The following is a 288,358-nucleotide window of genomic DNA, read 5'->3' as shown; positions in this document are numbered from 1 at the left end:
AAATAGATTAGCATTCCCACATTTCTCCATTTAAAAAAAAAAAAAAAATCTGAAACCAGATCTGAGCCTTGGAATGGGAAGGAAGGATCTTGGGAAAGAAGAAGGAAAAATCAGGTTTTAGACCAAAATGGAACTGAGTCATAAAATTTGAATACTCAGAGTAATGACTTGAATTTGTTCCTGAAGAACTGAAACTGGTCAATATACGTTATATAATTACAATCTCATCTTAAATACTAAAATCAGGACAGTTGTATAATTATAAGACTCATCGATACAATATTGAATTGTTATTATACTGATGGTGATGAGTTATACCACATTTTTTAAAAAAAGTATTCTCACATCTTTTACTTTGGATTGCCCTTAAAATAGCTTCTTATGTTGGTATGTCTATAATTAGGAACAAGAAATGGCTTTCAGTCTTTTATCACCACAGTCTCCTTCCTGAGGGTGTTCAACATTAGTCAGTGTTGAAATAATGAATAATGTCTTAAAATGGACATAATTCTCCTGATGAGATCTAAGTAAGGTACAGCATAGAGGGTCGATGGTTTCCGCGATAAGGACGCATATTGAGATAATGACAGTATGACTTGGTGATTACAACTTGTCTGCTTGGGTTTAAACCCCTGCTTGGGTTTGAGCGGCCCACTGGTGATGTGATCTTATGTTATTTGTTTTTCAGTCTTCTGGGGGGAAAGAAAAAACAAGCACATTCTACTAGGCATTGAGTTTTAGCAATTGGATTATAACCCTCTTATACTTCTCTGTGTACTTTCCCAAAGCAAAATGGAAATTTGATAACTCAGAATAGAAGTCTATAAAAACCAAATCTCCCAATAAATGCAATGTGTAATGGAAATGATCATTACTTACCCCGGGACAAAAAAAAAAAATTAAATAAATGATGAGTCATTTAGGGGGGGCAATTTTGGGTTGAGGAGGTCATGTAACTACATTCCCATATTTTACCCCTCACTGTCGCTGGTGTGAATTATTGATAACTTTTTTGGTAGATTCTTCTCAGATCGATTGAAGTTTACGGATGAACGAAATGTTCACAAAAACCTGATAGCTATTGTGGGGGTAAGACATGTACAGATAGGTTGGGGAAACACCTGTTTCTTTAGTGATGAAAGACATATGACATATATTGGCTTCATTAATTTTGCTGCCTTTGTAAACTTAATTAGCAAACATCTGCATCCTGCTATCTATTCCCCAAGGTTCTGACATTTTCCACATCTTCAAATACCTTCACTGTTATTGACTGAGCATTTCCCAACCAGCTATTCTGACAAAGTTACCAATAGGTGATCTGTCAGGGGTAAAACTATACTTCTTGAGGCTTTAACTGATCAGAATACCAGTGCAATTTTTAATCATTAATCATGGGGTATGGAAGAAAAACTTAGGTACACCATATTGTTTTCTTTTTTCGTTCCAATTCCACAGATGTCAGCAAAAAATTCAAGATCACTTCTGTGTCTGTAGTGCATACATAACTAAGTTTCAGATCAATTCAGTTTCAGTTTTAAAAATAACCAATGATTCACTATGCAGATCTTAGATGTATTTTTATATTTCCAGGCATATTCTTTTGTCCCTTCGGTGCCCCTTCAACATCCACCCAGGGTTTGATCTTCCTCAGTAATGGCAGATTTATGGCTGTGATTACAAGGAATGGGGAAATCTGTCTGTTTCTCTTTCATATGGATGTGAGGGCCTAGATATGGATTTTGATGGAGCTGGGCAAAATTATTTTACCTCCTAAAGGCCTCAGGTGAGTGAGTTTGTGGGCAAAAGACACTGTGTCTAAGAGCCCTCTGAACTAGCCCATTTCTCTTAAAGTGATTTCAAAGGACATCCCTGGCAACCAGCTGATTACTCAGCCTGCATTATCAATGGCCTGTGTAGGTGCCACAATTTAAATTGGCTCCCTGGCTTCTCAGGTTGATAGTTAACATTTTTGAGGGATACATCTCCGTGCCAATGGAATACTGTTTGGAAATGGAAAATTACAGACATATAGGTAAAAAATTATTCATTTTTATAGAAGGAAATGTGTTCTTTTAATATGCTGCGATTATTTTTAGATGTCGAGATGAGAGCATGACTCACCACCTTCCATTTCATCCACCACTTGTGCCGGCCCCCACTCATCTTTCCTGACACATTGTGCTGATGAAGGGAGTGACAGCCTGTTCTCCACAATGTGGCCATCACCACATGTTGCAGCCGCTTTGGGAAAATATGGGGTGCTCTACTCCTTGGATGCATATCCCCGGACTTACCGTCAGTGCTCTGTGGGTCAGCCCACCCCGTGACCTAACGTGTATGTCATCACATTGGGCTTCAATGGGTGGACTTCTTCCTAGGGGTTAAACTGTAGGGTTTCAGAACATTAGACACGAGGTTCAAATCTAGCCCTCTCCTCTTAAACAAGGTTTTGCCACTAAATGAAGCTTGTAACCACCTTGAAGAACTTTTCTATGAGGGAATGAATAATATCAACCCAAGGAGGTCATTTGCAATCATGATCGTGAAGCATTTAGCGCTGTGCTTTAGGCCGAATATACAGGCCACTGCTGCCCTGACAGTAAAGATCATTTTTATAATTGTAGTGATTCCAACTATGGCCCCTCCCAGTTCCTCAGCTGCGATATTAAACTATGCCTATAGCGTCCTCTAGAATATCATGAAGCTAAATTTCTGCATATTCATATGAGCGTGGTCCACTTTTGGGGAAGGAGCCTAAGAAAATATGATTTGTTACTTTTATTGATACCTAAATTTGGGTGGCTTTTTGATTGGTGTCATCAAAAAAGTAATTTTCTTTGCCGTTTGATTTTTCTTATGCTCAAGAGACAATTATTTATTTGTAGTCAGTTTTATCAAGCCTTAGGCGTGATTCATGTTCTCTCCCATCCCTGGCCAAGATTCCTGCCCACCAGCTCCCCCACACTCCCCCTTCTGTCTCATTGCTAGTCCATTGCTCATATTTTCAGAATTACCCTTTGCCAGCTTTTCTATTATTCCTCTGCTTACCTTGCTCCTTCCAAAAGCAGTCTGTCTTTAACGCTCCTAATTTTCAGAATTACCCTTTGCCAGCTTTTCTATTATTTCTCTGCTTACCTTGCTCCTTCCAAAAGCAGTCTGTCCTTAGGCTAATTTTACTGACTGACCAGGAGAAATATAATCACTGTAAAACATTCTTAATAAAAATAAAAAAGGAGATAACAGAGGAGTGTTCAAACTACAGTGTACATCATCATTCTTTTCACGTGACGTCCCTCCCCAAAGTCTCTGATTTTCATTGCTCATATGACTGGTGGGTAGATACATGTTAGAATTTCTTTGTCAAGCCAGGTAGGGGGCAAATGATTGTAGCAGGATTATATCAAATTATTATTTTAAAATAATTTAAGCCATGCTGCAGAAATCAGGCTTCTTCCTTAGACATCATGTTTCTTGATATAAACTTAAAGGTTAGAGGATTATGGAGAACATTTTTAGGATAAAAACATCCCCATAGTGATTTGTCTGGTGATCCCTTCTTTTCTCACCTCCTTTTCTCTCTTGGCAAAGAGAAAGAGAGAGAAAAGAAGGTTCTCAAAACTAGCAACATATTGAAAATAAAATTGGCAAAGTGCCGTCCTTCTAAGGGGAGGATGACAATATCAGTTGACTGTTACTTATTTGAAAATGAAATTTTTGTATATTCAAGTCCATTTTAGAAGGAGGAATGGAAATTGTGGAGCTGAGAAGACACAGTGTAAAGAAAATGATTACTCTAGTTCTTACATTGATGTGGATATCTATGCGGTGAAATGAGGAAGACGATGACCTGAATATAGGTTCCCCACTACTGCTACTAGTGCCTAGGATTTAAAAATCCCTAAACAATGCCTTTAAAAGTGAGTCTATTTTACTTCCAGATCAGGGCCAGACTAAGATACCCTAAGCTTCTCGAAGTCCTAGATGATTAAAAAATAAATAAATAGAAGTCAATGTCCACTACCCCAGACTTGTCACATAGAACCCAAATTAAGCATAATGCATCCCCCTACCCACTTCCTCTCTGGTAACTATCATCTATAGATAAGAACTTACATATCTTAATGGGTACTCTACATACAAGCTCAGTGTGAAAAAAATGCATCGTCTTAAACTTTAACAGATATGGAGTAACAGATTGTAAATAGTTATAAGTGTGCAGCTTTAGGATAGACCTCTGCTCTTTATTGGGAAACCTGGGGCAGTTTCTCTAAGCTTCAATTTATTATAAGTGATATGTGAACAGTAATGTATGCAAAAGTAATACATGCAGCACAGAGTTATTGTGAGGATTAACTGAGAAAATTTTCAATACATTTTAGTGTTATTATCAAACTTATATGAGTCCTGATCTCTTAGGTAATCATGGACAACTGGGCAAGATATCTGAGCCACCTATATCTCTTTTGTAAAAAAGAAAATGAATATCAGCAAAATGGGAGTAATGAAGAGTAGAAATTATAGAGAGGTGGAAAGAAATCAAGCTATTTTTAAAAAAGAAAACAAAACACAAGTCTAGCACATAGTAGACATCTAGTAGATATTGATTTTCTTTTATCAATATACCTCCCCAGCACCAACACTAATCAACGAGTGGTTGGGTGGGTTGGTTGGTTATTTATTTGTTTGTTTGTTTGTTTATTTCTAGGAATGTAGTACAAATCATATGAGTGTTGCCAAGGAGAAGAGGACAGGTAGAAGGTTACAGGAATCAGTAGATTCTTTATCTCCATTTGTTTCAAGTCACCCTGATGATACAGAGCAACTTTACCAAAGAGACTTTGGAATGGACCATCATGGGTCTTTCTCACTTTGAGATTTATAGGATTTTGAGTAGAGAAATTGTTTCATAGAACAATTGTTCAAAGTATAGAACATTGAACCTGGAATTGGTTAGCAAAAGATGAATATCTGAAAAGGATAATTTTCTTAAGTTGAAATTAAATAGCAATCCCATCAGGTAGTGGCACCGTTGCAAACACTGTAGCAAATTAGAAAATTTAGTCAAAGTATGAATTTGTTGGCACAAAAGAATTGTCTTAATTCTTTTCTTATTTCCTTGATGGTTATTTTATTTTATATTGATTACTACTGACCTCACTACGTTATTTATGGAATCTGATTAAAATCAGCAAAATGGAGCCTGATGAATGTTAAAAAATAAATAACTAAATGTCTAGTACCCATAAGAAGACATTCTTAATAACATCTAGCCAGATTTTGATTGAAGGTTAACATGCTTGTCATGATTATACTAAATTAAATCTCAAATAGTTTAATCTACAAAATGGTTGTATAATTAATTTCTATAGCAAACTTACCACTTGTCAGGTCCTGTTATGAACGCTATATGTTTATGAATATGCTTACAAGTCTAGAACCTATTTTACAGTGTTTTGTTTTATTTCCTACCTATAGAAAAAACATGAAAAAAAGAGTTCATTTCTTCAAACCCATTTAAACTTCTCAACCAAAAATGTTTGTTAATTGGTGAAAGAAAGGCATTGAGATCTCCCAATTCAAAGTATATTGTCCAAGGAACAAAAAAATAGACAAAATAATGAATTTTACCCAGCATTTTTAAATGCTGGGTAAGAATGAAGGATGGCTAACCCTGAGAGATGGCAAACAAATAACATGAGCCAAACAAATTTCATGATTACTAATTTGAGAATGTACTTAGGCAATAGTACATGGAGGAAACATTATGTGGGGCCCAGAGGAGTCCTGAGTTAAGGAGACAAGTCTAGACAGATGAGGCAACTGGAGTACAGGACAGATTATCAGAAAGAGTACATGGAAAGAACATTCCTCAGATCTGAAAGTGCCTCCCTTAAGTATTCAGCTGTACATGCATGTGAGGAAACCCAGGACTATGGAAATATTAATCCAAAAGGTTCAGGGGTAACAATTTCTAGCATTTACATACGACCAGGAATAATACCTGCTTGCATCAGGCATATTGAAAATATCATCATTTACAAGGATTTGGGGGTATTTAAGAAGATCTTGGGGCAGCCCAGGCAGCTTAGTGGTTTAGCGCCACCTTCAGCCCAGGGCGTGATCCTGGGGTCCCGGGATCAAGTCTCACATTGGGGCCCCTGCATGGAGCCTGCTTCTCCCTCTGCCTGTGTCTCTGTCTCTGTCTTTGTCTCTGTCTCTCTCACTCATGAATAAATAAAATCTTAAAAAAAAAAAAAGATCTTGCCTCAGTAGTGGGAAATAATTATATCTAGATTGCCCATTGGTCCAAAAGCAACTAACAATCATTAAAGCAAGACTATTTCCAAGTAATTTAATTGAATTGCAGGATAAAATACAATATTTATAGGAATACAACAATATCCAGAACCCTACAAAGTAAAATTTGTAGTGTCTGGCATTTAATCAAAGATTACAAGATATGTAAAAAAAAATTCCTATTGAGAAAAATCAGTTAGTTGAAATTTTTCCAGATCTGAGACAGATGTTAGAATTTACATACCAGGGCTTTAAAAACAACTATTATAGATATATTAAATATGTTTAAAAAGCTAAGCTATAGAAGATATAAAAAAAATCTCAAGTCCAACATGGTGATTTGAGAAGTGCAACACATGCAATGGAATTTGTATGATGTATAGGTAGATACAATTAACTGCACATTAAACAGTTTAGAAGAAAAGATGAATTTGAAGACATAATAGGAACTATCCCAAGGAAAACACAGAAAAATAATTTTTTAAAACTAGAGTATATTATCTGGAAGTGTTGAATCACTGTATTGTATACCTGAAGCTCTTATTACACTGTATGTTAACTAACTGGAATTCAAATAAAAACTAAAAAAAAAATATATGAAGAGAGTATTACTGAGGTGTGGGAATTCAAATGGTCTAATGTATATTTGGAGTCCTTAAAGGATGAGGCACTGGGGAAAAGGAAAATATTTGGAAAAATTGGTCTGGAAAAGTTTCCCAAATTTGGTGAAAATTCTGAACCTACAGTTTAAAGAAGCTCAACAATTCCCAAGCACAAGAAACATGGAGAAAACTATAGCAAGGTAAATTATACTAAATTGCTCAAAACCAGTGATCAAAAGAAAAACTTTAAAACAAAAAAATAAATATAAAAGATAAGTATGATGGAAGATTTCTCATCAAAAACAATACAGTCAAGACAGTGGAACAAAATGAAGATACTGAAGGACAAAAGCTGTTAAACATTAATTTTGTATCCAATAAAAATATTTCTCATCTATTAAAATGAAATAAAAACTTTTTTAGGCATAGGGAAAGAATTAATTGCCAGAAGACCTACACTATAGGAAAAGTTCAAGGAAGTTCTTCAGATGGATAGTTACCAGATAGAAATACCAATGTATGTGAAGTAATGAGGAACACAAAAAATGGTGACCACATAAATTTCATACCTAGGACAGTCCTCATTAATCCTCTTGCATACAAACCTCAGCATATCAAATTACACAACATATAGTATTAACAGGAAAGATGATAATGATTAAACCCCAGTGCTTGAGCTAATATTGGCAAAGAGTATTAAAGCTAGTGGAAACCTAATTAATTAATGTTTACTATCTATTCTCAGTTATGCTATTTGTTTATTTGAAATTCCTCTGAGAAAGAGAATGTATGGACTTAAATTTCACAAATATGTGATAATTACAGAAATATGATATTACCTTAACAAAGACCAAGTTCAGACTGCTTTATCAATTGGTCTTTCTCAAGGCAGAGTCTGTGTCAAAAAAAAATTATCTTTTGCATTAGAAAAACAAATTTAAGGGGCACCCAGGTAGCTCAGTGGTTGAGCATCTCTCTTTGGCTTAGGTCATGATGCCGGGGTCCTGGGATCAAGTCTTGCATTGGGCTCCCTGTAAGGAGCCTGCTTCTCCCTCTGCCTGTGTCTCTGCCTCACTCTCTCAGTCTCTCATGAATAAATTAATAAAATAAATTTTTAAAAAAGAAAAATTTAAGATTAATTAAATATTTGCTAATAAATCTTGTTTCCTATTTATAGATGTCTCAATTTTGACCCAATTATATATATATGTGTGTGTGTGTATACTTACATATATGATTATACATATAAATCTATGATTATATATAATATATATTCACACAAATTATACATATATGTGTGAATTATATATATACAATGTACATATATGTACATGTATATATACATATGTGTATATATATGTGTGTGTGTGTTGTTTCATAACTTTTAAAGTTAAAGACTAGTTGGCAAGGTTAGATCGATTTGCATACCCTTTGAGTAATTCCATTTCCAGTATATCTATAAATAGATATACTCTTACCCAGACCCAGAGATGATTTTTTTGTTTGCTTGTGTGTTTGTTCATTTTAAAGATCCCGTAAAAAATAAATAGTTAAAATAAATAATAATAATAATAAAAAGATCCCAGGACCCTAGGATCATAATCTGAGCCAAAGGCAGACGCTCAACCACTGAGCCACCCAGGTGTTCCAAGACCCAAAGACGTTTGATAAGGATGTTCACCACGATGTTACTTATTATATTGAGAAAAGGAGGCATATATGTCCATTAAGATCAGTGGTATAAATCAACATGTTCACAGACACCTGGGTAGCTCAGTTGTTTAAGCATCTGCCTTTGGCCCAGGGCATGAGCCAGGGTCCTGGGATCCAGCCCCACCTCAAATACCCTGCTCAGTGGGGAGTCAGCTTCTCCCTCTCCCTCTGGCCCTGCCCCCTGCTTGTGTGCTCACTTTCTCAAATGAATAAATTAAAAATCTTTAAAAAGTAGAACATATTCACTCATACCTAAGTTTAGTTTTATATATATATATATAAGTATATATAAATGAACAGCATGGTGGTTAGAGATGCCAACCCCCTGCAGAGTTAAAACTATGCATATAACTTTGCCCCAAAACTTTCACTACTAGTAGCCTGCACTGTCGAGTGGAAACCTTACTGATAACATTAATAGTCAATCAACACATACTTTGTATGTTACATGTATTATATGCTGTATTTTTATAATAAAGTAAGCTTAAGCTAGAGAAAGAGAGAAGTCAAGAAAATCATAAGGAAAAATTTATGGTAGTGTATATTCATCAAAGAAATCCATGTATGAGTGGTCCCACGTAGTTCAAATCTGTGTTGTTCAAGGAAAAACTGTGTGTGTGTGATTTAAATGTATATAGATGTACTTTGTAAGTATAATATATAAATATTCCATAGTTATATTTGTTTCGGTTTATATACATAGGCACATATATGTACAATTTTGGATATATAAAGAATATATAAATATATATCCTATAACCTATGTTTAATATATGTACATATATGCATTATATATACACAAGATATAAATTGTCTAACATGTGTATATGTGTACACTTATATATAGTTGTAGTCATATAGCAAACATGATTCCATAGGCACAAACTTTTAGGGGATAACACACAAGACATTCTTAGCAATGGTTGCATCTGGGGAGGGCTATTGTGGATCTAGGTGGAAGACTTTCTATCACTCTAAGTTCAATACCTGTTGTACCATTTGCGTTGTTTCTTTCGTTGTTTGGTTTCAGGCATGTAGCACAGTGCTCGGCTTACTGCAGAGTCCTAGTGTCCAAAACAACAGCCACGTGTGGCTATTGAGCACTTGAAAGTGGTTGGTCCAAGTTGAGATGTGCTATATAGTATAATACACACTGGATTTTTAATAATATCAAAAAAATTTAAAAAGGAGGACGTTTTACTAATAATATTGTAATGATTTGGTGTTGAAATAATAACATTGTGGATATACTGACTGAGAAAAATACTTATTAAAATAAATCCTCATTAAAATAAATCCTGTCACTACTGTTGGGTGTATATTCAGAATGAATTCTTTGCAAAAAGAATAGTATTTTCCGTATTTATGCATACCAGTATTCCTTGAAAGTGTCTTTGATGTGTGTTACTGTCCTCATTTTACAGATGACAAGATAGAAGCAGAAAAGTTTGAGGATAATTTTGAACATTTCAGAGTGAATGAAATTTAGCTTAATGAATTAATTTTTTCTGTTGGCAATTTAAATATATGAGGAATTACATTTTCTGAGAAGTATAGCCAAAATAGAAACACTAAACAATTAATCCAGCCCATTACCCTGTTGTTTAGAGGAAGCTTGTTAATGTCATTTCCATGTAGAGGAACCCAAACTAGGTTAGGTGATATTTATGTGCTTAAATCAGTCTGTAGATCTCTCCATTCTTGTTCTAATTTTAATTAATTCTTCTTGTCTTATTAAACTATGTACCAAAAGAGCACTGTCTCTCTGGTTTGTCTATCATTTTAAATCCTGTCACTAGAGAACCGGGAAACTGGTGGATACTCAGCACCCATTTAATGAATGAATGAATCAGTCAACCAATCCTGAAAGTTAGGAAATCTTTAAATGTTCAAGTGTTGTAAATATGAGCTCTTTGCTGTGCTCCACTGTATTAATTACTCAATCACTTACTTTACAAATAGAATTGTGTGAGAAAACATACTCAGAACTCATGGACTTGTATACTTGCGTACAATTTAAATCTCCGTGTGATTTTTTTCATTGTTTCGAAGGGTAGAAAATAATTGCACTTTCTTATCACCACTTGGGGTTAATGCTGCCTTCTTCTATTATTAAACACTTAATATTTACATTTCAGAAGCTTTCAGATTCTCTTTATGTCATAGTGTTATGCCGGCATAGCAGGGATATTGGATATTGTTGCATATTTCACCATCTTTTGTGGGTCATAGGACATTAAATATGACAAAAAACTTACCGTGCTGATTAAGAAGTAAACATTTTTATCCCCTAAAGAATGAAGATTGGTAGATGGATAGTTTCTCAGTGTACCAAGAAAGACATTCTATAGTCCTGTGAATCTTGAAGTCCTTAAATTTATAAGGCAGAATGAAATAAATTAATGCCTTAAACATAGCTCATAACGATTTATTATGGAATTAACAATAGCATAGTATTTTATAATTTTATAAGAGCAAGCTAAGCTATGTGTCTCATTGGCTATATTGAACAGCTCTGCTCTTCCTTCTTATGTAGATCTTATTTGAAATGAGGCAAACCAAATTCTCTTTCTCCATCATATTGAAGAGAATGCACAAACATATACATTTCATTAACTTTAATAATTTAAATGAATAGTGAAAAAATGAAGTGAATTCAATAGAAAACATAGCAAGGTAGTATGGAAATTTTAAAAATCAAACACAAATTATTAGCTGTGGACAGAGTCTTAAAGCTGTAGGGTTTCAAGGACTTATTTATGCAATTTACTGAAAACCTCTTGGAAAAACAGACTCTGGGAGAACAGGTTTAATAGAATGAAGAGCTTTGATGATTTCTCCATCTATACTTAGAATTGCACACCTCGTGATGATGTCGTTTCTGATCTCTGCTACTTGATGCATAAACACATACACACACATAGAGGGATAGTGGTCATATAAAATCTGATGAAGATATTAGAGAGAGCTATATGGAATAAATTACAGGAGCATGAGGATCACTCTTTTATTTATTTTTCATTAGTCTGTGTTTTAAATAGAATCCATATAACAAAAAAAATCAATGAAAGGCATTCAGTTAATAAATGTATTTTTTCACATATAATACAACAAATGGTTTTGCTCAATTTTATTTTCTGAACTGAGTTGATATTTTAATATCCTGTGTACAGTAGATGAAAGCATTAAGGGATTTGCTGTATTTGCCTCTGGAAACTCCTTATTACTTCTGACTTCATGTATTTCTTCAAATGATAAGACTATGGCTGAATGGAAAGAGCAAGGGACTTAGAAAACACGAGTTCAGTTATTATTTTTATTTATTAGCTCTAGAGCTTTTTAAAGCCAAATCTGCTTTGGATACTAATTTTTAAAGACATAAAATTTAGTGATATAGTCAAGATCTCCTTATGCACAGTTCTTTGCTTTCTCCAGAGAAAAAGTAATCACTATCTTGAAGTGGTGTGGCATCCTCCCACTGATATTAAAAATTTGTACAATATATATGTAGCCATAAAAATTATTTAGTATTATTTTCTGAACTTGCTTCCATAAATGATCTTAAATTGTATGGATCATATTACATTTTGTTTTTGTTTCTTATGATTTAACTTTTTTCCTATTTAAATTTTTATAATCCAACTATTTTTTTTTACTATAACTGATAGTTATTATTTTTTTCTTCAATTTATTGGCTATTCAAGCTCCTACTTCCCAGGATTAGCTCATCCTGCATTTTGAGGCTTTTTTTTTTTTTTTTGTCTGTTTTGATTTTTTACTTTTGGATTGCTTGTATTATTCTAATAGTAATTTGAAGGCTTATTTTTTTTTTTTGTTTAGAATAGTATGGATACCAGTCCTTTCTTGATCACATGCTATGAAAATACCTTACCTTGTAAAGATATTTGTCTTAATTTTGTTTATGGTATCTTCTGTAATTCAAAGTTTTCTGTTCTAAGAATTTTTCATACTCAAGTTTATGCTTTTTGAATGTTTTTCAGAAGTAGTTGCCTGCTTCTAATTTATAAAGATATTCTCTTCTAAGAGAGAGATATAACTATCAGTCTGTAACTCAAATTTGAGGTGATGAACAATATAATTAAAAGTAGGGAATCTGGTTTTATTTATTATCACATGGTTAGCCATTTTTTTCCTAGAACCATTTTGTAAATATTTTCCCCTCAACTGATTTATTGTGCCAAATTTGTCATACACAAATTTCCTATCTATAAATAGGTCTATATCTAGGCTCATAGCTCTGTCCAAAGGATCTAATTTTCTATCTTTACAAGAAATAAACATTATCCAACTATTTAGGTTTATGGTCTCTTCCTAACTTATAGGAGAGTTCTACCTCCTATTTTTCTCAAAATTATCTTGGTCTTTTTCCACATCAATATTTTTAAAACCAGCTTATTAATTTCTATGAAAAGTCATATTTATATCTTGATTGGAATTATATATAATGTGTTATTTGACTTGAAGGGAACTAGTGTCTTTGTATATTGTTCTCTCATCCATAACCATAATGTGAGAGTCATTTTCATAAGATCTATGTTAGATATACTTCTTTCTTTTTTTCATAATAATCCTTTTAAGACATTAATATAAAACCTGGGGACAAGAAAAAATACAGAATTCAAAAAGGAGAAGGATGGAAAATAACCAAATTAACCCAACAGAAAAAAATGTATAATCTAACAGTAGAGAAAGCTCAGGATGAGCCTTTTGCAGAGAAAAGACTAAAGTCACAGGAACTGGATCAAGTATCCTTACAACCAAGAGGAAAGAGAAGCCAAGATAAGGAAGATTGAGTTAAAACACTTTGATAAAAATTTAGATTTCTAGATCCTTAGCATTCTTTTACTTTGTGAGGTGACTGTTTTTCCTCTACCCCAGTAAAGACCTAGGAATTTGCTGTATCAAAAGAACAATTCATGGGATGCCCAGGTGGCTCAGTGGTTAAGCATCTGCCTTCAGCCGAGGGCCTAATCCCAGGATCTGGGATCAAGCCCCATATCGAGCTCCCTGCAGGAGCCTGCTTCTCCCTCTGCCTGTGTCTTTGCCTCTCTCTCTGTGTGTCTCTCATGAATAAATAAATAAATCTCAAAAAAAGAGCAATTCAGAACATCTTACATAAAGATGGCAGACACAATTGAGACTGAGGTACTCTCCTAAGCAAAAGAAATATTAGGTAACAGTAAGAATGCTAAAGGGTTAAGACAGAGACCCTTATATCTATTACCTCCCCACCTCCAAATTATCTCCAGAATACTAGGAACCAAATCCTTTCTCCAAAATTAAAGAGATTGTAAGACTCTTGAAGATGTCTAAACAGCTCAAGAAAAATAATATTAAATGGCACATCCATCTCATGCTGTAAAGCATAACTAGTTAGAGTTGCCAATTCTCTCTCTCTCTCTTTTTTAAAGATTTTATTTATTTATTCATGAGAGACACACAGAGAGAAGGGCAGAGACACAGGCAGAGGGAGAAGCAGGCTCCATGCAGGGGGCCTGATGTGGGACTTGATCCCGGGTCTCCAGGATCATGCCCTGGGCTGAAGGTAGTGCTAAACTGCTGAGCCACCCAGGCTGCCCAGAGTTGCCAATTATTAATCATTTCTAGAAAGTCAAATATGTTCATATTGAAAGGAGGAAGAAAAATATAAAAATAAACCATAGAAACTAAATTGAAAAAAAAAATACTAAGAACAAAATTTCTAAAATGCTTCCATTAATATTCTCAGAAAAAATGGAGAATATATTACATCTATGATACATGCTATAAAAATAATGTTCAGTGAACAGAAAAAGATTCTTGAAATTATTTTTAGAAATATGAGGGTAAAATAAAAATAAAATGAGTGTTAAAAATAGATTTGAAAAAGTTTTCTCAAAATTAAAACAAAACTTTAAAAAATATACAGAAGGAAAGAGAAAAGGAAATCCAACATATGAATAATAGGTGCTCCAGAAAAAGAGAAAGAAATAAATGACCAATAAATCAATATGAAGAGTTTTCCCAGAATTTCAGACTGAAAATTGTTAAACCGACAAGGTCAATTGGATTAAACTCATTGTTAAATATGCAGAGATAATGTCCTGAAATAGTCTTATTTGTGGAATAATTGATATCATACATAAGTCAATTCTTTTAAACTGATCTACAACTTCAAAGCAATCGCACACATTCTATCCAAGAGTTTTTCTTTGGAACAAAATGGTTTAAGACATTATTGCTGAAGATAAGTTTTTGGTTTAATTATGTTTTGTAATTGTTTGTTGATATTAAATGGGAAAACTTGGGCTTTTTGTTTAATGATGCTGTATGTGACAATCTTGCTTTTTTTCTGTTTTTTTTTTTTTAAGATTTTATTTATTTATTTGAGTGAGAGAGTGAGTGAGAGAGAGAGAGAGAGAGAGAGAGAGCACAGTAGGGGGCAGAGGGAGAGAGAGAAGCAGACTCCCTGTTGCACAGGGAGCCCGAAGTGGGACTTGATTCTAGGACTCCGGGATCATGACTTAAGCCAAAGGCAGATGCTTAACTGAGCCACCCAGGCACCCTAATTTTTTTCTGTTTTTAATGATATTTTCATAGACTCTTCCAAATCTTCTATATTGAGAAATAAATCATCCATGAGTAAAGATAATTATAATTTTTCCTTTGCTAACCTTAGAGCCATTCATTGTGTTTCTTGTATGATGCATTGGCTACAATTCCTAGTGCAATGTTAATTGTGGTATCTTTAGCAAGTTTTGAGGATTAAATTCAGCAGGTTAAGGAGAAATTTTTTATTTATAGTTTGCTAAGAATTTTTCTTTTCATGACTGAGTATTAGATTTTACCTCCCTTTTAATATCTTAATATGGCTAATTATATTAATAAGTTTTGGATAGTAGTGTGAAAAATTTGAAACATATATTACTGAGTTTAATTTTTAGTATTTTAATTAGGATTTTGTACATGTATATATAAATAAGATCTATGTATACTTTTAATCTATGTATATTTTTACTTGTGTAGTTGTTTTGGGGCTTTAGGACTAAGGACATACATACTAAACTCATAAAAGGAGTTCAGAAAATTTCACTTTCTATTTTCTTGAATATTTTATGTAAATTAGAGATTATGTTTCTGTTCCTTGAATATTTGAGAAACTCTACTGCCATCAGAATGTGATATTTATCCTGTGGAGATATATATGTTATATATATTTTTTTATTTATTCAGGTTTAGTTTTCTTACTACAACACTAAATTGAAACTTTGGTTTTAAGTTTTATTTTCATCTTTTTTTCACATAGGAATATGAAGATCTTTTCTTTTTAAAAAGTTTTCATCCTGCCGGATGTTCAAAAATTTTAATACAATTAATTAATTTTCAAATTAAATGAATTCAGTAGGTGTGCCTCATTATCATAAAAAAATCTTTGAGGAGATTACAGCAGTTACTGCTTTTCCCAGTACTTGATATTTGAGTATTATAGGATGAACTCTTCCGAATGTCAAAGAATAGAGCTCTAGTTGCTTTCTGGGTTTCACTAGAAAATAAAATATAGTTTCGTACTCAAGGAACCAAAGGATGGAGTTAAGACAAACAGTACACATATAGAACATATCACAATAGGAAAACGTCAATGGGGAGGTTGAAGCACCTTGACGTAGTCTCATATGATCTGACTCTTGCTATGTCATCTCCTATTTACTCTCCTATTTTGTTGCTTACTGTGCTCTATCAATCCTGAACTTTCTTTGAATCTCAAAACTCTAAGATGATTTATGATTTGAGGTCTTCATACTTCCTACTCTCTCTGTGTGAAGGGCATCTCCCCCAGATTCCACGTCAGCTCCCTTTCTCATTAGTTGAGATCCAACTAAAAAGTGATGTCCTTGAGTTTATTTTTACCAGAATTATAGTTAAAGAATCCCCCAAGTAGTTATTATTGACTATCTTCTTTTATTTTCTTCAAAACTTTAGTCTGAAATTATCTGTTTACTTATTCACTCATATATTTGTTCCCTGCATATTCTTACTAGAATGTAAGCTCTTTGAAAGAAGAAATTTTTCTATCGTCACTACATCTATGGAACCTTAAAAAGCACCTTGCAAATATTATGGTGTTCCACAAATATTTGGATACATGAAAATTAACTTGGCATTTTCTATATTTTTTAGATCTTGTTGGATGCTGAATTTTAAAAATGACATTGGAAGGGGCACCTGGTTGGCTCAGCTGTCTTTTACTCAGGTCATGATCTCAGGGTCCTAGGATGGAGCCCAGGATTGGCTCCCTCTTCCCTTGTCCCTCCCCATACTCATGCTCCCTCTGAAATAAATAAGATATTAAAAAAAAAAAGAAAAGAAAAGAAAAAACTTGACATTGGAAGATGCACATTCTTCATTTTAAAGGCAATAGCATAATATGGGCTAGGTATTCAACAATGATATCCCAAATAGTCCCAGAGAGCTCACACCTATAGCACAGCATACAATAAAATCCTTTCACACATAAGAAGTAACAAGAAATATTTTGAATTTTTAAATAGAATAAAGGTGAAATTTATCAACCTTCAAGTTTATTTAGTTCTTTAAATTTGGTAAATTTTCTGAAAAGGCCTACAAAATAACTGAATTTTTAATATGTGCTGCATTTAGAAGGTATACTTGAGAGGTATAGATAGAGAATGATGTTTTAAATTATATTTACAATGAGGCAACCTCTAGAAGGAAATGTTTCTAATATCAAGTGCATATTAGCATGTTTTATCACTTCAAGTCCTTCACAAGTACTGAATTCTCTTATGGTTGATGTCAAATATTTCTTCTGTAAAGGATACTTAGACTTCACTATATTTTCCTCTTCTATGAGTAATAAAATTAATTGACTAAGTAGCATTAAGATGGCATTTATGAAATATTATAGACCTTGCTTCTCACCTATAGCACTGAAAGTGGTGACCTATATTGAGAGCAATATGATCTCCTCATGGTTATGGTTCAAACAATACCATTATGCTCCTGCAGAGTTTTGATAAGATGATGTCTAGTGAGACAAATGAAATTTGTATGCTGTAACATCATCATCATCATCATCATCATCATCATCATCATCATCTGTTTTTAAGGTTTGTGAGGAATTGCTCAAAGAGAACAGATGGAATACATCAAGGTCCTAAAAAATTTAAAGAGAACTCAGTTTCTCCAATGCAAAAAAAAAAAAAAAAAAAAAGCAAATGCAAAGCATGACACCTTTTAATTGAACTTATATTCAGATCCAGATATTCCCCAGCTTGTGTGAGTGAAGAAATCTATTTTAATATAATTGAGAACTGTCTTCCCACCATGGGGAAGCACTCAGTAGAGAGTAAGCAGTTTTTAGGACTGATTCTGACTGCTATCCCCAGCGTTGCCATCCTGTCATCTAGCCACATGTGCTTCTGATCCAAATCACCATGCATATGCATAGCCATATGTTTCCTCCTTGTGGGCCTCCTTAGTCTCATCATTTGGTTCAATATCAACATGCCCATCCCCTCCCTTGTAATTCCACACATTGTGTTTCACTCATTGCACCTCTAACCACACCTCAGGAAAACTGTTGCTATCCAGAGGGAAATGATATTGCCTGAGACGTGTGAAGGTTGTCATTCTGACCATCTCTACCATCGCTACCAAGGCTGTTTCTGACTGCCTTCTCCTCTGATCTGTCATCACAGAAAAGTCACTGTTTTTCTCTGCTTTGTAAATTGGAGTGTAGGCTGAAGTTCTTTGCCATCCTCCACTTCTCAAATGAATTAAGATTCTCAGAATAACTCTGAAGGGAACTGAGTTTTGCATGTGTTTCTAGCAGCTTTGTCTGCAATGGAGGTGATCTAAACTGCTAGGATACCCAAGGGAACTTGGGTGAGAAATGCCATCTGACTCGTCATCATCCATGAAATCTAAGTGTGAAATACTGGGGGGTGTAGGGGTCCAGGGGGAAGGAAGCAAAACAAAGTAGAAATGTAGAGAGATACAGTGGTGTTTCTTTCTCTGTATGTCGACAGGGAAGGTAAACAAGCATTTAAGTAATAACTGTTTTCCTTAAGTAAGATCTCCTGAGAAACACAATTTCCCAGAAAAGCAAAATGCCCTGTGGATTGAGGGGAAAAGGGAACTTTAGAAAAGAAACCTAAATGCCAAGAAATGGCTTACATTTCCTACATCACATTTCTTTGTTAATTGATTCTACTATTAGGTCTGGGTACATCATTTGTGAGGCCTAGTGCAAAATGAAAATGCAGGTTTCCTTTTACAAAAAGCAAGAAAGATAATTATATTAAATGTACTAAAAAATATCTCTTCCTTCTGTGGTCTCACTCTCAATCTGTTTATGATTCACTTTTTAATTCCATCCTAAGTAAACCAAAATTAAAATTGTAAGCAATGAGCATTAATTTTACCATTCAGCTTAATATTGTGCAACGTCAGTTTTAAATACAATCATTAGAGAATAACTCTGGTGTGGGATCCCTGAAGTGATATCATTTGTATTCTGTGGCTTATACCTTCCTATGTATCTTGTACTTACCAGACCGGTAGAAATATTTCACAAAAGTAACTCAACTTCCTGTACTCTTTGACGTTAACACATCTACCAGGACTATCTTTGGCTTGCTGATGAATAAGGAAAGACAGAAACGAAAAGGGACTATCGTCTGCTCTGTATTTTATTTTTCTATCTTCTGTGTTATCATTTTCAGCCTAAGTGGTTGACTAACACAGGGAAGTAACATCAGTAAGAATATGATAGGGTTCCCTCGTCACTCTTGTTTCTTACAATATCTTTACTTCTTTCTACATTTCAAAGCAAGTTCTGGTTCAAACAAAATGTGGCCTCTTGTGGCTATTAGTACTCTTCCTTACTCTGTTGTAAATTTAACAGGTTTACCTTTTCTTTTGTGCAAGTCTCGCTGAAGGACCACACATTTTGAGTGTATTTGAATTCTGTTCTCCCAGGACATCAAGAAGGCTGTATGCAAATGGGGTGACAAGGAACAGGTGATAAACCCATTCATCATCTTCCAAAATTGAATCATTAAGAACTGCAAGATGGTGATAGTAGAGCATTAAACCAAGTACAAAGCCCTTCTGATTTCAAGACCCTGTGTGACTACACAACTACATTCCCATAAAAATGTCACTGTTTAGTCTTGATTGTTGTCTTGGTAGGTGGGAATCTATTTGAGGCCTAGAAGTTGTGTTTTGTTCATCCTCATTCAAGGTGATATATATATCTGCCCTGATATATCCTGAAACTATTAGGATAAATCTTCCAATCCTTTTACTTAAAAACAAAGGGTGGAGGAATCAAGAATAAATTAAATTAAGTTTGCTCAAATAAGTATTAAACAGGTTAAAGATATCTGAATCTAAAGGTATCCATATCAACGGGCTTATCCTAAAGGCCTAAGGAAAGGATGGCATATGAAATAGTGAACACAAATCAATAAAGAGATGTCTTCATACAATCCATATAACATTTTAAAAACAAAAATCCTCATTGTTTGTCACCTGTTTAAGGAATAATAGCATCATGCCTCAGCGAAGAATACTTAAATTTCCTGGAGGACTAATATTGGAGTAAGAAATTCATACAATGAGTAGCCTCCAACCCAGAGAAGAAATTCACTAGTATTTCAGGCTCTAGATGGTATTAATGCTTTTAGTACACAAATTCTGACTTCTTGGTGTCAGCACAGAAGATTGGATACTAACAGAAACAAGAAAGAGCCCCATGGGAAGAGGAAAAATTTAGCAAGTATAATTTGTCAATGAGAGTGATAGCGATGATGATAAATGGTAATTATGGCTAATATTATAAGAGCAAAATTTTTGAACTCTGTGCCATAGTGTGCTTAGTGTATGTATTCTTATTCATTCACAATAAAGCTGTAGGAAACACAAAAAAGAAACAATTTTTTAAGATCCCATTTTAAATGTGATAAATATAAGGTCTAGAGAATTAATTATCTTTCCTAACATCTGTCAGAGGATAGGTTGTGGAGGCAAGGACTTTAAGAACTGCACTGGGGTACATGGGTGGCTCAGTCAGTTGGGCTTCCAACTCTTGATTTTGGCTCAGGTCATGATCTCAGGGATGTGGGATCAAGTTCTATGCCAGGCTCCACTTTCAGTGGGGAGTCTGAGTCTCTCTCTCTCTCTCTCTCTCTCCCTCCCCCTCCACATGCATTCTCACGTGCATGCTCTCTCTCTCTCTCAAATAAATAAATAAACAAATCTTAAAAAAAAAAAAAAAACCTGCACTGCATCCTCTTTGCAGAAGTAGAATCCTAGGTATATAAATCCCATAGCTAGGTATATAAAGTACTCTAGGGATCCCTGGGTGGCGCAGCGGTTTGGCGCCTGCCTTTGGCCCGGGGCGCGATCCTGGAGTCCCGGGATCGAATCCCACGTCGGGCTCCCGGTGCATGGAGCCCGCTTCTCCCTCTGCCTGTGTCTCTGCTTCTCTCTCTCTCACTTGTGCCTATCATAAATAAATAAAATTAAAAAAAAAATTTATATAAAGTACTCTAGTTTCTTCTTTGAAGAAGCTATATAGTTTAATTAGGTAGGCATAAAAATCTCCTCCAAATTGGTCAATAAAAGCATTTACATCAGTGCCAAGTATCCATACTCATATAGTTATAACATCTATGTGCCTCACAGTCTGATATCTTCCATTCTATTTTTCATTTCTAAAATGGAAACTCATTCAATAGATTGAATAACCAATTTTAATTTGAAAAAAAAAATACTAGTTGATAAGAATCTATCTCCTGGGATTTTGGAATTGAGACTGAAAGACAGCTGTTTAAGTTTTTTATATGATTCTAACAGTGATGTGTGAATTTTATTTACTGTTATTGCGGGGGAAGGGGGCAGCCATATCCTACTACCCTTAATCTACAATTCTGTGTTTGCAAAAGGTAAAAAAGAAGAGAATAGGTTATAGTACTTAGTTTTGCTTTTGATTCATTTAGTCAACTGCAAGTTTGCTGTTTGGTTAGAGAAACAGAAGAACTAGGTGAGATTACGTTCTTCGTCTCTGGGTTTTGTTAAATCATCATCCATTTTGGTTTTATAGATAAGACAGGAGAAAGAAATATTGCCTAAATATAGAAAAACTCCACTTGCCCAGAGGACAATATTATAACACTTCTAATAAACTGAAAATAGGAACATATCTCACAGTCAGAAATATGTGAATACTTTAAAAGCTAATATCTAAAGCCTGTAGTAAAAATAATTTTTGCTAGTTCTTTTTATTTTTACTGTTGATTCCCACAAGAGAGCCTAAAGAGAATATATGTGAAAAATACTCATGAGTCCCACACTATGTTTAGGTCTGGTTGACTATAAATTCATTATTGTGGGAACTGCCAATTTTGTTTCTGTCTCCTCCTTCTCTACAGTAGATAAAAAGGCATTGTTCATTGTTTCAGTGACATCTGCAAATCCCATCGTTAACCGGTGGCTTATCCTGTGGGATGCATCTTTATTTGAACTAATCTTGAGTGACGGGCAATTCCAAATTCTACTTGCATTTTCTGCTGATCACCCCCTACTCATTCTCTAAAGCAATGATTGATTATATTGTAGGATAAGAGTAGGAAAAGCTGGCATAATTAAGAACTCTATGTTATGCCTAAACTCAGATTCATTGGAATAGAGCTGTTTTGAGAAGCTTCCAGTTCTCTTTCCCTATTTCTAGTTCAAAAGCTTCACAACTTATATGACAGAAAAATGCACATGCACTAGTGACTGAGTTGTCAGGAATCTCAAGGATTGCACGCTGGGTCATAACTCTTGAGAGCTGCTTAAAAATATCTGGGAATAAATATGTCACAATCTAACCTTCATGATTTGGCCTCTTCTTAGTTTCATTCAGTAATTCCTCCATTCATATTTTTTAATGGGCAATTACTCCATACAAAGTGGGTGCTGGGTAATAAGACTATAATAATATGTACTGACAATTGTATTTTTCAAATATAAATGTGTGTGTGCATATTTCATTTTACATGCTCTTCCTACAATGTGACTGACACTCTTCCCACTGAGATGGCAAGTTTCAGGTGTCTGTGCCCCCCTACCGTGAACTTGAGAAAACTTACAACAACCTCAAGCAATAAAATCCAGCAGAAGTGACACTATATGATGGCTAGCTCATATAAGGCAATGCAGCCCCTACCGGCTCTGTCTCAGAAAGTTCATTAGTGGAGTCCATGTAGGCATGAAGACTACATTTGGAGGTTCAGGAACGCTGGAACTGAGATTCTTAGCCAATAGTCTGAATCAATGATCCAATGTAAGAAAGTGAGACTTAGGATAATTCAACCCCTCAGTCTTTCATCCTCTGGCTGAGCTCTTTCCTGTCCAAATCCCTGATTCACAGAAACCAGGGAAAGAAAAGAAATGACAATTCCTGCTTTAAGCCACAAAGTTTTAGAATAGTTTGTTATATGGTGAAAGTAACTGTGGTAAAGGGGAAAAAAGGCCCCCATCCTCGTGGAAATAACAGTTTGTTGAGAGTGAGATAAATATTAAATTAATCCAGTATGACCACAAACAACTATAAACTCTAATTACAAGTTGTAAAAGCTAGAATGTAAACTCAGGACAGAAATAGCGTCTCAAATAGTGTTTCATCAGGGTGCCTGGATGGCTCAGTCCATTGAGCATCTGCCGTCAGCTCAGGTTGTGATCCCAGGGTCCTGGGTAGAGCCTCACGTTGGGTTCCCTGCTCTGTGGGAGCCTGCTTCTCTCTCTCTCCTCCCTGCTCATACTCTCTCTTGCTCTCTCTCTCAAAAAATAAATAAATAAATAAAATCTTTAAAAAATAGGGTCTTATCTGCAAGGCTTAATGCAAACACATAGTAACCCCACAATTGTTGAATGGGTAAATTAATGAATCAAATATTAGGAAGGAAATACATACAGAGTTATGACAGCATATACCAAGAAACCTGAATGAGCCTGAGAGTTTAGGGCAGCTTTTCTAGAAAGACATTTCATGAGCCTGCAGGAATAACATATGTTAAAGCCTGACTGGAAATAAGGAACATGATATAGGCAAAAGTCTAAAATAAGGTCAGTGCAACTGGAATGCAGAGGGTAAAGGTGAAAATAGTTCATTCTCGGGGACTAAGCTTTAGTCTCAAACTAACGGGAAATTGGTGTGTTTGGGTGGCTCAGTTAGCTAAGCATCTGCCTTCGGCTCAGGTCATTATCCTGCAGTCCTGAGATGGAGCCCTGTGTCAGGCTCTCTGCTCACTGGGGAGTCTGCTTCCCCTTCTCCCTCTGCCTGCTGCTGCCCCTGCTTGTGTGCTCGCTTGCTCTCTCTCTCTTGGTCAAATGAATAAATAAAATCTTAAAAAAAAAAAAAGAAAAAATCTATAGGACTTAAAGATAGATGACTTTGTAGAGTAAGATAGAGGGAGGAAGCATTAAGGACATCTTCAAGTCTCAAGTATATTTTGTCTGCATACATCAAGAGAGAAACCACAACAGAAAATGAAGTTTAGGGGTTAAGAACATAAATTGTACCTTTTAGACATCTGAGTGGAGATGTCTTGTAGGTGGTTAGAAATAAGGATTTGAAGTTCAGAGGAGATAACTAGAAATAAAACTTGGGCCTTATGGCATATTAATGATTAGTCAAGGGAGGCCTGGGTGGCTCAGCGGTTCAGCGTCTGCCTTTGGCTCAGGGCCTGATCCCGGATTCCCAGAATCCAGTCCCACATCGGGCTCCCTGCAGGGAGCCTGCTTCTACCTCTGCCTGTGTCTCTGCCTCAGATTTTTTTAAAATCTTAAAAAAAATAATGATTAGTCAGGTTTTGGGCAGAGATGAAGTCATTTAGTTCAGAGGAAGAAAAAACACAGCCTAAAGTAATATTTTGGAACTTAAAAAGGATGAGTCTAGAGAGGAGACTGAAACGATGTGACCAAAGAGAGAGAACTGAAAATACGAAGTCATAGAAACCAAGGGAGAGATCATTGCAATGAGGAAAGTATTGGATAGTGGAGAAAACCCGAATGAGAAGTAGACTAAAATCTAACTAATTGCAGTGACCTGAGGTATATTGCTGACCTTCTACAGGGTTCACTTATGTCAGGCATTAGGTTAGGCTCTCTATACATTTCATCTCATTTATATTTACAAATGAGGAAAGAGATTAGAAAGATCTAATAATCTGTTTCAGCCTTTAGTTTAACAGAAGCGAGACACATCTAGAAAACTAAAGTTGACTATGGTTTCTGTTCTTGGGAATGGTGATAAGGACCGTGTACCCCACCAACGAATCCATTAATGAAAATTTGTGATTTACATTTACTCGACATTTAAAGAAAATTAAAAGGGAGGAGTTTTAAAATGGACCTAGAATATCAATTATTATCAAATTTAGTTTTAGAAATGAAACTACAAAACATTATGCAAGATGTAAAAATCATTTTAGCAAAATAATGGATGATTTACAAACCTGTGAAATGTAAGTAATAGTTATGTTCTATTTCATATTGCTTAGAGCCCAAAAAAGTTATACAAAGTTGGCAACAATAAGTTAATCTGTTTAGTGTTGGTCCCCAAATAAAAGTATGTAAAATTTCTATAATTAGGCATTTCACCCTTATATGAATATCTGTCCATAGCAATGAAAACTAGAATACTATCAAGTTTATGAAAACATAATGGACAAAATACCATGGCCTCTGTAATGTCTAAAAACATGGACTAAAGCTGAGGTTTACCACTCTAATCTAGGTAGCAGTCCTACTCTGAGTGGCTGCTTTTCTTTCAGTTGCTAATACTATTTAAAGGGACCAGTAGACCCTCGTGGACAAGAATGGCAAGAGTGAAAAGTATAAAATAATGTCTGCTGAGTGCTGCTTGCAAGTTTCAGAAGGAATGTAGACTACAATTACCTTCTTGCTATGGTTGGACTCACCTATAGTTTCATGCTGGACTGGCCTTACTACTGACTCGCTGCATTCTTGGTAACTGCTCATCGTTTCCCATTTCTCTGCCTAGTATTTCTTAAAACATTGGAGATAGAACAAAGCAAATCCATACCCAAAGGCGATAGAAAGAAGACTTGCAAGTAGAGAAGAGATACAGTCAGAGAATATGTGAGAAGGCTGTTTATCAAGATGTTGGCAGGAAAGACTAGAATATTCAAACTGGGTAATGTAAGAAGAATTTAATTAGGGACTATTTGTATAGAGGTGTACTAAAAGTTGAAACTAATCAGAAAAACCCAATATCCAAGGTATGTTTATCCGATGACTGTAAATAGCCATTGGGGCTCAGAATTGAAGCAGCCAGGAAAGGAAGCATTTATTGGAACTCAATAGTGACCTGGTAAGGAGAAACCCGGGGGAATAAAGATGAAAGAGCCTGGTTCACTCTTCTCCTTTTCTGTCATGGTCTCTCATTGGCCAAACCCAACCGGAAACCAGAGGGCAAAGGAGCTTGTTGATGCAGTCCATTGAGTTCTGCCTCTCTACACACACAGCAAAGGGGAGAGTACATCTGGAAGGTCAAATTGGAGACTCTTCCTAAGTATTGTCTCTAATGAAAGACAGGGCTGGTAGTTCCCTGGTTTTATGTTCAATTAAATTGAACAAACATTTATTCGGAGCAGAATAGACACAATAGGCACACACTTTGAGATGTAAAAAGATGAATAAATCTCAGATTCTATCCCTAGAGGACCAGCCAAGTTTCCAAGAGACTACACTACCACTCAGAAAAAGAAAAAGCAATTAAAAAGAGGGATATATTTACCTTAACGTATTAGGGGATGACTCTGGTATGCAAACTCTTTTTAGCTGGGGGAAATTGAAAATTATGTTGTTGGCTGTTCAAATTAAATCTTAGTCAGAAGTCCATTATGCTAATCAGATAAAAGAAGCACACTGGTCAAAGTAAGCATGGGTCAAGGGGTATGCCTATAAAGGGCAAAAATCTGCCACTATGTGTAAATAAGAAATGATATAAAAATTTTGGAATGAACAAAAGTTTTTTCAAGTAGTACCTGGTATGTATTAGATACTACGCTAGGTACTGGAGTATAATAGTGAATAATAATGCAACAGTCTTCACGGAATTAAAAATGTAGGGGAGAAGGACAGAGAAGTGTCCAGGCAATTGTAATTTCAGTTGGCAAGAATTATTATGAAAGAAGTAGAGGTGCTTCAGGTGCATGGATGGAAGAAATAAGGATTAGAGATTTGGATCTCAGGATATGTAGGTCACGAGGGACTTTCCAGGTGATGTGATATCTAAATCGTTACCTGATAAAATTTGCTCAAGCCAAGAGACAAGGATTTTACAGGCAGAGAATGATTTATATAAAATTTGAGAGAATAGGAACAGTGTTAGCACGGTACTTTCAGGGGGAAGCAACAGATTGAATATTACTTGAGTTGAAAAGGAAAGATGAAAGAGCTAAGGTGGGCAGACCAGCAAAGGCACATACATGAGGAGGGCATAGGAGGAAAGAGCTTAGATTTTATCTAGAAGGCCTTGGGAAGTTTTTGAGGAAATTTAAGCAGGAATGTAGCCTTGGTATATATATATATTTTTAATCTATCTATCTATCATCTATCTATCTATCTATCTATCTATCTATCTATCTATTTATTTACTTATTTATTTATTGGAGACAGAGCTTGAGAGAGAGCATGGAGGGGGAGGGGCAGAAGGAGAAAGAGAAGCAGACTCCCCGCAGAGCAGGGAGCCCGCAGTGGGGCTCCATCCCAGGACCCCGAGATCCCGACCTGAGCCCAGATACTTAATGGCCTGAGCGCCCCAGGTGTTCCACTGTATTTGCATTTTAAAAGACTGCTCTGATTAATAAGATAGATTAGAAAAAAGCTAGATGTTAAATTTATACCTAGTCATCTAGATTAGAGCTAATGATGACCTGAGCTACGGTGACAGGAATAGAATTGTGAGAATGGATGACTTTCACCAATATTAGACAGGTACAATTATCTGGATTAATGATAGACTTGGTGGGGCAACAGAAAAGATAGAAGTGCACATAGATGCCTCCTGTTTCTGAGTCAGCAATTCAATAATCAGTGGTTCCATTTGGAGGGAAATTGCAAGGAAAGAAGCAGGTGTGGGGTGGGGAGAAGTGAGTTTAATTTTTGATATTTGAGACTGCAGTGCTTGGAAAATATTCAGATACAAAAGGCTAGTAAATATTTGAAAACACGAATCCGAATTTCCTGTGGATATTACGGGTAGACCTCTAAATTTAGGAGCTGTCAACACATGAGTGGTAATTAAGCTACTTACCAGTATAAGGTTACTGTGAGAATGTATAAAGTGATAGAAAAAAAAGAAAAAAAGAAAAGATAGCTTGAAACATAGAAATTTAAGAATGGCCAGAGGAAGAGGAGACTGCCAAGAGACTGAGAACAGGTGGTGTGAGAGGCAGGAAAGAAACTAGAAAAATGTGGCATTCAAAAACCCGTGCAGAAGAGAGTGCTTCCAGAAGAATGGGTTTTTGACTGTAGCACGCACAGAATCACTTTTCAGTGGCACGAAGGACAGACTAGAGTTCTCGCTGATACCTGTCGTAGGAGTAAGGACAAGTTTCTGTCCTGTCTTCCAATTTCAAATTTTTGTTCTCAGTGTCTATGCCAAACAATTTCCTTCACTTCTCTATATTTCATCAGGTCAGTGGAGACGTAAACTACCACGTTAGCATTGACTTAAAGTCTATAAGACGGGTGAAATAGGCTCAACAAAGTTCCATTCACAGTAATTTCAGCAACTATATTTGGAACTATTGGTATTTTATTTGAGGCTATGTTGACCACTCAAATCAATATTTCTCAGCATCAATGTGTAGGACTTCTCTGACTAATAAACAGTCACTCCTTTGCCAGTGTGAAAAAAGGAGAGAGCAATGACAGACGAGAGGGCATTTCACAATAAGTTAATATATTATTTAAGTCACATATATATTATATGAGATGTGCTACTCTATTACGTTGTAGCATAGCAAAGCAGAGTATACCAAGTTTTGTTGGGTCCTGTCTATATGAAAATAATCCAGAATATATGGTGAGAAACTTGGATGTTTTTGGATTTGATGAGTCAGAGGAATGGAGCAAAAATTTCTTATTAAACTGAAGCATTGAAGGACTCCAGTTTTGCATTATTGACCAGATGTTTTTCAAAACTTGTCAGCCTCCTCTTTTTTATTAGTTTCAGAGTAAGGACACAACAGTTCAGAGCTCTCGTTTAGTTTGACACAGAGTTGTAAGAGTGTAGGTGGGCAGGGTACTTGTCTTTGCTGTATACAAGCACATCAACTGACTCCAATCCGTCTAAATAAATTAGACCTCTTGATACAAAGAATCGAAAGATTTACTAACCAGATAAGGTTAATAACTTAGCCCTGAGTGACGAAGTCACCGTTCTGTTGGATCTAAAAGGTCAAACTTAATTACAGAAATCTTCACAGAAGAGTTTCTTTTTAAAGCATCCACTAAACCTCAGGAGAGGCAAAGGGATAAAGCAGTTTAAAGTATTTATCCTGAAAATCTTTACAAGATATCAATCAGGAAACTGCAAAAGTATAGCTATCTTATTAGAGATAAATAATTTTAGAGTATAAACTCTCTGAGGGTAAAGACCACGTCCACTTTGCTCATCACTCTATCCTTAGCTCTTAGCACTTAGTACTGCCCGGCACAAATTAGGCACTTGTATTTCTTGGGAAGAGGTAGCATCATCTCAGTTTGGTTGAAGAATGCATGGCCAAACGTCTCTGAAGCCCACTCTAAGGATGGTTTCCACGATTACACAGTTTCCTCTACCCACCAGTTATCATTGATGTCTGGCCCACAGTATGTCGAATTGGAAGACGTGGATGTTCACGGCTCCTGCACAAGAGCTCTGGTGGCGAACTAAAGCTCCCCAAATCTGCTTCTTGGCTCCGTAGAGAGAGAGAGACCAGAAGTCACCATAATAATGCCGGTCCTTTAAGATTACATAACACTTTACATTTTACAAAACACTTTTATAGGCTTTTCGTTTTCACTTGAGCTTCACAACAACCCAGGTGGAGAAGAAAGCAGAACACTATCTCCAGTTCACACCTCTCTGTGTGATTAATTATTCTTTCAACAGGCACTGATTGTGTTCCAAATACTGACAGTACCTCTTGCCAGATAGATACATAGGTTTTTGGGCATGAATCCTGCTCTTAAGAAGCTGGCATTCACTTAGAGGAGATATGATAATGACATAAAGAATTGTAAGTTAGTAAAGAGAGCAATATCATTATTGATACATTGATACCTATCAATATCAATACAGCAATATCAAATAAAATGTATAACCACATTGTATAAGGAGACTGGGAAACACTACAATGAAGTCTTTAGGAGGGAAGCCACATGTCATTGAGGATTTTGTGATATACATTTTACCACTTTTTGGAGCTTATTTAATAATTAATAGATGTCTATTGTATTTTATGCACAGTACAAAGTCCTGGGGATAAAAAAAAAAGAATTAAATATATTTCTTATGCTTGGGAGAGCTGTTCAGTGTTAAATGAACATACACCTTAAAGCAAATTGTTAGATTAATGAGGAAAAAGTTGTGACAAAAATTCACTACAGTATATCCGGTACCTCTTTAGTCCTGGACAAATGGAGACTGTGCCTCAGCCCCTAGTTTATGTAGAAAGGAATTACAAAAAAAAAAAAAAAAAAAAAAAAATTCACTGGAGATGGAACCTTGTATACTTTAGAACCTTGGGTAAAAAGATGAAGCAAGTACTCTTAGAGGACAGATATGGAGGAAAATAACTGATTGAAATGGTTAAGGAAGACTTCCAGAGGAGGTAACATTTTAAATGAGAGAATTTGATAATAAAAATATTATATTGCTATTTTTAGCTACCATAATTATTATTTCAAAAGAAAAAAATATTTTTACGACTTCCAAAAGAAATTTTGTGAACAGTGTTAATAAAGATATAAATTTTGTACTATTTGCAACATGGCTGAAATAATTCAGGCTTGTACATAGCCCTGAATGAGTTAGACCTACTATATAAAACCTTGCTTAATTCCCCAAATTAATTTGCTTTGCAAAAAAAAGGCTTTATTTCATTCATACATTATTAAAAATAATTTTTTGAGAATAAAACTAAAAATGATGTAAGGAAAATATGGTACAATGGGAAAAGAACTGGATTTTGATTTTGGCTATTAAAACTATGCAAAAAAATATTGAAACAGTACCAAAAAATTATCTGTTATTTTTCCTCCAGCTTATTTCGTATAAGCCCTCATAATGTGAAGAGTAGCATAGTGTTCATTTATTATTTCTTTTTCCTTTACCACCACAGTTAAGTTATACTATTCTTCTGGGAAGAAATGTCCTTTTTATATTGTCCAAAATGACTGTCACTAAATGTGGCACATAAAAATACATTAAAATTGATTCTATAAAATTTAACAAGTAGGAATGAAAATTTCCTTTGTAATTTCCTCTTACTGTAAATCGTTCTTATAGAGACTTCTGAACTAATTTTGATAGAATGGATTATTTATGAAACAACAAAGAAAGGAAACCTATAAAAATACTTCATGTAATATAGATCAAACACTAGTTTTACAGATGGATAGACTTACTTAAATTTTATACCTCGAACAGGAATTTGTTAGCAATGAAGAAAAAAAGCCTTCAAGTCACAAAAAAATACACTGAGAATTAGATTCCAGTCAATGAAATTCACACTGAAGTAAAAGTCACGGTAAAAATCATTTGGTATTAAAAAATAATTCTGTAGGAAAAAAAAAATCAAAAGCAATTAAATCAAATATTCTCATTGGGACCTGTTAGTAGAGTTCTTAGAAGTTTTAGGGTCTCCATGGCAAACTTGAATTTTACTTTCTCAAGAGTTATAGATGGAGGCTTGGAGTGTGTTTAATAAGTTCACACTCTCTGGAACTTTTTACTTAACGATTCAGTTTTGTTTGTTTATAACAAATCTCCATTATTAACTCATAGGAAAGTAGAGACTTTGTTTTTCAGTTCAACTAGTTAACATATTATGCATTATTAGTTTCAGGGGTAGAATTTAGTGATTCATTAGTTGCCTATAACACCCAGTGTTCATTACATCACGTGACCTCCTTGATGCTATTCACTCAATTACCCCATCCCCCCAACCCTCTCCCCTCCAGCAACCCTCACTTTGTTCCCTATAGTTAAAGAGTTTCTTTTGGTTTGCCTTTCTCTCTGTTTTTATCTTGTCTTATTTTTCCTTCCCTTCCCCTATATTCATCAGTTTTATTTCTTAAATTCCACATTTGAGTGAAATCATATGGTATTTGTCTTTCTCTGACTTATTTTGCTTAGCATAAAATATTCTAGTTCTCTCCACATTGTCGCAAGTGGTGATATTTCATTATTTTCGATGATTGGGTAATATTTCATCATGTGTATATACACCACATCTTCTTTATCCATTATCATTTGTTAGACGTCTAGGTTCCTTCCATATTTTGGCTATCATGGACATTGCCACTATAAACATTGGGGTGTATGTTCCCCTTCAAATCACGATTTTTGTATCCTTTGGATAAATAGTACAGTTGCTAGGCTGTAGGGCAGTTCTTTTTTTAACTTTCTGAACAACTTCCATACTGTTTTCCAGAGTGGCTGCACCAATTTGCCCTTCCACCAACAGCATAAGAGTGTTCTCCTTAGGTAGAGACTTTTAAAAAAAGATTTATTTATTTATTAGAGAGAAGGAGCAAGCGAGCATGGGAACAGGGTGGGGAAAGGGAAAGAGAAACTCAGACTCCCCTCAAGTGGGGAGCCTCATACAGGTCTTGATCTCATGAGCCAAAACCAAGAGTCAGTCACTTAACTGACTCCATAATACAGGTGCCTCAAGGTAGAGACATTTTTAATGCAAATAGGTCAATTTATAAATAATAATAATAAAGCTAAATCAAACAAAATGAAACCACTGGTTTGAATCTCATCGTCATAACTGAATGAATCATTTATAGGAATTGAACTTAATTAGAAAGTAGTGTTTGGTATACTTTTATTCCAGTTATGGTGAGGTAGTATAATGCTACCCATTTTCCTAAGAGTAGCTACCAAACTGGATAACATTGAAGGAAAAAAAAGAGAAAGCACCTATTTGAATATGTTATGAAACAGCAGTTAAGAATTAAGGAACCAAGATGCTAGAGATAATCAGAAATAATGGAAACACATCTTGATGAGGTTTGTAATTATGCCTAAATTTTTTTCTCAGGGAATTTGTTGATTTTAATGGTAAGACATAGAGGCTGAACAGAAAATAGTGATCTAAATATTGCAGTTTCACTAGACAAGTGCAACTAAAATCTGAATTTAGGGCCGCCATGGCATTCTACAACTCAAGGGGCCGGTCTCAGAGAAAAGAAAACCACAGAACAGTAAACGATGAATTCTGCGTGTGATTTCCTCTCCAAGTATTTGTTGGTTCTTGAGTTGAATATTTGTGGGTCAAAATTATGAAAATGTAAAATGGGAATAGTTACTGGATGACTGAAAGGCAAGGTGATATTTAAACAGTTCCAATGTGCTAGAGATGCAAATATTGGAGTTAAGAGCCCATCTAGAAAGAATTACCAATAAATATCACAGACTTTTTAGTTAAAAACTCAGGAAAGGATAGGACTTAAGACTAATGGTAAATTGGAAATAGACTACTTAAGGTGATATTGCCCATAGCCAATAAGCTTCCAGAGAAAAGTAGTTTCTTACATCATTCAGACTCTGTACAAATTTTCATAACAATTTCTAAGGTTTAATAAAAAAAAGATAGGAATACTAGAAAATAGATCCAAATGACTAAAACTAAACAAAAAAGGATTACATAGAAAGACCTATAAGATATGGAAATATTGGAACCCTCATCCAAGGACTGTAATATAACTGTTATTACTATGCTTAGGAAAACAGATGTATAAGATAAAGAATTTCATCAAATGAGTTTAATATATTACAAAGAATCTGGAAATAATGGAACTGAAAAAGAGAATGAGTGAAATTAAAAATTCAATAGACTTAACAAATTAGTGTAAAACAGATGATGATTAACCTAGAAGCTTTGGTAAAAATAATTCAGCTTGAAAAATACAAAAAAAATAACATAAAATTAGAGAAAGAGGGGATCCCTGGGTGGCTCAATGGTTAAGCTCTGCTTTGGGCTCAGGGTCTGATCCTGGAGTCCCGGGATTGAGTCCTGCATCGGGCTCCCTGCATGGAGCCTGCTTCTCCCTTTGCCTGTGTCTCTGCCTCTCTGTGTGTGTGTCTCTCATGAATAAATGAATAAAATCTTTAAGAAAAAAAATTAGAGAAAGAATCCTATAGGGCCTAGTGAAAAGTTTCTAACATAAAGGTAATTTGAGTCTCAGTGAGAAAGTACTAGAAAGTTAAGTGGGCCAGAAACAATTTTTTGAAAAGATAATGATAATATCTTCAAATTTAATGAGAAGTATAAACTCAGAGATTCAAAGAAATTTTGTAACCCTAAGAAGAATACATAAAAAGATTAACCACACCAAATCATATTATACTAAAAAAAACACGACAAGAAAAAAGTCAAAAATAAAGATACACTGTCTATAAGCAATAAGACTCAAAGGTAAATATTTACCATAAACTATAGATGTACAAAGATAAAGGGATAACATTTTTATAGTGCCAAACAGGAATATTATCCTAATATTCAATATACAACAGAAATAGTTTTGAAAATGAAGGTAAAATCAACATCCCTGACTATACCCCCCAAAACCCACAAAACCTGTGAAGGGTTATGGCCAATGGATTCACAATAAAGAAGACACTAAAGGTAGTTCTTCAGACAAATAAAAACTAATCCCAAATGAAAGCTGTATAGGAATGAGTGAAGAGTGCTGATAAAAGTAAATATTTTAAATACATGACAAGAACAGTACAAAGAATATCAGTTTGTACGCTCAGGAAATAGGAGAAATGCTAATGTCTAGGGAAGTCAGCAGGAATAATTAAGGGATGACTTTATTCTAAGTTAGTAAGATTGTGTTACGGACTATTTCATTCCAAAATTTAAAAATCAAGATTAAACTAAAATGTTTAGAAAAAGTAAACTTTGTCAGAAGTGACACAAAAGAAATAAACAATGTAAATAGTTTTATATCCATTAAAATATAATCATAATTTACAGGATTTCTTTAAATTTTTTTTTTAATTTTTTATTTATTTATGATAGTCACAGAGAGAGAGAGAGAGGCAGAGACACAGGCGGAGGGAGAAGCAGGCTCCATGCACCGGGAGCCCGACGTGGGATTCGATCCCGGGTCTCCAGGATCGCGCCCTGGGCCAAAGGCAGGCGCCAAACCGCTGCGCCACCCAGGGATCCCCAATTTACAGGATTTCTACAAATACTCCTCCTGGATTAGAAGGCTTCATCTGAAAATTCTTTTAAAATTTTAGGGAGAAATAACAATATTATGCCAAATTCCAGAAGATAGATAATAAAGACGAAACACATACCACCAAAATTTTGAGAGTAAAAGAGCTTTAGATCGTAGAAACAAAGATAATATAATAAAAAAAAATTACAGGTATTATCTCAAAAACCTAAATGTAGGGGAGCCTGGGTGGCTCAGTCAGGTAAGTGTCCACGTCTTGGTTTTGGCTCAGCTCATGATCTCCTGGTTTGGTATCGAGTCCTACGTTGGGCTCGGTGCTTAGTATGGAGTCTGCTTCAGATGCCCTCTCCCTCACCCTCTTGCCCACATTCTCGCTCTTTCTTAAATTAAATAATCGTAAAAAAAAAAAAATCCTAGATGTAAAAATCTTGAACACATTATTAGAAAACTGGATCTAGTATATAAAAAGGATAATCTATCACAACACAGTTAGATTTTCCAGAAATGTAATACTGGTTTATCATTTGAAAATAAATATTATGCATCAGTACAGTAAAGGAAACAAATCATACATTCATTTCAAAAGATACAAAAAGCAATAGATACTTTGATAGCCGTTCATGCTAAAACCTTTTGGCAAACTAGAAATAGAATGGAACTTGGTTAATCTGTAAAGTTTAACGTAAAATTTAGAGCAAGCATGATATTTAATACTGAGATATTGAAAGCTTTTCCCCCGAGATAAAAAATTAGAATGCCTGCTCTCATTGCCTTTATTGAGCATTTTAATGGAAATCTCCCTTATCTTCCAGTGTAGTGCAAAAACAAGAAAAAGAAATGCATTTTATGAGATTTCGAAGGGAGAAATAAAGTTGTCAATTCATAGATAACATGATTGTGTACTTAAAATTAATACACGTGTGTGTAGGTGCATATATCTGAATTTAGCAGTGAGAATAGATATGAGGGTAACACAATCGGATTTTATTTCTAGTGTTATGGATACTTAGCAGTAGATCAAAGGAGAGACTTTGCCACTTTGAAGCAAGGTTTCAATACTTTGGCTCCCGATATCAGTCAGTCATTAAGTGTGGGCTTGCCGCATGGTGGACATCAGGAGATGTGACCTCCACGTGTGGTCATTTGCAAAGGCAGTTCTCTGAAGAAGGGGGGACCTGGGAGCCATTAGCAGCCAATACTTACAGCTCCCAGTGGCTGGTGTCTTGGTGCACCTGCCTAGTGAATGGGATCTGCAGGGCATGTCACTAGAGACCCCACATTTGAATTTCTACTAGTTGTCTTCTGCTATGGCCTGAATGTTTGCATCCCCTGCAAATTCACAGGTAGAAAAGTCAACGCCCGAGGTGATGGTATTAGGGGAAGCTCTTAGGTCCTGAGCGTGGAGCTCTCATGAATGGCATTAATGCGTTTATAGAAGAGACCCCATAGAGGTAGCTTGCCCCAGACACTATGTGAGGATGCACCAGGAAGTCTGTGACTCTGAAGAGGGCTCTCACGCAGCTGGGCTGGCGTGCTGATCTTGGACTTGTTCCTACAGAACCGTGAGAAAAAAATGTCTGTTGTGTACAGGCTACCCAACTATTCAGCCTGTGGTATTTTGTTATAGCAGCCTACAAGGACTAAGACAGTTCCCTAAAAGAAAGTTCTCATAACCCTTCAATCATAATTTACTGTGTATCATTCAACACTTCGTTTTAGAAGATGACATGAAATCCTTTTTCAAAAAACATGAATTTTTTAAAGGAAGATGAAAGTAGAGGGTGAAATGTAGAGAAAACAGTATGAGATATAAAAGCAAGAATTTCTGAAAATATGCCAAGATTAAAAATTGCTGTAACACAATAATGTAAAATTGAGAATTGCAAAAGCAGGAGTTAAATTTCATAGAGTCCTTTTAGATAAGGTGGCATCCGATTAGCTGAATATACCCTACCAAGGGGAGACTACAGACTGCTTTTTAACCTACGGCGTACAACCATGAAAACAAAACCAGAGACAATCTTTCACTCATTACGGGTTTGAAGCTATGAAATGCAAATCATCACGAGTGACTGAACTGAAACACAGTTTTGCTCCAAAAAGAAATAAAATTTGAGGAAGGAGATGAGAAGACACCCTTGCACTACGTGCCTTTGTGTTAGGGATCAGGATCTGTACCAAGAGGAAAACTTACTCCTGTTTCTACTCCCTTAATCCAGTAATATATTCACATATTTACACATCCTATTTATTGTAATAATCATATCAATGAGTAGATGGCTATAGCACTCTTACTCTGAATCTGAACTCAGACTGGTGATAGTTTGTGAGAGAAAAGTCATGGGAGTAGGACACCCTTGAAATCGGTTTTTATTCAGGCTTTTTGGCAAGGGAAACTATTGCTTTAAATTACTAAAGACTAAATTTTAATTTTCCTAATCCCACTCAGAGCTAGCAGATGATTCTTCCCCTCAATTCTGCAGTCAGATTTGGAGAAAAAAAAAAAAAGAATTTGCTAGATACACAGATTTCACCTAGTGGAAATGTACATCTGTGGCCCTCTAGCTTAAGTCCTGAGAGGAAACTCTGCAACTTGTAACCAGGAAACAGGAATGGAAACAAAAGACAAAGCCTTGTTTACGGCAAAATGCTAGGAATGACTGATCTCTTTTTGTTCAAGGATGTGCAAACAGAAATACAAACCCAAAAACATGACCGTGAAAGGACTCCATACTCAAGTCATAGAGGAAAAGGAATAGAATACTCAAGAAACAGAAAATACTTTAAAAAATTATAAATTTAAGAAGCAAATAAATTTAAGGAAAGTATTTGTTTTGTCTTCGCAATCTAAATCGAAGAATTAGAGACTTAATAGAACAAAAGCTTTGATAACTGTTTAATATAAACAAAAATATATTGTTGAAAGGGGGATAGAAATGAAAGGGTATTCAGTTTAGGTATGGGATTATTGAAGCAAATGTCTAAGTATCCATGGGCATATAAAGAAATATACAAAATGAGATAATTTTTAAAGTATTAAAAATGGTAAAGCTCAAAATGAATTTTAGAGAAAACAGAGATAATTTTTAAAGTATTAAAAGTGCTAAATCTCAAAATGGATTTTAGAGAAAACAGATTTGATGATTTCTAAGATGACTTGTGATAATGCTTAGAGTACAGGAGTAGAATAATGCAGAGGGACACCGAGGTGACAGATGGTTAGCGTCAGACTCTTGGTTTCAGCTCAGATTGTGATCTCAGGGTCATGAGGTTGAGCCCCATGTTGGGATCTGCGGCCAGTGAGGAGTCCGCTTGGATTCTCTCTCCTGTGCCCTCGCCCCTCCACTCATGTGTGCCCTTGCTTGCTCTCTCTCTCTCTCTCTCAAATAAATAAACTAATTAATTAAAAATTGTAAGGGGGTAAAACAACTGCAGAAATGGGGAAAAGCGTGATCTGTATGGAAAACACAAAGGACAACACACATTGTCTATGGGAGTTGTACATGATACAGATGTGATTGCTGGTAGTATAAGTCAATATGTTCATTTATCCGACAAATATTTAGCACCTGAAAAAAACAAACAAACAAATATTTAGCACCTGCAGTGAACCAGATGTGACTATAGATGAATTGGAACCGCAGGCGAACCCAAGTCAAAGATTTCCTACCCAGATAGGGCTTTTAGAGAGAGGACAGACAATTAAAAATAACACAATAGTTATATAGCTGGTGCGTTGAGGGTAGAAGTTGTATAAGAAATGAGGTAATAAGGTTGCATTTCATTGAGGGGGGTAAGATTTTTTAGCTTTTTAATTCCAGTTACCCCACAGTGCTATTAGCCTCGGGTGTTCACTATAGGGAGTCAACACTTCCATGTATCAGGTGCTCTCCTTAATCCCTATCGCCTATTTCACCCATCTCCCACCCCGCCCCCCCGGCCATCAGTTTGTTTTCTATAATTAAGAGTCTTTCCTGTTTTTATTTTTTTCTCTCTGTCAATATTTTTCTCTTTGCTTGTTTCTTACATTCTACATATAAGTGAGATCATATGATATGTGTCTCCTATTTATTTTGCTTAGCAATTCACATTCTAGCTCTACCCACATCTTTGTAAGTGGCAAGACTGTATTCTCTTTATGGCTGAGTAATATTCCACTGCAGCTGTGTCCCAGATCGACCCTTGGGCTGCTCCTATAGCTTTGCTATTGCAAACAATGCTGCTATAACCACGGGGCTTCCTGTACCCCTTTGAACTAGTGATTTGAATTCTTTGAGTAAATACCCACTAGTGTGATTGATGGATCTTACAATAGTTCTATTTTTAATTTTTTGAGGGACCTCCATACTGTTTTTTAGAATGGCTCTACCAGGTTGCGTCCCCACCAGCAATGCCAGAGGGTTCCCCTTTCTCTGCAACCTTGCCCAAAACTGTTATTTCCTGTGCTGTTAGTTTTAGCCATTCTGACAGGAGTGAGGTGATAGCTCATTTGCATTTCTCTGATAGTAAGTGGTGATGAGCATCTTTTCATGTGCCTGGTGGCCATCTGCAGGTCTTCTTTGGAGAGATGCCTATTCATGTCTCCTGCCCATTTCTTACCTGGATTATTTGTTCTTTGGGTATTGAGTGTGATAAGGTCTTTATAGAGTTGGATACTAACCATTTATCAGATATGTCATCTGAAAATATCTTCTCCCATTCCATAGGTTGCCTTTAGTTTTGTTGATAGATTCCTACACTAAGCAGGCACTTTTTCTCTCTTTTTTATTTTTTATTTTAAATTGGAGTTCAATTTGCCAACATATAGCATAACACCCAGTGCTCATCCTATCAAGTGCCCCCCTCAGTGCCTATCACCCAGTCACCCCCACCCCCCACCCACCTCCCTTTCCACCATCCCTTGTTTGTTTTCCAGAGTTAGGAGTCTCTCATGTTCAGGAGCTTTTTCTCTTGATGAAGTCCCAATAGTTTATTTTTGCTTTTGTTTCCCTTGCTTCAGGACACATATTGAGTAGGCAGTTGCTACAGCTGCTGTCGAAGTAGTTAATGCCTGTGTTTCCCTCTAGGATTTTGATCGTTTCCTGTCTCACATTTAGGTCCTTCATCCATGTTGAATTTAATATTGTGTAAGGTGTAAGAAAATGCTCCAGTTTCATTCTTTGGCATGTTGCTGACCAGTTCTCCCAACCCCATTTGTTGAAGAGATTGTCTTTTCCTTATTGGATATTCGTTCCTGCTTTGTCAAAGATCCATTGACCACATAGTGGTGGGTTCATTTCTGGGTTCTCTATTCTGGCCCATTGATCTATGTGTCTGTTTCTGTGCCAGTACCACACTGTCTTGATCATTAAAGCTTTGTAATGAAACTTGAAGTCCAGAAATGTGATGCCTCCAGCTTTGCTTTTTGTTTTCAAGGTTGCTTTGACTATCTGGGGTCTTTTGTGGTTCCATACAAATTCTGGGATTATTCGTTCTAGCTCTGGGGAAGATGCTATTGATATTTTAATAGGGATCATATTAAATGTGCAGATTATTTTGGGTAGCACAGACATTTTAACTATATTTGTTCTTCCAATCCATGAGCATGGAATGTTTCTCCATTTCTTTGTTGTTGTTGTTGTTGTTTTTCATCAGTGTTCTATGGTTTTCAGAGTGCAGATCTTTTACGTTTTTAGTTAGGCTTATTCCCAGGTGTCTTAGGGTTTTTGGTGTGACCACAGTGTTCTACTGTATCCTGATTTCATCTTCTCTCTGTCACTATGATATGAGCTTGGACATAGAGGTCCTGTTCTTTTCTGCATCTGTGTGCAGATCTGTGCTGGGTAAGAGTAAAAGTGGGTATTAATTAATGTTTGATGGACTTTTTCTGAAAAAGAATCATATTTTGACTGGGCTTTGTATGCTATAAATAAATGGCTTATGGCTATTAATTGATAGGATGAAGAAGGCTCTGATAACAAAAAGAACCCCATTGGAGAAGAATGACAATCATAGGACTAAGTAAATTATAATCACTTTGGCTATAAAGTATAAATTACCTATATCCTATTCCAATGAAGTCAGTAGGTATATGTATTTCAAACTGTACAGATAACATTTTGCATAGTTAGTACTAAAATTCCATTATAAAAGATTTTCAGGAGACTTGTATTTTGGTAACAAAACTCTTTCTGTGTAAATGATGAGCATGGGCTTAATCTGTAAAATCGAAATTGAGTATTAAAAATGTTCACATGATCAAGATGCCCATGGAATGCAGTGGAATGTTCTGGGCAACTATGTTTCCTGATTGAACAATGATTTTTACAATCCCTTTTATCTTTTCAGTATTCTATCATAAATCAACTTCTTTAACATTGATAAAAAGATTATGGAATAGATATAATTCCTATTTTTTCCCAGGAGTTTCCCCAAATGTGAATTTTATACCTAGAAATTATATGAATGGTCACGTTTTTTATTTTTAAAGATTTTATTTATTTATTCATGAGAAACACACAGAGAGAGGCAGAGACACAGGCAGAGGGAGAAGCAGTTTCCTTGAAGGGAACCCAATGTGCAACTCGATCCCCAGACCTGGGATCATGACCTGAGCCAAAGGCTGAAGCTCAACCGCTGAGCCACCCAGGTGTCCCTGAATTGTCACATTAATTACACTTCCTTTTTGTTTCTACCATGTAGAATATCTTTGTAAAATAAGAAATTTATACCAATTGATCGCTGGAAAATAACTTTAAAAGTCTCTTCCCATTCTTGTATTAAGCTTATTTCTTGCTTTATGAAGAAGAATAAATCTTACCATTTGAAATAAATAAGCCTTATGTGCTTCACAAATACCCAAATCCATGAAGACCAGTATAACTCCTTTCTTTTTTTTTTTTTTTTGTATATTTTGTATAACTCCTTTCTAAACAGAGTTTTAAAATCTTTTTTTTTTTTTTTTGAGACTCCCTATATAGTCAGCAATGAATGTCTGAGTGAGAAGCAAATCTAGATAGCAGCTTTAACCTGTAACATCTTCTTAGTACTGATTCCAATTTGTGACCTCAAAATTACAAACAGCTAAAAGTCATGGATCCTTGGGGTAGTTTTTGAATGGCCCAAACCGTAAAGAGTAAATTTGTAAAAGTCAATCCAGTGAAGATATATAACCTGTTATTTGACATTTAAAAGGCCTTTCAGTGCTCTAGGGCTTTGACTCTGAGTCTGATTTCTAGTTATGTGAAGGTATGATAGTTCAAACCAAAGGTATATGGACTGAAATTCATAAATTGGTAAGCAGATAGTTAGGGATCCAAGCAAGATCTTTCTCTCTCTTTTAACAAGCCCATTTTACCAGTTTCTTTTCTTGATTATTATCTTTCTGGCCTAAAAACAAAGTACAACAAATGAAAATTTCTCAATATTTCTACCTCATTTCCTCCAGCATTCTAATAGGGTTCCCTTGAGTAAGATATTGAAGGCTGAGACCAGTCTGGCTAAGAGAATCTTATTTATCTAAATATGCAGCTCTCCACATATCAAGAAAGTACATAAAGCTTAAAAAAAAAGAAATTACATTTCTGAGTTGTTAAAATTTAATATATTTTTTTTAAGATTTTATTTATTTGAGAGAAAGCATGGGCGGGGGGTGGGGCAGAGGGACAAACAGACTCCCCCCTGAGCAGGGAGCTGAACTCAGGGCTCCATCCCAGGATCCTGATATCATGACCTGAGCCGAAGTCAGACACTTAACCAACTGAGCCACCCAAGAGCCCCTAGACAATTTCTACAGGATTGTCAGTATTTTTATGGTTTTTACCATTGCTTTCCTCTAGTCTCTTGTCCATATTGTAAACATGGCGCATTTTGGAGATGTGGACATAGTCATCTCACACCCTTACTTAAAATAACTAGATGCCTTTTCTTTGGGCTTTCTTAGGATAAAGACACATATGTCTCCTAAGAGGATGTGTTCTGTGGTCTGGCCCCTCCCAGACCTCTCTGACTTAATCTCCCATGGAGCAAGTAAATTTCTAACTAGTGGCTTTCCTAGCCTTCTTCTCATTTTTCCAAACTACTGGGCTGCCTTTGCCCTGGGGCTTTCATTCAGCCCCTCTTCTCTATCCCTACTTCCTACTGTTCTTTTTGTAGATGTCATCTTTCCTTTCTCCTCACCTGAGCTTATTCTCAGTTTCCTCAGGAAAATTTTTCCTGCTCTCCCTGAACAGGTCAAAGCCCTATTAGAAATTTTTTTCATAGCTATATACTTCTTTTTCACCTTTATCACAATTGTAAGCTTATTTTGTTTGCATAATTATTGATTTGTCCATGCTCTGCACAGGGCAGTAAGCTATGTATTGAGATTCTTTGTTTTACTGACTTTATATCCCAGCATCTAGCAATTTTGGTGAGCTGTTATAAGGATTTATAGAAACTAAGAAGGTATATACTTCATATTCTATAATTCAGTGATAGCTAGAAAAGATAAATGAGTATGAGGTCATATGGCTGATTTGGTAATTTGAAGAAATTGAAAAATTGGACGTCTTTTTACATGGGTGGTTTGAGGCCTTGTTAACTGATAGGAAATTGATAGGTAAGGAAATGTTTAAAAAATGGTTACATTCTCAGAATCACAAAATGTAATTTAATTTTGTCACCTTATAATTAATAGATTTTTCTCTAAGGTCCTGCTTGATTCATAACCTTAAGGATATTGTCTTAGTCAGTTAGGATGACTATAACACGATGGTGGCTTAAATAAGAAACATTTATTTCTCACAGTTCTGGAGGCTGGGGTTCAAGATCAAGGCACCATCAGATCAGGTGTCTGGTGAGAGGTTTTTTCTGGTTGGCAAATAGCCTGTCTCCTCATTGTATCTCCATGTGGTAGAGATAGAGAGAGATCATCTCATGTCCCTTCATATAAAGGCACTAATTAGGCCACGTGTGATGGCTCTACCTTTATGGCGTAATTACCGCCCAAAAACCCTACCTCCAAAAACATTACACTGGGGACTTAGGCTTCAACATATGAATTTTGGAGTGATCCAGGAATTCAGTACACAGCAGATACAGGATGTTTGTTATGGAAAACAACACTTGGTATGTTTATTTAAAAAATGCTAGTTTACTTAGAGTTATAAGCCATATCTGTCATAGGAGGATGGTTTTTCCATCTATGTTAGTGATAATTAATGTAACTGATCTAGCTCTAATTACTTTAACTGGTGAAAAAGGCCTGTGAAGTTCTTAAATTTATTAAAATGAGGAAATAACCAGGAAATAACCAGAGGAATATTTCATCCTTATAAGATATATTTGCAAATAGACTCAATTTTAAAATAAACCACATATCCTAAATAGTGTCAAAATGGTGACATGTAATAAAAAAGTCTGTTATATAACTTTGTGGATTTCTGGTTTAATCAAAGTTAAATTAGATTCTTTATTTCGGTGTCTCAGAATCTTTAATATAATAATCTTCATTGTGAATCTTAAGGTAGGGATAGTACAAACTGTATTTTATAAATTCATCTAGAAACATAATTCTTTTTTTATAAGCAGCTCCCAAAGAACATAAAGGGGAAAGCTGGTCGTTGGAATACCTTCCATTTCTGTAATTCTGCATTTTATGTCTTAGAAGTGCACTATAATGAATAATGCCTAGACAAAAGAGAAGAGATAAAATCTCTTAAAAATAAAGTGGGGATATCAGGCTTAAATAATTGGGAAAAGACCTTCAGATCTAAAACTAAGGTAGAAAATATCGCACTCAGCACATTGCAACCCCTCACCCAACCCTGAATTTGAGATGTTATTTCTTCATGTAAAGTGTACACATATGCACATAAAACTAACCCCAACCTTTGGTTAAATGTGGATGGCACAATTGCTAATGATGTTTTCGTGACTGTGTGTACAATCCAAATATTTACTTCATTGCACAGTTGCACACTGACTGGCAAGTTTCAATAGACAATTTAAAAATTTAAATTCTAAAGTAGCTAAGTAGAACTTCCTTTTCATGGACTGTTAACTTAATCATCAAATTATATTAATTATTTAAGATATTTTGTCAAGAAATGTGGCCAGTTTTGATTCATATTGCCAAATAAATCTGAAAGAACAGATTCATTATTTTCATCCATTCTGTTCTTGTCATTGCTATTGGTATGAATGTTCTGACCTTTGAAAACGATGAACAATTCAGAAATTAAACATTTAAAAAAGCAATATTAAACTGTGATTGAGGGTAATGAAGAGTTATTTTGATATTATTGACTTTTGGAATTTGCTACCAGTTATTGCCAATTTCATCAAGGCTTTCTCTCAATAAAAATAAATAAATAAATTCTAAAGTAGCTGGAAGGCAGACATATGAACACTTTTATTAGAAGTTCAAACATGGGGACTTAGGACTCTTTCTTAGTCAAATGCCATGGTGTATAAGAGCAAAACAGGCTCTAAACGGTGAATCATAGAATCTAGTCAGATGTCAAAGGTCAGGATTTTTATCCACCACATTCTGTTGCCTCTAATTTCTTTTTGCCAAATGTCTACATGCAGAAGGTAAAGGCTCAAATTACCTTCTCAGGCATTGGCACTTTTATTTAAAAATTTATAGTACTTTTGGTATGTAAATATATAAAGAACTAACAAATAATGCACATGTTTAAAAATGGAATATTCATTATGATGACATCACAGAAGAAATGTTATATGTGGATTTCAGGGAAGAATGCAAAACATGTTATTTTAGTTGGGTCATGAGTTTAGACATGAGTAGGTCTTCACATTAGGGGGAAATAAGATGGTGTCATGGTGGTAGGGGGAGAATTGGAGAGCCATAGGATCGCCAAATTGGGCAAGGAAGATACAGGACGACTTCTGGAGTCCTTCATTTTATTTCACATTCCAAATTGAATGGGTTACCCCAAAGATTCAGATGCAATGAAACGTCGGGACACCTGCACCCCAATGTTTCTATCAGCAATGGCCACAATAGCCAAACTGTGGAAGGAGCCTCGGTGTCCATCGAAAGATGAATGGATAAAGAAGATGTGGTTTATGTATACAATGGAATATTACTCAGCAATTAGAAACGACAAATACCCACCATTTGCTTCAACGTGGATGGAACTGGAGGGTATTATGCTGAGTGAAATAAGTCAATCGGAGAAGGACAAACAGTGTATGTTCTCATTCATTTGGGGAATATGAATAATAGTGAAAGGGAATATAAAGGAAGGGAGAAGAAATGTTGGGAAATATCAGGAAGGGAGACAGAACATAAAGACTCCTAACTCGGGGAAACGAACTAGGGGTGGTGGAAGGGGAGGAGGGCGGGTGTTGGAGGGGAATGGGTGACGGGCACTGAGGTGGACACTTGACGGGATGAGCACTGGGTGTTTTTCTGTATGTTGGTAAATTAAACACCAATAAAAGTTAATTAAAAAAAAAATTGAATGGGATGCCCATATGGTTGATTGATGCCCATATGGTTGATACAATGCCCACATTGGATGCCCATATGGTTGATTGATATTAGCCTATGTATATAAGGGATAATCCTGTGTCAATACAATATAGAGCTTGCAATGGTGTGGGAGGCCAAGCTGCCACATAGAGTGAATGGGAGTCAATGGGGCTCAAAGTATTTGAATTAAAAAAAGTGGTGTTAAAACAACCATTATGAAGAATGGCAATGATTGTTGACTAGTACCTACTACAAGAATTTCCTCACAGCATTGGATTTTCAGTGAATTAGAAAGTGTCTCTATGTGTCATTTCAAATATCTGTTTACTTGATACAGTATAAGCACTTATACAGATATAGTTCTAACTATATAAATGCTTATGTATTTTCCTATATACTACATATACATAATTTTATTTTATTTTACTATAAAATTAATGCATATATAACATAGGGAAATTTAAAGTACATAATACATAAATATAAAAGAAAAATAAATCAACACAGAAATAATATTTTGTTACATACTATATAGATCTATATAGATCTATATAGATAATGCATGCATATATAGTTATACATAATATTTAAAGAATTGTGCACTATTCTTTAAAGGCATTGTATTTAATTAAAATAATATGAAAATGCCATTTTCAATGGCTACATAGTATTGTTTGGGGAGATCATTATTGAAGCAATTTCTGATTATGATTTAGAATGCTTTTCAACAATGAACTGTTAAAATAACATTGCAGTAAAATAATCCTTTAGCATAGAATTTTTGTCTACATTTTAATATATTTTTAGAATGAATTCCAAAAATCATAATTAATTAATTAAAGCATATTCATCTTTTAGATTTGTTTTGACAAATTGCTTTCTAGAAAAGTTTTATAAATTAACTTCTGGGAATAAGAGAGAGTATTGGCTTCGATGTAAATTCACAAACATTCAATGTTTTTAAAACTTACTGAGTATTCTAGGAGTGCCTGTGTGGCTAGTGGGTTGGTTAAGTACCTGCCTTTGGCTCAGGTCTTGATCCCAGGGTCCTGGGATGGAACTTCTTGCTCAGCAGGGAGCTTGCTGCTTCTCCCTCTCCCTCTCCCATCCCCCAACCCATGCGTGCTCACTCTCTTTTTCTCTGTCTCTGAGAAAGAAGGAGATAGAAAGGAAGGAAGAGATAAAGAATCTTTTAAAAATTAACTATTCTTGAAATTTGCCTTTCTTTGTTTACTAGGAAGTTTTACTAGGAAGAGGAAGCATAGGTGTTCCTAATTCTGAGTTATCTGCTCTTGTCTTTCCCCATTTTTGTATTAAGCCATCAGCTTCTATTTTTTAATGACTTAGAATAAATATTAATATATCAATGTTCTATTTTACTCTTGGCTGTATCTTTTGAAATATATTTTCTTCATTGCTAGTTTGCACAGGATAGATTTCTCTAGCTAAAAAGTAGATGTAAAATTTCTAGTGTTTTTCATCTTTTTCTTTCTTTTTTTAAAGCTCTGAGTCCTTTAAAATCTGTTTTGGTATAAAATCTGAGGTAGACATCTAATATTCTAATTTAGGATAGCCAAACTTCACACTTCAATTAATTGATTGACAGGATTATCCCAAATACATGCTTGCAGTATATTATTTTGTGATATATCAAGTTGATAGAGATATAAACATTGATATATAATCTGTTTCGGGACCATCTGTTGTGTTACTTTCATCTTAATGTTCACTCTTGAACCAGTTCCACACTTAATGAAGCTGTTCAATTTGTACAGTGTCAGGGCCACCACCCTCAACCTCTCTCCTTAATACTATTATGTTTAAATGTCCAAAATAATTCCATTGATTTTTTTTTTCAAGACAAACTGTAGAATAGTTTGGTCAACCCCTGTTGTCAAAGGAATTTTATTACGATGACATCAGGACTATGAATTACTGGTAAGAACTAAGGATTTTGAAACAATGATCTCCTCAAGGGACACAGTGATAACCCGAACATTTATCAGATGTTATTATACACCACCATTCTAAGGCATACCCGCTTGCTAACTCATTTGAAACCAAAAGCACAAAAAAAAAAAAAAAAAAAAAAAGAAACCAAAAGCACTCACTTCTTCGGTGATTTGATTGAATTCCAAGGGTTTGAATGCACTTTTCTATGAGAACATCCACATTTGCTTTTCCAGTTATGAGCACCCTCCTAAACTCTATAAAATATGTATCACCTTCCTACTCAACACCTCTTCTTGGAATTTAATGGTATTTCAAACATGACATATCCAAAACTGGACTTCACTACTGTCTTCTCTTTTTCAGTTAATGGCATCATTTAAAAATTTTGCAGTCCTAGCTGAGTCTTCTCTTTATTTCACATTGTATATATAAACTATCATGTGCTCTTACTTTTGTAATATGCCCCAAAACATATCCATCAATATATCTACTTGTAAAATGTATCCAAAATCTAAATATTCTGAAGTTTTTGTACTGAATGTATTTCTCAGTACATCTACTGCTACCACATTGGCCCAGCCCATCTCTCACCCGAAGTAGTAGCCTACTTTGAAGTCTCATTGCTCTGACCATTGCTCCACTAGGATATATTTCCAACAGAGTAGGATAATTTTAATAGGGCCTCTTGTAATGTCACTTCTGAGGGAAAAACCTCCTATGGCCACTATCTGCTCGCAGCAAAGCCACAATCTTTACAATGACCTAAAAGGCTATCCTAATTTTCTAATTTACTTAGTTTCCTTATGGTTTACTTTCTCTTTGCCTCTTGAGAATGTATGGTACCCAAAGGTGGAGCTCTTTGTCTCTTTTATTCATGGGATATCAAAGCACCCAGAACAGTATGTCCTTGGCAGAAAATAGTTGCTCAATATCTTTCATTAACGCATAAAATGGTAATGAAATCCAATAAGCTACATACTATTATTGTGTCTACTTTTCATGAGAGAATAACAAGTCACAGCAAAATAAGTACTCCCGAGATACTTAGGGTCAATTGTCAGAGACACAGATGCTGCTTCTGGAATCTGAATTCTTAATCTCTAGATTGAATATTGCAATAATTTTTCTCACTTAGAATATAGTTAGTATTGCACTGCCTCCACCCTTTGAAATTAGGCATAATGTACACCTTACTTTGCCCAATGAAATGTAAGCAGAAGTGGTGCAGAACTCCATTGAGCATTTTCCTTCTTCCTTTTCCCTTGCCACACGCAGTACAAAGCATATCAGTACTTGGGTCCCTGAATGAGCATCATCTGGAGCAGAGCCCCCTTCCCACTGACCAGAGATAGGAAACATAAGTGAGAATCCAAGTTATTTAGGAGAATTATTTGTCCCTACAACATAATCTAGCCTATCCAGAATAATACAAGCATTTAAATTTTTTTTTTTTTCGGATAAGTTCCTATAATGTTATTACCAGGCATCGTCTACATGTGTATGTGTGTGAAGACTACTTTGTTTTGCATGTTTTCATCGTGGTATACTTTTGATTTTATGATATTTGACTGAATTTTTTTTAATATCTCAGGTACTGTGTTTCAAGTATATCTGATGTACTTGATTTTTATATTAATCTGATTTTTATATTAATCTAGAATACAACCACTGTTCTTAAGATGCTTTAATCTAAAAGATTGTCCGTCCATTCTCTATCACTTCTTTATACACAGTTCTGCCACTGGCAAATAATGTTAATTTTGTCTCATTTCCAATTGTTATAGCTCTTATTTCTGTCTCATGCTTTATTACTTTGGACAGAACTTCCAGACAACGTTAAAAAATAATGATGTCTTTGTCTTGTTCCTGATTTTAATGGGAATGACTATAGTATTTCACCATTAAGTATGATGTTGGCATTTGGTTTTAAAAATTTCTTTATCATATCAAGGAAGTGACCTTCTAGTCTGATGTTTCTCCATGTTACTTTTTTTTTTTTTTACCCAAAAATAATTATTTAATGTCTTTAAATGTCTTTTTGGAGGTGGTGGTATTTTTTGAAATGGTCACTTGCTCACAATATTAATTGGTATTAATATTAGTATATTAATTGATCCCCAACGTGGTGAGATATTTTTGATGTGCCATCTGCTAAATGGCCCCCTTTTCAGTAATTTGTTTTCCTGAAGCTCTTCCACCATTATTAAGATAAGGCTTATAGCCACAGTGAAGAATATGAAAACTGCGTCTTGAAGGAAAAAAAAAAAGATATTAAACAATTGCTTCCAGACCAGAAGAGGAAATGGGAGCCCCTTCTGTTGCAAAGATGGATTTCTGGGGAGAGGGAGAAAGAAGATAGGTAGCGCCTGGGGGACTGGAGCACACATGCCCCCAAACATGAAATTCCTACTGTCTCACATGTAGATGACCTGAGACACAGGGGATAAAAGCATTTTCTAATTTTCGAAAGCTTAATATTTCTTAGACTAAAAAAAAAAAAACTATTTTAGTTCCTAGATAAAAGCAGAAGTTTAAGCTTCTGTGACTGCTTAATACCTGTAGTAAAGGAGCTGGGAATTTTTAGAGATTTTTGACATTTATCATTTAGCTAATATGTTTAGGAAAGTAAACACTTTAGCTGCAAGTAACATAAATTCAACTTAAAGCAAATTCATGAAATAATACGATTGATGGTTGCAGGGGTGCCTGAGTGGAAGGGTCAGTTAAGCCACTGACTTGGTTTTGGCTCAGGTGGTGATCTCAGGGACATGAGATTGAGCCCCACCTCGAGCTTGACACGGGTTTGCACTCAACACTGAGTCAGCGTAAGATTCTCTTCTCCTTCTGCCCCTCCCCTCTGTGCTCTCATTCTCACCCACTCTCTCTAAAATAAATAATCTAAATAATAAATAAATAATAAATAAATAAATAGTAAATAAATAAATAAATAATCTAAAAAAATAGGAAACAAACAAAAATTATGGTATGAGGCGGTCTGAGAGTTTTTCAATTGAGATGAAAGGACACATGGAATCTTCTGTGCTAAATGTAACTCTGCACTTCAATACATGTGGTATCACAAACACTCCAGGCAAGAGGGACACATGCACAGTGTCATGGCACATCTTTACTTCTCATCTACTTGAGAACTAGTAACTATTCTTAAACACCCACACTGTCAAGAGACCATAAAATAGAAGGTGGTTCGTGGAGGATGGGCTAAAAATTAAGTAGCATTTCTATTGGTAAAGAAAGTAAGCGGTCTAATTATTAAGTGGTATTTAAAATCAAGGATTATATCGTAAAAATTAGGGAGATAAAGATAATTGAATATAAACATTTGAATAAAGTAATATGGTTACAAAGGAAAAGCTTAGATGAAATAAGATTTCAAGTCAAGATGAAAGATAGATGTATTGGATCGCTTCTGTATCCACCCCCATGTTCTCTTTGGCTAATATTTTATCACAGCCTTTGGTGGGGATTCCAGATTTGCACAGGTGTAAACCAATAGCACTCATCTCCATTTTACTATATACCCTTACTTTCTGCTTCCAGGCTTCCATTCAGCCATTTTGATGCTTTTGCAAACAAATAATGAGGTAGTTATGGGTCAACCCATAAGTAGTGGGAAACAGAATCCAGTGGGTTAACATCTGCCTCTTCTGACCCTTAGGCAGACAATTTTGAAGTGCATTTTACATGAATTCTCAAAAAATTCTAGCAGGACTGAATCCGAGTTGCTCACAATAGGATCAGCTGTGACTTACTCTTTGGATCATCTTTTTCCCTTCCTGTTGCACATCTCCTGATCTGCTACTTTTGTCCTCTGGGATCACATCCCAAAATAAACTACCTACACAACAACTTCCTTTTCTGGCAGTGCTTTTAAAGAAAATTTAGAGTAAAGCAATGGGATAAAGTCAATACAAGTATGATTGGTACAAATGAATTCAGAGAGACTGGGGGCCAGAACAGATGAAGTTGCACGCTAAAGGGAAATGGTAATGAAAATGCTGACTTTGTGAATTATGATCCGGTTGATGAAGTGATAGTTCTACTATTAACTACTATTAACTATTAACTTCTATTAGCCTCAGTGTTCTTATTCTATATAAAATATAAGTAATGATAGCATCTACTTCATTTGGTTGTTTTAGGACCAAATTAGAATAATAAGAAGTAACGATGATATCTACCTCCTTGGTTGTTACAGGACCAGATGAGGTAATGTCTGTAAATCGATAATGTACTTTGAAAATACAAGGGCCAATTTCCCCTCATTGGATGGAGGGAGAAACACCTTACATTGTATTCTGATACATTGATATCTTTCCTGAAATGAGATAGGGAATCTTCCTACCAAAGTAATCTCAATAACTACGAGTTAGTCTTCAGAGGGTCACCTAGTGTCCATCAATTTCTTAGGATACCCTTCTGCTCTTACTACAACTTTTTTATTTTATCAATACTATTACAGATTGTATATTAATATGACTTTATTTATATTTGTAGTGTTAGTCCCTAACCTGAGTACTCACTCAGTAAATATTTTTGATGTATAAATAATTTGCTAAACTATGAAGATTATCATAATTATCATAAAGAAAGAATTGACAGCTATAATGGTGTGGGAAATCTCCAGCAGATGTGGCTTCTCTGGTGACACCAGTTTTATAGTGAAGACAAAAATTAATATAGTTTGCCAGGTCTGAAAAGAAAATAACATCATGATGGGTTTCTGCATCACAGGAGTAGACAACAAAATATCTTAAGCTTTACTAAAAGGGGCAAGCTTTTCTAATTTAGTACATTAGTGAAGAATAAACATCAAATTTATATAAATCATATACATATTTCAAAAAGGTAAGAAATTTTAACTCTGACACTAAGATCACAGTTTGGAATTCTGAAATGCTCTGAAATAAAATGGAATGCAAAATCTCACAAAAGACTGCATAGCCAAAAATACAACATATGCAACTTTTTACCAGCGATAGTAATCGTGTTACTCAGGAACACGAGGCAGTCTCCGGGGCAGGCATAGGAAGCTAAAGCCACTGAGGCAGAGCTAAATATTCCAAAGGTCATGTTGGCTTTCAAAGCTGCTGAATAGTATTGTTTGTTCTGATTTTTAAGTCCCTCAGTATAACTGTATGTAAATGAAAATATATTAATGTCACCACTTAAGTTTAAAGTCCCAGATGAAAGAAGAAAGAAAGAAAGAAAGAAAGAAAGAAAGAAAGAAAGAAAGAAAGAAAGAAATTCAGTCAGTTCCCATTTTCCACTTGAGTGTGAAGAATAAACCTTCTGTTAAGATCTCACTATCACTAATGCTTAATTTTGGAGAAGTTATTAACTGAAGAATTACACATGACTATAGACAGGCAAATGTCTCAGTCTCCATCTTGAAGATAAGGCCAATGGGAATGTCATGATTCCATGTAGGGCCAAGAAGAGTGCCTGGGACATAGTTGGTCCACGAAAAAAGTGTGATGAGGGAAAGAGAAGTGGTAAGCATAATTTTTGGGTTTAGGTCTAAGATGAATTGGAGAAAATTAGGAAAGAACCAAAGTTACTCAGAGATTAGGAGTTTTCTTTTAGACATAATAACTTTTAGGAGCCTGTTACATATATATAACTAAATTTTATGTCAAAGAACAGTTTGATAAAACCATATATTTAACATTTATTTAGAATCTGCTAGTATGAGACAGAGAAAAATAAGCATTCTCCCTGTTTTTGTCTTTATATAAGTAGACAGTTGTTGTTTCCTGGTGAGTCTAGGGGAGAAAGCTAACCTGATGGTCTCATATCATAATAGAACTATTGATTGTCAAGCATCAGAGCTACAGATTACAATAACCCAAAATATTCTGAAGGATATATTGTGTTTATAAAGGAAACATATATTCTCTCAAGATTTGGAATGCTTAGTTTATTTAAACATTTGATCAAAAAAAGCATATTGTAATAATTTCCTATTGCTGTCAAAATTATCACAAATTTAGCATCTTAAACTCAGATATATTATCTTATAGTTCTGGAGGTCAGAAATCCAAAATAACTCTCATTGGGTTAAATCAGTTTCATCAGGGCTGTGGTCCTTTTTGGGAACTCTTAGAATCCATATTCTTGTCTTCTCAACTTGTGGAGGCTGGAGGTCCTCCTTGAGTCATGATCCTCTCTCATCTTCAAATCCAGCAATGGTGGCTGAGTCCTCAAAACATAACACTGATTCCTCTGCCTCTCTTCCATGTTGAGCTCACTTTGGAGAATCCAGGATCATTTAAGGATCTTAAAATCAGCTAATTAGCAAACATAATTAATTCCACCTGCAACTTTAATTCTCCTTCACCACGTAGCATAACACATTCACTGATTCTAGGGATGGGGATGTAAACATCTTTGGGGGACCATTATTCTGACTATTACACATGCATAGAAACTTTCTCAGGTCAGTATTCCACGAGAAGAGGAAGGTGATGAGGCCAATGTTAGGGATAACCATGTCTCGATCAATTATTTCTGTGTATTTTATCCCATTGTGGAAAAAAAATTTGTCAAGGAAACCAACATATCATTTGCAGCATTTATAAGCATTTTCTGAGTCTGTATCACAACATAGATATTTACTAGGTAAAATGTATGGCTCAAAATGATCCATAGAAGTGGATCTGTGCTCAGACTTTGCCTATCAAGGGCACGCTACCTGTCAGATTGTTAGAGATGGTCTCTTAGCAGGCAACATAATTTCCAATGGAATGTTCTAAAAAAAAAATCTGTTCTCGGCAACTCCTCCTCTTCCCTTCCTCTAACTTGTATATAAATGACTTTATAACACTTCTGATGGGAGAGATGCATGATCCTTTCTTTTGTGCACATATACAGATAGAAAATTAAGTGCTTTCTGTAAACTTATGTCAGACACTTCCAGACCACAACTGTTTTTAGAAAATGTCTCTGAAATTCTAACTAGCCGTCAAATCTCAGCTTAGACAGATACGCCTTTCTCAGGGAAGGCTTCCCTGTGACTCTCACCTTAGAATAATTCCTTCAGCGATGTTTCTTCAATGTACTTTGTACTATTTGTATTTACTACAGTTGTAAGGAGTTAATTTAATGATCATATCCTTAATGTTTGTGTTCATTGAGTACAAAGACTGCACTTCTCTCATTGGCTGCCCTCCTTTATCACTAGTTCTTCACATATGGCTTCACCAACTTGATGCTTAATTATTTGATGAGTAAATCAAGTCAGCAGACTTAACCTAGATATGTATCTTGTAACTTACTTATCTTGAAGGGTTAATAGTAAAGTTAAACTATCCTGTGGGTACCTTATTCATTTTATTTTGCATGATGTCTTGGAAATCTGGTAAAATATGCTTTAAAAAATGTTCAAGCTAAAAATTTCATGGTCTTGTGCATTTGTGGGTCTACAGTAGCTGATTTTCTATGTATTTAAAAGTAGGTCAGAAATTAAGGAGAAAGATCCTGACCCTGCTGGCATATATACACTTGGGTCACCTCAATGTGGTGGTGAGCTTTAATTTAGGACACTGATCTCATTAAAACACCTTAACTGTCATGACTTAACGTCTAGACACAATAGTAATCAACATTTATTAAATGTTTACAATGGGCTACCTACTATTCTAAATGCTTTCCATACTCATTTAATCCTCGCAGCATATAGGTATTGCATATGAGGCTACTGAGATACAGAGAAAATAAATACTTACTCGAGGTTGTACAGCCTTGGATCTGTTAGCCAGGATTCAAGGTAGCCAGGATTCATGGGCTGATTTTGTTCCACAGCCCATGCTTTAAGCCAGTATAATTTATTGACTATGCAGTAACACAGCAACAGAGAATGTCTTTATCTCAGGTATTTCTTAAGAGGTATAAATAAGATGCTTAACCACCAGATAGTTTTACGAAGCTCAAAAATGGGAAATAATATTTATGTGAGATCTGAAGAACAGAGAGTTTGGACATTCCTCTAGAGCCATGATTCTTAAAATGTAGTCTCTAGACCAGCAGCATCAGCATCACATGGGAATGTGTTAGAAATGCAAATCCTTTACCACATCACAGACTTACTGAGTTAGAAACTATGGGGGTGGTGCCCCACAATCTGGGTTTTAACAGTCCTCCTACATAATCCTGATGCATGTTGAAGTCCAAGAACCTCTGCTCTCTTCCATGAGTGGGAAAACTATGGCCTTTGGGCCAAATCTGGTATGCAAGCTGGTCTTTAGTATTACCCCATTAGTGAAGAATTGTTTTTAAAAGATGACAAAAGCCAATGAAGATCATATTTTATGACATGTGAAAATTGGATGGAATTCACATTCACCGTCCAGGAATAAAGGTTTGTTGGAACGCAGTCATGCCCATGCATCTATGTGTCATCTATGGTGCCTTCACACTAAAATACCAAAGTTGAATAGTTACAACAGAGATTCCATGGCACGCAAAGATTGAACCATTTATTACCAGGCCTTTTGTTGGTTCCTGATCTCATAGAACGGGAGTCAACCAAGAAAATGGGGCTATGGTGAGCCCACAGGAGCGGAGACGCAACCCAGAGCTGCTGAGTAAGGATTATCAAGGATAGGACTTGGGTATATGTATTACAACAACAACAACAAAGAAAAACAAATCATGAAGTGAATTTCAGGTGAAGCCAGGGTTGAAAACCCCATTTCTAGATACACTATATTATGCCAGGTTTCCTCTCAGCGATTCTGAGAAATAGGTGATATTTATTATCTTTTTCCAAGTTATTGATGGAAAACCTGAAGTTCAGAGATGTTAAGGATCTTGCTGAGTCACAGTTCACAGGGTTTGAGCTCTGGATTTGCACTCCAGGCTGAAAACACAAAACCGATGTCTTTAACCCCCTCCCCTGAACTGCTCTGCTTTGTGTTTTCCTCCCGAGGGGGATCTCCTCTGGGCCTCCACCAGTGCATCCCTTTATGTATTCCTTTATACTCTTTTGATGTCAGTACTTTTCAGGTTCCTGGCTCTCACTTTTTTAAAGTTTTCTACTGTGTTTGTCTATTTCCCCCAGGCTATAAGCTTGTGTTTAGCTTTCCAGGCTCTGATCACACGTTTTTAGCTTTCAGCTCATTTCTGTTTGTCTGCTGTTTCTTCTAGGTCCATCTTGACGTTGTCTCTACGACAGGGTAAAACCCATTGCTCTAATTTTCAGCCTCTGAAGGCAATGAGCTGTCTTTTGCAGGGTCTGGATTTCTGCATCATGGGTCATGCCCTCAGTAGATCTCTTAAACACCTAGAATACATCAAGAGAGCTATGATTCCATTCAGAAGGAAGGTTATTTTTGACTTGAACCCCAATCAAAAGTAGAAGCCATCTTGCTGCCTAAGTGTAAAGCACCATTCACACAGGGCACAATGCTGTCTATGGAGAGACTGCATAGATCAGAGAGCAGCATGGCACCGCGGCGCTCATTATTAGAGCAGCACTTTACAAAGTCTGCTGCTGGGTGACCAAGATCCTCTGAACTCAGGACTTGTGGCAGAGATTTCTGGAACTCTCCAGTATATGAACTCTCCTTTTCTTGGGCACATGGCTAGACTCCATCCCCCAGAATTCTTTGAGTGAAGTGCAGCCATATGACCGAGTTCTGTACAATGGAATGAGAGCAAAAGCAGTGTGTTCAACTTCCAGTGTGGACCCTTAGAAGTCCCCCTGCCTCATACCCATGCTTTCTTTTCTCATTTGCCAGAAGTAAAGATATCTAAGGATTTAGAAGAGCTTAGACACACAACGTGGTAGAGCTTTGGTTTCTACTTGTGTGCATTGAATAAACCCCAACACACACACGCACTCACGCTCTCCATGCATTGGATGCACTCCGTATTCACTCTACATGAATAGGAAATGTAGTTGTGTTAAGCCAGTGAGATTCGGGGATTTATCTCTAATTGCACCCAGTGTTACTTAGTTTAATACAGTACATAAAGTCAGTTCTGGGTAATCACGTTAGTTGAGATGAAAATAATATGAAAATATGCATCAGACCTATAAAACGGAAGGGACCAAGTGTAGGTGACTCAGAGAGTGAGGCAGGGCATTTCACGTACTAACTTATTGAATCTTTCCAAGCACCGGAGTTGTAGATATGGAAACATATGTAGGGAGGGTAAGAAACTTGTCTCAAGTTCCACAGTTTCAGGTGGCGGAGCTGAGATTCAAACCCTGGCCACTTGGTTCTAAGATCTGATCTTGACTACATACACAATCCCAAGTGCTACTCACACTTTTGTAATGCCCAGATCACCCTGAGTTAAGCATCTCTTCCACTACTTCTACGAGCCTTTGGCCCACGGTAAGGTAGATATTGCACTCAGCAATTATGGAGCCACTTTGTTTGAATACTTGATACCAGTGCTATTGTCCCCTTGTGCAGAAGATAACATCGGAGTTTGACAGTTTAAGGCTCAAGGCTCCAGAGCTGGCCTGGGGTATTATTCTCACAGGTATCCTTAAATTCCAGAGCCTGGGCTTTCAGAAGCACGCTCTGCTGTCTCAAACCTGCGGAAACTCCTCTTCCAGAGCACTGTCTCCCTTCTGGCTGAGCGTCTACACAGTTGCTTTGTGAGCAGAATGACATAACATTTGGGAAAGTGCTCTGTAAACTAGGAAACACTGCACAAACATAAAGTCTGGTTATTACCATTATTACTTAAGACAGAGAACAAACCATGACAGCCAAATTGCATGTACTTCCTTGTTATTCAGAAAGGGAGCTCAGAGGAAAAGGCTTGCCTGGGGAATTCACTACCCCCTGACTGTTCGCCCTGCAGTTCGTTCAGAAAACTGTGATTTGGCAGGTCCCTTCCTAAGTTCTACTTCCCAGTAATTGGGTAATGTTCTCCGAGATGCAGTGCGGTAGGATCACCTCTGTCTCATGCACCCATGCCTCATTTCCTCACTCAATGTCTTCTTAGTTCCGTTATTTATTTTCTTTAATATTACAGCAGTTCAGCAGGATGAGTCACACTGCCTGCCATTTCCAGTAGCACCCTCAAAGGCCTAGGAAACAATTAGGTGATTTATGAGGCCCTTTCCACCCAGATGCTACAGTTATGGAAGCTCACTCTCAAGGCACTGCTCTCCAGATCAGGAGCAGGTTTGCACAGTCCGATCAGGGGAGAGGCTCTGGATCCTTTAACAGAGCTCCTGTAATGAAACCATTCTAATACAAGGAGACATGGACGGCTGACGACGGACGTACAGACTCGGTTATGAGGATAAGCAGATGCGGTCTACGGGAAGAGAGATCGTACACACAGAGCTCGGGTTATGTGTTTCTTTGTTTGTTTCTTTCTTTCTCTTCCTATTTTTTTTTTTGGAAGGGAAGTGGGGTGAAGGGGAGGCACAGAGAGAGAGAGAATCCTAAGCAGGCCCCATGCCCACCATACAACCCAGCACAGGGGGGTGATTTCACAACCCTGAGATCATGACCTGAGTTGAGATCAAGAGTCCAATGCTGAACCCACTGATGCACCCAGGTGCTCGCCCCTGTATATTCTTTCTTAGAATGGGAATGCCATACAGCCTAACCTGTAGTCCTTACCCAGGAAGCATTTTGTCTTCTAAGGATCACCTGGCAAAATCTGGAACCACTTTCTACTTTACTTGTCACAACTGGAAGGGAGGGCGCTATGTGTGGTTAGTAGGTAGAGGTCAGAGATGCTTTTAAGCATTCTGTGGTGGACATGAGAGCCCTCTCTCCGCACCCCAACATCAACTAGCTGCCTCAAATTTGTCATGCTGAGGTTGAGAAAGGCTTCTCCAGATGAAGAGAGGACAGCCAGTCCCTTTAAGAATGGGAGTTTGAACTTGGGACTCCGATGGGAGTGGAGCAGTATGATTGGAGTCTCTCAAACCTTGGCGACATCCTTGTTCTCTTCCACCCAAAGGTCCTTGTTATGCAGGTTAAATTATATCATTTTTTTGAGACTTTTTTCCCCCCAGTGTTATCAAGACATAACTGACATACACATTATGGAAGTTTAAGGTGTGCAATGTAATGATTTCATATATAAAATCATCACGATGAGTTTAGTTAAAATCCATCACCTCACGGCTATACCTTTTTTTTTCCTTTCTGATGAGAACTATAAAGATCTACTATCTTAGCAATTTTCAAATATACCATACACTATTGTTAATCACAGGGATACCTCGAGATATTGCAGGTTCAGTTCCAGACAACTGCGATAAAGCAAATATTTTAACAGAATAGGTCAAATGGAATTTTTTGTTTCCCAGCACATATAGAAGTTACGTCTATACTGTACTGTAGTCTGTTAAGTGTGTGATGGCATCATGTCTATAAACACAACGTACCTAACTTATACTTTATTGCTAAAAAGTGATGACCGTTATCTGAGCTTTTGGGAAGACTATCCACCCACAAAATCTTTTTGCGGGTAGATAGTTTCTTCAGTGTTGATGGCCGCCGACTGATCAGGGTGCTGGTTGCTAAAGGTTGGAGTGGCAGTGACAATTTCTTAAAATAAGACAACAGTGAAGTTGGCCTCATCAACTGACTCTTTCATGAATGATTTCTCCGCAACACGCAGTGTTGTTTGATAGCATTTTACCCATAGGGCTTCTTTCAAAATGGGAGTCCATCCTCTTAGACCCTGCTGCTGCTTTATCAACTAGGTTCATGTAATAGTCTCTATCTTTTGTTATCATTTCAACAGTCTTCACAGCATCTTCACCAGGCATAGATTTTATTTCAAGAAAATAAGCATTTAGCATTTTCTTTGCTCATCCATAAGAAGCAACTCTTCACCCATTAAAACTTGGTCATGTGATGTAGCAATTTAGCCACATCTTCAGGGGCCACTGTGAATTCTAGTTCCCTTGTTATTCCTTTTTTTTTTAAAATATTTTTTAAATTTTTATTTATTTATGATAGTCACAGAGAGAGAGAGAGAGAGAGGCAGAGACACAGGCAGAGGGAGAAGCAGGCTCCATGCAGGGAGCCTGACGTGAGATTCGATCCCGGGTCTCCAAGATCATGCCCTGGGCCAAAGGCAGGCACTAAACCACTGCACCACCCAGGGATCCCTTCCCTTGTTATTCCTACTGCACCTGCAATTACTTCCTCCACTGAAGTCTTGAAACCTCCAACATCATCCATGAGGGTTGGACTCAACTTCTTCCAAATTCCTGTTCACGTTGATATTTTGACATTTTCCCACAAATAATGAATGATCTTAGTGGCATCTGGAAAGGTGAATTCTTTCCAGAAGCTTTTCAATTTACTTCACCCAGATCCATCAGAGGGATTACTCCCATCTAGGGCAGGTATGACCCCTTTTATTTTTGAATTTTTAAAAAAGATTTTATTTATTTATTCATGAGAGACAGAGAGAGAGAGAGAGAGAGAGGCAGAGACACAGGCAGAGGGAGAAGCAGGCTCCACGTAGGGAGCCCGATGTAGGATTCGATCCCGGGACCCCAGGATCACTCCCTGAGCTGAAAGTAGACACTTAACCACTGAGCCACCCAGGCGTCTCAGCTCTGACTCTTTAAACATATTTGTTTTAAGGTTTTATTTATTTGAGAGCGAGAGAGAGAGAGCTGGCAGAGAGTGCAAGAGAGCACAAGCAAAGGGGTGCTGAGGGAGAGGGAGGAGCAGGCTCCCCGCTGAGCAGGGAGCCCAGTGCAAGGCTGGATCCCAGGACCCTGGGGTCATGACGCTCAGGACCCTCAGGCAGACGCTTAACTGACTGAGCCGCCCAGGCGCCCCATTAGTGTATTTCTTAAATAATAAGACTTGAAAGTTAAAATTGCTCCTTGATCCATGGCTGCAGAATGGATGTTTTGTCAGGAGACATACAAACAACCTGAGCGCCCTTGTACATCTCCATCAGAGCCCTTGGTGACGAGGTGCATTGTCAGTGAGTGGTGGTATTTTGAAAGGAATCTTTTTCTCCGAGCAGTAGGTCTCAACAGTGGGCTTAAAATATTCAGTAAACCATGTTGTAAACAGATGTGCTGTCATCCAGGCTTTGTCGTCCCATTTATAGAGCATAGGCGGAATAGGTTTTGCATAATTCTTCAGGGCCCTAGGACTTTTTGAATAGTAAATGAGCATTGCCTTTGACTTAAAGTCACCCGAACAAGAGAGTCAAGCCTGTCCTTTGAAGATTTGAAGTCTGGCATCGACTTTTTCCTAGCTCCGAAAGTCTTGGGTGGCATCTTCCAATAAAGGCTATTTTCTCTGCATTGAAAATCCATTGTTTAGTGTGGCCACGTTCCTGAATGGTCTCAGTGGACCTTCTGGATAGCTCACTGCAGCGCTTGCTGATTACCTTGTACTTTTGCGTATGGGGATGGCTTCTTTCCTTAAACTTAAACTTTGGCCAGCTTCAGACTTTCTCCTGCAGCTTTCTCCCCTCTCTGAAAGACTTGCCTGATCTAGGGTTGCCACAATCTCCAATTTGTAAACAATGCATTATTTGTGAAGCATGATGAAGGGATATGTGCCTGTGGAATCATAATGCTGCACGTTACATCCCCAGAGCTTTTGCACTGTATAACTGGAATTATGTGCCCCTTAGACCGCCTCGTCCAATTCCCCCACCCGATCCCAAATCCCTGTCTCTGGCAATTACCAACAAATTCTGTTTCCATAGTTTACGTTTTTTGATTCTACCTATCGGTGAGCTCATATAGTACATGTCTTTCTCTGGTGACTTTTTTACTTAATATAATTTCATCAATGTCCAACCATGTGGTTGCAAATGGTAGGATTTCCTACTTTCGTGTGGCTGAATCGTATTCATATATATCTGTATCTGTATCAAACTTAACACCTGTACAATGGAAATAGTTAATATTTAAGTTGCACAGTAATGATCATGTTTAATGAATTGTTGGAGTTTCTAATGTTTTCCTTGCTAAAATTGCAGTTCCCAGCCGTCAGAGCTGCAGCCTGACACTTAAGGCAGTGAGAGAGGAAGAGCGTAACAATTTTTAGCCCCTCCAATGTGTTGGTGACTTCATACGTATCATTTTACCTAATGAGCAGGGCCCAAATTAGAACGGTTGCAGTGGCATGAAAGCAGAGGATGGACACCACATCACCTCCTCTGGAACAGGATCAACTGAATGAGGTTTTCCCATTGGGAATCCTAATTATTCCTGGGATGAGGCATTTTTTAGTGCAAGATAGATCTGATTCCTTAGCACGACTGCTTACTGTCCTCTTTTGCATCTGTGACACTATTCTCCCCTTGTCTTCCTTCCTACTTTTTTTTGGCTGTTTTTTGGTCGAATGCCTTGAATAACTCATCTTAAGTATCAGTATGTGCCTAGGCCTCTGTCCCAAATCCTCTAAATCATGGTTCTTTGTTACTCATTCTTAATTAATGCTGTCTATAAATTATCCCAACAGCCACTTATAGGAACAGTATCTCCAGAATTGTATTTATAACTCAAATATGTATTTTAAGTCCTAGTGAGCATCAGCTTTAAAAAGCGAGAAAGTCTTCCATAGTGGTTAACAAGTACAGACATGAAGAAATCCAGAATTGTAGTAATATTTTGGCTCTGGCATTTAAAACATATTAAATGAAACAAATTCATCTCTTTGAGCCTTTATCTTTAAAATAAAAAGATCAATACCTTCATCACAGGACTTTTGTGATGGTTGATATATGAAGGGTCTGATAGATTTTCTCGTATTAGCCTACAATATTTTATATTCATCATAGGTGTCTTAAAGGTAATTCTGTCCAGATGTAAATTGTTTGTCTGTACTCTGATTCTCCAAAGGAGAGATCCTCTCTTTGTCTTGTCCTCTACATCCAAGATCTATAAATTCTACCTGTAATTCTATTTTCATTCTGATATTTCCTTTCCATTCTCATTGTTCTTGCCTGAGTTATTTATTGTTTTTTACCCAGATTACTGGAATAGACTCAAAATGTATCTGCTTACCTCTATCTACCCCCACTTCTCTAAATCCAACAGTACAATAATCTTACTCAAATGTAAATTTGATTATTTTCATTTTGAAACCCCTATTGATTTCAATTCACTTCCAGAATAAAATTCAAACTTTTAGTCCATAAAATTCATGGCGTGGTTGTTGCTGTCCCCTTTAGCCCCATCACTTACTACTTCACCTAGTGAACTCCAGCCTCAGTATTTCATTACCTTATAAATGACCATTCTCAGGAGACCTACTCCATCATCTCCAAAGAGAATTGAGTGCTTCTTCCTCTGTGTTACTACACCAACTTGCTCTCACCTGTGTTTTAGCATTTATCAGATTATTGTAATTATTTCCTATGTGTCTGGATGGATTAATTGAGTTTATGCCAAGAATTTAATATCCATTTGTTTGTCAAATGGATGACTAATGAATGAATGAGTCTTCCGGTGTGAAAGGCAGCAGCTATTGGTATCATGGCCCTTAATATATGACTTATGCTAGTATATGGTATTGCCTATTTTTCCCCATTATCCTAGGTGTGCTTAGGTAGAGTATCACTTACTCATATCTGTATTTTCGAGGGAAAAAAAGGAGAAGAATAAACCATATATGCATACATATTATATATATATATGTGCATATGTATGCCCGCACATGCCAACACACATAGATACATACCTGTATGCATATTGTTTCCCAGTATATAGTACATGTAGCCAGAGCAGGCACTTTTCATTGGGTTAGGTGAAATTATCTTATATATATGCAGCCTGCATACTTCATGGAGTTGCCTTCCTGTTTTTATGAAATTAAATTCGTATAAAAAGAACTGCTTTACATGAAGAAAGCCAAATGCCTCCAGAGATTAAGCTTTCAGAGTGATGGTTTCCTTTATCACCAACGCTTGTCTGCTATAACATGATGCAGAAGGGTCCAACTTTTGCAGCTAGAACAGTCTGAATGTAAATCCTGCCACTTACTGCCTTTGTGAACACACAAGTCATTTAATCACTTCCAGTAGCCTCACCTGTCAATGGAGAATATTACACTCGCCACCTAAGACTTTATGAGAGTCAGTTTCAGGGGGTTGTGACATTGGCACTTATGGGGTTCAGGCTGAGTAATTCTTTGTTGTGGGTATGCTGTTCACTGCAGGATATTCAGCAGCATAACCGGCCTCTACCCATCTGATGCCAGTCGCCCCTAGCCTGCCCCAAGTATGACACCTAACGATACGTGCAGATGTTGACAAATTTCCCTGGGGAAAGAGGGAGCAGGGGATCACAGTGGTTGAGAAAAAGCTTATATGTGATCGTGTGTGTGATATGCCCAGAACACGGATGTTTCCTTAATGCCCTTTTCTTTCCCTTCCTTGATGGGGGCTAGAGTATCTATATTTCCTCAGAAAAAAATATTTATGTCTACTAATGGCCATATCCCAGTGAATGTTTAACCTGAGATGTGTGGAATTTTTATCAGCCCTGCCTTGCACTCTACAGCAGCTTTGCTTGGAAAACCTTAATTACAGTGCAAAGTGATAGGTCTGAGTTTTCCAACGACATAGCTTGGGCTCTAATAAGTGTTGTCTGTGAAGAAAGAAAAGATATACTTCTCTTAGTAGGAGAGGAAAGAGAAGGAAGAGAAAAAGAAGCTATAAGCCTGAAATAAATTGGAGGCTGTAGGTGTCATGGCAATGTGAGCTGAAGGATGATCGATTCCCTTAGATTCTGAGTGGCACATTCTGTGCACGGAGCACTGGCTGACGTCAATCGGATTAAGTGGCCTCAATGGGAGCACTGCATGCAAGATGAGTGAGACGCAGGCCCCAGGATTTGTCATTGCTTCCAAACACAGCTTCCTACTTCATAGTGGGAGGGAGGGGAGTCTGGGAAGGAAGAATGAGAAAAGGCATGTTCTTGCCTAAGGAAAAGCTCTCTGGATGTGTAGAATCACTGCAATGCAAGTGAAGTTTAAAGACACTTTACCTTTTTTACACATGCAATCTGTTGAGTAATATCTCTGAGCCGAGTGGCATACTGTCCTTTCCCTTTTCCTTAGATACCCCTTTCAGGGGTATCTAAGCTCCTATAGCTCCATTTTGGGAAAAGGAGACAAACTTTCAAGAAACTATTGCCTTAGACATAAAGTTAGAGAGAGCAGAGGCTCAGAGTTTATGAATAAATTTGCTACTTCTCCTAAATCAATAATTTAAATGAGCTAATTTATTCAGAGGCCTTAGAATAGCATCTGACATAATAATTCTATGTAACTGTCAACTGCTTTTACCATCACTGCTGCTGCTACCATTGCTACTCTCACTTTTTGCCAAACACTATTTTTCAAGAGTCTTTTGAGGAAAGATTTCCCTGTATCTCCAGGATGGATTAAATGCCCCTCTTCTGCGATTCCACAAATGTAAGCCATCTCATTCACAACTTACTCCATTCTATTGAAATTGTCAGCTTCTCTGTTTTTCTTTATTGAGATAACTTCTTGGGTTGCAGGGTATTATTCACTTTTTGAATTTTAGCATTAGCAAGTTGCTTGGTTCCTACATTGTATAATTCAGTTATTGAACATTATCTTCTTAGCGAACAATCTTCATGATCTTCCTGGAATATATCTGTCATGGAGAAAACATGCTTGACTAGCCAATCAAAGTCCAAGGAGCATAACAAGTTATTTTTCCCCAGAGCATTAGGGGCTTACTCTTCATCCATGTTATTTATCTGGGTCCAGTAGAGACTTGTTTTCAGGAGAGCTGACCAGAGATCCATGCATGGCTCTGTGCAGTAAAGAATTAGCCTTAATCAAAGGGAGGTTTAACTTTTTTTTTTAAGGTCTATTTATTTATTGGTGGGGGAGTGGCAAAGGGGGAGGGAAAAGGAGAGGGAGTCTTAAGGAGACTCCATGCTGAACTCAGAGTCCTATGCAGGGCTTGATCTCAAGATCCTGAGCTCATGACCTGAGCCAAAACCAAGAGTCAGACGCTTAACAAACTGCACAACCCAGGAGCCACCAGGAGTTTTAACTTTTATCTTCAACTATCAAGAGGTCACCTCTAAGTCACTGGTATATTCTCTCTGATAGTGTGTCCTTATGTGCCTACGGGCTTTCACCTCCAGACTACCTAATGATGTGGTCTATGATGGGAGCTTTGAGATACATATTAACGATCTATCCTCTGGGAGAACTGGTGACTCTCACCCAGATGCTCAAGATGGCTGGAAGACTAAAAGTCAACCAAATAGATGATATATCAACCTAGACCTCAAAAGGTAGGGTAAACTCTTCCGGCTGGCACTACTGTGCATGCGTAGGCTAGGAGGAAGTAATACTATCCATAGCTCCACAAGACGAGGCCAACCATAAGCTCAAGTTCATTGTTTGGACTCATCTAAGACTCTACCCTATGAATCTCTTTCTTTGGCTAATTTTAACCTGCATCTTTCCCTGTAATAAACCGTGAGTATAATAGCTTTCAGAGAGATCTGTGAGCTCTTCTAGTGAATCATCAAACCTGAATGTGGTTTTGGGAACCCCAATCTTGGTGTCAGAAGTGAGGGTGTTCTTGTGGGAAATGTTCCATCTAACTGCACAGTCGGCTAAAACCACTGCCTGATGACTTTAACGACCTTGGTTTGCAGCAGTTAATTGTATTCTCATTGTAAATCATTACTCTGTAACTAGGACCTTTGAGTCTACCAGAGACTCCGGCAGTAAATTTCCTTCCGCTTGTTAACGGCCAGAATTGGGTGACTATGGGGAGAAGATAAACTGAATATGAGTATTAGATACAGACTTTACATGAGTTGTTTCCTTTTTTTTTTTCCTACTTGAAAGGCTGTAACCCTTTCATCATTTCTTAATATACCCAAGAGCTACCTACGGCTCTGTCTAAAGATGACACACTTTTGCACGTCATTTAGAACTGTGCACACCTTAGACATTACTAGATGATAATTTTCCAGAGCTGGGTCCAGGAACTGACTGAGCAAACTACATGGAATAACTTCTCAAGAGGAATATTACTGCCTTTTTTTTTTCTCTTAAGCACAAGTTTTCTTCCACCACCCTTCCTGTATCATCTACCTTTCCTCCTGGGACTACCAGCCGGATATATCCTAGGAATGTAACAAGTTTAGAAGTCATGAATCAGAGAAGATCCTCAATCTCAGATGCAGATGTACAAGTATGTGACTCTCTTATTTATAACTCAACACAGCTTCTATTTCAGACCCTCACACTGGTAAGGTAGGAGAGGTTGTAAGTCACTTCCTCTTGGAATGCATCATGATTTCCAGGGGTACATGTGCAGTTCCAGGGTTTTGTAGGAGATGAGCGAAAGTGTCCTTAGAGATATTTAGATACACAGGTAATCCCTGAAATGTCCGTGTCCCGGGTTAGTTCAGTGGCCACCGTGTGGCTCTGCTTCCCTGTCACCTTGGGTGAGCCTTGAGCCTCTGTGATTTCTCATGATCCCATTTTCTTCAACTGACTAATTCCCTCTCACAGGTATAACTACCTTCCAGGGAGGCTACTGAGGAAGTTGATGCTATTATTCTCCCCACTCTCTTCCTCCCCACATCAGGCTGGAAGAGAATTTCTTATCCCTGTTTCTGACTTAAGTCCTCATTTGTCACTTTTCCCATCAGTCTTCTAAATTGTATTGAGGACTCCAGCTTTTAGAACAGAAAACCAGAAAGACTATGAAACTATTCTCGAGCTGTATTTTGTTATATCTATGCTGTGAGGCAGTGAACAAAGAACTGACTCCTTAATATTGGGAAAGGAAAGAAGGAAATTCAGGGAAGAAAAAAAGTTGGGGAAGGTAGTATATAGTAAAGTCTCTAAAATCTTGAGCTCGGCCCACAGCGTAACACATTTAACCGATTCCCACATGGACATATAACCATATTACCATACATTGGCATGACCAATTACCATATGTATCTACACACACATGCATACAGTGTCATGTGCATATAGACAGACGTATACATACATAAATATGCATGTGTATATATATATATATATATAAATATGAGAGAAATACAAGTTTTTAAGAAAATGCTTGCCTCTACTATATTGCATTTACTCTGCAAAAACTATTTTCCTATCTTCTATTTTGTTACCATGATGTGTGATGTCCATCTACCAGATTGACCTTATGAGTATTAATGTGTCACAAACTAGTGCTTGAAAAACACTAACTTGGTTATGTGGCCGTTCTGTTTTCACTGCTGGAATTAACTTTTGAGAGAAGTGGCTAAATTCTTTTTCAACTTTCAGGTTAGAGAGTCAGTGATCCATCAAACCATGCAATTGGAAGGATTTTGTTGCAGAGGATTATATTAAAGACATTCCAACACCTATTAAGTCCTATGATTCTAGGAGCACAGTTTGGAAAACTAAAATTAAGACCTTAATAATTTGTTTTACATGATCCTAAGTCTCACATCATCACTCTAACACAAGTATTATTGTCCTTATTTAATTGTCAAAAAGAAAAAGGGAAGGAGGGAGAGAAGAAGAATAGAAGGAAGGGAAAAAAGGAAATTCTGAGAGATTTAATATCCTCAGTGTTACAAAGGTGGTAAATGCAGATGTGGATCCGAATTCATATCCTCAAACTGCTAACCTCATTCACATTAAATTATCCCACTTTTCATTTTTTAAGTACTTTTTTTAAATAATAAATTTATTTTTTATTGGTGTTCAATTTGCCAACATACAGAATATCACCCAGTGCTCATCCCGTCAAGCGCCCACCTCAGTGCCGGTTACCCAGTCACCCCCACTCCCCGCCCTCCTCCCCTTCCACCACCCCTAGTTCATTTTTAAGTACTTTTAAGGCCAAATTTATAAGGTGCTTATTATAAGCCAGGTACCCTAAGACCATTGTGTGTAGTGACTAATTTAATCTTCAATGTAACCCGATATTATTTCTGCCACCTTGAGAAAGAGAAAACTAAAGCAAAATAGGTTAAGTTACTTGGTCAGTATCATACAGCTTATAAAACTTGCAGGCAGGGTTTAACTGAGGTGTCTCACTCAAGAGACTCTTCAGTGCAGGGAGCTGTAGAAGAGGCATCTTACTCACTGGTCCAAAATAATAAAAAAATAATTAGTGACAACTTGTTGCTATGAATATACATTTTCTTATGTTTTTACCTAAGTGCTTATGTCATGCCTCATTAAAATATAGATAATTATATAAATATGACATGATTTCTATAGACAAAATATATAAATTATGGTAATAGGATTTTAATGTAGTGTGGCTGTGAAGTTTAGTAAACTCTGCATGACTAAAGAGATACATTTTAATGGAGGTAAATAAAATGTTGAATTCTTTAAATCAAAGAAGGAAAATAACAGTTGGAGAACAATGTGTAGTTATTACATAAGAGTCATGATGAAAGGCCTTAGCCTTTCCACTTGAGACACAGAGAAATGAGTTAGTGCTGGTGTTCCTTGAAGGCTATGCAAAGAGGTACAGGCTGTTTTTGATTATATATAGGATTTATTAAGTAAAATATATTTTTATTATAATCCTATTCATCTCAATGTTTGGATAACACCCAAAAGGATTTACAAAATTGGCCCATGGATTTTATAGTTCTGTGACAATGTAAGGGTTTACAGTTTGGCCTTTAAAGATAAAAATTTAAAGTTTGAAAACCAATAAATGATTGGTACTGCACGTTAAAAAAATAAATAGAAATGAAAGTAGTGTGTGTCTATTGGCAAAGACCACTTTGGTTTAGCAGATCTGAGCTGAGAAATGGACCATATTATTTAGGTAACTTTGGGTGGAGAATTAAATTTCTAACACATGGGTGCAATCTAGTACAAGTCTTGAAGTCTACCTTCCTCTTTTTTTTTTTTTTCATTTTTGATCACCAACTTACATTTACCAGTGAGCCAGTATTGCAGATTTTGATTAAAATATCAGTTTTCTGGGATGCCTGGGTGGCTCAGTGGTTGAGCATCTGCCTTCAGCTCAGGGCGTGACCCTGGAGACCCAGGATTGAGTCCCACGTCGGGCTCCCTGCAGGGAGCCTGCTCCTCCCTCTGCCTATGTCTCTGCCTCTCTCTCTCTCTCTGTGTCTCTCATGGATAAATAAGTAAAATCTTTTTTTAAAAAAATGTCAGTTTTCCAAAGAAGTAAATCATAACAATAATTTATAATCCAAACTGGAAAAATGAAAGTAAAAGGGGAATTATTATTAGTTATTAATAATTCATAATAATAACAGGCATAAAATGGGAACACCCCAGATGATTTAAAAAGTAAAGTCACAGGGAGAACATTTAGTCAATGTTGTTGCCAAAATGTACACGTTATTTTTTCTGCCCGTTAGGAAATGCCTAATGCTCTCGCATCCCCAAGTGTCTTTGGATGCTTCTGAACCACGTCAGCCTATATCCTGGGTCCCATGAGACCAGCTGATGATCCAGCAAATGAAAGGAAAATGACTAGGACCCTTCAGAGGATGACTTCACTGGAGTCCTGATACCCACAGTAGGGTAACCATTTCCTGGCCTGTACCTAACATCATTAGCACTCCTTTTCAGTCACGAAAAAATGTCCTAAATTGGATGATGAGTTTTATGAATACCCTAGCCATGGGGTATGGATTTTATGACTACCCTATCCACGCTGAACACATGTAGCACTTCTGATTGGAAGACGAAAACAGAATATAAACTTTTTCTCAGTTCCCAAATCCTAAATAAGCATTAAGTACTTAAGTTCTGAAATATGGCACGTAATAATAGCCTCTCAGTATGACTGGTGTCCTGTGGAGTGGGCCTTGCAGCTTTACTCTAGTACACAAAGTGATTTTCCTTGAAGCTGTGGACTCCTTTGAATGAGAGTGAGTCAGACAGTCCTTTGGGGCAGGAGAAGGCGATGTACATTACTGCACTGGAATTGATTCGATTTCCTGTGAATATTCTCTTCTCCAGAAATAGCCTTCGGTTCCCAGTAATTATTTAAAGATACTCTCTAAGTTGACACTGTGTTGGCACTTAAAATTGTTTTTAAACATAAAGATATTTCAATCTACCTATATGCACATATCTTATCGGTATCACATTGACTGATGTTCTTCTGGAAGCTGGAAATGATCAGAAAAGACTAAATTTGCACATTCACAGACTCATTCAATCATTAAATATTTATGTGTACTTTTTGGTGTGTGCCAGGCACTGTCGTAAGTACTTAGAACACATCAGGGAGTGGAACAAAATTGATGGGGAGGTTTGGCACTTTTAAATAAGGTAGTCAAAGGTGGTCCTCCGTACGGCGAGGTTTGAGCAAAGGCATGAAGGAAGTGAGAGATTTAGCTTTGTGGGTATTTTGGAGAAGATAATTCCCAGCAGTGAGAATGGGCTGTACAAAGGTTCTGAGGGGAAGTCTTGCTTGGCCATTCAGAACGCGACGTGGGGGTGGGCACGGCTGAAGCCAGATAGGCAGGAGGTGAGGTCAGACAGAAAGGGAACAGGCCCCACATAATGCACAGTCATGTAGGCCATTGCAGTTATTTTTTTTTTTTAATTTCAGAGAGAAATGGGAGCCCACTGGATAGCCCTGTGCTATCTGTGCCGTTGCGTGACCGAGCGTGTTTAAGGCATACTTTGGCTTCCGTGGGTCGAAAACAGACTGGAGGGGTGCAGGCCTGGAGACCCTGAGGGCGGGGAGTCCAGGTCCAGGTGGTCAGATTCCCCCCGTATTTTACTAGTACAGAAATGACATTTCTGGAGAGGCGTGAAGTGCGGTAGAAATTAAAGAGAGGAAACTCAGGGATGACCCGGATGCATGTGTTTGTTTTGCTGATCAGCCGGAAGGAGGCTGTTGCCGAGCATTAGAGGATCGTGTGCAGGTGAGGCATGCACGCCTCCCGTATATTTCTGGAATTATTACCTGTAAGGACAGCATTGCGCCAGCTAACGGAGAGGATACTGTGAACGTTAACCTCTGCTTCCTTGCTTTGTCCATGAATTTCCTTTGCTATCACTGGTTTGGTAAATTTAAGGTATCTTTTGGGGATTAAATGAATATGTCCTGTTGACACGTATGCAAGTCCAAACCCAACCATTATTTAACGTTTAATGTGCACAAAACTGCATTGTCTTCCAGGGAGTCTGCGGTTATAGAGGGCACCGTCCTTTTGACCCTATGACCTCTTGAGCTATTGACTTATTCTCCTCTTCACAGATGCATTTTTCAAAAGCACCGTCCATACTTGTTTCCGTTTCACTAAAGACCCCACTCCGCAGTCCACTACGATCCAAGTTCTTCCTTTACTACCTCCCTAAAGCTAATCATCCTAAATTAGCACGTAATATACTTGTTGCCACTCTGAAAGTTTTTTTTTTTTTTAACTTGACTTTGTGCGATACGTGACAGCGTGGAGCACAGTGTACTTGAAGTTGTCTTCCCTTGATTAATGGGGAAGCTCTCCCTCTGTTTCTCTTCCATCTCACTATTATTTTTCATTTTCTCTTAATGAGTAACGTCCTTCTGTTCATACTTGAAATGCTATTTTGTCTCAAGATGCACCACGACCCTTTAGATCATCTAAGTCAACATGTTCTCTCAAGAGATCTGCTTCAGTGATACGCTGAGGACTGTGGACCCCTCGTCCAGGCCTTTCGATTTGTCTGCAGACTTAGTGTGACGGCTGCCAGCTGGGTATCTTCCAAGCTATACCCCATAGATGCCTCAAAGTCAGCATGATCTCACCTTTAATTCCTCCTGGACACAAACACACATACACATGCAGGTACAGACTCAGTTTCCCTTCTCATTCCTGTTCATTCTTCCTAAGCAGTCCCTTTAGGCAGAAATCTCAGTTACCATAACTCGTCTTTTTCTGTCCCACTTGATTAATCCTACCCATTTTGGGGTTTTAGTATAATCCAGATGTTTCCCTTTGTTCCATTCCCACCTCCAGATTTCCTGAATGTTCTCTAATCTGGCCTCACATGCATACCTACCATATATTTCCGGAATTGTTACCTGTAGGGATGGAGTTACTCCAGCTAACTGAGATGATACTGTGAACATTAACCTCTGCTTCCTTGCTTTGTCCATGAATTTCCTTTGTCACTTATTTTTACTGAAGTACAGTTGCCACGCAATGTCACATTGGTATCAGGTATACAACACGGTGATCGCGGATACCACTTTGTGTTATGCGTTATGGTGATGGTGACACCTGTATACACTTGGCTGTGCTCCCCGCAAGCGTAGCTCCCATCCGTCGCCCTGCAACACCATTACAGCACCACTGATGACACTCTAGGAAGCCCCTTTAATCCCTGTGACTTATTCACTCCCTAACTGGAAGCCTTAGGTCCCACTCGTCTTCACTCATTTTGCCCGACTCCTCCCTTGGCAACCATCAGTTTGTTCTCTGAACTTAGGAGTCTGCTTTTGCTTTATGTTTGGCCATTTCTTTTGCTTTTTATGTGTAAGTGAAAAACGATTCATGTCTTTGCATTTAAGTGAATCTATAAGGTATTTATAGTATTTATCTTTCTCTGACTTATTTCACTTAGAATTATGCCCTCCAGCTCCATACATGTTGTTGCAAATGGCAAGATCTCATTCTTTGCAGTGGCTTCATAATATCCCAATGAGTGTATATACACACTTCTTCTTCTTTATCCATTCATCTCTCTCTCTCTCTCTCTCTCTCTCTCTCTCTCTCTCTCTCTCTCTCTTTTAAAAGATTTTATTTATTTATTCATGAGAGAGAGAGAGAGAGGGACAGAGACACAGGCAGAGGGAGAAGCAGGCTCCATGCAGGGAGTCTGATGAGGGACTTGATCCCAGGTCCCCGGGGTCATACCCTGAGCCGAAGGCAGACGCTCAACCACTGAGCCACCCAGGCGTCCCTACCCATTCATCTATTGATGGATGATATTGTGTTACTTCCATATCTTAGCTACTGTAAATAATGTCCCAATAAATATAGACGTGCATATGTTTTTGAATTAGTGCTTGCATTTCCTTTGGGTAAATACCCAGTAGTAGAATTACTGGATCATATAGTGTTTCTATTTTTGATTTTCTGAGGAACCTCCATGCTGTTTTCCATGGTAGTTGCATCAATTTACATCCCCAGTGGTACATGAGGTTTCCTGTTCTCCACATCCTCGCCGACGTTATTTGTTGCCTTTTTAATACTGGCCATTCTGACAGATGCAAGATGATATCACTGTGGCTTTGATTTTCATTTCCCTGATGATTAGTAATGTTGAACATTTTTCTTGTGTCTGTTGGCCACCTTTATTTCCTCTTTGGAAAAATGTCTGTTCAGGTCTTCTGTCCATTTTCAATTGGCTTTTTTTTTTTTTTGGTGTTAGTTGTATAAGTTCTTTATATATTTTGGATATTCACCCTTTAATGGATATATCACTTGCAAATATCCTCTCCTATTTCATAGACGGCCTTTGAAATTTGTTGGTGGATGATTTTATGGCTCAAAGCTTTCTGTTTTGATGTAGTCTCAACATTGTTGTGTTTGTTTTTCTTGCCTGAGAAGCCATATCTAGAAAAATGTCACTAAGGCTAATGTCTAAGAGATTACTGCCTATGTTTTCTTCTAACAATTTTGTAGTTTCAGGTCTCACCTTCGGTCTTAATCCGTTCTGAGCTTATTTTTATATACGCTGCTTTCATTTCTTACCTGTAGCTATTCAGTTATTCTGGCACTATTTATTGAAGACATTGTCTTTTCCCCATTGGATATTTGTGCCTCTTTGGTCATAGAGTAACTGACCATATAAGTGTGGCTTTATTTCTGGGCTCTTCATTCTGTTCCATCGATCCATGTGTCTATTTTTGTGTCACTGCCATAGTATTTAGACTATAGCTGTTTAGTGTATCTTGAAATCTGGAATTATGATATCTCCAGCTTTGTTCTTCTTTCTCAAGGTTGCTTTGGTTATTTAGAAACTTGTGTGGTCCTATACAAATTTTAGAAGTATTTTCCTAGTTATGTCAAAAATATTGTTGGTGTTTTGATAGAAATTTACCTGAATTTGTATATTGTTTGGATAGTATGGGCACTTTACCAATATTAATACTTCCAATCCATGAGCCCTCAATATCTTTACATGTGTTTTAGTCTTCAATTTCTTTCATCAGTATTTTATAGTTTCCAGAGGGTTTTTTTTTTTTTACCCCCTTGATTAAGTTTATTCCTATGTATTCTTTTTGGTGAAATTATAAATGGAATTATTTTCTTAATTTCTCTTTCTGCTACTTTTAGTGTATAGAAATGCAACAGATTTCTGCATATTAATTTTGTATCCGGAACTATATTTAATTCATTTATCCTAATAGGTGTGTGTGTGTGTGTGTGTGGCATCTTGAGAATTTTTTTATGCATAGTTTCATGTCTTTTGCAAATAGTACCAGTTTAACTTTTCCTCGCCAATTTGTATGAGTTTTTGTCATGAATGGATATTGAATATTGTCAAATGCTTCTGCATCTATGGAGATGCTCATATAATTTCTATCCTTCATTTTCTTAATATGGTATCACATTGATTGACTTGCTGATATTAAACTATCCTTGCATCCCCAGATAAATCCCATTTGGTTGTGGTGAATGATTCTTTTAATGGATGGTTGAATTCAGTTTGCTAATATTTTGTTGAGGGTTTTGTATCTGCGTTCATCAATGATATTGGCCTGTCGTTTTGTTTGGTTGTAGTGTTTTTGTCTGGTTTCAGTATGAGGGTAATACTCACCTCATAGAATGTATTTGGAAGCTTTTCTTCTATTTTTGGAAGAGATATTAATTCTTTATTCACTGATGGAATTCACCTATGAGTACCTGTGGTTCTGGACTTGTTTTTTGAGGGTTCTTTTTTTTTTTTTTTTTTTTTGAGGGTTCTTTTATTACCAATTCAATTTTGTTGCTGGTAATTGGTCTGTTCTCATTTTCTATTTCTTCCTGATTCATTTTGGAAGATGGTTAGATACTAGGAATTTATCCTGTTCTTTTAGGTTATCCAGTTTGTCAGCATATAATTTTTCATAGTGGTCTTTTATAATCCTTTGTACTTCTGTAGTGTTGGTTGTTACTTCTCTTTCATTTCTGATTTTATTATGCATCTCTCTTTTTTTTTTCTTAATGAGTCTGGGTAAAGGTTTATCAGTGTTGTTTCTCTGTTCAAAGAAGCAGCTTTTGGTTTCATTGATCTTTTCTGGTATTCTTTAGTCTCTATTTCATTTATTTCTGCTGCAATATTTGTTTTCTTCCTTCTGTAAATTTGTTTTTCTTTTTAAGATTTTATTTATTCATGAGAGAAACAGAGAAAGAGGCAGAGACATAGGCAGAGGGAGAAGCAGGCTCCACGCAGGGAGCCTGACGTGGGATTTGATCCCAGGACTCCAGGATCATGCCCCGGGCCAAAGGTGGTGCTAAACCGCTGAGCCACCCGGGCTGCCCCCTTCTGTAACTTTGCATTTTGTTTGCTCTTTTTCATTTGTTTTTGTTTTTGCTATTAAGATTAGATTGAGATTTTTCTTGTTGCTTGTTGTAGGCCTGTATCATTATAAATTTTTCCTCCTAGGACTGTTCTTACTGCACATAAAATATTTTGACCATTGTGCTTTCATTTTTATTTGTCTCCAAAATGTATCTTTTATATCTTCTTCTTTTGATTTCTTCATTGACCCATTGGTAACATGTTGTTTCGCCTCCATGTGTTTGCATTTTTTCAAGATTTTTTTTTTTGTAGTTGTTTCTAGTTTCATATTGTTATGGTTGGAGAAGATACTTGATATGACTTCATTATTCTCAAATTTATTGAGAGACTTTTTGTAGGCTAACATGTGATTTATCCTGGAGAATGTTCCATATACACTGTTGCTTGGGGATGGAATGTTCTCTATGTATCTGTTAAGTCCATCTGTTCTAATGTGTCCTTTAAAGACACTTTCCTTACTGATTTTCTACCTGGATGATCTATCCGTTGATTTAAGTGGGGTATTAAAATCCTCTACCATTATCTTATTACTGTCAATTTCTTCCTTGATATCTGTTAATTTTTGCTTTATGTATTGAGGTGCTTTGACGTGGTTGTATTGGTATTTACGATTGTTATATCTTGGGACACCCGGGTGGCTCAGTGGTCAAGCGTCTGCCTTCGGCTCAGGTCATGACCCCAGGGTCCCGGGATCAAGTCCCTCATTGGGCTCCCTACTTGGATCCTGCTTCTCCCTCTGCCTGTGTCTCTGCCTCTCTCTCTATGTCTCTCATGAATAAATAAATAAAATCTTTAAAAAACCACAATTGTTATATATTCTTATTGGATCAATTCCTTTGACATTATGTAGTACCTTTCTTTTTTACTGGTTACAGTCTGTTTTAATATTTGTTCTGTTTGATATGAGTATTGCTACCCTTTTTTCTTCTTTCCATTTGTATGGAATATCTCTTTCCATCCCTTCACTTTCAGTCTGTATGTGTCTTTAAGTCTGGTGTGTCTCTTATAAGGCAGCATACAAAGGGTTTTGTTTGTTTGTTTAATCTATTCTGTTGCCCTATGTCTTTTGATTAGAGCATTTTAACCATTTACATTTAAAGTAATTATTTATAGCTATGTAGTTATTGTCATTTTACTTGTGTTCTGGTTGTTTTTGCAGGTGTTCTGTGTTTCTGTCTTATTTTGGTTCCTTTTTTATTTTATTTATTTTTTATTTTTTAAAGATTTTATTTATTTATTCATGATAGACATAGAGAGAGAGAGAGAGGTAGAGACACAGGCAGAGGGAGAAGTAGGCTCCATGCGGGGAGCCCGACGTGGGACTTGATCTTTTTATAAACTTCCTTTAATGTCATGCTTGACTTTTGATATTATGTTTTGTGTATCAATTATAGGTTTTGGTTTGTGATTGCCATCAGGTTCATATATAGCATCCTATCTGTATAGCAGTCTTATGAAATAATAGAGTATTAGAGAAGACAATAATAGGGTATGGTTCTTGTGTTGTATGTTATTTATTTTAAAATATTTTTGGAAAAGTTTTTTTTAATGTTTTATTTATTTATTCATGAGAGACAGAGAGAGAGAGAGAGCGGCAGAGACACAGGCAGAGGGAGAAGCAGGCTCCAGGCCAGGAGCCCAATGTGGGACTCGATCACTCCCTGGGCCAAAGGTGGCACTAAACCGCTGACCCACCTGGGCTGCCCTATTTTTGGAAAGGTTAATAGTTTTTAAACTCTTATAAACCTCAATTCATATTTGAAGTACATTATACATTAAAATATTTATACATACACACAAACGTGTGCATATGTGACACACACCTATACATATAATTTATATAAACATTTTAAGAGATAATGTTTATCCCTTTTTTATGTCCCTGTATTCTGATTTATTTTTTCTATTATGCATTTTTTAATGCTGCTCTTGGCACATGAAGTTACTTTCATTACTCATGAATGGTTCACTGAGTATTGCAATTTGGAAAATACTAAAAGTGACCTAGATATGTGTGTGTAAGGTAATTTTACTCTACAATCAAATGGTAGTTAAGTTTTAAATCATATATCTACAATATCAAGAGTTGTTCTTTAGCATAAAAAAAACCTGAATCAAAGGCCCATGCTTCCATGAACTTCATAACAAGTACTTTAAAAATCTTTCTAAAATGCTGTAGTGATTTGACTTAGGTTTAACAGTCACTTTTGTGTTGAAGTAAATGATATTCACAATATGAATGACTACAAATACTGTATAATCATGTCTATTCTTACATGAATGGAATTTGAAAATTATTTAAAAATTAGAATTGTACATTTCATGTAAAAGTCTACACCATCTAGGTTTCCACGCTTTCTCCTCTTTAGTTCAGATTTATTCCGTGTGATCTAACTATAGGCATATCTGATTCTACCCTAGAATCATTTATGTTTCTACCTCATAATAAACCTTCCACTCAAGATGACTGTTGGAGGAATAACAGGGCAAAAATTAGAAAGTACCAACCATGTAGAACAGGTTGTAAGACTGTCTTTGGAACTATTTGCTAAGACATGCTCATGCCTGTTGCAGATTTCATTCTAGACTCACTCACATTGTCACAAAACATGGTAGAGGGGATGAGCAGGGAACAAAGGACCTTCTCCATCTCTAATCATCAAAGTAATTCTATGTTACCAAAAAGAACAACCTGAAAATTGTGAATGGTCAAATTAGCTAATGACAGTTTGCAATACAGATGTTAGTAAGTGCTTGAGAAGTGCCAACTTGCCAATTTTTGTAACCCAAGGGTCCTCCAGATAGATGGAGCCAATAAATATTCCAGATGATGGAAATAGAGAGTAAAAAGACCTGTTTTCCACTTCCTTTCTGAGACCCTTGGAGGTGATAGCTTCACAGATTTTCTAGGACCCCCATCACATGAAGTAGCAGGAAATCCAGGTGCCAAGTTAGGAAACTTGTGACTTTTTAGGTCTTCTCTAACATTCCTGTCTCAATGCGAGAGCAATTAAATTGCCAATCAACCTGAAAGGGTTAAAGTGGTTATCTAAGTAGGTTTTAAGGCCAGGTTAGGAGACTCCACATCATAATTTCTGGAGCATGACTTCAAATCTTCAGCACTTCCTAGGGGTACGTAAAGAAGTTATTTAATGTTCTCTGAAGCATAGGTTACTGACCAATAAAGGAGGAAAAATATATATACCCTTCGGCATTGCCATGAATATTCATGGGGTGAAGTTAAATGGAGTATTTACAATAGTTTTTAACTGTGCATGTATGAAATCTAATTTAGATTGATCACAGAGAAAGATACCACTTTCATCTGTGTGAGAGATACACTGAAGAATCAGTTATGAATTAAAGAGAAGATAGGATTAATCTCTGTTGAATGTCTTTATACTACATAAAAGTAGGAGCTTTGCAAATATATATCTTTAATCAGTTTGATATCCCCAATCAGTAAGTAGAATGGTTACATCCATTCTATAGCTGAGGATGACAGGCACTAAGCTGTTTACAGAGTGGTTAGGTCTGTATTGAAACTGAAGTTCGACTTTTTCAGACAAAAACAAATATTCCAAGATCTCACTTATACATGGAATCTGAAAAACAAAACAAAAAACAAAAAAATCAAGAACCTCACAAAAACAGAGATCAGGTTGTAATGTACAGGATGGCAAGTATAGGTAACATTACTGTATTGGATATTTAGCGGTTAGAGAGCAGATCTTGCACATTCTCATCACAAGAACAAAAGTATGATTATGTGAGTGGTGGCTGTCGTTGTGACCATCATTTCACAATATATACATATATCAAATCATTATTTTATACTCCTTAAACTTATACAATATTACATGTCAATTATGTCTTGATAAAACTGAAAAAAAAGTGCATACAAGTAAAAACACAACCAGAAACATCTGATTTTAAAAGCTGCCTCCTGTGCTCCTCTTGATGCTCCATGCAGTCAAAGCTGGATACTATGTCACGGTGTTTAGGAGAAAGAAGCAATAAATATTCTGAACAAGGGGGACAAGTTCATTCAAACTTCTTCATATTTTAGTATTTTTAGTATTTTAGTATTTTTAGTAACATTCTGAAGGGTACAAAACCTAATATCACTTCTGCAAGTGAAATTTAACAAAAAGATTTCCGAGATAATCTTAGATAAAGGGAAAAAATGTTTTAAGTAAGATAATATAAATACCCTTGCAGTATAAAAATAGGTCTCTTTTTAATTTTTTAGTTGTTTACCCTTTTTGTTTGAGGTATAGTCAACACACAATGTTACACTAGTTTCAGATATAAAACAGAATAGTGTGTACGTCGTTTGTTATGGTGATAGTGACAACGTACATTTCACAACAGGAAGCCTGAATCTCCCGCTAAGCCTCATCCATTTAGTTTGTGTCTCAATTTGCCTCCCACAACCGTCTATCTGTTCTCCATATTTAGGGGTCTATTGCTTTTTTTTTTTGTTTTGTTTTTTTGTTTACTCATTTGTTTTTTATTTTTTAGATTCCATGTATGAGTGAAATCATATGGTATTTGTCTTTTCCATCTGACTTATTTCGCTTAGCACAGTACCCTCTAGGTCAATACATGTTGTCACAAAAGGAAAGATCTCATTCTTTTTTGTGGCTGAGTAATATCCCATCATATATATGGACCACAACTTCTTTATTCATTCACGTGTCAGTGGACCTTGGGTCGCTTCCATATCTTGGCAATTGGAACTCGTGCTACAATAAACATAGGAGTACATATGTCTTTTTGCATTATTTGTTTTTCTTTGGGTGAGTAGCCAGTACTGGAGTGACTGGATTATATGGTATTTCGGGGGTAATTAACAGGATAATAATTTTAGGATAATCAATTATAAAAAATAACCTATCATCATTACAGAACACCAGGATTATTTCTTTCAATTCATGTTCAACCAATAGAAATCATCCTGTTTGTGTTTATTTTAATGAATATTATAGAATACTAAATAAATTAGAAGTATGAAACTTATTTTTTTCCTTGATACATTATTATGTAGAAGTGAAAGTAGATTAATCTCTAGGAAACTCAGTAATCTTTTACGGGTGCCATAATGCATTGAAAAACTTATTTCTCCTTTTTGATTTATCTGTAATGATTTAATGGATAAAAATTGATGAGTGGCTTGATCCAACCTTGGATTGTTTATATTTCACCAGATGTATCTATTACATGGTATTATCCCACTAGCTATTGAAGCCGGACCCTACTCAAAATTGCCCTTGAGTAACATAGACCTGTGGGAAGCAGACAGGAAACATGCCTTTTGGTATAGTGTCTGGTGCTTAGGTGGCCCTCAGTGTTCTTAGTGCAGTCATTATAGTAGTAGTAATTTCTATTGCTGCCATTATTTTATTATTATAAGATACTAGAGAAAAATAATTCAGTTGTGCTATATCCATAAGAATTAGATTTCATAGCTGTGGGTATCAACTTGGCGTGATGGTGATGGTGGTGGTGGTGGTGGTGGTGACGGTGACCGTACCAGCCCATTATTAATAATCTGATATATATCTTCAGATTTGATATATTATATAATCTTTACTATGATTCTATAACATGCTTTTTTATTAACTGCTTTTGGCAGATGAAGAAATTGAGGTTCATAGAAATTAAGATCTATGCCCAAGCTCATATAGCTTATCTGTTCCCGATTTTCTCCCAAGGCCATTGACTTTCCATTTTTCATGCTGCCACTGTTATGCCAATCTCCCTTCAAATCCTTGGGATATTAGCCACTGGGGAGGGAATTCACCGGGAGAAACTCAAGAAACTTTGAATTTAGCAATTTGACCAAAAAGGCATCTCTCTCGCCACCAACAAGAAGAGCTTCGCTATCACCCAGCCCTCCCTTAAGCAACAATTTAATTGCGCCTGCATGTGCTTTCCTCCTGAAAGATTTACCTCCTGTTTTTATAAATTGTCTCTTGCTGTGGAGAAGCTTTCCTGCACCGTTGGAAATATTCCCACCGTATATTTTCACTTTTTAATACCCCTAACAAGAAAACTTGGGGTTTCATATTAGAAATGTATTTATTCCTATTGAGGAAAGGGGAATGACAGGAAAATGAGCAGAGGCTAAAACTTTATAATTCTTGTTAAACTAAGATGAAACAGTCTCATCCTTAAAGTTGAAGCTTATTTTCTAAGAGATCAAGTTTAGTTTTCTAGTAGCTTTTAAATTATAGTATAGAAAATCTCCACTGGAATTTATGATTTAATAAAAATATCAGAATCAAAGTTTCTGACATCTTATAGGAGCACAGGTCTGACTTGCTCTTATTGTGAGTGTCCATCAGAGAGTTTTTAAGGATATGGTGCTTCTGTCACTTGCATTTTCTCAGTGCCTTAGTGAAGGTAACGTCCACAAGAACTTCTTTAGGGATGGATGTGGAGGGAACATGTTAAATCTATTACAACATTTTCCTCTCCACGTTCCTTTAGAATTTACCATTTACATTGTTCCAGGAAAGTGTGACAACTCAACTTTATTCAATGTAGGACATTATTGAGTCCAAGCTTCAGACAAAAAAAACAAATGACAAACTTACTTTTTAAGTTTCTTATTTAAATTCCAGTTAGTTAACATCCAACATAATATTGGTTTCGGGTGTACAATATAGTGATTCAACACTCCCATACAACACCTCGTGCTCATCACAAGTGAACACCTTGCCCCCCACCCCTGTTCAACTCCTCCTCCTGCCCTCTCCCCTCTGATAACCATCAACTTTTTTAAGATTAAGATTCTAATTTTTTAGATAAAATAATTAATTAAGATTCTTTTTTTTTTTGAGGGAGTTGCCTCTCTCTCTCTTTCCCCCCTTTTCTCACTTGTTTTGTTTCTTAAATTCTACCTATAAGTGAAATCATATACTGACTCATTTCAGCTGGCATTATTCTCTCTAGCTCCATCTATGTCACGGAAAATGACAAGGTTTCATTCTTTTTTATGGCTGAGTAATATTCCAGAGCGTGTGTGTGTGTGTGTGTGTGTGTGTGTGTGTGTGTGTGTGTACAAACCACACCTATCCTATGTACTCATCATTGGATAGACACTTAGGTTATTGCCTTAATTTGACTATTACTGATAATGCTGCTATAATCATTGGGCCGAATGAATCCCTTTGAATTAGTGTTTTTGTATTCTCTGGGTAAACACCCAGTAGTGCTGGATTGCAGGCTGCTTATATTTTTAACATTTAGAGGAACTTCCACACTGTTTTCCACGGTGACTCCATCAGGTTGCATCCCCACCAACAGTGCATGAGGGTTCCCGTTTCTCTGCATCCTCACCCGGCACCAGTTGTTTCTAGTGTTGTTGATTTTAGCTACTCTGACAGCTGTGAGGTGATAACTCATTGTAATTTTGATGTGCATTTCCCTGATGATGAGTGACGTTGAGCATCTTTCCATGTGTCTGTTGGACATTTGTATATCTTCTTTCAAGAGATGTCTATTCATGTCTTCTGCCCGTTTCTTAACTGGATTATTTGTTTTTTGTTTGTTTGTTTGTTTTTGTTTTTTTTGGGGGGGGGTGTTGGGCTTGATATGGTCTTTATAGATTTAGGATATTAACCCTTTATCAGATATGTTATTTGAAAATATCTTCTTCCATTCCATAGGTTGCTTTTAAATTTTGTTGATTTTTTCCTTCACTATGGAGAAACTTTTTATCATGATGAAGTCTAAATCATTTATTTTTGCTTTTGTTTCCCTTGCTTTAGGAGACATGTCCAGTAAGTAGTTGCTACGGCCGACATCAAAGCAGTTAATGCCTATGTTTTCCTTTAGGATTTTGAAGATTTCCTGTCTCATATTTAGGTCCTTCATCCATATTGAATTTAATTTTGTGTAAGATGTAAGGAGGTGGTCCAGCTTCATTCTTTTGCATGTTGCTGTCCAGTTTTCCCAGCCTCATTTGTTAAAAATATTGTCTCTTTCCAATTGGATATTCTTTCCTGCTGTGTTGAAGATTAATAGACAATATAGCTGTGGGTTCAGTTTTGGGTTTTCTATTCTGTTCTATTGATCTATATGTTTATTATTATTTTTTTTGCCAATACCATAGTGTCTTGATCGCTATGGCTTTATAATATAACTTGAAGTTCAGAATTCTGATGCCACCAGATTTTTCTCCCTCCAAGTTTGCTTTGGCTCTTCGGGGTCTTTTGTGGTTCTGTACAAATTTTAGGATTGTTTGTTTTAGCTCTGTGAAAAATGCATTGGATATTTTGATAGGGATATTAAGTTTGTAGATTGCTTTGTGTAGTATAGATATTTTATCAATATTTGTTCTTCTGATCATGAGCACCAAATGGACTGTCTTTCCATTTCTTTGTGTCATCTTTAATGTATTTCATCTGTGTTTTACAGCTTTCAAGGTACTGGTCTTTCATCTCTTTGGTTAGGTTTATTCCTAGTTATCTTATTGTTTTTGGTGCAGCTGTAAATGGGACTGATTCCTTAACTTCTCTTTCTATTGTTTCATTATTGATGTATAGAAATGCAAGATTTCTGCACATTGATTTTGTATTCTACAGCTTTGTTGAACTCGTGTATCAGTTCTAGAAGCTTTTAGGTGGAGTCTTTCAGGTTTTCTATATATAGTATCACGTCATGTGCAAATAGTGCAGCAGATTTTGCTACTTACCAATTTGGATGTCTTTTATTTCTTGTTATCTTCTAATTGCTGTGGCTAGGACTTCCAGGACTATGTTGAATAAAAGTGATGAGAGTGCACATCCCTATATTGTTCCTGACTGCAGAGGAAAAGCTCAGTTTTTCCCATTGAGGAGAATATTAGCTGTGGGTTTTTCATATATGGCCTTTGTTATGTTGAAGTATATTCTCTTTAAACCTACTTTGTTGAGGGTTTTTTTTAAAATTATGAATGGATGTTGTGCTTTGTAAAATTCTTTCTGTCGAAGGAATTTCCATTGAAATGATCATGTGGTTCTTATCCTTTGTCTTACTGATGTGACATATGTCATTGATTTGTGAATACTGAACTACCATCATAACCCAGGAAGAAATCCCACTTGATCGTAGTGAATGATTTTTCAGTGGATTGTTGGATTTGGTTTGCTAGTATTTTATGAAGAATTTTTTCATCTATGTTCATCAAGGATATTGGCCTTTAGTTCTCCTTTTTAGTGGAGTCTTTATTTGGTTTTCGTATCAGGGTAATGCTGGGTTTATAGAATGAATTTGGAAGTTTTCTTTCCTTTTCAATTTTTTTTGATAATTTGAGGAGAATAGGTATTAACTATTCTTTAAATGTTTGGTAGAATTCATCTGTGAAATAATCTTGTCCTTGACTTTTGTTTGTCAAGAGTTTTTTTGATTACTGATCAAATTTCTTTGCTGGTTATTGGTCTCTTCAAGTTTTCTATTTCTTCCTGTTTCAGTTTTGGTATTTTAAATGTCTTTAGGAATTTACCCATTTCTTTTAGGTTGTCCAGTTTGTTGACATATAGCTTTTCATGATATTCTCTTACAATTGTTTGTATTTCTATGGTGCTGGTTGTTATTTTTCCTCTGTGATTTTTATTTATTTGGGTTCTTTTTCTTTTCTTTTTGATAAGTCTAGCATGAGGTTTATCAATTTTATTAAATTTTTTAAAGAATCAAATCCTGGTTTCATTGATCTGTTCTATTGCTTTTTGTTGTTGTTTCTATATTATTTATTTCTGTTCTAATCTTTATTATTCCCTTCCTTCTGTTGACTTTAGGCTTCATTTGTTGCTACTTTTCTAGATCCTTTAGAGGGAAGGTTAGGTTGTTTTTCTGAGATTTTTCTTGCTTCTTGAGGTAAGCTTATATTGCTATATACCTCCCTCTTAGGACCACTTTTGCTGCATCTTAAAGATTTTAGACTATTGTGTTTTCATTTTCATTTGTTTTGATGTATTTTTAAAAATTTCTTCTTTAACTCCCTGGTTGACTCACTCATTGTTCAGTAGCATGTTGTTTAACCTCCATGCCTTTGTGGTCTTTTCCAGATTTTTCCCTTTTTTTTTTTTTTTTGTTTTTTAAGATTTTATTTATTCATTTTAGAGCGAGCAAGCAAGGGGAGGAGCAGAGGGAGAAGGACAGACTCTGTGCTGAGTATAGAGCCTGACATTGGACTTGATTTCATGATCCCGAGATCATGACCTGAGCTGGCTTTAAGAGTTGGATGCTTAGATTGAGCCACCCAGGTACCCCTCCAGACTTCTCCTTTGATTGACTTGTAGTTTCACAGTGGTCAGCAAACATGCATGGTGTGACTTCAATCTTTTGTATTTGATAAGGCTTATTTTGTGACCTAATATGTGATTTTTTGGGGGGAATGTGCACTTAAAAAGAATGTGTATTCTGCTGTTTTGGGATGGAATATTGTGAATATTTGTTAAGTCCATTTAGTCCAGTATGCTATTCAAGGATGTTTCCTTGTTTATTTTCTGTTTAGATGATCTGTCCATTGATGTAAGTGGGTGTCAAAGTCCCCTGCTATTATTGTATTATTATCATTTAGTTCCTTTATTTTGTCACTGTTTTTGTATATCGCGGTGCTCCCAAGTTGGGTGTGTAAATATTTACAGTTGTAGCGTCTCCTTGTTGGACTTTTCCCATTAAGATCAGTTAGTGCCTTTCTTTGTCTCTTTTTACAATCTTTTTTTTTTTTTCCCATAAAAATAAATAATTTTTTTTATTAACTTTTATTGGTGTTTAATTTACCAACATACAGAAAAATGTCTAGTTTGTCTGATGTAAATATTGCTACTCTGGCTTTCTTTTCATATCCAATTTTTTGATAAATGTTTCTCCCACACTTATTTTTAATCAGCAGGTGTCTTTAGGTCTAAAATGAATTGCTTATAAGTAGCACATTGATGTCTCTGTTGTTTTCTTTTCCCCCATGTCCTTTGATCAGAATGCTTAGTCCATTTGCATTCAAAGTAATTATGGATAGATGTGCATTTATTGCCATTTTATTACTTATTTTGTTGTTTCTGGAGATTTTCTCTGATTCTTTCCTGTTTTTGTCACTTTTGGTCTCTTTCCAATCAGAGTCCCTTTTAGTATATATTGCAAGGCTTGCTTAGTAGTCATGAATTCCTTTAGTTTTTATTTGGGAAACTATGATCTTTCCTTCCATTCTGAATGATAGCTTTGCAGGATGAAATATTCTTGGCCGCACATTTTTCCCATTCAGCAGTTCAAAGATATCATGACACTCCCTTCTGGCTTGCCAAATTTCTGTTGAAAAATCTCTAGCTACCCATCGTGCTTTCCCTCATAAGTTAAGCACTCCTTTTCTCATGCTGCTTTTAAGAACTTTTCTTTATCACTATTTTTTTGAAAATTTTATTTATTTATTCATGAGAGATGCAGAGAGAGAGGCAGAGACACAGGCAGAGGGAGAAGCAGGCTCCATGCAGGGAGCCCGATGTGGGACTCCATCCTGGGACTCCAGAATCACATGCAGAGCTGAAGGCACACGCTTAACCACTGAGCAACCCAGGCATCCCTATCACTATGTATATATTTTTAAATATCATAACAATATGTCTTGGTGTTGACTTGCTTTTGTGGACTTTGATGGGTAGTGTCTGTGACTCTTGCATCTGGATGTCTATTTCCTTCCCTAGATTAGGGAAGTTTTCAGCTATTATTTCTTCAAATGAATTTTCTCCGTTTTCTCTCCATTCTTTTTCTAGGACTTCTATATGAATCATATTATGTTCCATGGAGTTGTTGATTTCCCTAAGTCTATTCTCATGTTGCATAATTCCTCTTTCTCTCTTTTATTCAGCTCATTACTTTCCATTATTTTGTCTTCTGTGGCGCTAATTCATTCCTCGGTTTCTTCCAGCCTGCTGTTCATTGCATTAAGCCTGTTTCCAAACTTGTTTATTGCATTCTTCAACTCTGATTGGTTCCTTTTTAACTGTTTCATCCCTGTGGTAAAGGCCTCGCTGATGCCTTCTATGCTTTTCTCAAACCCAGTGAGCATGCTTACGATTGTTGCTTTAAATTCTCCATCAGGCAAGGTTATTTATATCTGTTTCACTTCGATCTCTGGTCATGGCCTTGCTTTGCTCTTTCATTTGGGATAAATTCCTCTGTCTTCACCTTTCGTTTAAGTCTCTGCCTTTTTCTATGTGTTGGAAAAGCCAGTTATGTCTCCTGCTGCTGAAAATAATCATCTTATGAAGAAGAAGTCACGTAGTGCCCAGAGCCTGGCACTTCAGGGCGTGTCTCTGGTGTGCGCTCTGCTGTTGTGTTTTGGCTTCTCCATCCTTCAGGCCAGTTGTCTGCAGAGGCTCTCCTCCCCTGCTGTGGGCAATGTTTGCTCACTGGCCTGAGTGTGATGAGTTTCCAACAGATGTGCTTTGATCTGCTTGTGAAACAAGACCTGCTACCACTTCCATCAGAACTGAGGCCTTGCACAACTCTCTGGTCAGGAGACATGTGTGGGCAGGGGTTTGTTCTGTAGGAGAGGCCTGTCATGCTGGGACTGACACAAGCTTGACTAAAAATGACAACTCCACCAAAGTGCAAGTATGTGGGGCCTGGCGTATGCAAGTGGACAGCCCGTGTTGGCACTGCACTGCTTTGTGCAGGGGGCAGGGAAGGGAAATGGCACAAGCCATCTCATCTGTTGCTGGAGATAATTCCACCTCCCAGGGATGCACTCCAAAAAGAGCAAATAATCTCACCACTGTGTGCCCCAGGCACTCTTCAGATCATTCATTCTGTGCTGCCCGGCCCCCTCCATTCCACAGCACCTGCGATCTGTTTCTCCCTTCTACTGTGTCTCCACTTTTCCAAACTTCTTTGATGTGGTCTCTTCTCTCTTTTTAGTTGTAGAGTTTGTTCTGTCAATCTTCAGGTCAATTTCTGGGGGTAAATAGGATAATTTGATAGTTATCTAGCTATGTTGGTGGGAGGAAGCGAGCCTGGGGTCCTCCCATTCCACCATCATCTTCCTCACTTCCAAGATACTTCCTACTGAATGAGCTAAGACATTTACTTACCAACTGTGATAGGTGAGCCTCATTATTACATTCAATATGCAAGTTTCTTTTTCCTCTACCTCCCAGCCTTTGCAGTAATTGACACATATTATCTGGACTCTACTGACATAAAATAGGGAAGTGTTGCAATTGTTTTGGTGTATGAGATATTTCCTCCTGGGTCGGACTTGTACTGGTCCTTACTGAGATACATCCCACTGATACAAACTGAGACCTGCCCCATATCATGGGTCTGCTGACAATGAGAGAGGGTTAGGGTAGGTCTTGAGAGGTCTAGGCGCCCTTTCCAAGTCAACTGTCCCAGGCAAGGTCACCAAAATGTCTTCAGAAAAGGTAAAGAACTTGCTTCAGACACTGGATGCCAGGTCTCTTCCATAGGCAAAGAATTCTCTGAGTAACTTAAGAGTTCAAAATGTGCCAGTTTTATATGAGTCCAATTCTAAGCCTCAGGTTCCCAGTCCTTCCTAAACAACGCTCTATTTTTATATGAGCAAATGGTGTGTCTGTGAAGTTAACTTTCCTTTTCATTTTATAGTCCATTCAATTAAGTTCTAGATCTGATTTTCACTGAGTCTAAAAGGGGGAAAAAAAAGAGGTCTGTTAGGACCACTATAGAAACTCTCTGGTTCTGTTTCTGACTAATTTATTTGAGAGTTTTAAGACTGAAGCCCATCATTTTCTTTCTTTTTTTCTGGAACCTCTCCAGTGTTCTCATTTATCCTATTGGTTAAATGCAACAACTATTTTATATGCCAGGGCACTTGGCTTCTGTTGGCATTTCAAAACATACAAAATACAGATCATAACTCTATGAATTACAATGCTATCGCATGACATTGATTATAAGTATGGTGGCCTTAAAACATCTCTACCACTTCTTTGACACTCTTGCTAAAGACAAGTGGAGTCCAGATCTCAATTTTTTTTTTTATCTTGATTGGGCTAAATGACTGTTTTGTAACAAATAGGAGCTGCATAGGTGCGGTCCTTGCATTGCTTCCGGTTAGACCAGAAAAAGTCACACAGCTTATACTTGGCTCTCTTGATAATTAGTTGGTTTTCTTATTTCTTTAATGTATCTTAGTGGACACTGAACTAAAGAGTATTTACATCTGGAATCGAGTATATATTTTTCTTCTGTCGGGCTGTTAGAGTAGGAAGTTGAATCTGTCTATTCAAGGAATTGAGTTGGGTTTGGATTTTGTTGTTATCGTTATCCCAGGTACACCGGGAGCCTCCAAGTCCTCTCGAAGTGCCATGCTGTTTTTCTGGGCTTAAGATAGGAGTCGGAGCACCAGAAGGATTTGTTCAGTGGTTGAGCCTTATCCTTGGCTTTCAGTTCTCCCTGCACATCCAAGCTATAGAAGAGATAGCTCTCCGTGCTCCTGTCCCTTCCTCACCAGTAGGCCATTGCAACACATTCTCAAGGTGGAAGTGAGGCATTCTTTGTTCTAGCCCAGCCTTCGTCGTAGGCTAGTCCTGCACATGTGGGCCTCTGGAGGTGGACATTTTTAGTATGTTTGCCTCTCCTCCCCGTGGCATCTAAGTCTGCCTCTTATCTTTGGTTGGTCTTAAGTGGGCAGTTCCTGCCCCAGTGGAACATAAAGCTTTCTCTTTATGGGTCCAGGGAAAGTGTGACAGTTCCTTTCCCTTAGGAGTCGCTGATCAGCATGGCTTCCCTGGGTTTGTATCACCACAGGGGACTTTTTCAGGTCTCCTGCCCCACACCTAGTCTTCCTTGTGAACATCAGGTAAAGGCTTAAGGAAAAGAGCTAGTGAGTGTACATAAACTCCTGTGTCTGGAGTTCTCATCCCCCACTTTTCTGAACTAACTCAAGCTTACAGGTGGCCTTTAACAGTTCATTATAATTCTAGGGGATTTCTTCTTTCCTGATGGCAACTTTGTGGTGGCCATAGGTGAGCCACTTCAGGAATTCTACTTTCCTTAGGAATTCAGGTCACATGGTTGTCTCTAGATCTCATTTCTCTGATTACAATTTTATTTTGTTACCTAATTATTTCTCTTTTTAATTTTGAGATTAGCCTATGTGCATATTTCCCATGTTTTTCTGTGTTTGAATATTAAAACAAGGTGTAAAGAATACAAGTTTACTAAAAAAAAATCATGCAAAGAAACTTGAAAGGTCATTTAATTTGATGGAGTATGCAGTTAAAGGCCTATTGTAGTACTCTACCCAGTGGTGATTCGGTCTGTGCTTTATTTATTTATTTTAAATTTTTATTTATTTTATTTATTTTAGAGAGACAGAGCATGCCCAGGTGGAGTGAGGAGGATTGGAAGAAAGGGACAAAAATCTAATCTTAAACTGGGTGTGGAACCTGACTCAGGGCTCAGTCTCATGACTCTGAGATCACGACCTGAACCAAAATCAAGAGTCAGACACTTAACTGACTGAGCCACCTGAGCACCCCTATTTATGTATTTATTTGTTTATTTTAAATATAGTTGCAGGTGCACCTGGGTGGCTCAGCAGTTGAGCATCTGCCTTCGGCCCAGGGTGTGACTCCAGGGTCCTGGGATTGAGTCCCCCATCGAGCTCCCTGCATGGAGCCTGCTTCTCCCTCTGCCTGTGTCTCTGCCTCTCTCTGTGTCTCTCAGGAATAAATAAAATCTTAAAAAAATAAATAAAGTTGCAAAGGTAGTACAGAGTTACAATATACCCCATCCTAAATTAGCCCATCTTTAACATCTTAAATTTTATCATAGATTTGTTAAAATTAATGATCCGATACTGATATATTATTAATAAGTAAAGTTCACACTCCTTTTTTTTTTAGGACTCCTTTAGTTTTTATCTAACATCCTTTTTCAGTCCTGAGATCCCTTTGTAGATACCATCTTGTATTTAATCTTAATACCTTCTTTGGCTTCTCTTTACTGTGACAATTTCTCACATTCATTTTGTTGTTGATGACTTTGGCATTTTTGAGGAATACTTGTCATGTATTTATAGAATGTCCTCCAGTTGGGAGTTGTCTGTGTTTTTTTTTTTTTTTCATGATTTCACCAGAGTTTTACAATTTTAGAAGAAAAAAAAATAGAGATAAGTGCCATTTTTTATTACATCAGATCCAGGACGCCTATGATCAACATGACTTACCATTATTAATGTTACTTGATCACATGGCTGAGGTACTGTATGCCGTATTTATATACTGTAAAGATCCCTCCGTTTACCACACTTTTGTGGAAGAGTGTATTGACTGTGCAGAGCCCACACTAAGGAACAGGGAGTTATGTTCCCCGTCTCTGAGAGCAGACTATCTCCATACATTACTTGAAATTCTTCTGCATGAGACATTTGCTCATTCTCCCCTGTTTATTCAATCATATATCAGTACCAAATTGGATATTTGTATCAGTACATGGATATTTATTTTATACTTTGGGTTAAAAATCGAGTACTTATTTAATACTTATCTTGTTGCTCAAAGTGTTCTAGCTATGGCTATCGGGGGCTCTTGCAGTTGGCTTCTGTACTTACTTCATATACGCCCACCGTGTGTGTGTGTGTGTGTGTGTGTGTGTGTGTGTGTAGGTGTGTATGTTTCAACTTTCTCAAACTTCAGGCTTATCTTGTATGTACCCAACCCTACTTTCAGATCAGCCATTTCTCAAATGATTTTCTGGGTCCTTGCACAGGAATATGGTATTAGAAACCAAGATCTGAGTGCTAGGGATGCTTGTTGCTACTGGGATATTGTTGCTTATAGGCTATCTCGGTTGACAGACGGAAGAAATATATGTATGAATGTTACCAAATGTATATATACTTGGCTATTAATACTTACCCATGCAAAAAATGATTTTTGCAACCACTTGTATCTATATTAAACTGAACATGAATTCATCTTTGTGTCTCAAATTCTAATCCATTATCACATGGATCACATAGACTCTTTCTTTCCTTGCCTCTGACCACCCAGCCCAACAGTAAGAAATCTGGCTCCCACCATTTCCACACATAAACATAATTGTTCAATTCAGTGTACATTTGCAGCATTATTAGAATTGTCAGCCTGTTCCTATGTGGGGAAAAAAAAAACTATCAACTACAGTGTTACTCTTATGTATATTTCCTCTTGCCCTTAGTCTTATAGATTGTACGTATTTCCAAAATTACTAACATCAGCATCATTCTCAGCCCCTCCTTCAGTAAGTTGATTTCATATATTTTTTACTATGCTTACATGGTTTTGTCACATTCTGCGTTCAAGCATGAGATTTTTAAAAAAATATTTTATTTATTTATTGAGACAGAGAGAGAGAAAGAGAGAGAGAGAGAGAGAGAGGCGGAGGGGGAAGCAGGCTCCATGCAGGGAGCCTGACGTGGGACTCGATCCCAAGACCCCAGGGTCACACCCTGGGCTGCAGGCGGCGCTAAGCTGCTGCACCACCGGGGCTGCCCAAGGAAACATGAGATTTTCTAATTTGTAAATGGTTATTAAAATTTTTCATACGTTCAAGTTCAGTCTTTGGCTGTAAAGTAGTATGACTTTTGGTAAATGCACCCATCACTACAGACCATACAAAATAGTTTTAACACTCTAAGATATCCCCATCTATTTAAATTTTCTCCACCTCCTAAAATAAGTAGTTTTCCCACCATTAGATCTGGTGTTAGCTATAGGAGGTATTTTTGAGGGGGTAGGGTTAGATTATATTTTTAATAAAATGAGAATGTTTCCCTCTATTTCTAGTTTGCTTAGAGTTTTTATCATGAATTACTGTTGTAGTTTGTCAAATAATCTTAAGCATCAATTGATGTAATTATATGCTTTTTCTTTTTTAGCCTGTTGATATAGTGGATTGAATTGATGATTTTTGAATATTGAATAAGTGGTCTTTCATACCTGGAATAAACTCTATCTAGTCACTGCATAATATTTTTCTATACAGTTAAGACTCAATTTTCTGATCTTTTGGTGCAAATTTTACATTTAGGTGCTTCAGTTAGTGATCCATACTTTTCCTTTACTGTAATATCTTTATCTGATTGTATATCAGGTAATGCTGGCCTTATATTATGAGTTAGGAAGTGTTCCCTCTTTTCTGGAAAAAAAATTCTTTGTAAGTATTTGGTCGAATTTACTAGAGAAACCATCAGAATTAGGTGTTTCTTCTTTTAAGATGTATTCATCTTTTATTTAATTTCTTTAGTAGATGTAGGTCTATTCATATCAATTTCTCGTGTAAGTTTTGGAAGCTCCTGTGTTTAAAGATTTGGCCCATTTTATTTGAGTTATCAAACTTGTGGGCACAGGGTTGTTTGTTGTATTCCTTTATTATTGTTACTATTATTTATTATTTTATGCCCATGGGACCAATAATGGTTTAATTTTGTTATTGGTGATTTTGTGTCTATTTTTTGTTGTTGTTATCCACCTGGCTAGAGGATTACCAATTATTTTTATATTTTCAAAGAACTATTTTTGGTTTTATTGATTTTCTTTATTTTCTTAACCTGATTGTAATTTATTTTTATTGATTTACTCTCTAATTTTTATTATTTATTTCCTTCTTGCTTTAGGCTTAAACTGCTCTTCCTTCACTAGTCCTAAAATATAAGTTTAGATTATTGATTTTAGATCTTTCTTCTCTTCTCAAATATGCACTTGGTGGTATAAATTCCTCCTCAAGCACAACATTCACAACATCCCACAGCTTTGGATAAATTGCATTTTTATTTTTGTTTAAATTTAAAACGTTTAAATATTTTTCTTCGTCAGAGTGACTTTCACTTTGATCCAAGGGTTATTTAGAACTCTGTTATTTAATCTCTAGATATTTGGGTATTTTTCAGCTACCTTTCTATTACTAATTTCCACCTAAATTGCATTATGGTCTGAGAACACGCTTTGCATGATTTATCATCTTAAATTTGTTAAAGTATGTTTTTGGCCCAGAATGAGATCTTTATTCTAGTTTCATTCATATTCTGTATGAGTTTGAGAAGAATGTGTATTCTGCTGTTGCTGAAAGGAGTATTCTATAAATGTCAATTAGGTCAAGTTGATTGATAATGCTATTCAAGTCAACTGTGTCCTTACTGATTTTCTGCCAGCTTGATCTATCATTTACTTAAAGAGCAGTGCTGAAGAGTCGAAGTATAGTAGTAGATTTGTCTTTTCCTCCTTTCAATTCTCTCAGTTTTGGGCTCACTTATTATGAAACTCTGTTGTTAGGGACATACATGTTAAAGATTGTTGTGTTATTTTTTTTTGTAAGATTTTTCCTTTTATCATAATGTAATGCCCCTCTTTAGACCCTATAATTTTTCTTGTGAAATATGCTTTGTTGAAAATTAATATAGCTACTTTGGTTTTCTTAAGATCTTTTGGTTAATGTTAACATGGTTTATTTTCTATTTCATCTTTAACCTATCAAATACTTTATACTTAAAATGCATTTCCTAGATGACCTGCTTCTGGGTCAGTGTTTCACATGTAACAGAGAAGCTCCCTTGCTGTGCTACATGGAAAAGTCAGCCCTGGATACAGGGGTAGGTAAAGCAAAACATTTTTAAAAATTTAAAAAAACATTTAGTAAGGTCTTGTTTTTTGTTTCTTTTTTCTCAAATCTGCCAATCTTTGCCTTTTAATAAGTGTATTTAGACCATTCACATTTAAAGTGATTATTAGTATAGTTGGATTACTATCAACCATGTTTGTGACTATTTTCTATATTGTATTTGTTGTTTGTTTCCTTCTTGCTCTACCTTCTTTTGCATCTTCACTTGTTATAAGTGAGCATTTAATTTTATTACATTTTATCTCCTCTTTTAGTATATCAGTTATATTTCTTTTAAAAATCAAATTGTTGCTCTAGAATTTTCTTTTTTTAAGATTTATTTATTTACTCATGATAGACGTAGAGAGGGAGAGAGAGAGAGAGAGAGAGAGAGAGAGAGAGAGAGGCAGAGACACAGACAGAGGGAGAAGCAGGCTCCATGCGGGGAGCCCGACGTGGGACTCCATCCCGGGACTCCAGGATATTGCCTTGGGCCAAAGGCAGGCGCTAAACTACTGAGCCCTCCAGGGATCTCCTAGAATTTTCAATATACATTTTTACCTTGTCTATGCACTTTCAGTAACACTATCACTACACTATACTAATATGTAATGCAGATACCTTATGATATAGTATTACAGCATTTCCAATCCCTTCCTTAGAACGTTCCTGTTAATTTCACTTATCCTTATGCTATAGTCACCCCAGTATTCCTATTATTCATTTAAACATTTTTAGACCAATTAAGAAAAAAATATTTTACCTTACATTGTTTCTTATTTGATGTTCTTCCTTTCTTTATGTAGACCTATTTTGCACATTTACCATTTTCCTTCTCCCAGAAGAACTTCTTTTAGCATTTCTTACAGAGTAAGTCTGCTAGTAATGAATTCCTACTGTTTCTATTTGTCTGAGAAAGTCTTTAGGTCTTTTACGGTTTTAAGGAATAATTTTTGCTGGTGCAAATTCTAGATTTTCAAAACTTAATTATTTTCCATCATTTTCTCATTTCCATGATTTCTGATGGAAATATCACTTTAACTCTTATCCTTGTTCTTTTATAGGTAAGATGTTATTTTTCATGACTATTTTCAATATATTTTTCTGGTTTTCTGCAGTTTTATTACAATATACCTAGGAGTCTTTTTGTTGTTTTCCTTGCTTGCTGTTTTCTGTGCATTCTGACTCTGTGACTTTGTTTCTGTTATTAATTTTTGAATACTATTAGCCATCATTTTTTCCATATGTTTCTCTTTCATTCTTTTATTAATTTATCCTTTTGTTGTTGTTATTGTTTTGTTTATGACTATAATATTTGAGTAAGAGCAGAATTATTCTTCCAAATGGAATGAGCATCATTCTTCTTGTTCTCTAAGCTGACTCTTATAGAGGGTTCACATACAGGTGTTTTTGGCAACTTTCCAGATTAACCCACAGGTCATAGCCAGGAATAATTACCATTCATCTGACAGATCCATCTAGAGTAGGGATTAGCAAATCATGGCCAATGGGCCAAATCAGCCCTCTACCTATTTTTTTAAACTATCTTATAAGAATAAAGAAATCAATTCATATGCATATTGTCTATGACTACTTCTGTAGTAAAATGTCAGAATTAGGTAGTTGCAGTAGAGATTATAAGGCCCGTAAAATCGAAAATATTTACTACTTTTCCCTTTGAGGAAAAGATTTGCCTGACAATCTCTGGTCTAAAAACTTTAAACTCAGTTGAGCTTCCAGATTACTGCAGCCTAGTTGACATCTGACTGGAGACACATAACATATTATATATAAGAACCAACCAGATGAGCCTTCCCAAATTCCTGACCCACAAAAGCATAAAATAAAATTGTTCCTTATACAATTAAATTCTGGGGTCATTTATTGCATGGCAAGAGAAACAGGAACAACTGGCAGCTTGTTTCTGATTGTGTTCAAGGTCTTCAAGACTACAACGACATTAATTTCGGAATCTTCTGTGAGAGTCTACTTGGTAGAACCACTTGATATATGGTACTTGATGTATCAAGAGTCATATGGGTTCAGTCAAGGAAATAGATACACATCAGTTATTTTAGCAGCAAAGGTCCTATGTAAGGAATTGGCTAAATGGACATTAATGGACATGACTGGAAAGGCAAGAGGAGAACTCAGAAGTGACACAGAGATACTATCTATCTTCCAGAAGCAGCCACCATTTTTAGGAAAGGAGAAACTAAAGGATGGCACTGTGATGTTTAGAACCCCGAAGTTTACAAGAGAGGCTTTGTAGGGCTTGCAGATAGACCTCAGGAATATGGGTGCTGATTGTAGTACTCAGGAGCAAAAAAACCTTCTGTGCAACTAAGAATCAGACCTCTGAGCATGACCCAATTTGAATTGGTACCTCAGAGACCCACAGTGCTACATCTCAGAAAACTCTATGAAACTTGTTCTGGGGCTATGAGGAAAAAAATGGAAACTTGGAGTAACAAGTCCTGCTGGTAAGAAGGGACAGTTGCCAGGGAGATGCTGACAGCAGTAGAACAGAAGAGGAAGGGATGAGTTCCTTTATCTTTGCAGTATCCCTTTAAAACCGTTTATTGCAGAACCTAATAGAGAACCACCTGGTAGAGCATACACGCTTCACCAAGAACCCCCTACAAGAGTGGTTTGGAGCTTAGATCATAAAGCTTAATAACTATCAGACCCGTATAATGGAATATCCAGCTCATTCTCCACTCAAAGTATCCCCCTAGACAGTTCTCTAAGGAAACAGGTCACATCACCGGAGCCACCGTGTGACGTTCACCACATTGCTTCCTCTCGTAGTTCTAGCTTTCTACAGACATTCGTATTTGAAAATAAGGGATAGCGGCTTCCCAAATGCTTCTGTTACTGGGGCTGCTTCTGGGCACTAGTGTTGCTTCTTACTAAAAGCTCTCATGGAATTCCAGGCGTGCTAATCCTACACAGTGCTAAGACTACTCAGCTGTGATAGACGTGATTCCCATCCACTCTACACGCCTAGTTGGTCCCTACTAGACCACTAACTTTTGTATTAGGACCCATGGATTCAAGCACGGAACATTCTTGCTAATTCAGACAAAGAGGAATGTTTTAGAAGGGTATCCCAGGAATAGGAACATCTTTTGGGTACGGGTAGTTGGAAGCACTATATAGGGATGAATGGATTTAAAATTACTTTCAGCTTTTGTGTCACTCAAGTAAGATTCAAATTTAAGTCAAGGAATCTGATTTAGGTTGTTCAGGAGCCCACATTTTGCCATGGAAAACCGAACACCTTGAAAGACAGCATACTAAGATAAGGTGCAATCGAGGAGGGGCAGTTTACATGAGTAAAATCAGAATATTCTTTTGAGATGTAAGGGAAATAGATTCTCATCTGACAAAAAAAAAAAGCTTACGACCTCTTGAAAAACACTTTGTGATGATTACCCAAAGGAATAGAAATGTTGCTGTTTGTACTTGTAAATCACTTCTGATATTCTTCTGTAGGTCCTTTTGTCTAGGACTTGGTTCTTCTCTCAGGTAGATCCAGTGTGCTCATAGGATATTACCAATACCTGTACCTTTTGTACTTATAGAACTCAGCTCCTACCTCCTAATCTGACTTTATCCCATTTAACATGGACTAATATCTTACTTTACAAGTTTTGCTTCTTTTATTTTGATTATTGTTTGTGAATTTAAAAGCTTAACTACCTACTCAAAAACTTACTTTAAACACACTATAAAAAACATGCTAGAAAATAACACCAAAAATTTTCACGTGACTTGAGACTGCCACTCATGATCCAAAATTCTTTTAGAATTAGCATCATGAATTTTGCTAACATGAAGAAGAGAAAAAAGGTCTGGTGAGTCAATGACGCCTGAATGGATGATCAAAATTTGTGTCGAACATTAGGGTTATTAGTTATTTCATTAGCAACGATATTATAGGTTCTATGGCTTTGACATATGTTGCACCACTGATTGCTACAGGAGATTTTCCCAAATATGAGTGACTAGGCAAGCATATTCTTTCTCTTTTACTTTTTATCATTTTGTAAGATTAGTCCTCAAGCTACGTGATTATCCAATAGCATCTAAATTTCTAGTTAAATATATTCTTGGGAATCCCTGGTGGCTCAGCGGTTTAGCATGGCCTTCAGCCCAGGGCGTGATCCTGGAGAACCAGGATTGAGTCCCACGTCGGGCTCCCTGCATGGAGCCTGCTTCCCCCTCTGCCTGTGTCTCTGCCTCTCTCTCTCTCTCTCTCTCTCTCACTCTCTCTTTGTGTGTGTGTCTTTTGTGAATAAATAAATAAATAATTTAAAAAATATATTTTCTTTCCTGAAAACTTAATTTCTTTGATTAAGGAATTTTTCATCTATTTCATATTAAAATATATATTTTCTTTCCTGAAAACTTAATTTCTTTGATTAAAGAATTTTTCATCTATTTTAATCCATATGTACATGTTAAATATCTATAATATGTCAGGTTCTGTGCTGGACACTAGGAGAAAATCACGCATAAGACAAGATACATTCTCTAAACTTGTGGAGTTTAGAGATGATGAAAGAAAAAATATTAAATAATTTTTGACTGTTGGACCCTAGCATTGCCGTATTTAGAAAATAAAAATATAGGACACAATTAAATTATAGTTGCAGGTTAAAAAGTTAATGTGTATATGTCCTTTGCAATATATGTAGTATCTTATATGTAAACACTGCTATTTATTAGAAATTCAAATTTTACTGTGCATACTGTATTTTATCTGGCCACTGTAGATGGGCAGTACAAAACAAGAAGTATATTTGCAAGTAAGTTTTTATTTTTCTAGCAAGGATTATCCCTAGATCTTAAAGTCCCAATAAAATAATAATAATGGGCCAGTCTGGAGAGAAGATACGCGGTGTATCTGCATGGGACTTTTTCTCCAAATTCATGTTGACATACCTAACTCCATGTCACAATGCGAAAGGATTATTTTTACTTCAGGAGAAAAAGCCCATTTCCTGAATAGGATGTAATATTCCGCCTCAGGAAATTCCGTGTGCACATGTAGTGTGGCCATCTGTGAACATTGCGGCACCTGGTCATAAGACCACTGCTCCCAGCAGAGGTGCAAACAGGGAGGTGAATCTTGTGAGAGCCACACAGACCTGGGCTTCTCCACCAATACAGAAAGCCTGAATGTGAGACCCTGGAAAACTGGGATATGAACTGTGAGAAATGCAGTCTGGCAGAGAGATGAAGGTCAGGAGGGTAACAAGGGTAACAGCCCTAGTTCTACCACTAAAGGAGCTCGCGCATGACCGTTCGTGTGGTGTCTGTTGCTCCGTCTGGCACGTGGTAGGCTGGTGGAAACTGCTGAGTCTCAGTTTGGGCATTCCTGTGTTTCTATGTCCATTTCTTCATTTATCGATTTCCAAAGTGTATTAATATTTGCAGCGATGACCGCTCAGTAACTAGATTGTAGCCCTAACACTACTAGTCTATGGGAACTGCCTATTTTTATTTGAATATCTTTAATGATGATTATTTCAGACATTTATTTACTGCTTCATAAGTGTCCGGGTCTAAGCTAAACCTCTACCTGGGTGCATTATTTTAATCTTCACTGAACCTTTTAAGAGATAGAAACTTTATTATCGACATTTTATACATTAAAGAATTGAGGCTCAGAATATTTATTTGTTGGAGTTCAGTGGCTAACAAATGATGGATATGGGATAAAAAAGGCGGTCTAATTCCACAACATGTACTTTGATCATTAATGAATTCAGTCCCCGAGTGATAATAGTTACATTTTTTTTAATTCGCTAAGTACTTTATATGCAGTATCTTATTTAATCCCTTTAGGAGCTCTATGAGGATGCTAGCTTCAGGAGATCGTGTGACTTGTCCAGGGTCACAGAGTAAGGAAGTAGCAGAGTCAGGATTCAGCCCCAAATCTTTCTAATTCCTACATTATTCTCATAGTGACTACTAAATTCTATTTCATCATATGTAGGAGGAAAAACAACTCCTGGAAATTAAGAAGTTGACCTATTTCACACATCTAGTTAGCAACAAGGAATAAGGCCAATAAACAGGACCAATAAATAAATGTCTCTGGACTTCTGATCCAATAAACTTTTGATTATTCCTCTGCCAGCTTTCTCATTTTATTTTTTCACTTTTCATTAGTTATTTAGAATATTTCTCTCATCACACTCTGCTGCTCAAGCCTGGGAATGCTGAATTCCTTATATAAATCATAATTTCTACCCTAGTTCTCCATCCGGTAGTCTCTAGCACCTTTGCCTGATCTTGTCAGTTCACAAAATAATAGATAAATTTCTTAAAGCATCAAATTACCTAAAAATATGTAGGATGTAAACATAGCCAAATTCATAATTTTAAATGAATTATCTGTCACTTGTAATAAAATCTGGATTTGTGGCAGTTCTCAGAAATTAGATATAGATGCCAGACATCTTTAAATTCCATTTATAATTCTGGTTCTGTCATTGGCAAACTTATTTAAATGAGGAGCTCCTAAATTATGTTGTGTGTAATATTAGTTATTCTGTTAAAAAGGGGGTTCAGGGTTAAATATATTTGGGAAATACAGCATGATAGAGCTGTCTATGTATTTATAGCTTTCATGTAATTTTTATCAAGATCACAGGCAGGATTTTTGTAGATGTCGACAAGAATATTTTAAAATTAATATGGAAAATCCATAGGACCTAGATTAGCTTGAACAATTTTGAAATAGAAAAATAAAGTGGGAGGAATCATTCTAGCTTATTATAGCAATAGTCGTCAGAAGAGAATGTATTGGCCAAAGAATACACGACAAATCAATGGAATAGAATAAAAGAACCAGAAACAGATCCGTGTCAATACACCCAACCTATTCTCTTGTTTTATGTAACATATTTATCAAGATAATAATTTGTATACTACAAAGTTCACCTTTTAAAATGTAAAAAAAAATCCTGTTTGTAAAATATTCACATAGTTTTCTATGTATTTTTAAAACATTTTCATCACCCCTAAAAGATACTTTGTATCCACTGGAAATGACTCCCTATTTTTTTCTACTCAATCCTTGAAAATCCTAATCTACTCTTTGTCTCTATAAATTTGCCCATTCTAGAAATTTCATGTAAATGAAATCAACCAATATGTGCTATTTGGGGACCGGCTTCTTTCACTTAGCATTATGTTTTCAAAGTTTATCCAACTTAGAGCATGTACTAGTTCTTGACTCTTTTTATTGCTAAAACATGACATTGTATGAATATACAGTTATTCATTCATCTCTTAGGATTGATTCTACTTCTTGGTATTCTGGTTCTCATGCTCCAACTTGCCTTTTTTTTTGTTATTCTGAATAATATCTCTGAATATTTGTGGACACATTTTTATGTAAAAATGTGTTTATTTCTCTTGGGTATTCCCTAGAGTGGAATTGCTAGGTCATATATGTTTAATATTTTGATGAACTATCAAGCTGTTTTCCAAAGAAGCTCCATTATTTTAGAATTCTACTAGCACTGAATAAAGAGTTCAATTTCTCCACATCCTTATCAGCACTTATTATCTCTCCCTTTCATTTTAGCCATTTTTAGTATGTGTGAAGTAATATCTTGCTGTAGTCTTGATTGGTCTTTTTCCCATGAGAAAATTCTGAGTGTGTGTGTGTGTGTGTGTGTGCGCACGCTTATCTGCCATTTGTATGTATTCCTTGAAGAAATGTATTTTCAAATCAGTTGCCCATTTTTTTTTAAGTTGGGTTATTTTCTTGTTGAGTTATAGTGTTCTTTGTATATTCTAGATACAAATCCCTAAGATACGTATGATTTTCAAATATATTATCCCATTCCATCGGTTGTCTTTTCACTTCTTGATGGTGTCTTTTGAAACACAAATTTTCAGTGTTGATGGAGGCCAATTTACCTGTTTTTTTCTTAGTTTCCTTGTGTTTTTGGTATCATATCTAAATGTTAATCAAATATAAAGATTTACTCTTCTGTTTTCTTCTAAGATTTTTATGCTTCTAATTCTTATATTTAGGCTTATGATCTACTTTGAAATAATTTGTACATATGGTATGAAGTAGGAGTCTAACTTTTTTTATTTATTTATTTTTTAATTTTTAAAAAAATCTATTATTTGAGAGAGAGAATGTGCAAGCAGGGGGAGTGGTAGAGGGGAAGCAGACTCTGAGCAGGAAACCCACTGCTATGCAAGTCACAACCCTCATCAGGGCTCGTCTCCCTACCAGGAGATCATGGCCTGAGCCAAAACCAAGAGTTGGATGCTTAACTAACTGAGCCACCCAAGTGCTCTATCTTTTTAATTATTTTTAAGTTTTTACATATGAATATCCATCAACTGAATTTTCTTTTTCCATTGCTAAAGCAATTCAGTTGAGGAGGGACAGATTTGTTAACACATGCTGATGCTGACTGCAGTAATTGGACATCCATAGGCAAAACTTAACAATTAAACCTTATACCTTATGAAAAAATTAATTCACAGTAGATTATGAACTTAAATGTAAAACGTAAAACTAAAAAAGGATTTAGAAGCAAACTTTTAGGGACACCTGGGTAGCTCAGCGGTTGAGCGCCTGCCTTTGGCTCAGGACATGACCCCGAAGTCCTGGGATGGAGTCCCACATTGGGCTCCCTGCATGGAGCCTGCTTCTCTCTCTGCCTGTGTCTCTGCCTCTCTCTCTCTTTATTTGTCTCTCATGAATACATAAATGAAATCTTTTTAAAAACCCAAATTTTTTTAAAATTTAGAAAGACAAATATGATTTCACTCCTATGTGAAATTTAAGAAGGAAAACAGATGAACATAGAGGAAGAGAAGGAAAAATAAAATGAAAACAGAGAGGAAGACAAACCATAAGAGACTCTTAATTTTAGGAAACAAACTGAGGGTTGCTGGAGGGGAGGTGGCTGAGGGGGTGGGGTAAATGGGTGATGGGCATGAAGGAGGGCACTTGATGGAATGAGCACTGGGTGTTACATGCAGCTAAAGAATCACTAAATTCTACTTCTGAAACCAATAATATAATTTATGTTAATTAAATTGAATTTAAATTTAAAAAAATCTAGAAAAAATAGCAAAAAAAATCTTTGGGATCTTAAGCTAGGTAGAGTTTTTAGACTTGAGAGAAAAATACCAATTAGAAGGAAAATTAATAAAGCAGATCTGATCAGAATGTTTGTTCTGTGAAAGAACCTATTAAGACAGCAAAAGCTACGGAGTAGTATAAATGCTTGCAAAGCATATATCTGAAAGTAATGGTGGCGAGGGAAGTATAAGGAATACTCAAAACTCAACAGTAAAAAATAGCTAATGGGTAAAACACATGATAGACATTTGACTGGAGAATATGCAGATGGCAAACCCATGAAACGATGTTTAGCATCATTAGCCGGTAGAAAGATGTAAATTAGAACTACAACGAGGTATCGCTATAAGCCTATCAAAATGGCATAAATCGAAAATGCTGCTAATACCAAATGCTGGCGAGGCTGCGGGGAACTGGATCACACGCTGCTGGTGAGAATGTAAAATGGTGCAGACGCTCTGGGACGCCGTTGGCCGGTTTCATATAAAACAAAACATGCAGCTACCATTTGGCCCAGCAACCGTGTCTTAGGGCGTCTATTCCAGGAGGTCAGGGCTGAGGCTCACGTACGTCCCACTCCGGAGTGCTCCTAACAGTTTCTTCCCAACAGCCCACAACTGCAAACAGCCCGGGTGGCCCTCGGCCTGTGAGGGCTTGAGCAAGTCACACGTGGCTCAACCGTGCAGTTCTATTCAGCAAATAAAAAGACTGGACTGCGGCGATGGCAGGGACTTTAATGGATTTTAAGGGAGTTATACTGAGCACAAAACATCAGGATGCCTTTTTTGTAGGATGATTATGGGAGAAAGTAACTGCAAATGACTGCGTCCCGTAGGATTCTTCGCGTATAATATTCATGACAAATGTTATAGGGAAATGACAAAATTACGGAGGGGGATAGACTCTTGCTTGCTGAAGGTGACAGGTCGGGAGGACAGGGCGAGCGAGCTTGGCTGACCAGGTGGCACAGGGATGTTGGCCGTGGTGGAACTGCTCTTCACCCCAACTGCGGGGGTGATCACAAAAGTCACATATGACAAAATTACGTGGAACTAAATACACTCACACAGACACACACTCCAAGGCGCACACACAGGTCTAGGGGAATCTGAGGGAGGTGGGTGGATGGTACCAGAGCCGCTTCCCTGGCTGTGATGCTGCGCTACAGTTATTTAAGATGATCCCACTGGGGAAAGCAGATGAAGGGCTCGTGGGAACACCCACCCTGTGTTACTTCTTACAACTGCGTGTGAATCGAGATTCACCTCCAAAAAAATTAACAAAAAAAAGAAAACATCCCAAACTAGAATTTTTGATCCCAGGGTAGATGATTCCAAGGGGAACAAAAGCTGTCCTACTCATGAATAGGACGGAAGCGATTCTTTCCTCTCAAGAAAGAATAAACCCCCCCCAAAAAAAAAAAAGAAAAAAAAAAGAAAGAATAAACCATTTTAACTTTGGTACGAAGACATGTAAAATACCGACAAAGCAGTCCCATGGGGTCTCAAGGCCTCGGAGCCACCAGTGTCGCATTTCTAAGATGTCATTGGGAGCATGTGTCCCCAGGGCTGAGAAGGCCCCAGTGGTTTCCCGGGCGCTTAGACTGAAGGTGGGTTCTTGGCCGTGGTCCGCGGGGCCCCCCGCGCTCCTCCCCTCCATTCCGTGTCGTGGCATCTGGCCGTCTTTCCTTTCCCCTATTTGTCACCTACGGCTGTGCAACACGCTACCCCAAATCTGCCGCTTGGAACAGACACGTCCCATCATCTACACCTTCTGTAGGGATCTGAGATGGTGTCGCCGGGTCCCCCGCTTCCAAGTCTGTCATGAAGCTGCGAGGCGTTAGCCAGGGCTGGGCTGTCACTGAGGAGCTCAGCTGGGGACTTACCTGCTTCCGAGCCCACGTAGGTGGCCGTTGGGGGGATTCGGCTCCACGACGTGTGTGGGACTGAGAGCCTCCTTCCTTGCTGGCTGTGGACAAGAAGCCACCTTGAGTCCTCGCCACAGAAACCTCCCTAGCTTGCTTCCTGTTTCACCCAGGCCAGCAAGAGAGGAGACGTCCTCTGTTAGCAGAACAAAAGTCACCGTCCTTTGTAACTCAAGTTCAGAAGTGACATCCTGTCCCTGGTGCTGTCTCCATGTGTTAGGAGCAGGTTGCTCGAGGGAAGGGGCCACTCAGGCCCTGAGTAGCAAGGGGTGGGGATCGCCGGGCTGTGGGCCTGCAGCTCTCACGTCCTGCCAGCCCTTGGGGATCTGCTCCACGACTGTCACTGAGCTGACTTCTCCCTTGCTGGGTCACCACACGGTGACAGTTCCTTACGGGCCCAGCTCGCCCAGACCTGGAGTGGAGGCCTTCAGGCCTCCGGGTCGCTGGTTAGCAGCCGGCCTGTGGGCGTGGGTGTGGCCTGGTGCTGGTGGCTTCACCTGGCCTGAACTGAGATTTGGAGATGTCAGCGCAAGCAGAACAATTTTTTTTTTTAATTTTTATTTATTTATGATAGTCACACACAGAGAGAGAGATAGAGAGGCAGAGACATAGGCAGAGGGAGAAGCAGGCTTCATGCACTGGGAGCCCGACGTGGGATTCGATCCCGGGTCTCCAGGATCGCGCCCTGGGCCAAAGGTAGGCGCCAAACCGCTGCGCCACCCAGGGATCCCCAAGCAGAACACTTTAAAATTACGGAGGGAAGGGCAACCCCGATGGCTCGGTGGTTTAGCATCACCTTTGACCCAGGGCATGACCCCAGGGTCCCAGGATCAAGTCCTACGTGGGGCTCCTTGCATGGGGCCTGCTTCTCCCCCTGCCTGTGTCTCTGCCTCTCTCTCTCTCTCTCTCTGTGTGTCTCCCATGAACAAATAAATAAAATCTTTAAAAAATATATGGAAGGAAGATAATATTTATTGAATGACTTCTGTCCCTCAGGTATCACATTTGTAGGTTTTCAACCAAAAACATGACAATCTTATTTGAAAGGTACAACCTTGACCTGTTAGGTAAGAGAATCCAAGGCCCAGAGGTCCTGGGTGACTCCGAAATTCACATAGTTGAGAACCCAAGTTTCTCTGACCCCTCCATCCCACCCTGGGTCCTGGGGTGTCAGGTAGGGCTGGGGTCAGGAGTCCAGGCTGGACCAGGCCTGTTCTTGTACCTGGATTTGCCCACAGAGCTTTGCTCAGGATGCAGTGATGCTCCTTTGCGTTCTGCTGCCCCCTAACGTCCATGGCTGTGATTGCATCTAGGCCTGCGGCCTGGGGCTATTTCCCAGATGCAGAGGCAGGAGTCTGCGAGAACACAGGAACATCAGCCGTTTCCAGACATAAAGGGTTTGTTCAAAAAGTAATAACAGAACATGAGAGTCTCCTAACTCTGGGAAACGAACCAGGGCTGGTGGAAGGGGAGGAGGGCAGGGGGTGGGGGTGACTGGGTGATGGGCACAGAGGGGGGCACTTGATGGGATGAGCACTGGGTGTTATTCTATATGTTGGCAAATTGGAGACCAATAAAAAATAAATTTATGAATGAATGAATGAATGAATGAATGAATGAAAATTAATAACAGGGGTGCCCGGGTGGGCAAGTGGTTGAGCATCTGCCTGGCTCAGGACGTGACCCTGGGGTCCTGGGATCGAGTCCCCCAGCAGGCTCCCCACAAGGTACCTGCTTCTCCCTCTGCCTAATGTCTCTGCCTCTCTCTCTGTGTCTCTCATGAATAAATAAAATCTTAAAAAATTAAAAATAATACCAATGAATATGACAATATATACGTATATGTTGTGTGTACACACACGTACATAAGAGGAAGAAGGCAGGAAGGAGGTAAATGAAATGCAAGTTTGTGGAGTCAGGCCAGAAAGTGGAAGGCGGCGTAGGTCAGCGTCCTCCTGCCCAGGGCCGCCCAGGGGCAAACCCGTGCAGGGCATGGAAGTGCATCCCAGTGAGGGCCTGGGAGTACTCCAGGGAGCACCCTACAGACGAAGGGAGGCTCCTCTCTGGCTGGAAGGGACACCGAGGCGGGCTGACGGGCCAGGAATCAACTCCATGAGGAGGACTGGGCAGGCCTGTAAAGGATTGCTGTGCCATCTACTTTAACCTCAAGACAATAGCTATAATTATAAAATTAACCTTTAGGTACATCACTGCTTTGTATCACCTGAATCTATGCAAAAGAATTCTCATCATCCCCCTTTTACAGGTGGGGAAATTGAGGTTCAGGGCGATCCAGACTTTCTCGAGTAAAAAGGGTCAGACCCAGATAATACTTCATAGCCCCCATTTCCAGACTCTGTGCTTGTCCCGTTGCATCTTCCTGGAGCCTCTCTTTCACTTTCAAGGTACTTTTAACCCATTGATTCTCCCTCCAGGGGGTCCTCTGGGTTATATTGATCCTTTTCGGCTCCCATGCCTGGTTGCACCTCCATAGTCTTTAAGGTACGAGGGTTACCCACGCGGGGTGGAGCTGCACACCCAGAGCACCCACCCCTCCGCTCTCCCGCCTCCAGATGATGCATACTTAGACCCTTGGAAGTCCTGCTGGGTGGACCGCGCAGAGAGAGATTCCATGAATGTTACAGATCTGTCCTTGGCCTCCTGGGAGGAGACAGTACCTGGTGAGGTGCCCTGAGTGCCAGTTGAGTGTGTTTCCACCCACCACCCACCCTCAGCAGCTTCCCCACCACCAGCTTCCCCACCTTCTATTACGTAGGTCTTAAGGCACGTGATCTCCAACCCCACCAGGATTCACCAGATGAAGGCAGACCAGCTTGGAGATGAGGGAGTGAGATCATGCTGACTGAAGGAATAAGGGGCAGCGTGGAAGAGAGGCCCGGGAGCCACTCCGGCATTGTTTTTCCTGCCTGTCTGTAGTTCATTGTGTTCTTGAAAATGTTACTTTTCCAGCACCTAATGAATGATACATCAAGGGCTGCCATGAAACTGTGGGGAGAAACTTTATGGTATGACTCATGAGCCATGCTGAATTACAGATCTTTTCTCATTAGTCTGATTAAAAACCTAAGCTCATTATGGCTCAGGAAGTGATTTAGTTTCAATGCCTTTTGGTTATGTTCCTTTTTTTATTTTCTAGGAGCACACATTTTGGCTAAGAATTCATTTTCTATTTTAAAGGGTTCTAAATTTCAATTCTTAAAATGTGTGTGTTCATTATCATATTCAGACCTGTAAATGTTCTTTTTATATTTTAAGAAGTATTTTTTAAAAACAAAAGTGATTTCGATTTTATCTCATGTAGTATCTTTCTTCACAAACAGGATCCTTTAAGAAATGTTTGGGATTTCTTTTTAAGTTTTTGAAGAAAATAGACTCCATCATACCGTAGAAAGAGAATGTTGGCTTTGGAGTTAGACCTGAGATATGTACCTTAGCCACTGCTAATAGTCTTGTCTTGGTCAATCTACTTAAACCTAGTAAGTCTCAATTTCTTCATCTTCTAATGAAATTTCAATAATAACAGTAATTAAATAGCACTTCTTGAAGATTAAATAAATCAATATATTTAAGACATGTGCAATAGTAGGAGCCAACGGATGTTTGTCTCCTTTGCTTTCTCTGCTAATATGGAGATATAGAGCTTTTACATTTTAGTGTTAACAAAAAAAAAATTAATTAGGCTGAAGTATTGATTTTTAACTATCTCATGTCTGTTGCTCAGATTTAAGTCTGTGTTTGCCTGTCTCTGGGGACACATGTTAAATTCTAAATGTGAACTAGGAGTCGATCACTCACAACTCCTGGGATTACTCCTCATGAACTCTACCTGACATAAGACATGCAAACGTAACATGGTCTACATGTGAAGACGTGTTGGAAGATGCCTACCTCTGTGATTCCCCAATGAACTTACCAGAGAAAACTATAGGATTTTTTCCAGTCTTGGAATAACCTGATGATAAGTATGAAGGTGTTTCCTCTCTATTGGCAACCAGAATCTCATATCAGGTACATCTGACCCCAAAATTGAAGATGTTAGGACCCTTTCTGGCATATATCCCTGTTTCTTGTTCATTGTAACTGAGCAGTCCTCTTCAAGACCATCATACCATGGTTCTCAGTAAAGGGTGGGTGATTTTTGCCTTCCAGGGGACATTTAGCAACGACTAGAGACATTTTTGGCTGTCCCAGGGGAGGGGTAGTACTGGTATCAGAAAAACCGCTAAACATCGTACAGCACGCAGAACAGATCCTCTCACAGATAATTATCTGGGCCACAATGTCAGTAACACTGTCACTGAAGAGCTCAGACCTGATAGCATTAGCATTTCCCCCAAGTGTTTGACATACTTTTGAGATGTTTTCTTGATGTCATGTACAAACAGCCAGAGGCTCACCAGGTCTGAGGGGTTGTCATGGCTATTGAGTAGAGATGTGACCAGCTGTGCTTTCTTTCCATTCAGGATTGATCAAGTGAAAATAGGTCTGGGAACAAGGAGCTTAGTTTGAGGTGAGGAATAGCTTCCCTTTAGTAAGGAAGTACAAAGCTGTGAAAACCTTGACACTGGGATTTTAAGACAGACGAAGGAAATTATTTTCCTTGCATTACTTCACATCGGTGGTCATCCAGTCTTCCTATATCCCAAGTTGGTTATGATTAGAAAAATTAGTTAGATGAGAGGACAACTTGGCTTGGATTCGTAAACTTTTATTAGTTAGAGCTGCTGGTTAATCCAATGTCTTTAACACTTTGGCTTCCCAACAAAGTGCCATTTTACATAACACAGTCATGGATAAATGCGTTTTTAAAATTGTCTTTATTCTTTCCCTCAAATAATTCTTGATTGGCTTTCTTCCAGCATAAGACTTCAATATGTCTTACTACTGTACTTTGTGTATCCGTGGCAGTTTTCAGAAGGAGAAAAGGATATGAATATGTTTGGAGCATGACAAGTATTTCTGAAATGCCTTGTAATTACTTAAGTTTTGGTTGTTAAAATATTCATAATGAGCGACAATATGTGCAAAAGGGGGTAAAATTGGATAGATTTTCTTAGAAGTCTGGACCTAAAGCCATCCAAGCAAAATTTTTCCATTGTTTTTATCATCACTCACAGTTGATCAGTGTCCTTTATTTTCACAATTTTATAGCATCTTTCACTCTTAGCTCATTTTATAATAAAATCTGACTTTCTATGGCCTAATACACTCCAATCTTAAGCTTTCTATTTTCAAAATCAGAATTTGTTGGTGTTTTTGTTGATTGCTATCTCAGAGACTCCCAATGCTTACATTCTTAGGGATCTATCCAGGAATCTAAAGGATATACCTTTTCATATATAATTATTATGTCTCTTTTATGTGAGTTATCTCATGACTAAGAATAGAGTGGAATATGGAAGCTAATTTCACAAATTAATGAAAACTCATTTTGTGAAAGTGTTCAATTTGAAGATATTCTTTTACTATTAGTAGGTGTTTAAATTATAAAACCTTTATGAAAGAAATTTGAAAAGAAATCAGCATTTCAGAGAGAGATTCCTTTGTTCAATAATGTCATTAGGAATCTGTAAATACATTACAAAAAATGGTATATATAATAGGCTTATAAGGATAAGCGTTATTTATGATTGGAATTAATCTAAATGTATATCAATTAGAACTAGTAAAGCCAATTTTAACATATAAATTTGATGGAATTCTAGATGAGTTTCAAAAATTATGATTAATTCTTATGTACTAACATTGAAAGGCCTCCACGACATGTTCAATGGAAAAAGGGACTGTCCAAATAATATGGTCTTGTTCACGTAAAAACACACCACAGAGAAAATAAAGACTGGAAGGATACTTGGAAATAATTTTTTATTCTTGGGAAAGAAGCGGGAATTTTTTCAGATTTTTATTCTCTACTGTGTTTCTATATTGGTAAAGTTTTTATAATGAGTATGAAGTCATTTGATAATAATGTAAACATTTTACAATTCACAGTAAGTTACAGAAAACTGCCATTGCTTGCATTAATTTACTCAGTAATTGTTTGGAAACACTTGTGCATCAATCACTGTGCTGGTCACCGGTGATGTGCTACTTTTCAAATAGAATCCTTGTGTAGTTTGGAGTTTGTAGTGAAAGAAACATATATTTATCAAATAACTATGTGAATAGATATAAACCATAATTTAGAGCAGCTATATGAAGCAGAGGTTACTGGTAATATAAGAGTATACAATAGGGGACCCTGACCCACATCATCAGGTCAGAGGAGTATTTCTCTTAGGAATATAATTTGATCTAAATATAAAGCATAAATAGGAATCAAATGGGTAAAAGGGGGGGGGGAAGAGCATCTTAGTAAGGTAAACTGCAAGTACAGAGATTTTCTGATAGGAAATACATTGGTATATTTAAATGCTTGAGAGACAATAAATATAGACAGGACCACAAAGAACAAAGGAACTTTGGTGAGAGAAAAGACTGTTTGGCGCCAAATATTACAGAGCCTTTAACTCACATTAAGGATTTTGAGAGTGTAATAAGCATAAGGGGAATATATTGCAGAAAAATGTATGGAACATTATTTTGGAAAGATTGCTCTGGCTCCAGTGTAGACAATAATGCTAGCATAGCAAGAGAAGAATCATGAAAACTCATCAGAAGCCTACTGAAGTACTCACCATATACCTTATCACCTCATATAATGGTGGCACACATAGTGGCCATTTTTCCAACATGTTGGAGGTACATGAGTGGGAAACAATCTTAGGTTCACTTCCAAGACATAATTTTTAAAAAGTTATCTAGAAATGAATGGAGTATGATATCCGTAGAAGAAATATATTTGATAAGACTTTGAAAACGTGCACCCATTTAAGTACAATTGCAATAACTAGAACATAACTTCAGAAATGTATAATTGGAATTTGATTGTGTTTTTGACATCTGCAATTTTCCAAAAGGGTGGAATGACCATTATAGAGCCAAGAGTACAAAGGGGACTAAAAACAAGATGTTTGTCAGAATGTTTCTCATGGATAGAGGTCTTGTATCCTGATTATTTGCATTCTAATCTAATTGAAAGGTATATTCCTGTAGAGGAGATGGACATGCTCATTCAACCTTTTTTGCTCTGATTCCATGATCACTAAGCAGCTTTCTGATTATAGTTTGTCTTCCTTTATAGTATCCTATAGGATAAGAACATGTTGCTTGGTTGAAATGAGCCATTCTGATGATTTACAGTTTTATTTAAATGAGACATTATGGAATGGGCACAGCTGTCTCTTGTAGGCTCGATTTCATGAATCCTCTGATCCCAAAAGACTGACCACTTTTGAACAGATATAATAAAGTTGAGGATCTAGGGCTACAAAATTGAAGACCAGATTCTGGAGTTTGGGAACTCAAATATTTTCCCTGTAAACTCCTCATGATTGACGGGCCATCATTCCTTAACATCCCAATCTTGAAATCCATTCCTGTAGCAAAAGCCTCCTAACAAAGCAATCATCACAGAAGTATAATATCTATATGATTGGTATTTATAATTCTCAAAATTTTGGAAATTCAGCCTTTACTGAAATTCATAGTTAGAATTCTGCTAGTAGCTGGTTGCTACCAAATATATAAACAATTCAGGATAGTGCTAAACAGTCCGCGGAGGTAGATCCATGTACACTTATCCAGCTCTGCCTCTTACTAGCTCTGGAACAAGGGGAAGTCACTTAATCATTGGAGTCTGGGTTTCTTTCACTATAAACAGGGGATAATTTTGACCTAAATAAATGTCAATAGAGATTAAGTGGAAAAAAAGTTCCTAACATAGTATCTGATGGAGTTGGTTTCCCATAAATAATGGCTACTATAATAGGGCTATTTGTGTTTACTTTGCCCCTCGAAGCCCTGAAATCCTATCTCCAAGTACCTAGAGAGATTCCCTTTCCCATGCTTCCACATAATCTTTTGCACATGATGCTGGACTTTGCCTGCCCTATCAGTATTTTCTCTGTTTCATTTTGTTCTCTGCTCAGCATGTTTTCCTGGTGTAAGAGAGAGAGACATTCTTCCCATAATTGTATTTTGACATTTATTTTAAATTCTAAATCTTAGAGAATATGTGACACAAAATGCATGTTTGATATTGATGAGAGCATTGTGGGTAAAGGGAGTTTAATGGGTATGTCTTACAATTCTACTGAAATAAGCAGTAAGAAAAGACCTCCGGGCATCATCAAAATAAAGGGAAAGTAAAATCCCTATCAAACACCAGGGTATTTTTCTCTTTGATCTGCCACATGTCATCATTGCCGGTCTTCACCTGCACACCAGCTATCTGGCAGGCGATGCTTCTGCTCTTGAAGATGAACAGGTGCAGTGACTTATCCCACAGGGAGGGCAAAGATTAATGAAGTGTGTGTGTAAATTCTAGGAATAGGAGAGGCAACAGTCCGCCTTTTAATAATACCTTAATTAACACTGATACAATGCATTAACTAACCCTCAGCAGCACATTTTGACTCATTTGTTAATCTTGTCCTTAACAGCAGCTGTTCAACTATATCAAAAAGCACTGCTTCTTTCTTGCATGTTAAAGAGCCCAGAGCCTCATAAAACAGCCTACAAGGCAATCAGGCTCCTTGGCTAAGAGGTTGTCAGAGAAGGCAAAAGGAACACAGAACGTGAAAGAGGAAATACATTGGAAGTCACTACCTAAGTAGTGGGTCGTAGCACGCCTTCTTGGTCGTCCAGCACAGTAAATTTCACATGGAATTTCCCTAACAATCTGAAATTTTACCCTGTCGAGATGTTTGTTTATGCTATTGTGTCACCTGGAACAACCTTCTCATCATTCAAAGCTTGGTCACATTTTACTTGCTAACCCCCCTCCCAATATCTATCTGTTCTTGTTAGATCACCTCTGTCCCTGCTTCCATTACCCATTTGCTTCTTTTTTTTTAATTTTTAACATTCATTGCACTGTTATATAAATATCTGTTTAAATGTATCTGAAAAGACTACTAGACTTTGAGTCTTGAGGGCTGAGGCTGTACGTTATTTGTTTCTAGAGTCTATTTTCAGAGTTCAGCACAGTAGTTGGTATCTGGTAAGCTCCCAGTAGATGTCTGTGTTCTTAATAAATAAATGAAAAATCAATTAATAGAATCCACGTAAGTTATTAAGAGATTTTGAGTCAGAATTGCTTTTATGTCCCTTAGATTCAATAATCCACAAAAATAATGAAAACCATATTTCTAAGAATGGTCGCCTCTTATAATACTTGTGATAGAAAACTGGATATTACTACTGAAACTGGAGTCATGTCTACATAGTCAGGGGCTAAGACTCCATTCCATTCTGTTTACCATGACAAATCTATTCTGATTGTCCCACGGCTAAAAGTTCTGTTAAATGTCATAATTAAGCATCAGTTTAAGAGGAATGCCAGATGTTAGGAAACAGAGAAATCGCTCTTTCAGCAAATTTTCCAGAACCGTGGGGCTTTACAAATTCTAGTCTTTTTTTTTTTTTTTTTAGATCACCCACCATATCACTTGCCTGTTGGCTTAACTGTTGTCCACTTTTCAAACTCAGTTTCACGTATCTATGAGGCAGAGCCCCATCTATAACACTTGGTATCTACACCCATTAAAGGAAGTATTTTGTTTGTTAACTGATTGTTCAAGAGCGTGTTTGTCACTTGACTATTCACTTTTGGATGAGTAGGACCAAATCTGTTCGACTTTGTATCCTTTCCCTCTGTCGGAGTATCTAACCCATGGTAGGTCTTCAAAAATATTTGATGGATAAATGGTTACTTAACGTAAACAGTGGTTTTCAGTTGTGACTGTGTTTAGTTTCTATGATGATTGCATTTCAGTGGAAGCATTTTCCTGTCAGTGATAATAAATTTATTTTAAAACACAACTGAGTGTATGAGAAAAGCTTCTAAAGCTTGGCTTGTGTTCTGGTGCTCCATCTTTCTGTGTCATTCTTGAATTAAAGCTCACAAGGACATTAGTGCTCCCAGCACTATATCACTCAGTAGCTTACTTGATTTACTGGAATAACCCAATGCAATGTTCATGTCTTTAAAGGATGGATCACCCAAATACACAGACGCTCTTGGGAAATAAACCTAATAGAGACTTTAACATCAGTTCTGGAAACCCTGTCACCATGAGATAGCATTTTGTAGCACAGCATCGCTATATTAAATATGTGGGGATTAAAACAAAATAATAACCTGGCCACTGATAAGTCTCTGTTCTTCACTTTCTTAATATGAACCGCTATGGTACTCGATAAACCATAAGCCCTGTGATGTTTGGCATTGCTTATACAGGTTAGGTTTACTAAGTTACCATGTAGGTTTTATTTATTTCTTTACCCATTTGGTTGCTCCCACCAGGTAAATAGTGCTCTGAATCATTACAGTAAGTGTGGGCTTTTCAGTCAGTGATTATTGAAACTATTTCCCTGATTCTCCCTAGAATGAGAAGTTCCTTGAGGCCGTGGATTTGATCTTAGTCATCTTTGTATTTCCATTTTATTAATGCATGGTACTAGAAATGAATACGGTATATAGTAAATGCTTGTCATTAGAAGCTGTTGTTGAATTCCCATACTTTTAGATGCTTTTTTTCCTACTGTCGCACATGTATACACTCAAAACACACATCATTTGGGGCCTAAAAGAAATTTTTTGATGACTAAATCATGAATTTCATCTATGTGTCCAATCATTAATTACTGACTTTTTATCTATATATTCTATATTTCATTTTCCATTTTATGAATTGTGACTAGTAAACACTTTCATTCTTCAGTGAGTACTGTACGTGTCAAAATTAGAAAACTATTTTGATGTCTCAGTGGCATGAAAGACATCAGTAGTAATTTCTCCTGCAAAGTAGAATTATGTAGTGGGAAAGAGCAGTTTACTAATATTAGACTGACAGAGATAGCAAGATTTGCTCATGGATGGAATGGGCTGTGAAAACAAAACAAAAGACACTCTAAATGTACTTAGAATGTAGGTGCCACTTAAGAGGGTGGATTGACTGACTATAAGAAAGAAAATATTTTACAAAAACCAGTTCTTTGGCGAGGTGAGGTGTGAGATGACCCATAGACATCCACGTTAGTGATGTTGAGTAGGCAACTGGATGTATGCTTCTGTAAATCAGAGAGACTTCCCACAGATAAAAATAGGAATATACCAAAAAAGATGATATTCTAAGACAGAAGATGGAATTAAACACTCATAAATATTGAAGATTATTACTGCTGTAGTCATCACCGTCCTCGTCATCACCATTATGAGCATTATGTTAGCCTTGTTTTCCTCTCTGAGGGCATCAGAGTCATGCTCTCTTTGGTGTAGTATAGAGATTGTGAGGTTTAAACGATTGTTTTGCCTCTAGATAATTAAGAAAAAGTAGACATGTATGTGGACTGGGAATAGAGAGTGCAGCAATTCTATAAATTGTAGCTGGAAGAGCAAAGAGGATTTGGGGGTTGATTAAAAACATTGTCAGGTCTAAAGGTCTTTTGAACCCATTTGCAAACCCGATCAAGAATAGTTAGAATAAATTAAGCTAAGTGACAAAACAAACCCTTTCATGTCCTAGGGAGAGAGAGTTTGAGTAATTAAGGCCAGTTCTGCACTTTTATTTCAGTAGCATAATATTTGCATTGCATATTAGAACTGTGTTAATCTGACAATTGGTTTCTCTACTCACAATTCCCTTTCTTAGTCACTGATACTGAAAATGATTCAGAACTTCATGTAATAATAATCTCTTAGCACAATTCATCCAACTTCGAGATCATTGAAAATAAATCCACTCACCTGATCATTTTCTACTAAAAGTAGGTCAAATTGCAGGCAATCAATAGCCTGCAAGGTCAAACTCTGTTTATGGATTTGAAATTAAAATGCCCAGCTCTGAAGGGGGATTTAGTTAGTCTTTTCAACGTCTATTTTAATTAAAAAAAAATAATTCTGCAGTATACACTATTACTAATATCAATACATTAACTTCTAGTTGTTTGTAGAACTGTGCCAAGTATCCTACTAAACACTTTGGGAATATTATTTGATTTAATCCTTACACCAGCCTTGTAAGGAAGCCACTGCCCCTCTTTTACAGATGAGGCAACTAAAAATAAGAGCTTTAAGGACAGTGTTTCTCAAAACAGATTCAGATCAGTAGGTCTGGAGTACAGATTGAGATTTTGCATATCTTACAACTCCCAGGTTTAGCAGACTTGGCCATAGAATGTATCTGGTCCAAAGCTGCCGCTTATAATCTACTTACTTTTAGGCCAATTTCATCCCATTGTAAAAAAGAATATTTCTTCCTGCATCTGAGCTCCTTTCTCCAGTATCCTATGGCAACCCAGCCCTTCAAGGAAGAGAAGCCTGCTTCACATTCTCTGTATGTTAAGTCTGTGAGTGAGTTTTAGTGCTTGGACTTCATATGTCTTCTATAGCTGCACCTTCTTTCTGACTTCCCAACCCAATCACAGGTTCAACTTCTGCCGTTAGAACCTACCTATTCCCTTGGCCTTAGTGAAGACCATAAAGTTTGTACTTCTTTGCCCAGACTTCAAGGATCAAAGCCCCTAGATTGTCTACTACTTGGCCACTCTTCCTTCTAATCCCCTTCTCTTCTGCATTTTTAGATTTATTGTCATGCAGAAGGTGTGAAGGAGCAAAGAAGCCATCGCACTCGCGCTCTCTCTCTCTCATATTATCCCCTCCTATCCTGTTCCCTACGAGGCCTTTCTCACTTCTATCCTCAATCATGCCATTTGTTATTCTTGGAGTGATATTTTACTTTACATATACCTTCTCTCTTCTTTTTCAAAAGTTTTCTAAAATCTCACCTTCACCAGTAAATCCTTCCAGAAACCAAGCCCCACGATAATTCTCTTTCCAAGACTGGTGAGTAACTCACATTTTCCATTCTACAACCTACAAACGTAGACATTTTCATCAATAAAAAATGCATATATAATTTGTGTCTTTCCCATGATTTTTTTTCCTTCTATAAGCTGTGTATGTTCTATGTCCATGATATTAGAGCTAGAGAGTACCTTAGATTTTATGTAGTTTAAAAAACCCACAGCATTCTGCAACTAGAAATTTAAGCAGAGAAAGCACCAATTTAAAAAGTACTAGATACCGATACCATGTATGAATCAAATAAGATAAAGAAAGTTATGTGCCTAGCAGCCCAAGTATAAAAGGTGAAATAAAATACTAAAACAAAATGTTAATAGCACGGTTTATTAGCAAAATTGCTGAGGACAAAAATAGTTCAGTATTAATTCAGTACCCTTTCCACTCAACCATCTGGAATTAAAGCATTTAAAATTCTCAGACTATGACAATAATGGTATAAAACTAAGTGGCCGAGTGTTTAGGACTCACAGTAATAAGACATTTTAATCTTTCTCTGGCCTTTACTGTAAAGACGTACCTGCCTGACAATATTGGTTGAGGATATATGATCAGAGAGCATTCCTTGCTTTTTTAAAATCCAGAGGAAGAGCAGAGCACCTTGGGGCTGAACACAGGGCCCTAGTCTAACTGAAATGAGAATAGAGACCCTTGGGCATTTGCGGTACAACTGCAGTCCTAAGTTCACCTTCGTCAGGGGTATTAGATTCATCCTTTGAACCTATCCTACCAATTTCCCGAGGGAGAAAGGAAAGATAAGGGAAGGGAATCATGCCTCTTACCGTATTCCAGACTTGATCTTACACAAGCCAGAGTTCTAACCATCTATTTGATTCAGCCACCTTTAATTGTAGACATCTATAATTGAGCACCTTTAAAATAGAACTTCTCTTTTTCTAACTATTCTCCACCTTGTTATCTTAAAATCATTGATTCTGCTTCCCAAACTAGAGCATTTGATGCCATTCCATTCTGGATGCTGGCCTTCTCAATCCCCCCTCCGCATTTAAGCAAAACACAGAGCGCCGGTTATATCTTGAGATTTTTTTAGATCTATTTTCCCCTGTCTATGTCAAATGCCATTGTGTTAAATCCAGTCCCTTATCATCTTTTACTGGAAAAACTCCAATTATAACCAGATGTTCTGAGTGCCATTATATTTTCCAGATGACAAAAAATGGTCACAGATTCTTGTTACTTAGGACCAGGCTGATGACAACACACTGTGGTCAACATTTACTACTGCTTCTTTGTCTTTGGATAAGTCCTTATTCATAGGGAAGTTCCCCTACAATCTGGTGCAGCACAAAGATGTCCTTGAAACGTTACATAACCATTAGCCAACAGCACTGAGCTGTTGATATTAGTCCCAGATATTAGGAACCAAAAATGTGCATAATACTTTTGTTTGTTTTCAGTCTTTATTATATGCAAGATTCATAGTTTTTCTTTAATCAGAAAGTACTATAACCCTGAAACGTAAAAATAATGAATCAAGTCCAAAAGTTTACTTCAGTAGCTATTGGGTGACACTCACTTTCTTAAAGAAGATAAGATACATGCTAGTAGCCTGAGGTAGGTTGGATAACAAAGCATTTAGTTTATGCTTTTATATCTCCATCAAGTGTTCTCATTGTTTTTTTGTGGAATATATGCTTTTGTGGGTTGGAACATATTTTAATTTCAGTTGGCTATCGGGTAGGATTGTAGCTGAGCACAGGAAATTTCTGTGTGTGCTACTTAAAAATAAAAGGAAATTTCATAGCTTTAGTGAATTATTTGACTTTAAAATTTGCTAGATAAAATATCACAGGAAAGAAGTTTCTTGGCCTGCTTCTATGAGAACTTCTTCGGGTGAATACATTTGCAGAGACGTATGAAAGCATTCATTAGAAGTGAATCATAGTGTACTTTCTTCAAATAATTTTCCATTCAAGTGGCACTTAATTCATAGTTTATATATTCAGGGCCAATGGCTACACAATCCACATTCCATGAGGAGTACCAACAATTTATAAGATGCTCCAGGTTTCCTGAAAGTAGAACATATTATGTCTACAACAGATAACAGTGAGAGGAGTGAGATGGTAAGATTGTCAGCATCCCTTTGATGTCTTTTAAACAAAGATCCTAATGAACATCTACTCATTTTTACTCCATGTGATCTTATGGAAGAAAAATTTTGTTTGGGTCTTGGGATCTTAGGCGTGCAACGAACCTAGAATTCATTCCAACATTTTTTTCATTTTTGTACTGGAAATGTTTTTTATTCTTCAGATCTCAGCCTCATTAAATTTGTAAGCTACAAAGCCACATAAATAACATTCAGTACACTTGTGCATGTGATGATTTCAGTAAATTCAAGAGCCCTTTACCAATTTACCACTCTACAGCATCCAAAGTGGAAAATTCATCTTCTGTAAATTGTCTACCTGCTAATGCTGGATACCACTGAGAATAACTATCTTCAATATGTTTTTAAATGGGGAAAATATATTTTCCTAAAGGAAATAAGCTATGACTCAATTACTCTGTAAAATTTTTGTTTGGTGGGAAGTGCCATCTTACCTCCCTTAATATACCATAAAAAAGTGGATTCTTTATTGCTCTTCAGTTTTTCCATTGAACTGGATTCTCCATCATGCAGATATTTTTCTGAGATTGAAAGTTACATATTTTGGGGCACCTAGGTGGCTTAATCGGTTAAGTGTCCGACTCTTGATTTTGGCTCAGGTCATGACTTCAGGGTCATGAGATGGAGCCCCCTGTGGGGCTCCATGCTGGGCATGGGGCCTGCTTAAAATTCTCCCTCTCCCTCTGGCCCTCCCCCCGCCCCCAACCAAGCAAATGTTAAGTATTTTGACAGACATGTTTGTGTAAGTCTTCTAGGCCACTGGAAGTGTAGGAAGGGGTGGAGGAGCTATTGAGGGAAAAGCTCTACATGGTGGTACCCAATTAAATAATAATAATTGCATTTTATCATAACTCCTTGAAGAACATCTCAGGTGGAACGGGGATTATAGATCCGAACAAACCTATAAATCTATACGCTAAATAAATTAGGTGAAGTTTCCCATGGCATAAAATATGATCACAAAATATTTAGAGAATTTATCCTTAGCATTTACCCATGAGATTTTCTGCTTAGTAGGTGAAGGGTTTTGTTTTCTTACCCCATGACCTCTTCTAAAATCCCAATAAGAATTTTTAAATAGGAGAATGATGGAGAGTAGGTAAGGAAGGCTATTTCACCCTCATCGAACTCCTCCCCTCTAACTTCACAGGAATGAAGACTACTTAAACTCTTCTTACTTGCTCCTCATCTTCTACAAGGAAATTAAGTGCCTCCCTGACATTTCCTGGGTCGAACAATGAGAAGAGGCCCTCGCTTTTTCCCCTGTGGACACTGCACATGCCTCAGAAGACTCACAAAAAGCTAGAGGTGTCATGGAATATTAATTATAGTGAGATAGGAAGAAAAGTGCTTCTAGTGATTCTCTAAATACAGTTCAGAAATCCCAGGAAGATTAAGTAAAATAAACCCTTGGCATCAGGGTTAACAGCAAACAACTTGTACTGAAAAGGAAGTAATCTGGTGGATTTATCAGTGTTCGAATCTTCCCTATCACTGAGGGACAATTCCTGTCTTAAGTACTGTGGTGGGAAGCATGGTGACCAGGGTGATTAAATCGCATATATGGTATAACGTTTCACAGTATATAAATCTGAACTCCATTAAAGTCCATAAGATTTTAGAGGTTCCTAACAATGGTGAGAGATAGGAAATCATGAAAACTTCTACTGCCCGTCTGATCAAAAAGCTCCAGCTGCATGACTTTAAAGTCCTTTGGGTTAGAGACCAAGCTGTCATACCGTCAGGCTCTCGGGATCTGATTTTCTACTCAAGAGCCATTTGGTCATCAGATGGATGTTCAAACTCTCCTGTTGCCAGAAACACTGTGAGTTGAAATAGGACTTTTGAGTATTGTTTTCTGTTTTTATTTTATTTTCTTCTTTTAGGGATAGCATACCATTACTTGGTTTAGCTCTTTTTTTTTTTTTTAAGCCAGATAAATCTGGATTTGAATACAGGATCTGGAACTCATTTATCTGCTAATGTATCCTTGGGAAATTTCCTGCCCTTGCTGACTTAGCTTCTTCTGTCACAGAAATATACTCATTGTTTTCATCTGGATTTGTGAGGGAGCATTGATATTGTACCTGTAGAGTAATAGGGACAACAATTCTGCATCAAGTTGTCTTTGCTGTATCTGTAGTAAGTTTTCTAACTGAAAATGAAGGTTGGGATATTGTCTCGCTGCTTGAATTCTACGTCATACCTGAGTTCTTATAAATGAACTCCTCCCTTGGTTTTTATCCTTTGTTCATCTGCCCTAGAACCAGGACTTGGAACTCTTACCTTAATTCCAAGACAGTAAGCCAATAACCCTGGTGAGTTCCTGACCATTACTTTTCCTGCCTGCTGACCTAAATACTTTAAGACTGTTGCTGGAGATTCAGGTAAATTGTGCCAGTTATTACCATATTGGGCACTGGACTTTGTCTGCCCAGGGGAAATTCTTGACTTCTGATTTTCCCCGGCACGTGCCCTTTCCTGGTTAGGTGGGTTTAATTTCAGAGCTACCCTCTATGCCAGTAATATTTTATTCTTCCAAGACAAAATGGACAATGCATGACTGAGTCCCAGGATATGAAATCACAGGTCCTTAGCAAGACATTAGGAGAGTGGATTACCTTCTAATAATAGGAAAATAATAGAATAATAATCATCGTCTTTGGTAAATTATACTTCCTGCCTGACAGATACTGTCTGTTAGCCTCGGAATAATCCTGAATACTAATTATTATTCCCATTTTATAGATAAAGAAAATTATGTTTGACTAAACTGCATGAAGCCCAGAGATACGTTGTTGTTAGCAGTGGAAAAAATAAAAATTGAGTTCAGCCAATTACAATTCAGAAACCTATGCTCCTTTTACCAATTGTCATGAATTATGCCCCATTTTTAATGCTGTTAGAGCAAAATTCCAATGTACTTGATACTCTTGTCCAATGTAATGGAGATGTTTTTCAGAAACAAAGTATTTGTCATAATATCTTCTGTCAACATCTATGGGGACTTGTCCTTAATTCACTAAACAGTCATCGCTTCAGGTTTTTTTTTTTTTTTTTCCCTTAACTCAGAGATGTACGAATTATAAAACGGTAGTGGTTTTATAGTAGAATTGTATTTGGCGTGGTGGCCTTTTGACATGATTTGGTCAGGTTTTGTACCTGTTTTAAACTGATGGGCGTATCTCTCTGTAGCTGTCACCTGTATCTCTTTGCACAAAACATTAGTCCCTAGATTTCATGATTCTTGTGGGTATACTGGAGGATAAAATTAATGGGCAGAGCATTTGGGACACTCATGACTTTGTTTATAATTTCTGAATTAGGTGGGGGAACTGAGACAATTATCTAGAGATTTACCCTCCATTTGGGACTGAGGCTTAAATCATCAACATCACATCTCTGGTTTGCATGCGCTGGCCTTGCTTGGATAATAGTTTTTTTTCTAGCTGCCTTGTATTTGTTTGGATAAAGGGACATATCACAGAGCACACATCTTAACACTATTATTCATCCCATTATAAATGACACTTACAAATGTGAAGGAGGCGGGGGCCCACTTATGAAGTATTCATGACACACTCCTTTTCTATCATCCCACATCCGCCCACCCTGACATTTCCTGATCCAAATTGTGTAGTAATTCTTCTCATCCTATGTTTTCCACACATTCTTTCAGGTCAATACACAGATGCTTTTACTTCTCTGAGTTTGAAAAAAATAAATTATACTCCCACACCCATCTATAAAAGATTATTCAAGGTCATGGCAATAACAACTCTTTCTTCCTGTGCAAAAAAAAGAGTAACTTTGCTTTCTTACCGTGGATATTCTTTGGTGTTTGCCTTAAAAATGCTCTTGGGATAAAAATAAATAATTTGGAGTTTCCATTGTCCTTCATGAATTCAAAATGGTGTGCTATTATGCGTTAACACATGCTATATTAAAAGCAAGAGCTTTGTAAGGTGCACTATACCATCTAGACCAAATGGTTCTTAACCTTGCCTGCACAGGAGTATCGCCTAAAACACATTTACATATTATATATAATATATTCCTAATTGAGTATGTAATATATATTCAACAACTGTTTCTCACTCTTCAATATTCTGATTAAAATAATATTGGTTGGCTTGTCAGCACGAAGATTTTTTTTTAACACTTTAAATGTGTAGCTAGGGTTGAGAATCGCTAATGTAGACCATGTGACTTGGGTTAAGAACATAGACTTTGCATTCAGAAAGACTGAAGATTTGATCTTACTATCTCATCAACCATTCCATCTTGGGCATTTATTTAACTTTCTTCACCTTAAGTTTCTTAATCTATAAATTGGCTTGACCATACTTCTTTGAGAAGTTGTTGTAGGAATAGAATAAGATAACTGAACATAACATACGTAGGGAGTGTCTGGTACTTAGTTATTGGTCAAGACATTTTTTAGTGTAATGATCATCAGAGGTTTTAGTTGTGCCTCTATGGTAATACAATAGTTTTACTAATAGTTTACCTAAATATCCAAATTTCAATATATCACAAATATCAATAATAATAATTGCAAACATTTACTAACTACAATAGTATGTGCCAGGTTGTTGAATCTCTTATTTTTGCTTGATCAAAATTTTGAAATGTGCTTTAAGCCAGTTTTACAAAAGAAGACCAACCCCGCCTGGGGGTCCCATGGCTTACTTAGCAGGTGACTTATCAGAGACCTCTTTCTTATTTCTTTTTTTTTTTTTTTATTAAGATATCTAGTATCTCTTATTTAGTAGTTGTTATCTCCAGAATCTCCAGAGTTACTCATCTTCTCTGGTTGAGATGACATCCCCATGGGAAGGAAAAGTTGGCATCCCAACCCTAGCTGGGGCCCCACATTTTTATTTTATACTGGACCTTCACATTTAACCAAATATGGAAGAGTTTGACAGAGATGGGGTTGGGAGGATGGTTTGGTATGTTTGGAAAGGACCAGGCCAACATGAGCCTACCCTACCCTGGTGGGACTGAGGCTGAAATGATGTGCCTATTGTTTAGAACAAGGGGTTCTAGAATTTTAAAAATTCTCAATATAAATGTCACCCGTGCCATTTTTTGGTTATATGATATTTGGTAAGTAACTCTAATCCTCAGTTTCCTCTTCTATAAACTTAGCACAATTTTTATACTAACCTTGTGAGCTTGACAAGGTTAAATAAGACAGTTTATGTGGAACGATTATTTACTAGTGTCTGTGAGGCAGTGAGGAACTAATAAATGTGTTTATTATTATTGTTATTTTCCTTTTGACTCATTGTCTTTCTGGGCTGAGACCAGGTTGTTTGCAATGAAATATTTGACTGGAACCTTATACAAAAAAAGATTGCTCAGAAGTATGTCCCTTCTTATTTCTCAATCCCAGTCTAGGTTCCCCCCCTCCCCAAGAAAACTCATTTTATTTCCTACTTCTTCAATCAAATTTCAATGGAATTATAGTTTCCTATTGTATACTTTCAGCAGGCATCTCAGAAAAATAGGTAGTATCTGAAATGAAAAGTTCGGCTTTGCATACCCTCCTTTCTGCTCCCTGAATGTCGTAATTGAGTTAGAATGGGAGAAGCATTTAGGTCACAACTGTCCTACCTCCTCTACCCCAGTGGGCCCACATGAACATCTACGTATTCTCCTCCCTTCTACTTCCCTCTCTCTCTCTTTCTCTGGGGATGTCCATTCATTCACTCATGCTAATGTTCCTTGAAACATTTAAGATGCATTTCCAAGTGACAGGAAGGGCTGCCATACAGAAGCATCATCTTTTTTTTTTTTTTCCATTCTCTAACACATTAATTGGTTGGATTGATTTTCTGGATGAGTAGGAAGGGAGAATATGCATTTAAGAAAGATTGATAGGATAACACAGTTGTTTATGCTTGAAAATGCAATTTTTCTCAGAAATAAATATACAGAACATGAAGAGGCTACAAGGATCAAAAAGTACATTCCTTGCCTTAATTTATCTCCTCTAGATAAAAAATATAGCCCTCTGAATAGGAATAATGTTAACAGATATTAACCAAGCCATCCAGAGAAAATACAAGTGCAAAATAAACATATAACAGAATTTAATCCCATGAAGATTGAATTTAAGACAATTATTTTTCTCTTTGCATTAATCAATTTAACAGATTTTATTAAGATTAATTTTGGTGGTGTGGGTTTATTAAGATATATACCCTTATGAATGTAAACCATAAACAATTCTGACTCTAAATTAAAAATCATGTTTTAAGAGTCTCAGAACTATTAGGATTTTGAGTTCCAATTATTCCCACATCTAGGAATGTTGTCTAAGAAAATCATAGGAAATCTAGACAAAGATCTATATGTCAAAATGTTTATTTGTATCATCAATTATAGTAGTAAATAATTGACCACAAGCTGAATGTCAAAATATAAGGGCTGAATAAATTATTTATTATTTTTTTATTTCCTCTCCTCTAATTCCCCCTCCTAGCATTTACACACCCCTCCCCTCTCACTCAGTAGATATCTCTATCTCTTTTAGTTTGATGATGTTTATTGGAGGAAAATGAGACAAATGGGAGGAATGGTCCTGCACTGCTGGGGCAGCCATGATCTCTCTGATCTCCCTTAGAGGTTATCTGCGGGTGACCATCATCATTATTGGGGATCTTTACTTCTCTTACTATGGTCAGCAACTCTACTAAAGAGATTTCATTTGACACAGACTCTGTTGGAGATCTCATTACCTTTTCAGGCAGGCCACTTAGGTCAATTCTTTTTAAAATGTGTGTAGGAAGGCTACCTACTGTATAGCCCCCGATTGGTCCATGAAAAATACGCATTCTTTGCCCCAGGTACCCAAGACTTTCCCAGTGGTGTCATTTTTCCCCACCATCACAGAAGTCATCTAGTAAAAAAACTCTCAACCGTAGGCTTTTTTGGAAAAGGATACAGCGCCAGTTGCTGTGCTCCCACAGACACTGGGGAACGAAGATGAAGCTATCCAAGTGCTCTCCTGGAATCTTCTCTCATTTATCTTGATGGGAAATAGATACATTCTCTTTTGCCCCATAAAGATCAGAGTATGTAGTCTCACTCCATGTTGTTTTTCCAAGGGCATTTTCTCTCCTAGATGTTTAACTTCAGGTCTCTTATGTATTCTTCAATGAGGACTAAGCCACAGTTGAGAAAAAAAATAGATATAGCTTGCCTCCTTCATAAATTCTACTAAGATAGTATGGCACATCCCTTTTTATGTGGGGATAGTTGGCATCTGTGATCTTGCAAGCTCAGTTCAAACTAAGACTGAAATGGGCTTATATTTACATTCTTTTAGCTTATGCAATATTAACTGATGAGATATACCATAATATAACAGAGTACAGGAGATGCATCAATCCGCACCTGGGAGCAGGGAAGACTTTCCCAAAGAAATCAGTCATCAAGCTGAAACCTAAAGTATAAGTTATCAGTAAGAAGAGTGAAGGAGATGAGGGGAGGAATAGCAAGCCAAGCAAAAGGGCCAGTATTTAAAGATGATAGATAAAGGTATTTAAAGGAAAGCAAAGTGATATAGCCACTGTGGAAAACAATACAGAAAGCAGTTTCTCATAAGTTAAACATAACACTTAACATGCACTCTAGGAATCCCACTCCAAGGTGAAATGATAATTTGTATTCGTACAAAAGTCTGTATGTGAATGTTTATAGTGGTTTTATTGCTAATTACTCCAAACTGGAAGCAAAGCTAATGTTCTTTAATTGATGAATGGACAAATTTCCATTCCATCTACAATGGAAAGCTACTCAGGAATAAACAGGACCACATTATTAATCCATGTTCCAACATGGATTAATAATTTTGAAAGCATTATGGGAAGTAAAAAACATCCACACTCAAAAGGCTCCGTACTGCAAGATTTTATTTATATGTTTTTCTGGAAAAAAAGAAAACCATAGAGACAGAACTATTCATTGGTTATCGGGGACCGGAGGCAGGGACAGAGGTTGACTGGACGTGAGGGAATTTTGGAGGGGGGTGGTGATGCTCTGTATATTGATCATAGTGTAGTCACACGACTCTATTCACTGTGTCAAAGCCCTTAGAGCTCTACAGAAGAACAAAGGTGAATTTTACTATATGTAAATTATACCTCAAGTAAAAAAAATAATATGGCTCCTTTGAGGAACTGAAAAGTAGCTACTATAGAAATAGAGTAAGAAGCAGGGAAAGGTAAATGATGAGGCAAGAAAGATATGTGAGTGTCCGGTCATTCGGGTCCTTGTAAATCATGTTCAGGAATCCGAGCTATACCCTTAAGGTAACGGTAGACCGTTGAGTTGTTTAACTTTGTTATTGGTCGTTTCAGAGGATCACTCAGCCCATGGAGTGAGAGCAGGAAGCCCAATGGGGCCGGCAGGCAGGAGGGAGGGTAGTGAGCGGGCCGGAGATCCCGCGTGCCTGGGGAGTATGGTGGAAGTTTGTTCACTTCCCATCAAATACATTTGGAGCGTCTGTTAGGTTAAGTGAGATATTGCCTGGAAATAAAATGGGTGGTAAAAATCAGACATATGCTCAGCAAGCTCAGAGCTCATAATCTATTGGCATGGACAGCAAGAGTACAATTTTGTCTATGATAAATTATAAGGAAAAAAGGCAGTTATTATAATGGAAGTGTGTAAAGGAGACTGTGTCGGCCATGGTTAGCCACTGACCCCAAGTGTATTCCCCTTGTCTTGCTAACAGAAACTCCCACTGTTAGGGGACTCATGTGTTCGCGTGGAAAGACAGTATTTCCAGGTCCCCAGCCGTGAGGGGTGGTCCAGTGACGCAGTTCTGGCCAGTGATGTGTAGGTGGAAGGATGCTCGGTTTTTCTAGGAAGGATTTGCTTTCCTGATTATAGCTCCCCTTATGCTTTTCTCTGCTTCCTGTCTAGTACATGGGATGACGGTTGAGTTAATGACAATTTCAATAATTGTGTTGACATGACAACTATTCAGTTATTTTTAAAATGTAATATGTGATAATAATTATTGATTGTTACTTCCAGGAGACTTGTGTCCGTTCCTCCCTTTCCTTGCTAACGGAGGTTTAGGTAAAGGTTCGCCATGCATGTGCGGTTCATCCTATAAATTCCTGTGTTCTCTGAGTCCTATCTACTAGTGAATAGCAGTGTTGAAGGGCTGGGGTTCTTTGAGCTTAAAGCGTGTGAGGTATAGGGTTTTGGGGGAGGGCGGGGGTGTGTCTCCGAGGCATGGCCGAGCTAATCAGTCACTACCAGCATTCCCAGACATCTTGTTGAGGAGGATTCTGTATCGACAGGAAAGAGGATGGTCCTAATTAGTCGTGTCGCGTGGACACAGGAAGGAAGATTGGTCACGGATATGTCTTTGGCATCATGGTGTAGCCATTTAGGAAAGGAAGGCGAGACGGGCCTTTGAGCTATGGCTCGAATGCTCGAGAACATAGAAACAAGAGGAGGTAGTCCCTGGAACCCTCCAAGCCTGACTCTCGTAGTTTCCAGTCCGGGCAGACAGGCCTGGGAACAGTCAACACTCAGCCAGGAGGAAAGAATGGGGTGATCCCTTAGGCCCTGATACCAGGAGCTGCATTTGTCCCGGCCTTCACCTTAGGAAGCTGCACAACCCCTTAAAGGGTCTCTCTTGCCTGAGGCCATTTGCCACCCTTGGAAACCACTTTCGTCCTGTCTGAAGAGAGTGAGGAGAGGTGAGGACGTGAGGCCACGAGTGAAGCAGCCTCCGGTGCCAAGCACTCAGGTCTCCAGCTGAAAGGAGAACAAGCCATGAGGTTAATTTCGTCTAGTTTTAGGTACAAATTATTTTAGTTTGGGGGGAAGTAAAATGAAGCAATTCAGAGAGAAGAAAGAATTCCGGAAAGAGATTCTATTCTTACCAGCCCAGCAGGGATGTACACTTCAATTGCCGAGAGGAAACGATATTAGGTGTAATACCAGAGGCTCATTGCAAGCGGAAGCAGGAGCCCTAATTTGAAGCGGAGCCATTCATAAAATGACTCACAAACTTGCTTGCAAGAATTAAACCAAGTTTATGAAGAGTAATTCTTGTTTGTATTTTTTTTTTCCTTTTCAAGCAAATAATGAACAGTAAGTAATGTGGCCCACATCCAAGGCCTCATCGGCCTGGTTTTGAACCGTGGTCATTATTGAAGGAAGAGACTGACATGCATGTTGAGCAACCGAGGGGTAGCAGACCACAAAAGGGGGAATATTGGAAAATCCTTGCTCCTGGCCATACGCTGGATTAATAAGAGGATAGAGCAGTTAATGGTATTTCATATTTGAGTTAAATCTGAGGCCCAGATTTCTCCCAGGAAGGACATTAGGCAGCGGAGGAGCCAGTGGCAGGTCCTTTCATGCGCCGGCTCGGCCGCCTCAAGGGATCTGGTGATGAAAGCAGGGGATTAACCGAAATCATGTTTTCACCGTAGGGCGTTTACACATTTCCTGCCGGACAGCTCCACGGTCACGGTCACATGGCACCCTTTATTGGATTAATTGATCAGATCAGTACCGAAGTCTTCCCGTGTTCTGCGTCCTCCCCCACAGTCATGTATCTCACCTCTAACTGGGACCGAAACATCTTCGCAAGTAGGAGATGCCAACGAAGCTTCTGCTGCTCAGAACCAAAAGAGCAATATCTCCTTCTGACTCATTTCTCAAGACTCCTGACTATTACCACTTTGGATCACATTATGGGGCAAGCAAGCTGCTTTGGATCGCAGCGCCGCTGTGCTTCCAAACCTCCTCCCCGAGAGAGAAAACACAACCTAATGTAAAGGCCCGGGCCTCACTGGATTTCTTTCCTCCCCATAAATTGCTGTTTTCTTACAGTACTGCCAAGAGGAATGAACCCATGTCACCAGAGTTCCTTGAATCTGCCCTCTCACACTTCAGGACTTGACTTTTGGAGAGAGAATTGGACATTTAATTCCCTGGGAAATCCAATCCAGAGTGTCAAGGCTTTCGCAACTGAAATGTGGGTCAGATGTCAAGTCTGTCACTGAAAAAAGGAAAACCTCCCTTGTTGGTTTCATATTTTTGTTTCTCCATTCCCATTCCCCATCTTCCTCATCAATGGCACGTTTTCTGAGTGCCGTGGGGGGAGAGGTTGGGACATCTTCACTCTGTCGGACAATAAAGTCGGCAAAATAGTAAAAACAGTTCATTTTCATGTAGTCCGATTCCTGTCTACTTTTCTAAGTAATTACTTGAAGTAACTCCATCAGTCACCCTAAAACAACCCTGAGGTCAAAAGTTATTTTTATCCTCATTTTAATGAAGCTGAAGCACATGGAAGCTAAGAAAGTTGCCCAAGTTTACAAAGTATGAAGCGGTGTAGCTAGTACTCAAACAGGCAGTGTGGCTCCAGAGTATGTGCTAAATGGCTTCTTACAGAGATGTCCCTGCTAGTGGGCATATTTCTCAGAGTACGAGACCGATGCTACTAAAGACTTTTGTGCTGACAAATGTCGTCAACTAACGAAGACTGCGTCACGTAGAGAGCTAATGAGAGCCGAATGAGGAAAGGGATCCATGTACACACCCATGCACTGAAGCACGAGCCTGTACGTTCGTGTATTTATTGACTATTCATGTGTTTCTTCACTCAGAACATGTCACCACCATGTACCACTTTGGAGAAGCATTTCCAACCTCTCTCAGACTCTTCAACCTTTTGTCAAACAGAAATACTAAGTGTAGACATAAATGTTTTTGTGAGATTTAATTGAAATACGGCGTGTAAAATGTAAGCACAGTCTGGCGCATAACTTACAATTTATTTAAACTAGTTGCTTTTACTAATGATCTAAAAAAAGAGGGAAAAATAAGCAGCTACTATTTATTGAGCCCTAAACATGTACAGGGTCACTGTGTTTAGAGAATAGGGTAGTTAACATGTTATTCCTCTCTGTTTTTGCAATTTCTGCATATTGTGCTTCTCTTCCATTCTATCTGTGCCTCCTTCGTTGATTTTTGTTGTGGAGAGAGGCATGTTGGTCATGGGCCAGTTTGTATCACTCCTTCTCTCTCACTCCCCCCCCCCCCCCCCGCTCTGGCTCATTGCACACTTGGTGTTTTTCAAAGGTCTTAGTTTATTTCCAGGCTGCCCCTCATGATCCAGAGCCTCATTCAGTTCAATCCAATTTAATTCAATTCAGTTCAGCTCAAAGAAAAACAAATCGTGTGGCTTCTACAATGTGATACAAAGATGATTAAGGCGAGGTCCTGCATCAAGGGCCTTACGGCCTTTTCTTGTTCTACCTCAAGTCATGCTCTTGGTCGTCTTCCTTCATAATCAGAGTGTGGGCTCTGTCTTTCTCTTGGCACCATCTTACCTCTAACAGAACTCTGAAGACTGCTAGCTCAACCTAAAGAGGCAAGAATGACCGTCTCTGAAAATTCATTCATTATGTGCAGAATGTCCTCACAAGGAATTCTTCAAGAGAATGGCTAATCTTCAAGTACACCAAGAATTTAATAAGGCTCCATGACTCAAGGGCTTTTTTTTTTCCAAGACAATAATGAATATGACATCAGCTGGCCTTGGTCCCCAGGAGCAAAGTGCGTTGTTCCGGTTTCCTTCTAGTGTCGATCTCTGTGAGGCTATCTCAAAGCCTCCACCCAAACCCATTCTCTTCTTCCTTTCCCTAAACTCTCACCCTTTTGTCAAGGACATTATCACTCCAACTTCATTTGGGAGCCTAAACACTTCTCTTTGTTTGTATTAGGATAGTCACAATCCAAATACCACAGCCGTGAGGGAGAACTGAGTCTGAATAAAGTAAGTATACATTCTGCCCAGATTCCATTGTTTTCCAATGAAGTAACATGTTCATTTACGTCTAATATTTCTGCACCACTCTGACCATGTAAGGTAAAGAGAAGGCTTCCAGAAGGTGACAGCCCCATTAGACAAAGCCTTCAGTGTGTTCTGAAATGATTTGACAGTGAAAACATAAGACAGAACAGAAAGAAAAGGAAACTGAGAAGCCAGAAGCAAGACTCAGCTATGAGGTCGTAGGGCCATATTTTGTGTCCTGTGCTAAATTGAAATATTACAAGGAATTGTTAATATTCCCGTGACCCTGATTAAAAAAAAATATTTTCAATCTTATGAATCCCGTGTGCTGCCTGCAATATGCAGACAGCTCCCTTGTCCAGATAAGGAGTAGTTTGTCAGCTTTAAAGTATTTCCAAAGAACCAGCGGAGGCAGTTCTGTGTTTCCTTTATTGTGCATTTGTTTTCTGTTTTTTATTAATTGATGGTTTTGTCCATGTTACTTCCTTGCTCTAATGTCTTTGGGTTTGATTTGCAGCTATTCTTCTAAGTTCTTGAGACAGTCACCTCGATCATTGATTTTCAACTTATCTTTATTAAACGCATGCATATGAGGCTATCGATTTTCCTCTAAGCATAGCTATAGTTGACCGTTGACTCAAGGAAGATAAAATAATACTTGTGAGGAGCCAGAGTGGCAGTGTCTGACATGAGATGCCTTGAAACAAGCTTCTGAGCTTAGAATACAGCTATGAGCTGCCACGTTTCTTTCCGACCGAGTAGTAGCTTGCGCTCTCTACTGATGTCCTGATGACAAGAGAGGCCATTGATAAGCAACACCCATGCTCTATTCCCTCCACCGGCTCTTATTTCTAGCATTAGGTAGAAGAAGAACTTTGTTGCTCCCTAACCCAAATACCCCCACCCCCAGTGACAGCAGGACAGCAGGACTATGTGTGTAAGCTCCTAGGTGTGCTTCCTCTTTGGATTCTTCGGCTACCGTGAACCCCTGCCCTTTATTTATTTATTTATTTATTTATTTATTTATTTATTTATTTATTATTTATTTATTTTAGTAATACATTTATTTTTATTGGTGTTCAATTTACCAACATACAGAATAACATCCAGTGCTCATCCCATCAAGTGCCCCCGTCAGTGCCCGTCACCCATTCACCCCCCACTCCCCCTCCATCACCCCTAGTTCATTTCCCAGAGTTAGGAGTCTTTATGTTCTGTCTCCTTTTCTGATATTTCCCACACACTTCTTCTCCCTTCCCTTATATTCCCTTTCACTATTATTTATATTCCCCAAATGAATGAGAACATATAATGTTTGACCTTCTCTGATTGACTTACCCCCCCCCCTTTTAAAGTAAACCCTCTTACTTTTCCAAAGCACAATTCTATCTACCACTTAAGAACCATATTTTGATCATCCAGGTAAACTTCCATTGCTTCAAAGAAAGAAGTGCAGGATTTTACCAGGATATATATTTAGAACACACATTTTAGAATATACAAAAGAAAAAAAGAAAAGAAAACAAAACAAAACAAAAGGAAACAAAAGGAAAGAAAAAGAAAAGAGGCACCTGGATGCCTCAGTTGGTCAAGTGTCCGCCTTGGGCTCAGATCATAACCTCAGGTCCTGGGATCAAGTCCCATGTCCAGCGCCCTGCTCAGTCTGGAGCCTGCTTCTCCCACTCCCTCTGCTGCTCCTGCCCTGCTTCTGCTCTCTCTCTCTCCCAAATAAATAAATAAAATCTTCCAAAGAAAAGAATATACATCTTAGAAACTAATATTGATATTAAAATCAGGAAGCCATTCCTCTACACCTTCAAATCCTTCTCCCACTAGGTAGGAAAAAATTACTACATTCTCTGGTCCTCACCACCCAAACACATCATTTTCCTTCCATGATAGAAAATGAAGCAAAAGCCTGTGAAGGTGGATTTTTTTTTACATTGTTTCCAGAACACCCAGATACATAAGTTAAACCTACTTTTACTAAACAAGAATTTCACCTATCTTATTTACCCATTAGGAGACCTAGATTTTCCTAAAGTATTAGGACACGATTACTGATATTTGGGAAAAGAGGCCTAATCCCAACTCTTCTTTTTCCCCCTAACCTCAACTTCTGGGCATTGAAAATATAACAGGATAAAAAATTGTTTCTGGGAAATGTTTTCTTCCCTAAAGAAGGCATAATCACATCTCTGTTCTTCCCCCTGCCTTCCTGCTTTTCACGGAATCCGTGTTTCCTAGAGCTGAGGCAGCTACCTTCTGGCTATGGAACCATAACTCAGGATGGAAAGCCAACCCACAAAGAATGGGACAGAAAATGTAGTAATTGTCCTGTGTTCTTGATGAAATTGTTGAGCAGCTGAGTCAATGCCAGCAGCTGCCTACCTATACATTTCTTGCTATGTAGGATCAGTAAACCCCCCAGTTGTTTAAGCCACCGTTAGTAGGTTATTCCATTATCTTTGGCTGAAGTGTTTTTCTAACAGATAAATAAAATTCTGTCTCCATTCAGACTGATACTTATTTCCCTAGCCCCAAAACCTCAGAATCTACTCGCTGACTAGAGTGGCAAACTCTTGTGTCCAGAACATCAATGGCTAATGGTGGCTTAATGAGTTACACTATCCAGGAGGTATTTATATTTCAACAATTGGTTTCAAATTCTTAAGAAAAAAAATTGATATTTTTGTAGGGATTGTATTACATCTGTAGATTACTTTAAGTAATATAAACATTTTAATAATATTTGTTCTTCCAATCCATGAACATGGACCATCTTTTCATTTGTGCCCTCTTCAATTTGTTTCATAAGTATTTTATAGTTTTTAGAGGCCTTTCCCCTCTTGGTCACATTTATTCTTATTTATCATACAGTTGTAAATCGGATTGTTTTCTTAAGTTTTCTTTCTGTTGCTTCATTATTAGTTATAGAAATGCAACAGCTTTTTCCACACTGACTTTTGTATCCTACAACTTTACTGAATCATTTTTCAGTTCTAGTAGGTTTTTTTTGAGGAAGCTTTAGGGTTTTCTATATATATAGTATCATATCAACTGCAAATAGTGAAGGTTTTACTTCTTCCTCACTGATTTGGATGCCTTTAATTTCTTTCCATTTTTTGAATGCTGTGGCTTGGACTTCCAGTATGACATGAATAAAAGTAGTGAGAGTGGACATCCTTGTCTTGTTCCCGACCTTAGGGGAAAAACTCACAGTTTTTCCTTATTGAGTATGATGTTAGCTGAGGACTTTTCATATGTGGCCTTCATTATGTTGAGATGTGTTCCCTCTAAAGCTACTTCGTGGAGGGCTCTTATCATGAATGGATGTTATACTTGATCAAATGATTTTTCTGCATCTTCTGGGATGATCATATGGTTTTTATCCTTTCTTATATTAATGTGAAGTATCATGTTGATACATGTGCCCCTATGTTTATACCAGCATTATTTATAATAGCCAAATTATGGAAGCAGACCACGTGTCCAATAGATGAATGGATAAAGAAAACGTGATGCATATATCTATATCTACACACACAGACACATGCACACACACTGAAATATTACTCAGCCATAGAAAAGGATGAAATATCACCATTTGCAATGACATGGATAGAGCTAGAGATTAAAATGATAAATGAAATAAGTCGGTCAGATAAAGATAAAGGAGCACATCTGTTGTGATGAGTACTGAGTAATGTATGGAAGTGTGGGATCTAATGCCTGAAACTAATATAATACTGTATGTTAGCTAACTGGAATTAAAATTAAAGAAAGAAATGAAAGAAAAAAAAAAGAAAAAAAGGAGTAGAATAATAAAGAAATGGTTAAACCCTGAGGAAGATTCAACTGCTTACCCTTCAAAGCACACAATTTTGCTCACCTGTGCTTGGGGTCAGCTTAGAGAAGAAAGGACATTGATTTGTATGATTTATGAATCTCCCTACTTTATGGTCAACATGTGGAATCATGTGTCAAATAATGCTCCGAGATTAAGGAAAAAGGAAGTGATTGGCAGATTTCCTAAGACATTTATTAGTTTCCTTGAATTAGTATTGACATAGGTAATTTCTCATCTTGATAGCAAGTAGAGACTAAAGATGACAACCCATTATCCCTTTTACCAGAGAAAAAGGAAAACTGAGAGAATCAGTTCAAAAGAATTTTCTATAGGCATTTAAAATTCAATGTTTTTAAAACTAAACTCAAAATTTATTTCACTGAAATATTTTTTCTCATAATATGTAATAGGTTTGCCTCTTCCTTGTGATCATTTCACCCTGTCCTCACTTCACTGTGCTATCAAGCCTAGCTAATTCACTTAAATTGTTTGGAATTTATCTCCACCTTCTACTCTAATTATTGTACTTTAGGCCATTTTATTTCTCTTAAGGGTCATTTGCAAAAGCCCCCCTCAGAACTCTCATCATGATCTCTCTAAAATTCAGACTCAGTCATATCATGAATAAAATCCTTCCATAGTTCCTCAGATGTCTCTCATAATCTAATGCCTATTAACTTCTCTGGTAACTCCTGACATTTCATTTATATACCATGTGCTCCAGTCACAACTTAATGCCAGGTTGTTGTCTGTCTACAACACATTTTCTCTGCTTTGCATAACTTTAAATATGCTATCTCCTCAGAAGTTTCTTTCTCCTGACTTTCCATTTGTTTATAACTTAAGAGCATAACATGAATCCATGAAGAATAGGAGAGAGTGGCATAGTTAGAGAGTTTGCTTAGAGGCTTCTGTGGTATCTGGTAATTATCACTATCCATAATGTTCTATATTGTAAGATTGTGTATAATCTTACACTAGATAAGTGGTTCTCAATCCTAAACTATATGATCTAGGAAAGTGTTTGTTTGTTTTTTAATGCTAACCCTTGGTCTCTATTCCAGGTTACTTGCTAGAACAAATTTTAGATATAGGAAGAGGCTGTTCTTTCACCATTTTCTTTTTCTTTTTTTTAAAATTTTATTTATTTATTCATGAAAGACCAAGACAGAGAGAGAGAGAGAGAGGGAGAGAGAGGGAGAGAGAGAGAGAGGCAGAGGGAGAAGCAGGCCCCATGCAGGAAGCCTGATGTGAGACTCGATCGTGGGACCCCAGGATCATGCCTTGGACCTAAGGCAGGCGCTAAACCGCTGAGCCACCCAAGGATCCCCTTTTCACCATTTTTCTATATGCATCGAGTGGCTCTAGTTGGCAATCTGATTCAACCATTCTATGTATGATATTCATTCAGTACCTTGAATACCATTTCAGAGTCAATTCCTGGGAAGGAAGTCTGCCATTTTGTCTTGAAAGGTCATTAGAGCCATTTTAGGTACTCTCACTTTTAGCACTTTTGTATAACTGTTTGCTAACCACTGTATCAGGTAGGATAATGTCAAAATGCAAGTAGAAAAACAAACAAAAAAACATAGTGTGTTAAGTAGAGGTATATTTTTTACGTATTAGGAAGTTTGAAAATAAGCATACAGAGATGTTGTAGATTTTCAGTTTTCTCGTAAAAGGCCCATCCTTAGCACATTATCTAATTTTCTATGACGGCTTTACAACTTGAAGCAATATGTCTATGTTCTGGCTAGAAAAAAAGAAAAAATAAAAAGACCATAGTAGCTCCATCTCACTTTTTATTAGAAAAGTGATAGCTCTCCCAGAAGCCTTCTCACCAGACTTAACTCTCACCTACACTGTCACATGTACTTTAACATGAAGGAAACTACAAAATTAAGTATTGGACTTTCTAGCTTCTGAATAGAGAAAAGGAGAAAGGTGTAAGAAATTATTATTTGGTGCACCAGCTAATTGGTATGATAAGCTACTGACTCCTTCTGAGAGTTCACAAGCAGTTAAAATAAAACTCTGTATTACATCATAAGCATATCTGTGTCTAATTGAGAGAGAAACTGGGAATTGACCCATTGGTCTGGAGGGAGAGTAGGTCCAGAGGGAAGAAGCTGAGTGGCAACGGTATCCCAGAAAGCAGTCAGATGAGGGGAAAAATGGAATAGGCATTTCTAGCACTTTAAACTCGATAGGGACAATTCAGTGTTGTGCATGTTTAATTACTCGTGTGCACATTTAATTATTCCTGAATTTATTTCCTTCTATCATTATTCTATTTTATTGAGGAATGTCTCCTTTTTAAAATTTAAGTTCAAGTTAGTTAACAAAGTGCATTATTTGTTTCAAGGTAGAGTTTAGTGATTTATCAATTGTGTATAACACCCAGGGCTCATTACATCAAGTGCCCTCCTTAATGCCCATACCCCAGTTACCTCATCTCCCAACCAACTTTCCCCTCCCAGACGTAGGTGAAATCATATGGTATTTACCTTCCTTTGACTGACTTATTTTACTAAGCATGATATACTCTAGTTCCATCCATGTCATTGCAAATGGCAAGATTCCATTCTTTTTGATGGCTGAGTAATATTTCATCATATGTATATACACCAGATCTTTCTCCATTCATCCCTCTCATATCATTATTTTAAATTTTATTTAACTTAGAAGTTTTCTTTCAAAGAGCTAAAAGTCTAAAGTTCCTACCTCCTAAATGTAATGAATGCACCTATTTACTGCTACAAAAGACCCCATTTCCTGAAGAAATTATCGAAAAGACAAGTCAGTTATGGCTTAAGTTCACAATATCAAAGGAAAGTAATTTTTTTTTCTTTTTATATTCCATAGAAGAGTTATCCTTATTCCTAACTACAAAATATCTAACTAATGTGCTGTTTCTCAAATTACAAGGAAAATAACTAGCACTGTTTCCCTCAAAAGTTAGTGAAGTAGTATATTTATAGTGACTATCTGACCTTTGGAGCAAAACAGATATCAATGTTAAAATCTGTTAAAATCAGTTGTCTTACTACTTCTCACAACTTAGATATCAGCTTATATGGCTTCTCTTGGCTTAGTTTCCTAGTTAATAGTTAAATAACTATTAACCATCATTATAGGATTATTATTTTTATTAAAAGAAATTATAAAACATTTTTATCCCAGTAGCTGCATAAAGTGTGCAACTGAGTGTGTATGACTATATATACATTCTTTGATGCTGTGGTTGGATTCTCTTGATGCAACATCTAACAAAAAAGGGAAAAATTCATTAACTCTATGTAATTTATTAGCCTTTAGAACATACATCCAGATTTTAAACAACAGGTTCATTTTGTCATGGCTTATTTATATTTGTGACACATTGAGGATCTAGAAGTCCCCTGGTTTCACTATTCTAGAGTAACATATATATTTTATGTTATACATTTTTTATGTTACATGTTAGCCTATATGCTTGTAACCTAATGTTTTAAAAAGCTGGAATATGTAGCATAAATGTTTGAAAACTCTCCACTACACAATGAACTATTGAGAATTTAAGTAATCCTTATCTCTACTATATTTAATTTTCCAAACACGTATACACACAATACCAGCAGTTAGAGTAGTTATAACTAACTCCTAGTCTCCATCAACTAAGAGGATACACTAATAAGAAGTGATTAAAAGCTAAACTCTTTGGGATTAAGCCACATGTAGATTTTTATTCCTAAAAATTTAAGTATTCATCTAGATAGATCTTCTCATTGTCATTGCAGTTGGTATAAATGGAACTCTTCTTTAGCCTAAAAAAAAAAAAAAGAGTACTTAAATTGTTCTCCTTTTTTTTTTCTGTATATTTTGTTTGAGTGCCAGAGGCCCTATCCCCCATTATTACCTTCAGGAATAATAATTGCAATAAATGTGATAAGGCTAGCAGTAAATATGATGAAACTAGAATGTTCAGACTAATAATTAACATATAATCTTAGGCATTATCTAGCCCAAATCCTGTCATGTTTAACTATAACCAAAGGAGGTTTGGAACACACATTCAAATCATCCACATGGCACAAAACCACCTCCCGAATATTTTTTTTTTTAGATTTATTTATTTATTTATTTATTTATTTATTTATTATTCATTTATTCATTCATTTATTTATTTATTCATTCATTCATTCATTCATTCATTCATTCATGAGAGACACAGAGAGAGAGGCAGAGACACAGGCAGAGGGAGAAGCAGGCTCCATGCAGGGAGCCCGATGTGGGACTCGATCCTGGGTCTCCAGTATCACACCCTGGGCTGAAAGCAGCGCTAACCGCTGAGCAACCCAGACTGCCCCATCTCCCAACTCTTACATCAGTGCCGTCCAATATGCACCCTGTCTCTCTTAATGGGCACCATAGAAATTGATTTCCAGTTCTACTACAGCTTAGAGCCAATGCTGTAAAAGATCAAACTAGTAGCCGCCGATTTAACTCATAGTTATTCTCAGGGTAGTTATATAACTTGAGGAGAGAATACTCAACCCCTAAAGCTGTAGTTCTCAAAGCTGGCTGCACACTAGCATCACTTAGGGAGCTGTAAATACACTGATGCCATTCCTGGGTTGCTCATTCAGGGATCTTCATTTTGTTGGCCCAAAGGTGGAACCTAGGCATTAACGTTTTTCAAAGCTACCTGCATAATACTAATGTACAGGTAGAGCTGAGAACCAATGCCCTAAAACTTCAACTACAAATCAAAGAAAGTCACACAGGTAGAGGCCAACTTTATTTGGATTTAATCAGCAAAAGAAAGCAGAGAAAAGTTAGAGGCAACAGAGCTAGGTTGTATTTTATCTATATCTAAAACTCTTCAAAATACTTCTATTTGATTCCCCCATGTGGTCTCAAAAGAAACTAATACTTTCTCTTTGGCTAAAAATTAGACTGTACTAACTCATGGCCAAGAGGGCTCTAAAAAGACATGACGTCTATCTGTAATATGGTGTCCTGGATGGGATCCTAGAACAGAAATAAGACATTAGGTGAAAACTCTGTAAATCTGAATAAAGATTTTAAGTTAATATGAGAGCATCAAGGCTATAGCAACATTTTTCCAGATAAATCTCCTGCGGCGAGGGAAATAAAAGCAAAAATAAACCGCAGAAAAATAAAATAAAAGCAGAATAAAAACTGAACAGTAAAGGAAACAATCAGCAAAACTGAAAAGGCAAACCAAGAAATGGACCCTTAACTATCACGAACAAACTGATGGTTCCTAGAGGCGAGCTGGGTGGGGGTGGGAACGGGTAAACAGATCATGGGGATTAAAAATTACACTTATCACGATGAGCACTGAGTAATGTGTGGATTGTTGAATCACGCTATTGTACACCTAAAACTAATATAACATGGTGTGTTAACTAACTGGAATTAAAATAGGCAAAGAAGTAGGAGTACATCAATATTGTTTCATTATTTGCAGCAAAAGTGCTAATGGAAGATGACAATAGAGGAAATTGGATGCGGATCATCATATGGAAACTGTTCTACTTTGCAATGGGTGTATACATCTAAAATCGCTCTAAAACTAAAAGTTGGTCTCGGAAAGTCAATGCAGTAAAAGATATCTTCAGCTTCTACAAGTACAACATATTCTAGTAACACTCTTCTCATCCTAAGGGCCATTACAACATTAGCACTTCTATTTGCAATCTGTAGAGTCAATATTTCACAGCTCAACATTTACTATTACAAATTTTCTTTACAGATCATTCTCGTTTAAAATATATACATCATCACAATTTTTGCAGCATTCTTTAAAAATTTTTGAGAGGATTCACAATTAAAGATATATAAACCATAACAGTGTAAAAATGAAAATATCAAGATTGTACAGAAAGGTAATAAAGGCAGATAGTAAGAAGAGGCCGGGGAAAACAATTATCCTTAGTACCGGTAGAAATACAATTAATGCGATCACTAGAAGTATTGCTAATATTACTTTAAAATTCCTCTCCACTGCTAAATTACTTGTAACTCATATTAATATATTAAACACTTCTTTATACATCAGTTGTCATTGTTTTCAGAGTTGTAGAGTGGAACAGATGGAAAATATTAAATAGTGTGGGTGGCTTACTTGGCATAGCTTTGGGGATTGAATTGTGCAATGTGAAAAAAAAAAAAAACCTTCAATTGAATTCCTTCTTACCTATTGTACCAACACCCCCACCAACCTGCCACTCTGTGAGAATGGGGACTGCCTGCCTGCTTGGGGCCCTATGCATACATTTGTCCACGTCATTCCTTCCACTTTCCAATTCCACAATCCTTCACAATAGAATTAAAAGTGAAGTGTGTGGGCGGGACTCACGATCTTGTCATTCAAATGGTGAAACCAATATCAAATTATTACCTTATGGGGGGAAAAAAAAGACAGGAATCCCATTACATTAATAATGTAGGCACCTTGGCAGGCGGGGTAGAAAGTATGGTAGGGCCTACGTAAGAAATCAGCTTGAAAAGAGAAATGCTTTCACGTCAACATGGCCAAATTCTTGGAACAGTTTTGATATCACACTTATCACAAGTATTCTCACTGCTCAGTGCCTGTGGACGGCAGTCAAGTGACAGGAAAACAGAGTTTCTCAGCCACAAGAAATAAAAACAAGACAATGCTACGTGTGGCATCAAAGCTAGGCTTGATTTATAATTCTGTCCCTTCTCAGCTGTGTGCGTTTAGATAAATTATTTCTCTGAGCTTCCCTTTTCTAATGGATCAAACGAGAGCAGCACACATCTACTCTGCAGGATTTTTGTAAGAATTAAATCATGCAGCGTAAATTAAGCGCTTTGCGTTGTGTCAAAATTTCAGCTTGAGATGCTCGACCACACATTGGACCTATATTCTCACACCACTTGGTGACTCACTTCTCTTCGCATTGGGTTTTCTGGCGGAGAAACTAGAGCTCTGTGGTGTACCATGTAGTATCTCCGGATAACTTTCTCTGCAACGATTGTTATCTTGGGACGTTAGAGAATAGTCATCATTATATCCGTAAATTAAAATACTCTTGACGTAGAAACCCTGTGAAATATCATTGGATATTGATTGTGCTAGTTTAGTTCCATTTTCTTTGGGATTTGGGTCCATCTGTGGAGATGTACTAGATGGTTCAGCTCAGCTGGATGTAAGCTGTGGTTTTGGGTGTGCAGCACTCACACTCCCCTCCAGCAGCCCAGCAGCATCTCCAGGCATTTTTTTTCTTCCTTAACTAACAGTGCAGGTGCAAAAAAGTCCAGACTCTGGGGGACGGTGGGAAGAATGGGGATAGGAGGAGAACTATCATCACAAAACAAAAGAATAGGAGGTTGAAAATCACAATAAAACTGGAAGCAAGAATGATCTTGTTAAACAGGAATTCTTCGTTTATCCCAAGTTATCTGTCTTGGGATAAATTGGAGAACTTGCCTTTCTTGGAGAAGTTGGTGTGTTCCATACAGAAGATGGGTAACAGAGGACCCCTGAGCTAGTGGGTATGTGGGGGGTGGTCTTGGGTCTTGGCTGACTCAGGGGCCCTGATGGAAATTGCCCCAAGGGTTCAACCGCCTGGACTGAGTTTCTCCTACTCTAAATTCCAACACTCTCCCTCTCCCATAGCACCTGCCCCGTCCCCTCTCTGACAAAAAAAAAAAAAAAAAAAAAAAAAATTCCATTCTCCTGTGTCCCATCTCTCCAAGTCTAGAAAAGCAAAAGGCACCCATCTAAGTCTCTCTTGCAGTTACGGTCCTGGATGGGAATTATCTTCTGCTACTTTTTTCTTCAGTTGGAATTCCAGAAGCAAAATCAAAGAGATTTGAACTACGAGAGAAGTTCTAGCAGCTGGGATTGCAGATTTGCTTCATGAGAGTTGAGGCGTGATAGTGGCGGAGATTCTGGGCGTCAGTCTTGTCTGTGTGTAGTTGAATTCACTGGTCAACAGCTATTCCTGAACTTCTCCTCCAGCATTTCCAGTTTTGCTAATATGCCCTGTTCTTTCTGCAAAATCTTTCCGAGGGAGATATCTAGAGTCCTTTTTGTTTCTTGAATTGTGTTTTGACTCACAGACTATGTAACTTTTGGGGGAATCTAAGTATTGATTTTCTTATTTCTCAGGAGTAAAAATAGGAAAAAGGTAAACTACATCATTTTTAGGGCCTTTTCCAGCTTTAAAACTGCTATAATCTTGGTAGCCATTGCCATCCCCAGTTGGACATCAGCTTGAATTCGAGACTTATTTTTTTGTGCTAGATACTTTCTGTTTTCCCCTATTGATCATTCTTCACCTTATTGGACTCTGATGTGTCTCAAGAGACTCATCTTTACTATTTCCCACCCAGGATCCCTGTTGTCTGGGTTCTGGTTGGGCTCACCCAACAGAAGGTACTAGCAAAATTGGTGAGAGCGAGAGGAGTGAAGCTGGGATATCTGCTCCCTCACCGCTCTCCCTTACAGGTGGCCTTTGGCTAGAGGTGTCCCTCTGTTGAGGGCCATCATTCCTGTGCTCAGTCCTTTCCTCAACTACAGCTATTTGCACCAGGTTCTAGTAACTTTTCATTGTTCTTATTTAAAGAGGCCAAGACATGGCACATGTTTCCTGCTATAGCTAGACCTAGACCTAGAGCACTGCACAGTTCCTTGTTGATTTTCCTAACCCTGCTCTCACTTTAATAAATAGACCTTTTAGGGATCCCTGGGTGGCGCAGTGGTTTGGCGCCTGCCTTTGGCCCAGGGCGCGATCCTGGAGACCCGGGATCGAATCCCACATCAGGCTCCCAGTGCATGGAGCCTGCTTCTCCCTCCGCCTGTGTCTCTGCCTCTCTCTCTCTCTCTCTGTGACTATCATAAATAAATAAAAATTAAAAAAAAAGAAAAAAAGAATGTTTAATAAAAGAAAAATAAAAAATAAATAAATAGACCTTTTATTAACTTTCCTCAGTTGTCCATTTCAGTGTACTATCTGTGTCCTATGGACCCTTCCCTACTTGGAGCAAGAAGGTCAATGAGTACCATGAGTTAAAAAAAAAAAAAAAGCCAAGCAAAACAAACAGAAAAAAAAACTAAGAAAAGGAAAACAAAACACCCATCAGAGGGCTCCAGTCTAAGATTTGGAAAATTTATAATTTTCATATAACTTTATAATTTATATTTATTTCTTCAGTTTGTCTATATTACCCTCCTGCTCTCCACATACCTACCTATCAAATTCCTACTCATATATATCATATCCTGTAATGAACTAATCTTAGATTATCCCTGTGTTATGTCAAGTCCTGTTCAAGTGTCGGTGGCTCCTTATTGCCTCAAATCATCTAAATCTTTTACCTTGAAGCTCAAGGTCACCTATTTTTCCCTGAATGTATTGTGTGTGTGTGTGTGTGTGTGTGTGTGGTACATGTGAGCGTAAGTGTGGTATATGTGTTGTGTATGTGTGTTATGCATGCGTGTTTCACGTGCTGGATATTTTAGTGTGTTTGTGGTGTGGAATGTGTAGTCCATGTGTTGTGAGTGTGATGTGTGTGTAGCGCAGCTGTTGTGCGTTTATCTGGTAGGTATGTGCTATGTGTGTTGAGTATTTACGCCGTCTGTGCATCGCATGTGTGCTGTCCGAGTGATACGTGCGATGTTTTCTTATCCTTATTTCCCTGTTCCCCCTTCCCTGGAGAACCTGCAGTGGTCTTCACCCCTATCCTTGGTCATTCTGTGTCCCTTCCCTACAAGGACCACCTTGCCTTGTCTTTCAATATTCAATGCAATTCACAAAGAAGCTCAAGATCTGTCACTTGTGTACTATTGTGAGCAGTGCAGCTCTTCCTCAACTAGCTTCAGTCTGTTTGGGACCAGAATGTATAGCTCATTTGTGCTGTTGTATCGTATCACATTATAATTTATGTTGACTGGTTTTTACTTTTCGATATAATGAAGATTATAGGTAACATTTATTGAATGTTTCCACATATTGAACATTTCCCTTTAACTCCAGGAAATAGTTATTAAAATGCTTTCTCCATCTCTTGCTGTGTGATATGTGTTAATTAATTAGGCCATACCTCAGTTTTCTCATTTTAAAATAATATAATGGTCATTTTGGGACGCCTGAGTGGCTCAGTAGTTGAACATCTGCCTTTGGCTCAGGGCATGATCCCAGGATCCAGGATCGAGTCCCACGTCGGGCTCCCTGCATGGAGCCTGCTTCTCCCTCTGCCTGTGTCTCTGCCTCTCTCTCTCTGTGTCTCTCATGAATAAATAAATAAAATCTTAAAAAATAACAATATAATGGTAATTCTAACCACATGGACTGTTTTGTGATGATTAAACGGATTAATATATGGAAAGCACGTAGAAGAGAACCTAACACATTGTAGGCACTCTACAAATTTTAGACAGTAGCAGTACCCCATTTTAAAGAGGAAAAACTGAGGTTCGGAATTGACCACAGGTCACTTAGCAATAAGATGTAGAGGAAGAATTTGAGACTGATGTATTGGTTAGAGTAGAGCCTTAGGTACCAGGCAATTCAGGAACTATATAATATTTGCTTTGGGGGTAGATGATTTGTTGTTCCTATATAAGGGGCTACACATCGTCAAATCTTCTAAGAACTAATTATCAGAGAAAAGCTAGTATCTACTGAAAAACCTGTATTTTTTTTTCCATCTTGTCAGGAAAATATTATCATTTCTGTTTCACTCTTTACCTTAGATGTGTCAGAAAGGGTAAAATTTAATGTTCAAAAGCAATAGTTACATTTGCTGGGATATTGGCATAAATGGTTTCCTTTCTTTCAGTATAATTTGGATAATATATTTCTATTTTATTAAGGATACTATACTCGTATTTATTGCAAAATATATTTTGGAAGTAGATGAATTAAAATCTATAATCTGCCTTTATACTGCCATATTTTTAAGGATATTATTTATTTATTTGGGAGAGAGACAGAGACAGAGAGGGAGCAGAGAGAGAGGGACAAGCAGACCCTGTGCTGAGCACAGAGCCTGATACAGGGCTTGATCCCAGGACCCTGAGATCATGACCTGAGCCAAAATCAAGAGTCAGATGCGTAGCCAATTGAGCCAGCCAGGTGCCCCACGAATCTACCTTTATACTATCATATCACCTAGCCACGTGTATTTTGTGTAGCACACACTTTTGAATGAACCTAATCTTTGAGTTACCTGCTATAATACAAATGATATACAAATTAACATAAATGCAGCTAATTACAATTCAACCAGGTTTCTTGGATTTTCAAATAGGAAAAGTCTCAGGAAGTTCAATGAACTTCCTGTACAAAGGTGGAGTTTCAATTCACATTTTATCCAGTATCTCCTCTCAAATTTTCCTGCCAAAACTATTGTATTATGCTACAATTATCCAGAGGTGCTATTTTACACTTGGACTATTATTTCAGAAGCTCTGCTTCCGATGTCTAATAAGGTTTCCACACATAACTCCCACACCCCAGAGCTGCCTTCAAAGGTCATTTCTTCATCCCGTTCTTTGCCGACATAATTGCACCTGCCAGGTGAACTGCAAAACAAGTCCCAGGCGCACAGGGTGAGTCAGTCGCTGTCATCCAAGCAGCTTTCCTGTTTATGCTCATCCTGAGCATTATGGGCTGGGAGGGCTCTGGGGCCATTTGTAGCTTCTGTTTTTGATAGCCAGAATTTTCCATACATTGGTTCTCAATTCCCAATTTCCCATAACAGGAAGTTGAAAGAGATTTAATATCAAAAAGGAGAGTTTACAATGAGCAGAATGTGTGTGTGTGTGTGAGAGAAAGAGAGAGAGAGAGAGAGAGAGACAACTAACATTTCCAAAACATCCCAATTTGAAGAGGAAAATATATCATGTTCCTGAAATGGTCTTAAAAAGCTTGCAACTAACTAGGAAACCTTTTGCTCACATTTCCCTGTCATGTTTACCTTTCTTGTAGCTTCCCAGGGGCTCTTTCAGTTGAAATTCCTTATTGCTAGTTGCAAATCTCATAGCAAAGTCAGTATTTCTCTGTGAACAAATAGATGTGCTCAGTATTTTCCCAGTTATCTCTGCAATTGGAGAAAAAAAGTGAATGTTTTAAAAATCCTATCCTACTATTGGGATATGATTTAATGATGTAACCTCCTTAAAAAAGTGTTTTTGTTTTTAAGAATGAACATAAAGAATGATGTGAAAGGTATGATCCTATAGCTAATGATATCTGTTTTCAGTCAGCAATTGCATTTCTAAACATATGAAGTGTTTGTAAGGCCTTGGAAAAAGTGCAAATAAGACTGTTCATGGAATGGAGTGCCTTATTTTGGTTTAAAGCTTAGAAATATCTTAGAGCAGATTATTCGTTATTCAGAGTAATATCCAGCATAGCATAAGACACTGTAATAATTTAAATGCTTTATTTTCATATCATTCAACATAGTGCTCCCAGTGTTATTTTTTAAACACACTGGAGAAAAGTCTCAAGTAAAATAACCGTACGAATGTGCCAGGTAGTATGCTCAGCTCCTCAGCCCCAGCCACCGCCCTCACACACACACACACACACACACTCACACACACACACACACACACACACTCACACTAAGGTAAGTCCTGTTCTCATTTCACATGTGAAATATAAGCTCAGTGGCATTGGCTACACAAAATCACACAACTAAAAAGAAATCAGTGTGGCTTTCACCTCCAATGAGTCCGTATGTAAACTTTGAGCTTTTTAAATCTGTACCAGAGCCACCTAACCCAAAACATTATATCAATAAAATATTACATATCACTATAATAATTTTCATAATAATCTCCTATAGTATTCTATGACCTTGTAATGACATAATAACACCAAGGAGAGTCATGACTAAGTGAGAGAACCATCTGGAAGGGAACTGTAATTATCAGGAGTCCAACTCAGGATACTTTGAGGATGACGGCTGAAACAGTAGAGGATGGCCAATGTTTTGGCAGATAGCAACAAATTTCAAAGTAAGGCAAAAAAAACAAAAAAACAAAAAAACAAAACAAAAAAAAGGAGTAGGATCACCTACCTAGAAATCTGATTCAGAACAGAAAGTAGCCTGAGGGTTTTTTTTTAAATTTATTGTTCTTATCATCCTCTTTCCCCGCCCCCCCCATGGGGTCTTTCAGAAACTAAAATCTACATAGAGATACTGCTTTCAGGCACTCTTTGAAACCTGAGGTAAGGGTAAGCTCCTTGTTTAAAGATCCCAGGTCTGGATGAACAAATCATAGATCAGATGATCAAAAGTCATGGATCAGATGATCCCAAACTGACTTTTGAACTGCAGTTGTTTGTGTTCACTGGGTCCTTGTAGTGAAACTCCAGAGACACTCCATTGGCTAGTTTTTCCTCTAATTCAATTTGGCTTCCAAGCCCAGGCTTAGCCTTGTCACAAAGAATCATAAAGTGAGTTGTCCTTTTCCTTTATCACTCACATTTTAAAAATACGAATGGGGAGAAACAACAAATTATGTATGTATATAGAAATTAGGGCATCCCTCCAATTCGTGTTTTGCCTCAAAAGCTGGCTTCCAGTTTAATCTCCTCCATGAAGAGCCACGACTGTTCTCACCTGGAATATTTTAACAGCCATGTAACCAGTATTCCTAAGGACATTCTATTCCCCATTTATGCCATTCTCTACTGTGCCCTAGCTATGATTTTTCTAAAATGGAAATATACCAATTCTGTGCTTAAAATCCTTCCAGCAGCCCCACTTCATCACAAGTCATTTAGTATTGCAGACAAAACCTCTCACAACCTGGACCCTGATTTTCTCTCCAAATCCATTGTCTGTCATTTTATATTTTAGCAACACCAAAATACTAGTGGTTCCTCATTTTATCTACAAACATTTGCACTTGTTACTACTTTGGTTTCTAATGCTTTTCTTTTGTCATATGAACCCATTTAGAGTAAATTTCCTCTTTTATGCTTCTCTTGTAGCTTCTACATACTTAATGTATTTATTATACTACATCATTTTCTGCCTTTTTGGACTAATTTCTTAGACTGGTGGGTTCTATAATGCTAATTCCATGTCTTATCTCCATTTCTCCAGAGCTATTTTTGAAACGTGAAAGAGGCCCCTCTGTGGCTCATTTGGTTAAGCATCTGACTCTTGATTTTGGCTCAGGTCATGATCCCAGGGTCATGAGATTGAACCCAATGTCAGGCTCTATGCTGAGCATGGAGTCTGCTTAAAATTCTCTCTCCCCTTTCCTCTGCCAACCACCTCCTACTCTTCCCCTATCTCAAAAGAAACAAAGAAAGAAAGAAACATGGAAGAAACACAATTTAATTGATATATTGTATTGAATTTGTGTCCCCAGTAAATTCTTCCCACAGGGTTCCAACCGGCTTTGAAGATCATCAGTCACTAGGTCACACATAAGAAAGTGAGGAACCTGCCATGAATTTGTGAATCTTTGCCTGGACTTTGGAGAGGAAGGGTCTTTTCAGAGGGATAATGACCTTCCTATGAAGCTCAAAGATCTCCAGATGGAGCCTATTTATAACTTGGGCCATATCTTGTTTTGCATGAGGTATTGTTTGCATAAATAGAGTCTAGGAATGCATAAAACAGGGCACTTTACATTTTAGTCCCCTAACTTCGTGTACCTCCTATCTACATCAGTGATGGCAAATACATGACACAGATGTCATCATTTATCTCTTACAGAACGGATTACACCCAAATCCATTCGATAATTCCTTCTTTGGGAGTGGAAAGCTTGATTTTCATTGGACGTTTGATTTTAGCTGAATAATTTATATCATAATATTTACACTGTAAAATTATATATTTTAGATAAAGGAACTGTCAGAGTTAAAATCTTAACTCATTATATAATATTAATTACACTATAACTCCTGGTGAATTTTGAGATTTTTTTCATACCCCCAATCAGGATAACATCAAAAATTAAACATGAATATTAAGGTATCACATTTCAAAATGATAGATGTTGAGTTTGAGTATGTGTCTTTAATCTGATGGCAAGTAGGTTTGTCAATACTTAACCCAAAGGTCAAGCATTTCTACCCAAACCCAGTTAGCACTGTACTGGGGTAGGCATGTCCAAATTGCCCAGGTAGATGAAGACAGGCAAAAATCATGTTCCTTGTGAACATTTGCTACCAAGATGAAGAGTAGAGTTGAAGTGGCCTCACTATTTTTTTCCTTCCAAATTTATAAAATAAGTCACTTCAGCTTCCCCATGGAAATTAGAATAAGTGGTAAAAAGAGGCAAATACTAGATTTAAATATAATTTTTCCTCATAAGGTTAAAGTTTGGGAAAAGGAATGATCTTCTATCAGTAGTTCCTAAAATTTGGAATATTTTGATATGCACAAAGAACTTGCCCATATGTAATCTTACTTGAAACTTCTGTACCCTCATGATTTGGCAGATCAAGTGTTTTATAACATTATTTAAATAAGAAAACTGAGTAATTTTTATGAACAGCTTCATGGTTGATAGGAGCCAAACCTTATTTTATTTGCCCCCTAAACTAAAGCACTTTCAGTATGATCTATGGTATATATCTTGTCTTTTTCTCCAAGTGCTGGGTGAGCATTCAGTCACTGAATGATGTCAGTGGTTTTTCATGGAAGCAAGTTTAATGTAGAAGATTGACTATATATTAGTATTGAAAAGGTGCAGTTTTACTAAGTGTAGCCCTTGAACAATTCCAAGCAATAGCTAGGTGCTCAAGAAGTTATATTGTCTTTTTTTAAATTCACTAAATAGACTCTTTTTTTGTTAATTTTTTTTTAATTTATTTATGATAGTCACAGAGAGAGAGAGAGAGAGAGGCAGAGACACAGGCGGAGGGAGAGGCAGGCTCCATGCACCGGGAGCCTGATGTGGGATTCGATCCCGGGTCTCCAGGATCGCGCCCTGGGCCAAAGGCAGGCGCCAAACCGCTGCGCCACCCAGGGACCCCCACTAAATAGACTCTTAAGATAAGTTTCCTGTAAGTTCTTTTAGTTGCCCCAAATAATGACTTAAGATTATGAATATCGTTTGAATGGTTTATTTTTAAAAATATGTAGACCTAACAGTATGTCACTTCTTTTCAGTTTCTCAGTTCATCCAGCTAAAAAAATTGGATGATCAGTTGAATCAACTATAGGTTTCTCTAAATTTCTGAAATTCTTTGTATAGAGAGTTATTGCTCAAAATCACGAACATGCAAGAAATGGCTTATTTTCATTGCAAGTTAATTTATGAGTTCACAAACTGCATATTTAGTAAGTAATTCAATATTTTATTAATTTTAAGATTCCAGGACTCTACAAAAATCCCAAGGGTTTATTTAATATCAGACATTGATGATATTTCTCTATTACTTATTAGAACCCACTGGCTAAAAAAAAAAAAAAAAAAAATACCCATGTTGTCCAGCCCACTTTGTCTCTCCAAGTCCTAGAGCTTTGCAGTCATTATATTCATCATCATCTTCATTCTTGTTGTTCTTCTGGGATTTCCACTTCATATCATCTCTCATTATTTTATCACTTGCCCAGCAGCATTATCATCATAACCATCCTTGCCCTATCTCCAGTATCATCCACCAGCAGCATCTCATCATTGTTCACATTGCTATACGATTGTCATTATTAATTTTACACTAACACCACAATAACATCACAGTAGTCATTATTGCCATCACCTGCTTCATCATTACCACTATCAACACCATCCCAATAACCATAATTAACAATGGAAGAAGCATCATTTTTATTGAAATCTGGTATTTAGACCTCATATGTCAAAGATAATGGTTTCATCTGTTTCCTACTTTCCCTACTATATTTTTATGATTAAAACCTTCACGTTAAGCTTAGCATTTAATAATAACAAAGGGAAGGTATCTAATAATTTTCTTAGGATTTTCTGCTCATGTGAGTTTGGTGTATTTACTTGGCATTTCTTCTTAGAGGACCTCTACTGTTGTAGGAATGATCCCCTTTGGAAAGCTGACCATATGCTATGAGATCATGGAATCATAGGAAGATACTTAATAAGCAATTCTTAAAAAAAAAAAATAAGCAATTCTTATGTACCTAACACTCTGCTAGTTGGGGAAAAATAAAGATATTAATATAAAATTAATCCTCTATCCTCAAAGAGCTGACATGAGTTCCTTAGACAAAAATAAACAAAATCCTGCCACTATTAATAGAATACCAATAATATTCTGGGCAATACACATTTTTTTTCCTATGGGATATGGGGATAAATGTAACTGACACATGTTACTTGCAGGGTAAGGGTCACACACTGTCCTGTCCTATTATTCTTACACAACTTTCCATGATAGGCTGTGATCTCTTGCAGGTCAGGAATCTCTGTGTCTCTAATGAACTTAACATGGGAATTCTCTGATAGTAACAACTCTCATTATGTTTTTTGTTGAATGAATACTGTTTGGATTAATTATTTAATGAACCCACAAAAGGGTTTGTGCATCCTAAATTATGAAACGATTGAAATCATAAAATAATTTTAAATATTTCCCATAGATATTAAGATGTGATATGCATTGTGAAGTACTTTGAGCTGAAGAAAAAAAAATATTTAGGGCACAGTGCATTAATTATCAATTAATGAATGTGTCCTGGAAATGAAAATTAAAGCACTGACTTACCTGAACTTCCTGTAAACAGCAGCCCACAGGAGACTCCCTAGATCCCCAGATATCAATTCCATTTCTAGCATCTCTTGAATTTAACCTTATGTTTTGCTTTCCTGATAAAGTTGAGGCCCCTAGGAACAAAGAGCTCTGCTCTGGAAGCATTGATTTTTCAAAAATCTTGGGAGAATCCACAACCTTCCACCTCTAATGGTCATACACTGTTCCAAAAATTGTGGGACTTCTATTCCACTCTCACTTTTTTAACTTCACTATTTTTACTCATACTTTAACAAATAAAGCAACTTAATTGAAAAGAGGTCTTGAAAATATCCACATTGCCTCTGAACACATACAAGTTAATCTATATGTTCAGAGATTTCCAGGTCACTAATCTTTTTCTTTCTCCATCTTTCCTTCAGTTTCTTATATCTTTACCCTGGTTTCCATTAGTATCATTTTAGTCTGTCAGGTTGATTTCCCAGGTTTGATTGGAATATTGTAGTACAAGAAATTATGGTAGCACTGAGATATGGGGGAAGAACATATTTTCAAAAATATTTACTGTGGAAAACACATATTTTAAAATGTTTCTGCTGTGTGTTACAAATGAAAATAATAATAATAAATTAGAATTGGATAATATGATGTGATTGAAAGTAAAGAAGCTACCTTAAACACAGGAGGTAATAAAATACAAAAAGGAAATATAAGGAAGCTAAAAATTCACTCACAAGATTAAAATGAGTATTAGAAAATGTAAGGTCCATAATCAATGGTACAGGAGAAAAAATGATGTGAGTAATTCTCACAAAATAAGGTGGGAAAATACTAAATGGAAAAAATAGAAAAGTGGCTCTGAGGTAACAGAGAGGTAACAATGGGGTAAAAGAGCAGAATTTCAACAGATGGAAAATTTGTTTCATATGAGATAGTCACAAAAATTTTTAAGGATATTTTTAATTTTTAAGTGGTACATTCTAATAGAATGAAACCCTTCTGAATCGAAAAAAAAATCTCTAAATCATAGGTATCCATTTGAGACATTAGTGTAAAATAAGCAACACTGCTGTAGACTAAACATCTGTTCCCCTTACCCCCAACACTTATACTTATTCCACAAATACCAAGTGCCTGCTATTCTCATAGCTAGGATACTACCCTAAGGAATTTAGTTCATAGTTTGGAGATGTATTTATCAAAACATAAAAAATATGAAAAAAATAAAGATATGACAAGCATATCATGGAAAAACTGGTGATGACTCGATATGTTTTAGGCTGGCAGTGAAGACCATCCTAAAAGGGGACTTTACGCTGGGACATAAACATCAAAAAACTCCTTTCTCTATAATAGCCTGGAGGAAGAATATTCAAAGCAAAAGGAACACTGTTGAAATGACCCAAAATAAGAAAGAGTGTGATAGATTTGAAGAATCAGAAGGAAGTGCAGCTTGAACATGATAACCGAAGAGGAGGAATAGGGGATCATACAGATATTCTGGTTTCCCTTGGAAAGCCCCATTTCATGCCTGTCATCTTCATGTAACTTTAGTGTACCCCTTTTACATTCAGTAGCACCCTAATTTGAACAATAAATAATACAGTTACCCTCAAAAGAGTATGAAATGAACTATGAAGGGCATACAAGCTCATAAATAAAATTGTTGATTCCCTACTTACTCTTTCCAAGGTTTAATTCAGTAACAAATCAGAAAGGAGTGAAATTGCAACAGATATACTCAAAACTTTTACTTTATTTATAATACTATGACTAAGGTCAGTGGGAGTGCTGTTAAAGCCGAGTTAACCTATAAATAACATTATTTTTCTTTTTATGTTTTGCTTTGTTTTCTGCTGCAGAAAACAAAACTCTGTAAAGTCTTCCACATACCGATCTCTAAAGTATAGTTATATAGGCCATGCTTTGATCCACCTTGAATGTACATATGGCTTTTTTACCTATTGCACAAATATTATGCAGGTGCTCCATCACCAAGGCAACATGAAGTGGAGCATGAGCAGTTCAATCTTTGCAGATAACCCAGATTTAATTGGTCAGTCTCCATTCTGTGATGAGAAGAATGTAAACATTCTGTAATCCCTTATTTTTTCAGCTCCTTTCCAATCTACTGCAGAAGAATACAGTTTTCCATGAATCTACCTATTATTTACTTTGTTTTATTTCTACCAACTCATGTCGACGTGTTTTCCTTCTCCAATACAGTGATGTTCCTTTCTGATCAACATTGTGTACCTAACAGAAATGCTGTCAGGCTTTGTAAACCAGAGTAAAGGATTTGGATTTCATCCTGAGTGTCACAAGAACATCATGGCAGGTTGAAAACGGAGAAACGATGTGACCTGATCATTGCTCTGACTGTAGTGAGACAATGGAACATAGGAGAATAAGAGTGGAAATAGAAGAATTACAGAGTCGTAGCAATATTCCATTTGAGAGATGACTGTGGCTGTGAATAGGACGGGCTATTAGAGGTGGATGGAAATGGATGAGTTCAAGATATATTTTGAAGTTAAAGTGAACAAGACTTGCTAATGGATTGGTTGTGCCTTGAAGAAAGATCATGTGAAGTAGAAATCACGGATACGTCCTTCGTTTTGTCTGGCTATTTGTATCGAGGGTATCACCATTTACTTATAAAGGGAAGACCAGAGGATGTAACAGATGTGGGAGATGTGTCTCAATTCTGGGCGCAAGTTTAGGATGCCCATAAAGCAGCCAGTAGAGTTAAAGGAAATACAAGTCTCATATAAAACGATAGATAAAAAAAAAAAATTGGAGTCAGCAGGATCAAGACATTATTTAAAATGCTCAAACTGAATGGAATGATATATGAAGAGAATGTGACTGGAGAAGAGCTGGGAGTCTCGGGACTGAGAGATGGAGAACTCCAGTATTTAGAGGGGCCAGTAAAGTAGGATGAGCCAGGACACAACACGCTGTTGACAAACATACGTGTGACTATCATCACTACCGAGAAACAAATAGTCAAAATACTCTACTTCCCTGACTAGTGTTTGGTTTAATAAAGAGAGAGAGAGAGAGAGAGAGAGAGAGAGAGAGAGAGAGAGAGAAGGAATAGGTATGACCCTAGCAGGGTTATTAAGTTTTTCTTTGGATTTTTTTTTCTTGCTGGACTTTCCAGAAGAGATAATCCTCTCTAGTCTTTGAAAATGTGAGGATATAAACCCAGATTTTCAGATGTAATCAAGGTTCTGGCTTCATAGGAGAGCTGGTTTAAAGAGTAAATTTGACTTTTTGCTAATTATGTATTTAATTAATCATCGAATACTTCTCAACATCACCCTCAAAATTGTAATTTTCTCTCTTAATCTACTAAAAATGCAAGCTCCCTGGGGACAAAAACTTTGTTTTGCTTATATGTTTATAGCACCTAAAACAGTGCCTGGCACCCAGTCGATGCTCAATAAATACTTTGAACAAATGTAAATATCTACATATTGTGCTGCCCAGAGCAGAATAAGATCTCAAAAATATTTTTAAAATAAACCAATTCCTCCCTTTAAGACTCTTTATGCATTACCATCTGTAGGACTACTCTCATGCCTTTTCTTCTGCCCAAAATACTCTCCCTGTTACCTGTCTGTCTTTGTTTGAATTTCTTTCTCTAAATTAAAGATTAAACCCGTATCTGCACCCTGGAAGATGTTATTGCTCATTATTTAGTAATTAGCATAGCTTTCCTTGCTATCTTTTGCCGTCCTTTCTTGTCTCAATATAAGATTTCTAAGGAGTTATAGATGCATTAAGTGGTCTGCCCTTTCCATAGGACAAAAAAGGACCAGGCATAGGTGTCCACACAGGCACAACTTGCAACTCAGGTCTTGCTCTCTAGGGAGATGGGGATCTAGCCCAAAGTCCTATTTATTTATTTATTTATTTATTTTTTGTCGTTGTTCAGCAACCATTACATTTTCTCTAAAGAGAACATTTAACTGGGAGACTAATGCATCCCCCCCCGGTTTAACATTCATGTGAAGCCAAGACTGAGATCGGTACCATTATAAGGCAAAGAATGTTCTAGGACAAAAAGACTATGGAATAGGTTCATATAAGGAAACTGCGGCTACCTAGACAAATGGTTATTTTGTTCCTAATAGTTTTTTGAGTTTTAGAAGGCTGATTTTATGGTTTTATTCCATATTCCTATCAATGAATCCCCCTTTTTTGAACTAGCTCAAGTGGATTTCTGGTTCTTGCAGAATTCAGCTTTAACTGAAACCATAGAAACTAAATTCTCTGCTAATTTATTTCCTTCAAATCTGGACCAGTGCTTTATACATAGTAGGAGTTCAATAAATCTATGGCAGTATGTTTATCTTTTTTTACAAATCTACACCTCCTCCTCCCCAATAATTAATTCACTTTGTCCACAAAGGTCATTATCATCGGTTTCCTACTTCATGCAACAAATGGAAATGGTCCCTGTATATGTTTGAGTCACCAGATCGATAATGTGCAACTTCAACCCATTATTTTAGTGTTGTGATAAAGCATGAATACTAGATTTTACAGGAGCAGATTAAAAATATTTCTTTAAAATGTCAATGGAAAAAAGACACTTTGAAATGGTCTCTTCATACAATATGCATCTCCAGATTCCTGCAGCTATGGTGCCACCTTTACTTACGTACAAAAGGATTATTTTAAGTCAAGTTGTTTTCTCAATGCTGTCAATATTCACTAGATTTATTTGCCCAATGAAGTATTTTTTTTTATTTTTTTTGTTCTTCATCAAAACATCTCTCGTCCTTGCTGGGCTGATGGTCGAGGATCAGAAAGCAATATTCCAGCTGTTCTTAAAACCAGCATTTCTTAGCAAGGTTAAGCAGTGCCTTTTCAAACTCCCCGTGCTGTATGCGTCATCTCCTGGTGAGTCAAACCTGTTATGTGAGTGCATCGCACAGAGAAAGACCAGCAAACTTTAAAACTTTGAAAAAAGAGTATCTCTTCTTGGTCTAACTAAGTTGGCTTGCGATGTGTTTATCTGGACTCCACCTGCCATTTTAGACTCAATAAGCCCTTTCTTTACACAGCTGATGCTAAATTCTGCTTATTAATAGGAACCTGAGCTGCCACCACTTCTTTAACTGGAAAGGTAGAGGGAATGAGAGCACGGAGTTATACCTCTTTTTGAAAGGAACTCATTTGGGTGTGTTCGTATCTTTAAGGATTTGCCTTTGAGAAAAAGCCCTGAATGGCTAGACATTGACTCTTTCCCACCCTAACCCCTGAGACCTGATTCTGCTTCTTAACGTTTTTGATGTCCTAAATCCTAAATCTTAGATATTTTCCTTTTACACTAAAATAGCACATACCCTAGTATGTAAATTGATGGGATGCAAATAAATAGGGTTTATACCAAGGCTGAAAAATCTGAGAAATGCTGGACTAAACAAAGTTGAAGGTTTTCTTGCTGTAGAAAGTCCCTGTCTTTAAAATGTTATAATGCGGGATCCCTGGGTGGCGCAGTGGTTTGGCGCCTGCCTTTGGCCCAGGGCGCGATCCTGGAGACCTGGGATCAAATCCCACATCAGGCTCCCGGTGCATGGAGCCTGCTTCTCCCTCTGCCTGTGTCTCTGCCTCTCTCTCTCTCTCTGTGACTATCATAAATAAATAAAAAATAAATAAAAATAAAAAAAAATAAAATAAAATGTTAAAATGCATTTTGCATTTTCAGGAAGAAGATACTGAATGCCCATTGCCTGGGCTTATTTGATCACCCAATTCTTTGAGGTAAATTATCTTAGGAAGCTTCTCTTGGAGGCCAGCCTTGATCTCTTGGACTCCTGACCATTGATTGGCTGGGAATTCAGGTTCCTACTTGAATCTTTGGCATTGTTAGACAAGTCCCATGTCTCTCATGTCTCCATTCATCTCACACTCATCTTTTGTCTACATTCAATCATCCAGTCCCACTAGCTCTCACCTACATATCATCATATATGTGGTCAGTCTAATTCCTCTCCATTCAAAATCATCATTTTCCTTTTCTTTCTGATGAGATTCCATTTCTCTTTTAAGATTCAACTCAAATGTTGTTGCCTATGTCCTTGACTTATAAAATAATAGGTTGGAAGAGGTTTTAGTAATTATTCTGCTTCAAATATCTTTTAGGTGAGAAATATTTAATAGATTTAATGTAACTTACTCAGGGTCACATAGGAAGGGAGTGCTAGAACTGGGGTCCTAACTAGACCACAAAAATGATAAGTAAGGTTTCTATGAGTTATCACAACTGGATTAGAAGTCATAAAGCGGAGGAGAAAGAGACAGGGTTTGGGCATTGTCCCCCAAGAATCAGGTTGAGTTTATCTGGAGTCCCATATTAAGTTCACTTGGCCAACTGTACAAGATGGGTGTTGGACAAGGAAAAGCATCAATGCCGTGGTCAAATCATTGATTAAAAAGTTGAATTCATGCATGGGAAGAGCATAAATTCTGGATTCTTTGGATTAAATTATTCAATCAGTCAGAATTGTTCATTGAAGACCAAACCCTAATTCCTACAAGGTGAGAATCACTGGTACTTACAGAGAAAGGCCTTGTAGTTCTTTGAACTTCACTTCTAACAGTCAATACTAAAACCTAAGCCCATGACTCCATACAGCATTCTTCTCCATATCACACTCTCTCTGAACATGGGAATTTGCCAGAATTTCAGGGAAAAAAAAAACTCTTTGGTTCTCAGGGAGATAGGACAGTATAATAAGATGCCAGCCTTAGTCTAGCAACAGGAACTGCAGTATGAATTTTGTTTTTTGTTTTTGAATTTTGAATTATGGGGATGAATCTTTCCTGATTCATCCTTTTTCTATCACCTGGTCCCTTTATGAACTGAATTTTAGGAACCTTCTACTTTCTTTGTTAGTGTGTAGTTGGAACCTGCCTTATCACCAACAATTACAATATAACACCATTTTAAATAACTGATTTATCCTCACTCACGGCCATTTTTAACAGAGATGTTAGATTTGTAATACTAGAAACCCATTATTTCATTATGTCGTTGAAATATTTAATAAAATTCAGTTTTTTAGATTAGTGTTCCTCAGCATGCTGTAGAGGTTAAGCCACTTTCTGGTTCTTCATCTTTCTGTTGAGGTGCCACTACACATTTCCACTTGAGATTCCACTGGAGCTGAAAACTCAATACTTCCAAAGCATAACTCATTTCTCTTGAAAATGCTTTTCCTCCTACATTTCTGTCTTGGGAAGTGGTATTACCATCCTAAAATCACTCAAGCCCATTTGGATTTCTTTTCAGACAGCTTTTAGAAAAAAATCTCAAACTCCAACTTATCAGAATTTTACATATGTTGTTTCCCATTATCTCCTTTCTATAGCCAGGGTCCTTATTTAAGCCTTCATCATTCTAGGATAAAATAATTGTAATTTTCTCTTGAGATATCACCTTGTCTCAAGTATTTACTCTGCACTGCTTCTGACAGTAATCTATCTGAAATGCAATCTTGACTATACTACTTCCATTCTATTTAAAAATATTTATTATTTTTAGAGAGACAGAGAGAGTAGGATGGAGGGGAAGAGGGAGAGAATCTGCAAGCAGACCTCCCACTGAGCACAGAGCCAGATGCAGGGCTCAATCCCATGACCCATGAGATTATGACCTGAGCCAAAAGCAAGAATCAGATGCTTAACCGACTGAGCCCCCAGTGCCCCACTACTTCCATTCCTAACATCATATAATAGCTTCCCATCACTGATGGGGCAAAGGATGTCAAGATCTCTAATATTGTCTTCTCTCATTCTTGAATCATTTCTTGCTATATCCCTTGCCAACTTACTTCATTATCCAGAAGTACTTTCAGTTCCCTAATTTTCCATCCCCTCCCTCACATCACTTTTGTTTTTTCCTTCTGCCTGCAATAACTTTTCCTCTTTCTTAGTCATATTTAAGACTCACTTTATACTTCCCCAATTCTAATAAATTTCCCCTGGACCATCCAGGCTGGGTTATGTGGACTTCCTCTGGATCCTACAGTGTTCATCTTTTGCTCAATTGTTGACTTTTCAGTAATCATCCATTTATGTCTGTTCTTCTGAGAGTTCAGTAGGTCTCCAAAACCATCTTCAGGTTTGATGATTTGCTAAAAGGTTCTCACAGAACTCAGAAAATCCGTTATACCCATAAGTATGGATTATTACAACAAAATGATACAGTTTAAAATAGGCAACGGGGAGAAGCATATGGGGCAGTATACCAGAGAATTCCAGGGACGAGGTTCCCCTTGTCCTTTCCCAGTAGAGTGATGTAGACAGCATTCACTTCCCCCAGTCAATCAGAGAAGCTCATCTGAGCCTTGGTGTCCTGAGTTTTTATTGGGGGTCAGCCACACAGACACAGATGACCACCTGCATGGCTGACTTTAGTCTCCAGTCCCTCCAAAGGTGGAGGCTATACACATAAGTCACGTTGTTAACATAGACTACACGTCACGTCAAAGATCTTCATGTAAACGAAGGTGCTCTTGTCATGCAGAATATTCCTAGGGTTTAGAATTTAACTCTGAGGAGCCAGGGACAAAGTTGCAAAGCTTTCTTCAGGCAAAGTTAATCTGTCCTTCATAAATTCCCATTACGGGATGATCCCTGTAAAAATGAGGACTGTGCCATGTTCCTCTCTGAATTCTCATCATCTATACATGTTCAGCCCAGAGGGAAGAGCGTAGATGCAACTGCAGAATGAACGAATGAGTCAATGAATATAAAATGAATGAAACCTTTAACAGGTCTTTCTACAGTGTCCTCACTACCATCTTCTAAGACTTAAACTGAACTTACTAAAATTAAATATGTCCCTTTACTTATATTTTCATACTCACCCAATTTTAGTTTTTGTTTTTCAATACATGGAGTGTACATTGTCGACAGATGAAGGAGAACACGATAGACAAAGGAACAGACCCAATTTTCTCTCTTCTTCCATGCATTGCAGATGAACCAACTCCCTCAGGACAATTCGATGATGGAGCCATATAGTGGAAGATAGGAAAGAGAATTTTAGCAGTGAGGTCTCAGGATGAAAACACAACACAGTGAAACAATAAAACAAAAAAGCATGCCTGCGTCTTCCTTCTGTAGGACTTCTCCAGTAAGTGGGACCAGGAGAGATTTGACTATCACATCTAATTCCTGTGGTTCTAAGAAGGCGTTCTTGCTTCCAAACATCTAATTTATCGCTATATCACTCTGTCATATATATGTCTGGGTGTGTCTGTGTATAACTATTAGAAATCTATTTCTCTAACATACTTGTTTTTTTTTTAAATTTCCTTATTGATAAATCTAATGCTACTTCCTTACTCACAGTGTTCCATAGGTCTCTCCTCAAGTGATCTTTTGAAAATGCAAATTGGTTTATGTCACTACGCTGCTTATACCCAACAGTGTCATTTAGAATAAAATGATTATTCTATGGACTTCAGGACTATAAATCCTATGTGGAGATCCCTGGGTGGTACAGTGGTTTAGCGCCTGCCTTTGGCCCAGGGCGAGATCCTGGAGACCCAGGATCGAATCCCACCTTGGGCTCCTGGTGCATGGAGCCTGCTTCTCCCTCTGCCTGTGTCTCTGCCTCTCTCTCTCTCTCTCTCTCTCTCTCTCTCTCTGTGACTATCATAAAATAAAAAAAATAATAAATAAAAATAAAAATAAAAATAATAAAAAAAATCCTATGTGACTTAGCCTCTAATTGTCTCTCAATCTCACCTATTCATTCTACTATTTTATTTTTTAGTAGTAACTTACAACTCTCTAGAACCATTTTGTTCTTTTATTTCTCAATATTCTACTTGCCTCTGGCTAGAATGAAAGCTCCATGAAGTCAGGAAGCTTAATTACCTCACTGCTTTAGCTCAAGTGCTTACAATAGTGTCTGATACAGAGTATTTATTATTGCTCAACTGTCCATCATTCATATGGCAGGATTAATAGGTTTTATTATAAGGTGGGAGAACAGTTTACTAAGCAGAAGCTTTGGTAGGATGGGTAGAGAAAGTTTACACGTCCTCTCAGTGGTTGCTGCTATGGGTAAAACTAAGCATGGATGGACCTTTGAATACCCAGGACATGTAGCGGGACTCCAGACTCCTGTAAGCCCATGAGCCTAGAAAGGAATATGAGAGGAGGAAACACAGAGTCAAACTAATGCTACTTTTACTTTTCCAGACTACCTCTCACTCGGTGCCCTTCCAATTCTCTCTTGCTCATCACTCCCACAATACTCCCAGTATACAGGAACAGAAGAAAAATTGCATGAAAAAACTTATTCTCCCTTCATAGTCAATGCCTCATGGGTACCTGGAAACATTTTGTATTTAAACACCTTCCTTAAGTGTTTATTACTTGTAGGATAAAAGAAGACACCTGCATCTCTTAATGAAATGATTTTAAGCTACTATTTCTGCCTCAAATGTTGTCATGATTCCCAATGACCCAATGCACCCAAGGGTTCAGTCAACTACTAAATAGAGAAGGAGGAAGTAGATAAGAGAATAACAAAAAGGGACATGTTTCTACCTCACTAAGATGGGAAAAGGAATAGAATGGATAGTCACTAGAAATTTGCTTCCTGCTCAAAACATCCTGTTTTACAAATGAGAAAATTGAGATTTTTCGCTAGAACAAAAAATAAGAGAAAATCATAATTCTAATTAAGTGGCAAAGCTGAGTTCTGAATCCCCAAAAGCACTTGTCTCTAACGCCTGTACTCTTTAGTTACAGCAGGATGCCACTTCAAGGGTGAGCCCAAATGGAGGAAAGGGCATTAGAAGGAATCTTGTGGCTGTGCTAATTAATATTGATATTTAGCAGATCTGTCGTCAGGCCCAGAATATGAATACACAGGAATATGGCATCTGGAGTGCTAGAAAACATCATGCTGTGCATTTTTCTTTCTTTCTTTCTTTCTTTCTTTCTTTCTTTCTTTCTTTCTTTCTTTCTTTCTTTCAAGAGGAACAGGAAGAGGCATTTGACCTGGCACACTGAGAAGAAAACATGCTTGGTTGGTTCCCTTTCTCCAACCTGTAAGGAAAGGGTTGGGAGGGAGCCTGTGGCTCTGGATAGAGAAGCAGCTGTCTCTCTGGGGGAGATGAGCTCTAGTTCAGCCAGGCAGGCAGGCAAGCAGCCCAGAGCTGATCAAGAGAATCATCCTCCTCCGAGTTGCTATCATGGGACTCTCAAGGGGTTAAGGACGGCAGATTTTCTTGTTGTTGTTGCTATGCACAGCCAGAGAACAAGCAGATTGTTGCTGACAACTCCAGGACCACCCCCTTTAATAGGTGAAGGGTGGACTCAACCACAACGCACTCGCTGACGTGCAGCTGATCCCCAGAGACTCCAGGCTGTTTTTGTGTGTGATCAATGTAATATTCCTCTGCTAAATTTAGGGACCTTGCATCCTATGACAATGGCACCTCACCATGACTAATTAACAATAAAAACTGTGGATGGTGACAGGTTTAATTATTTAGTCTCAAAGGTTTTGATTAAATTAAAACCTTTTACCACAGGACAAAAAAATTATAATACACAAGTTAAGCTTATAAAATAATAAGGCTGATACCACAAATCACAAGAAGAAAAGGGTATCATGACCCAACTTCTCTCTCTCTCTCTGTTAGATTAGTCATGCGCATGCGTCTGTGTGTGTGTGTGTGTGTGTGTGTGTCTAAAACCCCCCAAATGCCTGTATATATATGTAGTAGTGGATGCTAGTGTATGAATAACTAACATGAGAGATGTATATGCACATATATTTCTTTTTTTATGCACATATATTTCTAACAATGTATGGCTCTGAAGGGATATATGCACAGGTGGCTGTGTATGTTCATGTATATGTTTACATATGTGTGAACAACTTTGAAGATTCATATGCATATATTTATCCCTGAAGAAGTGTGCACATATGCGTGGACGACATTGGAGTTGCCTGTATACGTGTAACCCTGGAAATGTAGCGGTGTGTACAGAGCTGTGTTGTATGTATTCCAATATTGAGAGGCATGAACGCATAAATGTGCGTGTATTCACTTTTGGAGAAGGGCTATGCTGATCTTGGAGATGATTTGTATGTATTTTACATATAAGCAAATTATGGATGTGTGCAAGTGGTATGTATGTATTTTATATACAATAATACATTTATTATAATATATACATTTATTGCAATATATGCAATATACATGTACATTAAAAATAGGTTATATATATTAAAGATTGTATTTATTTATTCATGAGAGACACAGAGAGGCAGAGACACAAGCAGAGAGAGAAGCAGGCTCCCTGTGGAGAGCCCAATGTGGGACTAGATCCCAGGACCCTGGGGTCATGACCTGAGCCTAAGGCAGACGCCCACCGCTGAGCCACCTGGGCACCCCTATATACTATATATTTGATAGTATATCAAATATATAGTTTTGAATATATATATCAAATATATAGGTTTGAAGATACCACTAGATATGTAGCTGTATGCATAAAACCCTTGCCATATATTTGTAAGTCCTCCGTGTTAACCTGCAAATTGTTATTCATGTGAATTTATAACATGAATGTCAGTATGTGATATATATGATACTGAAGAGATGTGTGACTATACTCATAATATTAGAGATAAATATCTAAATATTTACCATATAGGAAGAATGCACCACACTACCAATGCATGGTGTCTCCATGTAATTTGTTTTAATTATATAAAATAGATATAAAAATTTACAATTTTAATATTCTTTTAATTTTAATAATTTTAACTGTACAGTTCAGTGCATCAGTACAGTCACATTGTTGTGCAACCAGCGTCACTGTCCATCTCCAGAACTTTTTCGTCCTGCAAAACTGAAGCACTATACTAGTTAAACAACAACTCCCCATTCCCTCTGGCTTTCAATTCCTGGAATCCACCATTATACTTTTTGTCTCTGTAAGTTTGACTACTCTGAAGTGCCTCCTGTGAATAGAATCATGCAGTATTTGTGGATTTATGACTAGTTTATTTCATTTGTCATAATCTAAAGGGATCATCGGCACTGCAATGTGCATCATACTTTTCTTCATTTTATGTAATTGACATTTAAATTTATGTTAGTTTCAGCTGTACAACATGTGAATTAAACAATTCTATGTATTACTTGATACCCACCATCTTAAGTGTGGTCCTCATACAATGGGATTCTAATATTATGGACTATATTCCCTAGGCTGACTTTTTTTCTCTGTGCCTAATTTATTTTATAACTGGAAATCTGTATGTCTTAATCCCTTCATCCATTTTGCCCATCCCCCCACTCACCTCCCTTCTGGCAACCACCGTTTGTCTTCTGTATTTATGCCTGTTCTTTTTTTTTGGGGGGGGGGGTTTCACATATGAGTGAATCACATGGTATTTGTCTTTCTCTGACTCATTTCATTTAACATAATGCCCTCTAAGTCTATCTATGTTATCACAAATGGAAAGATCTCACTATTTTTATGACAGAGTAATATTCCATCACACACACACACACACATATATTCATGGGTGGACACATATACACACCACATCTTCTTTATCCATTCATCTATCAATGGGCAGTTGGGTTGCTTCCGTCTCTTGGCTATTGTAAATAATGCTGCAATAAGCATAGGGTTAGATATGTCTTTTTGAGTTAATGTCTTTATTTTCTTTGGATAAATACACTGTAGTGGAATTACTGTGTCGTAGTTCAATTCTATTTTTAAATTTTTGAGAAATAATCATACTGTTTTCTTTTTTCTTATTTTATTTAAATTAAATTAATTAACATATAGTGTATCATTAGTTCCAGATGTAGAGTTCAGTTATTCATCAGTTGCATATAACACCCAGTGCTCATTCCATCACATCCTCTCCTTAATGCCCATTACCCAGTTACCCCCACCACCACCCGTCCAACAACCCTTAGTCTATTTCCTATAGTTAAGAGTCTCTTATGGTTTGTTTCTGCCTCTGATTTCTTATTTTCTTTTTCCTTCCCCTACATCTTCTATTTTGTTTCTTAAATTCCACATATGAGTGAAACCATATGATAATTGTCTTTCTCTGATTGATTGCACTTAGCATAATACCCTCCAGTTACATCCACATTATTGTAAACTGTAAGATTTCATCCTTTTGATGGCTGAGTAATATCCCATTATATATAGATCACATATTTTTTATCCATTCATCTATCAACAGGTATCTGGGCTCTCTCTACAGTTTGGGTATTGTGGACATTGCTGCTATAAACATTGGGGTGCCAGTGCCCCTTCAGATCATGTTTGTATCCTTTGGGTAAATACCTAGTAGTGCAATTGCTGGTCTTAGGGTGGCTTTAGTTTTAGCTTTTTTGAGGAGCCTCCATACTGTTTTCTAGAGTGGCTTGACTAGCTTACACTCCCACCAGCAGTGTCCATACTGTGAATTCCACAGTGGTTGCACCAAATTACATTTGCACCAACTGTGCATAAGGGTTCCTTTTCTTCAGTGTCCACAACACTCATTATTTCTTCCCTTTTTAATTTTAATCATTCTAATAGTTGTAAGGTGATACCTCATTGTGGTTTTGATTGTGATGCAATGTGATGATGAGTGATGTTGAACGTCTTTTTATGCATCTGTTGGTCATCTGCACATCTTCCTTGGAAAAACGTCTATTCAAGTCTTCTTCCCATTTTTTAATTGAAGTCTCTGTGTATGTGTAGGGGTGTGTGTGTGTGTGTGTGTGTGTGTGTGTGTTAAGTGGTATAAGTTCTTTATATATTTTGGGTAGTAATCGCTTATTGTATATATCATCTGCAGATATCCCCCCCTTTCAGTAGGTTCTTTTTGTTCTCTGAGTTTCCCTTGCCATGAAAAAGTTTTTTTTTTTTATATAGTCCCAAGAGTTAATTTTTGTTTTTGTTTCCCTTGCCTGAGAAGACATATCCATAAATATGTTGCTAAGGCCAATGTCCAAGAGATTACTGCCTATATTTTCTTCTAGAAGTGTTATGGTTTTAGCTCTCACCTTTAGGTCTCTAATACATTTTGAGTTTATTTTCATGTATGGCATTAGAAAGTGGTCCAGTTCCACCCATTTGTGTGTAGCTGTCCAGTTTTCCCAGCATTGCTTATAGAGGAGACTGTCCTTTCCTTATTGTATATTCTTATCTCATTTGTCATAGATTAATTGACCGTATAGGTGTGGATTTTCCTTCTTTCTAAAAACCGAATAATATTCCATTGTATTTATATACCATATAATTTGTCCATTTATCCATTAATGGACACTTGGTTTCTTTGAACTGACTACAGACTACCTTGTTTTACTGTGCTTTGATTTATTAGACTTCTCATATATTGTTTTTGTTTTGTTTTACAAATTGAAGTTTTGTGCAACCTGGCTTCAGGCAAGTCTATTGGTACCATTTTTCTATTGGTACCAAGTGCAATAGCACTTGCTCACTTTGTGTCTCTGTGTCACATCTTGGTAATTCTCATAATATTTCTAGTATTTCCAACTTTATCATTATTATTATATTTGTTACAGTGATCTATAATTAGTGATCTCTGATTATAACATGTCTGATGTTACCACCATAACTTGGAGGGAGCACCAGAAACATGCCCATTTAAAACAATGAACTTAATCAATCCACATATGTTCTCTGACTACTTCATCAATCAGCTATTCCCCATCTTTCCCTCTCTCCTTGGGCCTCCCTATTCCCTGACACACAACAACATTACCATTAGGCCAATTAATAATTGCATAATAGAGAGAAACGTGGGTGGCTCAGTGGTTGAGTGTCTGCCTTTGGCTCCGGGGCATGATCCTGGTCTTGGGATCGAGTCTTCCCCTATGTCTCTGCCTCTGTGTGTGTCTCTCATGAATAAATAAATAAATCTGATTTTTTTTAAATTGCATAATGGCCTCTAAATGTTCAGACAAAAGGAGGAATCAAATGTTTCTCACTTTAAATCAAAAGCTAGAAATAATTAAGCTTAGTGAGGAAGGCATGTTGAAAGCTAAGATAAGCTGAAAACTAGGCTTTTCATGCCAAGCAGTTAGCCAAGGTGTGAATGTAAAGGAAAAGTTCTAGAGGGAAGTTGAAAGTGCTACTTCAATGAACATGTGGATGATGAGAAAGTAAAGCAGCCTTATTGCTGACATAGAGTAAGCTTTAGAGGTCTGGATAGAAGATCAGACCCACTGCGATATCTCTTCAAGCCAAAGCCTAATCTAGAGTAAGACCTTAACTCCTGTCAGTTCTATGGAGACTGAGAGAGGTGAAGAAGCTGCAGAAGAAAAGTTCGAAGCTGGAAGAGGTTGGCTCATGAGGTTAAAGGAAAGAAGCTGTCTTTTTAAGAGGAGAGTGGAAAGTGAAGTAGCAAGTGCTGATGTAGAAGCTGCAGTGAGTTATCCAGAACATCTAGCTAAGATAACTCATGAAGGTGGCCACACTAAACAATGGATTTTTGAGATAGATAAAAAGCCTTATATTGGAAGAAGATGTCATCTGGGACTTTCATAGCTAGAGGGAAGTTAACGCCTGGCGCCAAAGCTCCAAAAGACAGGCTAACTCTCTTATTAGGGGCTAATGCAGCTGGTAACTTCAAGTTGAAGAGAATGCTCATTTATTATTCAAAAAATCTTAGGGCCCTGAAGAATTATGCTAAATCTGTTCTGTTTGTTGCTCTACGAATGGAAGAATGAACCCTAGATGACAGTACATCTGTTTACAACATGGTTTACTGAATATTTTAACCCCACTGTTGAGACCTGCTCAGAAAAAAAAAAAAGATGTTTTTAAAAATATTACTGCTCATTGACAATGTACCTGTTCACTCAAGAGCTCTTCTGGAGATGCACAATGAGATTTATGTTGTTTTCATGCCTCCTAACACAGCAGCGATTCTGTAGCCTATATCTCAAGGAATAATTTTAACTTTCAACTCTTATTCAAGGGGCACATTTCATAGGGCTATAGCTGCCATCGAGAATGATCCCTTTGATGGATCTGGACAAAGTAAATCGAAAGCCTTCTGGAAAGGATTTACCATTCTAGATGCCATTAAGAACACTTATGATTCATGGGAAGAGGTCAAACTATCAACACTAACCGGGGAGTTTGGAAGAAATTGATCCCAACCCGCATGGACAATTTTGAGAAGTTCAAGACCTCAGTGGAGGAAGTAACTGTGGATGTGGTGAAAATAGCAAGAGAAGTAGAATTTGAAGAGGAGCCTGAAGGATTGCTACATTCTCAGGATCAAACTTAATGGATGAGGAGTCGCTTCTTAGGGATAAGCAAATAAATTGGTTTCTTGAGATAGAATCTACTCCTGGTGGCAATGCTATGAAGACTGTTGAAATAACCACAAAAAATCATTGCATGCCGCATGGCTGATAAAGCAGTGCCCAGGTTTGAGAGGGCTGACTACAATCTTGTAGAAAGTTCTGTAGATAAAATGCTGTCCAATAGCATCTCATGCTACCAAGACAACTTTTGTGAAAGCAAGAGTCGATTGATAAGGCAAACTTCACTATTGTCTTGTCTTAAGACGTTGCCACAGCCACTGCAACCTTCAGCAACAGCATCGTCTCAGTCAGCAGCCAGTAACAATGATGCAAGACCCTCTGCTGGTGAAAATATTATAACTTGCTTGGATAATGGTGAGCATTTTTAGCAATATGGCATTTTTAATTAGGTCATGTACATTGTTTTTTAGACATAATGCTATCATATACTTCGACTATAGTAAACATAACTTTTATATGTCCAATGGGAAACTAAATTCATTAGTCACTTAATTACGATACTCATTTTATTGTGGTATCTACAATGGAACCCACAATATTTGATGTAAGACAAATTGTCAATAATAATGCAATCAACATATATGTACAAACATTTTGTTCATGTCCCTGCTTTCAATCCTTTTAGCTATAATCCTATAAATGGAATTGCTTGATTATCAAGTGATCCCATTTTTCCTTTTTTGAGGAACTGACATGCTATATTTTCCATAGTGGCTGTACTATATTATATATAATGCTTTTATTTGCATGTGTTCACTACATAGGACACATATACAGCTATGCATTTATTTTTTTATTTATAGAACTACAGATATAGAATGTGAATCTGAAGCACTGACTATATGAGTGTGTATATAACACTGAAGCTGGATTGTTGAATACATACCATGAAGTGTGTGTGTGTATAATAGTGATGACGTGTATTCAGTATTGTTCTCTCATTAACAGTGAAATTTTCTATTAGTGACTTTTACCGTATAAAAAAAACCACCCTAAAACATAGTAGCTTAAAATAATAACAAATTACTTTGTTCATAAACTTGAAATATGCCAGAACTTGGCAGGGATAGCTCTTTCCTGCTCCAAGCTCATAGCCTAAATGGCTTGATTGGAGCTGGAGGATTTGCTTTTGCAATGGTTCAGTTTGGTCAAATGGCTGGTAAATCATTGGTGACAGTCATCTGAGGACTCCACTATGGCTGTGGGACATGGGATTCAGTTCTTCTCCACCTGAGCCTCTCCATGATTTGGAGATTAGACTTCCTTACGTCTTGGTGGCTGTGTTTTGAGTGCAGGGTCTTAAAAGGGACGATGGAAATTATATTGTGTTTCATGACCTAACTCTCAAAATCATGTAGTATCACTTCTGCCATTCAGATTGAAGGGAGAGATTATAGGCCCTTGCTCTCGATGGGGCAAATATCCAATCCTCATTGTAAGAAGAATATGTGGAGTGGGAGATACTGTCATGGACGCTTCTAGAAAGAACAGTCTGCTATGTCACATGTTATTATTTCCAAACAGTTCTAAAGATACATTTGTTAATTAATGCAAAAAAATTTTTTTGAATGCCTACTGTGTATCAGCACTCAGAAGTAAACAATAAAGAAAACACATAAAACACCGGATCTCGTGGAGCTTACATCACAGAAGAAATCAAGACAAAAACAAGTATCTGTCATGTCAGATAATAAGCGTTAAGGCGAACAATAAAGCAACGTAATGGGGAAAGAGGATGGTGAGGATTGGAGAGTTACCATTTTATATAGGCTGATCTGGGACATAATCTCCAATGAGGTGACTTTCGAGCTCACACCTGAAGAATGAGGAGGGACTAAGCCTTGAGAATAAAGGCACCAGAAGAGAACAGCTCTGAATGGAGTCATGGATAAAAGCCTTGAAGCCTAACCGCACTTGATGTTTGAGAAAGAGCACGGCCAGTATGCCTGGAGTATGATGGAGGCAAATAATAGTACCCTGGAAGACAAGATTGCCTGCCCTTTTGCGCGTGTGCACGCACACACACACACACACACACACACCCCAAAGGAAACATACCGCTAATAACATTATCCTTTTTAGTTGCATTGTCTTTGTTTCCATCATCTTGTTTCCACAGATGCCAAATACCAAAGAACAAGCCTTTGTGTGTGATAAGTTAGTGGGCATCAGCTGTCATCTGGATTTGTAGGCAGTTGGCCAACTGATGGAAATTGCCTCTAACCTTGGAGATGAAAATTCAGGTCTCAGAAGGATATGAGACATCCTTTCTGTTTGAATCTGCTCTCTCTGCCGGCTTCATGCTGCATCTGTGCACACAGGGCGTTCAACTTATTCACTGACCTGAATGGCAGAGGTAATAATGGGGCTGGCATTTAGATGTTGAGATTTGCGTTCATCCAAAGGACTTTCAGAAGATTTTGAAGTTTGGTTTCCGTACTCCCCAACTTCCTGATAAAATTGAGTGAATCCTTCTCGTTGTCACTGTTAACATCGGAAGTAATAAATGGAGAACAGCTGCAAGGAAACCAGCCGAATGCCCAGCAAACTCTGATGAGTCTCTTGAGGAGTTTCTTTAGTGCACAGTTGTTTTTAAAACTGGTTGCAGATTAGCAGCACCTGGGGAGATTTACCCACTTCGGGGGCCTGGCATTGGGCCCGGGCGTGGGTTATTGGTTTTTTTTTTGTTGTTGTTGTTTGTTTGTTTGTTTGCTTGTTAGCTCCCTAGGTGCCTCTAGCATGCAGCCATGTCTGGAAGCCAGCACTATTGCTATCAGGCCACTAGATGCTACAAGAGGACCCCTATTTTACTGCCTTAAACAACTGCAAAATAAATTAGTATTCCTGGAGATTAAAACCTACTAAAATCCTAATTTCCAAACAGTTTCTCTGAAAGAACTTTCTTGATAAGTGCTAACTTTACAAATATCACTGGAAATATCTGCAGCATCATTTTGGCGTATCCTTCACTCTACTCTTTCCTTCCCAAGTTCACTCTTCATCTTCTTTGAGACACCAAGCAATATCATTCCCTTCTTCTGGAAATATCTGAATAATCCTGGCCCCTTGCAAAATTCTCTAGGTCTGTGCTTTTCATACTTTAGGATTATGGTACACACATATTAATTTAAACATATTTCTTCCATCCCGTCGTTTTTCACTTTTCCTTTCCCTACTTTTCTAATTGTGTGATAGTTGTTGACCACAGCAAATGAGATTAAAACATTGACTAACTTGGACAGACATCTGCTTAAATTTATTTGAGAGGCTTAGGGTCAAAGTATCAAAGATGAAAAAAGTAGAGACCCAGTAAAATCATTTCTCCATTGAATTTTATATAGTCATCTTCAATTATCTGCTTTTATTTTTTCTCATCTCCAACAAGAAAGTACAGGAACTTCTTGATGAACCATTTGGACCATATCGTTTTAAGATATTTGTTGATACACTTGATCTCACATAGCTCTGCAAAAACACCCTATTGTACACATGATGTTTTACCAGCGATCTTGGTATCTCATAAGATAGTCAAGTTGACACATAAAATTAATAATATTACCATGAAACACTGATTTTCAAATATTTTTCTACAACATTCTCTCCATATCCAGTTAATAAAGGCTCTGTTTTTACCTTAGAATGAACATCAGAACCAGCAATTTCTCTCCATCACTATTAACCCTGTTGATCTCTCATCTGGACTATTGTGGCATCATTATCTCATCCCCTCCAATTTTTTTTTTCCCTTCAGAGGCCCATTGCCTACAGTTTTCTTTTAAATATGAAATTAACTCATATAGATCTTTGGCTCTAAAACCCTTTGATTTCACTCTTCTAATGGGATTATGGTCAAATTCTAAGATTTGGTACCACGCTTCATATCTATTTTCTGCCCTTTTGTCTAGATTCATTCAATGCCAGTGTCTCATATCACAGAATGATCTCAATCCTTATGATGTAACATGCCATCAAAATGTTGAAAACCCACAAATTCATATCTGAAGTCCAGAACTCTTTCTGAATTTGAGTATTTTACATCTGTCTTCTCAAGTTCTTGTGTTACTAGTAGATACTGAAAAACTCAATAGTTCAAAGCAAAATTCTCGATCGTACCCTACCCCAAATCTGTTTATCCTAAAATACTCCCAATTTAGAGAAGGGTGACTCCATTCTTCCAATTGTTTAGATCCAATACTTTAGAGTCATCTTTGAGTCCCTTTTTTAAGAACAATCTATCAGCAGATCTTAACAGCACTTTCTAAAACAAATGAACAAAAACATACAAACAACAAAAAAACAAAAACAAAACTGAGTCCCATTGTTTTTTTCCACTTCCATTGCTGTCACCCTAGTCTACACCACCAGTGTTTCATACTTAGCAAGCTGTCCTTAACCTTAAACTCATCACAGGATACACAGACCACTAGATCAGTAGATGTCTTTGACTAAAATTCTCCAATGATAACCCGTCCCTTTCTTAGTAAAAGAGCAAGTCCTTTCTACTAGACCCAAGGTCCCCATTATGAGGTCCTCGTTTCCATTCTGACCTTATCCTTTCCTATTTTTTTTTAAGATTTTATTTATTCATGAGACACACACACACACACACACACACACACAGAGGCAGAGATATAGGCAGAGGAGAAGCAGACTCCATGCAGGGAGCCTGACGTGGGACTCGATCCCGGGTCTCCAGGGTAAGGCCCTGGGCTGAAGGCAGGTGCTCAACCTCTGAACCCCCTGGGCTGCCCTTCCTTTCCTATTTTAATGCTCTCATTCTGCTGCCATAGTGGCCCCCTAGGTATTTTCTGATGCAATGAACATGCTTCAACTCCATGATTTCGGGACAGTTTTCTCTGTCTAGCATGTTTTCCCCCAAAATGCCTAAAAATACTCTCTCATTTCCTCCTAGTCTCTAATCATGTCATTTCATCCATATGGCCTTAAAGACTATCCTATTCATTAGATCCAACATTCCTGGCTATACAATGTGTCTGTGTTCATTTTCTCCATAGAGCTTTTCACCATCTGACGCACTCTGAATTCATTGCTGTCATCGTCATTGTTGTTGATTGTTTTTCTCCCCTAGTTAGAATATTAACTTCACAGGAGCAGGAATTTTTTTTTTCCAATTTTGTTCACTATTGTATTCTGAGTGACTAGAATGATGCCTGATGCACAGTAATTGTCCAATAACTATTAGTTTAATAAGTGAATGAATTGTCCTGAGCGCTAGCTATATAAGCTTTCATCATTATCTGAACATACTAGGCATTTTTGTAATTAGTTATTTGCACTCATGTTCTGTCCTCTGCTTGGTGAGCAATCTCTGCTCCCTCAGATTTTAAGACCTTTGCTGTTACTTTGTGAAACCTCCAGTTCCCTCAGGCAATTGTAGATTCAGTCAGCTGTTGTGTTGCAATGGCTTTTTGTTTATTAGGATTCTGTTATTAGAAGTATTATTTAGAACACTGCAACATGGTCGCATAAGTATTTCTTCCCCTGTCCGTCTCTCTGTGTCTTAAGGATAGGAGCTGGGCCTTATTTATCTTTGAATATGCAGTGGAGACATTCTCCATTCAGTGGAGAATGTCAATATATGTTTGTGAAGTGAAGGAATCAGTAATTCAACCGTTCAGATCTATAGATCAGTCTGTGAGTGTCCAGGAATGCTGAGTGGGAACGAGAAGTACAAGAAAGAGTATCAGGTGACATTTCTTCCCCAAAGTGGAAAGTATTTGTTTTGTGAATTTTATTTACCTGAACTGATAAGAAATGGAGATTAAAGTAAAAAAAAAAAACAACTAATAGATTTTGAAAAGGCAAGTCAGGGTCAGATTTGGGTCCTTCTTTTTCCTGGCAACAAAACTGTTGTCTGATTGGAACAAGACGGGAGAAATGGCTGTTAGAAGATGCCTATGTGCGCTACTAATGAGATCTGGGTCATAGGTGAAAGCAATTTTCCAAGTGTAGCACAAACTTTTCTCTTTTGTCTTGGGATTTGTGATGATGATTTTATGACTATTATTCAGAAACTGTAGCCACGCTCAAAACTCTTGTCCAGGCAGACAAAACCTAGATGTGATTAATCTTCGAAATGGCCCCTTTTAATAGACTGAGCATGAGTGTGAAAGCGCCTGTTGGGGTTTCCTTCCCAAGCCTCTGACATTAACAAGATGCACAAGGGAAGACATTTGGGGCTGAAAACTTCAGAGCTACCTCCCGTAGTAGGAAACATTAAAGCCACTTCACTGGAGGTGCCATCACACCCAAATAACCATATTACACATTCACCCAGAGCAGACTGTAGGAAATGATATCCTGTTGATCACCTTGTGTTTGTTTTTTTTTTTTTTAGTAAGCTTTATCTCCAGTGTGAGGCTTAACTCATGACCCCAAGATCAAGAGTCATATGTTCTACCCACCGAGCCAGCCAGGTGCCCCTACTCTGTGTATTCTGAGACACATCTTTATTCTGGAAATTGTAGCAGCTTATATAATTCAAAGCCATTGTAGTTCTCTAGTGAATTGATATAGTATCAGGTATAGATTTTTCTTAGATGATACCTCTAATGACCAATTAGAGGTATTCTCTATTATTCCTAATTTAAAGGTTTATTAATATTATTAGGAATGAATAGTGAATTTTGTCCAATGCTTTACTGCATTTACTGAAATTACCATATAGTTTTTCTCCTTATTGTATTAATATAGTATTATATTACTAGATTCCATTTAAGTATTTGAGAGATACTATTCTATAGATTTACTTTCTGGTAATATCTTTGTTTAGTTTATGTATCAGGGAAATCCTGGCCTCATAAGATGCCAGACAGGAAGTCTTGTATTTTCTGGAAGAATCTGTATAGAGTTGTAATTATTTCTTTCTTGAAACATTGGGTGAGGTCGCCAACAAACCATCTGCACCTGGAGTTTTCTTGATATGAATATTTTTAACTACGTATTCATTATTTAATAGGTATACAGCTATTCTGATTATTTTTTATTGAGGTTGAATTAACATACAGTGTTATATTAGTTTCAGTTGTACAACATATTGATTCAACAATTCTATACATTACTCAATGCTCATCATAAGTGTAGTCACCATCTGTCACCATACAATGCAATTACAATATGAATATACTATATTCCCTATGCTGTCCTTTTCATCTCCATGACTTATTTATTGTATAACTGGAAGTTTGCACCTCTTAATCCCCTTTATATATTTGCCCACCTCTCCACCCACTTCCCCTCTGACAACTTCCAGTTTGTTCTCTGTATTTGAGTGTATTTTTCTTTGTGTACTCATTTTTTCCCTTTAAATTTCAGTTAGCCAACATATATTTATATCATTAGTTTCAGATGTAGAGTTTAATAATTCATCATTTTCATACAATACCCAGGGTTCATCACATCACATACCCTCTTTAAAGCCCATCATCCAATTACCCCATCCCCCTACTCATCTCTCCTCTAGCAACCCCCAGTTTGTTTCTTTTATTTTAATATTTTATTTATTTATTCATGAGAGAGGCAGAGACACAGGCAGAGGGAGAAGCAGGGTCCCTACAGGGAGCCTAATGCGGGATTCAATCCCTGGACTGCGGATCATGCCCTGAGCCAAAGCCAGATGCTCAACTCTTGAGCTACCCCGGTGCCCCTCAGTTTGTTTCTTATAGTCGAGAGTCTCTCATGGTTAATCTTCCTCTCTGATTACTATTCATTCAGTTTTTTTTAGACTCCATATATAAATGAAATCATATTTATATTTATATAAATTTATATTATATAATATATAATATATATAATTACATAATATTTATAATAACATTAAATGAAATGTTATTTGTCTTTCTCTGACTTATTTCACTTAGCATAATACCATCTAGGTCCATTCATGTTCTCACAAATGGCGAGATCTTATTATTTTATAGCTGAATAATATTCCATTTTGTGTCTTACTACAACACACACACACACACACACACACACACATACACACACTACATCTTTTTTTTTTCCCCACACACACTACAGCTTTTTTATCTAGTCATCTGTAAATGAACACTTGGGTTGCTTCCATAGCTAGGCTATAAATAATGCCGCTATAAACATGGGGATACACATACTTTTTTTCAAATTATTGTTGAGCAAATAGGCAGTAGTAGTATTACTGGATTGTATAGTATTTTTATTTTCAACTTTTTGAGGAGCCTCCATACAGTCTTCCACAGTGGCTACACCATTTACATTCCCACAAACGGTACATGAGTGTTTTCTTTTCTCCCCATCCTCACTGAACACTCCTAATTTGTTTTTTGTCTTTGTTTTTTTAATCAAATGGCTAATTAGATTATCCATTCTAATATAAAGTAATATCTCATTGTTGTTTTGATTTGCATTTCCCTGATGATTAGTGGTGTTGAGCATCTTTTTATGTGTCTGTTGGCTGTCTATATATCTTCTTCAGAAAATTGTCTATTCAGATCTTCTTCCCATTTCAACTGGATTTCTTAGTGTTGAGTTATATAAATTCCTTACATATTTTGGATATTAAGTCTTTATGGATATATCATTTGCAAATAACTCCTGCAATTCAGTAGGATGCCTTTTTGTTTTGTCAATGGCCTCCTTTGCTGTGCAAGAAGTTGTTTTATTTTGATATGATCCCAATGGTTTATATTTGCTTTTATTTCCCTTGCCTGAGAAGATATATCTAGAAAAATGTTGCTAAGGCTAATGTCAAAGAAATTGTGGCTTCTGTTTTCTTCTAGGAGTTTTATTGTTTGAGGTTTCATATTTAGGTCTTTACTTGATCTGAGGCTTAGTTTTCTTTATGGTATAAGAAAGTGGTTCAGTTTCTTTCTTTTGCATGTAGCTGTTCAGTTTTCCCAGGAATATTTATTAATGAGACTATCTTTTCCCCATTGTATATTCTTGCATCCGTTGTCCTAGATTAATGGACCATGTAGATATGAGTTTATTTCTGGACCCTATTCTGTTCCCTTCATCTATCTATCTGTCTGTCACACTGTTTTGACTACTACAGCTTTGTATTATATCTTGAAATTTGGACTTATGATACCTCCAGCTTTTTTCTTCTTCCTTGAGATTCCTTTAGATATTATCTTCTTCTTTTTCATGAGATTTGATAGTTTCTATCTTTCAAAGAATGTGTCTATTTCATGTGTATATTGGCAGAAAGGTGTTTATTATATCACCTTATTCTTTGAAACTGTAGATCTATAGTAACATTCTCTTTCATTCCTGAAAATGATTGGTTGGTTGGTTGGTTTTTCTTTGGTCTGGATAAAGATTTATCTGTTTCAATGAACCAGATTTTTTTTCCATTGATATTCTCTGTTTTGTTCCCATTTTCAAGAATAAATTCAGTATCAATTATTCCATCATGGCTAGAAGTTGAAGTCTTATATTTTAATTTTATGTTTAGCCTTAAGGTGTATGTCCTGAAAATGTTTTTTTCAAAAATTGGTGGAGTTCGTGTTTCAGTTAAAATAATGCAGAAAGAATCATAAAAATAAATCAGGAAAATTAAATGTTGAGCTTTTAGATGAAGTGGATCTGCAAGAGACTTTGAAAGGAAGAGTTATAGAATTATAAATATTTGTTACATTTCTGTGGCTATGAATTTTCTTTCTGTTCCTGAATTCTACTAATTTAAAAAATGCTATTTTGATTGCAAAACACAGTCAAGGTTAGGAATATAACTAAGACTTGACCACTGCCTTAGAGTTGTTCACAGTCAAGCGGAAGATGAAATTTGAGAAATATCAACAATATAAGTGGATTGAGATAAGGGTCATAGAGTATGTAATATAGATAACCTATTACAGCATTTCATTTTACTATATATATGAAAGCAATTTTCATGACTCACAGTTAGAATCAGTCTGCAAATCAAAGCAGAGCTAAATATTTCCATTAGAAGATCCAACTTTTTTTTCTATAATAGATGAAAAAGTATAGAGATTCCAGAAATATTCCTAATTGCTTATTCGCAAAAAGCAGAGACAGGATACAGAATGGAGAAAAAAATAGAGTGAGATAGAGAAAAGGGATGGAACTTAAAAATTGTCTTGATAATGGTTGCTCCATTTTTGGATGTCTCAATGAGTGTGAAATATCAAATAATCACCTAATAACCCTTTTAGACAGAATGCATTTACGAAAATATCTGTGAGTCTTTCTTTGAAAATGAGTTAGTAGTACTCAATTTCGTCTAGAAACTATTTTCCAGTTGCTAAATTATAAGACATTTCAAGGGAATCATGATCATGGATATACTGCCCATCACTTGTTTCCATACTTCAGGGGAATTGTGAGTGGGGATTAATATTTCTGAGGAAAAGAAAAGCTAATATTACATCCTGCTGCAAGAAGGGGGAAATATCTAACAAATAAATTACAAAAAAAAAAAAATTTAAATAAAAAAATCAGACCTGCCCCATGGTGTCAAATTATCATCACATCACATTATAAGTGGCAATACCACATGGCCCTTAGAAATTACTTGGTTTTACTAATTCAGAAAAAGTTCTATGATGTTGAGACCCTAACAGTAGTTTAAATGAAAAGACTTTGGGCAACTTTAACAATTTAAATATAACTTCAAACATTTTATTGTTTAGGAAAATAACAATGTAATTGTTAAGTTTGCAAAGCAGAAAATAAATACAAAATGTGGTGAAGAAAACAATTTGGTAAAGAAAAATTACATTCAAAAATAAATTTTAAAATATAGCACAAAATATTACTAATGCTTATTATTCGAATGATAAGATAACAAATGATAACTATATTCTTCATTTAACTCTTCTGGATATTTAGGATCTTTCTAAAATTAAAAAAAAAAATCTATGACCCAAAAAAGAGAAAAAAAAAGTCTATGACAAAATTAGAATTTTACAAATCCATAATTAAAATAGCAGCAACGAAAAAAAAAATAGTAGCAATGAATGTGATTTAGTGGGTTATCATATTTTAGAAAAAGAATTCCAACAAACTAGTATTCCTAAATTTGGGGAGGATTTCTGGGTTATACATTTTGTTTGTTATATTATTATTCTGTAATAAATATTTTACTTCTGAGTTTATAAATTTTGCCATTAAATGTTTTGTTTATTTTCAAAGTGCTGTCTCTGAAATTTAGGTGCATTGCCACTACAAGGTTCCAACGTTTCAGAAAGTGGGATTTCCTCTCAAAAGCATGTAGAGTTTTATGGTTTACCTTACACTTAAAATAATAATAATAATAATAAAGATAACCATTTGCTAAAGCAGTTAAATTTAAACAATTAGTGAATACTTTCTAAATTGAAAGGTAATGCTTTAAAACTAATATTTTAGTGAAGAGATATTTTTTTCTATCTTCACCAATAAATCGCTTTTCTTTTATTCATGTACTCTAATGCTAATTTTACATACTGACCTTGATCAGAAAGCCCATCAAAATTCACTGAACTGAAGCTCTTTTCAAACCATTCTGGAACATACGCAGTGTTCTGAGTGTCAGACTAGTTGGTGCAGTGGAAAATGTTGATGATCTAATCCATTCTTCCTTCCTAAAAGCATTCTAATGTTGTTCCAGAGGTGGCTCTATTAGATTTATGCACTTAACATTTCTTTCTGATAAAGCCATAGGTTCAGAAAAATGACTTGACCCACCTGGAGTCAAACAGAACTTAGATTTTGCTGGAAGCTTCTGGGAGAAATATTCTTAACGAAAGATCCAGGAGGAGAGAGCCTTTCTTCTGCCTATTGTGAGAAGTGGATGTGAGTTGCAAAGGCCTCTCTCCTGCTTCTGAAGATGAAGTGAACACACAGAGGAGCGCAGAGCCAAGGAAATCATAGGAAATAGAGCCAGAACCACTTGATTAAGTCTGTTCTAACGTCAGATCTTCTTGACTTTCTGTTAGATTAGCCAAAACAGTATTAATTTTTTGAGCCAATTTGATTTGGGTTTTCTGTCACTTGCAGCCAGAAGCCTCCTGACAGAGCAGACAGTCATGTCCTCGAGGCACCCTTCTTATGGGCAGGCACCTGGACCACCTCGGGGCCACTCCTGGCCACTGGCTTGCTTTCTTAGTGATCGCCCTCTGAAGTGTATCTTTTTCCAATCACTGTCTCTCTTAGCCAAAATGATGAAAAGAATGCCCAAAGGGAGTTTTTAAAAATTAACTCTTCTCCTAGTCGTATAAATTTGCCAATTTGAAAGCTTTTATTGATGTGTGTGTGTGCATGTGCATATGTATGATTTTATTTTATTTTTTCACTGTATTTCCACGTGAAACTTTGGAAGGCCAAATTGGTATTTATCAAGATTTCCCTCAGGGAGATTGGACCTCAGGGTCTCTAAATATAGGGTGGTGTTTTTTAATGGAAAGATTTTATGAAGTAAAATAAACCCAAGTGCGTATCAGCTCAGTTATCCCCTAGCTATGCACCTAGGGCAAGTGATTGCATCTTTCTGCTTTTAGAAATATCCTTTTATTAGTGATAGTAGTACCTACCCCACATGGTGGCTTACAGATTTAAATGAAATAACACCAAATTTCCCATCTCAGTTCCAGCACAGGCAATCTACTAAGTGTTTATTTCCTTCTTTGTTTACAAAAGGAACCCATATGAATCTCTTAAGTATTCCTTTCCTGGAGAAACCAAATCCTCAATGTCTACAATCCTTTCAAAACTAGAAGGGACAATATTTTATTTGTATAATGATTTTTTTTTTCATTTTTACACGGTAGAGCCCTTTAATTCTTTCCAAAATCAAGGTAAATTGCTTACCAGCATCTCTTGAGTTTATTTTTCTGAGAAAACCCCTGTGACTCCAAAGGAGTTTTAAAGCCTTACAGAGAGAAGTCTTAAGGAATCTCATTAAGCAGAAGTGATCAATAGAGAAAAATCTAATCCTATCACTACCCTTCACTCTAGCAAGGGAAATAAAATTCCCAAGGCCACCTGCATCTGTAAGGTATAAATATATTTACATTTTTCTGTCTTATTTTTAAGAAACTGAACCCATCAAATACTTTGTCTTTGGGGAACATTTTGTATATTTATGTGCAAGTACTAAAGTTTCCATGACCTTGTGGTTTGCTGTTAACATTTCATGTGGTCTTTGTCCTAGCTAAAGATATATGAACACTTTTACACAGATCCCAAATGTTGGCCAGACCTCCTTATACATAAAGACAGATTTTTCCCTTGGAACTAATTTTCCACTAAGATATATCACAGAATATGTTACAACTCTCCTGGCCAGCAAGAAAACCACACTCTCGTCAATATCAAATGTGTGAGTTGACACATTAAGAATTTTCAATAATTTTGAGTTTTTAGACTGATAAGGAAATGGAGCCATTTTCAATTTTTTGAAAATCTGCTTATACTACTAGGACCAGAATAACAAAAACAGCAACAACAATCAATAGTTTCGTATCTGCCATATGCCAAGTCGTGTTCTTTTATGTTTTGTGTGCATTTTCTCATTTAATAGAATATTGTGGGAAGTAAATACTATTTGATATTTCACAGAGGTCAATATGAAACTAAGAAATATGACCAAGGTGACTAGGCTAGGATATGGAAGGAGGAATTTAGGATATTCAATCTAAAAATCTGTCTACATCTATACCCATTATTGCCAATTTCAGTGATATCTATACCACCCCCAAAATCCCTTGGGTTTATACTTTAGTTTTAAAACATGAACAAACAATTAGTGCAATTTGAAATGTACAGAAGAAATTGATACTGAAGAAATGATAAGTGTATTCTTATTTAAAACTTTTCTCTTAGTCATAGGCACTTACTCATTTGAATAGCATTTATAGGCACTTCTCCAGAGTAGCCAGTATGTAGTACCAGCCTGTTTCCCACTAATTTCTTCCCAATGAAGAATTGAGTCAATTGACATATCAAATTTCAATTAACTTGCTTTATTAATTACATATGACACTGATTTAAGATTTTTCTGGAAATTCATCTGTATCCTATCTAAAATAATTTATCACTGGGCATTTGGTTTTGAGCTTTTTTTCACATCCAACTTATACCAATTTGTAGTATATAACCATTGAACAAAGGCAGTATAGAAAAGGTTCAAATCCTAGAATAATTATTGCTTTCGATTACTCTGATAAGAGCCTTTAATCCTAAATACTATTATCAAGAAACATCTCTTCCATAAATCAGCTATTATCCAATCTTTTAAAACAGATAATTAAAACTTTCAGTTAAAAAGGAGAGACCTAGGGCAGCCGGGTGGCTCTGCAGTTTAGCACCGCCTTCAGCCCAGGGCCTGATCCTGGAGACCTGGGATCAAGTCCCATGTCAGGCTCCCTGCAGGGAGCCTGTTTCTCCCTCTGCCTGTGTCTCTGCCTCTCTCTCTCTGTCTCTCATGAATAAATTAATAAAATCTTAAAAAATAAATAAAAAAGGAGAGACTTATTCTGTTTTGGTGTCACAATTGCTGTTTTTTTTTATTTTTAATTGAAAGCCATTTGCCAAAATATTTACAAAAACCAATAAAATCAATTTGACTGTTTTCTAGAGTATCTAGTAGTATATCTATTTTAGGCAAAGGATTAGTATCAGACTTGATTATAGAATTAAATTTGTGTGACCTACACAAAATCTATTTTTGCCAGCCAATTTTATATAGGATTACTATGAGATTCCCAAAAAAACTGAGCTTATCTTTTTCACTCTTTTGGCGATATCATCTAATGTTTTGCTATTGGTTCCATAATGCAATAATCAACTCGGATTATGATATGGTCAAATAAATTTCATTTGCTATGTTTGAAAAATATCCGTGAAGCTAAACCCGGAAATAACTCTCACCCAAAAGTCCTCATTTCAGAAGCACATGTCCTAGGAATCCTCCATCCTCAGATTCTTCATGTAAGAAGAGAATACTATGATAACACACAGCTTTGTATCTTCTTTCAGATAGCTTCAGCATGGCACATGGACTCATATCAGATCAATGCATCGGGATTGACCAAGAGCCATACAATCTTAATGCTAAATGGTCTATAGAACTTCTATCCTGCTCTTAAATTCTACTCTGGAGAAAATGAGACTTCCCAAAACTTAAGTGGCCATGTGTCATTCTTAAGCCCACACAACCAAGTAGTGATAGAGCAAGGTTTCTGACATTATGGGTCCATAATGTATTAGTTTATTATGTAGCCTTCCAATAAAACAGCTAGATGAAGGAAAGGTTTTTTTAGACAAAGGCATAAACATTTCAATAAAGGAAGTACAAGTCTTTATTACGTAGATGTAGCCATTATCTTACAAATACCATTTTGAGAGAGGGATGTAGCCATCCCATGGTAAATAAGCAGAGGGAATCACTGTGGGAATAATTACCCTAACTGCTTGTCTTCCAGTTTTGTAATCCTCTACCTATGCTTCCCATTGGCTAATCTCAACCAGAAGCTTACTGAAGCAGTCTATAAAGGTCAAGTCTCCTGGCGGCAGCGTTTCCTGGAGCATGGAGCGTGATGAGGGAGTATGTAGTATAGAAATGGAAGATCAAAATGGAATATATTCCACATATAGCTATACTAGAATCTTTCTGATTGTGGGCTTGTTGTATTGTTTAACACAACTCTATCTCTGTGCTTTGATTTTCACATTGGTCTTAATACCCAATGCAGTACAACTATGTTTCTACGTGTCAGTTTCTTTTTTATGAAAAGATATACTTAAGACTATAGGTTTCATAGATTAGAGTCTGATAGAACAACAATGAAAGAACACTGTAATGTAGAAAAGGAAAGCATGAAGATTCATTAGGTCTTTTTTTTTCTCCCAATAGAAAGGGTGGGAACTTACCTTACACAAAAGATTGACATAGAGTTTTCAAGTTCTTACCATTGATTTGGAAAGGAGGTGAGCTAATGGTTAACATTTGGCACATATTCTGAATCATTATGTCAAAACTAGAGTGAGTGGGATGAAAACAGCATCTGTTGCTGCTGATTTGCCCTCCCCCAGAGGCTGGGCAGCATTTGAACCTGTGACTAAGAGGCAACAGGTTTATCACATATGCCAAATCCCCCAAGCTCTCTGCTAGTCTTTAGGAAAATTCCCAATAAAAAGCAGAGAAAGTCATAAGTGAACTATATGCACATTTTGTGAAATGTAAGCATTCAGGTGGTAATGGGCTACAGTGGGACGTTCCAGATGGGTTAGAAGTCAGGGAAAGAAAAAGATGTGAGCCTTGAGGTCATAAATGGATCCAGGGGGGAAAAAAGCAGGAATAATAAATTCCTATTTTAAAGTATTTACTTTTGCAATGGCCTGAAATAGCATATACTTTTGTGTATAAGTGAAGATTCTGAGATGCCATGATAGAAAAGATAGATTTGTTCACATATAAACCATCACATACTTGGCTTAAGTTTGCTCTCTTCCCTATGGATTCTTACCTTGTCCAAAATTGGAAAATCAGTCAAGTTTGCCCTTGGCATCCTTTCTGGTGACTTCCACCCATTTTCTCCACTTCGTAGCACTCCTCAATTAAACTATTCATTATTTTCACAATGCCCTCCTTCCTTACTTGAGTATTCTCTCAAGACCCCCATGCTTAAGTACCACTCTGAGCCAAGTCAATCCCTCTCTCTCATGATCTATGAACATACTCTGTCAGTCATTAAAAATATCTCTTAGGATCTTGATGTTGGGCAAAGGTCTGCTAGTCTAAAATCATAAGGAATATATTTCTAAAGGTGTCATTCTACGTAGTCAAGAAATAATTTACTGTTAGAGGAAACTATTAGGCACACGTTAGACAACAATGCCTTTTTATGATAGTACTTTTTAAAAAGATTTTATGTATTTATTCATGAGAGAAACAGAGAAAGAGAGAGAGGCAGAGACACAGGCAGAGGGAGAAGCAGGCTCCATGCAGGGAGCCCGACGTGGGACTGGATCCCAGGACCTCGGGGTCATGCCCTGGGCTGAAGACACTTAACCGCTGAGGCACCCAGGCTGCCCACGATACTACTTTTAATACTTTGCTAATCTTGCCTGAATGCATGGGGTCAGTCAATAAGCATATTTAATATTCTTGACTTCTGAGAATATCTTCTTTTATGCTGAATGCTTGCCACAAAGTTTAATGTGTATTATATACTCATCTATCTTTACCTGTTAAGTGGAAATTCTTCTCAAAAAATATGTGCAGTACTTCTGTCTCTCTAGTAGCTGTGAAAACCTACCTCATACTGTAGAGATAGCAAATCCTCTCAACCTTTCAGAATCAGTACAGAAGGAAAGGAAAAAACAAAAACAAAAAACAGGCATCAAATCTAAGCCATAGTTTGAAAGCCAATGATGATGAAGCCTCTTTATTACCATCTTCCCATATTTCTGAAAATTAGCCATCAGGAGGAAATGTGAAGGACAAACTTTAAAGCCAAAATATTCAGACTAATATTCCATTCTAGTTTACCCAGACAGCCAACAGAAAGAGATAAACTAAGAATATTTTAGATGTTTGTCCTTTTGTTTATTTGTTCATTTGTTAATTTAAAAATATACATTAAACTCTGTTAGATGTTTGGTTACCCAGAGGCAACAAAGTTCTATGAGGAATTGTACTATAGTTTATTTATTTTTTTTTAATTTTTTTTTTTTGTACTATAGTTTAACTCATGATTCCAGATTTGAGTTCAAATCCAAACTGTGTCATTTAAAGTTATAAGCATTTGGGGAAAATAACAGCTTCTCTGAGTTGGATATCTTATAGATTTATGGAAGGTCACATTAGGTAATTTATATAAAGCAGGTATTGAGCACATATTGGACTTTTTGAATAAGAATTATGGTCTGATGACAAAAAAGCAGAAAATCTGGAATCAAACCATCTAGGTCTGAATCTACCTTCTACATCTTGACCTTGAACAAGATAATTAACTTCACAAAAATTAGCTCGCAATGGATTAAAGACATAAATGTAAGACAAAACTCCTAGAAGAAAATATAGGGAAAAGCTTGACATTGTCTTGGCAATGATGTTTTGGATATGACACCAAAAGCACAAGCAATAAAAGCAAAAGTCACCAAGTGAGGCTATATCAAACTAAAAAACCTCTGCACAGGAAAAGAAACAACAAAATGAAAAGCTAACCTATGAAATGGGAGTAAATGTTTGCACATCATATATCTGATAAAAAGTTAATAGTGAAAATATGTAAGGGACTCATACAACACAATAGTAAAAAAAAAAACAAAAACAAATAATCCAATTAAAAATGGGCAAAGGACCTGATAGCCATTTTTGGAAAAATAAATACAAATGGCCTACAGTTATATGCAAAGGCGGTTGACATCACTAATTATCAGGGAAATACAAACCAGAATGACAATGAGATGTCATCTCACACCTATTAGAATGGTTGTTATCAAAAATGCAAGAAAGAAACGGCCAAAATTTAGAGAAAACAAATGAGCCATTGTGCACTGTTGGGAGCAATGTAGATCAGTACGATAATTGTGACAATCAATATAGAGGTTCCTCAAAAAATTAAAAATGGAGCTACCATACGATCTAGCAATCCCACCTCTGTGTATCTCTGAAGGAAATGAAATCACTATCTCAGATAAAATGCAGACTCATGTTCATTGCAGCATTCATTACTCATGGACTCAACCTAAGTGTCCTGTGACAGATAAATGAATTTTAAAACATATACATTGTACCTGTACACACACACACACACACACACACACACACACATACACACATACACACGGATGTTATTTATCCATAAAAGGAAAGAAACTCTGCCACTTGCAACAACATGGATGAAGCCTGAGGGCGTTATGCTGTGAAATAAATCAGAGAAAGACAAAAACTGTATTATCTCCCTTGTATGAGGAATCTACAAAAAGCCAAACTCCTAAAGTGCTATGGTGGTTGCCAGGAGCAAGGGGGATGGGGAAAAAGGAGATGTTAGCCAAAGGGTACAAATTTCCAGTTACAAGATGAATAAATTGTGAGGATCTATTGTACCGCATGGTACTTGTAGTTAATAATACTCTATTGCAAGTTGACTAGATCTTAAATATTCATGCTACAAAAAAGAGGAAAAAAGACAACTATGTGAGGTGATAGACATGTTAACTAACCTTACTGTGGTAATCCTTTCACAATCATCGTATTTTACTCCTAAACTGACACTGTGTGTTATATGTCAATTATATTTAATTAATCTGGGGAAAAATACATATAAAACCCATATGGGTTTTAATTTCCTCTTCTGTAAAATGAGGATAATAATAATCCCAGCTCGCAGGGAAATTCCAGTACTAAGTGAGATAACGTAGGCAAAGGACTGAAGACTGATTTGCTCAACCTAGTGCTACCTACATGTTTCTATCATTTTTATAAACGAAAACCTTTGTCATTTTCATTATTGTTATTGGATATGATTCTTGACACAAATGGCTCTAATACAACACAGAATGGTAAGCTCTCTTAGAGATTTAAAGACAAACTACTATAGAATTCTATAAAAAGAGCATTTTTAGGCTGAGAGATGATGAGAGGGTTCCAGGAAGTAGGATAGTACTAGTGAGATCGGAGAGGTGAGAAGTAAAAAACAACAACAAAAGCCTCTGGGTAGATAAGAGAATGTGAACCAAAGTAAGGATAAACTATGGGGCTTTCCAGTGCTGGTAGAGAGGAAGACATCGTGCCTCGTGTTACGAATATAGGTGAAGGCAGATCATGGAAGAACTTGAATAGCAAGAAGCCATAGACTATAAAGTCTATTAAGTCAGCAGCAGGGACTCTCTCAGGGCCTGTGGGAAGATTTATCTTGTTAAATAGGCTTTGGAGGGAGGAAAGAGGAAGTAAACACCAGCCAGGAGATTTCTGCACAACTCAAGCTAAACGTACAGGAGAACTTCACGAGGTTAAAAGCAGTGGGAGATGGAAGGAACATATACATCAAACCCCCAAGCAAAACAGTTCAAATAAGCGTTGGATTGTGGTTTTTAATGTGTGCTGTGAAATTAAAAAAAAAAAATCCTCCCATTATTTTCTCTTTCTCCACGACCATCACCCTTTACCTGCAGGGTTTATAGACCCACACACAACCTAGAAAAATAATGAGTGCTTGCTAAGACAGGGCTGTGGAGAAGCTGGGGTGTCATGAACTGTCGGGGCCCTCAGCAACTACCACTATGCAAGAACGTGGCGCGGAACTGCCAGCTACTCTGACTTTTCCAAGAGAAGTAGGAAATCTGGATCTTCAAAGTATAAAAATGATCAAGTTTTACATGTGGCAACCGCTTTCAAAAATTTTTAAAAAAACCCTCTCTAGGCCAAACAAAACATGTCTGTAGGCCAAATGTGGCATGTGGGTCACCAGTTTGTAAAATCTGTCTGACTCTGCTATCTGGCAAGGTAGTGGAGCATTCTGGTTAGTGAGCACTTCGCATATGCCATACAAGGCTTCCCAACCTCCCAAGAATAGGAGTACATCAGCTACACTAAACGCGAAAGTTCGATTTAACATCACCAAACTTTTCCTTCTTGATTCAGACACATATTCATTCAACAAATGTGTATTATTTAGCTGTGCTTCATATATGATCGTGGTTATTGGGGATATAGAAATAGGAGGGAGATGGACCTGTCCTCGAGAGTCTGAAATTGGGTGAGAGTATAAACAAGACACACAAGCCCGTGGGGCAACGCAGAATCATTTGGTATTTCCAGAGCATCAATGACCAACATGTAGAGAACATGGAGAATGAAAGTTGGTAGCACGTTCCAGCTGTCAGAGCCCTAGAAGTTCTGTTCTAGAACCTCAGCTTTCAGGGCTTGGCGATTTCCCAGAAGCACACATCCAGTTCTCAACACCAGATTCTATGCTAGCTCCTGTTTTCTCAAAACATTTTTCTTGTCTACGGCCAACGCTGAACCCGCCCCATCTCGTCAAAACGCTTTTCTTTTGATACTTCTTTTTAAAAAAATAAGATCTGCCTTCCAGAGTTCAAAAAAAAAAATCAATTTTAAGATTTCTGGGCTTGTATGATAAGTTCCATAGGTGACAAGTAGGAAGTAAGAGGGATAACTCTTGATGCTTTCTAGGGAATACTGTCAATTTGCAACAGCTTCTCTTCCATCGCAGTTCTTCCTTGTTACCCTGAAGAGGAAGGTGCACAATGTGCTCCTCTGCTGTGGTCAACGCTGCTCAGCAACTTGAGAGACTGTTAAGGGAGTAACTTATATAAAAATAAGTGCAGCTTGGTTCTGCTTCTCTTCCCCAGCATGCGATGACCCTGGTGACAGACCCACTTGTCGTGAGAGGCAAATTAATATTTCAACGTCCTTCTTTCTTGGTTATTATATGTAGGGGAAGGGGAGGACATACGCTTTCACATGCAATTTTGAATAAACAGGCTGAAAAGCCGTAGAATTGTTCCCCTCTCAATGCAAAATTAGTGAACGCCACCTAACTTCCCCCGTTCTCATCTATACAGTGGTTCCAAAAGTTCCAATTCTAGATATAAATGATCATTTCAGTCTCAGAGTTGACATATCCAAAGATGGACAGAGCTACCACAAAGAAATCCACCAGTGAAGAAAACCAGAATTAGCATGAAGCCCGTAGCCCGGTGGTGTGCGAAGTAGCTGCTATTCCTTCGTGGGAGGGTCTATAACCTCATGGACTCCAAGGTGTGTAAAGAGCAGGAACTGAGCGATGCAGGATCAATGACTACACTATTGTCATCTCCAGCTAATAACAACTAGACATCAACCCCACTGCTAAAGTCTCTCTGGACTTATGTGTTTGCCTTTGGCATAAATTAGGGAAGCATACACGTAGGAAAAGGATAACACAAAATAAAGGTTGTGCCTTGAGAGGAACAGAATTTGTTATTGCTTTGTCACTGCAGGCAACAGGGTGTAAAACCAGTAAGAAATCAAGCCAGGTCTTGACGTCAGTTATTCCTAATTTGGTGCAATTGAGTGCACCTTTGACTTACGTGCAAGAGCTGATCATTGATTAAGCTGCAGGGGTGTTTCCTGTGGTGTTCCTTTGCCCTTATTACTGTGAATAGCAATGCCTTGTCAGCTTCCTTTTTCTCTTGTGTGCTTGCGTCGTTGTTTTATTTCTCCAGAGACCCTGAATTAAAATCTTCCTGAAGTTGGTTACAACTGAACTTAGTAATTCTCAGAGTGTTGTACACATGGTCTTGCTTGGTTTTGACCTTCAGCTCGGGGAAAAGCAAATGTCACATTTCGGAGATTTCATAGATATAGAGATACATTTTAATCTCATGTTTTTAAATTGGGATAAATGGCACCAAGAGCAATCATTCTGACAAGCAAAATAAGCTCCTCAATTACGATGCATTCATAATTAGACTGTTTCAATTTAAATGGAATATCGCTTAAGAGAAAACACAGCAGCTATTTTCAGGGACTGCAAAGTTAGAGGACATTTTAATATTTGATAAAAAAAAAATTAACAGCCATTATGCAACCCAAGAAAATGACCAATATCCTCTGGTTGCCATAAAGAAAGATGGAAAGAGTCAGCGTCTCCAGTGACTTTACAGAGCGTGATTACCCAGCTTGGATGCTACAGACTGCAATTGCATTTGTTACTTGGGACTCCCATGTCCTAAAGATCTCATTTTCTGCTCCTAGAGTCTATCAAGATATTTTGCAAAATATGTACAAGTTCTTGCCTAAGATGGATTTGGATGTCCTTGGTTAAGATAAAACCAAAAATAATCATTCTCTCTACAATGAAAAATTTATGAAACCAGACATATATGTGCCAGATATTATGCTACACATCTTACACGGATGATTTTGGGTGTAATTCTCGATTTATTCACTGTGACTGTTCCCACTTGAAGGTGTGGAATGGTATCCTCTGCAAACAGAGAGATTTTAGAGTCAGTGAACTTTAAAGAACTGGCCTATGTTCAAGTAGCATATCTGACTCAGGACTCAATTACTTCTTTATGGAAAAAAAAATGGTTTTTCTTGGGATAGTGGGGTTTTAATGTTGAAAATATGCAAGACTATTTCCACTATAAATATCTTCATCTGAGTATGGACTCTTCTGCTCCCCAAAGGTTGTCATCTTCCCAGGAACTGTGTCTGTGTTTTGGAAGCAGCTAAGAGTTCTGTCTTCTCAGCTTTAAGGTAAAATGATTTGAACCCCCCTTTCCACTTCCTCTGAGGAGTCTAATCCCTCTCCAAAAGTTCTCATGGGATTGCCTCTCAGTTCCTGACTCTCCTGGATTCTCGCACTGCCACGAGTTGTCTCTTCTTTTTGGGTAATGGCAGCTCAGAGGTGGAAACTGACCCCTTTGTGATATTTGTGCAGGTCTCTGACAGAAAGCATGTGCTGCGTAGATTTCGCTGTGGTTTTATAGAATGATGGAAAAGGTTATCTGTAAGCAATGAAGAGAACATAAAATCAAATATTAGATCATTTTTTTGGTAAAAGTTCTTCCTTCAGTTCACCACGAGCCATTTCTCATGGACCATCTTGCTTTGCAGAATCAACCACCTGTCTTGTTGGATTCCACTGCATTTGCTCACATCCTTTATCCTCTTCTACATTCTCCTCTCTGAATTTTATGTTTATTTACTGTACAGAGTAATCTAAATATACCATTTGAACTAATGTTGTGAGTTTTTTTACTTATGCCTCTGCACCTCAATTCTGTATCCAAATTCACTTAGCCGGGCACTTTCTCTACCAAAGACCTTTCCTTCTCCAAAATGTAATCTTGTGCCAATTGACAAAATAATATATTTTTTTTAATCTGCTATACATGCCTAGAAATTTCTCTTTAGTATTTTTGGGAGGGGTGGTGTTCAGAACTGAAAGAGAGAATCTCCACTTAGGGAAATGGCAAAGCCAGCAGAGACAGATAACATGTTAGGATGTAGAGCATGACTTGAAAATGAATGTATCCGGGTTGTTGATTCCTTAATTTTTACACACTTAGGTTATCACTGGTATTGTCTTTCTCAATTCCTCAGGGACTACATCCACTATTAACTGGGATATAAATATTTTTGGATTTATTTAAAGATTAAAATGAAAATATATTGGCCACATATTATCACATAAAAATGATAAAGATTTTGCTTATTAAGCAGCTGCACTGTCCAAGACTATTGACATTATGTTTATTCTTTTTAAAATATGTATTATTTTTAATTCCACTATAATTAACACACCAGGTCATATTAGTTACAGGTGTACAGTGTTGTGATTCAACAATTCTATACATTACTCAGTGCTCATCATGATGAATGTACTTTTAATCTCCTTCACCTATTTCACCCCTCCCCCCACTCATCTTCCCTCTGATAACCACCCTTTTGTTCTATGTATTTAAGAATCTGGGTGTTTTTGTTTGTCTCTTTTTCTGCTACTATTTGTTTTGTTTCTGAAATTCCACATATGCGTGAAATCATATGGATTTGTCTTTCTCTGACTCACTTATTTCACTTGGCATAATACCCTCTAGTTCCATCTATGTTGTTGCAAGTGGCAGCAACTAATTCTTTTTTATGACTGAGTAATATTTCATTGTGTGTGTGCATGTGTACATACTCACATACGTACGTACACGCCACGTCTTCTTCATTCATCTATCAGTGGGCACTTAGGCTCTTTCCACAGTTTGGCTAATGTAAGTAATGCTACTATAAACATAGGAGTTCATATATCTATCTTTTCAAATTAGTCTTTTCATATTCTTTAAGTATCTGGTAGTGGAATTATTAGATTATATGATAATTATATTTTTAATTTTTTGAGGAACCTCCATACCATTTTACACAGCAGCTGCCCAGGTTTGCATTCCCACCAACAGTTCCCAGGGGTTCCTTTTTCTCCAATATCCCTGCCAATGCTTGTTTTTTTGTGTTTTTGATTGTATCCATTCTGACAGATGTAAACTGATATCTCTTTGTGGTTTTGATTTTCATTTCCCTAATGATTAGTGACATTGAGCATCTTTTCATGTGTCTGTTGGCCACCTATATGTCTCTTTTGGAAAAATATCTGTTCATGTCTTCTGCCAATCTTTAACTGGATTATTTGTTTTTGTTTTTATATTAAGTTATATAAGTTCATTACATATTTTGGATACTATCCCCTTATTGATGTATTATTTGCAAATCTCTTCTCCCATTCAGTAGATTGTCTTTTTGTTTTGATGCTTCTTTGATGTACAAGAGCTTTTTCTTTCAATGTTGTCCCAATAGTTTTTTTGTTTGTTTGTTTTTTGTTTTTTGTTTTTGTTTTTTGCTTTTGTTTCCCTTGACTCAGGAGACATATCTAGAAAAATCTTGCTATGACTAATGTCAGAGGCATTACTGCCTATGTTCTCTTCTGACATTTTTAGGGTTTCAGGTCTCATGTTTTGGCCTGTATTTCCATTTTGAATTTATTTTTGTGTGTGGCCTAAGAAATTAGTCCAGTGTCATTATTTTGCATATATAGCTGTCCAGTTTTCCCAACACCATTTGTTGAAAAGACTTTTTCCTATTGCATATTCTTGCCTCCTATGTTGTAGATTAATTGAACATATAATTCTGGTATTACGCCTGGCCTCTCTATGCTGTTCTGTTGACCCTCTGTCTACCTTTGTGCCAGTGCTACACTGTTTTCATCACTATAGTTTTCTGAAATAACTGAAATCTAAGCTTGTGATACCTCTCGTTTTGTTCTTCTTATTCAAGATTAGTTTGGTTATTTGGGGTCTCTTCTGGTTCGATACAAATTTTGGGATTATTTGTTCTAGTTCTGTGAAAAGGTTGTTGGTATTTTGATAGGGATTGAATTGAATCTGCAGACTGTAGCTTGGATATTATAGAGATATTTTTTTAATTTGTATTTATTTATTTATGATAGTCACAGAGAGAGAGAGAGAGAGGCAGAGACACAGGCAGAGGGAGAAGCAGGCTCCATGCACCGGGAGCCCGATGTGGGATTCGATCCCGGGTCTCCAGGATCACGCCCTGGGCCAAAGGCAGGCGCCAAACCGCTGCGCCACCCAGGGATCCCTATTATAGAGATATTTGTTCTCCCAATCCATGACATTGTAGTATCATTCCCTTCATTTGTATCATCTTTAATTTCTTTCAATGGGGTTTTATAGTTTTCAGAGTGTAGGTGTTTCAACACTTGATTAGGTTTATTCCTAGACATTTTATTATTTTGGTGCAATTGTAAATGGGATTGTTGTCTTAATTTCACTTTTTGCTGCTTTATTGTTAGTGTATAGAATACAATAGATTTCCATCTACTGATTTTGTATCCTGTGACTACTGAATTCATTTTTCAGTTCTAGTAGTTTTTGGTGAAAGTTTTATGGTTTTCTACATATAGTATAATGCCATATGTAAATAGTGAATGTTTTACTTCTTCCTTACTGATTTGGATGCCTTTTATTTCTTTTCATTGTCTGATTGCTGTGGCTAGAACTTTATGTACTACACTGAATAACAATAAGAACGGACATCTTTATCTTGTTTCTAATCTTAGGGGAAAAGCTCTCAGTTCTTTATCATTGAATATGATGTTAATTGTGGGTTTTTCTTATACGGCCTTTATTATGTTGCTGTATGTTCCCCTTAAACCTACTTTGTTGAAGGCTTTTATCATGAATGGATGTTGTACTTTCTAAAATGCTCTTTCTGCATCTATTGAAATGATCATATGATTTTTACCCTTTCTCCTCTTGATGTATCACATTGATTGATTTGTAAATATTGAACCACCCTTACATCCTGGGAATAAATCTCACATGATAGTGGTGAATGGTTCTTTTAATGTATTGTTGGATTTAGTTTGTTAATATCTTGTTGAAGATTTTTGCACCTATATGCATTAGAAGTATTGGTGTGGAGCACTCTCTCACTCTTGCTCTATTTTGTGGTGTTCTTATCTGGTTTTGATATCATGGCAATGCTGGCCTCCTAGAATTAACTTGGAAGCATCCTCCCACTTCTATTTTTTTTTTTTTTAATATTTTGGAAAGAATAGGTATCAGCTCTTCTTTAATTGTTGGTAGAATTCATCTGTGAAGCTGTATGGTCCTGGACTTTTGGTTTTTGGGAGTTCTTTGATTATTGATTCAATTTCATTGCTGGTAATCAGTCGGCTCAAATTTTCTATTTCTTTCTGATGCAGATTCAGGATGTTATATGTTTTACAAATTTATCTATTTCTTCTAAGTTGTCCAGTTTTTATCATATAATTTGTCATAAATTCTTATAATTTTTGTATTATTATAGTGTTTGTTATTTCTCCTCTTTAATTTCTGATTTTGTTTATTTGAGGCCTCCCTCTTTTTTTTTTTCCTTTGATAAATCCAGTTGTTTTATCAGTTTTGATGGTCTTCTTAAAGAACATGCTCCTGAAAAAAAAAAAAAAAAAGAACATGCTCCTGGGGATTCCTGGGTGGCGCAGCGGTTTGGCGCCTGCCTTTGACCCAGGGCGCGATCCTGGAGACCCGGGATCGAATCCCACGTCGGGCTCCTGGTGCATGGAGCCTGCTTCTCCCTCTGCCTGTGTCTCTGCCTCTCTCTCTGTCTCTCTGTGACTATCATAAATAAATAAAAATTAAAAAAAAAAAAAGAACATGCTCCTGGTTTCATTGATCTGTTCTATTGGATTTTTTAAAGTTTCTATTTCATTTATTTCTGGTTTAATCATTATTTCCTTCTTGCTACTAGTTTTGGGTTTTGGTGATTCTTCTTTTTCTAGCTCCTTTAAGTGTAAGATTAGGTTGTTTATTTGGCATTTTTCTTGCTTCTCGAGATAGTCCTGTACCTCTATAAACTTCCCTCTTAAAACTGCTTTTGCTGCACCTCAAAATGTTTTTGGATCATTTTGTTTTCATTTTAATTTGTCTCCTTGTATTTTGTTATTTTGTCTTTGATTTCTTGGTTGACCTACTTATTGTTTAGTAGCCGTATTATTTAACCCTTATGTATTTGTGTTCTTTCCAAAATTTTCTTGTGGTTGCTTTATATTTTTATAGTGCTGTTGTCAGAAACAATGCATTGTATGACTTTGATATTTTTGAATTTGTTGAAATTTATTTTGTGGTCTAATATGATCTGTTCTGGAGAATGTTCCATGTGCACTTGAAAAAAATTGTGTATGCCTCTGTTTTAGAATGGAAAGTTCTGTATATATCTGTTAGATTCATGTGGTTCTATGCGCCATTCAAAGCCATTGTTTTCTTGTTGATTTTCTGTTTGGATAATCTATCTATTGATGTAAGCAGAGGGTTAAAATCCCCTACTCTCATTGTATTACTGTGGATTACTTCCTTTATTTTTGTTAATAGTTACTTTATGTATTTGGGTGCTCCCATGTTGGGTGCATATTTACAATTGTTATATCTTGTTTTTTTTTTTCTTTATGATTGTATAGTGCCCTTCTTTGTCCCTTATTACAGTCTTTGTTTTAAAGTCTATTTTGCCTGATACAAGTATTGGTAACCCAGCTTTCTGTTCACTTCCATTCGCATGATAAATGCTTTCCCCCCTCATAACTTACAATGTGTATACTTCTTTATGTCTGATATAAGTCTCTTATAGGTACCATATGCATGGGTTTTGCCTTTTTATCCAGTCCATAACCCTATGTCTGTTGAGACATTATTCCACTTACTTCCAAAGTAATTATTGGTAGATATGTTCTCACTGCCATTTTGTTACTTGTTTTATGGTTGTTTTTATAGTTATTTTCTGTTCTTTCTTCTCTTGCTCTCTTCTCTCATGGTTTGATGGCTTTCTTTAGTAATACACTTGGATTTCTTTTCTTTATTTTTTGCATATCCATTACTGATTTTTTTATTTGTGGTTACCATTAGGTTTATATATAACATCTGGTGCATATCATAGTCTATATTAAGCTTAAAGTTACTTAAGTTTGAACTCATTCTAAAAGCACTACATTTTCATCCCCTGCCCCTTCCATATTTTAAGTATATAGTGTCATACTTTATATCCTCTTATTTTGTGAATCCCTTGACTGGTTTTTATAGAAACACTTAATTTTACTGTTTTTTTTTTTCTTCTTACTTTTCTTATTCCTGTTTATAGTCTTTCTTTTCCACTCAGAGTCACAATTAACATTTCTTGTAAGGCTGGTTTAGTGGTTATGAAGTCCTTTAACTTTTGCATCTCTGAGAAACTCCTTTTCTCTCCTATTCTGAATTACACCTTTGCTGGATAGAGTATTCTTGGTTGCAGAGGTTTGTTTGTTTTGTTTTGTTTTTTTATCAACATTTTAAATATATCATGCCACTCTCTTCTGGCTTGCCAAATTTCTGCTGGAAAATCAGTTGACAGCCTTACAGGGTTACCCTTGTATGTATCTGTTTTCTCTCTTGTTGCTTTTAAAATTATCTATGACTATTTCTTGCCATTTTAATTACTATGTGTCTTGGTGTGGACTTCCTTGAGTTAATTTTCTTGGGGAATCTCTCTGCCTCCTGAATCTGGATTTATATTTCCTTCCCAAAGTTTGGGAAGTGTTCAGCTATTATATTTTCAAATAAATTTTCTTCTGCTTTTCTCTCTCTTTTCTTTCTGGGATCCCACATTATAAGGATGTTCCATGGTGTTGCTGAGTTCCCTTAATCTATTATCATTCTTTACTAATCTTTTTTCCCCTACTGTTCAGCTTGATAGCTTTCCATTACTCTGTCATCCACATCACCAATCCATTTTTCTGCTTCTTCTAGTCTATTATTTATTCCTCTAGAATATTTTAAATTCCAATTTTTGAGTTCTTCATTTCTGATTGGTTCTTTTTCATGTTTTATCTCTATTTGTTGAGGGTCTTAATGAGATCCTCCATTCTTTTTTCAAGTCCAGTATCATTTGGACCATTACTTTAAATTCACATTACATATATCCATTTCATTTAGCTCTCTTACTGTGATTTCCTTCTGTTCTTTACTCTGGGCATATTCCTCTGTCTTCTCATTTTGTCTGTTTCTATGTGTTAGGAACATTGGCTACATTTCCAGCTCTTAAAAGTAGTGGGCTTATGAAGAAGAGGTCCTGCGATGCCCTGCAGTGTAATGTTCCTTATTAACCAGAACCTGGCACTTCAGGGCTGTTTCCTATATGTTGCATGTGCCTTACTGTTGTGGCTGAGCCATGTTTGCCTTTAATCTAGTCATCTGCTATGGTTCTGTTTCTCTATAATGGGCAACCATTTGGTCCCTGTCTTGTTAATCAGCCATTCTGGGGCCACTTTGGGCTTGAGTTGGATCAGAAGAGGCATTTGAAAGGGCTGTGATTGCACTGAACTGCAAGACACTCAACCTGCGTTGTCCCTTGGGAGGCTTTCATTGGTGGACAAGGCCTGCATCCAGACCATATATTGGACCCGACCCACTGCTGAGGCTCCAGTTGAACTGATGTTTGTGGTTGTCTTCTCCTCTCTCTAGGGCAGGAGTCACTTTGGAGTGGTGCTGGCTCCCAGGACTGCTTGCACAATTCCAAATTATGACACTCCTTTGGATATACTCCCACCAATGCTGGGTTGGAGGAGGTAAATTTGCAGAAAAGTGTGGAGTTGGGACTTATAGTGGTAGTAAGGATTGCTCAAGTTTGCTATAGGAGGAGCCTAGTATCAAGTTGGAGAGCTGCCAAGGTAGGGTTGGAGGGGGCAAATCTCTAGAAGAGCATGGGGCAGGGTGTACTGTTAGCAATCTAGGTAGAGAGTATTGACATTACACTGGTTCCTCCTGTGTCCATTTATCTAGGCCGAGCAGCGGAAGAGGAAACTGGTGCCTGCCAATTTCTTTGTTCTTCAAAGTCTCCCAAAGATCCCTGCCCCTCCAGCATACACTCAGATTAGTAAACATATCTTTCTCCAGTATACCCTAGGCATTTTTCAAACTGCTATTTCTATACTATATCTCTGTGGAACTGTTTTTTGTGCTGTCTTTGAGAGTAGGGACTCAGATTCCTCTCACCTTCTTGAAGAACAGCTGATATAAAGTAAGACTGAGCCAAATCTGCTGATTTTCAAAATTCCAGGTGTTAAGTACAACTGATTGTTAGAACTCAAGAAGTTAAGCACTTCTGGTTTTCAAAGTCAGATATTATGGGGATTCATCTTCCTAGTGCAAGTCCTCTGTGCCTGGGGTGCCCAGTGTGTGGTCTGCTTCTCTTACTTCTCCATGCTTGCAGTGGCCCTCCCTCCCACAGAAAGTCTCACAGATCATTTTTGTTCCTACCTCCATCTTTGCACTTTCTGCTTTCTTCAATGTAGTTGTGGAGCTCAGGTCATTTTCTAAGTTATTTACACTGATATGGGTGTTATATAATTGTAGCCATGGGCCAACTTGAGTTTAGGATCCTCCTACTTTGCCATCCTCCCCAGAAGTCCCTTTGTTTTATTCTTCATAATATAATTGAGAGATTGGACCTACTGATACCTGATGAGTGATAAGGAAATCAAATCTCACATTGGTTAAGAAAGTGGCTTAAGTTACACAGCTATTAAGTGAAAAAAAAAAAAAAAAAAAAAAAAAAAAAAAAAAAAAGGAGGGTTTTCAACCAGAACTGTTTGACTCTAAAATTCATGTAATTCCATTTGGTGATTTGAAGAACAGCCATCCTTACTCCATTCCATTTCCAGTATGTCTTAATAGGAGGGAAGAGGGGAGCAGTAAAGACATCTTGCCGAGGCTCCAATCTTTAACATACATTGTGTGGGTTATTAAAATAAACTATTTCCAGAATTGAGATAGAATATAAAAACTGCTCTACAGCTCACAAGGTTAAAAGAAAACAGAAAAACAATGAACAAAGGGGAAGCAGAGTGGCAGATGCTGGGACAGATTGTGTACCTTCTCCCCAGATTTAGACTAGAAAAGAAAGGGGGTGGGAAAGAGAGAAAAAGAAAGAGAAAAAGGGAGATAACAAAACCTGATCCATTTACAATTGAGGCATTTTAGGTCTCCTCTGGCATGGCTGATGCCTTCCTCCACTAAAAATATGTAGCAAATGTTCCATCATCTGCTTTATACTCTCCTGTTGGACAGAATATGACAACTGGCTCCTTACAAATTGTCTCTAATTTCTAATGGTTCAATATTTTAGTGTTTGGTTGTTATTGTCTAAAACACATTGCATGCTTTCCTCTGTTTCTGAGTGAACTGGACTTGTTAAGATGCTCAGGAAATATAATGTAAATATATAAAAGCTTCCCCCTATATTTTCACTTCTTCATTTGTTAGACATTTTGAATTACTCTCCCACGTCCTCTGGAGGGATATCTCCTGATTTATACATGGCTTTACTTACTTCTCTCTCGCTTTATTTAGTTCCATGTTTGTTTTTACAAGTATCAAAAGGAAAAGAATCATCATTTTTGCATTATAAAGTGAATAGAAGGCTAAGAGAAAACAATTTTAAACAAAACTGAATATGCTTATCTGGGTCAATATGATGCTAAAACATCCAACTGCAATGTGAAAACTCAGTTAACTGAAGGCTCTTTAGTAAATACATTGCATATGTTAGTAGATTTGTTTTATCCTACCTCTGCATTCATTGAACCTTGAATTGGTCATATTGGCGTAGTATAAACCTAGATAAAGATCGATTTCCATCCTTGCGATATATAGAATAATAAAAGTATGATTTAAATAACAACTAGAGATGAGGAGAGAAAGGAATTGATGGTTGCCGAACATTTACTTTATATCAGCTGTTATTTTAGAAGTTTTACATGTATATATTTGTTGTTTTTCCCACTTCAATTGATAAAGGCAAGTTAATTTAGTATCTCTTTTGTGCTTACCATTTTACAAAACATCCTAAACACTTAATATTTAAAATTACACTATAAAATAGGTGATATCCATAACTTATGAATAAAAAGTTTGAAGAACATAAAGAAATTGATCTATAATCAGAGTTAATTAAATGTGGAGCTGGATTTGAAATTTGATTCTGGAACTTCAATACTTACACTTTTTCCACAAAGCCAATACAGTGCTATATGATCATGTTCCTGAGCCCACACAGAACTGAACTTAGAAAACATTTATTTTTCATTTCTTTAATAAGGGTATTTTCAATGCATAGTAGATGAGTGAAGTGCACATACTCCTCAATAAATTAAATAAGAAAAGACTAGTGATGACAGTATTTCAATGAATCACTTATTCCCGCATAATTTAGAAGACTTTAGTCAGATCAGAAAATCATAAATTAATAATTTGAGACCTGAGGGAACAGTTTCTAAAAAAAGAGGTTAGAACTAATGTTCATTACGTGCCTTATATGCATGCGATAATATCATTCATTTAACTCTTGTTTATGTGCCAGGAACATGAGAAGTGCTAAGCATTTTACATTTATTATATCCTTTAATATTACAATACCTTGTATGTGTGACACATTATTAACCTCATTTTACACTGAGGAAAGAGAAACTGGTCAGTAGTGAAGCTGGAACTCAAACCAGGTCTTTTGTCCTTGGACCTAATGCTTTGTCTAACATTGTGCGGGAAACACCCTTAGAGTCGGTAGCTGTTCCAAGCAACTTCTACCTAGAGTAACTCCGTGACTGCTCCCTAGACCAGCAGCAAATGAACAGAGAATTATCATCACTTTAGATTCATTTCTCAGAATTCCCCTTCATTCATCTAATTAAGTCATTCCTCAACTGCTGTTAGTATCTGGCCAGCCCTCCGCAGTCTCCCAGCCTCTTTGTGTTTAGGGCTAGGTCAACCAGCAGAATAGCTTTCATCTGACAAGCTCCAATTGAACTCGTCTTCCCAGGTCATTAAGCACATTGGCATTTACATTTACAACCATGTTCTGCTTTGTTGGTTTCCATCTACTTCATTCACAAATTAAGAGCATAAAGAAGACTCGGTTAATGTCTCTTTGAACACCACCAGCAGCCTTCTGGATGGCAGATAGTAACACTTTGATGTCAAAAGAGAAAGCCTGTAAAACCAGCTGAAATCGGACTGGAATCAAGACTCATTCATCTTGTTGGACTTGTAAACTATGCCAATAACAATGAATCGCCAATTTGTAAAATAAAACTTGACCTCAACATTGTCAACATTCTCCATCAAGAGCCCTCTAACTGGGGGTCTCAGCCTCAGTACTATTGACATGTGGGGCTGGGTAACTGTTGTGGGGATTCCCTTGCACATTGTAGGCTGTTTAGCAGCATCCTTGTCTTCTATCCACTAGATGTCAGTAGTGGCCCCCATCCTCCAATTGTATCCCCATCCTCCCCTCACTTCTTGTGACAATTGTCAGAAATGTCTCCAGATACTGGGAAATGTCTTCCTAGAGAGTAAAACCCTGGTCTGTCCTCATCAAGACTTACCTCTGTGCGATTCTCCTGGATTTCTGGAGCTAGCCCCGGCCTTAGCGGTCACATTCTTCCTTCCCAGTGATAAGAAAACCAAAGGCTGAGAAGAGGAAGTGAGTTATGGAAGTGGGAAATATTTGAAGAACAATGTTCCGTTGCTCATATCCTAAGGGGATCCTTATGGTAGAATTCTTACTGTTCTTATAAACGAAGAACTAAGAACCAGATTTTGCCCAAAAAATCACAGTGACTAAGGTGTCTTATTAATACTTACGTGTATAAAACCCAGGTTTTAGTTCAATACAAATAACAGTAATTTTTTTTTAAGTCACTACAAAGACTTGCAGGATTTATTGAATACTTACCTGAAACTAACAGTTTCACGTACTCACAGTAGAAAAAAATATTTCAGTTGCCCTCAGTCATGTGGGAGGATGTTGGGTCTTTGGCAGTTAGAGCTGTTGATTCCTGTTGGGTATCATCCCCTGCTCTGTTGCTTGACCGTTTGCATCATTGCCATCATTTTTCCCACCTATTCTCTTAACACTTAACTCTTCATGAGTCCCACAACTTTTCTTTTGCCAGATCTAAGACACAACCAGTTCCCATTTCTAAAATCCTTTTTCATATCTTTTGTCTTATTCTGTTGTTTTTTTTAAAGATCTCTTAATTCCTTAAATATCACCAACTGCGGGGGGGCGGGGAGAGAACATATCTGATACTCTTCAGTATTGTAGTTTACAGCACAGATTTAATTAAATATTAAATAATGTAATAATTGGCCTTGTAAGTGTTGTACTTTATGCTGAATTGCTGGTGTATAAGACTGTTTTAGTATTATTTGGGAAACTTGCTTAGAGTTTTTTGCATGGTTTGGAAACATGGTATCATTTTCCACTAAAATATCTGAAAATTTAGTAGCCAAGACATTTACAGGGAGATATTGGAAATGGAAAAAAAAAAAAAGTCCCTCTAATCCTTATACTAAAAACATCCAGGATCCATATACCTTTCAGAGTCTTTCAGTAATCCCCTTCCCTTGTAAATTTGCTCACCTTAATTAACCTGTATTCTGACCTTGAACTTGATGTGATTGAAGTCATATGTAGAAGTTTTAAATCGTGGATCCTATTATTTATTTATTTATTTATTTATTTATTTATTTATTTTTTGTTTGCTTATTTATTTATTTATTTTTCACATAGAGCTAATGTACAATGTTACATTAATCTCAGGTGTATGATACAGTGATTGGGTAAGTCTCTACGTTCGGCTGTGCTCACCACCAGTGTAGCTACCACCTGTCACCACACAGTGCTGTGACAATATTATTAACCATCTATACCTTCCCTATTCTGTGTGTGTTAACCTTGTGAATTATTCATTCCCAAACTGGAAACCTGTGTCTCCTGCTCACCTTCACCCATTTTGCCCATTCCCACAACCCATGCACTCTGGGTACACTCAACTTATCCTTTGTATTCATGGGCTTGCTTCTGCTTCTTTGTTTACTTTGTGTTTAGATTCCACATATGAATGAAAACGTATGGTATTTGCCTTTCTCGTCTGACTTAATACATTTAGCGTAGCACATGCCCTCTAAGTCCATCCATATTGATATCAATGGTGAATATTTCTTTTGGCCGGACGATATTCCATTGGGGGGTGTGTGTGCGTGTGTGTATGTATGTATGTTTTTTTACACACATACCATTTGTTCTTTAACCATTTATCTATTGATGAGCACTTGGGCTGACTCCAAATCTTGGCTATTACAAATAATGTTGCAATAAACACAGGGGTGCCTGTACCTTTGCAAATTTTTGTTTCTATCTTCTTTAGGGTAAGTACCCAGTAGTGATATTACTGGATTATATAGTATTTCTATTTTTTTTTAATTTTTTGAGGAGCCTCCATACAGTTTTCTATGATGGCTCTCCAACTTATATCCTCTCTGTACTCTCTCCAACACTCGTTATTTCTTATCTTTTTTATTCTAGCCATTGTGACAGGTATGAGGTGGTAGGTATCTCATTGTGGTTGTGATTTTCATTTCCCTGATGATGAGTGATGCTGAGCACTTTCCTGTGTGTCAGTTGCCCATCTGTATATCATTCTTGGAAAAATTTGTATTCAGGCCCTCTGTCTATTTTTATTTGGATTATTTGTGGGGTCTTTTTGGTAATGAGCTGTATATCAGTTCTTTATATGATTTAGATATTAGCTGTGTATTGATATATAATTTATAAATACCTTCTCGGATTCAATAGCTCGCCTTTTTATTTTGTCAATGGTTTCCTTCACTATGCAAAAGGTTTTTTTTGTTTTTATTTTAATGTAGTCACAATAGTTTATTTTTGCTTTTGTTTCCCTTGCTTGAGGAGACATATCTAGAAAATGTTGCTAAAAGCTAATGTTTAAGAGATTGCTGCTTATTTTCTTTTAGGAGTTTTATGGGTTTGGGTCTCACATTTAGATCTTTAATCCATTTTGGGTTTATTTTTGTATATGATGTAAGAAAGTGATTTAGTTTCATTCTTTTGCATCTAGTTTTATTATTTTCCCCACTTTACCTTCTTGCCTCCTTTGTCTTACATTGACAGTATAAGTGTGGGTTTATTTATGAGCTCTCTAGTCTGTTCCATTGACGTATGTGCCCATTTTTATGCCAGTGCCAAACTGCTTTGATTATTATAGCTTTTAGTATATCTTGAAATCTGGAATTATCTTGAAATAGCTTTGTCCTTCTATCTCAAGATTGCTTTGGCCTTTGGGGCTTTATGTGGTTCCTTAATAACTTTAGAATTATTTCTTACAGGCTACAAAATCTGCTATTGGTATACTGATAGGGATTTCAATGAATCTGTACATTCCTTTGGGTAGTAAGGACATTTTAACAATATTAATGCTTCTGATCCATGTGCATGGTATTTCCATTTGTGTTGTCATCCATTTCTTTCATAAGCGTTTTATAGTTTTCAGAGTATGGCTACAGGTTTGTCATATGAAACCTTTATAAGGCTGAAATATGTTCCCTCTATTTCCACTTTGTTGAGGGTTTTTATTATGAACAAATGTTTAATTTTGGCATTTTTTTTTCATCTACTGTGATGATCATATTATTTTTTTCCTTTGTGTTATTAAGGTGGTATTTCATGTCCTTTTGTATCTGTTAATATTTGCTTTTGGTATTTAGGTATTCTAGTGTTTGGTACATAGATATTTATAACTGTTATATTCTTGTCGAATTGATCACCTATCATTGTGTAATGCTCTTCTTTGTCTCCTGTTACAGTCTTTGTATTAAAGTCTATTTTGTCTGATGTAAGTATTGCTACCCTAGCGTTTTTTATTTCCATTTCAATGAAAAACTCCATGTACATTTCTTCATTTTCAATTTGAATGTGTCTTTAGATCTAAAGTGAGTGTCTTTCAGGCAGTATATAGATGAGTCTTGTTTTCTGTCCATTACTGGCACATTTAAATCATTTACATTTAAAGTAATTACTTATAGGTATGTATTTTTTGTGATTCTGTTCATTTTCTGGTTGTTTTTGTAGTTCTCTGTTCCTTTCTTGCTCTCTCACATTGTGATTAATGATGTCTTTAGTATTATGGTTGGCTTTCTTTATCTTTATTTTTTATCTGCTGTAGGTTTTTGGTTTATGGGAACTATGAATTTCAACAAAATATACTATGTATATAATACTCTTATTGACAGTTTAATTTAAACATATTCTTTAAAAATGTCATTTTTACTTTTCCTCCATGTTTTATGTATATATTGTTATAATTTACATTTAAAATATTTTTAAGATATAGTTGACTTTACCACTTTTGTCTTTTAAGCTTTATATGGGCTTTATGAGTGAATTATCTATGAGTGAATTACCTTTACTGTGCTGCTTTTACTCAAGACATTTTTTCCTTCATAATTTTCTTCTAATTATGGCTTTTTCTTTTTCACTTAAAGAAATTCCTTTAGCCCTTTTTATAAGGCTAGTTTACTCGTGATGAACTTTTGTGACTTTTGTTTGTCTGGGAAACTTTTTATCTCTCCTTCAATACTGAATAATAATCTTACCAGGTAAAATATTTTTTTGTTGTACGTTTTCCTTTTCAGCACTTTGAATATATCATGCCCCCCTTATGGCCTGCAAAGTTTCTACTGAAAAATTAGTAAGTAGCTTTATGGGGTTTCCCTTTCATGTAACTCAGGGCTTCTCTCTTGCTGCTTCTACAATTCTCTATCTTTAATCTTTGACATTTCAATTATTATGTATCATGGTGTGGACCTCCTTGGGTGCAATTTGCTTGGAAGTTTCTGTGGTTCTTGAACGTGAATATCTATTTCCATCCTCAGGTTAGGGTAGTTTTCAGCTATTATTTCTTCAAATAATATTTCTTCTTCTCCTGGAATCAGCATAATGTAATTATTTGCCTGCTTCCTGTTGTTCAAGATATTCCTGAATCCTTAACCTACTGTCTTTATTTTGTATTCTTATTTTCTTTCTTTTCATTTCTTTTTCTGTTCAACTTGGGTGCTTTCCATTACTCTATCTTACAGATTGCAGATCCTTTCTTCTGCGTCCTCCAATATACCATTGAATCTCTCTAGTGTATTTTTAAATTTAACTTTAGTATAATCTTCAATTCTGAGTGGTTTTTGTATTTTCTATCTTTTGGTCAGAAGTTTTCACTAATTTTTCTTTCTCGTTCATTCACCATATTTATGACTATTAGTTTGAACTTTTTACCAGGTAGTTTGTCTATCTCCTTTTCATTTAATTCTTTTTCTGGAGTTTCTTATATTTGTTTGTTTGTTTGTTTGTTTGGAGCATATTCCTCTGTCTCTTCACTTTTCTTGACTCTGTATTTTTTTTTCTATAAATTAAGCCAAACAACCCCCTCTCATAAACTTGAAGGAATTGTCTTGCCCTGTGTATGGTCATCTTCTGTTTAAACTGTGTATGCCTAGTGATTTTGGCTGGCTGGCTGAAGCTGTGGCTTTCATGGGCTAGGAGTCCAGGGCACTTTGTGCTACAACTGCCCTGGTGGGATGACCTGAGCAGAAGTGGCAGTGGGCTGGGGCAGTCCCAGGGCTCTCCACACAGAGTGTGCCATGGCCAGACAGCTGAAGCTGAATTGAGTGGCAACCTGGGGTCATAGAACACTTTGCATAGAGGGTACCCTACAAGGATAGGGGAAGTCCGAGATTTTTGGTGTGGGAGTTGCTCTGGCACAAGTGATAAGCTAAAGTGATAACAGACTAGGGTTTTCCTAGGGCTGCCTGTGCCAGAGCACTCTCAGCCAACAGCTGAAGGTGAAGTGGGTGCCAGCTGGGGTGTCCCAGGGTGTTCAATACAAAGAGTACCATGACAGAGCTGCTAAAGCCAAAGTAGGCATAGGCCCAGGTATCCTGGGGCATTTCGTGCAGGGGTGTCCTGGTAGCACAGTTGAGCTGAGACAGGAAATGGGCCAGGGGGTCCTGGGGCACTTTACATAGGGGGCACCTTGACATGACAGCTAGAGCGAAGTGGAAGGGTACTGGGGGTTCCTGTGGTTTTCCTTACAGAAGGTGTCTTTTTTGTGGCTAGAGTTGAAGTGGGCAAGAGTTGCGGGTCCCAGAGCACTATATATCAGAGGTGCCCTAGCCAACCAACTGGAGGGAAAGTATGCAGGCTGGATTATTCCAGGGTGTTTTGTGCCTGTGTCACCCTGATGAGATAACTAGAACTATAGAAAGCATTGAACAGTGGTGCCTCCATGTGTACAGCATCGGGTTGACTTGGTGGGATGGCTTGGGCTGATGCCAGCTAGAGGCCTGGGGCTCACTGAGGCAGCAGACTGGCTAGGGTGCCTGGACTCTGCTCTATCTACATTGTCAAAGTGGAGGGGGAATGAAAACCATGGTGTTTACCAGGTTCCAGCAGCTCCCAAATTGTTGGGCGGAGTTCTAGAGCTGGTTCCTTTATACCCTAGTTGCTCTTTTAAACCATGGCTTTTTCTTCTGTCCCTCAGGGTATCTGAGGCTGGTATGGGCTAGAGGCACAGGGCTTGATGAGGCAGCAGGCCACCTATGATGCCCCAAGGCAGGTGCATCTGCTCAAGTTCCCTTAGTACTATCTCCACTCACTGCAATTCACAGCATAGGGAGCTGGCAGTTCCCTTTGTTACCATGTCTCTCTCTCTTGGTATTCTCTGTGAGACCTCTCTATCTTTTGTTGTGTGGAAGCTGTTTAGTCAGCCCTGTTTTTCTTCAGGAGGATATGCTCTATAAATAGGTGTTGATTTTGTGTGTTTGTAGAGGAGCTAAGTTCAGGATCTTCCTGTGTCACTGCCTTGGATAGGAATTGGTGGAGCTAAATTAATTGATTATTCTTCCATCAAGGTTGAGGTTTATGACCTCTCCCCTTGAGTCTGGATGGGCTTGTGACTATTTTGATTGACAGATTTGGCAGAAGTAAAGCTATATGAATTCTGGGGTTGTCATGAGCCATGCAGCTTCTGATTTGGTCTCTTGGAATGCTCATATCTGGACATTCCCTCTCTAGACTTTCCCTCTGGAATCCAGCATCCATGTCATGAAAAGCCTAAACCATGTAAAGACAGAATGTGTATTTGCTCTGGTCAACAGATTACTCTGCTGAGAAGAGCTTTAAGTATTTCTAGCACAGGGAGTGCACATGTGAGTGAAAAAAGCCAACTTGGACATGAATCTTCCAGCTCCAAATGTTTCAATCAGTAGCCATCTCCACTACCCTCAGCGCTTAGATTTTATATGGAGCAAAGACAAAATATTCTATTGTGCTGAATCTGAATTCTGGACCACTGAGTCCACGAGCAAAACAAATTGGGATTATTTTTATACCACTGCGTTTTTGAGTGCTTTGTTATCAGCAGTAGATAACTGGGACATTGTATATTTCCGGGTCCATTTCCTCCAAGCCCTGCTCTGTAACAGTTAATAATGGAAAATATTGGGATCATCAGAAAAGAATAATCAGTTTTAACCTATTTAAATTATGAGAAATCTTTTCTAGAAAATCGCCTGCTTGCTAAAGATTTCAGGCTGGCCATTTAGAAAATCACTTGATCATAGAAGAGTTCATGTTGCATCATCTTTTTCAAAGTAGACGTGGTCACTTTCTATAGAAATTTCTAAGTAAGGGCACCTGGGTGGCTCAGTCAGTTAAGCATCTGCCTCTGGCTCAGGTTATGATCCCAGGGTCCTGGGATGGAGCCCCAAGTCAGGATCCCTGCTCAGCAGGGAGTCTGTTTCTCCCTCTCCCTCTGATTCTCCCTCTGTTTGTGTCTACTCACTTGCTCTCTGTCTCTCTCAAATAAATAAGTAAATCTTTTTTAAAAAAGAAATTCCCAAAGAGGTAGGGGGAAAAGAAAATGTGAATCCTAAGAGATATGAATAAAGGACAAGTGAGAATATAAATATAGAAAAATGTTTTGACTAAGTAAGTTAAAAAAAACCTTTCTACTGCAAGTCTTGACCTGAATAGGTAAAACTGACTTATTTTTTAACTGACTTGCAATCAAGGTACAACTGGATTTGAATTGTATTTTTCAAATTGTACACTACAAAATATTACTTTCCACAAAGTAGACATAAATTCTTTTTTTTAATTTTTTTAGACATAAATTCTATATACGTCTATACATACTATGATGGTTGCTTGTCTAGGTGTTAGTATGAAGGTGGTGTTCAAAGTGATCAACATCTGTAATCCATTGACTATACGTCAAGAAGACTACTCTCAATACTAGTTGGGTTTTGGACTTGCCAGTCCCTACCATTGAATGAGCCATTTCCTTCCAATCTCCCTCTTTCTTCACATACACCCCCTATGCACACACACACACAGATGTGTATATCTTATTGGTTCTATTTCTCTAGAATATGTTCTCTCTAGAGAACTCCAAATGATACATATACTTAAATACATACACACACACATACATAAATACATACAAATATAAATAAGAAATATAATAAGTCTGAGAAACATTGGGAGAAGCCTGTATTTATAATATAGCAATATTTCCAGAAGCTATTATGTATGTCAACGTATTTTATTATATATGCAGTGTTTCTCAAACTTTCGTTTTTCAAAGATTTTTGGAATTTATTTATTTATGAGAGACACAGAGAGAGGCAGAGACACAGGAGAGGGAGAATCAGGCTCCCTGCAGGGAGCTCGGTGTGGGACTTGATCCCAGGACCCCAGGGTCACACACCCTGAGCCAAAGGCAGACACTCAACCACTAAGCCACCCAGATGCTCATCAAACTCTTTTGCATGAACCTTTTTGTTGCAAAGCATTTGAGAAACTTGCATTATCTGGAAACCATTTTGAGAAAGCCTGGGTAACCAACTTTAGGGAAACAGGGAAGTTTTGAGTAGCTACCCTGAGAAGATAAATCATGTACAGCAAATGCTTTTTAAGAAGTGCTGATGTGCCAGACATTATGAAGCACAAATATTGTGCAACTGGTTGGCCAAGTTTTTGACTTTCCTAGAGGTAAAGTAGATAGAGAAATTAAGACATTTCTTGGTATTAGCAGAGACTGCAATAGAAAATCTAGGTGTAAAACCCTAAGTCATCTTAAAATCATATTTATAATACCAACTATGGGAAAATTTCTCACATACCCAAGCTATTTACCTAAGCCAGAAAGCTGGCAATCATTAGTCAATTTCTTATCACCTCACAAGTAAAGGTTGTAAATGCAGATCATTATACCTCTTAACTGCTTTTAAATATGTATCCTTCCCTCAGTCCATATTGCCTAAACAGGCCCTATTTTTTAAGCTCTATTTACTTAATAACCTCCTAGGTTTCTCTCAGTCCAGTCATCAAAGGAGTCCCCTTGCTGTGGAACGATGATATTCCTAGGACATAAACACGATCTTATCACCCTGAAGTTTAAAACTCAATACTTTTATGATAGGATCCAAACTCAGAAGGGCCTTGGCCTTCCGAGAGCTACATGAGGTCACACTTCCTGGTCCTCCTTCAGCCTCCTCCTTCACCATATCCCCAACATTAACTATAAACCCGGACACCACAAATGAGATATGGTTTTCCTAACTCAGTTGGCTCTATCAGACTTCATGTCTTACAGATGATTTTCACATTGCTTGGGATGCTAACTACTAAGCCATTGAGATGCAAAGCCTGAAAAAAAAAGTTATATGAATAAAAAGAAAATTGATCTAGGAAATTAGAAACCTGTGCAGTTACTTCTCTTAGAGGATAGGGAACTTAGAAATTTATTTTCGATTTAAAAACATGCCTAAATATATGTAATAATTGTGTAGTACATACGATATTCAATTAAGTAGATCATGTGTTAATAAGTGACATGGTATCTTCATTCCTTACTTTATTTTATTCATTCATTCATTCATCCACTCATTCATTCATTGAGAGACACAGAGAGAGAGGCAGAGACACAGGCAGAGGGAGAAGCAGGCTCCATGCAGGGAGCCCGACGTGGGACTCGATCCCGGGACTCCAGGATCATGACCTGAGCCAAAGGCAGACGCTCAGCCACTGAGCCCCCCAGGTGCCCCTCATTCCCTTACTTTAAAATTAAATTTAAAGAATATGTTAATTATTCTGAAACTAGGTGACATGGTATAATAGTATAATAGTATAATTACATGTATACTTGTGATGAAAACAGTGACCAACATGTTATACTAACAAATAATTATGTCTTAAAAACGTAAATCTATAAACTTTTTGATGCCCAACTAGTACTTTATTTTTAAAAAATAACGTTTTCTCATTATGATTGTAATACGATTTTTTATTTATAAATATGAAAATATAGACACATCTAAACAAGACAAATGTTTTCTTCGTTTTGTCTATTATATATTATTGAAAAAAATGGCCATTAGTATAAATTTTTGGTTTTATGTCATTCAATTACACTCTTCATGCAAATGTAATCTTTATAGTACCAAAACTATATTAAACAGTAATACCACATTAGAAACTTCCTCAGATGAGACATACTTTACTTTTCTACATCATCATATATTTTTCATGGACTAACTCCTGAAAACAATGCAATGTTCTATGATGTGGAACTATCGCAATTTAAATAATTTTTTTATGACTGGACAGTAAATTTCTTTTCATTATTTTTTTTTTTTTTATCACAAGAAGTAAAGTACAGTGAGATTCCTATCATTACACCTGGGTGTACCAAAGGCTTCTTTCCCCTTTCAGATTATTTCCTAGAGGAGGAATTGCTGAGTCAAGGGATATACTAGTTTGAATATACTAAAATATTTTGCCACACATTTCCTCAGGAACGCATTTGCGTTCCCATCAGCAAGGTATGCGACCCCCACTTTCTATTCCACTGTTAGACGTAGCCAATTTCCGAAGTTGTCTCTGAATTTTCAACTTGTAATTGTAATCAGTTTCCCTAAGGCCTGGTCTTCGCCCCCGTGATGTGCTTTTCTTTAAAGAAATGAAACTTAAAAAAAAAAAAAAGTGAACCCTTGACGTGGAACGTGTGATCCGTAAGAAGCATATCTCACCTCCCAGAAAGGCTAGAAAGTCAGGAGCATTGGAGGAAAGGAGGGGTCCTTGCAATACTTTTTAAGGAAAATAGCCCGGAGAAGACGCTAGAACAACTTAGCTAAGAGATTTGACAATCCCCACGACTTTGTGTTGTTTCCAGCCACTTGTAGCCCGGGGTGGGGGGGGGGGCGGGTTGTAAAACCTGGGAAGCGCGTGGTGAGAGGGATATTCAGGTTTGTTTACTATGAATCACGCCTGTGAGGTGAGCATCAGGCTCACAGTCAGACACTGAGGCTGATGCTGCGGCAGCAAATGGGGGTAGAAGGGAAGACTCTGCAGGGTGTCGGGGTGGTGTAAGGGTCAAGCGGGTGAGACCCTTCATGATAAAGAAAAAGGACACGACGATCACCCGGCCTAAGCAGGTGGGCGCAGAAGTGATGGCAGGGCCGGTGGCCGCCACTGGCTGACACTGGGCCGGGCCCTTCTGCTTCCCAGGCCCCGGCACCCAGCGATGCATCTGCTTCGGAGCCGTGGCTGGGCCGTGTAGACGCCTGGTGACGACACCTGCTCACGATGCCACTCGGGCGCCACCAGTGCCCCAGGGTTCTCGAGGTCACTGCGAGGCCGCCCCTGTAAGGACTGAAGGGAGTCACGACCGTCACATCCTGTCACTGTCTTCGTTTTCCTCTTTTTTTTTTTTTTTCTTCTTCGTTTTCCTCTTAAAACAGCCGTGTCCTCTCCGTCTGGTGTGTGGCCGGCAGAGCGAGCCCCGGCCCCTGTGCCCAGGACCCAAGCACGCTGTCTGGGGACACGTCCACCCTGCAGGACCCCCGCTGCCTGGCGCTCGTCGCTGCAGAAAAGGCCAAGCGTCTTACTGCTTCGCCAGGGGACGGTGGCAGCAAGGGACACGGAGAGGTCTCATGGGAGCACAGAAGCCGGGCCGCCCCTCCAGCCAGGGCTCGTCACCCTAATAAGGATGGAGGAAAGGGTCGGTAGGGCCTGCAGCAGGCCGGGAGGGGCCGCCCTTCACTCTGCATTTATTTGGAAAAGTCTGATTTTTCTAGTGAGAGGCGAGCTCAGGATGGGGCGCGGGCCGGGGAAGAGGGCCTGAGTGGGGCAGCGGCTGTCTGTGCGGCTGGGCCGGCGGTGCCAGCACCTGCCAGGGTGACCCCCCGTGACACCTGCCACTCGGGGGCCCTGCCTGGCCCGCCACTCCCCGCCGTGACACCTGCTGCTCGAGGTCCCTGGCTTCCCGCTCCCACACCTGGCACCTGCCGCTCAGGATCCCCACCTACCCCTCCCCGTGACACCTGCCGCGGGAGGTCAGCATTCCCCGTGGCCCCCCCATATTCCTCACCCTCGCCCCTTGGGGTGCGGGCCCACCAGCCCAGCCCCTGGCAGCCCCTGAGCGTGACCAGCCTGCGCGTGAAGACTCCCACGGCGGCCACACGGTCAGAGGAGGCGAGGGGGCCAGCAGCCTCATTTCTGGAAATAATGTCCTTGTGCTGGAGGACGCGGGGCTGCTCGGAGCGGTTGTGGTCACAGGCTTGAGCTGGTCTCCGCAGGCCGTGGTGCTGCAGCCGCCTGCCCACCTCGCACTCTCCCTGCAGATACAACCTGACAGTCGGCCTTCGAAGGCCGGGCACGTGGCCACGGGGGGTGCGGGGTGCAGGGTGGGGGTCCCTGGAGCACCAGGGGATTCCGCGGCCACACTCAGCGCGCCCCTTAGGGTGTATCTTTAACTCATTAGCTCACTGCGGTTGGCAAGCCAGCAGAATGCAGAGGAAGCCAGAAGGTGGGGGGGCATCTTTCAGAAAGAGAGAAGGGGTTGATGCTGACAGCGGCCACTTGAGCGAGCGGTTCTCTCCAGACGGTGCGGGGGAGGCTCCCCTCTGGATGCCCCGAGTGTCTGTGGATTGGGTACTGGGTCAGGAAGTGCGCAGACATCTCGACGTTCAGATCTCTCCCGCTGAATCAAGACGGCCCATGCAAGGCAGCGGGAGGAAGCTTCCCCCCCCCCCCCCGGAAACGCTGCATCGGGGCCCAGGTGAGGCCACTGCAACAGGGACCGCGTCCCCAAGGGCCAGCGCTGGATGCAAGTGGGCCGGGACGCTGGGAGGCCGTCGGTGTAGGCGGGTGGGCCTCGGAGTCCTTCCCTGCCTGCTGGGGGCGAGGGACTGCTGAATCAGGGTGCTTTGGGGAGAGCAGGCTTCGGGGGGGGGGGCTGATTAGTTTTGTGAGGGTCTGGGCTGGCGCTGTCCTTGGAGCCCCGAGCCGCCGGCCCACGGCTCACTCACTCCCAGAGCGGGCGCGGCTGCAGCGGGCCCAGGCCTGCGGCCTCTGCTCTGCATCGAAGCCTACGGATGGTCTCTAAGTAGACAGCGATGCTGCTCAGGCTGCAAGAAGGAAAACTCTGTTAGAGTCCCCCCCCCCCCCCCCATATAATAGGAAAGGGTCACCTGCTGAAAACAGGCTGCAGGAGCCGAGGTCAGCCACCCAGGCCGCCCCGTCCTCTAAAGAGGACGAAGCAGCGCCCCGAGGGACGAGGGACGAGGGATCCCTGGGGATGGGTCAGCTGCTTGGCAAGGACAGGGTAGGCCCTCGGGGCGAGGGGACAGAGTGCGATGGCCTTTCTCGTCCATGGAAACCACCGAACAGTTGCAGGGATGGAGGCAAATATCTTCCCGATCCATCAAAGTGAAAAACCGGGCGAGCAGCCATATGTGAGGCCCCGTAAACAGGACACTTGGGACCCCAGGAGCCAACGGAGCCGGTGCCAGAGGATGCGTCACGCCAGCATCCCCGGGGAAGCCCAGCCGGGCTGGGGGCTGAGTCACCCGAAAATCCCCTCTAAGGCCCGTCCCTGCCCCCGGCCGGGCCCGGCAGGTGCAGGTGGGGTGGGCTTCCCGCCCTGCCTCCGGGGCCGCTCGCCTCCGCCTCAAGAACCAGAGAATTCAGGGTTTTCCAAAAGGATTTTCTTGACTGTAATTTTCCTCCCTGAATTAGCCAAGTCAGACCCTGGCACTCGCGTCCTTCTTCCAGGGCCGCCCAGGTTCATGTCCACACGGGAGGAAACCACACCCCGGAGAGCTCACTCTGAGGACTCCTCAATAATAAAAGGGCAGAGTTACCCCTGTGCCCATGTGGCCACATCCCCACTATCGGGGGGCGGGGGTAACCCCCTGTGTCCGGACAGCAGCGATCCTGCGCCTCCTGCAGCGAGCTCGGGCCGTGGGGCTCTCGTCAGTCCCCAGCCGCCTCCTTTGACGTGGGCCAGCCAGCCGGGTGCCTAAGGTCAGCCATGGGCTGAGACCCACGCACCCCCTCGAAGAACCCATGGGCTTTCTGGTGAGATGAACTATGTAAACCCGCGACTTTCAAAGACAAATCAACCATAAGACGGGAGTTTATAAGGAAGACTCAGGTCAGCGTATAGACAGGGTTACAAGAGGCTCAAGCCTACAATTTTTAGATGATGCCAGGGGTGGATGATGCCAGGGGTGGATGATGCCAGGGGTGGATGCAGGCCATGGAGGCGGCGGGGCACAGGGGTCTCGTCTCTGAGGCAGGACCGCCCATAGGGGCCTTGACCGGGGCCTGACGCCGACAGTCACCCAACCCGTAGGGGCCACCTCGCACGTCCGTATGTCGTGTTCTTACAATAAAGGAAGCTAGAAGGCGTGTTAGGAGAACCACAGGGGGAGGAAGTACGCTTGTCGTAGTGTGTCCTATTTACTGGGAAAAATCTACAAATAAGGACTCATTGCAGTTCCAACCTGTGCCGTTTAAGGGTAAACCGTGTGAGCCACTTCAAGGGTCAAGCCCGTGGTGTTCCAGGTGTTCAGCTGCATACACGGTCAAAGAGGACGGCCTCCGGTTACCCATGAGTAGGGTTCGAGGGTCTAACATGGGTCACAGGGACTGTAACTGGTGACGTCGCATTATATACTTGAGAGGTGCCAGGAGTAGACCCTAAATGTCCTCACCGTAAGGACCTCGTGGGTTTGTGACGTGGCTTGGGTGTTACGTTACACTGCGGTGCTGATCATGTCGTGAGGTACGGGTGTGGCAAGTCAGTGCACACGCCTGCGAGTTGCGCAGTGTTTTAAGCCACTTGTGTTTCAGTAAAGCGGGGAACAAATAAATAAGGGGAAAAATATATATATTATATATACGCATATATAAGAGGCGAGTGTGTGTGTGTGTGTGTGTGGTCTCAGATGGGTTTTAAAAATGAGATGGGGGGGCAGCCCGGGTGGCTCAGCGGTTTAGTGCCACCTGCGGCCAAGGTCATGCTCCTGGGGTCCCGGGATCGAGTCCCACGTGGGCTCCCTGCATGGAGCCTGCTTCTCCCTTTGCCTGTGTCTCTGCCTCTCTCTCGCTCTCTGTCTCTCTCATGAATAAATAAATAAAATCCTTAAAAAATATAAAAATAAAATGAAAATAAGATGGGGACTACCCTGAAGGCCTTCAAAATGGGTGATATTGAGAGAGGCAGAAAACAAGGGGAAGATACGCTATTTACAACGGAACAGCCGGACGTACAGGGAGACTATTGATTTTGACCCACAAATAAACCCTTTAAAACGTCCCTCTAATCCCCACAACTCCTTGAAAAGTTGGCACTTAGGTGCCCTCGAGCATGGCCAGGTCACATATGAGGACCCTGAGGAATCAGGATCTGCAGCCACATTTTTTCCTGACTTCAAAGTCCACACTGTCTACACTGCGCATCCTAGGTTAAGGCAGCAGCTTCCAACTTTTTCCAGGTCTCAAAATCCTGTGGCAACACCAAATAGGCAAAAGACCTGCACGTTATCAGAGAATTTCTATGTACAGAAGATTAAAATATTGAATCTCTCCTTGGTTTCACTTTTAGCAACCATTTCTCATCCATGTGCTTTCGTTCATTCTTACGTTTCCAAAATCGAACACCTCCAGGGTCCGCCAGCTTGAGTTCAGTGAGTGTCTGAGGCTAAATAATCACCTCTTTCTGGAAGGCCTGAGGATTTTCACCCTCGTGTCTATTTTATTTATTTATTTTTATTTTATTTTATTATTATTTTTTAATAATACATTTATTTTTTATTGGTGTTCAATTTTCCAACATACAGAATAACACCCAGTGCTCATCCCGTCAAGTGCCCCCCTCAGTGCCCGTCACCCATTCCCCCCCACCCCCCACCCTCCTCCCCCTCCACCACCCCTAGTTCATTTCCCAGAGTTAGGAGTCTTCATGCTCTGTCTCCCTTCCTGAAATTTCCTACCCATTTCTTCTCCCTTCCCTTCTATTCCCTTTCACTATTTTTTATATTCCCCAAATGAATGAGACCATATAATGTTTGTCCTTCTAGGACTGACTTACTTCACTCAGCATAATACCCTCCAGGTCCACCCACGTGGAAGCAAATGGTGGGTATTTGTCGTTTCTAATGGCTGAGGAATATCCCACCGTATACATAGACCACATCTTCTTTATCCATCATCTTTCGATGGACCCCGAGGCTCCTTGCCTATTTTAATAAGCTAAAGAAACTTAACTCTTTCATGACTAGCCTCAACTTTTATTCTTCCTTTTTGTTTATTTTTTTTAATTTAAGGGGAACACATTGATTTAAGGGAAAAGAGATCAGGAGCTAAACTGAGCATTTGAATGACTTCAGACACCATAACTAAGTACGACGATGCTGATCCAAGAGTTCTGTCGGCCAGAAAACCAGCACCCGCGTGTCACAGTATCAAGTGTTCATCTGTGAGTCGACTGGTGGAAATCCCAGTTGTAATTCAGGGTCCGCAGAGCAAGCTCAAGTTGCCGAATATGCACACGTGAGGAAGTGAGAGTTGTAAAGAGCCAGGTGTGTGGATGCCAACGTTGGCTGTCATAAAATGGGAAATGTGGAGAATGATTGATTCTCTTTGGGAGTAGAGTAATTGTATATTAATTTAATCATAAACAGAACCAAAGAAGCCTTTAGGTGTTTTTCTAAACCAGAGTTTGAAAAGCATATTTACGTTGCTTGATGTATGGTAACGAGGGATCCCTGGGTGGCGCAGCGGTTTGGTGCCTGCCTTTGGCCCAGGGCGCGATCCTGGAGACCCGGGATCGAATCCCACGTCGGGCTCCCAGTGCATGGAGCCTGCTTCTCCCTCTGCCTGTGTCTCTGCCTCTCTTTCTCTGTGTGTGTGTGTGACTATCATAAATAAAAATTTAAAAAAATAAAAATAAAAAAATAAAAAAAAGATGTATGATAACGAGATGCATTTGTCGATCAACAGAATATCGTTTTTTTATGGGTGCCCCTTGGTGTGATATTTAAATCCAATGCCTTGGTGGCCTGTGCGGGACTGGGGCTACCCTGGGACAATAGAGTGACACGAGCAAGCTGCCTTGAGATGGTTGAGTTAGAGGTAAGTAGAATTGCCTCACGCTATAGCAAAGTGAATCTAAAGAAATATGTGTGTATAGAGCCGTCGCGGCCGAGCGGACTGACAGTCGCAGTAGGAAAAGGACCACGTGTGTGGGCTGGAGTATTATCTACGTTTATTTTCTGAAGAATCCTCATCATTACTGAGGCCCCACCTCTTGACCCCCTAAGGCCGGGGATGTCCATCTAACTACTTCCTTCCTTACCGTATCTTCGGAGAGCTGCGGATGGGAACGTGCACACACATGTCCCTGGCGGGGGTGGCGGTCAGTGCACAATCAGAAGATGCAAGAGATGGCCCGGTTCTTCCCCTGAGCTAGGCTGAGCTGCCTCAGAGCTCCTCCGGGGGAAATCTGGGGATGGAGGCTTAGCAACGTGGGTGCCGTCCTCCCACCAGGACCTGCAGGTGCAGGACGCGTCCCCCTCGTCGCCAGAGGCTCTCGGCCAAGCCACCGCTCCTGTCACCGTGCTGTGCCAGGTGGGCCACCAGTCCCAGCCCCGTGGCTCCTTAACTCTGGGGTCTCCCCAGTCTCGGACGGAGGCAAATCTTCCTCCCTGAGATGGAAGCTTCCAGCTCTCCTATTCAGAGCCCTCTCTTCCCTCCATCTCCCTCCTCGGCCCTGTCCGTGACCTTTAGGAACATAGCGACCTCCACCATTTACTTCCTCGAGCATATGGAACGCTCATGCTGCACGATTTTGAGGTTGATCCACCCAAAATGTTTGGGGCTGTTTACCCCACTTAACGATGCCACGCAAGTTAGGAGTCGACACGAGGTCAGGGTGCACCTGCACCCGCAGACCTTAAAGGGCTGACCTCCCACTTCTATTTTACACTATGTGCAACCCGGCACATCTGCTGGACTCCAACACCTAAGGTCTAGGCCTCAGGTAAATCACCTAGTTCTTTAATCAGCAGCCGAAGTTTTGTTATTTGCAATCTTTTCACGCTTTCTTCCCGTCTCTCCCTCCCCTTAACTCCCTGGCCGAAGAGATCAGGAGCTAAGCAAGCTGCGACGGTATGTTCTTATTGAGATGACTGCTTTGCTATCGAATTGTCCAGATGGTTAATTCGAAAAACAAACTGCTTGGTGTCAGGTAGACATATCCCTTCTCAAAGATGGTCTGATGCTGGATGCTGGGCGCCTCAAAGACTTACAGTAGAGAAAAGGAAGTGTGGTTGTTAAAATAGCCTCGTACAGTTTCTATAAACAGAATTTTTTAACACACAAACTGTACAGTGAGTACAGTGCTTAAATCCACAAAGATGCCTTAAATAGAGTATTTCTGTAATGCAACATCTTGTGTTTTCATATTTCCCATCGTATTCAAAAATATTCTTCAACATAAAGAAAAAGTACAATATATTTGCATAGTAGGAATTAAGAGTTGAAAACACCAGAGACTATAAGGAAACCGGAATAATACTTTCTGATTTCTGTATATTGTAAACGTGTTTATGTTCATAGATCACGGCACACAAAATCACTATCACATTTATGATGTTTAAAGAATAAAGTGGCAATGTTTTGTTGAAGTGCTAGAATCACAAGGATTAAGTTTTATGATTATCTTCTTGCAGACATGTAGATGCCAAAGTGACACATATGCTTATAAATTATTCTTTATAGAGAGGCCAAAGACTAAGCAAAGTGACATAAAGTAAAATAAATCTAGTAATCAGTGAAAATTAAGTCCTTATACATCTATAGATAAGGTAAGCTATTTACTTTTAAAGAAGATACCCTGCTTTCTTTAAAAAATGAAATAAAAAATCACATAAAAATGATTAGCCTTTTTAATTTTAATAAGTAAGCTTTCATTTCATCCATGTTACACTTATTTGACTATTTTACAGGAGCAAGACAGTGTTGGGATAACTGCAAATACGATGGACACAATCTAAGCCCTCATGGAGTCAAACCCAGGCCATTATTAAATTAACAATGATTATGCTTCAAAGTATATGTAGATACAGTTTGATTCTCAATCAACCAATTAATTAATTTTAATCAACCAATTAATTAACCCATTGTTCTTCCTAGGTGTGCAGATTAGGAGCACAAGCATTTTATTTCTGGCCGTGATTTTGACCGCGTATTAAATCTTTTGCACACAATGCGTGTGCCCTCTTGCCTCTATAGTCCCATTATTTCAATGAAGCCAGAAAGCCCTTCGGAAGATAACCAGATAATTCAAACGTGAAAATTCAACAGTATTCGGAAATAAATATTTTATAGTTAATGATGAGCCTCAGACAGTTTTATCTGTGGCCTAGACCTAAACTTTGGTCCAAAGCGGTGGTTCTTTCCTTACACACTTCAATAGTTTGTTTTGTTTTGAAAGACTGTCAACTTGTAATATTTTGAAAATAGAACTGAAAGTTGTAACCGTGTTATTACCGCATAACAAACAAAATTATATAAGCTTAATTATGTAAAAACAAAACTAATTTTATCACGTTCATCTATCCCGTGGGTCAGGAATTTGGAAAAGGCACAGCACAGATGGCTCATCTCCGTTTGGCAGTGTCTGAGCTCTCAGCTGGGAAGACTCAGACTGGAGGTGGTCAGAGGTGGGACCATGGTCCCGTGGGGCTCGCCCGCTCCCAGGTGTAAACACGGCCCTGGGGCTCTCACCCAGCACACTCACACGGAGACTCTCCACGTCGTCTCTCTTCCCTCCTAGAGCCTGGTCACTGGATGGGCAGAGTGAGATTCCGGGAAGAAACTGTATGGCCTGATATGACCAAGGCACGCAGCGCCTGCCTCACCGCAGACACAGGCCCAGGCGGACCCACAGGGATCAGAGACTCCACATCACAGCAGAAGGAAGTGCCAGCATCGTAGTGTAAGGAGAGCGTGGAGAAGGAGGTGTTATGGTCATCCTGGGAAGTCTACCCCAGAAACAACTAAAAGTTAAAGACTTTGTTTCTTACTACATGTTTTGTTTGTGAGCATCACGTAGTACTATGTTTGCTCATGGGCCTGAAAGACTCTAATACTATAGGTTCGTTCTTGGTAGACTCTAATAATAGTAATAGGCTAAATATATGCAATATATAATAACATATGGATACAGGTAATAACCCTATTTTCGTATTGTGGCTCTGAGAACTTCTCTAAACACGTGCATTCTCACTGGTGTATCATAAACCAGTGAGTGTAGTAGATAGAAACTTAGAAACTATATTTTCAAATAATTGGAATGTCATATGTTAGAATAGAAAATATGGGGGATCCCTGGGTGGCTCAGTGGTTTAGCGCCTGCCTTTGGCCCAGGGCGTGATCCTGGGGACCCGGGATTGAGTCCCACGTCGGGGTCCCTGCATGGAGCCTGCTTCTCCCTCTGCCTGGGTCTCTGCTTCTCTCTCTCTCTCTCTCTCTGTGTATCATAAATAAATAAAATCTTAAAAAGAAAATATGACAATGGTTTTCATATAATAAGGTATGTGTTGATTTAAGAAACTTTTTTTTGTTTGTTTTTTAGGTTTGTTTGTTTTTACTTTTTCAATTTTTTTAGAGTACAGTTAACACACAGCGGTACCTTAGTTTCAGGTGTGCAGTGTAGTGATCAACAAGCCTATATGTCGGGCAGTGCTCCCCACAGGGGTGGCTCCCATCTGTCACCCTACAATGCAACTACAGTACCGTTGCGGTCTTCCCTATGCTGTGCCTTTTATTCCCATGACTTATTCCTTCCATATCTAGAAGTCTGTTACCTCCTGCTTCCTTTCGCCCATTTTGCCCATCCCCCCCACCTCCTTCCTTCTGGCAACCACTGACTGGGAGATGTCATTCTGCTATTTGTTTGTTCATTTAATTCTTTTGAGAGTCCACACATAAGTGAAATCATATGGTTTTCGTCTTTCTCTGATTTATTTCACTGAGCATAGCACCCTCTAGGTCCATCCGTGTTGTCACAAATGGGAATATCTCATCCTCTTTTACGGCTGCATGGCATTCAGTCAGATGTATATGTGTGTGTGCATGTGTATACACCGTGTTCTCCTCGTTCAGCTGTCTGTTGATGGACACTTAGGTTGCTTCCATGTCCAAGCTGCAATAAACAGGGGTGCATGTATCTTCTTAAATTAGTCTTTTTTTGTTTTCTTTAAGTAAATACCTAATGGTGGAATTATTGGATCGTATGGCATTTCTGTTTTTTGATGAGCCCCCATACTGTTTCCCACAGTGGCTGCGCCAGCTTATATCCTCACCAACCATGCAGGAGGGTTCCCCTCTCTCCGCCTCCTTGCCAATGCTCATTATTTCTTATATTTTTGAGTCTAACTATTCTGGAACCTGTGAAGTGATAGCTCCTTGTGGTTTTGATTTGCATTTCCCTGATGATGAGTGATGTTGAGCATCATTTCACGTGTCTGCTGGTTAGCTGTGTGTCTTCCTTGAGGAAAAAAAAAAAAGGTCTATTCAGGTCCTATGCCCATTTTTTAATTGAATTGCTTTTTGTGCTTTTTCATGTTGAGTTGTAGAAGTTCCTTATATATTTTGGATATTAATCCCTCACCAGATATATCATTTGCCAGTGTCATTTTCTACTCAATAGTTTCTCTAGCTTGTTGATTGTTTCCTTCTCTGTACAAAAGCTTTTTATTTTTATGTAGTCCCAATAGATTATTTTTTTCTTTGGTTTCCCTTGCCTTAGGACACATGTCTAGAAAAATGTTTCTATGATGGATGTCAGAGAAATTACCGCCTGTGTTCTAGGATTTTTATGGTTGCAGGTCTAACATCTGGGTCTTTAACCCATTCTGAGTTTATTTGTGGGTGTTTTATGTACTTGGTTAGGAGTTAAATGTTTGTCTTCCTAATTTTCAGTCCAAAAAGTTTGAAAGCCACTTGTGTTAATATAATAAGGGATTTCTAGGTAATATTGCAAATTGTGAACAAGGAAAACTAAACAAGATGATGAAGAACATAAGATTGTTGGTTACAAACTGGTTAAAATTAAGCCATTATTTGTCAGTGAAAGAAAAATTTTTGACTTTTAAAATAGATCAGATCCTTTAATCTGTAGAGACCACTAAATGTATCCATTGTCTGTTTGGGGTGCCTTAAGTTTAGATGATAAAACCAAATTTTCTACCTATAACTCGTTACTTCTTTTCTTCATCTCTGCATAAGGGAAGGAGGTGGAGGAATGATACAGGCAGTTTTTTAAAGTGGCTAAAGATCATTGACAAACAATGTTAAGAGGATGAAGGACATAACCATGGGTTGAATTTTACCAGTTAAATAAGTGCTACAATTGGGAGAAATGGACAATAAGCTGGAAGGCCATGACTTCAAAACATTAGAAAGTTGCTGTATTATTTTTTTTGTAAATATGAAATCAACTCAACCCCCAATCCAATAGGAATAGTGATTCCCACAAAAGGACTAAATATGAAATAGCTAATTATCATCATTCACTCAGGACTGTATGTGTTTACCAAATATGTACTGACTGACTGCCTACTATATTCCAGGCACCACGCCAGACTTAGGAAATGCAACAGTAAAGAAAATAGGCAACGTCCTTGCTCTCATGAAGTTTCCATTGAAAATTTCAACTGTGGGGAAACACTATGAAAAGCAATTCCTCTACGATATTTCCAGTATTTTCTTCCCTTTGTGCACTTAAATTTTCCTATCTCATGCATTTTATATCAAAGCAGTCACTAAAAGTCACCAAGAGAGACACTGAGGATATGTTGTAATAGGCTAGGAAATTCTATAAACATCTCTTTGCTTTATTTGTATTGTTAAAAAGTATGAAATAGTATAAGTGAAATGAATCAGTATCAGCAAAATAATTATTCGTCCTATGGACCAGAATTTTTGGTCAAAGCAGAGATCCATATTCTTGGATTATAAATCACCATTATAAATCCACAAACATTAAAATTTCTTGAGGCCTTACTTTCCTCACTTAGGTCAGGTGTCTTTCATTCTTTAGAATTTTTGCTTGCTTTGTTTTCCCTTCAAAGGGGAAGTTATCAGGTGTTTCTTAATCATGTTTAAACTGATTATACGGTTTTTCTCAAGGATGTTCTTTGATAGAATTTTGTTGAGGTAGTCCTCTTTCTCCATAAGAATAAATTGCTTTTAGAGTTTGTGTCTAAAACGGGGAGGAATAACTTGAAATAATGAAGTGTGTGTGTGTGTGTGTGTGTGTGTGTGTGTGTGTGTGTGTAGAGAGAGAGAGAGGGAAGGAAGAGAGGGAAGGAAAGGGGGGAAGGATGAATATACTTATTCTTCTGCTTTAATTTTGAAGCTGCATATTGGTCTTATTGCCATGCTTTCTGGGCAAAAAAAAAAAAAGTGCCAATCCTTAAACACTTATGACTGAAAGTCATGTTCAATTAACTAATATTTCCCCCTCATTGATTTTAGACACATCTGCAGGATGGTACATGAACGGGGTGATTACAATTACAACTTTGCCTAAAGAAGTTCCAATTTATACACTCATGTTCCTGGAGTAATTGTTGTGTTTCTTTTAACTCTCACAACTGTCCTCATCTGAGCAATAAATTCTGTGGCCACTTTACTCTTGAGGCACTGGGAAAGTTTCAAACAAAAAGAGCTTAATGTAAAAAGTTCAATTTTATTCAATTTTATTTATGTATAAATTAGAAGAGATTACTGATGATCCAGAAAATAAAGGCGGTCTTTGATTTTTAATTTTGAAAGGTGTTTCCTGGGGGTGCTTGAGTGGCTCAGTTTGGTTTAGTGTCTGACTCTTGATTTTGGCTCATAGTTTGATCTCAGGGTTGTGAGATCAAGCCCCATGTAAGGCTGTGCACTGGGCATGGATCCTACTTATGTTTCTCTTTCTCCCAAGTAAAAATTTAAGATTGATGCCTCAATTGCATAATAACTAGCTACTTGACAATAAAAGTGAAAGGAGAATCATTTGAGGCCATACAGTTGGGATTGCTAGTAACCCGTGGATCAATCTGATAGTATACTTCATATACCATGTCCTCCCAAACAAATAAGATCAAAAGTGACACTATCGAATTTGAAAAGTTTCCCAGTCACGGCATGAGGCTGGGGGACAAGATGGTAAAGGTCAAAGAGTTAGGATTTAGGTTTTAATCCTTACTTTTCCCCTGAGGAGAAGTGAGGGTGAGTAACCTTGGAAAATCATTCATCTCCTTTGCACCTCAGTTTCATCATCTATTAACTGAAGAAGTTGGACTCCATCTAGTGTTTTCAGGCTCTGTTGTGTGAGGGTGTAGGGGAGTGTAGGTACAACACCCAAAAGCTCTTTCTTGAAACTATGTCTCAAGAGGAATCCCTAAATAAAAGTGAACTCACATGAAAATGGAAACAGAGGACCCTAGAGCACTGTCCTTTTGGACTTCCTCCTACCTCCCCTTGCAACCTGAGAGAGCACTGAGAAAGGCCGCTGAAAAAAAATTGCTAACGTGGCTTCTCATTAAAATTCATAAGCATAGAGATTTCTCTCAATGTTGGCACCTCTAAGGTGTTCCACTGTGGTGTTCTGGTGCTTACCACGACCTCAGTTTACCACTCATCATTTCCAAAACAGTAGCAAGAATTTCTTCAATGATTGATGATAATGAAGCATGGAGTTTGTTTAGCATTGGAAGCTCTATCTTATATAGAATCTCTGTTTCTGCAACTCATAGCAACCATGGATAGTTGACAGGGAGAATATTTCTGCTTTATCGATGAAGAAACGGAGCCTCAAAGATCCTGAGCACGTGAAAACACAGACAACTATTAAGAGATTGCTAAGCTTACAAGTTATTTTACCAGAAAAAAAAAGGGGGGGGGGCTTATTTGAAAGTAACAGAGAAATGCAATTTAGAACGTGCAAGCTACCACAGTCAAGCCCAACAAAGTTGAAGAACATTATTTTATGGATAAGGAGGAAGTAAGGAGTTGTTTTACACAAAAGGTCTTTTAGAGAAAAGTATGAGTCCAGGGTGATGGTTCCTCATTGGCTGAGTTGCGGGAATGGTCAATAACTTGCAGGAGATGCAATGTCCATCTTTCCCTGTTGGGGCCTGTAATGGATGACCCCTTCCTGGTGGTTCTTCTGTTGGGGTCTGTAATGGACAATTCTTCCCGTAATTGATGTTGAGTGGGAAGGCCTTCCCTTCCATCCTCCTGACTACACCTTAGTGAGTTTTCCCTCTATTAATTTCACAAGATGGATGTATTCCAGGCTGCTCCTCCATCAAATGCACCATATGCCATATTCAAAAGAATGAATGTGATTACTTGACTTATGTGCCTTAAAGATGTAGAGTTAACTACCTTATTGTTTGGAAATGGAATGGGTTTCCTTAAAGCACACAATCAGCAGCAAAGAAGAAAAATGATGGGACTTTCCAAACTGTGTCTTGCATAAAGATTAACCTAAGAAATAAGGCGTGGCCGCCTACTAATGTGGTCGTTCAAGGGGTCACATGGAGAAGTACGCTCCTAGGGAAGTCAGTCCTAGGACTATGCTAGAAAACATAGAGTGGCCAATAACAACAGTGACGGGGTGGTTACCCCTTGTGTTACCCCTTCAAAGTCCCAGCTTCTATGGAAGTAGAATCCAGCCAAAGGAATACCGTTATCCACTCCATGAAGGGAGCTGCGGAGGGAAGGAAACGGAGGCAGAATCGATACTGAAGTGGAAAGAGCAACTCATTTGTGGACCTTCGATATCGAGAGAGCCTAAATATGTCTTGCTATGAAGTTCGATTATAATTTGGGGGAAATATCTTTATTTTCCTAAGTCAGATTTCCTTATTTAAAAAAAAAAAAAAAAACAAGAGGGTGTTGGACTTAGTAATTTTAGTTCCCTTTGAGCACAAATATTTCCTCATTTTAGAGTCCCTTGTAGGCTAAGCTGATGTGACTATGGCTATAACCTGGGGGATCCAGGGCGGGAAACTGAGACGTTCCACGTACACCATAGATCCCCCTACTTGGAAAAATGAATCCATCTCCTTACAAGTAATGTCCGTTATCTCTGTGGCAAGATCGAGATGCCTGTTCTGTCTGCCAGGAAATTGTGCCCACTCTCGTTGCACTTACGTCTGTGAGAGCGCTTTTGGTGGCAAACGACAGAAAACACAACATGAATTGAAATCGTCAATAAAGAGAAACTACTGCGTTACACAATAAAAAAAAATGTCAAAGGTAGGTACGCGTAAGGTGGGAACTCGAAAGGTGTCCTAGGGATGGAGTCTCTGCTTTTGACTCTGCTCGTCTCTTTTATTTTCAAGTCCTGCAAGGTGTCAACGTGGCTGCCAAAATATTCAGCATGACTTATTCCAGATTCAGATTCCCCAGAATCTTTCCAGTATCTCTAATACAACTCCTGGAATTCACAGAGGTTGGAGCATTTGGCTTTATGTTCTCATCCTTTAACCAGTCATTGCCTGGGGGTGAAGTACACTAACCTGTTAGGCTCGCTAAAGAGGCAAATACCAATTCCCACGGCCCTGGCCGTTGCTCATTTGACGTGCTGTCGGTTCCCCAAGACGACTCAGGTCACAGGAGCCCCCTACACAGCCTCCCCGTAGTGAAGCACCTCCCTGCTTTATTGTTCTCCACAGCATCTCTCAACACCAGGTACCCTGGCACGTTCCTTTGTTGATCTGTCCCTCCTCAACTCGAGGCCGCGCTGCCTTCGAGCGGGGATTTCTACCCCTGAGCTGGGGAAGAGCATGTCCTTCGGCGTAGGCTCAAGAGGGAAGGCCTGTGTGAGGCCTAGATGTCTCCATTCACCTTCTACAGGTAAGGAAAGGCAACAGAGCCACAGAAAGGTAAAAGCGCCCCCAAATGATGCATCTGGTAAGCTGCTGAGCTGGAGGTCACCCCGCAGAGTCTGACTCCAGAGGCCACAGCCTTAGTTACACTAAGCAGTTATACTAGCAGAGGAACTGGTTTTTATTTTAGATCCACCATTCGGGAGTGTTCAAAACGCGGGAATGACTTAGGGACTCGACCTCAGGTTTCTGAACTAAAATGAGGTCCTGATGGAAAGAATCATGTCATTTTGATACAAGAACAGTGTAACCGCCCTGGATATTAGGTCAAATTCTAAAGCTCCATTTGCACATCAAAGTTCGAAGTGAATATTTAAGCCAAATCAGTATCATTAACTTTCACTTGATTGAGCTCAAACACCCCTAGGTAACTTTCTCCAACTTCTCCCATTCATAGATGACACAGCTGGGTGGAAATTAGTCTCTAAAAATACTTTCACACAACCGGCTTGTTTTCTAGTCACTGTCTGCTTATGTTATGCTCATTCCATCTGTCAATAGATGTGAGTCACACATTCGACCTTTCAGCTTCACTTGCGCACATAAATTTCTTCCAATTTCCTGTGAAACAAACACTTTTAACTCTTTAGGGTTTTGTAATGTGTACACAGGTCATTCAGGGATGATTCAAATAACAAAAGGCCCCTCAGCTGTGTGACAGGTTTGACGTGAGCCCTTTACTGCAGGAATAGATGTGGATCCAGACACAGACATCCAAATGGATGTGTAGCGTTTCTGTACTCGGGGAACTGAACCTGCCGTGGCTCTCCAGCGTGTAGGATAACTAAAAACAAGACAGTTTAAAGGAGGCACATGTACCCACGAACAATTCCTGCCAATCCTCCCAAAGGCTAGATAGTTTTTCCTTTCACAATTCATGTTAAATAAGACTCGAACGTTCGAGTGGGAAAGCAAAGTTGGTTCCTCTCTAATGTCTGCCTGGGATCATGACTGTCTTATTAAATTTGTCTAATCTTTTCATTCTGACTGCACGCAATAAAAACCCCAAGTTTGAAAGATACGTTGGCAGGAATACATCTCAATTTTGAGAGATTTTTTTTTTTAAATCTTTTATTTTATTTATTTTATTTTTTTTTTAAATTTTTCTTTATTTATGATAGTCACACAGAGAGAGAGGGAGAGAGGCGGAGACACAGGCAGAGGGAGAAGCAGGCTCCATGCACCGGGAACCTGACGTGGGATTCGATCCTGGGTCTCCAGGATCGCGCCCTGGGCCAAAGGCAGGCGCCAAACCGCTGCGCCACCCAGGGATCCCAATTTTGAGAGATTTTATCTGAGTTTGAATCACAACTAGTTCCATGATTTAACATAACCCACAAAACTCTCCCCAGTGCCTTTGATGATAAAAAAACATATAATGACTGAATCACAAAATGGCAAAATTGACAAAGGTAGCAAAAAAAAAAAAAAAAAACCCACAAAGTATTTTTATCTCCAAAGTTGTTCTTACCCTGGACAAAAGAGGAACAACAAGACCTTTTTCTTCTGTTCCTTCCTTGGTTACCAATCCCAGGGTGGCTGAAAGAGTGAGAGCTGTTTCTTCAAGTACTGTGGATGGAGCTGTCAAGCCCATCCAAGCCCTAGGAAAATGGAAAGGAGATAGTCTCTCTAGAGTTGTGCCAAAACGTTAAGGATTATCCCTCCATACCCATTTCTCTTTTACTTTTTTTCTCTCCTCCCCTGTTAGTTAGCAAATCTATTGGCCTCAATACAATTTTTATGACTACACTTCCTGCATTAGGGATACTGGTCTAGGACCACAGGGACAGGTAGTTACTCAGGAGAAGGTCTATGATTATTAATGATTTAATCAAAGCACCACTTCTGAGACCAAAAGGGATAGAGAAACTTCCCCTGGTAACACACTCCACCAAGATGGAGAACCCAGAGATTATGGGATTATGGGATTATTAGATTATGCCAAGGTATCTATCTATTTCTTATCTCTGTTTCAGCTGGTGGAAGTCGGTCCCCTGAATCATCCTTGCAGAAAATATAAGCCACAGTTTATCTTTAACAAATCAATCCCAAATCTTGGTGTGGTTTTCCCTGAAAACTTTTGGAGGGAAAACTTTTGGTGTTATTTTGTGATTAAGTCTGAAATGTGGGAGGAAGGAAAAAAATGGCCAGGACCTATGAGCAGCATGTTAGCTGGGTGTAGTGACGGCTTGGGGACCACTAAATATATGGAAGTACGTGGGAGGTGGAGGAGATTTTACCAGAGACAACTACGTGGCTCCCATGGAAGATTGGAGACGTATCCCGTTCCGGCTTTGCTGACCTGGAAGTGCAGAGAGAGCCTCGAGGTGTCATAGAAGTTTGTATGAAACAAGGAAGACCCAGGAGCCAATCTAACCTCTACCCCCGAATGGTCTTACACAGTGAGTCCATTTCATCACTTATAAGATGGAAAGAATGGGGAGAAAGTTGGAAATAATAACTATCTTGAATTGTTAAGAGGATGAAACGATGGGAGATAGTCTCTTACCACTGAATCCCGAGATCCTCAGTGCTGCCGAGGAATCGTTCCCTCCGTTCCCTGGGTTTGGCATATAGTGCGAGCTCCCTAGAGGTTAGTTGTCTGTTCTCTAAACTTCCACCTTTTTGCCTAAAAGTAATGGGTTTCTTTCCAAAGTGATTCAGATTCATTATCCTGAGAATGTGTGGATAGTGAAAATGAATCAACTTATCATGGTCTATGCCCGAGGAAGAGAACATCCTAGATGAAAGGCAAATCTGGAATCCTTCATCGTTAGTTATTAATGTGTGTAGTTATTAATATTATTGATGGTTCATTATTATCATAAATATTAATGAAGCTATCCAGGAAGTAAGAAGGGACATCTAGCATGTGAGAAGGCAATCAAGCAGTCACAGGGTCTGTTGTTGCAAAGGCCACCTCATTAAGGAAATAGCCAAAACACAACCCCAGACGCTCTGGCAATATCAAGGTCAAGAAAGCTTGGGTTTCATTTAAAAGACTAATGAAACTTATAACTAAGAGAACAACATTGAAATCCTAAAGTAAGGAAAAACACTTTACATAGAAAAATGCATGCCGGTAGTTTGGAGCTTAAGAAGAGCCAAAATGATGCCAAATCTAAATTCAGAGCTATCCAATAGGGATAAGCATTAAGAATATCAGCCTTTCCCCCAGGCTACAAAGAATAATCCAAGGAGACTTAACCAGAAAATGAAGAAAACAAAATGTTGGTTGAAAATCAAACTTTCTGGCAGGAGAGTCTATCAAAATGATGACTCTTTCCAAGAAGGTGATTCAGCCAACCTCCCAGGGGGAATATGAACCCAGGTCGCACCGAGGGATAGAAAGTACATCACGGTGCACAGTCTGCTCCCCCAGTTCCCTGGGAGTGCCCTGGGCCACCAAGAAGTCTTTCCATCTCAAGTTTCCTGTGATTTCAGCGCAAATTGTTTCACTGGGGGTTGGGGGGAGGGGGCTCCTGACCCCCCTGAAGCTCGTAAAGTTGCCAGGAGGTGACTAAATCAATGTAAAAGAGAAAAGCAAGGAGGCTCCCGAATCAGATTACTGTGTAAATATTAGAGATGCTTCGGAGGGCCCAGCGTATTTGGATGCTGGCGTCTGATTCAGAAAGCAAATTTGTTCTTCACGTATCTGTGCTTATGGCCTTCAGCCTACTGTCCAGTCGGTGTTTTAAGCAAATAACTTCCCAAACTTTGTTTCACGACCTCTTAGTCACGTTGCAAGGTTATTCTCCATAGGCAGTGAGTCAAGGGGAAGCAGCAAATGACATAACCGTTTTTGCAGCCACTTTCCCTTGGCTAGAGCTTTAGGTGACAAGAGAACTGTTTAAGGTGGTCACTCCGTATCTGTTGCCCCCTCAGTTGATACCCTTGGGAGTCTACTTACACCTTGCCTCGAACAAGCTGGGAGGTTTATAACAATGAAACGATCCTATTCTAGGGAGGAAAACCATTCTTACAAATTATGAGCGGGAATAGGTCAGAAAAGTAAATAGGCTAGCGCCAAACTATGTTGGATTCCCATCTAGAACTCTTTCCCCAAATTAAGACTCGATAAACTTGAACTAAATCAAATTGGGATGCTGCAGAAGGTGAAGGAAGGCTGGATACGGAATCAGAAACCCAGCTTTCAAAGACTCCATTATTTCCACTCTTCGTTTTAGCCCAAGTGTGCATTTCAGGAAGACTGCTCCGGAGTTAATTTAGGGACGGCCACCCCATGCTCCTTTTCCTGTATCCTACATAAGCGGGACAGGAGTCGCAAGTGAAATGAATCTCAGTTAGAAGAGCGCTGGCGTGGCTGAGAGGGCTGCCCTGTCGTGACCTGAGCACTGTCACCCCGAGGTCAGCCTGTCTGGTGCCTGCAACGGTCTGCACGTCGTCCAAAGCGTGTTTACACGCGATCGTCTTCTCTTTTTGCATAAAGAGGAAGCTAACCGCCACAAGGATGAATTGAAGTGGCCCACGAGACACGAGAGCTCGGGCTAGGGCTGATCGTAGAACACAGCTCCTTAAGATGGGCATCAATACCCCTGTTGGTGTGGCGGCAGCCCGCAGAGATGACGCTGTTCTCCTGTCATCCTTTTGCAGCCACGCTTGCTGCCATTGGTGTTGTAAGGCCACTTGGCTACTCCAGGTGACGGGTACTTCGGATCCCTGATGGCCAACATCCCAGACGCTGGTAGGCCGATGCCCAGAAAGGAAGGCAGTATAGAGGACTTGGGGGCCAGTGAGTAAGGCCCACCCCATCAGCTTATTTGACTGCTCAGTATGGTTGACCTCTTGATCCTCAATAACTGCAAAGACTTGGTTGTCAGACACATCTATTTGCAAATCCACATTTAGCCACTCACTTGTAGGAAACGTACTGAAGTCATCGGATTAAATAAGCGCTAGTACACTTGGGCACACTTGGTGCGCTATCATTGGTAGTCAGTGATTTTCTCTTTCACTCACTCCCCACTTCCCCCACCCCAGATCTACGTGCTCCAAGCGGACATAAATGACATCATCCCGCCATGCTCTGCCCCAACCTCAACTTACTTAGGAACAGATTATTGCCAAAGCCTAACCTACATATAAATTGCTCTGTCACAATGACCTTGCCCTTAAAAAGCACAATATTTTATCATTATTGTATCTCATAGAGAAGGACAAAAGCGAATATAAAAGAGGTACAGAGTAATAGTTAAAATGCAGACAGTTGTGCTATTAACACCTGAGTCAAGAAATAAAGTACTGCTATCAACACCGATGCTCTTGTGCGGGACACAGTCGCAAGCGTAAGTAGAAATAGTGACATAGTGGAAAAGACACGGATTCTAAGATCACACAGACCTGGGAATAACTGTGCTTCCCTCGCTTACAACCTATGGGATTTTGGTCAAGTCGCCTAATCTCTTTGACCCTCAGCACTTAAATCTGTAAAGTGGGAATGACGAAACATGCGTTTCAGTGTGACTGTGCGACCCGTATGTACAGATAAGCACACGCGCGTGTACGTGGGGGGCATATATAGTTCAGTAAACAGGGACCGTTTCCATTGACAATTGTATTTCAAAGGCATCATGACCTATAATGTCTTCAATACATGATACGTCACTCATTTTAGTCATTTTAAATTATAAGCTGTTGCCTTGGCTAAACTTTGCAACAATTACGTATCTAAAGAATAATGATTTCTTAAGCAAATAGAAATATTACATTAGAATATAGAAGATTTAGGAACTCCTGGGTGGCTCAGTCAGTTAAGCGTCTGCCTTTGGCTCGGGTCATGATCCTGGGGTCCTGGGATCGAACCCTGCGTGGGGGTCCTTGCTCAGTGGAGGGGCTGCTTCTCCCTCTCCCTTTGCCGCTCCCCGTTTGTGCTCTCTCGCTCTCTCTTTCTCTCTCTCTCTCTCAAATAAATGGATAAAATCTTAAAAAAAATAACTACACTAAAATGTCAAAAAAAAAAGAATAGAGAAGATTTATTTTAAAAACCTCTAGGCATTGTTTGTGTGCGCTGCAAATTGAAAAGTTTTGTTAAATATACTCAGCAGAATTTCCGATTAGATTGTACATTCCTATTTACTAAAATATTAAAGAAGTGATACTTTACTGAAATGTTCTAAGTTCAGGCTTTTAACTAATTCACTAAAATAGACCATCCCCAATGAATTGGACCCCGCAGTGTGTTGATGAATCGTTGCTACCTTTCTATCAGTGGACTTTTGTAGCAACACAGTTTTAAAACTCTCATGACTAAATTGAATAAATTATTAAACTGTCTCTTTATAGAATAAATCTCCTACCAGAATATTCTAGCATGCAATCTTGTTGGGAAGACTTACATATAACTTAAGGCAATGAGAGAATTGTTCCAGATTTTCTAGGATTCTCAGGAAGCACATCGACCGGTTTAGTTTACTTGGGCACCTATGGTCCTTTCGTGATGGCAGCATTAGGAAGGAGCTAATGGGGGTTATATTTAGACGATTAGCATTTAACCCTATACATTTAGTTTGACTCCTGCCTTCCTTGTGAGAATAACGTGTATGGACAATTTTATTTTCCAACAACAGCAAATATATAATCTTGTTATGTCTTGGGTTGGAATCTCATCTCTGCAACACTTCATATTTGCTATTGATTTCCTTGTGTCTTTTAGCTTTGGTCGTATCACTCTTAAAACTGAAATAACAATACTTGTTGTACTTATAAATTTACGTTAAAAGTCAACTGGCGATGTATGTAAAATACCCTTTTTTAAAGCCATAATTGATATACGAGTGGAAATTATGATCACTATTTTCTCGTCTTGCCAGAATTTAGTTAACTCAATTTTTATGAGTTGTGATGTTATTGAAATGGATTATTTTACAGATCCTTCTTCTCTGTTTACCTTCCTTCGGGCATGTCTTTAGAATGTAAAAGGAAAAGTTATGTTTATGGCTACATACTTTGTGGATTAATGGTTCCAAGAAGAATCTTTTTGTTAGGTCTCTCTCAAGTGGCATCTCGCCACTCAGGAATGCTCTGGAATGATTCAACGACTTTCAGGATTCACTTTTATATTAAGATGGATGATACTGATTACTTTGACTAAGACTCATAATTAAGATAATCCTTTAAATCATCTGACTACAGATAAAATGTAGACACAGCAGTAAGCACATTAAGTACATGTGGACCCAACAAGGAAATTGCTGTAACGTGGTTTCCTCTTCCTGAAAGGTTGGTACCTATCTCTTCCTGTCGAAACCTGACGCATTCTTTAGAATCCAACTTAGCTGTTACTTTTTCTATAATAATTCCCCCCAAAGAATCAATGCGTGGCCTTCCCTCGTCACTAAAATACTACCTCTTTTCTACAACATTCCTACTGCGTCTCCCACCCACTGGATCCTGGCATCCCTCAGGTCAGGAACCTAGTCCCACTCATTCTTGTATCTCTTGGGCCATCATAATATTTTCCATCTTTCTCATTGTGGTGGTGAATGCTAGTTTCCCTCAATTATCTGGTATCACTTTCTCATATTTTTTCACTTGGACATATGACTTCCCAGAATAATGACTATATTTCCCAAGCTAGGTATAGCCCTGTGGCCACGTCCATTAGGTCATGATTTAATACCAGAAATGACATCAGAAGATCCTGGATTGTACCTCTTAAAGGGAAAAGTTGTACCTTTCTTTGACTTATTTTCCCCTCCTTGCGAGTCATCTTGGAACACGCAGGTGAGTCAACATTCCAGGGAACATGGGGCAACATGATATGAGGAGACTGTACCTTTGCACCATGGAGCTATCATCCTAATTCTGGTATTCTTGGACTGTTAGTGGAGAGAAAGGCAAACTTCCACTATATTTAAACTTCTGTTAAGTCTCTATCATGGCAGTCAAACTTACACCCTAATAATGCACTTCGATACTGGGGATGCAAATAATTATATTTGGACATAAAAATGTTTTATATAAAATAAATCGAGGGGGGCCTGGACAGCTCAGTCACGTAAGCACCTGACTCTTGATTTTGGCTCAGGTCAAGATGTCGGGGTGGTGAGATCAAGCCCCACGTCAGGCTCTGTGCTGGGTGTGGAGCCTGCTTAACATTTTGTCTCTCCCTCTGCCCCTCTCCACATACTGCTCACATGCTTAATTGTTCTCTTTCTCTCTCAAAAAAAGAAAAAAAAAAGGTTTAATATAAATCAAAGTGGTGGTATGTTAAAGCAGTCATATTAACTCCTTAGGACATATTTGCTGTTATTTGCTCTTTTAGCTACACACATCATCTAGCTTTGGGTTACAGGTAGATTTAGGTTGTTTATATCGATGACATTCTTTCTCGTGTTTAACAGTATGTTTTTTTCTTCTGGAATAGGATTCCAGAAGGAGATCGCAGAAAGAGTATCACCGATCTTTGATATAATATTGACAATGGGCCTAAGTCTAGACTATATCAAAAACAGTTTTGCTCATTTTCTAGGTCTTCACAGTGGCTATTTTCATTTTCTGGGAGGCTCCTACATTTGAGACTTTATGTACTATTTATCCTTTTGGTCTCAACATGAATATTATTATTTCCTTTGGGAAAGCCCTCCCTGAACTTACAGACTTGTTAAAAATTAATATAATACTATATTTTATCACACAAACTACTGCAATTATATAACACTTTGTATTAGTTTTAATTTGATGGGTGATCCTCTCACCGGACGAAGTTCTGAGGGCAAAGACAATGTCTATAAAGTTTACGAATGTATCCTAATCTATGAATATATGTATTCAATAATTGAAGGAAGGAACGGAGGAAAGAAAGGAGGGAGGAGGGAAGAAGGAAAGAAACAGGAAAGCTACCCAGGCATGAAAGGGAGATCTAGAAGCCATTTTGAGGATCTGATTATTTGAAATAGTCACATAATGATGGAAAATATGTTTCTAAAAGGGAAACAATTTGAGTCATTAAAATTAATTTCCTTGATTCTCTTTGTTCTGTATTGGTAGTCATAGTAAAAAAAAGAATAAGACTGTCTATTATTATTATTATTATTATTATTACTATTACTATTTTCTTCCATATCTAAAAAAGCAAAACTTGAAAACTTTGCATATTTATACATTGGCAGTTACTTCCAAAAGTGTTTCTATAGCATCTCAGGATTTATGCCCAGGTCTTCCATTTTTTCTCATTTCTTGAGTAAGAATTTGCCAAGAGGGATTTGATCGGGCCCACCTCTGGCGTCGCCAGCCTGACTGAATTTCCTGGTCCTCTAGGTGGTGTTGGAAATGTCACTTGGAAGGAGCGCTGCCAAGTTAGGAATGACTGCTTATGGCTCCACATGCAGATAGGGACAGGTGTCTTCATCTGGCTTCTGGCGTTTCTGTGCTATGAGAAGTTTCTGTGAAAACAAAAATTGATAAAGTTTCTTTTGAAATAGGGAATTTAAATCTCCAATACATTTCAAGTAGAAAATACTTGATGGAGTCGATCCTCCTGTACGTTGAGACCCTTTGCCCACTTGGCTTCTAGACTAGCCCGCTCTGCTGGCGTTGCTCTACCTCACTGACCGCTTCTCCTCTTGGTCCCTTTGGCTCATGAGGACACCTCTTAACTGGTTCCTCGGGTCGCTTCTCTTTCCTACCTGCACTTCCTCAAAGAGTTCATTTGGACTGATGGTTCTGGTCAGGGTCTCTGCTGAAGACGCCCAGCTTTGTCTCCCCGGCTATACCCCCGGCCGTGTACCGGCCATTTCATCGGGCTGTGCAGTATCCACAAACTCACCATAACAAAAGATGAACTTCTATCCCACTTCCAAACTTGCATAATCTCAGTTGACTGAAACCCAAGCCCTCTAGCTGTGAGAGAAAAAGTAAACAGTGACATTAGGGTGGCACCCTTGAGGCTTCTCTCACATTTCACTGCTGAGCGAGCAGCACATCTTGTGTCTCAAAGTATACTGTGGCCATTTTTCATATGACCTGCCCCATATCTTGCTGCATTATTAAATGGTCTCCTACGTGGTCTTCCTGATTTTACAAAATCTTTGGTCTTTGTCATCAGATCTTCAAATAGCAACCTGAGTGAGCCTTTCAAAATATGTCAGAAAATGTCCTCTGTCTCTCCAAACCCTGCAGTGGCTTTCCCATTCCACACAAAGGCCGGGGTCCCTTTCTCCACAGCCCTATGGCACCTTCCCCTGTGACCTGCCGAACCTCATCTCCTTTTCTCCTTGTTGCTCCTTCTGCTTTAGCCACACCACCCTGCTCAGTGCTATTCCATTGTACCAGGCCGTCTCTCCTACCAGGGCCTTCTCACTGTCCTTCCCTCTGCCTGAACCGTTCTTCATCCAGATATCCATCTGCATGGTTAACCCTCTTACCAACCTTTGGGCTCTACTCAAATAGCATTTCCTCTGAGGTTTATCCTGTAGCTCTCCACTACTACCTGACCAACCCCCCCAACTGTGCTGGATTTTCTTTGTCCATATTAATTTTACTTCCCAACATTTTACCTAATTTATGTCTTTTTGTGGGCATTATGTATTCTGTATCATTCCTATGAAAATATAAGTTCCATTAATGCAGGTAATTTTTCTTGTTCTATTTAATGACTAGAACTTGTTCCTGGCACACAGGAGTCTAATAAATACTTATTAAACAGATGACACTTTGGCAGGGATAAGTCAAATTTGCCTGTTATCACCACAACTATTCAGTATGATAGTAGCTGACCAAGTCAATGAAAGAGAACAAGGAAAATAAATGAGTTATAAATAACAGAAAGGGAGAACCAAAACTGTGACTATGTGCATATACAATTATCTACCTATAAAACAAGAAAGTCATCCAAGAGATGTGTGAGTGAGAGAATTCAGTAAAAAGGACATATTCATACTCAATATGTATTTTTAAAAGATGAATGCTTTTTCTATTTGCCAAAAACAAAGAAATTCTGTTTGCAATATCAAAAAATGTAATAAAATGCCTAGGAACACACCTAATATAAGAAGCTCAAGGGGGACCTGAGGGGCTCAGTCAGTTAAGCATCTACCTCTTAGCTTCAGCTTAGGTCATGACCTCAGGATTGTGAAATCGAGCCCCACAGTGGGCTCCAGGCTCAGGAGTGAGTCCGCTTGAGAGTCTCTCTCTCTCCCTCTGCCTCTCCCCTTGCTTTCAATCTCTAAATAAATAAGTAAAATCTTTTAAAAAGCTCAAAGCTTACATTAAGAAAAACCATAGAATAGGATATCAAATAGATTAAATAGCATACCAAGTTCATAAACAGGAAGATATATGATAGACAAAAAAATTCCCAAGGTAATTGATGATTTTTTTTTAATTTTTTTTTTTTTATGATAGTCACAGAGAGAGAGAGAGGCAGAGACACAGGCGGAGGGAGAAGCAGGCTCCATGCACCGGGGGCCTGATATGGGATTCGATCCCGGGTCTCCAGGATCGCGCCCCGGGCCAAAGGCAGGCGCCAAACCACTGCGCCACCCAGGGATCCCGATGATTTTAATCAAAATAGAAACAAGAATTATATAACTTTAGCAATTTATTTCAAGTTCAAATGGGAGAAAAGTATATTCAATAGTTTCAGTATATTCAATACTTTTCTACCAAAGGTAGCAAGTGAGAGAAGGAAGGGAAGGAGGGAGGGAGCAAAGAAGGAATAACGAAGGAAGGAAGGAAGGAAGGAAGGAAGGAAGGAAGGAAGGAAGGAAGGAGAGAAAGAAAGAAGGAGAAGAAAGAAAGAAAGAAAGAAAGAAGAAAGAAAGAAAGAAAGAAAGAAAGAAAGAAAGAAAGAAAGAAGAAAGAAAGAAAGAAAGAAAGAAAGAAAGAAAGAAAGAAAGAAAGAAAGAAAAAGAAAGAGGAGAGGAGAGGGAGAAAGGAGAGGAGGGAGAGATATAGAGAGATAGAGATCATATTATTAGAATAGGAATAGACAAGATCAATGACATTTCAAATTTCTTAGCAAAAGATGGACTATTAAATCATATGCAGATAATTTGCTTTTTATTACAAAAATAAGAAAGTCAGGCTGTACCTCAGACATGCATCAAGTTCAATTTGTGATGGATCAAAGCACTATAACTAAACTACATAAATATCATGAGAAGTATAGGAGAATATCTTATAATTTTATAATAGAGAAGGGCTTCCTTAAGAAAGATACAAAGCCCATAAAGTCTAAGAAAAACATTACCCCCTCTGCTCTGCTCATAAAAATGAACAGAAATAATTTTTAAAAATAGGTTAGCATAGGCATCATTAGCATTCTGGATAAATATCCACGATGCATAACGAGCTCTTTCAAATCAGTAGAAAAAAAAGACAAGCCTCCCAGAGGGCAAAATATATGAAAATATAGTTTACAGAAAAAGAGAAATATGGAAAAACTTAATCTCACTGATAATCAGGGAAACCCAAACAGAAATAAAACATTTTTTTTACCCATCTAACACATAAGGTTGAAAGATTGCCAAAGTGGAATATCAAACAAAGATATAGGGAAATGGAAATATATCATACGCTCCAAGGTAGTACGTGAAAACCTTTGAAGTCACTTATTTAATGATGCAACTCCCCTGCTGCTCTCTCTCGAAAAGCAAGAAAATGAGAGGGACATCTAATAAGCGCTCTCTCCTCTGTTTGACGCAGATGCCTTCTCTCCCCGTGATTCCAGTTCACTCTTATCAACCCAACCATTGGGTTGATACTTATTGCCTCCCAATTATAAATGCTATAGCAAAACCCCCAGGATTATAAACACACACACACACGCACACACACACACACACACACACACACACAATGAATCAGAACCCACTGGCTCTGGACTGCACAATCTGTTGGATGAAGACGACCCTTCATAAGTATCTCTTATTCAAGAGAGATTGTTAAGTGCCCCAATAAAGGCACACACCAAGTGCTGTGGGACCACTGGGGAGAAAGAGATTAATTGCTTCCATGACCACATTTTTCAAATCAATATATCAGGATCCCAACTTTGTAATTAAAGGAAATTTGCCAAGACACTTCAAACAAAAGTATCTCTAATAATTTTCTTTCACTAATGTCTTCCTGGTCCTTTTACTCTGTTACATACAATCAGCAGGGTGGAGTTTTGTTTTGTTTTGTCTTCTTCTCTTCTTTCTCTTCTTCCTCTTCTCTTTTTCTCTTCTCTTCTCTTCTTCTCTTCTCTTCTCTTCTTCTCTTCTCTTCTTCTCTTCTTCTCTCTTCTTCTCTCTTCTTCTCTCTTCTCTCTCTTCTCTCTCTTCTCTCTCTTCTCTTTCTCTTCTCTTCTTCTCTTTTCTTTTCTTTCTCCCCCACCCACACTCTCTGGTCAAAATATGACTCAGAGTGGAAGGCTGACTTTGGCTACAGTGCAGATGCCTTATATGGCTTTACTCTTGCCATTTGTAATCTCAGAAATATCATACAATAAAGGTCATTCATTCTACAAGCATGACAAATAGTTTTGGGGAAAAATTATGCACATAGGAAATTTGTGAATTCTTTACACTCTAAAATTGTGAAGGACTTCTACCAGTTGTCTCCTTAGGAAATAATGTCTGCTGATTTTTTCTGGCTTCCTATTTGTTGCAAATTTTGTAATTTATCCATATTGATAACAAAGTATTTAGAAAGTAAACTGAGCACAAGAAGCTAATTTTTGTTACCAATTTACAAATGAAATTTTCCTCAATTTTTATTTACTTATTCTTTCAACTAATATTTGTTGAGCTCTTACTAAATTCAAAGCACTCTTCTAGATGCTAGCAAAAGAGGTGAACAGGATATACTAAGTCCTTAAGCTCATTGGATTTGTTTTCTCACAAAGGTAACCAGCAGCAAACATAAACAGAGCACAATTGCAGATAGTGTTAGGTGTTAAAACTGGCAAGAGAGGGATGGATTTAGGGTATAGCAAGTGATAGAAGAAAAGGCTATTCTAAGATACAAAATGGTAAGGAAAAAAGAAGCTGCATTTAAGCAAAGTTCAAAAATGAGAATACATGCTATGTGATGATACGAGGAAGCACCATTCTAGCGAAGAGACTCACAAGTGCAAAGACCCAAGGAGCTAACAAGGTATGTGCCAACAACTCCTAGAAGTGGAGTGACCGATTATTCCAATTTGTTAGGGTCAATGAGGATCCCTGGGAGGCTCATCTGTCAACATGAAAACAGAATATCCTCGAAAAAGAGTAACGGGTTGGATCCTAACTTAGAAAGTCACTTGGACCAGAGGAGATGAGAAACGAGAAAGTGGTGGAAGATGAGTTTACTGAGGGAAGCAGATGCCAAATAACATGGAACCTCCAGAATGTGGTGAAGAGACTACACATTTTAGTGTGACTGAGCCTTTGGAGGGATCTAACCAGGGGAACCATGTAATCTGAATTCTTTGTTTTATTGAAATAAATAGGCATCCTTCTAATGAGAACCCTTGCTGTTTTCTCTCTGGTCTCTCTGGGGAGACATCCCATCCGTCTGAGCATTTCTGAAAGCCAGAGTCAAAAAATTCTGGGCAGAAGATTCACCTGCCCGCAACAATATTTCCAAGGATATATTTAGAAATATTTTTTGTAAGTGACTTCACGCTTCTCTTTTAAGAATCTGGAGCAAACAGCCTTCACATAGAGGAAAATGTTGAAATAAACTACAATGGGTCTGTTGGTATGGTATGAGATCTCAGACTCCGGCCGTGACCCATTAGTCACCTCAGTCATTCATAACTGAAGGCACCAATGTGATCACTAATATGATTTGAGCCCAAGAGCTCTTTATTCAGCAGAAATACTGAAGGTTTCTCTCACTACATTTTCTGTGTTAATGTCTCTTTTTTTATAGTGTATTTCCTGGAAAGTCTCAAAGCAATTTCTCTAAGCTATGAAAATGTCCTTATCTTTTGGCCCAAATGGAGAAATATACCCCTTCATGGCTAGAATGACCACCTCTAAATGGACTGCTGTGTTCAGTCCAAACTGTAATATCAAAATACTAACATCTAACCCTCTTTGGTGCTGCTGCGCTTAATTTTGTCTAAAGCACAGATGCTGAGAAAAAAAAATTTAATAAAAAAAAATCTAAATTAAAATTGAAAAAAAAGGGAGAAAGATATGGTGATATTACCAGTAAGGAAGTGAAGGATCCAAGAGGAAAGAAAGATGAAGCAAAGGTGAGAGACGAATTCCATTTAGCAAGGAAGAGCTAACGCTCATTCCCTCTTTGGGGATCATAAAAAGCCTGAACACGTTCAAATCCTTTCCAGTGGAGGGGCTTCTCAATAGGAGGATGACACAGGATCCAAAGATAGAATAGGTAAGGACAGCAAGAAAGAATCTAATTTCCGTTGACAGCAAGTTCTCCGTGAACTAGTCACTGCCCCTTTCTGATCAGAATGTAAAATTACCTCTTCTTTGGAAGAGAGAGTGGGGAAGATTATTAATAGTAACTTGAAACACTTGCGTGAGAGTGGATAGATTAATGGTGAATCACTTTTATTAAAATTTAATTCTATGCTTTTATTATTCTTTAAAATTGAGGAAAAAAACAAATTATAGAATGATACATGTAGATGGAACTAAATTTATTATTAAATAATTCTAGTTTAAATTTAGTTTAATTGGATTTGTGATTAATGGGCATATATATATATATATACACACACACACAAAGTAAACAGAGCACAAGGTATCAACAACACTAGGTTGTATGTGTATAACCTCACTGTATTTATGATAGATTTCTTCCCATTTATCTATATACTGCATTTAAGAATCTTAACATTCAGACAACATATATCATGAAATATTCATATCTTCTTTAAGAAAAAATGCTCATTTCACTGAACTCTTATTCCTGACTTAGTGCAGATTGACCGTTTAGGAGATTATAAGCCTGGGGTACATTCACCAGAATCTTCCACCAAGAATGGCCCATATATGATGTGGTTTCCAGGTAGGCAGATAAGAATAAATACAAATGAAAAATACATATTTATGTGCACCGTCTTAAGAAGAGACTTTACACTGGAAGAAAGGAAGTAAGACAGTCATTGAGTAAAGTTATCAGGTGTCTCATGTCTTGGAAAAAAAGCAACAGAAATTTGAAGAGAAGATAGGACCAAGTGAAGGAATGGCATGACGGAAAGACTCCCTGAAAGCTTAAATTTGTTTAAATACACTTATTTAATTATTTACTGAAGTAGAGGTGACATTCAGTGTCACTTAGTTTCAGGCTTACACCATGGTGATTCTGTGTGTCACCCCTCGCTCACCGCAAGAGTAGCTACCACTTATGATGCCATTAACCATATTCCCACGCTCTGCTTTTATCCTTATGACTGCATAACTGGAACCCTGTAACTCCCAGTCCTCCCAGTGCTCTTCATCCCTTTTGCTTTCCTCTCCGACTACGGCTCGGGCAACCATCGGTTTGTGCTATCACACATCTATTTCTGCGTTTTGCTTCTTTATTCATTTGTTTTGTTTTGTTTTGTTTTGTTTTAGATTCCCCAAATAAGTGAAATCATATCACATTTGTCTTTATCTAATTTCAGCTAATATGATACCCTCTAGCCCCATCCATGTTGTCAAAAATGGCAAATTCTCATCCTTTTTACTTTATTTTTTCCAGTATACTTGACATACAGTGTTACATTAGTTTCAGACGTAGGATCTAATGATTTAGCAATTCCGTATATGGCCCAGTACTCATCAGGATAAGTGTGCTCTTCATCCCCTTCTCCCGTTTCACCCATTTCACTTATCTCCCTCCACCAACATCTCCCCTTTTGTGTCCACCTATTTGTTCTCTATAAGAGTCGGTGTCTTGGTTTGTAGCCTTTTTATTTTTTTTTAATATTTACTTTGTTCCTTAAATTCCACATGTGAGTGAAATCATATGGTATTTGTTTTTCTGACTGACTGACTTCATTAGCATTATACTCTAGCTCCATCCATGTTGTTGCAAATGGCAAGATTCCATGCTTTATATAGCTGAATAATATTCCTCTGTGTGTGTGTGTGCGTGTGTGTGTGTGACCTCAATTCACACTTGGGTTGCTTCCATTTCTTAGGGCATTGTAAATAATGCTGCAGTAAACATAAAGATGCCTATAACTTTGCAAATTTCCATTCTCAGTTTCTTTGGATAGATACTCAGTAACAGCATTACGGGATATATGGTCTTTCTTAATTTTTGAGGAAACATACTCTTTTCCACAGTGGCTATGACAATTGATATTCCCACCAACCATGAACAAGGGTTCTTTTTTCTCCACAACCTTGCCAAACTTTTTTTTTTTTTTGTCTTTTTGATTCCAGCCTTTCTGACAGGTGTAAGCTGATATCTTATTGGTTTTGATTTGCAATCCCCCATGATAAGTAATGTTGAGCATCTTTTCATATGTCTGCTGTCCATTTGTATGTTTTCTTTGGAAAAATGTTTATTCATGTCCTCTGCCCATTTTAATTAGATTATTTGGTTTACCATTACATAAGTTCTTTATATATTTTGGATATTAACCCCTTATTGGATATGTCATTTACAAATATCCTCTCCCATTTAGTTGGTTGCCTATTTGTTTTGTTGGTTTCCTTTGTTGTGCAAAAGTTATCTTTTGACATAGTTTTTGTTTTCGTAGCCCTAGTCTGAGGAGACATATCTAGAAAATTTTGCTAAGACTAAAAAGAAAATATTCAAATTACTGCCTATATTTTGTTTCAAGTCTTTAATTCATTTTGAGGGTATGTGTGTGTGTGTGTGTGGTTTTAGGAAGTGGCCCAGTTTTATTCTTCTGCAGGTAGCTACCCAATTTCCCAACACCATTTACTGAAGTGATTGTCTTTTCTCCATTATTATTATTTCCCTCTCTTCTGGATTAATTAACTATGAACATATACCAGGGCTTTCTATTCTATTTCACTGATCTACGTTTCTATTTCTATGGCCAGTACCATCCTGCTTGATTATTATATCTTTTAGTATGTCTAGAAATCTGAGATTATGATATATCCATATCTGTTCATTTTCCCTCAAGATTTCTTTAACTATTTTGTGGTTCCATACAAATTTTATCCTTTTTTCTTTTTCCGGTATTGTGAAAAATGCTGTCGGTATTGTGATAGGGATCACATTGCATCTATATATTGCCTTGGGTAGTGTGGATATTTCAACAATACTCTTCCGTCCATGAACGTGGACTATCTTTCCATTTGTTTGTGTTGTCTTCAGTTATTCTCATCAGTGTTTTATAGTTTTCAGAGTACGGGTCATTTACCTCCTTGGTTAAGCTTATTACTAGATACTTTATTATTTTTGGTGCAATTATTTTTTTTGGTACAATTATAAATACAATTATTTTCTTAAAATTTTTTCTGCTACTTTGTTAATAGCATTTAGGAAAGCAACAGGTTTCTGTTTATTCGTTTCGTATCCTGTGACTTTACTGAATTCATTTACTACTTCTGAATTTTTTTTTTTTTTTTTGGTGGGCTGTTTAGGGTTTTCCATGTGTAGTCAGTCACATGTCTTCTAGAGATAACAACAGTTTAACTTCTTCCTTACTAATTTGGATAACTGATTTCTTTTACTTGTCTGTTTGCTGCGGCTAACACTTGCAATGCCAGGTTGAATACAAGCAGTGAGAGTGGACATCCTTGTCTGATGCTCAATCTTAGACGAAAAGCATTTTCACCACTTGTATTTTCACCACTGAGTATGATATTAGCTATGATATTTTCCTATATAGCCTTTATTATAATGAGATATGTTCCTTTCAAACCTACCTTGTTGAGAGTTTTTATCATGAACAGATGTTGAAGTTTTTAGAATGATTTTTCTGCATCTATTGAGATGATTAGATGATTTATGTCTTTTGTTTGGTTAATATGGTGTATCACATTGATTTGTGAATATTGAAACATCCCTGTATCTCCAGAATAAATCTCACTTTATTTTGGTGAATGATACTTTTAATGCATTGTTGAATGCTTTCTGCTAGTATTTGGTGGAATAATTTTGCATCTAACTTAATCTATTAGTGTTATTCTGCTTCTGGTATCAGGGCAATGCTAGCTTTGTAGAATATATTTGGAAGTTTTCCTTCCTCTTTTTTTTTTTTTTTTGAATAGTTGGAGGAAAATAGGTATTAACTACTCTTCAAATGTTTGGTAGAATTTACCTGTGAATCCGTCTGGTCCTGAACTTTTGTTTTGTAATTACTATTAGTTGATCTATTAGGGATTTTTATTTCTTTCTAATTAAGCATTGGAAGTTTGTATGCTTCTAAGAATTATCCATATCTTATAGGTTTGTTGATATATAATTTTTCAGAGTAATTTTTCATAATTGTTTCTGTGATGTCAATGTTATTTCCCTAGTTTCCCTTATTTGAGTCTTCTTTCTCTTTTCTCATGAGAAGTCTGACTAAAGGTTATCATATATATATATAATATATGATATATTTCATATAAGGTGATATATATAAAGGTATCATATAATTATATGTTTTATTATCATATATATGTGTATATATATATATATATATGTATTATATATATATAATTATATAATTTGGGGAATATATATATCTTCTCAAAGAATCCACTCTTGGTTTCATTGATTTTTTTTCTGTTGTTTTTTTAGTCTTTATTTCATTTTTTTAATGATCTGATCTTCACTATTTCCTTTTTTCTAATAACTTTGAGCTTTTCTTTTTCTAGGGTTTTAAGTTTTAGGTTAGATTGGGATTTTTCTTTTTTCTTGAGGTAGACTAGTATCATTTTAAGTTTTCTCTTGGAAGTGCTTTTATCTGACTCCCAAAGATTTTGCACCATTGTGTTTTCATTCATTTGTCTCCATGTATTTTTTTTAATTTCCTCTTTGATTTCTTTACTGACCCATTGGTGGTTTAGTAGCATGTCTTTAACCTTCACATGTTTTTACTTTTTTTTTTCCAGTTTTCTTGGGATTAATTTCTTGGGATTAATTTCTAGTTTCATACCACTGTGGTCAGAAAAAAATACATGGTATGATTTTAATCTTCTTAAATTTATTGAGGCTTCTTTGCCTAACCTGCAATCTATTTTGGGGAGTGTACCAAGTGCACTTGAATGAATGCATAATCTGCTCTGTATATATCTATTAAGTCCATCTAGACTCACATGCCATACAGAGACTGTGTTATCATTTATTTTCTGCCTGGGTGAACTATCCATTGATATAAACAGGTCTTACTATTATTGTATTATTCTCAATTTCTCCCTTTATGTATGTTAGTATTTGCTTTATGAATTTAGGTGCTCCAATATTGGGTGCGTAGATATTGACAACTATTATATCCTCTTGTTGGTTGACCCCCTTTATCATTATGTAATGTCCTTCATCTTGTTATAGTCTTTGTTTTAATGTCTATTTTGTTTGATTTTTTCTTTTTTTTTCCACTTCTGGACTGTATATGTGTTCAGGTCTGAAGTGAGTCTCTTGCAGGCAACATACAAATGGGTCTTGCAAGGGACTCTACATTTCCTGAATCTGGATGTCTATTTCCTTCCCCCAGATAGGTAATTTTTACCCTCTTTCCTCTTCTCCTTCTGGGACCCCTACTTTGTTCATTTGATGTTGTCCAAGAGTTCAGTTAACGTACCCTCATTTTTTAAACTTTTTTTTTTCTGTTTAAGTTTCAGCTTGTGTACATTTCATTACCTTGCTTTCCAGATCACTGATCCATTCTCCTGCATCCTCTAATCTACTGCTGCCTCCTCCTGGTATATTTTTCATTTAATCTAATGTATTTTCCTATCTGATTGGTTCTTTTTTATATATATTTTCTATCTCTTTGTTGAAGTTCTGAGTTCATCCACTTTTTCTCCAGTCTTGTGAGCATTTTTATGATCATTAATTTGAATTCTATCATGTAGACTTGTTTGTTATCTCTATTTCATTTAGTTCTTTTTCTGAAGTTATGTCTTCTTTCATTTGGAGTATGTGTCTGTCTATTCATTTTGTTTGTCTCTTTTTTTTTTTCTCCTAGATTTAGATGGAATAGCTACATCTCCTAAACTTGAAGGAATGGTCTTTATTTTGGTTGTCCTCTACATAGGCTGTGTGTGTGTCTAATGACTTTGGTTGTCTGGAGCTAGGGCGGGGAGGGGATTCCCCTGGCACTCCATTCTGGAATTGCCCTGGTGTCATGGCCTGATTTGAATGGGCTGTGGCAGTCCCAGTGCTCTTTGCACAGAGTGTGCCCTGGCTGGGCAGCTGAATTGGGCCTGGGCCAGGATAGTCCCTAGGCTCTCTGCACAAAAGCAACCTAGAAGGAAAACTGAAGCTTAAGTGTGTTCAAACTGGAGTATCCTGGTGCACTGTACTGAGGGGGCACCCAGGTGAGGCAGCTGGAATCAAAGCAGGTGCTTGTTGGCAGGTCATAGGGTGTTCCGTGACAGGGGCACCTGGTGGCAACTGAAGCTTAGATGGGTATGGGCTGGCAGGTTCCAGGTTGCTGGAACAGGACACTCCAGCAGGGTGGCTAGAGTGAAAGCAATACAGGCTGGGTGGCCCAAGGGCTTTCAGCACGAGGGTGCCCTGGCCAGTCACCTGCACCTGAAGTGGTACAAGTCTCGGATGTTCAGGGGGCTTTGTGCCTGTGTCACTTTGGTGAGACAGCAGGAACCTTAGTGAGCACCAACCAAGGGTGCCCAGTATATGCCAAGATGGAGCCACTGTGGTGGGTTGGCTGGCAGCGGTGTAGGCTCGGGCATCGTGACTCACTGTGCAGCAGAGTGGCTAGGGTGTCCAGACGCTCCCATCGCACTATCAGGGTGGAAGGGACACAAACTGTGGGGCTCACCAGCTCGTCTGACCCAGAGAGAGCCCCAGCAGCTCTCTCTCCATTGACAGTGGTGTAGGGCTGATTCCATTACTCTCACTGCCCTTCGGAACCATGGCTCTGTCTGTGCTCTGAGCAGAAGAAGGTGCTCATGGTCCGAAAGTACACTCTCTCCCTACTGAGGGTCACAATGTCCCAGGTGCGGGTTCCCTTTGTTACTCTGTCTCCATTGCCATCCTCTACATAGTCTTCAGGAGGAATTGCTGTATAGATAGGTATAGAGTTGGTGTGTTGGTGCAAGGAGGGGAAGCTCATGGTCTTCCTACATTGCTCTCTTGGATCAAAACCTACTCTGCATTAATTTACAAACTTAGTAATATTTAGCCAGGTATGTGCTCAGCACCAAAGAAGTAAATATGTGAGATTTTACTTGGCCTTAAGAAGCTCTTTTAAGAGAGATGATCATTTATTGAGCTTCTACCCACTGGCTACTGGGCACTTTATTATCTCATTTTATTCTGACAAAAAAATCAATCATCTCAGCCCATTTATTTTTTTTTCAAATATCTCAGCTCATTTAAATGACTATTGTGATCTATCCAGTTTTCATGTCCTTTCTGGCACATGGAAAGCTACAAGTCCCAATGACTTGAAGTCAGGCCAAGCCACATGACTAGAGCTAACCAGTGAAATGTGAGTTGAAGTGCAAAGAGCCACTTTCTGGTCGGGGCTTTATGAGCCTGTATGATACCTCCACACTTTTTTCTGAATAAACTTGGAGGCCACATATGGGGATGGCAGAGACACAGCATGGGAACACCCTCTATCCCTTAGTGTTTGGAGGAGTTGCCCAATACGCATTGGACTTATTATGAACAAGAAATCTTTCTTGCACCAAATAACTGAGATTTCAGGATTTATTTACTTTATTTATTTACTTTAGAGCCTATCCTAACATACATAAATGCGCACACACCTTACTAATATACTGAGAACATACAGTGGTCAAAGGGTAGGATTATATGTTGAAGTCTATGCTTTCCTAACTCTAAAGACCAAGCCCTTTCTACTGTATTATACAACTTCTAATAAGCAATATAAAAAAATCTGTTATATGATGACTCAGTTTACATGGCCTAAAAACTCAGCATGCAGCAGATAGCATTTTTAACTCCAGGACTCGATGGTAAGGTAGCTGGGCTTTGACTTGAATCTTGAAATGAATGGTGAAGAATGTAGGGCATTATCAACAAAAAGTAAAGGAAGCTGTATAAAACCAGGCCTTAGGGATGGGCAGGAGAATAGCCTTTTTGAAGAGGAGATATATATGCTGGGAATCCACAGAATATACGATTAGAGTGCAAGAGGAGCTATTTTCATGAGAATTTCAATGCTTGAGTGAGGAACTTTATTTTAGGACAGTAAAAAATGGCTGAGAAAGCACTGAACCAAGAGTCCAGAGCCCTGGAATTGTTCATGCTTTTGTCAATAGCTTCAGCTCTGCTGGCCACAAGGATCTCCTGTTTAAAGTGCGGGGTAGAGCATGAATAATCCCCCAAATCCCTTCCAGTTCTGAATGTCTTCACATATACATCTCAAAGTTCCTTTGTGAGAATTCACTAGTCCTATTTAGGGAAAATTAAAACCAATGACAATTGATAATCATCAGCTTTTTAATGAAGTGACTGATTGATAACCATCTAGAGTTAGAAGTGTCCCCATACTTAGACCAGCACATAAATATTTTTACACTGATTTTGCCACAAGGATAAATGTCAGAGGAATGATTCTGCTGCTATACTGATAGATGTCTACAGGTATATAGGCTAAATTGAATAAGTTTTTTTTTTTTTTTTCCATTACAGGTAGGTTCTTCCCTCATCGTCTCCTGTGGGCAATTTATTATCACCACTTGCCTGGAACTTGACCACCAGTTCTTCTGTCCTCTAATCCTCATTTCATCTCTCTGCAAAGCATTTCTCTCTTAGGAAGCCCCTCTATTCAGAGGCAGTGGGAAAGGTAGTATTATATGACTGCATATGAGCATAGGCATACATTGACTGTCCTATAAATGCTAGCAATCTGTTGAACACTAAAGATTATATAAATCTTAGCAGCTTTACTGATGCTTCATACACAAGCAGCTGTTGTTTCTTGGTCGCCTGATTAAATATGCTGCAAAATTTCTCCCAAGAAAATCTCACCAAAGTTGATTCCAGCAAATCCTTCATAACATCTCTGCTAGCAACCTCAGTTTCTAAGCAATTCAAAGAAAAGACCCAATCAATAGCAATTCTTTCAAGGGGGCTGCTCTTTCTCCTTTTGAGGAAAGGTATTTATAACACCAGACCAAGTGTTCTAGTCTTGGCTCTGCATTAACCAGAAGTCACTCAACATTTTAAAAATGAAGTTCTGAATATTTTAGAGACATGTGGATTAAAATATGTTTTTGACAATATGTCTCTCTCTGCATAACTGTATCTGTTTCTATATCTTATATATACACATATATACTAAGTACAAAAATTTTGGGCTATATATTTAGAGACAGAGTCAGAAAAATGCTTAACACTATAAAAAAATCAACATTATGAAATTAATTTTCTGTGAAACAGTCACTGGGAAATCAAATCAAAAGTCTACCTAAGGTTCTTATTCAATATGGCAAGGTTCTAGTTCAAGATGGCAATATGGGAAGACCTTGAACTCATCTCCTCCATGGACACACCAAATTTATACTTGTTTATAAAACAATTCATCCTCAAGTAGAACTGAAGGCTGACAGAAAAGCTTCAGCACACCCAAAGAATGGCAAGCGAGGCCAAGGCATGACAACAAAAGGAACACCTACCTCTGGGCTGCAAACTGTAGTCGGAGGGATAGTACTTTGGAACTGTAAGCAGATTCATTTGACCTGGGGCACAGAAAAAAAAAAAAAAAAAAGCTCTGGTTTAAAAGAGCCACAGGAATATAAAGGGACTAGCTCTTGTATCCTGCCAAACAGTAGAGGAGCTACTGGAATTCTCTCTGGGTTGGGGGGGCTTGCAAGTGCCTTGGTTTATGTCCCCCTCCACCTTCTTAGTAAGGAGGGGATTTCAAAATATACTGTAAAACTGTAGGAATCAAAATAGTATAGCAGCACAAAGACACACAGATTAATGGAATGGAATTGAGAGCCCAGAAATAAACCCATGCCTATATGGACAATTAATCTAAACAAAGGACACAAGAATATATGATGGGGAAAAGACAGTCTCTTCAGTAGCTGCTGCTGGGAAAACTGGACCATTTTCTTAAAAATAAACTCAAAATGATTAAAGACCTAAATTGGAAACATAAAATCATAAAACTTGTAGAAGAAAACATAGGCAATGATCCCTTTGACACTGGCCTTAACATTTTTTTCTAGGTATGTCACTTTAGACATGGGAAACAGCATAAGCAATTGAGACTATACCAAAATAAAAAGTTTTTGCACAATGAAGGAAACTATCAGCAAAACAAAAAGTCAACCTTTTGAATGGGAAAATATATTTATAAATGATACACCTGGGATCCCTGGGTGGTGCAGTGGTTTGGCGCCTGCCTTTGGCCCAGGGCGCGATCCTGGAGACCCGGGATCGAATCCCACGTCGGGCTCCTGGTGCATGGAGCCTGCTTCTCCCTCTACCTGTGTCTCTGCCTCTCTCTCTATCTCTCTGTGACTATCATAAATAAATAAAAATTAAAAAAAATAAAAAAAATAAATGATACACCTGATAAAGGGTAAATATCCAAAATATATAGAGAACTTGTACAACTCAATACCAAAGTAACACAAATAATCAGATTAAAAGTGAGCAGATGACCTGAGTAGACATTTTTCCAAAGAAGACATACAAATGGCCAACAGACAACAGGACTAGATGCTCAAGAGCACTAGTCATCAAGGAAATATACCTGTCAGAATGGCTAAAATAAAAAGGACAATGGGTTTTGGTGAGGATGTGGAGAAAAATGAACCCTCTTGCACTGCTAGTGGGAATGTAGATGGGTGCAACCCCCGTGGAAAACATCAGTTTCCTTAAAAAACTAAAACTAAAAATACCATATGATCTAGTAACTCCACTACTGGGTACCCACCCTACCTGTAATGGAAAGAAAATGAAAACACTAATTTGGAAAAATAACTGCACCCCTGTATTTATCGGGGAGTCATTTACAATGAAAGCCTACATATGAAAGCAACCAAAGCGATCCTTGATAGATGAACGGATAAAGAAGATGTGGGACGTGTGTACATACACACATACGTATCACATAAATATAAATGCAATATGAGCCATAAAAAGAATGAGATCTTGCCATTTGCGACTATGGAGATGAATCTAGAGGGTATGATGCTGAGTGGAATAAGAGAAAGACAAATAGCATGTGATTTCACCTGCACGTGGAATCTAAAGAACAAAACAACCGACAAATTGTAGAAACATACTTAGGATACAGAGAACAAGCCGGTGGTTGCCGAGGGGAGAGGGATGGGTGGAAGGGCCAAAGGGTGAAGAGGAGTGGGAGATACGGGTTTCCAACTGTGGAATGAATAGACGGTGGGGATAAAAGGTAATGGAATCAACGGTGTTATGGTGACCGGCGGTGGCGACACTTGCCGTGAGCGTAGCATAGAGACTTACTGAGCTCCCGTGTTGTGTACCTGGACCTACGTAACATCGTGTGTCAACTATACTTTGAGTTTTTTAGATGCTAATATATGGACACCTGGGGGGCTCAGTCGGTTGAGAACCTGCCTTCAGCTCAGGTTGTGATCCCAGGGTCCTGGGATCAAGTCCTCTATGGGGCTCCTTGCTCTAGGGGGGGCCTGTTTCTCCCTCTCCCTCTGCCTGCCTGTGCTTTCTCTCTCTCTGTCTCTGTCAATAAATAAAATCTTGTCTTTAAAAAAGGCTAAAAAAATAAAATAAAAATTTAAAAAGGCTAAAACATGGTTTGCAAGACTGCCCTTATTCACAAGGGCAGGGATCTACCTAAGTCTAGGCAAGTGTTTTGGGAAGTTCTCTGAGGCTCAGTGTTTGATTTGCATTTACACCTCAACTGAGATGTCGCTTCCCCTGAGACATTTCCCTATTTGAATCATAAGCCTTTTATTTCTACCTGTATTGTCCCAATGGGTACAATCATCACATTTGAGTTTCCATTGATATGTACTTTTAAGAAAGGAACCACATGTCTTGAGAACGTATCCTTAGCAGTTAGCACAGTGCTTGATGCACAGTATGTGCTCAGTCGCCAAAGTAGACTGTTTAAAGAATTATGGAAAACGTACATCTTCAAAGCATTCTCGTCTTGGCAGTGGCACACGTAACTTACCCATCACGATATGAAACAGACTTGCAGCAAATGCCCCGCACTTTCTGTCCTGCCCTGAAAACTTTATATAAGAAACAGTGAAAGGGATTCTGAGGGAAAGGAGGGAAATGAGTGGGAAAAATTAGGGAGACAAACCATGAGAGACTCTTGACTCTGGGAAACACACAAAGGGTTGCAGAAGGGGCGGTGAGAGGGGGATGGGGTGACGGCCCTGAGGGGGAGGGTGACCAGAGGGGATGGGCACTGGGTGTCACACTATAGGTTGGCAGATCTAACTCCAATAAAAACACAACAAAAGAGCCCTTTAAACCTGTTATTCCCTAACCCTGGAAAGCTTTCCCAGCGTCTCTTACTTTCCAGGCCGACACCTGGTGATGTAGGCCCTCTCAGGCCCCCGTCCTCTAACCACTCACAAATCCACGTCTTCATCACGCATGTTCTTGTATGTTCACTAACATCTCTCACCACATGTATGGTCTCCATCATCTTGTATATATTTGTTTAAATATTTGCCTAATGCACGTCCTCCCTCTAGAAAGCAAGCCCCCTGATGGCAGGTGAGTGTTCTCACCGGTCACCGTACCCCGTCATCGAGCAGAGGGCACGGTATACCAAAGGAGCTCAGTAATGAGTCATTGAGTTAATAAATGACTATAAATAGATTGAAAATGGGAAATTCCCAGCAATGCTCCAGGACGACTCAGGGAGAACACACATGTAACTTGGGATAATAACTATGTGGAGAGAGAAATGCCAAAGGGAATTCACTAGACCTTAAAGAGAGGAATGATTCATTAAGAGCATATTTTTTGTTATACTTGCTCTGGTTTCCTGGTCACCCAGAGACCTTCAGATCCGAAACTTGGTCTTCTGTATTAGCATATATGACAAACAGAACTATTTGTGCAAATACCCAGAGCTGACTCATCTGCCAGGACCTCCTTAGCTATACAGTAATCGATCCGTAAATCAGTGGGTTTAGTCACCGTGACACGATGATCAAGAGACAGGCAGCGTTCATGGCACCTACCTTCCCTCACACAGGCACCCACCCTCCTCATCCTTCCCTGGATGCCCACCTGGTGCCAGCACGGGGCAAGGCTTCCTTCGGTCTGCTTACCTGTGTGTGAAGGGTTAACGCCAGGCCTGGGCGGATACAGAATTGGGAATTCAGTGTCTGTCTTTGCTGTACTGTTTCCTTGGAAACTACAGAGTTAAGATAAATGTGGAATGTTGGTTCTGCTCTGTGTGCTGTATGGAAATACACCTGGATTGGGGCAGCTGGGGTTGGGCGTGCAGGCCTGGGGCCTCCGTAAATAGAAGTGTCCAAGACGGCTGAGAAATTAAAGGGCAGAATCTCTGAGTCAGAACGATCCACACGCTTCTTGGCCCTCAGTAGAGGCAGCCACGCTCACCCTCTAGGGGCCTGGGGACTGAGGAATCTGTGAACTCCGGTAGCTATTGGTCTCCCTGCAGTGAAGAGGGCATAAGTGCTCCATCTCTTCCGCTATGAAACTCAACACAACAGGACTGGACTGGAGCCCGTCTGGGTTCCACGAGTTAGAGGCCCTCCCGAGCCTGTAACAACCCTGTGGTGGTAACACTGACAAAATCTGGGACTGATCCTCCAAATTCATAACTACAGCTTCACCCCAAAACCTCCTTCTATAGTACCGCATCCCTATAAGGCCCCAGTCTACGTCCTGCTGGCCTTTCTCTTTTGTTTATTCTCCAACATCTGATGTTCCTAGAAGCTCATGATGATCAGTATCGTGGTAAGAGACAGACCTATATTCATGTCTCGGCCCCACTACTTCTTGACTCTGTGGCCTTGGCAAGTGATTTAATTTCTTACATCGGTTTTCTTTTGCAAAACGAGTTCACACTGAAGAAAGTGTAGAGCACACGTGTTAAAAACGTGATCTTAAAAAAAATAAAAATAAAAATGTGATCTTTACAGGCTAACTGAACTACCGTTAATAAATAAGGGGCTGAGTGTCCAACTTGGGTTACCAAACCTCTTTGTGTCTTGGGCTCCTTAAAACACAAAATGGAGGGAATAATTGCACACATATTACAGGCCTGCTATGAGGATTTTAAAAGCTTGAATATAGAGTTCATACAATGCCCAGCAAATTGCAAACCCTTAATAAATGCTAGCTATTAAGTATATCCAAATTACAACTTAATATTTATTCTTTCCATGTTTCTACTAATGAAATAAGTCATTACCCTGGGAAGATTAAGTAGTAAAAGAAGGGCTACGTATTCCAAGTATGCAGGAAGGAAAACAAAACACAACTAACCTGGAGGACTTATACTTTTCCCCTCTTAGACTGGGGGAACAATTAAATGGTGTTAAAACGAGATAGCATAATTCACAAGTAGCAAGTTAACTGAAGAAAAACAAGACCAGGGTACATACAAGGTCACCATGGCGATCCAGAACAGATCATCTCAATTGGCTCAATCTATTTAATATTTATTTATTCCTCCTATTTCACCAAGTGTTTATATAAATCGATATATTTCTTCCTTTCTTGGGGGGAAGTAGGCCCCAGTGTTGTGTAAAATGAGTGTCAGGTGACGTGTATGACCATTTATGGTCCCAAGTTTCTATTACCCATTCAAGCTAAGGAAACTGAAGCAAAGGACTCTCAGATGTGCAGCCCTCCTGGATAAGAATTTTCTTTTCTTTTCTTTTCTTTTTATTTTGTTGTTAGTAAAAGAGAAAAAAAGGAAGAGAAAATGTGCAACGTAACTTCCCCTGTAATTAATCATACCAGAGAGTTTTGTAAGTGGTTTGTCTATCCTGTACTCTTCATCTGCTTACTTGAAGTTTTGTGAAGAATTTCTCTTCGCCTATGTGGAAACTGAATATTGAGCCTCTCCCAGAATCTAAAGTCATGTTTGTCTCCCACACAGTCCAATTCTGAATTTTATATTTTTTTTTGGTGACATTTTCATTGATTCGGTAAATTACTCTGCAGTATATACTTGCCTTTCTTTTCCCACCTCACCCTCTAGAAGGAGTGGGAGAGAGGGAGAGAGAAAAAGGGGGAGAGAGGAAAGGAAGGGAGGTGGAGGGAGGAGGGGAGGGAGGGCAGAGGGAAGAGAGGGGAGAGGGAGGGAGAGGAGGAAAGGGAGGGAGAGTGAAAGGGTGGGGGAGAGGGGGAAGGAAGGGAGGTAGAGGGAGGTGGAGGGAGGGAGGGCAGAGAGAAGAGAGCGGGGAGAGGGAAGGAGGGAGACGGGGGGAAAAGGAGAGGGAGGAAGAAAGACGAGAGGAAGGGAGAAATTAAAAAAAAAAAAAATGAGACTAGATCTGGTCTCAGCTGTGGAGACTTTCCTAGTCACCTCCCACCCACACTCACCCAGCTCACCTGGCAGCTGTTCATAGCAATCATTTCAATTGAAGCAAAAATCATTTTTAATCAGAGATGCTAGTTGGCTTTGTCTGTTCTGTCTTGTGGCAAAGTTTCCTCAAGTTCCACAGATGCACTATAGATGATTCAAACTCCTTTGTCATTTGTTATGTTCATACAAGAGTTTAATGTGAGTGGGCTGGTTTAGAACTAATTAATTGTCTTTCTACAGCTGGGAAGGAGTCCGTTAGCCTCAGCAGTCTGGGGGTGAGGGATGCTGTGGGACTGTTACCAGCCATCCCAGCCAGTGAGTGACTGCTCAGGACAACCAAAATCACAGGCTGGCAAGGCTGGTGGATAATAGGGCTCCACACAGAACTTCACCACCACGATGGCCTTCTCTGTCGGGATAAACCCAGACTTAGGAAGTTTGCAAGACGCATAGGTGAGCTCTCCCCAGCCTTAGTGGAAATCAGAAGCTATGACATTGTATTACCCTATGGGCTTTGCAATTGGAAAGGCCTCAGTTGAAGTATGCTCTTGAAAGGTTACGTACTTTGTGTTTTTGAGCCCCAGCCTTCAAACCTTGAAGAGAAGGGAAAAACAATGATATGAATTTTACAAGATTTTTATAAAAATTTTAAGCTAATTCATAAAGGTGCTTAATACTGGGACACCTAGGCTCAGCAGTTGAGTGTCTGCCTTCAGCTCAGGGCGTGATCCTGGGGTCCTGGGATCGAGTCCCACAATGGGCTCCCTGCATGGAGCCTGCTTCTCCCTCTGCTGTGTCTCTGCCTCTTTCTCTCTGCATGTCTCATGAATAAATAAATTAAATCTTTAAAAGAAAAAAAAAGGTGCTTAATAATACTATGTTTGGTATCTGGTATTGCCTCAATAAATGTTTATTCTTCTTATGACTTAGCCTATATCATGGGTATGATTCCCATTGATTCACTCAATTTCATGTAGCAAAACACCCATCTCAAAGTTCTAGGCTGCATCTTCCAAACACGTTTTTGTGCATATAACAAATGTGCCAGCAGCATCAAAAAAGAACATCCCTATTTCTACAGGGACATCTGAGATTGGGTATTTGTTTCTAAAAATGCTTTACGGCATCATTTTAATATGCATTCTGATTTAATATGCATTATGGGAAGGATGATGCATCACACAATATCCATGTACAAACAATATTAAGATAAAGATCAGGAAATGGCTCCAGGTGTAATGGGAAGAATCTTCAAGTGGTTTTTAAAGCCTATAGTAGCGCATCATCTAGGATATTGGGGCTGGGGCCATTACTAGGCTACCCCAGTTTACTACAGACTTCACTTTGAACCTAGTCACGGATGAGGATGCATCCTGAGATCCTATTAATACTTTGATCTACATGTGGCAGCAGCACCACTTTAACTCAAATATAAGGAGTCAGACAACGCTCCAAATGGCACTGTGACCTGAGGGAAACTGTTCTCTTCCAACTGTACTACTAGCAATGCTTCTGACTAAAATTTACCTAGAAAAAGGCTCAAGACCATGTTTTTTTAACATTCATAGAAATAACAAACATTTAATAAGCTATCAGAGATACTAGGGTATTTTTAAAGTTTTAGGCATAATAAAATAAATGCAACAGTGTATGTGAGGAGATCTGGTGCATTGCAAGGTGTTGATAAAGTTGGGCATCTATGAAATGTCAGTCTTTGTGGCACGTCTCCAGCGCGCATTGGCTGAAGAAGACTAGTTGATCCTACCTCCCAGAGTGAATCATACACGGAGCTAGAAATGGAACAAAGACGCAGGATCAGGAGCCCGTATGTTTCAATCTTAAGCATTGTTGTACTAAGACATAGATTTATCTGTTGCGTACCTTTATATTCAAGACACGGAACTAGGTTCTTTACATTTGTAAAGTTAATCTCAGCCCTCACATGTGACCAGTCTTCAAGAAAAGGCTGAGAGAGAGTGATGCTCAGAGAAGGAAAACAACCTGCCCGTGATCTCATAGCTAAAATGCCAGAGCTGGATTTTACATTCAATTATATAAACCTGATCTCCTCTTTCCTAAATTAAAAGAAGGGGAGGAGTTGAGTAATGGGGTCTGAGGGATACTAAATATCCACCCTACAGAGCTCCTCCTTGAAGCAGGCACCTCTTTTAACATCATAACAATTGCAAAACATGAAAAGTCTTTGTTCATCTATTTAATGAGTGCTTATTATTGGTCTATCATTGTCCTAGGTCTCACAAAGAAGAAAAAGAGAAAGGGGGAAAAACAAAATGATTTTTTTAAATAAGCTTATGATCAACAAATCTATCTAAAGATCAGCTTTGGAATTACGTTATTTCAAAGTTCTAACAAAAGTGTTTGATCCAACAATAAATCTTCTGGCTTATGCTCCATTTTGAAACAGATCTATGACCCATAGTACATATTGGTAATCCCATAACCTGGTCAATTCTCCCCAAAACATAGGTAAATTTTAAATTGTTGGAAATATTACATCAGAGGTTTACAGAATGGGGGTCACAGTAATACATTCCATGTAAGCTTGCTGTTGAATAAAAGGATGGATTGAAGATTAATCATTATATCACCAATTACCACATTTTAAATGGCCAGTTTAGTTTACTGATTGCATCATTTGAATAAGAACCTAAAAATAATCAATTTCATAAAACAAAACAAAACAAAACAAAAAAAAATCACCTAATGGAACTGAAGCTCTAAGATAAAAAAAAAAAATTCACTACACCATGGAAACAACTATCAAAATAAGCGTTAGCATGTAGACTTAATTACTGACTCTTGTAAAGTATGTGTATAAATAGTTTGACTTTGCAAATAAATGCTATCTGACAGCTATTTAGTAAAATGAAATTTTGTTACAAAGCCTTAAATTTTATTTAATTACGTGCTGTAAATATAAAATGAGTCCAGAGAATAACATGAGAATCTTTCATTTCATTAGCAAATTTCTTCTTAAGCCTTACTAGGTGAATTTGAGCTGATTTTTGTTGCTGCTGTTTCCCTATGACTGTGGCTAAAACACAGCTGTGTCTTCTTTGTTAAAACCATGTTGCTACAAGTCTAGGGTTTTACTGAGCTGGCATTCAAGACCTTCTAGGATCTCATTAAACCTCCTTTCCAGCATCACCTCCTCCTTTCCCCTTCAGTTGTGGCTTCTCTTTTGATATATTGTTGTTCGCATATGCTGCTCTTTCCACATGTGATTCTCTTCAAGACTTACCTATCCTAAAAGGCACTGACAACACCATGGCGGGTCCTAAACAAAGTCACCCATTCTATCCATTGGTTCTCAAAAGTAACCACAAATAAACACACTTACTAAATTGAAAAAAAAAAAAAAACTGCAAATGCAAGTTGGCAGACTGATAGTAAACACTTACCATGAGCTTGTTCACTAGCATTTACTACTCAGCCTGTAACTAAGCAGTTCAAAGGGAATATAGGATCAAAGATACAAGCAGGAGAACAAGACTTTCCAACTCCTTTCCTATTTCACAGAGATGTATACTGAAATTTGGGTCATTAATTAACCCATTAGAATGACAAGCCTGCTTGATCAGGGTATCTCAGAGCCACAGATTTAAAATACTTGTCAAATGTGGCTGGGAGACAGATCTTGTCAAGAGTCAAGAGTTCACTTAACATCCATGAAATTTTTTTTTGTTATGCTAGATTTTTATGTTTCTGCATTCTAACTCTACCATTGGGCCTATAGGTAGTTGGGTGGTGGCCCAACATATAAAGAACATGTGCTTGCATGCAAACATAGCCCTAAGATAATTCCTTTACGTTGGGTACGCTTTCATCTAATCCTTCAACCTAATCACTATTTCTTTTCTTTTTTAAGATTTTATTTATTTATTCATGAGATACACACAGAGAGATAGAGAGAGAGAGACAGAGACAGAGAGAGACAGAAACAGAGGCAGAGGGAGAAGCAGGCTCCATGCAGGGAGCCCGATGTGGGACTCGATCCTGGGCCTCCAGGCTGAAGGCAGCGCTAAACTGCTGAGCCACCCAGGGATCCCCTAATCACTATTTCTAAACCACTTCTAATTTGTTTCAAGACCATGTTTCAAGGCCAAGCTGGCGCACTAACAATGTGAGACATTTTCTAGATAACAACATCTTCTCTCTGTGGCTGAGAGTAAACTTATCCTCCAAGCCATAAAGAGCTCTCTTGGGTTTCCACCTTCTATTTTCCATAGACACCATTGGAGTGGAGGTAAGTATATCAAGCCTGGTATTGGCCAGAGACTTTATTGTGCTATTTACTAAAAGAAAAAAAGAGGTAGATAAAGCGTGGTTGATTGTGATTTATTGTGCTGCTTCGACAAAGAGAGTCAATTCTCATATTCAAATGTCTGTGGTCCCTCATCTCTGAGTCTTGACCCTTAGTCCCACCAGTAATATGAAGAGAAAAGCCAAAGATAAGGCCATAGACGCTGTCATCTAGCCCAATGATAGAGATGTACGGTGTAAATGCACATGCTTGGCCTACTGTTACAGGAATGATCTCAGAAAGCAGCACTTCTATATCTTAAATAATAATAATAATAATAAAAGAATAGGGCGAACCAGACTTTTTGCACAATTCTCAAACAAAACAATCAGCAACAATAAGAAACACAAGCTTCTTCCAACAGGAAAGTTAAAACTAAGAAAATAAGAGAATGAAAGAAAAGTCTTATTTCATCTATTTTCTTTATGAGATGCATGAACAGAAAGGAAAGGAAATAGCATCAAAGCCAGTAACTGTTCTCAGCACTGAGGGCACCTGATGTTGCTCTCGTCGTGAGATCCTCCTAACCTCCTATGACGTCTCCAGCTCTCCAAGGAGGACATCAAGAAGTAGAGTGTAACTTGCCCAGGATCTCACAGCCCCACGAGGTAGAGCTAAGCTCCAAAGGTAAATCCGACTCTGAAGCGCATGTGGTCTAGTCTCTCTTGGCTGAGCAAGTTTTGTGCTATTTTTTAATAATTATTAGAGGATGGGGTATCATAGAATGACTATTTAAGGAGAAAAATGAAACTGCTTTGAGAGACTAAAAATAGAATGAGGTTGTGGAGAGGCTCCAGTACCAGTGAGGTTAATTAAAAGTAGATATTTAATAAAGTTTTCACTGAAACACAGAATGGCAGCTGTAATCAAATCCATGGGAAGGGTAAAATATACAGGCTCCCAGTATGTGAAGGACAGAGCTATTTCTGAAATCAAAACAGTAACATGAAGAGATTACAGTTTGACCCATTTCCTGGCATAAGAACTTGGTATTTCCAGATTGCTCAGAACACCAGTAACCTTACCACAGCTTGAAAATATTATTTAGGATCAACTGATCTGAGGCAATGTTGAGAGTGGATGCTGAGGCACTTGAAACAGATTTATCTATTATTTAAATTAAAATGTTATTAATGTCTTATATGCAGAGATGGCCTGGGGGCCAGATGGCTGTACAATCCCCTATTCTAAACCTCACAAAGCATATTTGATTTGAGTTTTGAACTTATAGTTTCCACGTTTAAAAAGGAAATTATTAAAGCCACACATAGACCTCATTCCCAGTAATTAAAAATGACTTTTAAAGACTTCTAAAAAAACAAGACAAAACTACTAGCAAACAGAGAGTGTAGATTTACTTCCAGGATGATTTGTGAGGGCAAGTGATACGGCGTGAATGGTTGTTTTCCCCAGATACTGTGTTCTCCTCCAGTGCCAACTATGGGTAGTCAAAATGTTTTCCGTTTTTAGGGATTGAATGCTGTCTCTAGAGATTGTAAATCATTGTGTTTCTAAAAAAAAAAATGAAAGAAAGAAATTGCTTTAGGAACATATAAAAATATTTTTATCTACAAAATGAGAAACCATTCCAATAAAAAGTGAAAAATGCAATTTATGGTTCAGTGATTTGGAAACATCTGGCTAAGTATAGCTCCTTGAAAGTACATTGTATTTGGCTTTGTGTCTGTGAACGATGGAGATGTTTTGTCCGAAATTATCACTTTTATCTGAGTTAATGATAGCACCCCTGAAAAGGAGTATTCAATAATGATATTCTAAAAATTACCAAAAGAAAGGAAAAAAGGAGGAAAGAAAGAAAAGAAGGAAAGAGAAAGAAAGAAAGAAAGAAAGAAAGAAAGAAAGAAAGAAAGAAAGAAAGAAGAAAGAAAGAAAGAAAGAAAGAAAGAAAGAAAGAAGAAAGAAAGAAAGAAAGAAAGAAAGAAAGAAAGAAAGAAAGAAAGAAAGAAAGAAAGAAAATACCCTTAAGAGACAGTACAGGGTTTAACAGCTTGGAGTTCACAGGGAGACAGACCTAGGCTTAAATCCCAGTTTCACAAATAGTGATTTGATTATGGGTAATTTATTTTAACTTTTCTGACACTTAATTTCCACATGTATAAAATGAGAAATTTAAATAAAATAATGTATTCAAAGTATTTATATGTGAAATGTAGTAATTCCTCAATATATATTAGCTATTATTAGATTGAACCACATAAAATTGCCATTTTTGCATGAAAAATAGTCAAACATCGGCAGCTTCATTTGATTTCATATAGTTCAGTCTAGCGTTATAAATTCCAAAAATACTGAAAGGGAAAATGGTAAGTGAAGGCCTAATTTTCTCAGCTGAATGAAAAAAAGAGAAACTTCCCAAAAGGCAAAGAGGCATCCTACAATACTGATAGAAATACAGCAATACCCATAAGCTGAGGGATGGTATTGAGTTTTCAGAAAAAGAAATGTCAAGTAATACATTCCAGAATGGGATACAGGGAGACTTCTTTTATAAACTTTGAATATTGAGGGCAGTGGAGGAGTAATTATCTACAGGGCTGTATTTTTTATTGATTTTTAAAAAGAAAGAGTCAATACATCAGAATGAGACAAAAAGTAAATAAACAACATGGAAAATAGTAAATTCAGAATACTTTCTTGATTAAATTTTCTGTGAATTCAACTCAGGATAAAGTTTAGTGACAACACAGCTTTCTTCTCCTTTTTAGACAGTCTAAAAAGCTATCTTAGAACATGTTTGACTTCTTTTCACACCCAGAAGACAAAGTAGTAAAAATTCTTTAAATGCTGAAAAAATTGTAGGTAATTCTTTACATTTTTTTTAATTCTTTACATTTAAAAAAATTCTTTACTTTTTAAAAATTCTGATAAATTGCAGGCAATGACTGTCCTGCTTTTCATATCCTTTGAAGTAATTCCAGCAGTCAACTTTTATTGTGGTAGTGGCTGAGAAATGACCAAAGATATCCAGGAAATAGAAGAATTGTGTATTTAAATCCACCTTGTTAATAACCAAAGGTCTCTAAAACCTTGGAGTTCCCAACACCTCTGCCTATATCCTTCAATTCTCTTCTTGTGATAGTTGTGCTTACTTCATCCTTCAAGTAGAAATACACGTCAATTCACAAAATTGTTTGTATCCCTGAGATTGTTTGTAGTGAAACATTCTGAAGATTGAATGTGTTTTTGCTTCCAAAATATAAGGTCTTCCAAGAACCATACAATGCTAAGTAGACACATTGTACCAGCCTACATTCACAAAAACAAAGAAATATCAGAAATAAAGGAAGCTGAAATATTAAGCAGAACAACAAAAAATCTCCATGGAATAGGCTCCAGGACCCAGGCCTTGTTTTCAAGTATTCACAAATTCAATCATTCCTTCCTTCAAGTAAGATGTACTGAACTTCCTGTAACTGGGCTTATAATTATGAGCAAAAACATTATAAATTTGCTGTTTTCATAAAATTTCCTGTCTGGAGGGGGAATAGGTGGCAAGACTCAAATGAATAAATAAATACTTCAAATTGAGATAAGTGTTACAGAGAAAGCCAGCAACACACTACAAAGAACTTTTTCTGGTGTTGGTTTATGAGTTATTTCCCAAAGGAAGGAGCATTTGAGATAGAGATAAAGGGTGAAAGAGTGAAGTTGGAAAAGTTGAAAAGTAAATGGAAATTGTGGGAAGAAGGAAAGCAATATCCAAAGGTCCTAGGGCTAGAAAGACAGTGGCTTTTCCTAGAGTCTGAAAGGCCAGAATGGCTGAAGCACAGAAAATGAAGGGAACAAGGCCTCTAAGATATGCTTGGAGAAATGAGCAGGATCAAGACTGAGGATCTTGAGGGCCGTATGACGGCTTCATACTTATTTTATTTTGTTTTGGTTTATGTTATTATTTTTTCTCATGGGCTAGATGGCTTAAATCAAGAGGTGAAAAAAACCAGCTCTATACACTTTGAAGATTTTACTCTTATGTAGGGTGGAGAATAACAAAGAAAAAATCAGGTCAAAGACCAATACTGTCATCCCTTCAAGAGATGGTGGTGACAAAGAACCAAAAATCAACTGAGGCCACAGCTCAGGGACAGTCTTATTTTCAATCAGTTCTTTTGTCTCTATACGTAGCATAACCATAGACCGTGCTTGTGGACAGGGTGGGGCACATCTCCTGACCACAAGCCTGAAGAGCAACTCACCACGGTCCCTGAGTTCTACTTACCAGGTTACTACATCAGTTTGGAATCAAGGGGCAAGAAAAATTTGAACATGATTTTTTTCAGCAAGTTTTAGTGTTTTTTTTTTTTTTTTAAGCCAGAAATTCCTTCTACTTCGTAAACTCAACTATCAGGAAATTAATATTGAGTGAACTCACGATAAAAGATGCCTTCCAGATCTTTGTTGGTGGGAAACAAAGTTACCTGTTGAGGTGTCTGCCAAGCAGCTCAAGAAAAAACTTTAAAAGACAGTAGAGGGGATGATTTGAAAGGACTCGGGGAACTACGTGTGGAATTTGATAAAACCAAATATGAGCAGTGATGATAGGAACTGGACATGTTTAAGATAGTTGCACTGTCTATCCTTCGGAGTCTACATTTTCTCTACCTGGTATTTCCTCCATTCATGTTCCGTTCAACTCTGCAGACTGACTTCCTCCACCCGTTCATACCATCAGCGCCCCCAGCCTCAAACTTATATAGTGTTGGTCTGCACGAGCCTCCTCCTGACAAGTGACTTTCCAACCCTAGAACCATCTTCCTCCGAACGTAGGCTTTGTGTCTCTTGGTTCAAGTTCTCTTTCAGGCATCCAAATGATAATTTCAGTGTGTGGTTTCTTTTCTCTTGGTTCAAAGATCTACCCCCAGAACAATTTACTACCACACTGGTAGGGTTTGGTAAACACGACGGCCTGTTTTAAAGTCTGTCATCAAATCAGAACAATTTAGAAGAGAAAGCTGAGCTCACGAGAAACTGAGTTCATATCATAGATCAAAAAGAAAAGAATAACAACTGCAATCATTTTTAAAACTCAGGAAAAAAAAACAACTTCAGTTTCTACTCTCAGACCTCTAAAAAAAGGATATAAAAGGGCAGCTCAGATCGTGATAATTCTTAGCAACTTATCTATAACTCTCCCCTGATGAAGCAAGACTTGAGCACCGGGGATCCTCGATCTGGAGTTGCAGGGTTACATTCCCTCATCACCCCAACCTTCCAAGTCATGAAATGAGACAATCAAGCTTAAGGACAGGACGTTACTTCACACTCTGAGTACACACGTATCATTCGCCTGAAGCTGAGTTTTACAGTTTAGAGCCTGGAGAAGCCAAGCACTCTCCTGATCCGAAACATGTTTTTTTTTTTTTTCTTCCTTAGAGACGCCATCCCTGGGCTACTCTTGGAAGATGGAGGAGAGAATGAGACATCACTTTTGGTTGAGTGGGAGTCAATAGTGGAGGAAGAAGGCTGGGGATGGCTCACAAAGTACACTCCAATTTTCAAATTTCTGGACTTACGTGTGCTGCCGGATAGACACTCTGGAGCCATCTAGTGGTGCAACATCATTGATCTAAAACGCTGAGAAGGGCTGGGGTTAGCCTTGAAGAAGTCCATATGCAACTCTAGTGGGATCAGACTCTCGGAACAACCTCACATAGAGGTATCATCGTTTTAGGAAGGCACCTGCCCCGAGGATGTCCTGGTCCTTGGAAAGCAATGGACATCCTCACACTGACTCATTCCTTCTGACTACAGCTTCCTTTAGCACTCTTCCAAGGTGTACACCATCTAGTGACCCAGGTGGGGTAGGTTTTATAGACAATGATTTTTTTTAAAGATTTTATTTATTTATTCATGAGAGACAGAGACAGAGACAGAGAGAGACAGAGACACAGGCAGAGGGAGAAGCAGGCTCCCTGCAAGGGATCCCGACGTGGGACTCGATCCCAGGACTCCAGGATCACTCCCTGGGCCAAAGTCGGTACTAAACCACTGAGCCACCCGGGCTGCCCTAGACAATATTTTTTTAAGTGTATCTATAAAATACAAGAATGAATTTACCCAGTGGTAATTAGAATTTGTTGGTGATTTTATTATTGATTCCTACATAATTCTACCTATTTTCAAATAAACATATTTGAGCTGAAGTTGAGTTGCCAAGGGGATATTTGATAGGTTTAAATTGTAAGGGTCTTGCCTTATTTTGATAGATATTTGTGGGGCGTGAGGAATAGAAGGACTAGAGCCATTTTCTTGTTTCTGAAACTGAAAAACAATCCTCTTTGAATATTTAGCCTGGATGGGACTGATTCGCAGTACTTGGAAAAGGTTTTCCTTAGAAACTGCACTGATAACTTCTTTTCATTTTACCTCATTTCTTTTACTTGGTAAACTAAATTAGGCTCTAAGGCAATTCTTCTAAAAAATTGAGCATCCATTAGAACCACCTGACGGTCTGTTAAAATATAGATTTCTAGACCCAACGTCAAAGTTTCTGTTTCAGGTGGGTCTGGGTCAGGTCCAAGAATTTACATTTATAACAAGTTTCCAAGAGATTCTGATACTATTGATTGAGGGACTGTACTTTATGAACTACTGATATGAAGAATCACAGCATAGAGGTTCACCCTTTATTGTTTCACTGACTTAAGGGCAAGACCCAGATGTTCCTTTGGGGCTCTCCAATGAGCAACAGGAAATTGCTATTGGTAATTCTCCTGTTTTTGAAACTAGACCCAATTCTTCCAATAAAATCCTTTGCAGGACCCCAATATGTAAAATGTGAAAATAAAATTACTCTGATTAAAGTGAAGCTCACCTGTCCTTCCTCACTCCCCACCAATTTCCACAGCAAATACAGAACCATCTGTGCAGACCTCCTAAGCCGTAGAGCAGATGGAAGCATGAAGCCATCACCATAACCGCCGTCCCCCTCATGGTCACCAGCTACACAACTTATCAGAAGGTTCTGTTCGCCATCCAGACTTCTCTCTCCAGTTGTTCCATTGCAGCCCCCAAAACCATTTCCTACAAAATGCCCCCTTTTTACCTCACCACTATTTTTCATGGGGAACGGGGTAAGAACTAGGAATAGAAGAATGTACATTCATCTTTTGAGAATAACGCTAGTGACAATTCTGGTTTCACAGTAACTAGTCCAGGACATACTGGGGATGGACGGTTATGATACGTCAGCACCCTATGAGGAGTGTCTTCTGCACAGCTTGGAAGCATTTTTAAGCAATACCGTTTAATTTAAGATTTCTCTCCTTTACTAGCCTGATCCTGGCTTATTGCAGAGAAAGAGAGAGAAAGAGGTTAAGAATTACCAAGAGCTTGCAGGTTTCCTAAGCCTCAGCCTTTATTGAGCTACCTATGGGAATATGTAACCATGTGAATATATATCTAATGTAGATATTTCCCTTTTTTTCCCCTCCAAGTGATTTCTTGAATCTAAACCATTACTTAAGAGCAGAAAGGTGGAAGGCTCTGTATCTCTGAGTGCCAGGCTTACTTTGGGATATAAATCTGGAATAAATTTGCTTTGGGCTTCAGAGAATTGTATTATTTCCTGTGAGATGGGAACCAAAGAGGAATAGCCCCATGAGTTTATTGCTAGAGCTATAACCCATTTTGACAATCCAGAGAAAACAGACCAATCTGCCTATTAAAGGCAGGCATTCCTTTGTTACTGATGTACCAATAATGTAAAAGAGCTTCAGAATAAGGGAAGCCCACTGGGATGTAGCAGTTCACTTCTGGCTTCTTGTGTTCTTGTTCCCATAGACTGAATGTGAATTTCGTCGAGCACGTTTCGGTGAGTCATAATCTTTCTCCACAAATTTCCATTGCAGTCCCCGTGCCCAGTTGTCACTGATCTGTTCCTTAGTCTGAACTATAGGAGGACCGTTATCTGAAACCACTTACTACCCCATTCCATCTTCTGTGCACCTTGTTGGACCCCCTTGAGGGGAAATCCAAGCCTCTCTTGAAGAGGCCGAAGGCAAGATTGGCTCATGCAAAGTAGATTAAGAAGTCAGGAATAAGTGGGATGATCCAGAAGTAAAAACTAGTAATTCTTACAAAAGTGAGTCCTGCATCTGTCACCAAGGATCAACGTTAGAGAATCCAAATTTATGTTAGAATTCAGGAGGTGAATGGTGCGGTAGCAATGCGAGATAACTGTTAAAAAGCCAATTTCTGAACAAATGTAGGGAAGTGGAATTAAAATAAGGATGTGATTGAATCCAAAACATGACAATATGTTTTGTCATATACAGAACAGACATAATAAATGCTTGGTGACTCTATTTCATGGGTTTCTGTTGCTAGGCATATGTATTGAGGCATGTATCCAGAACATACGTATAATATGTCATTATAATTCCCAAAATGTTTGTCTACTGTTTTCCACTTCTTAAATTGTACACACCTCAGGTGCCCGAAGAGTAGTCTAAAGACCACAGCAAAATCATCCAAATCAGGTTTCCGAAGGAACAATAAGGGGATGTACATGGAAACCATATGATGGCATCTCACTGTTTTCTCCCTTGAAAGTTGGTATCAATAACCACAATACCAAAGTCACCTACTTATTTAGTCTCAAATTAGTTCACTCTGGATATGGAGCACGCAAAACCTCAAAGAAAATCCTACAAAGATATTCTTCAAAAGACATTCATCAGAGACTTTTCACAGAGTGCCTACGGACACTATCCACGGCAGGGTATGGGAGGTGTGACATTAAAATATGAAGGTAAGTTGCCCAACTTCATTTCATAAAATAATACGTTGGAATTTAAAAACATCTCTCAAGAAGTGCTGCTCTAGTCCTATCTGCTCTTTCTTTCTCACAATCAGAGCCTATAGGTAACTCCCCCTATATTTGCTACTTTTAGGAAAGGAAAAGAAAAAAATTGAGATATCCCCCACCTTAGATGTAACTGCTCAGTTTCCTATGAAGAAAAAATTAGGGGCACCTGGGTGGTTTAGTCAGTTAAGCATCTGCCTTTGGCTCAGGTCAAGATCTCAGGGTCCTAGGATCAAGCACCCCATCAGGCTCTCTGTTGAGCAGGGAGTCTGCTTCTCCCTCTCCCTCCCTGCTCTCTCATTCTCTCTCAAATAAATAATAAAATATTTTAAAAATTAGAGTATTTTATAATACACTGAGGACATTTGGATAGTGGTCCAAATAAATCCTCCAACCTGACAGACCTATGATTTTTCAAGGGTTGTTACAAAGACTATGCCCTTAAGCCAAACAAGCATCATCTTTGGGGAGATTTTATTTGTGTGATCAATTCATATCTGGACAGGTCTTCTGCTGGTTGGCATAGCAACTAACTGAAGTTCATTGAACTTTTAGATGTGAGTGCTAACAGTCTAAAGCTGATTTTCCCCCCATAGGGACCAGAAAAGGCTTTCTTTGTTAAACCTCTCCAGTTGCATTCAAAAATACATCATTTTCCTCAAGCCTACAAACACACACATTTGAGATTTGGAAAGTAATATTAGGAAAATTGCTTCTATCATATAATACCATAATAATTCTCCTCTATTTCCTGAAAGAAAGGCTAAAGTTAAACATTACCCTGTTTTCTATTCATTTCTAGGTCTTTCCATGGTAATCTTAGTAGATTCTTTCCAAGAATTTTTTTGGGGTAAGATTTTCTTGAACAAGTCTGGGCAGGGCAGCCCGGGTGGCTCAGTGGTTTGGTGCCGCCTTCAGCCCAGGGCGTGATCCTGGAGTCCCAGGATCGAGTCCCACGTCGGGCTCCCTGCATGGAGCTTCTCCCTCTGCCTGTGTCTCTGCCTCTTTCTCTCTCTCTCTCTCTTTCTCTCTCTCTCTGTGTCTCTCATAAATAAATAAAATATTTTATAAAAAAAAGAAGTCTGGGCAGTGATTTTTCAGAGTGTTAGTATCTATTCTGGCCTTGATAAAGTTTTCAATTTGGAAATGTTAGGTCCCTACTTCCCAGTTAGATAAAGATCTCCAGCAATTTATTTTCATGTTGTTAAGCAATGAGCTAATCAACTCATATTTAGGGAGAAAGGGCTGTCATGATTCTGTACTAAGCACTGTAGAAGATGAAGAAGAACAAGACATAAATAATTTATAATATAATTTTTAAAAAGGACCAGTGGAGGGATCCCTGGGTGGCGCAACGGTTTGGCGCCTGCCTTTGGCCCAGGGCGCGATCCTGGAGACCCGGGATCGAATCCCAAGTCGGGCTCCCGGTGCATGGAGCCTGCTTCTTCCTCAGCCTGTGTCTCTGCCTCTCTCTCTCTCTGTGACTATCATAAATTAAAAAAAAAAAAAAAAAAAAAAAAAAAAAAAAAAGGACCAGTGGAAAGGGAATACTAGCAAAGATGCTTCTATGAACAGTACAAAAAAAAAAAACAAACTTTAAAGGACACATTTCTAGTAATATCCTAACTTCTTGTTGATTAATTCCCAAATGTGAGAGCATTATTACTGTGGGAGTTGAAGAAGCCTCACGTGTAGGGAAGTTGTTTTTTCCAGAAGATGTAATACCTGACCTACGTATATCTAAGGAGATCATCTTACTATTTAAAGATAGAAGAAGAGAAGATAGGTCTTGAACATTGCTCCCCTATAAAGAATAGGATGTAGTTCTAATTATTTGTTCCAGGGACGTCCTTGTTCCTTCTCACGTAAAGTCTGCAGAAGTACCCAATTTTCCCAACTTCAAAAGTATTTTATTGACCTCACTTCTTTTTTTCTGGAGTATAGGGAGGAGCTCTCAAATGTGACTTGATAGTCATTTCTTGATACTGGATCTGCTGGAGGCCACGCGGCTCTGATGAGATAATTACCACTTGACCACTCACAAAACCATCCCCTTCCAGCTGGACCTGAGCCCATGAGACTAGTGCACTTCAGTGACTTTATTGACCAACAGTGATCAGGTCAAGCCGCTGACAGTGGGTGACTGACCGCTGCTCTTTGTGGACGACGACTCAGCGGCCACCAACTCCGGCTGGGTCGCATGTGGTTCCGTGGGCCTCTGGCCTCTGGCCTCCTGGGTCCGGGGGCCCTTCCTAATGAAGCTGCTGTGCTGCTGCAGTCGGCCTTCATGAATGTCCTTTTTGAACTGAAAGGGCTGCCTTTGTTTGAAACAGAAGGGGGGGAGTGGGGGATGTGTAAAGCAGGGGGTGCGGGCAGCGTGGACGCAGGGGGACCAGGAGAGTTGAGGGCCAGCTCTGAACCAAACCCTGCTGGAGGGATGTGTGGGGTGAGGTTTAACCTTAACCTATACCGCCATCCTGTGGAGCAGGGAGGCATTGGTCTCCTGGGGACCTCGCAGACCGCTCAGCTGGGAACTTGCTGATGAATAGGAGGCCAAAGGCTGGCTCCCAACAATACACTTTTAATTAAAAATATCTCGGGTCCACATTACTACTGTTTCAAACGACAGGCTGTGGGGCACCCTCTGGAGTATTAAACGAAGCGATCCTCTGAGCCGATGAACAGTGTCCAGGGGCCCGAGGCCGAGCCTCTCTTACACGATGGAAAGGCTGAGGCTCTGAACCTAGGCTCCGTCACCCCATCTGACAAACCAATAAAGAAAAAGAAAGGAGAGGTCGCAAGCGGCCCCTTCTAAAGGCTAGATTGGAGAAGAAAAGGCAAGAGACACAAATATCAGTAACAAATGAGGATGAGAGGAAAGGGAATGACGGAAGAAAATATTAGATTTGAAGCCAAGTGACTGCAGCGAAGCCCTGGCGATCGTTCACTGCGGATTCTTGACGGAACCATCCCCTGCTCATGTCAAAGAAAAATTGTACCAGGTGCAGCTAAACAGGCAAACGATACATTATTTAGGACGATTGCTATGGGGTCCAGCAGCCCGTGGACAAGCCCTGGAGGGCTTTAGGGGGAAGGTTGGCCAAGGTGACTAGACCATCTGTGTTTGCTGACTGATGCTTATGGAAGTTAGGGTCCTGCCCTCTTGCCGAGACTGGGAGATAAGGCCCCGTCTTGATGGAAAAGACATTCCTGCGTAGACTGGCAAAGGTCTGGGAGAAAATTTCCATGTCAAAGGAGCAGATAAGTCATGTATGATTGCAAATTTTCTAAACTAAATGATCTTAAAAAGAAAAGTTAGGGGCCTAACGTCAGGGAAACACCTGTCTGACGTTTAGTCGGATCAGTGAGAACACTGGCGACTCAGTCTCCCAATCTGCAAAATGGCCAGAGTAACCCCAGCTATCTCTACCTACGCGTGTCGACCTGGATAGTGGAGAAAGGGGGAGAATAGAGAAGTTTGTGAATATGCCGTAAATCACGTAATCCAGTCAGTATTAAAGCATTGCTACTAGCTTTCTCCACCAACTTTATAAATATGCACAAATTCAACCTTAAAAGGATTAAGGTGGGAAAGGAAAAAGGTTTCCACAGAGCAAAAGCAGGTCTAATAGAAAACCTCGGGTTCAGGTCTAGCTCTATAACGTAACTAGCCATGGAGGCTTGAGAAACTCATTTAATCTTCCCGAACCTTCGTGATGGACTACACTGACACCTCACAGAGCTCTCGTAAAATTTCGATCAGAGACTATGTGAAGCCAGCAGCACCACGTTGGCATTGGTGGGCGCGGGTAGAATCTGACGCTGCGGACGCTCTAGCTTTGGGCCGTGGGCTCCTTTCTAGCTTGGCTTTTCTTATTCCTGATGGGACCAATGCGTCTGCCGCCCTTTTTCCCAAAAATGTGACATAACAAACCACCCCAAAATCCAGTGTCTTACAAAAATGAGCATTGACTTTTTTTTCTTTTTTTTCAAAAATGAGCATTGACGTCTTGAGAGAAGGTTTGGGAACGTGCCATCGGTCTCATGCTGCTGCTTTTGGACAGGCTGGATTCCAGTCTCCTGGGCTGGATTTGAATCCAGGTGGAGAGTTCATTTCAGGTCTGCTCCGGGTGCTTCTCTTTATTCTGGGACCCGTGAGCTACTAGTGTGCTCTTCTCACGATAATGGCCCCAGGGCAAGGATACGAGCCTTTGCCACGACACCCCTACTGTAAGCTGGCCGGCTGAAAAGCAAATGAACAAGCCCAAAGGTGGAAAAGGAGGCTGCCCAGAAGGCAAGAGGGTGGGTATATAACAGTACTACAGAGCAGTAGAGGATTGAGGCCAGTAGCTCAACCTACGACAATATATTATCATTATTTGTATGTACTGTAGTGTCCCCCTGTACTTTGGTGCCCCAGATCTTCAGATCTTAAATGGTGATTAGTTATGGGAGTAGAGAAAGTGGGCATAAAGCAAAAAAAGTCTCATTGCAAAAGGAGGGCATACTCCCACCACACACTCCCTACCACACATTTGAAGAACAACATGACCCAAACAAAATCCTGCATCTCTTTGAAAAAAAAAAAAAAAAAAAGATCCTACATAAGTGTCTTATATTTTTCAATTTTTTTCTTAAATCGATTCCTTAAATCCCTTATGAGGAACATTCCTACGATAAACTAAGTGAAATAGAATAGGGATGACGGGCTGAAGTAAGGAGCTGGAAAGAGTTTGCCAGTGCCCAGAAAATAAACAACTGTGAAAAGGTGAGCAAGAGATGGATACGGAAGTACTTACCCCCTCTTTACCTCTTACCTCCTCCTCACACCCCAACCACCAGACCTGCGTCATTGGAGCTGAAAGAAGGCTTCGCTCTGAATATAGATCTGAGTTAAAATCTGTCGGCAATGGTCCTACTGTGGCTTTTGAGAACAATGCCATCTCTTAAAATAACTGTTTTCAATCGTGACCTTCAGCATGTCTGAACGTTTGGGGTGATGAATGGCACGGGGCAGAACGAGGCCTGGTAATTGCTCACAGAGGAGTCACCCAGGATTTTCAATCTTCCTGTTCATGCCAATGCTTGGAAAAGATCACCGAGTTTGGGTCTATGTAGAGCTACCAGCCTGAATCAGAGGCGAAAATTTCCATTTGAGCCACTTACTCAGCCTTTCATGAAACCGTGGAGAGGCGGAGGCAGGAAACACAGCGTGTAAGGATGGCGAGCGCGGTTTGGCACCGTCATGTGTGAGCTTGACTTGTGGTGCTACCGTTAGTAGCCGTGTGGCCTTGAGCAAATCTGTGATCCTTCTGCATCTCAGTAACAGTGTCTGCAAGATAGGAAACGGCATCACTGACAGGGATGCTGCGAGGGTCTGGCATGCTAACCCACGCGGAACCCGGCGCACAGTCAGTACTCAGGAGAGACAACTGCTGTTGCAGTGGTTATAAGGCAGCAGGCGATGTTTTGTCAACAAAGAATAAGGGAGAAACCAGTCTGCTCGTAGGGGGTAGAACCTGAAGCCCAGGGTAGCAAGGGTAGAGACTATGGGATGGGGCAGGGGTGGAGGCTGTGGGATCCTTGAGGAAAGAGTCTGTTAGGGAGGTAGGTGGGTCTGTAGGGAGTGGATCTGGACTAAACGGAGACCAGAGACAGGAAGACGATAACAAAAACAACTTCTCCAAGTCTGAGCTTTGCAAGTTCGCTCCTGGAGCATCAGATTCAAGTTGACGACCCTGAGTTCAGTGACTACAGTGGAAAGTATGTTTTTCAGCCACAGTGATAAAAGTGGAAAGGATGTGATGGTTAATTTTATGTGTCAACCTGCCTGCCCCATGGGATGTTCAGATACTCGATTAAATATTATTCTGAGGGTGTTTCTGGATGGGATTAGCATTTGAATCAGGGAAGTGTCCTCCCCGACGCAGGTGGGCCTCATCCAGCCTGTTGAAAGCCTGAGTAGAAGGGAAAGGCTAAGGGGAAAGTCTCTTTACCTAAGTGCCTTTAAGTTGGCACATTGTTTTCCCCCCGGACTCACACCACTGGCTCTCCTGGTCCTTAGGCCTTTGGACTTGGACTGGAGCTACACCATCAGTTCTCCGGGGTCTCCAGCTCATTGCAGAGCTTAGGCCTTCCCAGCCTCCATAAGCACAAGAGCTGATTCTTGTGATTCTTGATCATAAGTATATACCTGATACATATATTATACACCTATGTTAACTTATATTTATATTATAAATATATATTTACTCATAATTTATCTATAAATATCATGTATATATATTATACGCACACACACACGTGGTTCTGTTTCTCTGAGAACCCAGACTAATAGAGCGTCGTGCTTCTGGACACATCCCTAAAACGGTACCAAAGTCTTCTGGACTTAAGATGTGAGGCAAATTACTCTGGTAATTCATGCCCAACGCCTGTGTTCCAGGGAGAGCAGGTAATAGCCAACAGCACAGGTAGCTCTGAAGAAGGAAAGCAGGCAGGGGTCAGGAAGTCCAGCTAGAAAAAGCTTTGGGGCACATTGTTAGAAAACTAGAGGAAGGAGGAGCTCTCCCTCCAAGTAGAATGAGCATGGCAGTGGGGACATTATAGGCTGGGGAGATTCTGGGAGACAACAGGGAGACTTCTGGGCGCAAATCACAGGGGTCCCAACTGAGCGGAGAGTGGAAGTAAGGTCAAGAGCCCCCATTTGAGGAAGGAATGGGAACGACAACCCTCGGCTTCTTTGGTTTGGTCGGAACACGTCTGGAGCTGAGGATTATGCGTGAGCCTCAGTTCAGATACAGGACACAACGTGGTGTCTCTTTCCCGGAAGCCGGGGACGAGGACACAGGACGCAGGAAGGCTGGGGGCTGACATGACTGAGCTTCCAATTAGAGCCGTAGCAAAGGATCCAAACAGAAGACGGCTCTGACCCGGGCTGGACGCTGCTGTGGAGCCAAGAGACCGTGACAAGGCTCTGGTGATGACCAGCCTGCCAGCTGGGCCTTCGAGCAACCAGTCCCCCGACATCTCCTTTTCCACACTCGTAGGAAGGGAAAGCTCCCCCGTCCTTATCCTTGTCCAGGTGTTTCTATTCATGAAGCTTCCCCGGTGAGGACTCATAAGGCAGGAATGGATTTATAGCCCAACCCCTGAAGCGCTGGGTCAGCCCCTCGACTCATGGTGTGACCTCAAACTCCTCTCGAATCTCTGACTGGTAACCTCGTTGCCGACTTTCTCACTTTTAACTTGACTACCCCTCCCGCCTGAGACTTGATGCTCAATACGGTTTTCTTGGAACCATCCTTGAATCCCTTCCTTGAGTCTGTTGAAGCAGAACAGTAAGTGCACAGGGGTCTGATTACCGAGATAGACTTGGAAATGAACTTCCCCCAGCCCTGCCAGGACTCTTGAAGGCGAGATGGATTTATTGATCAGGTACATGCATGGAGGCTTTCCTGTGCCCTACCCATGGGTTAGAATATATTTGCTAAATGAGCACTCACTCCCCCACACTCAGAACAGCAGCACGTCAATCTTTATCAAAGGGAGAGCAAGAGGATACATTCCTAGATAACACAATGTAGAGTTCCAGTTCGTGGAAGACAGCATGGGATGCCAAGTAGCCTGCCGGGGAATCTTTGGAAAATCAGAGGATGAGGTGAGAACTTCCAGACAAAGGGCAATTGTCACCACCACAGACCCTTTCCCGGGACTCCTCCCTCTAGCTCTCCAACTCCGTCGATACGGGTAATCGTGTGTGTTGAAGTGAACTTGAAATTGGGAGATGAGAAGTTTTTAACTCTGAAGAGGTTTAAGGTTCATTATGCCCCTCTTATGGGATTTAGATTTGAATTGGAAA

General features: G+C 38.3%; 1 long non-coding RNA gene across 3 annotated transcripts; it reads left to right on the top strand.

Annotated features, from left to right (window-relative positions):
- The first annotated feature begins 67,781 nt into the window (after window positions 1-67,781).
- On the top strand, window positions 67,782-230,326 carry LOC121476345. Of its 3 annotated transcripts, none has more exons than XR_005983923.1 (5): window positions 67,782-67,997; window positions 68,587-68,724; window positions 226,168-226,422; window positions 226,844-226,975; window positions 229,680-230,326. It is a non-coding gene; the product is annotated as an uncharacterized LOC121476345 (long non-coding RNA). The 3 variants fall into 3 exon arrangements; XR_005983924.1 differs by lacking the exon at window positions 67,782-67,997 and adding an exon at window positions 71,900-72,060 and having other exon boundaries at window positions 68,287-68,724; XR_005983922.1 differs by lacking the exon at window positions 67,782-67,997 and having other exon boundaries at window positions 68,287-68,724.
- Window positions 230,327-288,358: the final 58,032 nt, after the last annotated feature.

Source organism: Vulpes lagopus, chromosome 15 (assembly GCF_018345385.1).
Source record: "Vulpes lagopus strain Blue_001 chromosome 15, ASM1834538v1, whole genome shotgun sequence".
NCBI classification, from domain to species: domain Eukaryota; kingdom Metazoa; phylum Chordata; class Mammalia; order Carnivora; family Canidae; genus Vulpes; species Vulpes lagopus.
The sequence above is the reverse complement of the archived record's forward strand: the minus strand, read 5'-3'. Positions and strand labels throughout refer to the sequence as shown.